The sequence below is a fragment of the Sturnira hondurensis genome, unplaced genomic scaffold (assembly GCF_014824575.4).
Source record: "Sturnira hondurensis isolate 20B ecotype Veracruz unplaced genomic scaffold, ASM1482457v3 Scaffold0014854, whole genome shotgun sequence".
NCBI classification, from domain to species: domain Eukaryota; kingdom Metazoa; phylum Chordata; class Mammalia; order Chiroptera; family Phyllostomidae; genus Sturnira; species Sturnira hondurensis.
Window position 1 is genome coordinate 1,518,615 of NW_028087485.1, and position 286,853 is coordinate 1,805,467.

The 286,853-nt window shown below is 46.9% G+C and overlaps 4 protein-coding genes and 1 pseudogene across 10 annotated transcripts; 3 read left to right on the forward strand and 2 right to left on the reverse strand.

Moving 5' to 3' along the window:
- Positions 1 to 5,822: 5,822 nt before the first annotated feature.
- On the forward strand, positions 5,823 to 96,935 carry AFAP1L2 (actin filament associated protein 1 like 2). Of its 6 annotated transcripts, XM_037063869.1 has the most exons (21): positions 5,823 to 5,926; positions 11,388 to 11,441; positions 62,464 to 62,592; positions 68,509 to 68,583; positions 69,961 to 70,055; positions 77,210 to 77,300; positions 79,832 to 79,915; positions 82,760 to 82,965; positions 84,187 to 84,366; positions 85,282 to 85,371; positions 86,410 to 86,494; positions 87,021 to 87,125; positions 89,489 to 89,700; positions 91,592 to 91,737; positions 92,524 to 92,635; positions 93,257 to 93,493; positions 93,578 to 93,752; positions 94,000 to 94,155; positions 94,851 to 95,044; positions 95,147 to 95,263; positions 96,067 to 96,935. In XM_037063869.1, the coding sequence occupies exons 1-21, from the start codon at positions 5,911 to 5,913 to the stop codon at positions 96,091 to 96,093; spliced, it is 2,586 nt and encodes an 861-aa protein (XP_036919764.1). In that variant the 5' UTR covers positions 5,823 to 5,910; the 3' UTR covers positions 96,094 to 96,935. The 6 variants fall into 6 exon arrangements, with proteins under 6 accessions (XP_036919764.1, XP_036919765.1, XP_036919762.1 ...); XM_037063870.1 differs by lacking the exon at positions 11,388 to 11,441; XM_037063867.1 differs by lacking the exon at positions 5,823 to 5,926 and having other exon boundaries at positions 11,393 to 11,441; positions 93,578 to 93,727; positions 93,999 to 94,155.
- Positions 96,936 to 97,392: 457 nt separating this feature from the next.
- Positions 97,393 to 141,720, reverse strand: VWA2 (von Willebrand factor A domain containing 2). Of its 2 annotated transcripts, XM_037063872.1 has the most exons (15): positions 141,368 to 141,720; positions 133,615 to 133,704; positions 132,947 to 133,008; positions 127,262 to 127,336; positions 125,492 to 125,625; positions 120,230 to 120,339; positions 114,685 to 114,879; positions 111,168 to 111,301; positions 110,434 to 110,566; positions 107,796 to 107,851; positions 106,002 to 106,109; positions 104,370 to 104,942; positions 101,838 to 102,389; positions 100,818 to 100,943; positions 97,393 to 99,978 (listed from the first exon to the last, which is right to left on the reverse strand). In XM_037063872.1, exons 3-15 carry the CDS (start codon positions 132,996 to 132,998, stop codon positions 99,860 to 99,862), a joined length of 2,367 nt encoding a protein of 788 aa, XP_036919767.1. In that variant the 5' UTR covers positions 132,999 to 133,008; positions 133,615 to 133,704; positions 141,368 to 141,720; the 3' UTR covers positions 97,393 to 99,859. The 2 variants fall into 2 exon arrangements, with proteins under 2 accessions (XP_036919767.1, XP_036919768.1); XM_037063873.1 differs by lacking the exon at positions 133,615 to 133,704.
- A 5,118-nt stretch (positions 141,721 to 146,838) lies between these two features.
- Positions 146,839 to 187,548, reverse strand: TDRD1 (tudor domain containing 1). The gene is made up of 26 exons (XM_037063819.1): positions 187,408 to 187,548; positions 186,642 to 186,972; positions 184,473 to 184,531; positions 180,852 to 180,996; positions 179,100 to 179,205; positions 178,336 to 178,396; positions 177,346 to 177,450; positions 176,951 to 177,133; positions 176,278 to 176,421; positions 175,586 to 175,757; positions 174,522 to 174,608; positions 172,387 to 172,554; positions 172,158 to 172,265; positions 171,120 to 171,290; positions 168,726 to 168,968; positions 167,999 to 168,136; positions 162,416 to 162,526; positions 161,425 to 161,595; positions 159,033 to 159,305; positions 158,358 to 158,477; positions 156,089 to 156,205; positions 152,594 to 152,761; positions 151,506 to 151,733; positions 150,852 to 150,898; positions 150,677 to 150,769; positions 146,839 to 147,196 (listed from the first exon to the last, which is right to left on the reverse strand). Exons 1-25 carry the CDS (start codon positions 187,546 to 187,548, stop codon positions 150,677 to 150,679), a joined length of 3,690 nt encoding a protein of 1,229 aa, XP_036919714.1. The 3' UTR covers positions 146,839 to 147,196.
- LOC118999379 (signal peptidase complex subunit 1-like) lies at positions 187,547 to 187,886 on the forward strand (annotated as a pseudogene).
- A 14,643-nt stretch (positions 187,887 to 202,529) lies between these two features.
- On the forward strand, positions 202,530 to 244,864 carry CCDC186 (coiled-coil domain containing 186). Its single transcript, XM_037063874.1, has 16 exons — positions 202,530 to 202,735; positions 212,168 to 212,858; positions 217,863 to 217,989; positions 221,692 to 221,820; positions 223,766 to 223,978; positions 224,870 to 224,989; positions 227,144 to 227,248; positions 227,694 to 227,792; positions 227,946 to 228,032; positions 229,943 to 230,085; positions 232,869 to 233,124; positions 233,762 to 233,951; positions 235,101 to 235,181; positions 238,268 to 238,478; positions 239,984 to 240,203; positions 241,916 to 244,864. The coding sequence occupies exons 2-16, from the start codon at positions 212,233 to 212,235 to the stop codon at positions 241,997 to 241,999; spliced, it is 2,691 nt and encodes an 896-aa protein (XP_036919769.1). The 5' UTR covers positions 202,530 to 202,735; positions 212,168 to 212,232; the 3' UTR covers positions 242,000 to 244,864.
- The last annotated feature ends 41,989 nt before the right edge of the window (positions 244,865 to 286,853 follow it).

Consider the following 286,853-nt stretch of genomic DNA (forward strand, 5'->3'; position numbering starts at 1 on the left):
CTGGAGAGGAGGTCCGAAGGAGCCCCAGACCCACCTCATGACCCAGGCAAGCGCACGTGCTCCTGGCATCCCTGACCTCTCTCTGTGCAGTGAGGGGTCCCGAGTCCACCATTGTGTGCAGTGAGGGGTCCCGAGTCCACCATTGTGTGCAATGAGGGGTCCCGAGTCCACCACTTCCAAAACTGACGTCCTTGGACTCTGATCTTCAACTACTTAGGTCTTCAGAGAATTAACTTTCACTTACTCTACCTCACAGGAGTATTTTAAAGGAACTTCATAAAAAATAAATAGCCCTTTTGCACAAACTAAATCATTATGGGAATGGTGACCAAAGTAGACCAGGAGTGTTTTTCTGAGCTGAAAATTTCCTAGAGTTGCAGCTGAAAACAACCTTATTCGCCCCCGTTTGTGGGCTGTAACCCTCCCTCCACTGTCCCACTGTGTCTGGGGACATGTGCAGATAAGGGGGCCAGGACATCCAGAGCGTAATGCCAATGTTTCTTTTCTCTGTTGTCACCTGCTCTACAGACCCTCACACAGAGCCGAGCGCAGGGAGGCACCCAGGGGTCCCCCTCCTGCAGTTGCCTCCCTTGCCTCTCCCCTACTACTCTCCTGTTCTCTCAGCCTTGGCTTTCTTTCATTAAGGCCAAATAGTCAGGATTTCAAATGCTGGAGTACTTCCACCAGCCGGCTGAGAGGCCTAGCGACCTGGGTACTTAAGGAGCACTTCAGACTTAGAGATGTCGGGCCTCGGTTTCCCCAAACAGATGGGACTGGGCCCTGGCCAGTGGTCCCCACTGCATAACATGAAAACACTCGTGTAGCAACCACTCATACTTAGGAAATGTCAACTGTATGCCATATTGACTTCAGAGTCCTAAGGGAGGAAGGAGCCCCACTGGGATGGATATCATTTTTTTAAAAGAAAATGCCAAGTGTCGGTGAGACTGCAGAGGAATTGGAACCCTCGTGCAATGCTGGTGGGACTGCGAGATGGTGGACCCGCCATGGAAAATGCATACAATTACCACATGAGTCAGCAGTCGCCCTCATTGGCATGTCCCCAAAGCAACTGAGAGCAGGGACTTGAACAGATATTTCAACATCAGTGCTCATAACAGCATTATTCCCAATAGCCAAAAGATGGAAATGACCCCAATGTCCACTGATAGATGAATGGATAAGTGAAACATGGTCTATACACACAATGGAATATTACTCAGCCTTAAACAGGGAAGGAATTCTGACACACGCTACAGCATGGATGAACCTCGGAGACATTAATGCTAAGTAAAATAAGCCAGATACAAAAGGACACGTATGATTCCACTTACATGAGGTACCCAGAGTAGTCAAGTTCATAGAAACAAAAAGTAGTTGCTAGGGGCTAGGAGGTGGGTATAATGGGGGTTCTTTATTTGATGGGTGCAGAGTGTCTGTCTGTGAGGATAAGCAAATTCTGGAGACGGATGATGGTGGCAGCGGCCCATGCTACTACATGTGTGTAGCATGAAGTACATGCTACATGCATGTACTTCACCCAGCAGAATGGAGCACTAAAAAATGGTTAATATGGTCAATGTTGTGTCGTGTGTATTTTACCACAATAAAAAAAATTAATTCATCCCCTCGGGGCTTGGTTCAAATGCCAACGTGTTTCATTCAACCCCAAGGCCCACCCAGGCCTCGTATGCCCTTCAGGAATTATTTGTTTCATTGATCCAAACCAGCAAGGACAGTTTGTGTGAGAGAGAGAAAAAAATGGAAGTCATTCATTTATTCATCAGACAGGCACGAAGGAGCAGCCATCCTGTGCTGGGGCCGTATTGAACACCGTATTAAACAGAGGACGAACTCAATGCCATGTACAGGTCAGTGGGCGGCAGACAGCTGGAGGGAGCAGAGGGTGGTCAGGGAGGGGTGGCTTTGGAGCCAGCTGCTGGGGAGTGAGCAAAGACGCAGGAAAGAACAGCCGTGGAGGTGGCTTTGACAAGACATATTTACGAAAGAAAGGCTGGATGGGATGTCAGGGCCAAACACCCCTCCTGTGGCTTGACCTGCGCAGCAGTGACCTCTGGCAACTACCGAGCAAGGTCCCCACGTGTGAAATGAGGGGAGAAGGAGCTCTCTGCTGGCCGCCTGGATCATTGTGAGAATTAAACAGGATGAAGTTTGTCAAGCAACTGCCTCTCAGTAGGTGCCCTTCCTCGTTGAGTTCGCTGGAGAAACCCCCTTGTGGTTGGAAAACCCTCCTGTGCTGCGAACCGGTTCAGAGTCACTGGAGACTGAGGCCTTCTGGAGTTCACGGCTGTGGGTCCTGACACCTTCACCCACACAGCTGGAGGGCCCATGCACCCCATGTCCCTAAGCTTGGTGGAAACACCCGCCTCCTAGGCCACAGGGTGGGGGTGCTCAGCTCAGTTTCAGGACCTTCCACAGCAGAGCAGCCCATTTCCAGGGCCTGCAGTCTGGGTTGGGGTCAGCCGTCCCAGCCGAAGCTTGAGAACGAGCTCAAAACCCGAACCTCTCTTCCCAGAGGCCAGCTACTCCATGATTTAGAATCTGAGCATAAGCCGCCCTTGGTGGAAACTGCAAAGCAAATGAAGACACAGGATTAAACAGCACCCGGGTTTGGGGAAGGAGGTGAGGGGAGCAGCACTGAGCATTCTGGAGGCTAAGGATTCCTCCTGATGGTTTTAAGTCCAGTTTCGGTTTCCGTCTTGGACCGGCAGCAAAATCCCATTTTAAATTCACCCTGCCCACATTTCTGATTGATTTTCATTTGTCTAGAGCCTCTGGGATTTGCCAAATCTCCATCAGTAAAACTAGAGAGGGTTTAGGAAGAAGTAATTAAAGGGCTGGAGCCAGCGGGGGAAATGGGAGAGGGATGGGCATGAGAGAGAGGGGCCTCTCCCCCAGCCTGCAGAGAGGGGGTGCAGTTCCAGGACGTGCTTACAGAGGCGGCCACCAGAGGACTCGCTAGGGTGCAGCCCCGGGCAGCCAGAACCCCAGGGAAGCCGGAACTGAGCGGTGTGACAAGGCGCAGGGTTTGCAATCAGGAAACCTGATTTCTGAGTTCCAGTTCTACAAGGGAGACTGCTTGGGTGGAGGTCATTTAACCCCTGCCTTTTGCTCTTAGCCACAACCTCAGACCTCAGTCAGAGCCAGCCCTGCCCTTGCCCTTTCTGGAAGGGTCAGCGCAAACAAAGCCCCGGCTGAGTGGGGCTGGGCCTTCTGAGCAACCTCACCCTGCTGTCCCCTGCTCGCTGCCAGAGCTGGCATCTGGCCAAGAGTGACCAGTCACCAGACTTGAGGCTGCGCAATCAGATTCTGAGAATTTGAAAGGAAACTGGAGATGCACTGATAATGATCTCAGAGACACTAGATTGGAGTGTGAGCACCATGTGGGCCACTGGCAAGATGAGGAAAGGGAGGGGGGAGGAGAGATTGAAAAAGAAAACACAAAGTACAAGAGCTCCCTCCTTGCTGACCTGGTTCCTCAGTACCTGCTTGTATGAGGTCCCCTGCACGCTGTCTCCTGTCCTCTGATTCCTGAGCTGAAAGCCCTCAAGCCACACCCTCCACCTTTTCTACTTCTTGAACCCTCACCAGCCCCACCCACTGGGAACAGTGACAGAGAATTAAATGAAATAATGGACTGGGCCCTTCTCTCCCCCCCCCCCAAAGCATCCCAACCTGCTGACCTGTCTCTGTGTACAACACAGGGATGTTCACCTTTTCCCTGTTTGTTGGCCCCACGGCCCCACCTACCTCCCACAGCTGTCTCTTGAGAGCAGGGCCTTGCTCATGCCCTGTGAGCCCTAGCTGGTGACACCTGACACCTAACAGGGCCTCAAGTAATATCTGCGGACCGACTGAGCATGTGGGTGGTGGTGGTTCTCTCCCCTCAGTCACCCATGTTGCTGCAAACTGTGGGGTCATCCTCAGCTCTTCCTTGTCACATTCTGCACACAGGCAGAGCCCTGGCATTGAACTTCTCACGTGTTTCTGCCCTGAGTCCTCTCTTCCCCACCTGGTATGCCACCACCCCAGCTACTTCTCCCTGGGCTGGTGCCTCTGCCTCTCCAGGAGCCCTGAGGCAGCTTTTTTTTTCAATGCTGCCCAATCCCCTTGGCTTTCAAATCACTTGGTGTTCCGGGCTCTTGAGCAGGTCGGTGCCTGCCTCTCCAGCCTCACCGCCTCTACTCCTGGCTTCTCTCATTTGGCTTCAGAAGTACAGAAATGTTTGGGCCTGAAATGGCTCACCTCCCTGCCTTGACCTTGCTGTCCTTTCTGCTGTGAAGGCTGCACTCACTCCACCGCCCCCCTCACCGGTTGTCACTCAGGTTTTAACACTCAGCTTAGCCATCACCTCTTCTAGAAAGAAGACCTACCGGGCTCCTCCAGCCTGGCTCGGGGCCTCTGCTGGGTTTCCAGGCTCCCTTGTGCTTCAGTCCCACCAGAGTCCCTCCCTGGCTGTGTGGTCACCGCTCACTTGTCTGCGTGCTCCACAGGCAGCAACGGGTAGCCTGGCACTTCCTGTGAACCCCAGGAGAGCTGAGGAAGCAGGGGACCTCGATTTAGTACCTGCTCTGGTCCTTGCCAGCTGTGTGACTTTGGGCAAGTTGTGTCACCTCCGTAAACCTCCGGTGCTTCAACCAGATGCTGGGGTGATAACAGATTCTGCATCACAGGAGGGTCAGGAAAATTAAAGGCACAGCCCCTAAGGCCCTCGCTGGGCCTGGTTTGTGGGGAGGGCTCCCTGGATGTGAGCCGCTAACAATAACAAAGACTGCTAGGGCAAAGGTCTCCAAACATCAGGGCTGAATCTGCTGTTCCAAGAAGAATTAAGAAGTCTTTCGGAAAACAGCAGCAAAACCAACAAATCTCCCTTCACGGTTCCTTCAGGGAAGCTGGGGAAGGCTTGTTGAACAATCGGAGGGCCTGCACAAACCGTGACTGAGTTAAAAGTGAAAATCGAGAAGTTTAAAGGAAAACCTGGATTTCCTTGGGGGGCAGATGGAGGGGACTTGGCCATCTTGAGACACTGGAGGGACAGATGGCAAAAGATGGACAGAATGTGGCGTTGGGTGGCAGCGGCATGGGGTGGAGTTAGAGGCGAGGCTGAGCTCCCTACAGATTGTCACCCCGCTGGGTGTTCGGCTGCTGCACCGCCCAGGAACCAGAGCTGCGTGACTTGTCCAGGTGACACTAGAAATTCTAACCCTTCTCAGGAGAGCCTGGGATGATGGCGCCCGGGAACCTGGGCTTTAAGTAGACGTTTCACACACCCTCATGTGTGCGAGGCAGGGGTTGCCAGGAGAGGTTTCAAGAGAGTAGAATGATTCCCAAAGAATTGGGGCAGGCCAGGGGGCAGGGCTCTGTCGTCTCCACCTTCTCCCCTGACCTCCCCTAAAGGAAGACCAAGGGCAAAAGCGCGCCGGCCCGGGGGTCAAGCGGGAGGCGCTCTAGGCATATCTCCGCCTCCCCCGCTCAGCCTCAGTCTCCTCCTCCGTGCAGTGGGTTGGCATCCCTGCAGTTGGAAAGACAGCTCCTAGGCCCGCCCGGGACGGCCGCTCCGGAAAGCCTCTCCGTAGGGTGTGGGCACCTCCCGGCCTAGATCCCTGCCGCCGCCGCAGGGGTCCGAACGCGAAGGCGCTGCCAAGCGGTGGGGAGGGGAGGGGAGCGAGCGCGGATGCGCTCGGACCTGTGTGGTGGCAGTTCTCCGGTGGGGGCGGCACGCCGGGCGCGGGCCGGGTCCCAGAGCCCCGAGCGCAGCAGCTTCTCCTGGAGGTCGCGCCGCGAGCGTGACATCACGGGGAGGGGCCAGCGCGGCGCCCGGGGCGCAGAGCCTTGCCCTGAGAGCGCTGCGCCGGAGCTGAGCCGCAAGGAGCGCGAGCCGAGGTCCCGATGGAGCGGTACAAAGGTAAGGACACGGGTTCCCAGCCGCGTGCACCCACTTTCTTCCCGCCCAGCAAAGCGTCCGGAAGAGTTAGGGATGGCGCGGACGTCCTCTCGTGCGCCTCACATCCCGCTGGGATTCAGGTGAGCGCAGCCGCCTAACCCGCTCAGCTCAGATTAGGACCAAAGACCGGGGCCACAGCTTCGTCGCGGGTGGGTAAATGAGCTCTTAGGTGGTGGCTGTGGCCCGGGCCCTTTGATCTTCCCAGGGCGCGGAGGGCTGGGGTCGGCGTGACGGAGCCTCTCACCTGTTGGAGGAGAGATTGTGCGCGTGGCGACCGCCCCCCCCCAACCCCCCGCCAACACGGGGCGGTCCCGGAACGATGCTGGGGCCCGAGGAGGCCCGGGTTGAGGTCGGAACTGTGAGGGACGGCTTCGGGGCAAAGGGGCGTGTTATTAGATCCTTTCGCCCGGACGCCAGCAGGAGTGGAAGGATTCCCGCAGATCCGAGGAAAGAGCCTGCGCGGGGCTGAGCTTTGGCGGTGGGGTGGGCGCGCAGCCCCACTCCCACCTAGGTCAGGCCGCCTCAGTCGTCCCGCTGCTCCTGTAATCGTGCGTCTCCGAGCTATTCTCTCCCCCGCCCCACCCCTCCAAGAGGGGAGGGGTGCAGGGATTGGGCCGGGGTGAACCGGGTGCCCCGCAGGTGGAGCGCGTGGAGGCGCCGGGAACCCAGGGCTTAGCTCAGTGAGCAGCTGGGCAAGTTTTGGGTTTGGCCGGGGCTGTCGGTCAAATTCTTGTGGGCGGGCCGGCCTGGGTTGTGCCTCGCGTCCAGCTCGCACCCGTGCTCGGAGCCCCGGGACTGGAGTCTGGAAGCCTCGGATTGTAGACCTTTGGAAAAAGGAATTTCAGGAGCTGCCCCTCAAATGGGACGCTGCGGGCGCCTTCTACCCACCCCCACCCCCTTTCTTTTGGGAAAGCCTCTTGCACTTTCTTGTCCTGGACTCGTCTCTGCCAAACCTGACAGAGGAAATACCGTTACTATATTTATTTTCCCCGGGGAGAGAGGAAGAAAAGCGAGTGCTCAGATTCCCAGGGAGTCTCGCTACCAGTGGTTTGTTTTCAGAAACGGACAGTAAGGAAACTTCAGGGATTGGCTTTAGTTCCCTAAATTAGCCGCGACTCTTGATTTTCCCACTGCTTTTTCTCATCTGCGTCACCTGGCTACAGTTGAGGATGAAATACCTAAACTGTAGGCAGAGCTTCAGGTGTAAAGCAAGGGGCTTTGCTGGGAGCAGGCAAGCCAGCTGGGGTTGCAGGGTTAAATTAGTTGGCAACTTTCTGTGTCTTTCTGTGAACCGTCCCTGGAGCCTCTCCCACGTTTCTAAGGGGGTGGGGGTTTTGTCTCAAATTCTGTTGAGACTAAGTTTTGTGCCTGATGCATCACTGAATGCGCCCTTAAGTAATCTCAGAGACTGGAGGAAGCCACAGCCCATCTCCCTGTAAAATGGTAGTTTGCTGCTCTCTCCCTGATTCCGTCAACTCTGCCCTTTGGTAGGGACCCGCACAGGGAATTCGGGACTTGAGTTGCCCTCCGGAGGGCAAGTGTTGGCCCCTGGCATTCCTTCCAGCTCTGGGGCTGCCACCCCTGAATTGGGGTAGCTCCAGGTTAGGTCCAGGTTGCAAGCTACTTTCTCAAAATCTTTTTAAGTTAGGACAGATTTGGGGTCTGCTTTCCCGATGCCCAGTTCTTATCAGAAGGTTTTTGTGTTAATAGTTTTCGACTTGGCCCTTGACCTGAGAAAGGCTTCTTTCTTATCTTTTCCTCTTGAGAACGTAAAATTCTCCTACCCTGGACCTTAGGGGCATTTTGCCAACTGAAGGAAACTTCATTTCCAGTCTCGAGTGTTGATGTTTTTGTAACACATGTCTCTGCCTCATCATTTTGCAATAAATCGGACAGAGTGATAGGCAGATGCATTTGAGAATTATCTGAATTTCAGAGGCTAGTCCAGCTTGTCTTTTACTGTTGGAGTCTGAGAAAAGATCAAGTGTGGTGGGTGAATGTTACCGGATGTTCACTCTACCTTTCAGCGGAGGAATTTGGGGGTTCCTCCAAATTCCTTGTAAAATTCCCCATTCTCTAGAGAAGCAGATGAGCTGTGCTTTGAACACTCACTGAATTAAAATGTTGGTCTGTGCAAAATAAAGCATGTTGGGCCCAATCTTCAACTAATTGGCCTAGAATCTTCCTCTGTTCCTGCTTGTCAGAGATTGAGGCCTCGCCCCTTTCCAAGGTAAGATTGAGTAATTATGGGATAAGGGTTAGTGTTTTCAACAACAGAGTTAAATTTAAAAACAGCAAGACCTGCTCTGGCTGTCAGACATATGTAAGAAGAATTCTGATTGGGGATAGTGTTTTTAAATTTTGTTCTTTAAGTGCCTCATTCTAGGTTTCTAAATTTCCAGGTTTGAGCTCTCCCCTCTCCCACATAGAATAGAATGCTTCACCACTGTCTCCAGATTCTCAAGATGTTTCCTCTAATTTGTAAGTCTTATCAAGAGGTGGATGTTGGAGAAGTTATTTTCCATGTTCCCCAGTGTGTTACGTATTGAACACCCTCCAAAACTAGCTCTCCTTTGTAGGCGCCAGCCTGAATGTCCATTGTTTTGTAGGAGGTAGAGACATGTCTGGAGCTAAAGAATACTGGGAATGTCACCCTATGTCTAGTGCAGAAACATCTCTAGACTTTGTCCCTACTCATTCTAAACTCTTCTGTTAGACAGCCATGGACGGGCAAAAACAAGGGCGGGGTGTCTTCCCAGATAGAGAGCTTTTATGAGAGCTGTCATTAAGTGATGGTAGAGCCCTGGCTGGTGTGGCTCAGTGGGTTGAGGGCTGGCCTGCGAACCAAAGGGTGGCCAGTTCGAATCCCAGTGAGGGCACGTGCCTGGGTTGTGGCCCAGGTCCCCAGTGGGGGACACGAGAGAGGTAACCACGCATTGATGTTTCTCTCCCTCTTTCCTTCCCCTCTCTCTAAAAATAAATATTTTTTTTAAAAAAGTGATCCTAGAGTTGCTGTGTCTTGTATGTGAATCTCGTTGGTGTTGTATAAACAGAGCTGAGTTTTACAGGGGGCCTTGGGAAGGTTCCTGCCCTTGCGTTTTTTACATACTGGTGCCTCTCCTGAGGGCGTCCTCGAATGGTTGCCTGAGCCCATTGGCTGAACTGACCGTTCAGTCAAGGATTCTGGTTCCTACCGCTCTTCCAGCTGGCGAGTGTGTCTAGGGCCAAAAGTGACTGACCTACTGGGGCTCACATGTGGAACGTCCACACCGAAGCTTCCTGAAATTGCATCACGCTTGGATCCCAACAGGCGCCCTGGAGATGGTCGCTTGAATTTGGGTCACCGTGGATGCCAGTGCAACCATTCTCCTGCGTGGTTTTGTTTCTGAGCTGGGTCACCTGACTCTCAGGAGAGGGCACTGTTTAGGGTATGGCAAGGTGGAGAAAGGCGGGCTGGGACGAGGCAAGCCAGTAAAAATACTTGAAGCTTACATGGGACTCCTGAAATCTGTGGTCAGGAAGGGCTGAAAGAGAAAAACTAATTGGAAGAAATGGGCTGGTTAATAATATTCATTTTACCTTCAGAGGAATCCTCTGTTCTGTTCTACTTCCATGCCTGGGAGTCCAAGGTTTTCCCTGTTGAAGTTCTGGTGGTGCTTAACCTTAGCCACACCTGGGGCTCACAGAGGCGCTGCAAACCACATGCAGGCCCCACCCCAGACATTCTGAGTTAATTGGTCTTAGGGTGTGGCTTTGGCATTGTTGTTCATAAAGGGGTCCAGGCAATTTTAATGTGTAGCCAAAGTTGAGACCACCAGGGGGAAAAATAATTACACAACTTCTCACCTGGAAAATTAAAGCGAGTGGGGGGTGAAATGGATGCCCCTCGCAATACTCTCATGGTATGCTTCAGCCAAATCTTGTGCCGCTCGTGGAAATCAAACGCAATTCACCTTGCACCATTATAGGCTTTACAAGGCTGTGGGAACACTGCTTGAAACAATTTCAGATGTAATGCTTCAGGATCCTAAGCTCAGGGTTTGCTCATGGTTGTATCTGACCTTGAGCCCTTCTGACTTTGAAGCTCTTTGTGTGGGAGCCCTTGAGGCTTTGGCAGAGACAGAACTACAGAGAGGTCACCTTTGGTGCTGAATGACCAGGCAGGGTGGGGGGACTCTGCTTTGAGCCTTTCCCTTCTGAAGGGGTAGGAGCTCTGGGAACTGGGCTGGTTCCCAGCACAATTAAAGGGGCCAGGAGGGGCCAAGGAGCTTCAAAGCTTAGGCAGCTGTGCCAGTTTTCTTCCAAATCCCTTTAATGATGGGAAATGTTTCTCCAAAGACTTCTGTCATTCAGAGAAGGGAGACTTCCCCCAAGCCAAAGGAGGATGGCACGTCTGCCCAGAGCCCAGGCTGAGCCGTGGGGGGAGTGGGGAGCAGTCAAGTGCAGTGACGTTTAGGAACCAGGAGAACCACATGTTCTGTTTCCTTGGGCCAGTCACTGAGCTCCCCAGGCCTCAGTTTCCCCACCTGGAAAGCAGCCTCCAGTGTTTGCCCAGTTGACTTTTTGAGCTCTCGGTGCTGGTTGCTCTGTGGTCGCTGAGGAATCTTTGGAGGGAGGAGGCTGTCTTGAGGGGGAGAGGGAATGAGGGAGGGCATGCGGGTAGCCGAACAAAGGTCAGTTTAAAATTGTGATTCTTATAAATAAAGCCAACTTCCTGTTGAGAGCAGAAAGCAGTGAACTTCGAGGGAAAGAGAATGCCATCAGCCACGCTGGGAATTTGTCTCTCAAGGACTTTTGTACGGCGGTGCCTCCAGAGATGGACAGCGGTGCCACAGCCACCTTCTGGAACACTCCGAGAGACAGACCAACTGAGGCTTAAGGAGATTAGAGCTCAGAAAGGCAGAAACAGCGTACACGACCCCTGACACTTGAGTTTCTAAAGGGTAGAATTCTTAATAACAGCAGGGTTTGTTTAGAAAGAAGCACTCGAAGCCATTTCAGACCCACTCCTTGTCTCTTTGGTCTTCAGGAGCTAAGCCGCCACGCCTCCTCTTCCATGAAGCCCCCCCCCCCCCGCCCCCCAACGAGTTTCCCTGTGTTCTCTCACTTTTTTTAGGTAGAGCCTTATCGGGGCCTGTCACATTGTAGGTATTTGTTGAATTATTGCCACGTTGTCTTATATGTTTATGTGTCTGTTTCCCCCATTAGACTGAGCTCCTTCAAGGCAGGGGTCTTGTCTTTCTCCCCTGGGCCGTGACTGGGGAAGGAAGGAAGGAATTACAGGCAGGGGTACCATGCTCTGGCCCTGGAGAGCAGAGGGGGTTGAAGTACAGTCACAAAGCCACATTCAGAAACGGAGATGTGAGCTTGCAGGGGCCGCCCTGCACTTTCCCGACTTGAGCCTTATTTCTGTCTGTTCCAGCGCAGGGGTGTTGCTGTCTGGTGGTACAGAGAAGGATCCTTCAGGTTTCTGCTTGTGAGTATGAGCCTGTCTGTGCCCTCTGCAGCAGCGCACCTGGCCTCCAGGGCTCCTGAGGGCACAGACCTGGCCGTCAGGCTCTGGATGGAAGGCTGAGGGACCTCGTGGAGCTGGGTGTCAGCCTGGGCACTCTGGGGCTCAGGGTTCTAATCCAGCCTTGCCACTAACTTGCTGCGCGACCTTGGGCAAGTCAATTAATGTCTCCGGGTTTGTTTCCTCATCTGTACAAATGAGGATAACGATTACTAACCTGCATCACTGGCTGCTTGGTGGATACTTTCCAAGAGCTACTGGAATATACTGTGAGAAAAGACAATGTTAAGTTAATTCAAGGAAGCAGGTGCACTGAGACTTCTGTGACATGATTCTGACCCCTCCCGTGTCTGCCTCCTTGGGGGCGGGGGTCCTCACAGTTACCTTGGGCACCAGCTGTGGCCATCATGTGCTTTTCGAAGCTACTGGAAGCTGAGTTGGGGGTGCTCAGCCTGTTCCCAGACAACCTAGCTTCTCAGAGCCAGCATCCGTGGGTTATTCCCCTTCCTCTCAGTGTGGGCTGGGGAGACCTGGGGTGAGGAAGTGCTTGTTCTCAAGCCTGATCTGTGGACCTCCACCCTGGCCCTGGCTGACTTTCCTCTGATGGCCCAGCAAGTTTGTGTAGGAGGGAGCCTGACAGTCTAAAAGAACTTCAAGCTCTTTACTAGTTTTCTGTCCCTTGGCTTTCCTCCCTCCTTAGCTTCCAAACCAACCAATCAAAAATCCCATTGCAAGGGAGGAATAGGAAGCGCATAGAGAAAAAGTAGGAGCCCGGCACGCATTGCAGCAGACTGGTGTAAAAGAGAGTGAACCCAGGGTCTCTATGGCTGTTACATATTAGGGAGGAGTAGGGAGGGGCGCCGACAGGAACAGAAGCTCTGCTGTGTTTGCTAAGCAGACCCCCTCACTTCCTTGAGCCTCTCCTGGAGACTTCAAAGACAGCTGCTCGCCTGCTCAACCTCAGCACACAGTGCACATCAGCCTTGTGCTGGTGATGAAACGGAGAAAGGGCCATCAGCTGGGAGCTCAGCCAGAGCGACCTGCTGCTCCCCAGCAGGAACTCAGAGGTGGCTTTTCCTAGGACCGCAGCCAGCCCACCATCCTGGTTTACCCAGGGCTTGCCCGATTTTCCCACTGACGGTCCAACGTCCCAGGAGACCCCTTAGTCCCGGGCAGATGTTTGGCCACTGTATTCCCAGGCCTCCGTTTTATTAAAAGGCCCTAGATGAAGAATTTGGTTTCTCCACAGCCAAGGTGAACTGGAGCCAATCATTTCATCTCTTTCGACAAGAAAGCGCAAAGCCCAAGACACAGACACGAGCAGTTGGTGACTGACCACGAGTGATACACACCAGTATGTTAAGCGACAAAAAGCCAGACTCAAAAGTCTACACACTACGTGGTTCCGTCTATGAGACTTTTGGGGGAGAGCCAAACCGCAGGGAAAGAACGCAGGTCAGTGGTGGCTGAGGCTGAGGCTCAGGGCCGGGGGTTGGCCACAAAGGGGCCGGAGGAAAACTTTGGGAATGCTAGAAATCTTTCTTTTTCTACTCTTCATGGTGGTCGTGGTGACAGAGCCCCGGGTTTTTTAGGAAAACTCAGAACTGTGCGGTTTATAGGGCTTTTTTGTTTCCATGTGGACCTTACAACTCCAAGAAAGCTGGGTCTGAAACCTGTGGTTGAAGGTGAAGATGCCGTCAAGCATGCTGGTGGCCGTCGCAGGCTGTAAATGGGACCTGGGGCCTTGGGGTGCTCGTGCATGCGTCGATCTGGAGGAGCAGCAGTAAAGGGTGAAGAATTTGGTAGAAAACAAAAAGGCTGCTCGATGGCTTTTTAGGTGCACAGACTTCTCCGTCAGGCACACCTGCTCTCAGTCTACTTGGAGAAGAGGACAGTTTCTCAAAGCACAGACTGCCGATGATGAGCCAGGAGGGTCAAGGCACACTGAAGCCTGCGCCCCAGTCCCCACCCTGGGAACTCTGCTGCTTCACACACATGGATCTGATGAATTGACTTTGGCCGCCTTTGTACAGACTGTTTTTTTTTTCCACCGATAAAGTTATTGAATTGAAATCGAGTACCCAAGTCTGCACCACAATTTTTCCTGGCTAACGCTTTGTGTTTGGCAGGCCCGCTCGTCTATGCTAGCTAGTTGCTAGGATTGATTAAGGAACCCGTGATTTAGCACAATAATGCGCCTAGTACCACGTGGCGTGGGGAATCAGCCCTCCCGATTCCAGGCAGGGGACAGCCCCGCGCTGTGAGGGCAGAGTCACCAGGCCCGGCTGCACCTGTCCAGGACGTGGGGTGCGGAATCCCAAGAGAATGAAGGGGCAGCAGGCTGGTGGTCCTAGTGGAATCTGAAGATCTCAGTGATTTACATTAAAAAAAAAATTCGCCCCTCGGTGGAATTGGCATGTTTTTCAGGTGAACCGTGTTTGGCTCAATGACTCAGTGCTGGATTTGTCTTCCCATCTCTCTCGAGTCCGTGCATGAGGACCATATGGGCCCATATTGCTTTCAATCATGAGTGACACCGAACTTCGCAGGTGCAGCTCCTTTTAATAGCAAATAAGTCCAAGCCTCCAGTCACTCACAAAGGCAGGTCTGTTTCATCCCTTCTGGGGTCTTCACGGAGGTTTGCAGACTTGGTGTGCAGCCCTCCTTTCTAATGGTCTCAGCTTTATGCCAGGACCATGGGGGTGGGAGGGGAGGCAAGAAATACTCTTTCAGTGCCTACTGGAAGTGAAACTTCCCTGGTGCTCCGTCAGGCCTGACCTGGGGATGGGCCACCTAGGAAGGGCCAGGTTCGGGGCAGCCCAAGCACCACTTCTAGTTGAAAAGCAAGGACAGGAGGGCTGCAGAGGAGACACCGAGTGGTCGTAGGTGGGGAAATTCCAGGGGCTTTTGTACCTGGACAGCCAAGGGTTGCCACCATCTCCCCAGGGCCACCTTGGCACGCTGGCCTCCTTTCAGGTCTGGGGATTGTCTCAGCCTTCCTGTTCCACCACCAAGTGGGACTCCTGCCATTTCCTTCCATCCTCCACCTCCTTTTTTCTCCCCCAGTTTTTACACAACAGGATTTATTCATGGTAACTATATTCAAGGCCCCAGATGGGGGGAGGAGAAAGATTGTGTTGAATGAGCTTATTGTTTGGAGATTTCACTGACTTCTTTTATTTAATACCCACAGTCCTAGAACATATTGAGCTGATTTACTAAAATTCAAATGTGGCCCTTTTAGAAGGAACACTGCTTGGGTGCTCCTCACCCTGTCGTCAGGGCTGGAACCTAAATGGGGGCAAGTTGGCCTGGGGCATCTCATCTCCATTGTTAAGAGTGTAGAGTTTTCTTGGCAGATATTCTCAGTTACAGTCCCAGACTCCTTTTGAGCTTGAGATGGTCACCACCTTACTGCCCTTAGCATCATCAGGCCTTTTGTGGAATCCCCTTCTATTATATTTTTTGAACAAGTAAAGATGGATATCAGCATTTGGTACCACGGTTGACAGAGGTGTCAGCCTGACACCTCCTGCCTGACGGTCTGAGGCAGCTGGTCCATGGCAGGTGGGGCAAAGTCGATTGTGTGCCATTTAGCACATTGCGGGGGGGGGGGGGCTGCAGTCTNCCATTTAGCACATTGAGGGGGGGGGGGGCTGCAGTCTATGTTTTTCAACTACGGCTGAGGGTCCCGGTGGGTGTGATGGGCGGGTGTGGCTGTCTGGATGGCTGTGACAGCTGGGGTCTGGGGTTTGGGGTCTGGGGCCTTGGCGATGTCCTGAGAGAGAGCTGCAGGTCCTTGAGCTGGGAGAGGCTTGGATCTCACCGGACACAGTGGGAGCCTATCTCTGGTTCAAGTCCGTTACATCACAAACGCCCCAAAGGTGAGCCTGGGGCAAAGCAGGGGTGGGGTTGCTGACCAGACCGTCACCTAGTGGGAGTGGCTTGGGAGCGCACAGGGTCCTGTTCGCCTGTGCAGAGCTCCCCTTCCTCCTCCTCCTCCTCCTCCTGCTCTTCCTCCTTCCTTCCTGCTCTATCATTCACTTAGTTTCCCCTCTTGATTTTCGTTCACTTCCTCTTGTTTTTTTTCCTGCCAATTCTGGTCATGTCTCTTGGGTCTTGAATCTAGAAAAGGCTGCCTTCACTGCCCTGAGAACTTGAGGCAAGAAAGACCCAGAAAGAGAAAGTCTCCCCTTGGCCCCAGGTCCCTGGTGGCCCAGGGCTCTCGTGTCTAGTAGCCATGGCTTGTGTCCCAGGCTCCCCCAGGAGGAGTGGATGACCTCAGAGTCAGGGCGGGGAACATGGGGGTTGCTCTTGGCTAGACGAAGAGCGTCTCATTCTCTCCTGGAAGAGGAGGCCTGAGTGAAATCTGTTTGGCGTGGGCCCTGCTGCTTCGTCAGGCCCTAGAAAGCGTCACTGCACATGGCCGGCTACACAGAAGGCCTCCTCCCCCAGCGCCCAGGGCCCAAGCCATTTGCTCAGCCTGAGACCTGGCCAGCCACCCTAGCCGGCCCAGAGCAGATTAGTGGTGCTGTGACCAGAGTTCCCAGGAAAGAGTTCTTCTCCTCTCTCTGAGTCCTCACATAGCCCTGCTGACCTCCAAAGGGTGGAAGCAGCAGCCCTGGCCTGGCCCGGGCCCCTCCTCCGGCCGTCCCCAGCTCCCTGGAAAGGAGCCTCAGAGGAGGGCCTGGCATCTGCACAGGGGGAGCATGAGAACGTGCCACAGTTTGGCTAAAAGTTCCAAACATGAAGGCTCAACATGGACTAAAATAATTTTTCCCATTGACCTCCTGGCCCCTCCGTGGGCAGGCATCCATCCCCCGCCCATCTGATGTGGGTTCGGTACGTGTAACTGTAAACAGTTCAGGCTGTGAGCAAATCTCCTCCAAGAGTTATGGGATCCAGGTGTCAGGCCCGGCTTGCCATGCACTACTTCCCTTGAGAGTGGGAAGGGCGGGTTTGTTCCCAGAGGGAGAAGTTGGGTTGTTGCTTTTGAGATCAAATCCTTCTGAAGCATGACTCCCTCCCGCGCCCTCACCCCCGGGTCCCCACTCAGGACTGGAGGAGACTGAGGGGGAGGCTCTAATTCATTAGTGAATCTCTTAGCACGGAGGGGGGTTGCTTCTCTAACCCCTGAGGCAGGGCCCCAAGGCTCTCAAGGGTGCAGGGAGGCACTGAGCTGTTGATGTTGGCGCCAAGGGCGGACCAGCAGCCCACATCCTCCATGTGAGAACTTGGGGCCCACTACTCGGGGTGAGGGGGGTGGACTCTGGCCCATTTCAGCCTCTACAGCTGGACGTCTGACTCAGGCCCGAGCCTCTTGGCCTCAGCAGGAAGCCTCTGGGGTGTGGAGGTGGCTTTGGACGATCACCTCCCTTTCCCTAGCAGCACAATAGGGAGTCATCTCCCGAAAGCGGTCACAGGGATTGTGTGGGAAAATGCCTTCAGTAGTTTGGAGGGGCATGGCGGGGTACCGATCTTCGGGGGTCTGGTTTCTCCCCCTTTTTGCATCTTCACAACCCTAAACATATGTCACTGGTGGGGCTACAATGAAGGAGCTAATAAATAAGTGCATTCACCTCACAGATGCTGGGCATGATTGGGATGTGCATGTATGCGTGCATGCCTGGTTTGTATGCAGTACATGTGTGTGTTTTGGAGATGAGGAAGCGTCAGGCCATTTTCTTAAAATTTGCTAAAGCTATTTACCTAGCGCCCTTAAAGGCTTAAAGTGCTGTCCTGCAACAAGACTTATGTTTCTGCCTTGGGGAGGCTGAGGCAGCGTGGAGGACAGGGAAAGTGCCAGGTCCTTTGACTGTCAGTGGAGTGACTCAACTCATTACTAGCTTATCTGCCTTGACATCTTAACCCCCCAAAGTCTAACTCCTTACTACAGTTTGCACAGCGCCCCCCACCCCATGCCTTCCTACTTGGCTGCCTTGCATCTCTACATATAGATTTCTTCTCTTACTGGAAGGCATAAAGGCAATCACATAGCTTGGAGCAAAATATTTTCTACAAATGGCTTTTCTTCCCTTTAAAAACACGACCATTATTGAGTGTGAAAATGGGTTAGCTTCAGGAGGAAGCAGCTGGTGGAGTCTTGGGTAAGATTCCTCTGCGTCACCAGTGACTTTATTCGGTACATTTCCAGTATAAGCACACTTGGCAGTTGGGAAGCTTTGTGGCCAAGAACTTGCATCCAGCAAGAGCAGCAGCAGCGTCTAGGTGAGGTCAGGAAGGGAAGTCCCCATTTCCCCTGGGACAGTGCCCACTTGTCCAATGGATGTCTCACATCCACCTTGGTAGCTTAACTTGGATGCTTTTGCACCCTTCTCTTTCTAGAATAGTCTGTGGGTTTCTCTAAGACTTTGGTACACTACTTCTACAGCTAAGGTGAGCCCCTATTTCTGAAGACCCTGAACGTGGTCCTCTTCTTTGAATGCCAGTGGTGTGTAGGATAGCTTCCCAGGGCTATAGGAAGGGCAAGGAAACATGCTGTGTGTGCCGGGGACAGTCGGAGCCCCTCCCATACACAGTTCATGCCTCACTTCCATCTGAACCCCAACCACACTGGGTTCCCTGTGTTTTCCCAAACCGGGCTTTTGAATGTACTGTTCTGTTGATGTGGGATGTTCTCCCCTCAGGGCCGCCTGCCAAGCTCGTCTATCAAGGCTCACCGAGCCTTGACAGCTTGAGCCCCTGAAGCCCTTGATCCTTCACTCTACCTTGCACAACCCTCCCTGGTCATGGTCACTGTGTTCATGTTATGGTTGATGGAAAGTCTATGTTCCCAGGAGGCTGTGAGCGCCTCAAGAGCTAAAAGCCATTGTTCGCCTTTGCATCCAGGGCACCTGACCCCATGCAATTGTGTGACTGAGAAATGGTTATTGTCCTCACAGTTTCTCAGAGTTTGACTACAGCAAAGGTAAGGGCTTCTGTTCGTGACTAGACACCGTAGACAAGTACCACGCAGCTGTCAAAAAGGAGAGAGATTTACGATGTCTAAAACCTTCAAGGGATTAACACTGAGAATATACAAGGAACCCCTGCAAACCACAGAAGATGAAGAGAGGGTGGAGTTTATAGATGAAGGAGCCCCCAGAAAGCTAACGAGCCCCTGGAGAAATGCTCAGGCTCCTTTAGTTTTTTTTTTTTTTCATTTTATTTATCTAGTTTTTTAGAGAGAGGGAGAGGGAGGAAGAGGGAGAAAAACATTGATCAGTTGCCTCTTGGGGCCATGGCCCCCACAACCCAGGCGTGTGCCCTGACTAGGAATCGAAGTAGCAGCCCTTTGGCTTGTGGGCTGACGCTCAACCCGCTGAGCCACGCCAGGCAGGGGGCTTGGGCTGTGTGGCTCATCAGAGACAAGCCAGCCCAAACCCCCAACCAGCCGGCCAAGAGAAGTGAGAGGCCACAGGATGCCAGGTGTTCTCAGAACATGCAGAAGTGTGTGCATGGGCCCACACAGGGTGGGTTCGAGCATAATCCTCATGGCGCCGTTTGTGGTGGAGGAGAGTGGGAAGCCGGCCCATCTCACCTGAGGGAGTGAACAGGTGAGCTCTGGCGGCGGATGCACATCCTAGAGAATAATGCCATGGAAAGAAGCAATGGATTAGATGTCATCCAGCAGCATCGATGGCTTTTTACAACGTAGTGCTGACTGAAGGCAAGAAGCAGGGTAGGGTGTTTGACAGTAGCATTTACAGCCATTAAAAATTCATAAAGCAGTGCACAGTCAGCAGAAACAAACGAGAGGGCGCATGTTAGAAAGGTCCTGTCTGCTGGGGGGCGGGGAACGCGCTATGGGGATGAAGGGGAATTTGCAAGAGTTGGCTTGCAGTCTGCCGTGTGTACCAGAAGCCTGCCAATCTGACTGGCCGCAGCTTCAGGCACGTGAGGGCAGCTGAGGAAGCTGCAGCAGCGTATGGTGGGAGTGTGGGGGTGGGGTGGGCACGTTCTCCCTGCACCCCTATGGGGGGAGTGTGCGGGGACGCCATTTTCCTTCTTCTTCATTGCTGTGATGTCCAAGACTCTTTGCCTGTGCCGTTGGGATGATGTACCACCTTTATTTTGCATTTGCCTCCAAAGCTTGTGTTCCAACTTCTTCCCACCAGCCCAGGTCGCTCGAACTGGACAGAGTTGGTCCCCTAACAATTTTTGTTACATCGTTATTTCTATTTTAAATGATAGGTGTTTTCCTCTGTTATCTTCTGAGTCTTTTTGAGACTCAAAGGTATGTCTGGTAAGAGCCCCTTGAGTCAGGGAGGTCCCCGTCTGCTTGTTTGCTCTGCCCGGTGGTGTGCTCTGTGAGGCTGCCTGGGCCCGGGAGGGAGGACTCAGTCTTGTGAGTGTGAGCAGAAGAATAAACTCTTTGGGGTGTGGCTCAGTGGGTGGGCAACAGATCCCACTGTGTAAAACTCAGGGTTTTCAGAAAATGGAAAAAACCCGAGGTTGGCTCTGCTAGTTTTCCTGCCATTCTTTCTCATGCTCTGGAAGTGGCTTATTGGCCTTTTTCTTCTAGCTGTTCTCCATTTGAGCTGTGCACTCACGATGTTCAGGTTTGCTCACATCTCTGCACCTGTATTCCCAGTTCCTGGTCCCTGGAGATGCTTACGCCTCAGTGGTGGAACAGTAAAGATCTTTATTTTCGTTTTCTTAAATTCCAGTGTCCACCCCAAGGTGCTTTCCCAGTTTGAGGGATTTGAGGTTTGCTAATATCCTTAAACTGTCGCTTCCCATGGGAGAGTTTCGGAGTATTCACACCGGAGGCATTTTCTGAGCGTCCCTGCATGCTAGCTGCTGTCTGGGTGCTGGGGTGCATCTGGGCACAGTATTCATGGGACTCCTGTCCCAGTGGAGGTCACATTCTAGGGCAGGAGAGCAGCCCACAAACAAGCACACACCGTTCTGAGACAGGATCACTGCAGAGTAGGGACTAACGCGACAGAGGCAAACAGGGTGTTGTAAGAGTCTTTGGGGATGGTAGTGATGGCGTTGCCATCATGAGCCGGGTGGTCATGGAGAGTCTCTCTGAGGAGGTGATGTTGGAGTTGAGAGCTAAGTGAAGAGGGCCTGCCGTGTGGAGGGAACAGCAAGAGCAGAGGTTCTGAGGCCATCACGAGCTACAGGGGTGGAGGTGGAGGGAGTGGGTGCAGGGGGCAGAGCCAGCTTAGCAATGAGGAGGGTGCACAGGGGTGAGGGGGAGAGTGGGGCCAGGCAGGGAGCTTGGGGCTCACTCTGAGAGCACGTCTGAAGCAGTGAAATTTAGCTTCCCAGCCACCCAGTCCAGCGGCTGCTGGATTCCAGGCAGCCTTCTTGTCTACAGGAAAAATCCAAGCACATTCTAAAAGACTATTCTCCATCATATTTTCCAAAGAGTTCCAGGTGCCACAGACCTATTGAACTTTTCCACACTTTACTGAAGGGGCTTCTGAGGGTGAGATTGGGTGTGGAGTAAGCCCACAGGCTAATAGCCTCTTGGGCCAAGTGTAGGACAATTGCTTGAGGTTCCTGAGTGGTGGTCCCATGTCCTTTTCACCAGGCAGAGCCAGGGAAGGAAGGCAGCCATTTGATCTCCAGCCCACCCTCATCAGTGGAATGCCTGTCCCTTTAACAGGCATTGAATGCTGCATTCCCCCAGTGCACCATTGTAGGGAATAGAGTAATAGTTCAAAGTTGCAGGGTTTATCCAGACCTGGTTCGTATCCAGCTTGGACGCTTTAGACCTTGGGCAATTACTTTTTCTGAGCCTCAGCTTCTTTAAAGGGGCCAATTGCACTCTCCCTTGGAGGCTTGTAAGGACTGAGCGAAATCTTGTACCTAGAGAGCTTTTCAGTGGGTTCAGCATGTGATCAGAGCCCCCAGTGCTAGACAGTGGTAGTGGGTGGTTGGGCTGACTTTGCCGTGAGCTGCCGTGTTTACTTGTGATGCCCCAGGTCTTCTGTCTAAGCCATGCTGTCTTGCCGGCTGTGTGGGGAGGGGAAGCTGGTTCATGAAGAAGCCGTGCATATGAGGACATCGTGCCTCATGCATCTGCCATCCCCAGGCCCAATTTTCCCCGTCTGTAATAATACCGCCTGCTCATGTCACCTGTCACAGGCTTGTTGGGGATATCACTGAAGAACTATGCATGAAAATGTTTTTGAAAGCTAGGCATGAACACATCTAAGGGAGGACTATTTCAGTGTTGGATGGGGACTGCAGTTCCAGGCGAAGGGAAGTCCATAGGGCTCTCTCAGTCATGGCTCATTTGTTCCTGACTAATTCTCAACCCAGCACTACCTCTGTGTGGAGGAGAGACCCCCCCCGCCAGCCTTGGCTTTCTGCATCTCCCCTACCCTCCAGATGCTGCCACCTTCTTGATATTAAGCAGAATGTCAAGAATCAAGAGAGATGATTAAAAACAATAACTAATACTAGAACCTCTTAATTTTATTCCAACACATGTTCCATTTTTTCCCTTCACAAATATCTCAGCGAGATGTGTCCCGAGTCTTGTGTTGGGGTAACTGAGGGCCTGAGCCTTTATAGAGGTTCCAGTGCACATTTCTATGGTACAAGATCTGTATTGCACTGTGTGCCCACCCCTCAAAGTCAAATCATCTTCTATCACTGTGTAATTGGCCCTCTTTACCTTCTGAGCCTTTAAACTTAACTGTCACAGAGTGGCTGGTGAGGAAACTGTTTCTGTTGGGTTGGCCAAAAAGTCTGTATGGTGTATTCAACAAAATAAAAGACACATTTTTCATTTTCACCAGTAACTTTATTGCTTTGGATATTTTGAGTATGTTGGCTGTCTCCCATGTGGTACAATGTGCATTGTTCTCAATGTCTCCGCTTGATCACTGTCAACTTCAACTGGTCTGCCTGACCCTGGAGTATCACCCAGCAAGAAATCTCCAGCATGAAACTTCACAAAGCACCGTTGATACGATCAGTCATAGCACCTTCTCCATGCACTGCACAAATCTTTTTTGGCATTTCAGTTGCATTTTTACCTTTCTTGAAATAATAAGGCATAATATGCCAAAAATGTTGTGTCTCTTCTTCTTTAATATTAAAATGGCTACACAAAAATTCACCGATTTTGATAAGTTTTTTAAATGCACACTAAAATGACAGCCATCCTGGTACAATCTAATCTAATTGTTTTTGGAAAAAGTTAAAAACAGTTAAGCGCTACTAGAGCCATATTACGGGGGGAAAAGCAAATGAACTTTTTGGCCAACCCAGTGTCAGAAGATGGAGTCTCAAACTCCCCGCGGGGTTGAAGCCTTGCTGCCCACATCAGACCGTGACCATGGTCACAGGCGCGGCAGCAGCATCCCACCCCTGGGCGTTTTATTCTCACCATCTCATTGGGTCCTTAAAGACTCTGGAGAGGTGGTGGTGAGAACCAGAAGTGCCAGCTCTCACCCTCCACCAGGTCCCTGTGGGCTCCCTGGGGTAGCGAAATACTCTCTACTAGGGAGTGGCCTGACAGGAAAAGCATCTTAGAATCTTTCTGTGACAGTCTTGGCTTCGCTTCATTGGAGAAGTCCCCGGGAATGCAAGGACTCGTTCCCCTGAGATTGGCTGAGCTCAGAATGTTACTGAAAGGCTTCCCGAAGCTTTCCTAACAGACGCTTTCATTTCATTCCAGGCCAGCAGAATCAGGACTGCGCGTGGGGGTGGGGAGGCAGGAATCAGCCATAAATATTATTATCCTTATTTTGTGAGCAGAGAAAACTGAGGCCAGAGACAGCCCAAGCAAAACCTCGCAGCTGATCCAACTTCCCGAGGCTCTAGAGCACATTCTGCTGCCTGGTATAGCCCAATCGAGCTAGACCTGGTCACCATCCTCAAATGGCTTTCAACTTGACCTATAGCGTCATTTGAATATTATGTTAAATGGGATGTGAAGTCCATTTGCTGCAGTCCTGCCAGCTTGGTGTGATTCCCCAACATTGCCAACAGCTAAGGCCTGGCTACCTCTAAGGAGATCCTTGGCCTGATGAAATAACCATTTCTGAAAGGGGGCCTCTCTCTGTGCTTGGGTTCCAAGTGTCCTACCTCCCTGTTTTGTCCCCAGCTGGCCCAGTCGGGCCTCTGCTGATGTTGTTTATGGTACGCAACATGCTCCCATCCCTTTGCGCTTGCCACTCACGCCCACCTTCATCCACGGCTCCCTCCTCCAGGAAGCCAGCTTTCAGCTTTCATGGATTGCATGTAGCCCTGGCTGCGCATACTTCACGTGGGACCCAGGCAGTACACCTGTGTCTGGGTCTCTGTTCCTCGTAGCCCTGTCTTATCCCTATGGCCAGTTTTATAGCCCCTAAAATGCACAGAAGAGTGTGTGGCACCCAGGTGGGTATTTTCTTTGTTCCTGGTAGTTCAGGAGTTTCTGTTCAGCTTCTCATCTGTCTCTTTCAGCCAGACCTTGAGCCTTCCAAAGTCCCTGCTGAGCGTGGACCCGGCATGCTGTGTGCATGTGGTGGCCGAGAGGCAGGGCAGGGATGGTCCCTGGCTGTACAGGCATGGTTTGCGTCACCTGGCCATCCTCCCAGTGGGCCTGGAGGTAGGTGTTTAACCAGCATGCAGGAGGCCTTGTCGGCCGACATGCACCCATGATGCCTTGCGTGCTGTGTGATTAGCGAGGTGATCATGAACTCTGGCTTGGCGAGGGAAAGGTGAGCATTTCCTCCACTTCTCACAGTTTGGAATAGATAAGTGAGGATGTTCTTGCTTGGAAAATAAATCTCCCCATAGGCAATATTCAGCCACACGCCGTTCAAGCCCGACAGCTGTCTCCTGTTTGTTGGCAAATGTTCCCGGTGATGAATGTCCCCCATCCACGTTCACAGCCATCCCTAAATGGAGGCTTTGGACAAGTGTGGGGGGAACAATGGCTCTTCTCAGAGAGCTCTCAGCAGATGCTCCTAATGAAGTTGGTTCATCACTTGGAGCTGGGTCAAGGCCACAGACAAAATGCCATTGATTCAGCAAGGAAGGCCCCAAACAGCCGCAGAGATAGGCTGACGGCAGCAAGGAGTAGAGAAAAGGATGGCTTCTGAGAAATGCCCTGAATAACCAGAGGGAGTGATTCCACCTCTCAGTACTGTCTTCTAGAAGCTGACTGATGGGATGATGGCCCTTCCTTCTGCTACCTTTGCAAAACCCTTTGCAATCATACCAGGGGTGTCCAACCTATGGCCTGGATGGCCAAACGCATGCAGCCCAGGATGGCTGTGAATGTGGCCCGACACAAAATCGTGAATTTACTTAAAATCTTGTGAGGTTTTTTGTGATTACGTGTTGCAGTGTATTTAATGTGTGGCCCCAGACAACTCTTCTTCTAGCGTGGCACAGAGATGCCAAAACGTTGGGCACCCCAGCTTTATAGGATTGTTGGCTTTTGGAGGGTCTAGTCCCCCTAGGCAGAGTTTGTTCCCACATCCACTGTTGTTGAATGGATGAGGGTACTGGGGCTAAGAGAGATGAAGGGCTAGACCCAGGACCTGAACTTGGTCTTGGCCTCCTACTCTGAATGTGTCTGCTTCATTCTTCCTGTAACCAGGTAGGAGAGGATGATGGATTAAACGCTGGGGAGTTACGTAGAGCCACTGAGCGTTTCTGTCCCCAGAGCAAGACTGTATGTAGCTGGGAGTCAGTACTTCAGTGCCCCCAGCCCCATGCTGTGCGGTCCAGCCCTACTTCCAACAAGTTCTGCAAGTTCTGCTTACATCCCTCCTTCCTGGTTGTGTCTCCTCTGACTTTCTAGGACAAAGATCAAAGGTCAGGTTTCCAAGATGGGACGGCCCAACCTAGCCAACTCAGTTTTTCTTTCTCCCTTTTGTTTTCTCCTTGCTGTGTCCTCCCCCTCCCCCACCCCTCCAGTGGAGGTATTTTACATAATTTAAAATAGAATAAACAACAGCTACACATTTGAAATTGCTATTTTACAGGAGAAGTCGTACATGTTCATTATAAAATATGCCTATGTAGCAAAAATTTATAACATGGAATGTGAAAATCCTTAGAATTCCATCCTCGATGATAATATCAGTCAAGGACATATTTGTCCAAGCATTTTCCCTCCTCTCCACAGTAACCCTAACTCCCTCTCCTCCCTCTCCTCCTGTCCTAGCTTCTTTCTTCTCTCTTCTCCTCCCTCCCTCCCTCCCTTCCTCCCTTCTTCCTCCCTCCTTCCCTCCCTCCCTCCCTCCCTCCCTCCCTTTCCTTCTCTTCATTCCTTCTCTTCCCTCCCCTCTTGTCCCTTTCGCTCTTCTTTACAACTTCCATGGTGTAAAGTTTTAAAATCCAAAAGGGCACAGTGAAAAGTTAGCCCCTCTCCAACCCCTGTTCACTTTCCTTTGCTCAAGTTTATTATGTGGACATCAAAGAAAGAATCCATGTATCAGCAGCTACATCCATATAATTTCCCCTTTCTGATTCCAGTGGAGCACGGTCACTTCTATGGTGGCCAAGGTCACCTTGTTATTAACGGATAAGTTAAGGCTGCCTCATGATGCCCCTTCCTGATAGACCTGCTGCGTTCTTGGCAGTGGCGCTCAGTGTCTCCTCTATGTGGAGATGGTGTAATTTATAGAATGCAATTGGCATTTACGTTTTCCCCCATCTTTTGCTATAACAAACAACGCCACCTTGCATGGAGGTCATTTCAGACACGTGAAGGAAATCTGCGGCAGGAAATCTCAGGAGTGGACTTGCTGCGATAGCGGATACGTGCACTTAGGGTTTCAGTATTGCCGAGCGCCCTTCTGGGAAGCTGCGTCTTTACTATCATCAGCAAAATGTCAAGAGCATCTGCTTTCCTGTAGTCTCGTCAACACAATCTGTTATTCCAGTTATTATAAGCAAAGTTGAACACTGTTTCATCTCTATAAAGGCTGTGTGAGTGTGTGTATATGTGTATGTGTGGGTATAGTGTCTATAGGTATTACCCATTTTTCTATTGGATTGTTGGTCTTTTAAAATTAATTTCGTAGGGGCTTTTTATCTGTAAAGGAAATGAACCCTCTGGGTATGAATTGCAAATCCCTCCCCCACTCTGGTTTCTTGTCTTTTGACTTGCTCTTATGTTTACTCTTCCAAAGTAGGATTTTGTGTGTGTGTGTGTCATCAAATTTATCTCTTTTTATGATTCAAGATTTTGCTGATACTTAGGAAGTCTTTCCCTAAAATTACACTAAAAAAATCTTTTTCTTTTTTTAAAACTGCTTAATTAAGACACCATTCACATGCCAGGCAGTTCACCGTTCAAAGCGTGCAATTCAGTGTTAAGTACGGCCACACTGATTCTGGAGGATTTTCGCCACCTCAGAAAGACACCCTGTACCCTTTCCCCATCCCTTCCTCCTCACCCTGTGCCCCAGCCCAAGCAGCCACTAATGTACTTTCTGTCCCTGGGCATCGCCCTCTTCTGGACTTTCATCTGGATGGAATTGCATAGTATCTAGACTCTTGTGATTGGCCTCTTTACTGGCATGTGTTTGAGGGTTAGTCTAAGTTGTAGCAAGTCACTAATATTTTCATTTCTTTTTATAGCCAAATAATATTCCATGGTATGTGTAAGTATGGATATAATACACTTTGTTTATCCATTCATCAGTTGCTGGACATTTGTGTAGTTTCCACTTTGGGCTATTGTAAGTAAGGATGCTATAAACATTTACATACAAGTTTTGGGGTCAACATGTTTTTGTTTCTCTTGGTTGTATGCCTAGGAGTTCTGGGTCACGAGGTAACTCCGTGTTTACTCATTTGAGGAACTGGCAGACAGAGTTCTAGAACAACCGCCCCATTGCACATCCCCACCAGCTATGTTTTCTTCTAGTACCTTTGTGATCTTGTTTCGTGTTTTAAGTTTTTGAACAATCTGAACTTCTTCATAAGGTATGATGACACAAGGGTCTAAGTGTGTGTTTTTCCGTATGGTTGCATCATTGTACCATCCGTTTTTTTTCAATGATGTTTCTTTTTCTCAATGTCTGCGCATAAATGAAACCACTGTGTATAGTAGAACCTATTCTGTACATTCTAGTATTTTTCCTTGATTTTCTCTCTTCATTGATATACTATTACAACACTGCTTTAATTTGTGTAACATTGTGACATGTTCCCTCGCTCTTAATTTCTAAAAGCTGTACTCATCGCTGGCATTTATTAAACCTCATCTGTATATAGTACGGAGTTAGAGATCATGCCCAGCAAATGCAACATTGTTCCTGCCATCTGGAAACTTGTCGGAAAAAAAAATTCTCGTTGCCATACCTTCGGAAGAACACTCCATGTAAATCATCTTGTTTAACTTTACAATTCTCTGAGGGTAGAGTTTTTTCATTTCCACTGTAGACATGAGGAAACCAAGGCTTTGAGACAGACAACCCTGAGACAGGAGACACACAGGGTTGTCTTTCAAAAGTTCTGGGCCAGGAGCTCTTGGGTGCCCCGTGGAGAAAACGCCCAGGGAACCCTGGTGGGAGATTCCACTTAGGGTCTCCTCTAGAGCCTGTGTGTGCCCCCTAGTAGTAGAATGACCGAGACAAGTGAGCCTTCTGAGGACAGACCCACACCTTGGAAGGGAAGCCTCGTGAATGTAAATTCGGTCCAAATTCTGGTCACTGAGATCCCAGACAGTGAAGTCCTTTGGCTACATTCTCTTCCCAGATTGTGTGACTGAATTCCCTGCCAAGAGTGGAGTTTTGTTTTGTTTTTTCCCCCCTTGCAAAAGGATAGCAAAAGAATTTGCCACATAAAACATGCAAAGCCCCAACCAATGAAATCGTCATCTCTTCCCAAGCAGACTCACTCTGGTGACCTTGGCCGTTTTCACTCTCCAGGGAGTTGTAAGGCAAAGGAACTGACTGACTTGAGGAAGAGACCTGCTTGACTTTCGCTTCCTTGGACTCCGTCCAGCACTTGGGGCTGGGGGGTTATGGCATTGAGAGAGCGTCATGTGGCTGCCCTGGAAGCGTTCACTTATAGGAATGTGGGAATAAACCCCCATGGAACGAGAAATGTCAAAATGCCTTTGCTGGGAAATAGCAATAACTGTGATCCAAGTTGCCTCAATGTTTTAGAACTTCCACTAAAGGAGAAACTGTCTGCCTGTCTGTTCCGTCTTTTCTCTATCATCCCCCAAAGACATTTGTTTCATGGGAGAATTTTCCCAATGTTTTAACTGTTCCACTGGGTGATAGGTGACTGTTCTTTATTTTTTGTCGTGGGGAAATAGGATATTTAGGCCTGGTCGGTCTGACCTCCTTTGGAAATCCTGGTTTTGCTGACTTAGTCTACCACCCATGCAGACGGGCTGTTAGAGGTGATTTATGAAGTCTGTCCAGAAAAAGTCCAGCCATTGTTAACATAACGAGAACAGTTTGTGAGACATCGAAATGACCTGGCAGCCAAGGAGAGTGGGGGACTGGAATGTGCGTGTGTGAACAACGACAACTTCCCTGTCCCAGTCAGTGGGGGCAGGAGACACTGTTGAGTGGGCGTGTGTACGGTGTGGCTGTCACATTCAAAATGACTGAGCGAGTGGAGCAACGAATCTGCATCAGATTTCGCATGAAGCTTGAACATTCCTCCACGGAAACTATCCAGATAATTCAGAAGGCCGCAGCTGTGGGCAGCTGGTGATGTGCGGCTTCAGGACAACAGTGCGCCAGCTCAACACACCCCCCGTGCATCACATCTCCTGCAGAGTGTTTGGCAAAACATCAGATGACCCGGGTGACTCAGCCCCTGACAGCTCAGATTGGTGCCCTGTGGCTTCTGGCTTTTTCCAAAATTAAAATCACCTTTGAAAGGGGAGAGATTTCAGACTATTGGTGAGATCCAGGAAAATACAATCGGGCAGCTGACAGTGAGTGGGAGAACTATTTGAGGTCCCAAGGTGCCTGCTTGGAAGGAGACTGAGGTGTCATTGTCCTTTGTGCACTGTTTCTTGTATCTCATATCGTCTTCATTAAATGTCTCTATTTTTCGTATTACATGGCTGGATACCTTCTGGACAGATCACTCATATATGTATATATGTATGTGTGATACATATACTATATATATGGTATATGCACTACACACACACACGTGTATATGTATATGTGATCTAGTACAGCTGGTACAGCCTCTTCTCCATCTGGTGCTGCATTAGGGCCAGGTGCTTCCTTACAGATAGTGGGTGGTCTGGAGCCCTCTGGCCCAGATCCCCTTATGGATGGCCCATAATGTATTCTTGGCCTTCTCCGGTGGCCAGAACATCCATGAAGACCTGCTTCCTCCACGGGTCCCCTTGGGGGACTTCTTAGACTGTGGGGTCTTAGGAAACCGGAACATGAGCCACTCTTCTCTTCTGCCAGGCCCTTACCTTTGGTCTTCTGGGGCTAATTTAACTTCAGGAATCATCTTGGCTGCAGAGGGTTTTCACAGTCTGAAAGGTGATACATTTGCAACGAAAGCAAGACACCATGGCTTTATGAAGGGAGACCAGTTCTCATGTAGAAATCGCGCTCCCATCATATTGGAATATTCATTACATTCTAAATCTCCTGGCTTCCTGGGTTATAATGAAGACAATGGCAGCACTTTTATTACTAGTTCCTAGAAAGTGTATCAGCTTGTCCTGGAAAGGTGCTGATTTGAGTGTGCGTTGCAGCCTCGTCTGTACTCCATCCTGGTGTCTGCAAGGGTATCGGGTAGTGAGGGTTAATAAAGTCACAGAGAGAAGCTTCAGTAGTATGACTGACAGAAAACGCCCATCAATTTCCTGTGTCAATACAAAGCTAACGCTTATTTCAGAGTCATGTTTAGCATTAAAACAAGAAAGAATTAGACGTAGCTGTCTTGTGACTTCCCGAAATAATGTACAGAAGGATGCTTCTGTACGTTCCTTGCTGGCAGAGCAATCCACGTGCAGGTGGCAGACCGCCGGGTGGTTGGACCCTCCATCTGAGGGCCTTTGCTCTTGACTTGGGCTCTGCTTTTGCGGGAGTATCCATTCTTGCTCCTGAGGCTTCCTGGCTAGAAAGGACACAGCACATTGGAGGGGTGACACCAGCGAAGGTCCCGCAAAACCAGTTACTCATGAAGCAGCTGCTCAGAGATCTTGCAGAAAACACATTTGAGCTATCTACAGAGTCCCTCAGACGCGGGGAAGACTCTCAGTGCCCCTTTGAAATGCCGCCTATGGGATACGCTCTCCCCACGCCTCTGAGGACAGCAGGTACTCCTTTCTCTGTGCTTCCCCGGGTTCCTTGGTTCCTCATTCACTGAGTTGACATGAAAGCTTCTGAGGGTAGAAATGTACCTTACTCATTTTTGTATCTAGAAGCCTATGGGAGCTCACACTAGGGAAAACCAGAAATGGTTCTCTCCGTTAACTGCTCTTTTGCTGAGACCTTGGTTCTGTAGATAGCGCTGACCGCTGACATCACAGTTACCGCAAACTCCCTTGATTGAATGCTTATGACATGCAGTACAGTGTCTACGCCACTGTAGATACAGACGGTCAATAGATGTTTTTGTCTTTCCCGTGTGCCGCTCCACCGTACCTTTATGGGCGCAGTGATGGTCTCTTTCCAGGAAGCACGTCATTGGCCTTGGTTAGACTTCACTCAGACTAATCTAGTTTATAGATTATGCATTGGGACACATTTGGTCCTTGCCTGGAGACTGGCCCCCTGGGAGAGTCTCAGGAAAGGAATATGTCTGCTAGGATTTCAGAAAACCTGAAAAGTATTCCATCTGCTCCACGTGTGTGGTAACTCTTCACATGCTAGTTAAGGTGACATTTGCAGCCTCTCCCATTTGGTTGTCCTGAGGAGTTCTTAGACTTGGAAAGTCTGGGTGTTGGGGGAGGGGTAGGAGGAAAGGATGTAAGTGTGAATTAGTAAACTGGGCCAAAGGAGGTGTTTTCTATGTGTGTTATGACCTTGACTTGGATAACACCCCTAGTGATATTTGAAAACACCAAGGGGAGGCAGGTGAAGGATGTGCCGAGCCCAGTCCACGGGGACCGCCCCACCAGCTCATTCCTGTTCCTCCTGCCTCGTGGCGCTGTGGGTGGTGGCTTCTAGGGAGGCCCGAGAGCTCCGATGGTTTCCCAGTCTTAGGCCGGTTCTGCCTGGGTGGTCTTTTATTCTTTCCATGTTTCCCTGGTCTTGAGTCTTCAGTGTTTCTATGTCTTGAATCGTGCTGAAGTTGTTGTGTGTTTTAAAGTGAGTGTCGACACTTCCGGCTATAACAAGTTCAGCGACTGACTTATCAGCGTCTGAGTTTGCAGTGTCGTTTCAGCCCGTGTGATTGTTTCAAGATGCTCTTGGTTGTGGTTTGTGAGTTAGATCATCGCTGTAATCCTCTTCAAAGAGGAGCAATGATGGTAGAGGTTCTTCAGTCCCGAGTAAGGGAAACTGAATACTTTCTACCGTAGGATTAGAGAAATGCACGTGTATACGGTGCAATGAAGACTGCTTACCTGCAAGTCAGATGCGACCCTAGCAGCGGCATCGATACCAGAGTTTTGTTCTATTACTTCGCTGGCATTTATTCCTTCTCTTTGCCTCTAAGTTGCAAGTCCTTACGTGCAGATAAGGTTGCACTTGTTTTTCGGTTGCACTCTCCACCCTGGCCCCACCTCCACCAGATCCAAGCACAAGGCCTGGTACGTGGTTGGCGCTCCGTATGTGCTGGCTTATTTCACAGGTCTGAGTGCTCACGCTCTGGTGAATACACAAGGATCCTGGCTCTGGGAGATCGCCCAATGTCTCGAACAAAGCTTAGTGTGTGCGGCTGCTTTAAAAGGGTGACTTTGGGGGGTGGGTGGGTAGAGAGGAACAATTCAACTGGCTGTGGTGTACTTTGTTGGCTCAAATCCAATAAAAAATTTTGTTTGCTCCCAATTAGGCTCTTTGGGACTGCAACAAGAAATCTGAAAATTGAAGTTACCTTGTGTTTTGAACTGGCCAGTGGCCTCCAAGCCAGGGATGGTTTTGACAGATGGAACTTTGCAATTGATTTGACGGCAGGGAATGCCAAGTTTGAGCACCAACTAAGCAAAATGTTTTCCCCTCAAAGATGGAGTTCCGTTGTCATCAGTACAGGTGTATCATCAAACATCGCACTCCGTGATTACGTTTTGAGTTTCCGCAGTAGGAAGTTTGTGTGCCATGAGTGTCTTCTACTTGTCTTAGCGGTAGCAGCATTATATCGAGTCTGCGCTAGAGCCCTGGGCCCATAAGCCCCTGCAAAGGGCGGCCCTCCGCCATGGGCAGTGCCTCCGCCATGGGTGATACGTAAACAACCGGGAGTGGCCGTGCGCCAGAAAACCTTCATGAACACTGTGCAATTTACATTTCACATCACCGTCACATGTCACGAAGTGTTATTCTTTTGGCCATTTAAAAATGGAGACGTGCCCTGACCGGGGTGGCTCAATTGGCTGGGTGTTGTCCCACAAGGCTAAAGGTCACTGGTGTGTTTCTCGGTCAGGGCACACGCCTGGATTGCAGGTTCAGTCACCAGTCAGGGCACATTCCAGAGGCAACCCATCTGTGTTTCTGGCATCAGTGTTTCCCTGTCTTCCTCCTGACCCTTCCTCTCTCTCTCTCTCTCTCTCTAAAAATAAATAAAGTCTTTTGAAAAATATAGAAGCCATTCTTAGCTCAGGGGACATACCAAAACAGCTGGTGCGTTCAGTGTGGCCTGTGGCCCGTAGTTTGCCGATCCCTGTTCTACAGGAAGAGGCAGCCCTCCCTGATGCCCGACCTGGCCAGGTTCGCCCCAGACGCCCTAGTGAACCTGAAGTAACACTAGGCCAGGCAGTGTCTGCTGTAGCGACAAACTCCCTTCCTAGCACAGCCACGAGGCGTGTTCCAGTTCCCAAATGCCACTCCTTGGCGCTAAGGAATTCAGAATTTCTCCCCTGCCCACCCTGCCTCCGCCCCCACTGCCCTCTAGCCCACAGACCCGGTTCTCTGAAATCTGTCTAGGAAAGAGTCTCTTCGGGATGCAGCGTCAGCCCTGGGCCCCTTCCAGCTCCTACTTGGCAGGTCTCTCCAAGGATGGAGAAGCTGAAACAGCTGCATGGTGTTTTCCTTCTTCTAGAATCATCCAGCGAGGGGTGAGTTCAGGACTCTGGCAGCTCCTGTGTAGATGCTGAGCATTAGACAAATCTGGGAACAAACCCGGCTTTTCCTGAGCAGTACGAACAGCCTCCCCTCAGCGGAGGTCACAGCATCTGCCCTCATCTTGAGGCCAGGCCTGGGGAAGGGGAGCCTCCCGAGGGTCTTCAGAGACCCACTGAGATTCTGTCTTGAGCAGCCGGGTGTCTGCAAAGACACCCTAGGGCAGAGTGCACATCTGCAGCTCCTTAAACGAGACCGCTGTCCCGACTGTCAGGCCTGTTGCCCCTGGCGTTGGGGTTCCAGGCCAGAGGCTGAGCCAGCTGTTTGTCTCCCAGAGGGTTTCCAAACCCGCTTTTTCCCTTTCTGCTTGAATGAGCAAGTTTCAGAAAAATCCAGTGATAATGTGCAGGCGTTTCAAATTCGTAACTTTTACTTGGATGTTTAGGGTCCCGTTGTCTAGGAGATGGAAGGGGTGGGTGTGCAAAGGTCTATGAAATAACCGATGACGTGGCCAAGCCCAGAGTGCCGAAGCAGCAGTGAGAGAGCCAGAGCGGACAGGGCTCCGGAGTCCGTGGGAGATGGTTTCATCAGAGGGACCTCGACCTGTTACTCGTTGTCACGGCACAGAAGCTCCAGGCGGGCAGGGGCCCCTGTCTTTTGTGTCTTTTGCAAACGCAAGGCAGATGTGCTTCTGGGATCCCAGCCAGTGTGTCTGTCCAGGTCTCGCTGATGTTACCAGGGGAGGGGGCGGTTGGCAGGTAACCACAGAGGCAAAGGCCTGGAAAAGTCTGAGCGTGAGACCAGGTGGGGAGACAGAACCCCGAAGGCCTGGCCTTTGTCTTCCCGTCCCTGTCCTCTCCGCTACCACCAAGTAAATGTCCCATGTCATCATCTCAGGATAGCCTGCAGGGCAGGGGGACTTTGAAGTGCTAGGATTGAAAGTTAAAAAAAAAAAACATAGGGAGAGGAAGCATGAATGAGATTTTCCTTGTTACTATGCATTTTTTTATAATATCAGTTTTGCCAAATGACAACTATGTTGTAGTTTTAAACAAAAGAGATATTTTTATACATAGATTGACTCTATTCGGTGGAGCACTAGATAGCTGTTAAAAAGAACAAGACTCCCATATGTTGCCTCAAGTGGCTGTCCAAGGACATGGGCGTGTGAAAATAGCAAGGTTTTCAGGGCCGTGTGTAGTGCGAGCTTCCTGGAATACAAGCATTTTCTCTGTATTTTTCTATACCTGCTTTTATGTAGAATATCACGCGTTGGACATTCCTGGTCAGATACACAGTCCACTGGCAGGGGTTGCCATAGGGGAGGCTAGTGGGGGGGTTTCGGAGATGGGAGAGAAGTTCTTCAATGCCTGTGTGTGTTAGAGAGAGAGAGAGACTTTTTCATTATGTATGTGTGCATACACGTTCTATTTCCCAGTAAAAGTTTAAATTAATAAACATAGAAGAAGTACACAGAAGAAATCATGGAGAAGGTACTTGGCATCGTGAAAGCTTCCAGAGCTGGTCACCCTCGGCCTGTTCTGGACCTTGAGATACATGGGAAAAAGTGAAAGAAAACACTGGGTTATTTCAGGGGTACCCACGCCTGCTGCTGGCACCCCACCCAGCCTGATGCCCCTTCCCTTGTCTGAGCCACAGATCCCAGGACAAACCACGGCAAGCCAGCCCAGGGTGGGCTCAGTGCTCACAGAGGGAAGCCTGGGAACCCTCTGGAGCGAGAAAAGGGTCCTCCTGCCCCTGGGCTGGGAGGGAGGCCCCGCGCGCAGTGGCCCTGGGGCTGCCCAGGTCACTGTCCCAGGACCGAGGAACAAGACCAGTGCTCATTCTAGGGGTGAAACTCTTCAGCCACCCTGAGATACTGCATAGTGTCACTCCTGGAGCCCAAGGGGAGAAACTTAGTCTGGAACAAAGTAGTCAAGAATTTGCTGTTTTATCCAAGGGAAAAACCTTTGTTGTTGCCGTGTCTGCGAGATGGGACTTGCCAAGGAGAAGTTAATGTAGCGGGTCTCGTAGGAAGAGTCATTCCATTCTGCCCTTTTTCCGTGATAAAGTACAGTGGGACTCACCCACGTCACCCACACATGGGAACCCTACTTAACTCGCTAGGCTTATGAGCTATAATGGGGCCTCCCCCCACGGCCCCATCTGCCCCTCCACAAAATAATCTTCCCTCTGCTCTCATGCTGTTAACAAAGAAAAAGAAAGAAAAGAAACACAGAGAACTTTCTGCAGCTCGAATTCTGGCCTTGGTGAATTGTCCTCGTCCCCCCACAAGCCCCGTGGAGGAGGGCTCTTGCGCCACTGATCCGCTTTCTTCAGAACCAGCTTTTAGAATACACCGACCCACACCAGCAGCCTTCTATTCCGTCATCTTCCTGATCCCAGCTGAGCTGAATTTCTTCCTTCCCACATGGGGGCAAATTCCTGCCCCTCCCCTCCAGCTTTTCCTCTTTCACACAAACCCAGCTGGCCTTCTCCTTTGAGCACTGAGCGTGTCCACAGGCAGATGGAGAGGAGTTTTCAGTGATACTTGAGCAGCTCTGCGCAGTAGCAGGTGGGGAGAGATGAGAGAGGAGGAGCCAGCTCAGTGTGGCCCCTGCCAGGTACGTAGGGAGCATCCTGTCCATGGGCCCCGAGGGAGACCCTTGCAGACTGCAGCCCATCATCCTGAGTACCCCCGGGGTTCCTGCAGTCCCGAAGAGTGTCAATCAGTTCCGAATGGCTTTGCTGCACCCGAGTCCTAATGACTGGAGAAGGCGCTTTGGGGGAAGCAGGAGTTGAACTAGGCTTTAACAGAGAGAAAGGAGTCATAGAGAAGGGGAAAGAGAGGGGATTCCAGCTGAAGGGAAATAACAGGTAAAAGCTTAGAAGGGGGGAGATGGCCACACTGTAGGATGGTGTTTTTGGCAAACATAGTGACTTCCGATGGTCAGTTAGAGAAGGGGGCCATGGGTCCCCTCCCCCACAATTTCACTCCGCATTGATGTGCTAAGTGAAAGTGTGTCTCAGACCAGATTCAGCTGCACCCTAATCAACATCTGTGAGCACACTGGTGCAAGAGCAGCCTCAGTCTCTTCCCCAGGCCTGATGATGCCCCAGGCCCGCGGCACTCAGGTGGTCTGCCCCTCAGCCCCCCAAGTAAGGCTGGTGCAGGGAAATGCTGGTGGCTGCATTTAGCTACCCGAGTGGGTCAGGCAACAGAATCTTCTAATAACGTTGCTGCAGGCCTGGGGTGTGACCCTGAATGGCACAGGCCGCTGGGCTTACCCAGATTCTTACATCCGTTCACTTGAGGGTGGAGGTGCCAGCGCAGGATTTCCAGCTGCTCACTTCGGCAATAAAACAGTTTTAGCATCCATAAAAATATCTGAGCCTGGTAGTAGCTGCCCCTGGGGTGCGGGCTTCCCACTGGAGTCTTTCCACCAGTCAGCAGCCACTGGTGTGTGTGATCTGATGATGGTATTTTAGATACCAGTTCCCACCCTGGGTGGAGGGGTTGATGGTACATCAACCTAGGTGCATGTATTATATGTATCATGCTATTCAAAGGCGAACATTAAAGTAACGTATAGGCAATATTACGCTTAACATGTGAGGGCCCTCACAGGTCTGAGAGTAGCTGTGTCTTTGGAGTTTGGATAAATTCCTTGAGCGTCTAATCCTTCTGATTTTCTATTAGTGGTGAGGAAACCAAGCGGTCACCCTGCTGGGTGGTGGCATGTCAACCCTTGTCGTTACTGCGTCTGGGCAGGAGGTGCCAAGATAACCGCAGAATATGGTGTGAGCGCGTTCATTGTGTTGGCCGTAGTCATTGGTTTGAACTAATGCAGAAAGTTGTTATCTCATAGACACAGTGAGGTGTGTACACCTGTCACGGCACTTAAACACACGTTGCATTTTAAATGGGTTGATTCTGAACGCTTAAGCAGAAGTGGGGTGCAGAGATGAAATAAGAATGGCAAAACGTTTAGCACCAATGAGCCTAGTAATGGATTCATGGGAGGGTTCATCTCCCTGGTCTCTACTTGGTACATTTGAAGTTTCTCATTTTAACGTTTCTCATTAGAAGTTTTTCAAAATCAGCAATGATTTTTTTTCACACCCCGACAAGGCAACCGCCCTCAGGAGGAACACCTTTAGTTGTCCACTGTAGTCAGTTTTCCTGCAAGATAGGCTTTTGTCCCTTGTCCACCTGTGCTGGGGTTCTGAACCAGCACCACGGCTACTGAGCCGTCACCTCTTGGAGGGCCGGGGCAGTGTGTCCTGCACACCCGGAGGGTAACCCGGCGCTGACTCATGCCTGGTGGCCATCTGTGGAATCTCCAGCTTCTTATCTCTGCTCCCCCGATGGAGTAGTTAATGGAGTAGTTCAGGAGTCCAGGCAGTTAATTACCCCAAATGCCACGCTTCGGAGCGGCCTGCAAGGGTGGGAAGAATCAGCTTTCTGTTTGGACTGTGTGTGTGTGTGTGTGTGTGCATTTGAGCCGTCAGCTGCTGCTGGCGATGTTGCAAAACATTATCCCACAGTTGGAGAAGGGTGGAGAGCCCTCTTTCTTCCACCCCCTCTGCCCGCCTCTACCCGCCTCTGCCTCCTTGCCAGCGTCCCAGGAAGGCTCTGGGATAACCTGAAATAAACTTGCAAGTTCAAGCACAGCCTTCATTCCTTTCTCCCTGACAATTAGCAGGGATTAACTGGAGGCTGCGTTCCGGAGTGGCCTCTGGCCTTCTGCTATCTGCTGCCCGGGGGACTGGCCACACGATTGGTCAGCTTTCTGCTGCTCTGCAAACAGCCCTTTTCACATTTAGCTCTTGCCCACAGCCACATCCTGTCTGGTGTGGGGCCGTCTGTGCCGGAGTGGGGAGGGGTGTGTGACGGGGACAGCCACCATAGACAGACGGACGGAACTGCTGAGTAATTTTTCCCCTGGCATTTTGGAGACGGAAGGCACCCCGAGATCTACTCTCTGGAACACGTTCTCAGCATAAGGTTGGCCTGGTAGAGATCTTAAGTCCCGAAGTCCCTCTGCAAACAGCTGACAAGGTTTTGCCCTCGGTACAGACCGACGGGCTGTTTCCAGAAAGCTGTCTTCTTGCCTTTGGTCAAGAAGACTCCTGTTACACAGAAGAGATGGGCAGTCACCCAAACCTCTGTTTTCTTTCTCGCTCAGTCAGAAAGTGATGTGTGGGCTGTCACCTCCCATGCATTTCGGGCCTGACTCATGGGTGTGGTGTGGCCCAGCCATCCCCAGTGCCCAGTGTGGCCCTGCCACAAAGCGCCCCTACAAAACAACACTGGAGAGGCCTGATTCTGTCCGATGTGAGACCCACCTCCCACAACTCACTATCAGGGAAAGGCTCGTCCCTCCTGAAGAGCTGGTTTGTTTCCTTCCATTGGATAAGAGTAGTTGCCTCCTGCCCTGGCTGGTGTAGCTCAGAGGATTGAGCACGGGCCTACGAACCACACGATCGTGGTTCGATTCCCAGTCAGGGCACATGCCTGGGTTGCAGGCCAGTTCCCAGCAGGAGACTCACAAGAGGCAACCATACATTGATGTTTCCCTCCTTCTCTCCTTCCCTTCCTCTCTAAAGATAAATAAATAAATAAATAAAATCTAAAAAGAATAGTTGCCTCTCCTGCTCCCCGGGACTTTTCTGGACCACCCCGAAAGGCGGAGCTCCTGTTTCATATTCTTGGCAACTTCGGATTTGGGGTGTTTTTCCTTTCTCCTTCTTCCTGCCTGGATGTTGATTTTCTGTTTCCGTTTTCAGGCATCCTGTAGGGAATGTACAGGGCACTCGTACGTTGTGCCCTATCCAAAGACAGTGGTTCTGGGCTCCCGGATCATTGCTTCGTCCCCTGGTTTTGGGTGTCCTTTTGGTAGAATCCATCCCAGGCCTGCCTCGGGCATGTCTTTCATGAAGACTGGCATATCCGGCCTTATTGCAGGTACTGTGTCTTTTGTTAGTTTTTTTTCTTTTTTTACAAATAAAAGGCAAGACCCTCCACCAGCCAAAATGTTATGACCCCCGTTATTGCAATATTCACCTAATTGCGGGGGCCTGCAGACAGCCCTGCAATGTCTCTGAGATGGACGTGTGTGGTCATGGCCGCTTTTCAACAGGGACGCGTTGTGAGAAATGCGTCGTCGGGCGACTCTGTCGTCGTGCGAATGTCAGGGAGAATGCTTACACAAAGCAGAGGGCCTCGCCTTTGCGCCTGGGCTGCAAGCCCATGCAGCACGCTACTGTTCAGAACAACACAGACTAAATCGAACACCATGGAAATGATGCAATCAAGAGTTACAGTAAACAGAGTGCCTGAGGCTGCTGCCGTCACACGCCTCCCAGCAAACTTTCTGAGTAGAAATAGTGCACTGTAAAAGATAACAACAAAAAGCCCAGTAAATACATAAAGCAGTGACATAGTCATTTATTATCAGGATCAACTCTTAGATACTGTACATAATTGCATGTGCTGCACTTTTACACGACTGGTAGCTCAGTAGTTTTGTTTACACCAGCGACACTGCAAACACGTGAGCAATGAGTTATGCTTTATGTGACTACGGCTATGATGTCACTAGGCAACAGGAGTTTTTCAGCTCCACGATGATCTTATGGGACCACTGTCATGTATGTGGTCTCTTCTTGGCCGAATGTTGTTTTACACAGCATGTGACTAAACTCACTTTATTGCGGTGATCTGCAGCCACCCCTGTGATATCTCTAGGGTATGCCTGTGTCTGTGAATTCTCCCTTTTGACTAAGAGTTAGCATCTTAACACTGGGGAGTAAGACCAGCGGCTCTTTACTATAATTCATGCATCTGCTCCCTAAACATTCCTGCTGGAAACACACTTAATCTCTGTCGTCAGTCTCAGCCCCAAAGATAGAGGTAGTTACACATATGTGATGAGCACCTGAGAAATCAAGGATACTCCAAGAAAAGTTGCCCCTTACACCAAGGGGAGTAAGTGCGTTTGGAGCTCTATGGGAGCAGCCATGGGTGATGGGGGCTCATTCTGTAGAAGATTTTGTGGACGGTTTTCTACATTGCATAGAGATTATGTTCCTCAAACTGGCCCTAGATAGTATAGTTTCTCTATGCGTTCTTTATGGTGATTTAAAATTTTATATTTTTGTTTGGTAATAATTTTTTTCTAATGTTGAGTCTGTTCTGGATGATCTGGATGGCCGCCTTAGGGCTCAGAGTTTGAAGCCTCATTTACATTCGCTCTCAGGTCGGTGCACAGAGATCCCCAGAAATGCTAGTACCGACCGGACTCCCTGGGGACGCCCCACAAGGGTGTGCTTGGGGGTTCCTGGATTATGTGCTAGCTTGGGAATGGGAGAGAACTGTCTACGTGCCCAGACGCTTGTGCACACGTTAGTTGCTTAGCTCTGCATTGTTACACTACCGAGAGTCACACAGGGCTTGGAGAATTTGGGAGCTTTCTTTGCCAAAGGGATCACAGTGATTCAGTGGTTATGTAGACTGAGAAAAAGGGAAGGGAATTCCTTTCTACTGAAAACCGTCCGCATTGAAGTCCTGATTTCAGGCCATGGACCTTGTGAAATATGGCTTGTGATGAGTTTCTGAATAGTAAGTAGGGTTCAGCAAACAACCCCCAGTGCTCAGCCTCTGAGCTGTGAACTTGAGTTTGTGGCTGGGCTGGAGCTGCGATGGGCGTCAGGTTGCTGGTCTCCCACACACCACGGGCAGGTAACTCTTCAGTGATTCTGTTTTCAGCATCATTCCTCTGCTCCAGGCCGTCTGTGACTTCCCATTACCAACTGGATGGCTTCACCTGGCTGGCAGCGTCCTCCCACCTCCTGGCTCACTGTCTGCCTCTCACTGTCTGCCTGCCTGAAGCCTGTGCTCCAGCCCCTCCGTCCTCTCAGCAGCCCCCAGAGCTCCTACCGCCCGCATCAGTACCTCAAAGGCTGCCTTTGCTCCATCTCTACTTATTCACACCCTCCAAAGCGAAGCCCAAACACTGATTTGCCTTCCTGAGCTCCCCAGTCATTTGTCACACTCCCCCTCTGTAGACTAGCCATCGTGCAGACTTAATGTGTTCTTACTTGAGTTATGGGGTAGTGAGCTGGGTGGTTTTGTCGCACCTTCTGGATTATGAGCTCTCAGGTGGATGTCAGGATTCAATTTACCTTCCTGATGTGGCTTTGTCTCCTCCTGAAATGCCCTTCATGGTCCCTGCATCCATTCGTTCACTCCGTGGCTCATTCATTCATTTGCTCACTCATTCATTTAACAAACTTGTATCGAGCAGCTGCTGTGACTCAGCCACCAAACTAGTCACTGTGAATACGTGATGATCAAGAGAGATGAAAAATGTTTCTCGTGAAGCTGATGGGCAGGGGTCTGAGTGGAAGTGGGGCCCATTGGTTGCATGACTTACTATTTCTCTTAAACCAGAGGTTTAGCGAACATAGGCACCAAGACCCCGGTTCTTAATCCCGTCTACTCATTTGAATCACTGGGGAACCCCCAGGTGCATGGACCTGATAAGATAGAATCTGATCGATTTGGTCTGGAGCATGGATACTGCAGACAAAACTCATGGTCCGAGGGCCAGCAGGAGGATCAAAAGGGGGCCCCATCCTGCCCCTCTGTAGCCAGCCTCTGAGTCAGGTCGACCCCTCATAGCTCGACCCCTCGTAGCTGAGGAGAGGAGGTCTGGCTCAGTGCGGGGGGGGGGGGGGCACAGGTGAGAGAGCTCAAAACACGGAATTGACTTGTTTGGGCTTCCATGGGCCCTGCTGCGGGATGGACGGCATCCCCCCAAAGATATGCTCAAGTCCCAACCCCTGGAAAGTTTTCTTATTTGGAACTAGGATCTTTGTAGATGTAAGTCAGTCACATTGTCCCAAGAAGGTGGGTTAGGGTGGACCCTTAGCCAACAAGGAGAAGGCCACCTAAAAAATAAATGAATAACCACGAAAGCAAGATACCAGCTTTCACCTATCACATTGGTCAGGATTACAAAAGATCATACCATGCATTGGTTAGTGAATGGAGAAAGGAAAGTGTACGCTGGGCCCATGGTTTAAAATGGAGTAAAGGTGGATTTGGAAGGATTTAGTTAAGTTCTTGAAAACGTTCATAACCTCTGATGCAGCCATTCTGTTTTTAAGGAAATATTGAGGAAGGTTCATAACAAGGTGTGTTCCAGAAGCTCTTCCCAACCTTGTCTCTATCAATGAAAATACCAGAAAATGGTCAATCATTAGGATTTGGTATGTGCATGTGTACCATAAAATAAGGGTATGGTATGTTCATATGGTGAGACATTCTGCTCTCCTTACACGTGCTATAAATGTCTGTTTATTGACTCGAAGACAGGTTCACAAAATAATAGTAAAAGCACCATCCCAGGCAGCACGTAGAATTTGATGTCATTGTTTTTAAAATTATTCACATGTCTGTGTGTATATATATATATATATATAAGTGTAGAAAGTGTGAAAAACAAAAAAAACGGGGCAATGTGGATGCAGACGCACGGGGAGAATGCCACGTGAGGCAAGGCGGAGGTTGGGCCGAGTCGGGGGCAGGCCAAGGAATGCCAAGTGTGGCCAGCCACCGCCAGAAGCTAAGAAGGAAGGAAGGAAAGGAAACGGAAAGGGAAAGGAAAGGAAGGATTCTTCCCCAGGTACTTCCAAGGGAACGTGGCCCCATCCACACCTGATTGGGGACATCCGGCCTCTGGGCCTGGTAGAGAAGACATCCCTGTTGGTTTAAACCATTCCATCCACAGTGGTGTTATGGCCGCCCTGGGACAGTCGTACGGGCCCCCTAGTGCTGCCCACAGGGAGGGTAGTGCGGGCCCTTCCCTGCCCTGGGCAGCCGGGGCCTAGGCAGAGCTGTTCGGCCTCTTTCATCTCTCGGCACACATGCACTAATTACCAACATTCCGGGACATTTCAGGGCACGCCGGTTGAAAATCGCTGGTCTTGCGACCGGCCGTCTCAGCTGGCTCAGCTGGAACTTTCCTGAGGTTTTCACAGAGCAGCAGTCTGCACAGGAGAATGTCGGCGAGGGAAAGGGGACCCAAAGAACAAAGTGTGACAGCTTGGCCATCACCTCCCTAACTTTTCATTAGTCCCACAGTGACAGCTGCTGCCCAGAGGTGGCTTTGCCCTCAAGTCCGTGGCACAGGCAGGCTCCTGCCTGGGAGAAAAGGCACGGCCTGCGGGGCCCTGGCTCAAATCCTGTGTCATGTGAGCTGTGTGGCCTCAAGAAAGGCACTTGCTCTTTCAGACACCTCAGTTTCCTCCTCTGTAAAATGGGGCTAACGATGTATTTCATACAGGGCTGTCATGAGGATTCAGTAATGGGGGTAGAATACCGCGGCACAGCGGGTCCTGTGCCGGCACCGTCACTTCAGTGGTAGGGACAGAGCAGCCTGAATGTTGGAGGACAGGAGCCACCTGGACTGATGCGGGGTCGGGGGAGGCCTCCCTGGGGAGCACGTGCACAGTGGGTGCCAGGCCAAAGATCGGGGCTTTGATAGGAGCTCTGCCAGTGGCCCCCTCTGACCCTTAGGAAAGGGACTTCACCCACGACCTCAGCTTTAAGACTGGTTACTAGAACTCACAGAGGATTAAGCGAAATGAAGTACGTTAGGCAAGTGCCCAGCCAGTGCCTCCCGCCCAGTGGGCATTAATTTGAGGCTCCTTTGGCAAATCCTGAGCCATAGAGGACAGGCAGGACCAGGGCTCAGGCCCTGAGCAGGGGCTCCACCTTGTCCCTATGGCTGCGGGGCTCCGGGGGCCCCAGGGCTCCGACTGGAGAATAGCACAGTGAACACCTGGCCTGATGCAGGCCTTGGGGACATGTAGCGTAACTGCTACAGGCCACACTTAGGAAGGGAAGCTAGTGGGCTCAAGGACCTTTCAAGAGACTCAGCTTGTATTTTTTTCCCTTTTTTTTTGAATTTCTGAGTCTGGCACATATCCCAAGAGTTGCCCTGGCCCCACTCCCAGGAACCCGAGTTCCCAGAGTTCTGCACCTGTGTTGGAACCTATTCCTGCCAGGCAGCTCCCAGTGGGCAAGCGGCTCGGAGCCCGCTGTCCCCAAGGGAGCGCAGCCTGGGCACACACCTCCTCTGGGCTCCGTGCAGCTGTCCCACCGGCACCTGTCACACTCCTGCCTAGAAGCCCCTGGCCCACCGCCCGCTCGGCTTTCCGTAAACTTTGTTCATGGTTATTTACGGCAAACCTGGGGGCCTGTTTCACCAGAGCAGACATTTCCAAGTTCAGAAGTTTTTCTCCTGACTGATTTTAAAACTAATCGGATTCTTATAATCCAGTGGAAAAGCAGACCTTTTCCAAACAGGTTCCCCCTTTGTGAGCCTACTCCTCCCTAAGCTGCGTCTGTACACTCTGCTGTGTCTGTACGTTCTGTACATTCTGCTCTTGTTCTGTGAGTATTTGTGTCCCGGGGCGGCCACACTGTATCACCATAAACTAGCGGGCTTAAGACAACAAAAACTTATTTTCTCTCCTTTCTGGAGGCCAGAAGTCCAAAATCAGCGTGTTGGCAGGGCTGTGCTCGCTCTGGTGACTCAAGGGGAGGGTCCTTCTTTGCCTCTTCAACTTTGGTGGCAGCTGGTGTCCCTTGGCTGTGGCAGAATGAACTGCAGTCTCTGTGTCCACATGGTCTGTCCCCCGAGTTTCTGTGTCTCAAAGTTCCCTGTCCTTTTTCTTACAAGGACACCAGTCACTGGGTTGAGGGCCCAACTAAATCCAGCATAATCTCCTTTTGAGGTCCTTCATTTAATGACACTAGCAAAGACCCAGTTCCAAGTAAGGGTCAGGACATGGCCATACTTCTGAGGGGCCACTATTCATCCTGCCACAGGGCATAATAACAGTTATGGAATAATGAGTTGCATCTGGTGTTTTTCACGTGTTCTTTCCTTTAATCTTTAAAGATTAAAGAATGAATTCTACAAAATAGGTGTGATTTCTTTCCACTTCTATAGGCGGGAACACTAAGGATCAGAAAGGCTGTCAAACTTGCTGAAATTCCCACAGCCTGTTAGCGCAGTCACTGAATTCACACCCAGCTCCTTCCACTGCACGGGGGTCATCCTCTGTCATGAGAAATAAGAACTGAACAGCTGCCAGAATAAAGTCACTGTAGAAAAAACATGCAGGGGTTCCTGTCACCCATTCATGCATGGAGAATCGCAGAATACTAGGACAGAAGAATTCCAGGAATGTTTTATTGATCATCTAAAAGGTGCAGAAAAGCTGACATGACTAGATTGAGAGAACATGCAATGAGGCATGTTGACATGTACCCCAGGAGGGCCATGCCCATTTCCTGTAGTGGTTGAATCTAGGGTCTAACTCCTAGTAGGTGGTCCATTCGGTGGGGAGGAAATGAATGCTTGAAGGCACGAAGCCGTGAGAAGCACCTGGCTGAGTCGGCTTGAGGTAACACCCCACTGTAAGACGCGGTCTCTGTCTGGCCAACGAGAGGTCGAGGTGGTTCCATCACGTTGGGGACTCTTTGCACAGAGGCGTCCTAGCTTCTGTATTCAGATGGCACATGTCCTGTGGGAGTGGTCCTCTCAAGTGCATACTGTCCTCAGGCTTTCAGTTTCATGTGTGGCCGAACCCTTTGGTGGGGGGCGGGGGGGAGGAGTTTGTATTAAAAGTCAGGCGCCAGGACTTGAAGAGGCATCTTGGTCGTCTCATTGGTGTTTAGGGATGGCGATCACCTGAGACATCACAGTGATGCTATAGAACCCCACACCTCCCCTGACATTTTTTGCCTGGGTTCCTCTCCTACCACTTGGTCCCATGATTTCTAAGGAATCGCATAGGCGTAGATGGGAGAAATTACGGTACTGCTGCGGAAATTGTGCTTGGAAAAGAACATGCATGTCCAAAGTCCTGGGAACTTCTGAGCCTCGACACCCAAGGGACTGTCCGGGTCTGTGGGGTTTTGAACCATGTTTGCTGGAGTAAGTTTGGGGTAGAAAAGCCCACGGGAGTCCCGAGGCTCCAGGACAATAGCGGTGAATGTCTCCATTCCCAACCTGTGAAAGTGTTCTCGCCTTTTTCTAAATGTCCTTCAGTTTCAGCAGGACATCTTCTTGGTTTGCCAAAGCTCCGTGCATTGGGGTTTTCCAGAGAAATAAAACCCATGGGATATCTTTGTTCATCCACCGTCCATCTGTCCATCTATCCCTCCATTGATCCATTCATCCATCCATTTATCTACCTATAGAAAAATATTATAAGGAATTGGCTCATGAGATTATGGAGGCCCATGGCCCAGTCAAGTTGACACCTAAAATTAATCACCACACTCCATCTCTGTGGCATTTGTTCATTCTTAGTTTTGGTAAGGTGGCAGTGTCATACATAGGACCCATTTTGGTGTCTTTGGCAGAGGTGCCCCCAGTTAAAACAGAGTCATCGGAGCCAAGGCCAGAATCCAGAACAGAGGCCATTAAGGTGGGATTTTTTTTAGCCTTCCAGATTTCCATTGACCTCCTTTGCCCAGTGTCCTGACCATTCCATTTCCTTTTATTTTTTAAATAAAGGAAAGAAAAGATGGATGCATTATGTTATTATAGTGCAATGAGAGCTGTTTGGGTTTCTTTGACCAGGTCAACACTTAGTCACAAGATCACTTGTTGGAAACCTGTTTGTCACAGCCAGGGGACAGCCTCAATTAGAACATCACACGCCCGCCTCTTCTTTTACCTTTGCAGTAACAGATACAACTCCAGGAATCCGTTCTCACTGAGTAGACCTGCTGAGCGGGCTGCAAGGAAAGTTGATCCGTTTGGGGAGGACTTGGGTGAATCCCTCCAGCAGTATCTACCCGTGGGTGCTCAGCCACCCGCTTTCCCACCTGTTGCCATTTCTCACCTGCTGTGATGAGAAGTCCAACGCACGTTTATACGTGGGGTTCACAAAATACATTTGCACGGTGGATTCTTTTTTATTAGCTAATTTTTATGAGAAGGCATTTAGTCTATTTAAAACCAAAAGTCATTTCGAACCCAGTAATAAAGATGGGACAGCAATTGCAGTTTGGCACTTATGCCTAACAAATACTGCATTCTCAAAATAGGGCAAGATGTATTGGCACACTTGTCAAATGTTCGCACAATTTATCACACAGCAGAGCCTTTAATACAGCAGGGATCTCACGGCCTGTTGGGAGTTCAGTGTATTTCCTAAGGCTTTCGCTATTATTGTTTTTCACTCTTCCTGTTCTCATAGGATGTCATTTGGTCACTGGCAACTTGCATTCGTAAGCAGGGTGGAACTAGACTAGCAGAGTTCCTCTGGTTTATGTATAGATCTAGGCAAACAAAACTCCCTTAGATTTGCCTTCTCCACTAGGCTCTAGTTTTAAATGACTCGGGGGTGGGGGGTGGTGTGTGTGTGTGTGTGTGTTACTATGTGGACTTGAAAGAAAGAATCTCAGGGGAGGCCAGCCCAGGTGATGGTGGGAGGGGTCGAAGTGATTTGAATTCCAACTTGGATTTACTGGTTGTGTGACTTTGGGCCAGTTACTTGCCCTGCTGTGTCTGTGCCTTCACGGAGGGATTATATCTGCCACATAGGTTTGTTGTAAGAGCTCAGTGTGATAAGCTTTGTCAGTCTTTGGCTGACTTTATTCTTTTTGGGGAATGGTGGTGGGGGTTTTTTTCTTTTTTAAATGCTTATTGATTTTAGAAAGAGGAGAAGGGAAGGGGAGAGAGAGGGAGAGAAATATGAATCAGTTCCCTTTCGTATGTGCCCCGACCAGGGACCAAGTCTGCAACCCAAACATGTGCCCTGACCAGGCATGGAACCTGTGACCTTTTGGTTTGCAGGACAACACTCCAACCAACCAAGGGACACCAGCCAGGGCTGACTTTATTCTTTAAGAAAGCAGCTTTCCATCCCCTAGCTGGCGTAGCTCAGTGGACTGAGGCCAGCCTGTGAACCAAAAGGTTGCTGGTTGATTCTTAGTCAGGGCACATGCCTGGGTTGCAGGCCAGTTCCCAGCAGGGGACTCATGAGAGGCAACCATACATTGATATTTCTCTCCTTCCCTTCCCCTCTAAAGATAAATAAATAAATCTTTAAAAAAAAAGAAAGCAGCTTTCCTTCTTCTTAGTTGTATTCTTTGTCTTTTACTGGTTTATTATTAATATCTTGTGTTATTTATTGAACTGCCATTCTATCTTTATGGTTTATTCAGTAGAGAATGGCCCATTATAAAACTATTAATCCTTGCTGCTGAATTTAGAGTTCATTGTATTTTGGCTTTAGTTGGCACCACATTCAGTACAATGGTAAGGCCAAAGAAGACGCCTTCATCCCCAGGTTTTTCTAATTAAGCCTCACTTCTGAGTAAGCAGCTCCTGAACCAAGTGTGGGATTTCTCTGGAAATGCTGGACGGGGTCCCAAGAACCTGTTTTGAGTGGAAAGGACAGATATGCAGAGCCGTGGGCTGAAAGAGGGGGCTTCTCCACATAGGCCCAGCACTGCCATCATTAGTCAAACCTGTGCACCCTTGCCCGGGGCAGGGTGCCTCCCAGATGCCTAGGAGGTGCCCAGCCAGGTGCAGGAGGGGAGGCCTAAAGGAACACCAAGCCACACCACTTGCTCTGTAGGGATCTGTTATGGGGTTTGAGACAGATGCTTTCTCAGCATTTCTGTGACTTGAAAACATTAGAACTTGATCTATTGTCCAAAGAAGCTTAATACAGTGCAGGTAGCCCCTTCACTATGGAAAATCACTATGACTGGAAGGAGAACAGTTGATTGAGGAATGATGACAAGACACATCCTCAACTTAGTGGCACCACAGTGGAGGAAAGAGAATAAAGGAAACTACTGCGTTACATGCAAGAGGAATTGGAACATGTACCCTGGCTGGTGTGGCTCAGTGGATCGAGTGCTGGCCTATGAACTAGAAAGTCTTAGGTTCGATTCCTGGTCAGGGCACATGCCTGGGTTGTGGGCCAGGTCCCCAGTTGGGTGCATGCAAGAGACAACCAACCCATGTTCCTATTGCACATGTTTCTCTCCCTGTCTTTCTCCTTCCCTTCCCCTCTTTCTAAAATTAAAATCTTGTAAAAAATAATTTAAAAGAATGTAACATGCATTCTTATTTTATGAATTCAAGAAATGCCTACAAATTAGAAACAGGGAAATAGGATCTGCCTGATTGTCCTCGCCACTGCATTGCTTGGACTGGCCCTGGCAGAGAACAGGTGTTCAGCACATCCTTAAAGAGACCACTGATGTACAGCCAGCCCCTGGGAGATACCTGCTGACCAGTTGGTGTGGGTAGACAGTGCCAGGTGGCAGCAGGAGGAAATGATGACCACGACTTGTGGTATTCTTAAAGCATGGTTTGAGGATCCTGGGGATGATAGGTGAGAGACTGTGGTGTACATGGGTGTTATGTTAGAGAACTTGGTTATGCTGAGAAAAAGGGGCTACAGACAATTCTGGGGTGTTTGAGGTTGGGTGGGGGTTGGGGGGTGGGGCACGGAGTTGAAGCAGAAATCGAAGCAGAGAGAGGAAGCAGGGAGGGGAGATGAGAAGCCAGGGAGTGCCTTTGACACTGGCCAGGGAGGGAAAGGGAGATTAGAAGGAGCAGCCAAAAGCAAATTAAAAAATGTTCCCCTAGACTGCAGTGCACTGGGAGAGTCGGAAATTGTACATCAGCAGCTTCTTTTGATAAGTTTGGCTGAAACATTAAACAAAGACAATGATCCAACTCAAAACCCTGTGATACCTCTCTATTGTTTATATAACAGGGCTTTGAGGGTTCGGTTTAGAATATTTCTACATTGAGTAATTGGCTCACTGCTTGCACAGACAGAGCGCAGCCTGCACTGAGCAAGCGGATCTTCTTCATCCGGGTCACGGCCGTTTTCCAGAGAAGAGACCTTCCCTCTGCTCACCCCTTCGCACCTTGGCGAGTGGCGACCAATGCTTCAGAAGGCCTTGCCTTTTCCGAGCCCTTGTCCCCTGCTCTCATTAAAGGATGACCCTTGCTCCTTCCTCTCTAGGACATGAAACTACTTGAATTGGGATTTAGAAAGCCTTGGGCAGATGTGGGAGATTTAGCTTTCTATAAACTGACGGTGTAACCTTGGTGAAGTCCTTTCCTCTCTCTGAACATTGTTTGGTTTTCCGCAGACGGATGACTTTTTTCATGTGGTTATAAAAGCTCTGAGCGGATGATAGATGTTTCAGGCCAGGGCTCTCCACTCAAACTATAAAGCAAAACATGTATGTGATTTTAAAGTACATTTAAAAATTTTAACTTTAAAAGAAACAGTGAAGTTAGTTTCAAGAAGACATGTTATTTAACTCAATACATCCCGCCATTTCAATACATAATCAGTATCTCTAAAAACTGTTAAGTTATTTTACATTCTTTGAGACACCATCTGTAGGCTCATAGCTGATCTCAGTCATACCAGCCACATTTCACATACTCGAAACCACATGTGGCTGGTGACCAAAGAATTAGACCGTAGCATTGTCCACCATCAGGCACTGAGTGAGCCACCATCACAAGCCCAGTTAATTTGTGGAGGGTCTTTTAAAGGTCCACCTGCCAACAGCCCTGTGAATATCTTAGTGGTTTTGCATTGATTCATTAAAAGCCTAACATGAATTCACCACCGTCCACGAGGTCTCTTTTAAAACCTGGAAAATTAAATTCCACCTCATTTTTGAGGCAGAAGAAGGAAAAAGATCCTGCAAATTCCTGGACTGGCCCACAATCACCTCAGTCCCCAAATCCTAAAACCAGAAGTTTTTTTGTAAGGTGGATACAGATGTATTTGGAGGCATCGGAAATGATGTGAGGTGACTTGTAATCCATTGGCCCCACCTGGCATGAGTGTTTGTATAGTTTGCTGCAGAAACATTCATTTTTATTCTTGAGTGTTTTCTTCTTGAGCGTGTCCCTAGACCTCACTGGGGATGGGTGGGGAGACGGTGTGCGCCATGTCCTTCTGCTGGAATAGGAACTATACTGCACTTCAAAGCACCTCTGGCGTTGGAGGTTTCAGGTAGAGAGAGCATAGGCCTGCTGTCGTGTTTTTCGGTCTCTTTGATTGGGCCCGTGGCAAGAGGTGTGTCTTACAAATGTATCCCGGGACACACACACGCCTACCTACACACACACACACACACACCACTTAAAGGTTGTCTGAAAGATCACATTCCTTTACTACATGCAGGGCATTCTGACATTTTCTACTACTTTTTTTTATACTAAAGTTTTTTAAACCACTGGTGCTAACCCACTGAGTGGACAGCACCACACATGAAAGGTCAAGATCACAGTTTGGAAAGTCCTTTGTGGGCCCCGGATTCTGGACCCGGGGGGAGCAGCCTGAGGAGTCCATTCCTACCCTTGCTGGTTCGTTGTGGTTTAAACAGCCAAGGCCCCCGTGCCTGTTCACCATTGTCAGCAGTTTTTCTGGTGCTCTGGTCACCATGTAAGTCTAAGAAGATTATCTGGCCTCATAGGCTTTGTGCTTGGGCCATTAAGATGACTACTGGGCCATCTGATGGCGTTAGGAAGTTGAAGGCTGCCTTGTAAAGGAATGTTTTACAAGGAGCCATCAGGTGTTCAGCCTTCACTTCCATGTTAATAAAGACCTTTTGTCATCAGTGACTAAAACCCAGCTTATGTGAACAAGGGAATTTATTGGAAGTGCGGTGTGAGCTTCAGGCATGGCTGGACCTAGGGACTCTAGCAATGTGGGCAGGGCTCTGTCTTTTTCTCCAGCTCTCAGCGCTGTTCCCCTCTGATCACTGGCTTCATTCTCAGCCTGGAAAGGGAGGATGGGTACTACAGTCCCAATATACATCCTCATGGCTTGTGATCCAACGAGAAGAGAGACCTCTTCCTCTTGAAGCCCACAGAGCAAATCCTTAGGGACAGTGTGACCTTGCTGGAACTCATCCCCTGGGCCTGGGGGATGGCCAGTCCTTGGCTCCATCCACACCTCCTATGGCTAAGGGGGTTCAGCTGGATCTGCAGCATGTGGAACGTGTCTTCCCATTACCAAAAGGAAGAAGAATGAGTGCTAAGTAGATCAAAATAATTCATTTCTATTCATTATTGATTGTAGGTCCTGCAAGGTCCCTGAAGGGACTTTATTGCAGGTCGATGGTGTTCGCGTCAGGGGATTCCATATGGCTCTTGGCCTGGTTATCAGTTCTGGTCCAGTAGAGACATTCTGATCAGCAGAACAGGGGTAGCCCAGCCCAACAGCCATGCAGACCTGCCAGCTTTCTTACCACTGCTTCTCCATGTGGGCATGTTTGCTTCTCCGCTCTTCCTGAAATTCAGGACCACTTTAGGCAGGAGAACAAAGGGTCTGCCTAAAAGGGTCTTTTCCTGCAACTGATCGTGCCTGCCCATTTCCTCAGAGCCATTTCTTCAGCAGCCTTATCCTCTGGGTCTGGCCCCCTCTCCACAGCTGTTTTGCTCTCTGAGCCAAGAGTCTCAGCTTCCACCCTTGACAGTCCCACAGGCTTCCCTGGGGGGACTGTCTGGAAAGCCATCAGCACTGCCCGAAATACATGAAGGTCTCTGTTCGGAGCCTTTGGTTTCCCCAGTTGTCATGCCCTGCTCTGCGTCTGCTCCCTGAGCCTTCGGAATGCCCCCTTCAGTGTCCACTCCTGTCTCATCCCTCAGGCTGGCAGAAGTGTGTCTTCACTGCCCTCTGCCTGCGTGTCCTCTGCCCTCACGCTTGGCCTTGGTGACGTTTTACCCCAAGGTGCTTTTAGAATGTTTTTGAATTCAGTGTCTGGACAGTCTGTTTTACTAGGTGATTTGCTAAGGTAAAGTAGTCTCATATTAATGGAATGGACTCTAGACGTGGGCCAGAAGGGCCTGTTGGCTCTGAGCGCTGATATTTGCGGTGTGACCCTCCTTCAGTCTCAGCTCTCCCCTCTACCAAATGGGACAATACTACTGATCTCACAAGGGGGACGGAATTGTGTGTGCAGATTGCCTGACCCGGGGTCCGGGGCTGAAGTGTGCGCTGTGGCAGTTCACTCTCTGAAAGCAATGGAAGCCCAGCTCAGTCTGGCTTAATCAGAAAGTGTGATGTCTTGGCCACACGTAACTAGGTGGGGTAGGGGAAGGTTAGTTTGAATCCAGGGACTGAAATCTTGTCAGGAATCTCTAGACTTTGTTTGCCTTCTCCTTCCCAGGCATGGCCTCAGCAGGCTGATATCGTAGCAGCTCAGACACCCTGGGAAAGGAGACTTCCTAGTAGTTACAGGAAGAGTCCCAAGGCTAATGCTTATTGGCTTGGCTCAGGTCAAGAGGCCATCCCTAAGCCAATCACTGTGGCTGGGGGGAATAAAACACTCTGATTGGCTAGATACAAGGTCATATGGCTACCCATCTAGTTGGGAGTGGGGTTCTAGTCCCACCCAAACCATAAATACCTGTTGGGTAAAGGGGATTCCCAAAGAAAAATGGGTTGCAAATAAAAAGGGCAGGTGGATCCTGGGGAAGGGAAAAGCAACAGTTAACCGCAGCACACACTCATGGGTTGGTTATTCCTTCGGAGGCAACGTTTTTAATGGCATTGTACTCTTTGCCCAAAGGAATACCTCCTGGGTCTGCTGCTAAGGGAGGTAGACTGTGGGGCTGTGGGCACAGGGGTTTAGGCAGGCAGGAGGTAGGAGAGAAGCCAAAGGGGCCCGGTAGCTACACCAATCCTAGGAAGTAGGTACTGATATTAACCCCATTTTACAAATGAGGAAACAAAGGCATAGAGAAGTTAATTAAGCTCCCCAAAGCCACACAGCTAGTATGTGATGAAGGCAAGAGTGATCTAAGATTTGGAACTAAAGTTTAGGCCGTTCGAATCTGCAACCTGGTTTAGGTGGGAAGGGCACGAAAGACACTGCTCCGTCTGGATGAGGAACCCAGGGAACTCAGGATAAGACATGTATGACACCGCCCCCCCCCCCACCTGCCCCAGGACACTCCAGCAGTTCAGGGGAGCATGATGGCAGGGGCAGGACTCTCCAGGTTCCAGGAGCCAGCAGGTTCCAGGCCAGACAGACAAAGAGGCTTGGGAGGCTGGGAAACCTTAGTTCTCCAGCCCAGCATCCTCAGAAACCGGAGGAAGGGCTCTGAATCAGGCCGAGGGTCCACCTCCTGCCTGCTGACTACAAAGTCAAAGTGCTGGTGCTTTTGCATTGCCGGGGCCGATTTTTATCTCCTTGGGCGCAGAGGCCCCAACAGAAAGAAAAGGCCCCCACCAGCATATCGGTCCTGTGACACATCATCACTTTTGCCAAATGTTGGCAAGAAACAAAAACTCTGAATGGTATGATCACTTTTGTTCTGTCTATACATCTCTGGTTTGTGTCCTTTTTCTCTAACACTGGGAGCAAGTGCATCGGGACAAGCCCACATTTGCAGCCAACACTGAAAGCCGGGCAGCCACAGCAGCAGTGTCTCCGCAGTGTGATAACTCACGGCTCTTCTGGGTTGAAGAATATGAAGTGAATAAAGAAGGAAGGAAACATTTCCCATCACTCCCCCATGGAGAGAGAGAGAACTGCTATTATTTTCCAGCCTGCCTTTTTTTCCCTATCACACAGTACCTCCCAAACTTCCCATGTGACCAAGAGTGACCCCAGCAACCATGGTTTGTGCCCGTTGTGTGATTGCCATGCAGGGAGCCACCCAGCCAAATGTTTGCACTCCCTACCCTCAGAACGGGCCTCTGTCTGAGCCTCAGTGAAGCCTCTCTTCCAGCAGGTTGCCTTTAAGGATTGTCTTCAATGGGCTGGGACAACAAAGGCTTCCTGGGGCTAAAGCCTCTTTGTCTGGCCCAGACCCTGGTGACTGCTAGAACCTGGGGTGTCACCCCTGCCCTCATGGGCCCCCTGCACTGCTGGAGTGTCTTGGGGGTTGAACTTGTCTGGGTCTGGTTACTGATCCAGCGAGGCACAGCTGCCTCCACGCCCTGCCCACCTGCATCCTTGAGAAAGTCCCCCCAGAGCATTGTCCAGGGGTGAGATGCCTCATGTGCTCCCAGCCCCAGCAGCTGGCAAGAGCGGCTTCTGGACAGTCATTGCAGAAATGTTAACTGGCCCACAGAGGGACTGGGATGGTGACCAGGGATTGGGGAGCCATCTGTGGACAGAGCAGCCCAGATGCTTTTATAGTAGAGGGAGTTTTCATTAGGCTGTGTGTGTGTGTGAGAGAGAGAGAGAGAGCACCTTATGTACAGCAGATCGTGAGTTTCCACAGTGGGGGAAACCAAACCAGAAGATGTGATCCCTACCCACACAGAGCTTTTGATTTCACTGGAGACAAAGGATTTGCATGCATGGGACAAATAGAACACAGTAAAGATGTGAGAATTGCCAAACGATAGCCCACGTGCTGTGGGGCTGGACAGACAGGTGGTGCATCTGGGCACACTGAGGCAGAGTGGAGGTGGCCCTGGGCACGCCTCGGGCCCTTCAGCCTCGCTGTACTGGGTTTGATGTCCTCAGCTGTTACTGTGCGAATTTCCAAAGGGCCCTCTCTAAGCAGCTCTGGTTCCAGCTGGCTCTGTAGCTGGGCTGGAATTCTGCTCTCGGGGAGGTTTGTTCCATCTGAGAGGTCAGCAGTGAGCAGCTCAAGTTGTTTTTCCAGTAGTGCGAGCAGCAGCAAAGCATCTGTCTCATCTCTCAGCCCGCACAGCTAACCTGGGCATGCAGAGGGTGGCCCCTCGTGGGGGAAGGTCTTAAGTGATGAGACTCCAAGATAGGTGAGAAACAACAGACCTTGCACAAAGGATGACCAGCTGGCCTGAAGGTCAGGCTCAGTGGAGAGCAGCCAACTCACAGGGTGAGTAAGTGCAAAAACCCTCCCCCACTCTCGCCAGTTCTCCGAGGTGGAGATGAAGAAAAACTCCTGGAGAATTTATCCTGCAGAAAGTTATTATGTTTCTGGCTCAGTCTCCTGGCATCCCAGCAGGCAGGCCCAATGACAGCCATCAGGGTAGCCTGAGAACATTTTGGGTGCCGATCATCAGTGATGGGCGCTTCCCCTTGTTCGGGCAAGACAGAGAACCGAGTTTGGCGATGTTTAGACGTATAGACATCTCAGCTCTTGCCATCCACACCCTTACTGTCCAGAAGGGAAAGGACTTCGGGGGGGGGGACGGGGGGGATGTATTTTCAAGTGTATCTGACTTTATATACCAGCCATCAACTCAGAAAGCTGTACATGTAAAATCAGAATTGAGTCACATAGAAGCACTACAGAAGTGTGTTTTTTTAAGGGATCTTGCAAATAATTTCATAAAGTAAGAAGGCTTTTCATGAAGCAATCATCACACCTCCATTTATCTCAGTGGTTCATGGCCTTGACTGCACATCAGAATCCCCTAGAGAAGCTTTGAAGATTCCTGCGGCCCAGGCCACACCCAGAGCAATTCCACAGGGAGTGTGGGGTGTGCCGAGGCGTTAGGAATTTCTTAAAGCTCCCTGCTCATTCCCAGGTGCAGCCACCACTGAGGATCAGTGCTTTCCCTTTGTTGCAGGACCCTGAGGGGTCACCCACTAAGTGTCCGAAGGCAGGCATGCCCTTTGAAGTCAGCAGCAGGTGCCCCCAGGAGCACAAGCCACTGAGTCTGGACATGGGAACCCGCTGTGCAGAAGCACCGTACAGAGGAAGTATACGGAGGCTGCCACGGCCGTGCATGGGATACTATACAGCAGTTGAAAGGAAGCTACTTACACATGCAGCTGCGTGGGTAAATCTCAAAGGCCTTATGCTAAGTATAAGGAGTCAGACTCCAGAGGGTCTGCAGGTTGCCAGGGCCTGGGACTGTGGAAGGTGTCACCCGCAAGAGGGCACAAAGGAGTTTTTGGGGGTGATAGAAATGTTCAGTATCTTAGCTGTGGTGATCGTCTCCACAACTGAGTGTGTCTCCCAAAAGATTAGAACTGTACAGTGAAAGCAGAGGCTGTTACTGTATAGAAATTATACCTGTAATCTTTCCTTGTTTAAAAAACCCCACTTCCTGGTGGGGATGAATAGATGAGCAGAATGAGGTCTGTGCAAACAATGGAACGTTAATTCGCCATCAGACTCAGGGCACTGACAGGTGCCACTACATGGATGCGCCTGGAAAACACTGGGCTGGAGCGAAGGAAGCCAGACAGGAAAGGCCACAGAGCGCGTCACCCCGTGTACGTGAAATGCCCAGAATTGCGAATCCATAAGGGACAGAGAACAGGTTTGCGGTTGCTACAGATCTGGGGGAGGAGGGAATTGGGAACAACTGCCTAATATGTTCTATTTCAGGTGATACAAAAACTCTGGAACTAGATAGAGGTGGTGATGGGTGCATTACAATGAAAATGTACTTACTGCCGCTGAATGGGAAACTTGAAAGTGGTTAAAATGGTCAAGTGTGTGCTATGGGTGTGTATTAAGAGGGTAAAAGAAAAAGACCCCACTCCCTATTAACACACCAGGTATGCAGCAGGTACTTGGTAAAGGCTGGCCCAGATTTTGGATTCTCTACGATCAGGAGAAATCTATGTGGCAAATTTCACCCTTATTCTGATGCTTGTCACAGGAACTTTTACCAGGTTCCTAACGGTGGTTGGTCCCCATGGTTCGGTGCCTGTGGATAATCTACCCAGTGGGTTGATCTTGGGAACTGTGGGGGTGCGGTAGGGGCTGCATTTCTTTATACTTAAAGAGGAGGTTGGCTTCGTTTCATGTTTGGAGGGAAAGTCAGACTCAATCTTGGGTCTTCAGCAAAGGCAGCTGAATAAATTAAAATGTGCGCATAAAACAGCAGGGGTACCATGAAGGGCGGCTCTTTTGGCATGCTGGGAAGACATTCAGGGTTGGGAACCTAGTGACTGTAAAGCAAGCCAGCCTCAAGATGAGAAAAGCCAGGGGAGGAGGTCATCTGGAGGCAGAGCTTGGCCAAGGCCAAGGGCAGTGAATCGAGCAGTTGAACCGCCAAGCTCTGCGTGGGCCTTGGAAGCCCCAAACAACAATCTTATTGATGGTCTGTCAGGCCCTGAGCAGGCAACTCTGAACTTTAACAGAGCCAGGATGCAAAGCCCGCACAAGGGCCTACAGTTTCCAGAGTGAACAACACACTTATTTTTTTCTTCCCTCTGCTGAAAGATGAGGAAGAGACCAAAATGAGAAGGGTGGGGGTGGGGTGGGGAAGGAGATGAGCGCATTCCAGAGCCTCAGTGAAACAGCCACATTCCTGGGAGGGACTGCCTGCCCCTCGGAGCTCTGAGGGCTGAAAAATGTCACCGGGGTTGGCGCAGATTGGGGCTTTGCTTTTGTTGATTGTTATTCCCAAGAGCCCGCAGCTGGACCCAAGAGGGCTTGATGATGACAAGGTCTCTGGTCCCTGTTGTGCTCAGCACCTTGTTGGATGCACAAATCGGCCATGGCTGACCCTTGACCAGAGAGAGCTCCTGCCTCCTGAGATACAGACTTGGTTCACACAGAGATGACCGTGAACAAGTGGCTTTGACAGTGAGGAACTCGAGGAGGCAAAAGACAGCAAGAGAGCTGAACGCCGAGAAGGGACATGGATGCACCTTGAAAGGTGATGCAGATCCGGAGAGGAGAGGGAAAGATACCCGGGGCTTGGTGACCCTCTGGTTCCTGGTACGGAGTTTCCTCAACCCTGTTGATGACTGCTCGCCTAGCACAGCCGCTTTACAGGAGAAGGGGGGCGTCTGCTTTCTCAGAGCCTCCCCCCACACCCATCTGCCTGGTGCCTCACCTCTCCGGTGGCAGGGGACCCAGCTGCCTGGTTCACGGCAGTGTCCCCAGGCCTGTGTGCGATGGCATTCTGCCTCTCTCAGCCACCCAGGGGCACCTCTTATACTCCCTACATCTAATGGAATCATCACTGGCTCTCCCCATCCTATCTGGAGGCCAGCCCCCGCTCCCTGTCTCCCCTGCCCTGTGGACTCTGGCGGAAGGGGAACCAGATGCCATGATCCAGCTAAACCTCCCAACAGATGGCAGGCAGCGTGTACCTTGGACTTGGGCATACTTGGATTTGAGCCCCAATGCCACTACGAACTGTGGACGTGACCGAGTTTGGTTGGCATTGGGCCTCAGGACCCCATGTCCATGCTGTGCACTTGCAGGGTGGTTGGTAGAATTGGAGGTGGTACAGGTGTAGTGTCCTACATGGTCCCCGGCTGCTGTCACTAGGTCACACCCTCAGTTTTCAGCTGCACTAATGCAGTCGCCTCGCTGGCCTCCCTGCCTCCCCGCCTCGTTCCCTGGTGCCCTGCCATCATCCCCCTTGTTTGCAGAGTTATTCTGTCTCTAGCCTGCTTGGAGAACAGTGTTAGGTGGCCTTCTCCACTGCATTGCCTAGAGGCCTGAAGGATAAGATACTCTTGAGCAAAACAAAGCCCCCATGAACTGCCCACGGGATCTGATCCCACAGGTGTGGCCGTAGAGACCATGTTCTCCCCTCTGAGGCCCACCCCACCCGGCCCCAAGCGCCTTGTGACCTGGAGACACAGAAGCGCTTGTGGTTTTCCAAAACCTGGTGCGCTTTCAGCTTTTGAGTCTTCTGAGCCCTCATTCTCTTTTCCTGACGTGCTTCTGGCTCTTTCTCGTGAGCTCCTATTCATTCCTCAGTGGCCCGCTTATAAATTAAATTCCTCTCCCTGATAACCCCGAAGTTTGTTTCTCTGTCTCTGGCACATTCCTCATCCTTGGAGACATTCCTGAATTGCTTCTGTTCTCCCCCAGCATGTACACTCGCCCCGGACACGGAGCCCCTGAATGGCCGGGGACCCCGTCTGGGTAACCGCTGTCGCCCCAGGACCAGGCACAGACCTCTTCACCCTTTGGCTTACGACACATTTGCTGGTGCAACAATAAACAAAGGCTGTTTTCCAGGAATCGGACCGCTTTTGGGAATAGCTGAGGATGCGGAAGTCAACAGACACTTTCAGTTTTAGTGCCATTTTCTTTTTCGGAAGCATCAGCAGTAGAACAGCCTCAAGTTCAGAAGATCAGGAAAAATGCAGCTGAGCCCCGGTTTGCCTTGCCAGGCCCTTTCACTTTTTCTTCTCCCCACTGCAGTCAAGTTCGAGGCTCAGGGTCATTTTCCTCAGCTTTTCCCCTTGTTTTTCCCGGATTGACTTCTTTAAGCTCAACAGGAAATTCATGAATAGCTGTGTACAACCAAACTAAAAACTAACCTAAGGCCTTACCATACTGCCTCCTCTTCCCAGAAGCCTTCCAGGCCTAGAGTTGTGTTCTTGTCTGATCTATCACGCTGGAAGCTGGTATCACCCGCCTGCCTCTTGAATTTTTGGCGATGTGCCTTGGTCTGTGAAGTGCTCTACCTGTGCAGGTCTTGTTCTGCTAATGAGCTTGCAGAAGGCAGGAGCCATGCTGTCCTGAATCTGCTTTTTAATTTTTCAGTAAGTTCAGGCTGAGGGCCCAGCCAAATGCTGGGCACACCTGACTGACTTATAAGTGAACTTTGGTCCCCTTTCAAAACCCACTCCGGTAGAAGTCTAAACAGTTTAAAGTAAACTGGGCAAGCCGGCCGGTTAGCTCAGCTGGTTAGAGCGTGGTGCTAATAGAGTAAACTGGGCAAAAGCCATGGGCTTCTTGGAAAACTCCTGCGGCGTTCTCGCCAAAACCCAAGGAAGGGACAAAAGGTATGGCGCTTCCCCAAGCAGAACCGCCCAAACGTGGCTTCTTTCTTGCCTCACCTAGGCTATCACTTACCATCCATCAATCTCTTTTTTGAGAGAGGTGAGGGCCACCTTCCATCCACTTCCAGGCACCTGGACCAGCTGTAATCATACGCAGCCACTGGGCCGCTGGCTGCATTTCACCAATGATGGGGAAAAGCACTATTTAGACCCTCAGGTAGCTGGTTGCCACTAATGAGCACGTGCTGAAGAGCCAGCCGGGCAGTGACACCCAAGATGACAAATGCAGTGGCAAATGCAGCATCTGGTTCTTAGTAGAGATTTAGGTCACTCACAATAATGACGACAACAGTACTAGCGACTGCCATGCTCCCAGACTGCTGCCCGCCGCGCTAGCATTTCTGCAGGGTGGTCCCAGCTGGAGACTGCCTTGTGCACCTGTGGTGGTGGTGCTCGAGAGATGTATTCGATAACTGGATCCATGGGACCAGGCCCTTCCGGGGAAGGATGCTCGTCTCGGTGGCCATTGCAGTGGCTCAGTGACTGAAGAAACTCAGGGGGAGGTTTGACTGGCCGAAGCGTGGTTTTCCATGGGTCGTCCATATTTCTGCAAAAGCAGGGTGATCGCTGTTTTAGCTCCTTGGAGTGATTCTCTGTTTCCCCATTTTGGGGGACAGAATGAACAACTGGTCAACCACAGCACTTCTTTGGATGGGGGTGGGTTTGGTGTGTGTTCAAATTCCCAAGACACTGAGCTTTTGTGATGGACCTTTACTAAGGGGGGAAATTCCGTTTCCAGACCCTTATGGCCTGTGGACTGGCTTGGGCCAGCTCAGTCACTGTCACCCCAGCAGATGGGAGACCTGCGTCTCTGGTCCAGGTTGTTCACCTCAAAGCCAAGGGCCTGTTTCCCTCTCCCTGAGACCTGACACTGGGCCTCCGCATTTTGGCCGGGCTTCCCACGTGCTGCCAGGCCTCGCCCCACACCACTCCCCTCATGAGCAGGAGGTTCACGGTGAGATGGGGCAGGGTCCGGACGGCTGTCTGAGCTAGGCCTTGGAAGGGAAAGCAGCCGCTCACAGTAAAGCTGTGCTGTGTTCTCTGTCTCTAGCCCTGGAGCAGCTGCTGACCGAGCTGGAAGACTTCCTCAAGATCCTGGATCAGGAGAACCTGAGCAGTGCCGCCGTGGTGAAGAAGAGTGGCCTGGCCGAGCTCCTCCGGCTGTACATCAAGAGCAGCAGTGAGTGCGGCCCAGGGCCCCGCGAGAGCTGCCCCTGGGCCCGGGCGGATGGTTGCATTGACGAGGGCCACCATGGGGAGTTTCGCTGACCGCATGGCTTAAACGACAGGCACTGATTTTCTTCGAGTTCTAGAGACCGAACATCTGAGATCAATGTGTCTCAGGTCTGGTTCCTTTGAAGGACTCCCTCCCTTGGTTCATGGATGGCCATCTACCCCCTGGGTCTCTATACCGTCTTCTCTCTGGGCATGTGTCCAGAGCTCCCGAGTGTGAGGACGTGGAACACGCTGAGTTGGAGCCCACTCCAGGGGCCTCATTTATTATGAATCACCTCTTTAAAGGCCCACCCCCCCTTTTCAAACATACTCATACACTGAGCTACTGAGGGCTAGGATTTAACACACGAGTTTTGAGAGAACGCAAGTCAGCCCATAGCAATGGTGAAGGCGGATGTGACTTGAATCGGAGCCCAGAAATCTCTAACTATTCAACACATCCGTCAGCCCACGAGTGAGGTTCTAAACAAAGTGTCCCCAAAGCACTTTTCCTTAGCAGCTGCAAGTGGGGAAGGGATAATAAACAGTTACAGTCAGTGGCTGAGACCTAATGGAGCATTTCCTACTTGCACACGTATGAACTTGTTTCATCCCCAAGATTACTGTGGAGGGCCGGTGCTGTTAGGACAGGGGAGGAAACTGAGGCTGGGAGAGTTTAAATTACTTGCCTGGGGCCCTAGAGCCTGAGAGAAAAACAGGAAAATGCAGCTTTAAGAATTTATCAATGGCGGAATGCCGAGTTCATAGTTTTTTCTTTTTTACCAAGGTAGGTTTTATATACCATCGAGGACACGGACCTTGACTACTCACGTCAGTTGAGTGTTGATAATGGTATAGTACCCGTGCCCCTGGCACCCAAAACAGGACACAGACTACTTCTGTCATCCCAGAAAGTCCTCTCTTGCCCCTTCCCAGTGAGTTTCTTCATAACCCCATGCCATGACAGCCAGTGTCCCATCTCTCCCACCGTAGATTAGTGTTGCCCGCCCTTGAACTTCCTGCAAATGGACTTGTACGGCATGGACATTCTCTGTCCAGCCTCTTCTGCTCAGGAGGTTCGTCCACGCCATGGGGTGTGTCGGAAGTCTCTCCCTTTGTTTTGCTGAGTGGTGTTTCCTTCTGAGAACATGCCACAATCTACTCACTTCTCCATGGGCATTCAGATTTTTCACACATTGGGATTATGACAAGTCAGGCTGCTCTGAATACTCTTGGGAAGTCTTCTTGTGAACACGGTTTCATTTCTAGCACATTCAAGAGTTTCTTTTTGTAAGAAAAGCCTCCTCGTGAAGTCGTAAGAGTTTAGTTGGGGGTTATTTTTATGCTGGATGTTAGAATTGGAATGACGTTTGGGGACAGTAAGGGACCAGAAGAGGGCATGCAATCCATCTGCCTCTCAGCAGGGGCAGCCTAACCCGGTGCCAGGGCAGGGAAGCGCACCTGCTCTGGCCGTCACATCCAGGCAGCCCTCTCTTTCGTCCGGCCTGAAGCTGCCAGGCCACATTTTAACGTGGCCATCTTCCTTTTCTTCGTTGCCAGTGGAACTAGTTTCTGTTCTCTGAATAGCAGACACATCGTGAGGCTGAACCTGCCGCTGTACGCCCGCGGCCTTCTCTTCTGGTGACATAATCCTGGCTCTCTTAGCCTTTCATCAGAGGCATTTGCCTTGAGTCCCTCGGTCTGTCAGCTCTGGGCCACCCCCTGGTTCCCAGGCTCCTCCCGGCTTTGTAGTGAGCGTCTGCTGGCCTGCCCGTGAGTGCCGGTCAGCAGCACATCAAAGGTGGGAGGGCAGGTGGGAAAGCCACATTACAGAGCAGGTAGGTTAGAGAGGGGTGACTCACCCCCCAGAGGATCCAGCAGTGGGTTCTTCAAACAGCCGGCTCGCTGGCCTGTTGCCTGGTGCTCTGATCTGAGAATATTTAGTGATAAGGAACCTCTGAGGGCGACTGGATCCAGACACCTCCATAATGGGGTGGGAACCATGTTTCTTGGTTCTAACCAGTCTCAGGGCTGCCCAAGTGGGGTCCCCTTTTTGATTGCACATGCTGTGTCCCTTGCTGTAGGATGATGACCTTTGCTTCACCCTTGACCTTTGTGGGTTCTGCTCTTACAACACCAGGTCTTCCCACCCTGGGCCTCCACAGCGTGCAGGGCTGCAGGAGGCTGCAGGAGGCTGCTGAGAGCTGGACACAGGCTTCCTGCTGTGACTCGCCCCCAGAGCTCCTCCCAGACTTCTAAGAATAAAATGCACAGCCATACTGAGGCCTGTGGCTGTCACCTCTGTGCTTAAGGTTGACAGTCAAGTTAGTAATAGCCACCGTTTGAGAACTTCCGGTCCCCTGGGTGCACCCTGTTGAGGGCAGAATGGTTGTAACAGCAGCTAACACTTTTTGCGCATTTATCTGCCCTAGCATTGTGCTTAATGTATGAAACAACATGGACTATGTCATCTAATTCTCATCCCAAGTCAGCAAGGGTGACGTTGTCATCCTCACCTAAACCACGGGGAACCAAGGTTGGGAAGGTTGCTGGCTTGAGGCACGTGGCCGTGGGTGCCGCAGCCAGGGCTTGGGCAGGGCGCCTAACTAGCACGCTTTCCTCGAGTTCCGACATTTCAGAATAATCTCTACCACCCAGGCCCCCCTGGAATTAAAGCATCATCTTCCTCTCAGCCTCACCGTGTATCCAGAGAATTGGCTCGGCCACATGAAACTTGTAGGTAGAGGCAGGCTGGTCTGTTTGACATAGTCTGGGGGCTACCCTGGCCAAGCTGTCGCCTCTCTCATGCCTTTGGAACAGAATCCAAAGTGAGTGTGTGTGTGGCGGGGAAGGGGGCAGTTTACACTTTGCAAATGGAATTTTCTACTTCGGTTTTTTCATCTTTTATTTTTCTACGTAACACAAAATTTTTTTAGGAACTTTTCTTTTTGTCCAGTTGGTGAGGTCTCCTTATCAGGGGCCTGCTGTTTGTTCCTGCCTTGACCAGTGAGGGCCCTGCTCCCCTTCCTCCCAGGATCCTGTGCAGGGACTGTAGGCAAGCTTCAGGGGCTGCCCCTCTGATGGGAAGAGCTTCAGATGTTCTGTCTATCCAACCGGAGCAAGGAGGGTCCGTGCCTCTCCTCCCCACCCTTCACCGAGTTCTCTGCAGGCACGTTCCTGCCCCCAGAGAGCACACGCATGCGCAGGGCCAAAGCAGCGCTCCTTTCCAGCCACTCCTTTGGCTTTGGTTATTTCCATACACCTGTGTAGCTCTTCTGTTTGGGTCCACTACAGCCCCGCCCCCCAACCGTTGGGTTCGCGAAGGCAGAGACGATGTCTATTTTGTTCTCTGCGGTATCCCCAGCACCTAGTATAGTGCTGGTGCTCATTGCACATCTGAAAATGAATGAGAGCGTTCTACCCCCTCGGCTGCTGCTTCCCAGCCATGGACAGCTCAGCAGGCTCCCCTTTGAGGCCAAGTTCACTGGGCTTTTCCCATAATTGCAGGTGGTCCTGGGAGTCTCCTGCTTACCAACTGAGAACTCTCTAAGTCAGGCGCAGCCTGCAGGGTACCCGGGTGGACACAGCCCTGGGGGAGGCCAATGTGAGTTTTCTCTGTAAGTTACAAATCTTCCTCTGGGAAGGAAGCACCTGCTTAGAATTCCAACAGCTAAAACAGTAACAATATCTTCCCGCCACCCCCCCTTTTTTTTGTATGAAAGTGTGAGCTTCGTCAACAGTAAGAAATAAATATAAAATGAACATTAGACATGATTTTTGTTTTTTAGATTCCTTTTTTGATCTTTATCAGGGTCATCCGAATATTCCTGTGTAGTTGTGGCTTGCCTCGGGATTCTGCTTGATGTTATTTTTCCATTTATGACTGCAGCACGTGCGTGTTTCCACATGGTGACAGTTCACATACTTTTTCTGTTTCATTCTTCTGAAATGCGATCCTTTCCTTTAACCGCAAGTCTTGGCTAACTCCTGGTTAACTCCATAAACAGCAGATAGAGAGCTACTTTATTTTTGCTACTTTATTTCTCACAGTTGTGTAGTGGCCCCACGGAGCGATGGGCAATACTGTTCCATCAGTCTCCTATTAGTGAGCATTTAAATTTTGTTCTATTTTTTTTCTTTTAAGAAACCTCATACAATGTCTCAGTGGACGTCCTCAAACAAAATTGCATTTGCATGCTGGAGTATGTCTCCAGGAGAAATTTCTGGCATTGGAAATGCTGGGTCAAAGAATAGGAACACTTAAAATTAAATTACCCTCCAAAATTAAATTAAATTATCCTTCCAGAACGGCTGCGCCAATGCACGCACCCTTTAGTAATCCGATCATCGTTCCTGGTGACACGCTGTTGCATGTGCTGACGTGCCGTGGGTTGTCTCACCATATTCCTCTTATTGAGACTGGGAGTTAGATCCCTGTTTGGGTTGTCATTTCTTATCTTCATTAGTTATGAGGTTACCTTACTTTTTCAGATTTTCTAGTATTTGAGTTTTGGACTCTTGCTTAGCAGTTAGGTAGAAGCAGGCAGTATTTCATCACAGTTATTTTCCATCCTGTGCAGACAAGGAGATCAAGGCCATGCAGGTTAGGTGTTTTGCCCAGAATTGCACAATTCCGGTAGAGCTTGGCCCAGACCCCCAGCTTTTGGCTCCCCCTGTGGAGCTCTTTCCCTTGGCACATGCTCTGGAGAAGGTACCGACGCAGCCGCTGGAGGTCTCAGTAGGTGGACATGTGCCAGTCGTGGCTGTGTTTGGACCTCATGGTTCCCTCCGGCAACTGCTGCAGCCCTTGGTAGAGGGGCAATGTTGCTGACGGTCCTGGCAGGGCTGGGCACTGAGCTGGCGGTCCGTGGGCTGAAGGTGCAGGGCAGATCCAGCTATATCTTCCTCCGATTCCTCTCAGTTCTCAGGGCTCTGCTTTTGCAGGCCTGTTGGCTCGAGTCTGCGTGGTCTGTGGCAAGGAACTGACTGGCACTGAACCGCCTCCTCTGCTAGGGGTTTCAGTTGGGTTCCTTGGCTCAGTAACAAGGTCTCCAACCACTGGAATTTATCAGCCACAGGTTTCTAGGAAATGCAAGTTAAGGGTCATAAAAGAAATGCAGGAGTGTTTGTAAGAGGAGAAACACCAGGATGAGCTTTCTCTGCAGGCTTCTGAAGAAAGGGTCCTTGGGCCTTAGAAACTGGGGAAGTGTTAGGAGACTAGCCTTTCTCTGCCCAGGCGGGCAATGGTAAAGTGACAACCTGTGCAGAAATTATTCCCGAAGAGAAGGGTTACATTGCTGCAAGGTAAAACCTACACAGTAGGGCAGGTGGCTGAATGTGCTATAGCTCCAATTTCCCCTAACCAAGAGCTCATGATTTGGATTCTTCAGGCCCCCACAATGACACCCCACCTAGAACACTGGGAGCTAAACTTTCAGATCTTCGATGTGACCTATCTTATATATAGACATTGCTCTGATTAGCCCATGCAAGTAATTCAGACTAGAGTGAGGGTGGCTGATAGAAAATAGTTTACAATTTAAATAAAATGCTAGGAAACCTAGGGAAATCTCCGCTTGGTGGAATATGAGGCAAATCTTTGAGGTATGGATGCCTTTCCCCTTAAGGCTTCTGTACCCTAACAGTAAACTAACAGTCAGCAATGTTGGCTGCAGGGACTGGCTGCCTAGATAACTTGCCATTTCTGTTTTTGGATATCTGTCAACTCTTCCATGTTGGACTCTTTCCATCAACTCAAAGTGTTGTGTGTCTTTCCTGGAACCCAAGCAGGTGGCCACATCTCTAGGGGACACCATTTCTCTCAGGAAGCCCTTTTCCTTTGTGGGCTCACATGACGCTGTCTCCTCTCCTTCCTCTGCAGGTTCTGATGAGGAGTACATTTACATGAACAAAGTGACGGTCAACAAGCAACAGAATGCCGAGTCCCAAGACAAAGGTACGGGGCTGGGGCTGCATGTGGCCCGGCCAGTTCCCAGGAGAGGGGAAGGCGTGAGCCGTGATCCTGTCCTACCCCTCCTTCTGCCAGCACCACAGACAAGCCCGTTGGAGATATTCTGGGAAGTCACATTTTGGTTTATGGTATTTTGGGTTGACGTATTTTGAGATGTTTCACTGGGCCACCTCCTTGCCTCTTAAAGGTCTCAAGTCCCCTTGATGGATAAGGAATCTGTTCCTAAGATCTCTCAGCTTTTCCCGGCCTCATCCCAGGAATAGGAAGTCATAATTCAAATGTTTGAAGAAAGCAGCTGTGGGTGGCGCTGATCCCACAGTGCCAACTTTATGTCCTTTGATAGAAGGCTGGATATTGTTTGTGTATTTGGGGACCCTGGGCAGCAGCGGGGTGTGGTGATGTCAGTAACTGCCTTGATATTAAAGGTTTTTTTTTCAAAAGTGCTCTTTTTGGCAGAATATTTTACTTTCCATCGGAAGAACACAGTGTATCTTCCACACTGTCTTAGCCTCCACCCTGTGAAATTTGCTACTTTTCTCCGAAAACTTCCAGGAGTGGGGCTGGCAGAGCCCAGGGAGGTGTTAAGGTTTACAGAGCTGCCCACTTGTAGAAAACGGATGATCAGAATCCCTGTCTCCCAGCTGTCTGTTACTCAAATGCAAAGGCTTAGAGAGAGGTGGGGACATAGCTTCCCAAAGCCCTCAGTCCTATCAAAAGCTTGGTTTCAAAACATCAGCCACCAAAGCTCCGAGGTCAGATCTGCCCGAGCCTGTCTATGCCGGCGGGGGGCGGCCTGCGCCACTAGCCGAAGTGCGCAGGCACAGAAGAGCCTTTGGCGCCTTTTCCTCAAAAGCACACAGGGGGTTGGTGGTCAAGTTCTTCAGTGCAGCTTTTCCACCTCCATCCCCATGGCCAAGCCTGGGGCTCAGCAGCGCCCATCTGCACGGAAGCAGCCACTGTGCCTGGAGCCGGTGGCCTTCCGGCTCAACTGTGGGAAGGAGGGGGCAGTAATCACAGGGTCAGAGCTCACAGCGGCTTAATATAGTGACCACAAGGCACCTCCTCTGCTCCCCGAAGCACTGTGGCTAGGCCATTTTTGACATGGGGCAGGTGGAGGAGAGGGTGCGGAGCCTGCCAGAAACCCCAACCAGCCCCTTCTGCTGAGAAATCTGTGGCGGAGGCACGGCTGCACCCTATTCTTGGAGGAAAAAACAACGTTAGCTGCAGGGGCCGGCTGCCTGGGTAATTAACACCTGCTCAAATAGAAAGCGGGCACCTGTGACCAGACATTCCTGGATAATGAGAGCCTGCTGTGAGGCTGGGCACCCCTCACTGAAGCCTTCTCCCGCTTGCTGCCCACAGAGCCGGAGGAGCAGAACCCACTGACCAACGGGGAGCCCCGCCAGCACTCCACGGCCCCTCAGAAGAGTCTTCCGGACCTCCCACCCCCCAAGATCGTAAGTGTGGGTCCAGAACCCCTGATTTCCCTGACTTGGGCCCCATGCACTTCCAGTTGTTTTCACAGGTTATCAGTCCACCAAGTGTCTGGCCTTTTCTGAGTACCTACTGTGTGCCGGGCGTGGAGCAAGGCACTGGGAGAAGCAGGGCAAAAGGAAGCGTTTCTGCAGATGACATTATTTGCTCAGAGCCTCGGGACTAGGGTGCAAAGGGTAATGGAAGTAGGAGATGAGGAAGACCACCGTTAGCCAGTGCCATGATGTGTCCAAGCCACGACAGGCTCTTTACCCAGCACCGTGTGCAGCCATGTCTAGAATGGTCGCCAACTCGGGCCACAGTGAACTCTTAGAATTGTAAGTCACAGCACACTGCGCTTCCTGCTGGGAATTTGCCAGGAGCTGTCATCCAATGTAGGAAAAAACATCCACATTTCTTAACATGGCCCCAGGGCCGACCTGGTGTGGCCCAGCTGCACCTCTGGCCTCCTGGCAGGGGCTCCTCCTGGCCTCCCTTCCGTTCCTGGACTGTGCCACCTGCTCAGTCCGGCCTCAAGGACTTGGCACTTCCTGGGCCTGGTTCTTCAGTGTCTGCTGCCTCCTCATCTCTCAGACAGACTTTCCCTGACCTGCCCACGTCAGTCATCCCACATCCTTCCCGCCCCAGTTACTGCCTGTCCCACTGTCCAGTTACCACCTCCATGGCACTTGCCACCATGGACATGCTCTTGTGTATTACTTGTCTCCTAGGCCAGATACAAGCTCCCTAGGACAGGGACTGTCTCTCTTGCTTAGTGTCTAATGGTCCATATCTGCATAGTGAGCCACACACCTGTGGATGGGTGGGTGGATGGATGGATGGACGGACGGACGGACGGACGGAAGGAAGGAAGGAAGGGTGATAGATGGGTTTGTGGAGTCACAGGCCTGGGTTCAGAGCCCAGCTCTGCCAGGTACCAGCTCTCTGACCTTGAGCAACTTATTAAGGTCTCTGGCTCTTGTTTCCTGGTTTTTAAATGAAAGGGATGTGAACATCTCCCCGAAGAGAGCGTTCATTCAGTGAGCTAAGGCTGTGCGTTAGCATTCAGAGCAGTAAGGAGCGGTGTTATGTTTTGTGGGTGAGGAGCCTGGAATCCACAGGCTTATACGTCTGAATGTCACATGGCCTCGAGGTGGCAGAGACAGAATTTGAAGCCGAGTCCTTTCTTCTGAAGGATCGGGTTGGGGGGCTTCCTCACAAGACAGGAAACGAGAGTGGGAAGGGCTTCTGTGGGCCAGGGGTTCTGGGGGGTCGGCACCAGCAGGAAGCTGTGCCTCTCCATGGGTGCTGAGCTCCCACTGAGCCATCCCTCACTGAGATCTGTGGGCTGAGGTCACCTCGGAGGTGATCTCGACCCCAGGCTGGCCCCCCTCCGTTCCTGTCTTCCTGAGGGGTGGCAGGCCTGCCCCAGCTGCCCTCCTGTGGCCACACCAGGGGAACCTGGAGTACCCAGGACCACACCCCACCACACGAGGCTCCTTGAGTTGGGCAACAGCGGGCAGAGCCTCTTCATCTCAGGCCGGGTGTGACCGATGGACTGAGCCTGAGTCCCTGGGTGTCCCCACTGTGTCCCCGCTGACAACTCTGGTGACAGCCACACTCTGAGCTGCCTCCAAGCGTGGTCCTCCCCACCACCTGTCAGGGGGTACCTGTGTTTGCCGGTTTTTCATATGAAGAGAAGGGACTCAGGGAGGTAACACAGCTCGGCCTGATCCCTGCCCTGGGCGGTGAATTGAATGCAGGTTCCCCCAGTGTGTCCGGACCACTCTGCGGCCTCCCGGACTGAAGCTGGCCTTATTAGCAGACAGACACTAGTGCTATTCCTTCCGGAAAGCTCCCCCTCGCTTTCTGCCCAGCATGTGGAGGAGATAGCACACCCGCTCTGCTCCTCACAACTGCTGCTGGCTGTAGCCCCGTGGGAGATGCTGTGGGTTCTGGTGTGTCCCTGGTTCCGCTTGCTTGGTGGTCTTGGAGGAGAGGTGGCCACTCTGAGCCAGGGCAGGGGAGTTCAGCGTCTGATTCGGACCCAGGGCTTTGGCTTTCGGGCAGTGGAAGTGCCCATCACTGGCCCCACCTGGGGCAGCAGCTTGCGGGTCCACACCTGATTGGAGGGTTTGTTCCCCAGGCAGAGCCTCACAGGCAGCTCGTGCCCTGTGGGCTGGCTTGCCCTGGAAACCTGCGCTTCACAAACGAGGCAGTGCGCTGAGAGCCCCAGGGTCTGGGGTCAGGCTGGGGTCCCAAACCTGTGAGGTGCCACGAGTCCCAGCAGCCCTGGAGCTCCTGGCACTGACTTTTACTCTTCCTTCGCCGGCCGTCCCCTGGGACGTGGGTCCGGAGGCCCTGGGGCTGGGATGTGAGAGGCAGGGCCGCTCCAGGCCAGGAAAGGCTCTGTCGGTGCTGGCGAGAACCCCGGTGCCAGAGCTGGGGATGCTATCGCCACCCACCAGTAACACAATCCCTGCGGTACCTGTTCCTGTGGACAAACTCCAGGCCGGGGGGAGAGTCCCAGCAAAGCAGCTGACTTGACAGTCTTCCCTCCATGTGGAGTTTCGTTGCTGAGAAGGACCAGGGGTGCTGACTAAAACTCCCTTTTCACAGTTCCTCCTAGTTCTGTCCTGGGCACCCACGCCCACCCCAGGGAGCTTCGGGATGTGGGGTAATAAAGGGGGTGGCCGACATAATCCGGGGTCTCTCCCCTTCCTGGCGTGCACATGCACACACACGCCTGCCGTCCCTCGGGCCTCCTCTCCGAACCAGTCTGGCTCAAGGGGCCCTAGCTCTTCGTCCAAGGTCTCCGGAGGGCTGGTGTCCGGGCGGAGTGAGGACCAGCTGTGTCTTCTGGCTCTGAGGGAGCGGGAAGAGATGAGGGGGGGCACCTGAGTGGCAGTAGTAGTTCGGGAGCATGAGTTTGAAGTGGCCTTTCCCGAGATAGAAAGCCACACCCCTCCCGACCCTGACCCCCGAGCTTCAGGCGCCGTGGTGGCTTGTCTGCCCGAATGACCGGCCCCAGGCTTGCTAGTGGCTGTGGCAGAAACCAGATGTCTGCCTGGAGTCCTCCATGTCTATGGCTGGGTCAGGAGTCTGGCCTCTGTCCCAGGCCCAGGATGTCCTGATTTTCTCTCCAGTGGCTCTGGTCCCCCTCCATTTCCACCCTAGAGTCCGTGGACAGCAGATCTGACCAGCAATGGAAGGGTCAGCCAGGGGTTTGGAGCAACTTCGTGGGTGTGGCCGGTGACTCAGACAGCTGTGGCACTTCCAGGCCACTGACAGTGCAGCCAGGTGCTGTGGTCACTGCAGCAGAAACAGATGTTTGCTGGCACTGTTGATGCTCCTGGCTAGCACGGCCGTCTCCACCCGTGTCCCCTGAGAGGGCTGAACACACATTGCTGCTGGTTTTAAGTGAGTTGCTCTGTGTGTGTGGGGGGAGGTGGCACTGGGGGAAGGCAGGAGGAACAGCTTCCTGCACAAAGGAAGTCGCCGTGTCCAGCCTGGGGGCCGCTGCCCGGGAACCTTCTGCCGTGCACTCTGGGGCAGGTTGCTCAGACTGACGGGGCTGCCTTAGGTCACCTGGGCAACGCCTTCAGCTCCCATTTAAATCAGAATCACCAGATGACAGCCCCCTGGCCGAACCCACAGCCACCTGCTTTCTTTGTAAGGCAAGTTTTACTGGAACACAGTCACACTTACTGAGTTTGTATCATCTCTGGATACTTGCGTACCGCATCAGCTGACTTGAGTAGCCGAGATCACTGACCTTATCTGGCCGGTAGATCCCCAAAGTATTTACTGTTTGGCCCTTTACCGAAAAAGTCTGCGGACCTCTGACCAATCGTGCCGAGCTGGGTGCGTTCTTTCCTGTCCCTGCCTGTGAACCTTCAGAAAGTTATTTCAGGTTTTGAAATCACATCTCTTCTATATCTGCATTTAAGATGCATAATCATCCTCATTGTAATGATGGTGATTAAAGTAATAGTTCTTTATTCTTAGCCCTGAGAAGTTAGGATCTCTCACTCCTTTGATGGCTGATCTAGGCTATTGTCTCTGTAATAATGTGACTGTCTTTGGAATTGTGTAAATTGTTTTATCTTTGAACTTGAACCTGGGCCTTGTCTTTTGCCCAGCCGGGTTGAGACCAGGGACTGCCTTCTTTAAAGAGGCAGAGCTTGGTGTAAGCCTGGTCACACCCAATGTGTCCCATCTCCCCAGGGCACCTCTGTTCTTCTGCCACCAAACGTGTGCATGGACAGCTTTTTTCCCTCTGAATGATATTCTTATATATTACTTTTTAGGTTAGTGAAAGCTATTACTTATTGAGTATTTAATAATGCTGAGCCCAGCTTAATCCTCAGAACAAGCCCCTCGGAGAGGTGTTTCTACTCTCTTCCCCCATTTTGCAGTGGAAGAACTGATACCCAGAGAGGTCAAGTCAGTTGCCCAGAGTCACGGAGCTCAACTGTGCCAGTGTCGGGATTCAAACCCCAGGCGCAGAGGTCAGACTCCTACCACTGCCCTATCTGTACTGCCTCTTCATATACATCCATTCACAGGTGATTTTACAGTGAGAGGCTTGGATAGACACTCCCTGGTGCCCGACCCCTCGACAGGGCAGTTGGGCCCACATGGTGGTAACACCAGGACAAGACAAACTCCCGTTGTCTTGGCCCCATTGCTGGGGCGCAGACTGCTGCCAAACCTTGGGTGCTCCGAGCCCCTCTTTAGATGGGATCCACCTCCCCACCAAGAGAAGGGCCCCAGCACCACTCTGTGGGAGTGGAGGCTGGAGCAGGCGGCCCGGCTAGCTCAGGAAGCAGGGGCCCCAGGACCCCCACACAGAGACCTTGCTCCCTGCCCAGGTGAGAGGACGTGGTCCCCTCGGAGGAGCTGGCTCTCAGAGAACCACAGCTGAGTCTCTTGAGCAGCCCCTTCTCAGGCTGACCGAGGGGCAGAGACATCTGGCCGGGCTCCTGGCAGCCAAGGTGCAAGGTCAGCCACTAGCAGCTACTGATGATGTACACCGTGTGCAAGGCCCCGGCCGCGAGGAAGGAGCCCGGCCGGAGGTGCGCCCGCAGCCAAGCCCCTTTCAGCAGCTGCACCCGCCGGCCCAGTGCAGCAGCCAGTCTGCTTAGGAAGTGAACAGATCATTCTGTTTCCTCCTGCGCACTGGGTGTCGCACCTGCTGGGTGAAGGCTGTTCGCAGCCTACCTGTGGGACTCGTATTGGCTTTCTTGATGTGAGGTCAGGTAAAGCTAAAAGCATCCTGTGTGAGACCCAGCTTGTGGCCTGGCCTCTCCCGCCCGCCTTCCTGTGGTCTGGTACCCGGCTCCTGGTTATGGAGGTCCCAGAGCCTCCCTTTGCAGTGACGACCTATGCAGTGACGACCACAGCCTCCTTGTGTCGGATATGGGCCAGGCCCTGCCAAAACCCTATTGTGTTTTCTCTTACTGAACTCTCAGACGACCCCAGTACTATTCTTATTTTACAGAGAGGGGGAATGGGGCCCAGAGAGGCTGTCACAGACCTACGGTTCAATCGATGGAGACCTAAAGCCTGGGTTCAAACCCAGTTACACGCCCTCCAGAGTCCATGCAAGTAGACTCTCAATGCCCAGCCACACAGGACTCGGCCCGGGGAGCACGGTTTCGGGGAAGCTGCTGCCGCATCACTGTGCCCTGGAGGGAGCTGCGAGGGGATCCTCTCCCAGCCTGTGCTGAGTACCATTCCATGTGGACCCGAGCCCAGGCTGGTTGTCTGGGCCCTGCAGCAGGGGTCCTTCTTGTGGCTGCCTCCTCTCTGAGGTGCCCCCCTTTACCTTAAGGGCCCTCCTCTGCTGACACGTGGGACTCCCCCACAGGCCCAGGCCCACCCCTTGGGTGGACTTCTCAAAACCAAGAGTGCAAAGGCACTTCAGGCTATTTCTGAGCCCAGCTCATGGTGACTATTCCCTTGGACCCCCTCAAGGGTTTCATGATTCAGACAGAACTGGAGACTCATGTGGGTGGGCGCTTCTACGTTTATGACCTGTAGTAGTGGTCGCCATGCCACCAGCTGTCTCTTGCGTCTCCCCTGCATTGCCCGTAAGATTAGCTTCGTAGTCTGGTGCCCATTTTCCAAGTGGAATAGTGGAGGAACAGGGATGGTTTCACACTCCGTGCTTTTACACAGTTGAATATGTGTTTTATTCTGTTTAAATTGTGCTCACCCCACCCCTATGCCACATAAGAATCTAGGGTTGTCTTTGAGACTCAGCTCGAAGATCCTGTCCTCTGAGCATCCTTCCTTGGCCCTAAAGGTTCCCCACACCATACTGGTTCCCACAGAACTTTGACCTTGACTTTGTCTATTATAGCATTACTCACAATATACTTGATCAGGAGCTGTGAACATTCAGTGCCTACTTACTGTATTTGCCATGTTTAATGCACACTTTCTTTGCCCAAATTTTTTAGGGAAGAACACAGATGGGCATTATACCTGGGCACAATGATTACATACCATGGGTACAATAATGGATATAGTAATTCCATCTATAATGCACATAGAAACATGGGTATGCATTATACACGGCAAAATACAGGTAAGTCTTTCGTAGGACCGACCGTCTGAATGCATCCTTTGCGGCTGGTACGCAGGAGCCATCCAGTATTTGCCGAATGAACGAATGACTGAACTTAGGGTACAAGTTTCCCAAGCCTTAGAGACCTGTTCGTCGTCCCTCACGCGCCTGTGTTTAGCCCTTGCCTTTGGAGAAAGCATATTCTATTTCAAAGCCATGACAGCCACCCCAGCAGCCTGACACCCTCTGGACTTTGTGTGTGTTGTTTGTCAGGGGCGTGACAGCATTTCGTGTGTGTGCTGGGAACCCAAGCCCCCTGTTGCAGGGGAGAAAGCCGAGGCTCCGTGAGGTTAAGGACCACGCCCACAGCCCCCCCCCGTGGGGTGCAGTGTGGACACAGTAGGCAGGGCCTGGCGCTCCACATCCTTCCTCCCAACTTGCTGAAAGTCCCACTGGGCCTGTTTTCTTCTGGACTTCCTCCTCTTTCTACCCAAAGGATTAATTCCAAGTTGCTGCCAGTACATCGTATCTAAAAAATGTTTGTTTTATTTGTTCACACCACAGAGTCCAGAACGGAAACAGCTCTCCATCCCCAAGACCGAGTCTCCAGAGGGTTACTATGAAGAAGCAGAGCCATATGACGTGTCCCTCAACGGTACATGCTGGGGCCAGGGCTGGGCTCGAGCACTTCCCACAGAGGTGCCAGTGCTGAAAGCAGAGAGCAGTCCAGGCCGCTGTTGCCAGCAAGCATTGTCCAAGTTGAGAACTGGCCACAGAACACTGAGCTTCCGTTCCGCTGGGGAGCTGAGACCTACCGCAGACCCAGCCCGCCTGCAAGGAGGGGTCGGCCTGGTCCGCAGGAGCTGGCTTATGGGCCTGATGCTCTCGGTGTTCCCACTTGGGTGTGGCTGGATTCAGCACAGAAATGTGCCAGCACACCTTTGCCAGGACACAGGTGTGCAGGACACAGGTGTGCAGGACACAGGTGTGCTGGCAAAGGAGCACCCACTTGCCAAGCACACTTCCAGGACTCAGGAGCTCGGGGGGCCAGAGAGCTCAGCAGGAAGGCAACAGAGAAACATAGGGTGTGCCAAGCAATGATTAAGATGGAAAGCAGGAGAGGCTGGGTTGCAGCCAGAGGGGGCTGTTACGGAGACAGGGAAGGCCTGTCTGATAGTGCGAACGCGAGTGCCGTGGGAAGTGGATGGGGCAGAAAACGGCAGGGAAAGCTTTTCCGACAGCACAGCACATGCAAAGGCCCTGAGGCAGGAGAGCTCTTGTTGTGTTTGAGGACTAACCAGGAGGCCTGCAGAGCAGGAGCAGGTGAGGCGGAGGGGTGGGGAGAAATAGGCGGTGGGGATGCGGAAGTCAGCGGCAGACCGCGGTGAGGACTGGCTTCTCTCCAGATGAGACTGGCGGGTCTGTTGGCAGCCAGTCTGGCTGTTTGAAGGGTCATCTGTGCTAAGGGGCAGGGCTCCCACCCTGGCCATCTGTCCTCGGCAATTGGCTCTCAGCCTGAGGAAATCGCATCAGTAATGCTCTCGGTGTAGGAATTCTTCAACCCAGAAAGGCCCCAAAGGTCCTGGAAGAAGGAGATGGTCGTGACCTCTTCTAGGCTGCTGGACTCTGGTCCTCCCACTGTCTCCTTCTTACCTGCTTCCCTCTCCTTCTTTTGTACGGGAAGGTCTTTGAAAGCACAGAGCGATTTTCAGATATGAGACACCAGGGTCAGTCCTGGCGAGGGGGATGAACCGACAGGTGCGTTGTTGGTTCCATAAAGAATGGGACCGGGACCAAGGGTGGGACGGGACCTGTCACGTGGAGGCAGGTAAGAGGAGTCTTCTCTGCCTTCACACTTCACCTGCTACCCATGGCCCCAGGAACTGTGTGGGAGGTGAGGCCCTGTTTGGTCTGAGCTTGAATTCACTGAGGATATGAGATGTTTGGGGGTCACCAGCCAGGCGGTGACTTCAGAGCAACCTGAGGGTGTGTAGCAGCTGTCTGGCTGCGTCTGGAAGGAGGAAGAAATGACTCACCGTGGTGGGCCCCTCACCTCCACGGCATCTCAGGCCCAGGGCGCTGTCTTGGGTGTGGCCTGTGCCAGCTGGGGCCTGCCTCCCAGACGCTCCCAGGAGCTTCTCTGTGGGGCAGACACCACATCCTGTCACAAACAAGGGCTTGGAAGGACCTGAGCCTTCTGTCTTGGTGTCTGTCTCTGGACTGCGAATTCATACTGGGGGTCGTCCCCAAGGCAGCAAGGGGGTGGGAAGATGCGAGATTGCCTTTTCTCTCCTGCTGGGACAAGGACCAAGGGGGACATGGGGAGAACGGGCCACACTTGCCATGCAGGGGTGGCTTTCCCTGTGATGCAAGCCAGCCTGCTCTCAGTTCCTGTGTGTTGTCTCCCACACCTGTTTGAGGAGTAAGACATACAGGTAACACCAGGAGCAGTGGCCGTTGGCCTTCAGCCCCTCACTCTAGTTCGTTGGCCAGCTGCGATTTTGCTGACTTCCCGCCAAAGACCACTGTCTTGGTCTCTTGTCCTGCTGTGTCAGTACCGTCCCCACACTGCCGCACAGGGTCAGAGTCCTCTCCCCCAGTGAAACTTCCGGAAGCACCCGGATGGCCTGTGCAGCGGATAAGAGTGTCTGACCTGCTCACCCACAACCTCAGCTCATTCTCTGATGGTGTCTGCTGTTGGGGCAACAGCTGTCCTCACAGGTCACCCCCTTTCGGTTCATGGGGACATAGTACCAGTCTGCTTCTCACGCACAGTCAGCTCAGCATGATGTTACTGGTCCATAGGCTGTGTGGGTGCCCAGACTCCTTCCAGCATGAGCTCGGCCACCCTCTGAGGCCACAGAATCCTCTGCAAAGAGAGAGCCGAGAACCCCTGTGTGCGTCTTACATGCGCCAGCCACAAGTGACACGCACCTGCCGGCACTCCACTGGGACGAGTAGCCAGGTGTCCGTATCTGCATTTGAAGGGGCTGGGATGTGAAGTCCTTGGCCGGGCGGGGGCCTCTCCAGACCAGCCCGTGCCTCCAGCAGTAAAGCACTAATACCTGGTGGCAGACAGCCACTCCCTCCTCACCTGGGTGTCTCTCAGTGTGTCCTTCCTGGGGCTGTCCCCTTCTTCATCTTGTCTCTATCTTGCCTTTCTCTGTGCTTCTGGATTTCACACAGGTCCTTCTGGCAGAGATCCCCCCACTCGAGTCCCCAGATGGGTACAGGTGCCTGAAGGAGTCATTTACGCCACCATCACCTTGGGTACTGCTGGTCCCCAGAGCTGGAATGCCTGGGATTCTGTGCCTGCTGCCTGGCTCTCAGAGACGGGGCGCATGTCCCGAGCGTGGCCACTGCTCTCTCTCTCCCTGTCCTCATGCCTGGCTCCTGCATGCTGTGTGTCATCCTGCCACAACCCCCGCCTGTGGCATCCAAACGCGTGGCTGAAGGACTCACTGCCGCTTGGTGGCTCTGCCCTCTGTTCCCTCGGTCAGGTTACAGCACGCAGGGGGCACTGCAGACGTGGGGACGGAGGTGTCTGACATCCCTGCCTTTTACCTCTGTTCGCCCTGCGACCCCCGGAAGCCAAGTTCCTGTTGTAAAAATGCCCCACATTTATGGTGGTGCAACGATTGCTTTGGGGGAGAAATAAAGTTAATACACTTGCCCTAAACTTCCTCCAACTCCTCCGGGTAGCTTGAGCACTGTGATGGGCTGTTTCTTCCCAGTTAGCTTCCCCTTTCCCCCTGGAGGTGGCCGGCTGGTGTTAGATTTCTCCTTGGAACAGGTGGGGCAGCCCCAGAAGCAAGGGACTGGGCCGCTTTCCTCACATCGAACCCCAGAGCCTCCCACATTAATTTCTTTTTCAGATTTTATTTATTTATCTTGAGAGAGAGGGGAAGGGAGGGAGATAGGGAGAGAACCATCAGTGTGTGGTGGCTTCTCGTGCGCCCCCTACCAGGGAACCTGGCCCGCAACCCAGGCCCGCGCTCTGACTGGGGATCGAATAGGCAACCCTCTGGTTTGCAGGCTTGCGCTCCATCCCCTGAGCCACGCCGGCCAGGGCCCACGTTAATGTTTGTTCCCGAAGGAGGAGGGGTCCCAGCGACGTTGCCCCTGTCTTCTTACTTCCCTTACTGTACAGATGACAACCGTCCTGACAGTGAGGACTTTTCAACGTGAACCACCCTCCTCCCCGCACCACATCAAATCAGCTACTCTGAATTCTCCCTGCTGGCTCCCTACCGACCCACACCCCTCGTACAGTGTGAAGGGTGCTTTTTCCCCCACAGCCCCCAGGTTCACTGAGTTGCAGAGTAGCCTTCAGACTTCCCATTGATTACTGTTGCCTGTGCAACGCCAGTCGTACTGCCCCCATTCCTCTCCTGCCGGCTGCTAGATTGCTTGAATTAATATCTTAATGCGTGTAACCTTCCCCCCTTCCTTCCTTTTTGTACAGCTAGTTTCCGAGGATAAGCTGCCAGGACCAGGATTACTGGGTCAAAGGGCCTGGGTGTTTTTACGGCTCTTGAATCAACAGGCTGCCAGGCCCTTTCCTGAGGGGCTTGTGTCCACCGGCGTGACCACCGGCAGTAGGAGAGTTCAGGGTCCCCCGCTGGCCAGTGCCACTGTTTTCGGTCTTTGCTTATTGGACAGGTATAAGATTCAGAAACGGGAAAACCACCTGGAGCGCATTTTCATCGGGACTGTAGCTAGAGTAACTATGGCAGTGGCCTCGTTCCGTGTCCTGTATTGGAATCCAAAGGTGGTTGTATAGAACCCAGCCACGCCGGTAACAGAAGGAAGGGAAGGCAGGGGCCCGAGACATGTTTCCCTTCGGAAGGGAATCATGTGGGGGGGGGGGGGGGAGAGAGGACTCACCCCCCCCGACTCCAGGAGACAGAGCGTGTCTGGAGAAGTCACAGGGAAGTAGATGATGGACCCACTTTCTCACTGTTAGAGCTGCCAAGTAATGGAAGCAATTGTATGGTAGTGAGCTCCCTGTCCATTAAGGAATTCAAGGAGAGGCTGGAGCAGCATCAAGGTTACAATAGACGGGATTCCAGTGCTGAACCATGGGTTGGACCAGGAATCCTGGTGGTCTCTGTGTTCTGCTTTTGGGGGTTTTATTGACTTTTCTCTTCACCTAGTTTTTATTTCAGCCTCCGATAATGCAGGGAGGCCTGGAGAACAGCGCAGCTCTTGCAGGGTAGAGGGGGCAGGCACTGAGGCATGTGGGGTGTGCCTAGATTTGGGTCCAGTTTGTGCCTGGTGAGTTTTGGGACTCTTTGGAACAGAAAACAGATGTGAGGTTGGCCTGTTGCCAAGAGATGGAGGAAGCGTGTGAGCTGGGAGACAGGCGGAAGGAGCGGAGCTTGTGCTGGGAGGTGTTTGGTGGGAGGGAAAGAGAATGCAGTCTGTGGAAGCTAGAGATGGATTTGTTGAAAGGTTATGACTAGGAGGGGGCACTGAGGAATGAAAGGCAAGATGGCCCCTCCCCCTGAAAGCCATTTCCTGCTCTGGTTTGTTTTGCCTTGGATTTCCCTGGAGCCACACCCCCACCCGATTCCTAGGACAAACCCAGGGATGGAGCAGGCCCAGCCAGGCAGGCAGCTGGCCATGTGCCTGGCTCTGGGCTTAGATGGTGACCCCTTCCTCCTGGCCACTTAGAATGACCGAGTGCCAAGCTCAGGAAGATCCTCACCCCACTGCTCATCCTTCCGATGAAGAAGCAGAGGCCCCAAGCGGGGAACTAGCCTTCCCCAGAGCCAGCAGTCAGTCCATCAGAGGGCAGTGTCTACCCAGGTGTCTCTGGAATCCGAGATGACAGGATTTGAGGAGGAAAAGGGAAAGACTTCTGGCTTTAAGTTATTTGTGTATGTAGCCAGAGACAGTGATATCCCAGAAGCTTTACCTGGGTCTGTGGTCGGCAACTGTGGGGCTGGTTCAAGGTCATAGAGAGGCAGGTGGATTGGGGCCTGGGGGCCAGTGGCTGCTTCTGCCTGCTGCCTGCTCCCCTCCCTTCTGAACAAACGAGCATGTTCGAGAGCATCCCCTGCCCCGCCCAATGGGGACGCGGGCATGTGACCAAGCGGGTCTGCCTTGCAGAGGATGGAGAGGCCGTGAGCAGCTCCTACGAGTCCTACGACGAGGAAGAGAGCAGCAAGGGCAAGTTGGCCCCCCACCAGTGGCCCTCCCCTGAGGCCGGCATCGAGCTGATGCGTGACGCCCGCATCTGCGCCTTCCTGTGGCGCAAGAAGTGGCTGGGGCAGTGGGCCAAGCAGCTCTGCGTCATCAAGGACACCAGACTCCTGGTCAGTTGGTCTCAGATCGTGTTCTGGTCTCTTTTTTGTGTGTGTGTGGGGGGATGATGGGGGAGGAGGAATTGGTCCCTAATACCAGGTGGTCAGATTCTTTTATATCAGATTTCATTGCTCCCTAACTCTAAAATTGTATGTACAATTTTGCAAATGTGAATGAATGTTCTCTTTTTTTTTTCATTTGGTTTTTATGGTTTCTTGCCCCCCAAATTAATTAAATCCAAATCTGATCAAGCTTCTAGGAATGTGCTTTTTCTGAACTGGAAAAGTCTGCTTGTTTGCATTAGCCTCTCGAAGCGGGGCTGTGGTGACCACCTCCCTGCCATCCTGTCCCATGCCACCCCCCTTTTTTCCAGGGACTTCTTGTCCCCTGGTCTGAGAGCCCATTCTTGCTCCCATCCTGCCCACTGGTGGTTGTGGGTGGAGCCTCCTGCCCAGCCCCAGTTCTGCCGGGTGCTGTCACGCAGCCTGGAATCCCAGGGCAGGGGTCTTCTCCGACGTCACAACAACATCAGAAGACACCATTCTGACCACTGCCCTGTTTCCTGGTGTCTTAAGTCAAATTCACAGTCATATGCCCTGCTCAGATTGGCATGGCGCCATTGTAAGTGTTCTTCCTTCCCTGGTTACAGGGTGCCCTGCTCAGTGCAGATGGTCCCTCAGGTGCTCCTGTGAGGACCCCCCTTGCACACCTGAGAAACCGAGGGGCACAGTATTTTCCCTGGTAGGAGAAGCAAGCCCCCTCCTTTCTTTGCTGATGACATCATCTCCCTAACTAAGCAGAGGATAATGCTAGTCCTCATTCCCTGTGGACCCCCTCCTGGGGGGGAGCTGAGCAAGAAATGTGGAGAGGAGGGGAGATGGGACAAGTGTGTTCCCCCCTGGGTACATGAGTGTCGCCCTCGGAAGACATGGTTCAGCAGCCAGGGAGATGAGAGAAGCCCAGACAAGCAGGTCCTGGGCATCATCCCTGGCTGAGGTCAGAGAGGAGGAGGCTGGCAGTGGTTGGAGACAGCCTGCCTGGGCTGACACTGAGACCGAGCTGCCGATATTTGAGGTCACGGTTCTGCACTGGCACTGGGGCGTCCGGCCCTTTGGTTCTGTTGGGCACAGCCCAGCTCCCAGTGGGTCCTGCCGTGCCTGGCGGCCCCTCTTCCACAAGCCCTGGCAAGGCCCAGCGCCCCGCAACACAGCGTCTCATCTCTCTCCTTCCAGTGTTACAAATCCTCCAAGGACCACAGCCCCCAGCTGGACGTGAACCTGCTGGGCAGCAGCGTCGTCCACAAGGAGAAGCAGGTGCGAAAGAAGGAGCACAAGCTGAAGATCACGCCGATGAACGCCGACGTCATCGTCCTGGGCCTGCAGAGCAAGGACCAGGCTGAGCAGTGGCTCCGGGTGAGGGAGCCCCCAGGTGGCGGGGGGATGGACCTGCTTCCCGCCAGGGCTCCCAGGGTCCCAGGGTTGGGGGGGCCTGCAGTTCTAGCTCCCCGGCTTTCCCCAAGACGGATGGATGCTGTCAGGGGCAAAGGGTCAGCAATGTGGTTCCTAGAGCCTCCTGCCTTCTGAGTGGCAGCTGTCAGTCTTGGGGAAGTGGGTCCCGGACCCCACTGCTCGTCCTTGTCAGTCACCTGGACTTGGGGGCTCCAGCTGAAATCGCTTTGTTTTCTGTCTTCTGATGAGCATCATCAGCCTCCTTATTAAAGAACAGACGTGGCTGCCACTTGTTAAGTACTCACCTCGGGTCATGCTCTCTGAACAAATGTAACCCATTCAACCACATGTCGAGAGCTGAGCCACATGGATGTCCTCATTTTGGGATGGAGAATAGGGTTAAGGGGAAGAAGGGGACCAGTGAAGGTCAGGTGGTGAGTGACTCTGGGACTCGCCCAGGTGGCCCCTGGCTCGGAGCACAGGGGTGCTGCTTAGCATAGCCAGAGCCACCTCTGACCTGTGGTGGCCCCAGCCTCGGCCTGCAGAGCTGAGGTCTGTCTGCTCTGGCCACCACTGGGCTTGGTTGTAAAAGAAACCCCTGCCCTGTCCATCCCCAGAATGTGTGGGAGCCTGTAGGAGAGAGGGGGGCTAAGGAACAAGCCTACCCCTCACCCCATCACAGTCTGCCAAGCTTGGTCCCGAAACCACATGTGGACCAGGTGTTGGGGTTGGGTGGTTCTCTGTTCTTAGGAAATCATGCATCTTCTCTCTCACCTCTGCCCACTCTCCTGGCCTTGAGGGCCTCCAGCCTCAGTGAGTTCAGGCTGGGCCAAAGGGCCTCAGGGGCCCAGGCCTCTGCTGATGGCTTTCCTCACTCAGGTCATCCAGGAGGTGAGCGGCCTGCCTTCAGAAGGGGCGACCGAGGGAAACCAGTACAGCCCCGATGCCCAGCGCCTAAACTGTCAGAAGGTAAGTTTCTACTCTGCCCTGGGGGGTCTGTTCGAGGCCATATTTTCTCCATGAAAATTAAAAGTGTAAAAATGGGAGCTTTGTTCTCACATTTCAGCCCAATTAATAAGAAAGGCTATCAGGGCAGGGGCCCCGGCCTGCCAGAAACTAAAGAAAGGGATGCAGACCTAAAATGTAGTCTCGCTTGGCCAGGTGGCGCTCGGGGGAGCTTTACCGGGACAGAGGCACTCTGCCCTCCGCTCTTCAGCGGGGAGGTGTATTCTCCCAAGTGCTGTCTTCCCGCTTACTCCCCAGTAGAGGTCCCAGGGCTTGGGGGGGCCATCTGGGTGTGGACCTGAACCGAAGGGCTCATTTGCATGGAGCTGTCAGGCCCCTTGCACGAGGGTCCAAGTCAAGGAGGTTGGGCTGGGTACCGACCAAGGGGCAGGCCACCCCGTGGGTGACATTCCATGTCCCTGAGTACCTGCAGGTAGGTGCCCCGAAGCCCGGGTGTGAGCTGAGCAGCGTGAGGATCACTGTGTCTCACCTTGGGGTCCCCACCCCTGACAAGGACAGCAGAGGGTACACTGAGGGCTTGAGTGGGAAGGAGGCCCTTTGCTCTTTGGGAAGGCACAGGCCACCCCACGGAGGAACACCACGAGTGACTGAGGAAGGGCTGTGGGGTTGCCTGTTAGTGCTCGGTCATTGACAAGAAACACAAATCAGAGTAGGCATGGGTTTTCTCCACGTTCGGGTAAGAGACAAGTGTTCCCTGGGCGGGCACAAGTGCCGTGGTCCTGTGGCCAGGTCCCGTGGGTGGGGGTCCCATGGCTTACTTTGCAGAGTCTGGAGTAAGCGCTCTGAGTCAGGGCAGGGGACCCTCAGGGAGGGAGTGTGAAGGCAGGTCCCTCAGAGAGCCCAGGGGGACCCCAGCCCGTACCCCACCAGTGGCCTGGCTCCAGGGTGACCCCTAGAGTAATCTGTTGTTTTCTCTTAGATTGTGGTCTCCAAGGTAACCACTCCCAGATAAGATCACTCACTTGTCTCTCTCTCCCACAGCCAGACTCGACCGAGAAGTACCTGTCAGCCCTGGAGTATGGCAGCTCCGTGGATGGCCACCCCGAGGCCCCAGAGACCAAAGATGGTACCAACGCTAATGGCTTTCAGCCCAGGCTGGGGAGGGGAGGGGGCCCAGGCTGGGAGACTTGGCTGTGTGGCTCCACCCTCGTGGATTGGACGGCTAATTCCAACCTGCCTACCTCCAATTTATAAGCCACTTGGAAATACTTTAGAGCTACCACGTCTAGGGAGAAGGGACTGATGGCCAAACTCAAGTTCCCTGACCTGCTGGGGGCAGCACAGTATCTCACTTCTTGCTTGCCCACCCCATTGTAAGTGTCTTGGAGCCCATATGGCCTGTAAAGTTTCTCCAGTGCCGACACACTCTACAAGAGAAGCTGGTGTGCCCCCTTGAGCGTGTGAATCCAGACACAGCTGCCCCTGGGCTGTGGGTCCTGGTTTGGGGGGGGGAGTCTGTGTGCACACCTGCATGCACACACGCCTGAGCAGGGAGGGGCAGTGGGAAGGGGCTTCTGTTCCGTTGCATCTGTCACAAGGACACGTGGGTGAGCCGTGTGCGATGCTGAGGGCTTTCTCTCTCGTCCGGACAGTCAAGAAGAAATGTTCTCCTGGCCTCAAACTGAGCAACCTGATGAACCTGGGCAGGAAGAAGTCTGCCTTGCTGGAGCCCCCGGAGAGGTCCCTCGAAACTTCCAGTGAGAATCGTAACCGCCCGCTGGACCACGGGACATGTCCACTAGGCTGCAGCCCATCTCCGGGGAGGCAGTTCAGACAGTGGCGACGGGGGATTTAGGTCTTGCTTCTAGCCATGCTCAGGAGTGGGGAGCCTGTGGCTCGGGGTCTGTTTATCTTCACCGCAGGTAGTTCTCTCGGTTTAACCAGAGTGTCTCTTGCTGCAGGGCCAGATCTGTGCAAGTGAAGGGTAATGGATTGCTGTCCTAATGGTCTTTTAAAAATATGTTCATTTGATCCATATTTATGAAGCTTGACAGGCACAGTGTTATGGAAAGGGGACCAAGCAGGTGGAGAAGATAGTCCTGAGCGCTTACCGCTCAGCAGAGATGGTAGCTTTACTTCTGTGACCACGTACCTGCTGTCTTAGTAGCTGTTAAGGACTCAGGGGCAGAAAGAACCTTGCCCACTCTGTGGACAGAAGTGGCTTCCTGGGCCTTGAAGGACAGGCAGGGGCTGAATGGGCTGGGATGGCACCTGGGGGCAGGAGCAAAGACTGAGATGCAGACAGGTGAGACGCATTCAGAAGCTGACAGAGGCCCTCGTTGCCGGGACAGAGGGTGCATTGGATGCTGGTGGGCTCTTAGAGGTCACCGCTATTGCCCTCACTCAGCCTTGAGGAGACGGAGGTCAGGAGAGAGAGAGACCTTGCCCAGAAAATGTCTTGGGTGAGCCCTTGTGCTGGCATTCACCCAGGGGCTCACTGCTATAGCTCTCCCTGGGACCTGGAGGCCATTATCGTCCACCTCTGGCCCTTTCCTCTTACTCATGGAACCATGTCCCAGCGGGCTCATCTCCTGAGTCCTAGTTTGTTCTGTGTTTTGAGGCTGGCCAGGGTGGAAGGGGACGGCAGCAGATGGCTCACCTTTACAGCTGCTCCTTCAGCCAAGGCCCCCTGTGGCCTCAGGCCATGGCGTTGGGCATGGGAGCTTGGTCTCTGTGAGTCACTTTGGGAGGTGTGGCTGGGTTATTGCTGGAAGTGACTAAGCAGCAACACATGCCCCTGTCCCCTGTGGCTGGGAAAGGGCTGGCGGGAACACAGACGCTCTACTTCCCAGGAATCGGCATCAGTGCTCACGCCTCTCTCAGCCTGGAGGTCTGGGTTCACACCTCTCTAGGTCCAGAGAATTGTGATGGGCAGGTGGGGTGCCTGCCCAGATGGGCAAGAGGTCCTAGGTGCCAGGCTCCCATTCTCCCACTGTGCTGCCGCGTTGTGACATTCACGTGGCTCTGGGAAATTCACAATCCCAACTGGGTGGTCAGCCCCCGGGTGGGTGGGGAGTTGGCTGTGTATTCCGACCCTGCTGCGTGAGCCTACTTATCCCGGGTAAGGTTCCGAGCAACTGCCAAGCCCACAGAGTGGGGAAGGAACCCACTCTGTCAGCCAGTGTCCCTGGGAAGGTGAGCGGCATGGAGGGAGAGTTCGGCAGACGGGCTTTTCCTCACCTTCACAGCCCCAGGGTCAAGGCTGTGCTTGACACATGGTGTCAGCTCCCCACACATTCATCTAAGTGCAGAGCTGAGCACAACACGTGCAACCACATGGGAACGGGGGAGTGGGGGAGGGGTTGCCCCATGAGCGTGCCCCCAGCAAGCTGTATGCTGTCCGAAAAAGCGGCTCCCTGATACAGAAGCTGCGGCACACAGACCCTGGTCGCTGGACATGAATGTGCCAGGTTCTTGCCCTTGAGAAGCATTCGGTTGGAGAGGTTGATGTCGGGGCAGAGTTTCACTGTTTCTGAACCAAGCTTTTGGAAGGAAGGCAGAGCAGGGAGGGCAGGATCCAGGGAGGGCCAAGGCCAAGTGCATCTGGGAGGCTGGGGAGCTGTTGGCCAAGTGGAAGAAGACTGTGCAGGCTGAGACGGAGTGACCTGGGGATGGCAAGGCCGTGGGGGCGGGGTAGAGCAGGGAAGCTAAGGCTGTAGAGGCAAGGGGATTGCACCTACAATGAGGCGGCCCTGGCTGGGAGGCCCACGAGCTTCCTGCCCGAGGCCTAAGGGACCAGAGGTGGGCTGCTGTAGGTTGGGCTCTCAGGGCAGTGATGAGGTCTGGGGTGGGGAATCCTCTGTCCTGTACACGTACAGAGGGGCCTGGGGTAGTTCAAGGTGCAACTGACCTCCCTGGGACACACCTTTCCCCCGACAGCAGGAGAGCTCCACTTCGGAGAGTCTAGCTGATAGCACGAAGGAGGGGGAGGGAATATGCTGGGAGATTCACCCCCTCTGTGAGTTTCAAGTTTTGGAACTGAGATTCTGGGGGAAGTCCTAGGAGGCCCAGAGGTGGGGCAGCCACCCAGACCTTCCTGCAGCCGCCGCCTCCTCCGCAGGTTACCTGAACGTGCTGGTGAACAGCCAGTGGAAGTCTCGCTGGTGCTCCGTCAGGGACAGTCACCTGCACTTCTATCAGGACCGGAACCGGAGCAAGGTGGCCCAGCAGCCCCTGAACCTGGTGGGCTGTGAGGTGGTCCCCGACCCCAGCCCAGACCACCTGTACTCTTTCCGCATCCTCCACCACGGCGAGGAGCTGGCCAAGCTCGAGGTACCGTGGCCTGGGGGTGGCAGGCGCACATGGTGCTGCAAGTAGTCCCAGGCTGTTTTGTTTCCTTTGTTTTGTTTGCCTGAGATTGTTTGCTTTTTCAAAAATTTCCATTCCCTCTCTGACCTCAGGGCGGTTGTGTTACAGGAGTGGACAATGAGCTACTTCCTGCACTTAGGGCACAAGGGGTATTTATAACTCTGAGCTGCTGGAAAACCTTCTGGGGATTGACAGTGGGTTGGATTTGGTCTGTGTACCACCAGATGCAGCCTGGTATGTAAAAATGATGCCAGTTAAGGGCTTATCTAGGGGGAAGAATCGGGTTTGTGATACAATTACATTTCTCCCACTCCCCACCCTGTTTAATGTGATGTCACATTTGCAGAAATAAAAGGTGGCATAATGCCTTGCACTGAGCTGGGCAGGTCGGAGCCAGAGTTCACACTCCCATTCTGCCTAGTCCTTTATCCAGGCGGCTTCATCCAAATGTTGCTTCACTACTGCCCTCTAGCGGCCAAAAGATCCACACCCCAGTTGCTTCTCAGGGACAAGTTTGTACATCTCTGTCCAGTTAACAAGTTATCTACTAAGTATGATAACATATCAACAAGACAGATATGTTCTCTACCGTCATGGAACTTGTGTTCTAGTAGGCAAGGAAGATGTTTACTTAATCACCTTTGATTACTTAGTAACAGTTTCCAGAAAGTGGTGGGAGGGAAGGGGGGTTGCTCCTAAGAGCAATGCGAGACCCACTGGGTTTCAAGGGGCGGTGGCCTGCTCAGATTTGGATTTTGAGGTGCTCTGTCTACCTGTCGTGGGGAGCGGATGGAAAGGGGTCAAGAAGGAACATAATGAGACCTGGTAGGACACTGTTACAGTGGCCCAAGGCAGACAGAATGGGAGCAGGCACTAGGGATGCCAGGAAATGCTGTATTTGAGACACCCACGTAGAAAATAAAGGGGAAAGGGGCCAGCTAAGTGTCAGCCTCAGCGCACAGCTGCCTCCCTGGTTAAGAAGCCATAGCAATAAGGTGGCGGAGCTAGGTTGTGCGGTGCCCGGCTGGTGGCTGTTTCTCGTCATGAAAACAAACCTGTGGTGTTTTTGTGGAATTTCCAACTTATTCTCATTATCAGGGCAAGAAGCAACACGGGCATTTTAATAGGAACAACCAGGGTATGTAGTTAATCGGAGTGTACTGTGCCCCAGGGAAACCCCAAGCCCCGCAATTTAGTTCACGATTTGTCAGAATCATGCTAAGTGTTAAGTGTAAGGTATTCAAGACATCTGGACTATTGAACCTACCATTGAGAATGAAGTTCAATGTTATTTTTTTTTTAAGATTTTTATTTATTTATCTTTAGAGGGGAAGGGAAGGAGAGAAAGAAAGAAATACCAATGTGTGAGTCCCCTGCTGGGAACTGGCCTGCAACCCAGGCATGTGCCCTGACTGGGAATCGAACTGAGATTGTGTGGTTCACAGGCCTGCGCTCAATCCACTGAGCTACACCGGCCAGGGCTCAATGTTATTTCTTAGCAGGGCATCCAGGCAGTCTTGTATGGACGGCTTAGGGTGATGCACCAACATGTCACAGTTCAAAGAGTTGAGGTGTCAACCTAAAATATGTGTGATTTTAATACTTCTCTCCTGGTCCAATTAGCCTTCTAGAAATGCATGCATATAAATCACACGTGATGCTTAGGACAAATGTCCACAGCATCACTGATGTGGCATCAAGGTATCACCAGTGGCAGATGTTATTTGGGGGTCCTGGCTCTCGGAGGCCTTGTCCAGGGTGGGCATCAGGACCGGGGGTGGCAGGAAGTGGTGGCAGGCTGGGCACTGGGCGGCAAACTGCAGCCCTGCTCACACCCTTCTCTGCCTCCTCCCAGGCCAAGTCTTCTGAGGAGATGGGCCACTGGCTCGGCCTCCTGCTCTCCGAGTCAGGCTCCAAGACAGACCCGGAGGAATTCACCTACGACTACGTGGATGCAGACCGGGTTTCCTGTATTGTGAGTGCGGCCAAAAGCTCTCTGCTGTGAGTATCGTGGGCCTTCTGCTCCGCACCCTTCCGCGCAGCGATGCTTCTAACACCAGGCCCAGATTGGCCTCTGGTGGCCTGCTGAGCACTCAGGGTCAGCCTGGCGGCCAGCGGGCCAAGAGCTGAGCCAGGCCCTGAGCAGCTGCAGCATTGACTTAGGTTAGCTGGTCTCCTTCCTTACGGCAGAGCCGGCACATGTCCTGACCCTCCACATCCCTTGCTGTTGGCTGGGCACATTCCTAAGAACCCCGCTCTGGGTGCAGCCTGGAATAGGCAGGGTGGAAGTGCTACTTCCAGCTTTCCAGACGAGCTGACGGGCTCAGTGGGGGAGGAGTGGTCCGGGCGGGTGAGTGAGGGGCCGCCCGTGAGACACGAAGCAGGCCCTTTTCTTCTGTACAAAATGGGGCAAGTCTCTGGTCTCTGCTGCCCTGAGTGAATCATGGGGATGGAATAAGAAAGGGCTTTGTTGTTGTCAGAGACCCCACAATGGAGTCCGAAGATGGCAAAAGGATGCTAAGGTGGTGGTGGGGGAGGTGCTGGGGAAAGGGAAGTTTCTCTGGAAGAGAAGTCTGGAACCGAGTTCCAGTACCGAAGCCCTGGGAGCAGAGGCAGGAGCTGCCCCTGCTGAGTGAGTGAGCGTTCAGATGAGGCCAGAGCGAGGCCCCAGGCTCCCACCCTGCCTTCAGCTTTCACGGGGCCTCTCGTCACGTGCTCGTTGAGGCCGATGGCTTTCACCACCCCATCTCGAATGCTCCTCTCCGTGTCTTGCTGTGTGTCTTCCAGACTAATGCAGAGAAAGTTCTCAGAGCCGAACACGTACATCGACGGGCTGCCCAGCAAAGACCGCCAGGATCTGCTGTACGACGACGTGGAGATGTCAGAGCTGACGGCCGCGGTGAGGATGTGCGCGGGGGCAGCCCGGTCCTCCTGCCGCCCAAACTCAGTGCCGTGTCACCTTGGCCCTAAGAGGTGGATTCCCAGTCACCCGCAGGGCCAGGAGTGCAGAAATCTAGGGGCAGCCAGTCCCCGTTGGTACTGGGGTGGGCAGTCCGCCTGGCCTGGGACTCGTCTGGGTGAAATGGCTGGTTACCCACCCCGGTCAGCGCAAGGGTGCTGTTGGGACTGGCCATCGAGGAGGCGGGGTCATCGCACTGGTGGGAGGTTCCACGGGTCGGACACTGGACGCTGTGCGGTGCTCAGGGCTGCTGTGGATTATCCCGCTTCGTCCTCGCCACCGTGTAGGGCAGTACATCACTCTGTCCTCTTAAGGTTAAGGAAATGAGGTTCAGGGGAGTTAGTACCATGGCCTCGGTCTCCCACCTTTTGAGTGGCTGACCCAGAACTTGAACCCTGACCTCACCTTCTAACTCCAGCTCAACAAGGGGCTTCCCCGAGGGAGGGTGCCTGCCCACTCCACCCAGGGAGGAGATGGGAAAGCTGAGGCAAGGTGGGTGCTGCCCCTCCAGCCCAGGTTGCAGAGGCAGTGGTGAAAGCCCCCTGCCTCTTTCCACTGCAGGTGGACCCCGAGGAAGCCACCTCTGCCACAGATGCTCCAAGCGAGCCCACCCCTGACCACGTGTACCTGGACCTCACGCCGGTCAAGTCCTTCCTGCACGGCCCAGCAGGCGCCCAGACCCTGGTGTGCTCCCCCACTCCGCCCTGCCCAGACCCTCCTGCCGAGCCTCTCCCTGCAGACCCGGGCCCCACTGCCGACGAGCTGCTCATCAAATCCGCAGAGGCCCCTGAGTTGCAGGTACAGGTCGCCCCCCAGCTGGTGAGCCGGCCCCACCTTCCCAGGCCCCTCAGCCAGCTGAGTCGTGTTTGTTTTCCCCAAAAGCAAATGCAACAGGAGAGTCCAGAGCCCGAGGAGGCTTCGCAGAGAATCAAGACAGTCAAAATCCAGACCGAACAGCAAAAAATCTCCTTCCCACTGAGCTGCCCCGACACTTTGGCCACCTCCCCAGCCGGGGCCGGCACACCTGTGAAGGACAAGCTGAGGGTGACTCCTGCAGGTACCTGTGCTGGATAAGAGTTAGATGTCTTGGAAATGGCTCAGAGAGGCGAAGGGACTTGCCCCAGGTCACACAGTGAAGAAGGAGTGGGCCCCGTTTCCTCTACCGCCCCTGCTTGGCCGGCCTGGCATCGGGCTCTGACTCCCTGTCAGAGCTCCGGGTTCCCTCTGAGCCTGTGCAGTGGGTTGGGGTCAACCCTCATGTTCCAGCCTGGCTGACCCGCAGGTTCCCCTCTCTGGGTCTGCAGAGATCAAACTTGGCAAGAACCGGACAGAAGCCGAGGTGAAGCGGTACACAGAGGAGAAGGAGAGGCTGGAGAGGCAGAAGGAAGAGATCCGGGGGCACCTGGCTCAGCTCCGGAAAGAAAAGCGGGAGCTCAGAGAGACCCTGGTGAAGTGCACAGGTGAGGGGCCCCCCAGGGGAGGAGCCTGGACCCGGCCCGAGGTCCGAGGCCTTGCCGCCCTCCGGCACAGGTGCATGGACCCCCTCAAAGTCCCCTCCCTCCTGTCTGAAAGGTCGCTGTCTTGTGCAGAGAGACCCCGACCTCTAGGACAGGTGACTTTAACAGCCAGCTAGAGGAGGACGCCTCGGAAAGTTGCCGTTCGACCTGCATTTTATTTTTACTTAAAGCAAATGTATGCTCCTCGGTCCGTCGTTGGACAGAGTGCCTCCTCCTGCGGTCCCATGTCATCGTTCCTGCGTTAACCACACCTGCCCTGCATCATCCTTAATTTCCAGCCTTCAGAGACTTAGGACGCTTGCCAAGGAATCCGAGTCCCTCTAGATTCTTTCCCAGATCATCCTGGATCACCCGTCAGCCATTTCCTAGCCACCTGCCTTTTAAAGGACCCTCCCTGCAGACGACTGACTTAATTCCCCTTCCACCCTGGCTGGTGGGGCTCAGTGGATTGAGTGCTGACCTGCGAACCAAAGGGTCGCCGGTTCGAGTCCCAGTCGGGACCCATGCCTGGGTTCTAGGCCAGGTCCCAGGTTGAGCGTGTGTAAGAGGCACCCTACATTGATGTTTCTTTCTCTCTCTCTTTCTCCCTCTTTCCCCTCTCTAAAAATAAATAATATCTTTAAAAATTTCCCTTCTAGACAAGGGAGTCCTGGTCAGCCTGGAGCAGAAGCTGAAGGAAATTGATGAGCAGTGCAGGGTTGAGGAGAGAAGGCGTGTGGACCTCGAGCTCAACATCGTGCAGGTGAAGGACAACCTGAAGAAGGCCGAGGCCGGGCCTGTGACGCTGGGCACCACAGTGGACACCACCCACCTGGAGAATGTGAGCCCCCAAGTGAGTGCCACGGTTCCCCTGAGCTGCTGGACTGGAGTCGGGGAGGGGGGGACCATGTCCCTCTCCCCCTGGCACAGGCCTTACTCTCTCCTGTCACCACAGCCCAAAGCTGCTGCCCCTGCCCCAGATTGTACCCCAGTCAACTCTGCAACGGCGCTCAAGAACAGACCTCTTTCCGTCATGGTCACGGGCAAAGGCACCGTCCTCCAGAAAGCCAAGGTAAGTGGACACTCTCGGCCTCCTTCACAGCCACCAGTGGACAGCAGAATGGTCTCTTAGTTGGGGTCCCTCCCATGACCCAGGTGGCGCTTTCCCGCCTTGGCCACCACTCAGCAGAAGCGGCCTAGGGCCTCCACTCTAGCTTTGGCTCAGTCTCTGGCTCTCACCAGTCGGCCCGAGGACACGAATTCTTGCACTACCCTCCACCCATAGGTCACCCATAGATTCTTGGGGCTGGGGGGACAGCTACAGCTCGGGACAGACTGGAACTGGGCAGTTTTCAAATCACAAAGCCAGCGATTCTAAGGGACTGCTGCCGTGAAAACCTGACCTGATCCATCCAGGTGACATGAGCTGCCGGAAACCTCCCAGCCAGCCGGTGACAAAAGGCTCGGGAAGGCATCAGTGTTGAATGGATGCCATGACTGGGTTTTCCCTGAGGGCTGGACAAAAGTGTTATTAATCCTTTACACATGCGTGCAGTAAGGGACGCGCCCAGAGCCGCCTGTGCCGTTGGCAAACTCGGCTCCTTACGTCGCTCCTGCTTGCTCGCTGGTGGTGGTTTGAGGCACCTGCACCAATCATGACTAAGCCTCGAGTGCACGGGAGTCTCTCCCAGCACACTGTCCTGTGCCACCGCCACCGGGCCTCTTACTGGGTGCCCCGCACCGTGACGAACACAGGGGGTAGGAAACATGATTGCTCTCTCCCCCCCTGTTTCTAGGCTTGGGGCACTGCTACAGCCGATAACTAACTTTCTTCTTTTGGGGGGGGCGGGCGCCGGTATTTGAATGGCACCCTAGGAATGGGAGAAGAAAGGAACAAGTTAGGAAACAAGCTTTCTCCAAAGACTCCGCTGTCAGTATGGACCTTGGTGACAATCTGGCTTCGTTCAAGTCTTCGTTAAAGCAGCAGCTGTGTGACAGGGTGAGTCCCCGAGGCAGGAGACAGCAGGACAGGGGCGCTGCGCATGGAGAGCGTCAGCCAGGAGGCGGCTCTGGCCCTTTTCACCGCAAAAGAAAGAGTTCAACAGAAAAAAGGAGTCATGATCTTAGCATCGATGCCATCTAGGACGTGCTTTTAGAGACATGGTTAACAGGAGAAAATTTGGGGGACCAAGCTGAAGCACTGTCCCCACTAAATTAAGGACTTTAAGTGACACTGTATTCTATAAATCCTGTAATTTAGAACAGAGAAGTGTCTGTTGAGAATCAACGGACTTTTTACATCACCATAGAAAAAAAAGATTACCTTGTGTTTACAGATTCAGTCCTGTGGCTAGGCCATTCTTGAGAGAAGAGTTATTTAATATAATGCTCTCGTAGTCCCCGTTTTTTAAGTTGTGCTTATTGCCCAGGCCCCTTCCAAGAAAAAAAAAAGGGTTTTTGTTTGGGGTGGGCTCCCTGTTCTCGTAAAATGGGCAGTGCTGCCCGCTCTCGTCTTCGAGGACATTGTTTGTGTGGCACCGGTTGAAACATTTCATCTGCCATCCGCCTCACCTCCCTCGGGGCTGTGGACCAGAGTTCTCTGACGCCGGCTCCTGGACACTAAAGGCCTTTTCATTCTTGTCTTTCTAATCCCAGGGCATTTATTTCCTCCGTCATAAACACTTGGTGTCTTTGGACCAAGTGGCGAGTTAAATTTTTTGTAAAGGAATAAAATGTTCATTGCATTTTGGGGTTGTCTCATAGTTCATGGGATGATTTGGGGCACGGCTCAGTGACTTCTCCTTTAAGGGGGGACCATCTTGGCTATTTACTCACCGAACTTCAAAATACGTGCAATAAAAACTGGTAGAACCACAACGTGGGGTCTTAGCCAGAGATGTTAAGTGTCTTTAAATCAAGTAGCATGGAATTGTCATAGTATAACTAACAATGTGCTAAATCTGCTAGAAACACCTGCAGAAACTGGTCATACAAGTGACCGAAAATCAATGCTCCTTGCAGTTAAACGCATTCCTAAATAATACCTGGGGGGAAGAAACCAGTGCTCAGAAAGTTGCCTAAGTAGTAATTAAGAAAATTCCTAGCATAAATATGCTTATTTTTAAAATGACAAAAATCTGCCAATATTTTTTCTGTAAGACTTCTTCATTATGCCCCATAATAAGGTTTGGTTTCTGTTTTGCATTTTTCCTTTGGAGCTTTGGTATCAGAGCTATGCTGACTTTACAGAACAGAGAGTACATATTCCTCCAACCACTCCATTCAGAGCACTTTCTTGCAACTCAGAATCCCATGGCTCCGGCACGTCAGGCTCCCCTGTCAACTCGGCCTTTGCTGTTGCCTCAGGCTGTCTTTCATTGTATCAGTATTCTCAGTGAGCCAGATTTGGGGTTTGTTGTTTTTTAAATAAGCACATTCACGCAGTGTTTGAAGGTCATGACCAGACAGTGTTTACCCAAGGAATCAAGGTGGTTCAGCCACTGAAAATATGCTCACAGGTAACTTACCACACGACCAGGTTAAATGTGAGAAGCACCATCGAGAGGGAGACACGGCACAAATCTCCACACGCCTAATCGGCAGTCTTTGTAATCTGGGAATAGAAGCATCCTTACCCTCACAAAGTAATCCACAGAAAATAATCCCTAATGGTGAAAACGCCCCTGCACATCCAGGTACACCATTGCCACTAGTTTTTAAAACATTATTCCGCAGGTCCTAGATAGCGCAGAACGATGAGAAAAGAAAGTATAAAGCTCCAAAAGGAAGAGACAAAACTCATTATTTGTAAATGATATTCTTCTAGAAAAGGGAAAGAATCAAATATTCGCACAAGCTTGCTCAGCCAGTTGGTAGGAATGAGGATCATTCAGAGAAAACAAAAGATTTATGGCTTACTGGCAATGTTTTAAATATCCTATATAATTAAAAGCCAATTTCTTTTAAAAGAAAGAAGGAAGCTTGAATTCCCTTTGCTGCTATTGGAACATTGAACGGATTCAACTACTCAGTGGTGCCTTCACTAGAAAAGGTAAAAAAATAAAAAATAAAAAATTTCAAGACCTAGGACCTCACACTAGAAACAGTAAGCTTTTAATATGTAGCCCAGAGTTTTGTGGGGTTTTTTTTTAAGTTCAAGCAGTTCAAATGGGGCATCCAAATAGCCTTGAACCAGACAGCCCACACTATAAAATGATTAAACTGGTGTGAATTCGAAAGACAACGGATTAATGTAAGTTCTCCAACTTGACCTATCGGCACCTCCTGGGTGGACACGAGGCCTTGCTCCAATGTGGCCTTCTGCCAAGCCCAGCTTGGTAATATCAGCAATGAAACTATCCCTTGAACTTAAAGGACTGTAGTGCCAGTCTTCGCCCAGGAGACATTTGATTTCCAACATCTGACACCACGGTGACCACCTCTTTCGAGTGCTTTCCCAGCACCCGAAATCCTGACATTCTAGAAGCTAAGGGGTAGCCTGAGCATTTGCATATAAAGCATGACCCTACCTATATTAAAGGGGAAGGCTATGACAGAGTGACTGGGTTTAGGTCAGAGCTCCGTGACCGTTTCTACTGAAAACAGCCTGGAACAACACGACCTGTGGGAAGAACCGACACCTGCATACGGCGGGGGTGAGGGAGGCTGGCTTTGCCAGAGCGCATTCCAACCAACACCTCTTTTCCATATTGATACAGATACTTCCGTTCAATAAATACCAAACATCGTTTATTCTTGACATCCTTTAAAAACCACACATACAAAGCAAAACAAGGCCCTAGACCGCGTAAGACCTGTATAAAAGAAAAATGAAACCCTTCTGAAGTGTCTTTCTCCTCTATTTGCTGAGTTTAAGAATTCGACCACTCTTTGCCCCACTAAAAGGATTGAGTAAGCAAAGCACTCCATAAACATGCCACAATTCACCCCTCCTACGCAAACTCTGAAGGAACCCCTCACCCCACCCTCCAAGAGAATGTGGCCTGGTACCCAGGCCAGCTGCACACGGCCCCTCAGAACGAGGGCTGGTTGCACCCTTAGCCCCTCCCCCACAGTCAAACACGCTGGTGGATCAGCCACATTCCAGTCTGCGGCTTTTCCGAGTCTCTCCCCAACACAGATCCAGCCGGCAGAGATCACATCTGCCGCTCAGGTTCCTTTTCAAACAAAAAACCACGAATGCCTCTAGGACATCTTTATGGAAGGATGTGTGAAAAGGTCCACACTTTCTGTCTTGAAATGCCATTGCGACAGGTCCCGATGATCCTCTAGTCACTGCCTCCGGTGAGCGCCACTGTCCCAACAACATTCTATGGGCCATCTGTTGGGTGGGCCAAGTGAGCTTCACACAGGCCCTCCAAAGTCTCCAGGTTCCTTTGTTTCTCCTCAAGGGGCAGATGACCGGGGACAAGCTCAACAGGGCACAGCTGGGTACAGAAAGCAAACATTTACTTACACGTCAGGAGTTTTCAACAGCGTCATTAGGGGGTGAAGCCAACTGCTACCGTGTCCCTAAGCAGCACAGTCTGTAGCTGGGACATCTCTTCTCCCTGGGTGAGGGAGTGGGCGGAAGGGTCTGGGACAGAGCAAGAGGCAGGTGCACACAGGACCCCATGAGACGGATGCTCCGCTGAGGCCAGGCGTCCTCTCAGTGTCCCTTGTGGCCAGGCCCTCTCTGGAGCTGCTGGGTGGGGCCTGGCTGCTGCCCTGCTCCAGGCTGTCTGCGGCGGGAGCCCCTTGGCTGGAGGGCATCTCCTCTCATGGCTCCTGGGGAAGAAGCGAACTTTGAGGACGTGAGGTGAGTCTGAGTCCTCTCACCCAATCAGCAGCCATGGGGGGGCCTGCACGTCTGGTTCTTACTCCACAACCCAAGCGAAAGACGCCGGTCAAAGGGCCCTTCTGATCCACTCCCCGGCCTCCAGGAAGCCAACCTCTGCCAGCAACTGAGAACCCAAGGCTCCAGCGGGAATCCTGGTTGCGGCGTTCTAACTGTGAACTCACAAACGGGCCCCAGGTGGGCCTGGACTGCTGCCCGGCAACCATTCTCTACAAGGGCAGTCTGGTCCGCCTCTCTCCAGGGTGGTTACTCCTCCAGCCTCCTGCACCGCCTCCCCACCCTCACTCTCAGCAGATTCCTCCCACTTCACTGAGCAAGTGGAAACACTCAGAACAAAACTCCCACCAGCTCCCAGCACATCTACCCGCCCACCTACATCTGGGCTCGCACCCTCCGTCACCCAGTCCCTCTGGAAGCACCGTACTCCTAACGGAGGCCTCCCTCGGAGCCTTCCTCCCGGTCTCCATTATTTTGCTCGCGTGCGGAGTAGCATCCAGTCTACTGCACCTTCTCCTTATTTACTGTCCGGCTCCCCCACGTGCTCGGAAGCTGCACGAGGGCAGAGACTCTGACCGTGTCCCTCACTGCTAGGTTCCCCGCACCCAGCAGGATGCCTGGGACATGGGAGGCCGTCGCTACGTGTTTCTTGTGCGAACAAACAATGCTATGATTCCTCCCATGGAGCCAACACCCCGGAACCTGACTTCAGCTGAGTTCCCTGGGCTCGGCCACCCCCAGCTCACAGGGGTGGAGCAAGGACCCCACTCACGGTTCTCGCAGTGGGGGCCCTCCCAGCCGTCTCGGCACGTGCAGAGGTAACTCCCGTTGCGCAGGACACAGGTGCCTTCATTCATGCAAGGGCTGGGTTTGCAGAGGTTGATGGGCCTCTCGGCTTCTACAAGAAAGGGCCCAGCGGGCGCAGCCTGGGTCAGCCTCAAAGGCCCCCCTCCCCTAAGGAAGCCCCATAGAGCTGTGAGGCCCCGGAGATGGGGTCTTACCCATCCTGGTGCCGCCGTGGGCCCCTAAGCCACAGGCTGGCACGTGGATGGTGCTCCACACTGCCTGGCCAGGTCAGAGAGCTGACTTCCACCCGGCTTTCCCACATGCACGTGGAGACTTTCTCTCGGATGTGCTAGGCTCCCAGCACCACTTCCATAGGATGGCCACATACTTGAAAACAGGAGGCAAAAGGAGGCCCTGGAGCCAGGTCGACCTGGCTATGTTGGCTCCTTGCTCTGGCGTTCACTACCAAGGTCAGTGTCAACTTTGAGGGATGTGTTGGTATCCTAGCGATCGGAGATGTCTTCTGTTTTTTTTTAAAGATTTTATTTATTTATCTTTAGAGGGGAAGGGAAGGAGAGAAGGCGAGAAATATCAATGTATGGTTGCCTCTCTTGAGTCCCCTGCTGGGAACTGGCCTGCAACCCAGGCATGTGCCCTGACTGGGAATCGAACCGCGATTGTTTGGTTCACAGGCCCGCGCTCAATCCACTGAGCTACACCAGCCAGGGCAGAGATGTCTTCTGTTTAAATGGAGTACGTACACTCTCAAGTGTGGGGAGGGGTAGTTGTGTTAAATTTTCTGGAGCCCGAATGTCAAAATAGGACATTCAGGCTCTAGAAATGACTGCGCCTACCACAGGACGTCACATGAACTTGGGATTTAGCACAGAACCTGGCACCCAGTAGTCAGGAAGAGCTGTGTGCCTTGTAAAGATGTATGTGAAGGTTCGGGCTGAGATGGGCCGCCTTGGAAGCAGCCCTGAAGGGTAGGGATTCCCCCACTCACCTCCACAGAGCCACTTGATGAGGGTGTCCTGGTGAAACCTCAGGTCTGTGAAGGCCGCCGCGTGGATCAGGGAGTCCCGGGGACCTGCGAGCCTCCGCAGGGAGTCCCTCAGCACAGCCCCCACGCCCACCACCAAGACGGACACACCATTGTTCCTCAGCTTCTGGGTGGGGACGGCTGCATCCTCTGCCCCCCGTCCACCTGTGAGCATCACCACGGCCTTGGGGACACCAGGCCGGGCGCCCCTCTGGACAGTCATCACCTTGTCATAGATGTGCAGCAAGGCTGTGCCTGCCGAGCCCACCCCACCGAGGTAGGGGGCCTGGCTCGTGGCCCGCAGCACTGCAGGTCTGGTGACGTGGGTGTCCAGCCCGAAAACTGTCTGGACCCGGCTGCCGTATGCCACCAGGCCGATCTGTGTCACATCAGGGTTCACGTCAAACTGGAGGCTGCAGCGTCTCACAAAGTTCTGCATCTGGGCAAAATTCTCAGGCCCCACGGAGGCCGAGGCATCCAGCAGGAAGACCAGGTCCAGCGGCCGCGCCTGGCAGCCTGCGGAAGCAAGCAGAGTGGCCTCAGGGTCAGGCTCTGCCAGGTGGAGCCCCCGCCTCTAGACCGGGCCAGCAAGGTGCTGACAGCAGTCCAGTGTCTGTCCGCCGCAGTGGCCACCCTCCACCTTCTGCTGGAATATCAGTGGGACGTAGGCATGCCTGGCTAGACCAAACTCTCAGCTTCCCTGGCAGTTAGGTGTGGCCGTGCATCTGATTTCTATCGGATAGGATATGACTGGGAGTAATTGTGCGTTTTCCAAGTTATAGCCTCAAAAGGAAGCTGCTTGCCTTCCACTTTCCCTCTCACCCCTTCCTGCTGAGAAAGTGGTTTTGGACTTGGAGGCAGAACAACATGGTAGCCAAGCCACCCTGCCGGCCCAGGCCACTCACCTGTGAATGGTTATGAGAGAAATGTCTGTCAATCACGTGCAAGCCATTGAGCTCTGAGGCCCCTCTGTGAGAGCAACCTCACCTGTCCCCTCACCCACCCCATTACTGAGCACCCTCCCTGTGCCATGCACTGTATACAAGGTACTAAAGGTGCCAGGTGGACAAAACGGGCCGACGCCTGCCTTGGAGGGCGGACAGACCCTGGGGAGGCAGGCGTGAATCCAATGTGGAGTTACAAGTTAGATGAGCAGCCACGAGGGAAAAAGCAGGGTACTCCAAGAGGGACCAGCAGGAGCAACGTGAGTAGGTCGGACGTGTGGTCAGGGCTGCTCTGAGGAGTTGAAGTCAGTCTGAGCTGGAGGTGGGGGAGGGGCCCTGAGGCTCCCCACCCCACGCAGGAGCAGCAGAGAGAGGCTCGGGGACCAGACCGCAGGGAGCTCTCCTAAACCAGCAGGAGTTGGGCTTGCACTCCAAATGCAGAGGGGAACCACTGGAAACCTTTAAGTACCGAGTAAGGGGATCTGATTTATAGGTTGTTAAAAACCACTCTGTCTCAGCCGAGAGGAGTTTAAGAAGACAGTGACTAAACGTAATGTGGTGTCCTGGAGGGAATCCTTGGGACTGAAAAAGAACATTAGGTTAAAACGAAGGAAATCTGAATAATGTATGGACTTTAAAAATGCATCACCATGGCTTCCTTCACTGTGACAAGTGCGCCTCGTTAACATCGTACAAGAGGGACAGAGGGTGTGGAGCACATGAGAACCCTATCCCTGTCACAGGTTCGCTGTAAATCGGAAACCTTTTTAAAAAACCTATTCTGGCTGCCACGGGGAGAGTAGACAAGGGGGGAAAGAAGGAAGGTCTCACCAGAGAGACCCCTGGGGCTGAGGAGCTGAATCCCACATGCGGCTTCCTCCTGCCACCCCTGCGGGAGAAACTGGGGGTCCCGTCCAGGACACGTTTCAGCTCCCACGTCCCGCACCACGGGCCAAGCCCTGCCCACCGACAGGAATGTCTGCTCCCAGGGGGCAGCATTCTCTAGACCTCCCAATGGAGGGTCACAGAATCAATTTCATGGGGCCCAACTTCAATGGGAAATCTGAGAACACACTTCAGGTAGACAGGACAAGCACCATTCCACGACATGTTTGTTTCAGTTGTGTGTGCATGTGCACGTGAGTGCGTGTGCACAGTGGGAACGTACCCACCTTCCATCGAAGCAGCTGGAAGGCTGCTCTTCTATAGCATGCTTACTAGATTCCGAGCTCCTTGTTAATAATGATAATAATAATAATAAATGAATAAAAATAATGACAAATAGTAATGCCTACTATTTTCTGAGTGCCTACTCCGTGGACATGGCTTATCTTAATCCTCACAAACCCCTCCAGAAGGTGCTATTATTGGCCCCCTTTTATTGACCAGTAAACTGAGAAGTTACTCATGTGACTAATGCATAAACGTGGTTCCAGCCTATAGACACAGGCCTTGGTTAAGTGATAGAAAAAAAGCAAGGGCCTGCTCCTGACCTCCGGCCCGGGGTCAGGCTGAGGTTACTCCGCAGTGGGTAAGGGTACCTGGGTCTTACCTGGCCTCGGCTGGCTACACAGCTTCCCCTGCAGCTCTGGGATTTGGTCAAACAGGTCCTGTGGGTCAGCATAGACCATGACGTGCTCTGGGCTGCCCGTGATCTCCTCCAGCTCCGCCTGCATGGCCTCGCTGCCCATGCCCAACAGGAGCAGCTCTTGGGCCCTCGCATGACGTGCTGGGCCGGCCACCTCGTCCTCGGAGCGTGAGTCTGTGAGCAGGACCACCACTCGGCGAGGACGATCCTGGCCCGTCCTGCGGGCGCTCCCAAAGCCGCGCTCTGCCACCTGCTGCAGAGCACTGCCTGTGAGGGTGGCACCTCCGCTGAAGGGGATGGCATCCAGGCTCCTGACCAGGTGGGGCACGTCCTGGTACTCGCCCACGGGCACTGCCAGCTCCAGCTCCTGGCTGTACCAGGCCACACCCACACGGGCCCTCGAGTCCTCATTGAGCGATGCCTGCACAAACTGCTTCACGAAGGCCTTGGCCTGCAGGAAGCCCTCCAGCGTGGTGCCCGCCGAGCTGGCCAGCAGGAAGAGGACATCGATTCTGCATTCCAGGCTTAGCGTCGGGGCTGCAGAATCACAGTGGCCGTCACATGGTCACCGCCCCACCCAAGAGGCCCCAGCAACCCACTAGGCAAGAGAAACCCCTGTCCCTAGAGGGAGACAGGGTGGAGAGACCGAGGACACATCACAGAGAGCTTCCTCCTGGCTCTAGCCAAAGATTTTTACCCAACCACTATTTAATAACACACTCTGTGTTATAACTTCCCCCCACGACGGTTGGTGCTTCTTGTGTCCTGTTTAAGAAATCACGAAGACACGCTCTGATGGGGAAACAGAGGGTTCCCGGCTCTGCCTTTTACACTGAGATCTATGATCCATCTGGAATCTATTTTTGTGGGGCTTCTGAGGTAGAGGGTCAAGACTGGTTTCTCCCATGCACATCTCCAATTGACCCAGCACTACATTTTTTAAAAAAGTTATTAAACCCCTCCTATGTATCAGGCATTGGGCTAAGCACTTCACGTACAGAGTGGAGCAAAAGTAGGTTCACGGTTCGTATGGGAAACCATACAATAATTAATAAATAATACCAGGATAAACTTCTTGTTTTGTGTACTCACCACTGGAAACCTACTTTCGCCCCACCCTGTACGTAATCTGATTTCAAGCTCCCAACAAACCTATGGGGTGAAGCCCATTGCAGTCCCCATTTCATACCTTTAAAACCAAAAAGGGCTGAGGCTCCTGCTCCTAGCAAAAGGGACAAGCGTCTCTGCCCAGAGCCAGGACCCCGAGTTGGGCCAGCCCCAGCTTGCCCAGCCCTGGGCTCAGCAGCGCTCAAAGGTCAGGCGGTGGCCATTCTAAAGCTCACCACTGAGCTTATGCCACTGTCCTTCCTGGAGCCTCACCAGCTGAGCTGTTTACTCGAGGGGCGCTCAGAGGCCATATCACAGGAGACACCACAGCAGTGGTGCACTTGGTTAGTAGGTGTCTCTAAACCTCAAGGGCCAGTTTCTACCTAGTAGCTTGAGCGGAGAGAGGTGAGATGGGGCGGGGGGGAGCCTGGACAACACCGCTCCGCAGTGGTCCCCAACGGTCCAGCTCAGAAGTGCCTGCACACGTACCGCAGTTAGCCTCCCCTCTGAAGGCCGGTGGGCAGAGGCAGTGGTACCTGTCCAGTCCTTCTGGAACGCATGTGCCTCCATTCCGGCAGGGCTGGGAGTCACAAGGGCCTAGGAGAGAGATGCCCATTAACAGCCTGGCACACTAGCCCCCGGGCATGAGTCCCCCTGCCCCACCACAGGAGGCACCCCCCACCCCCGGGGACCACAAGGAAACGACCGGGTTGGCCAAAAAGCTCCTTTAGTTTTTTCTGTATAATGGCTCTAGTAGTAGCACTTACTTGTCTTCAAGTTCATTTGAAACAACTTGGTTAGATTACACTGTGACAGCTGTCATATTAGTGTGCACTTAAAGAAAGCCATGAACATTGGTGAATTTTTGTGCGGCCATTTTCACATTGAAGATAGAAGAAGGTACACAACATTTTGGGCATATTATGCTTATTTCAGGGGAGGTAAAAATGCAACTGAAACACACAAAAAATTGTGCAGTGTATGGAGAAAGTGCTATGACTGATCGAATGTGTCAGAAGTAGTTTGCAAAGTTCCTTGGCACCACTGACATTTTGGCCAAATAACTCTTTGCTGTGGGGCTGTCTCACGCTTTGGAAGATGTTTAGCAGCACCCCTGGTCTCTACCCACTAGAAGCCAATAGCAGGAGACAATAGACCTACTTAAAATATCCAAATAAAGTTATTGGTGAAAATGAAAACTGTGTTTTTATTTTACGGAAAAAAACTAAGTGGGCTTTTTGGCTGACCCAGTAACTGTGACGACGTACAGCAAAGGGGGGAAGAGGGAGGCATGTACCGGAGGGCAGGGTGTGGGTGGTGAAGGACACTCAGTGGCAAGCTCCATAAGGCACTGTGTGAGTTACGGGCTCACTTGGGGATGTGCCCATGGGACCTGGACTATTAGGGACTGAATTGGGTACCCCACCCCAGATTCCTATGCAGAAGTCCCAACCCTTGATACCTTCGAATGTGACTGTATTTGGACATAGGGCTTTTAAAGAGGAAATTAAAACTAAATGAGGTCATAGGGTGGGTCCCAGTCCAATATGATTGGTGTCCTTAGAAGAAGAGACACCAGGGACGTGCACAGAGGAAAGGCCATGTGAGGACACAATGACAAAATTATCATCCGCAAGCCAAGCAGAGAGGGCTCAGAAGACACCAAACTTGCTGACCCCTTGATCTTGGACTTGCTGCCTCCAGAACTGTGAGAAAATGCATTTCTGTTGTTGAGGCCACCAGTCTGTCCTATTCTGCCACAGCAGCCCTAGCAAACCGGCACAACACACCCTGGTGGCCCATGGCTGCAAAGGAGGCCTGGAGGAGCCCCAAGTGACCATCGTGATGAACCAGAGCTGGACCTGCGCTTGATGAGGACAAAGGTCTCAGTAACATGAAGCCGACAGTGTGGGCATCCTAAGACTCAGGCAACACTTTGGTGTATGTAGTGCTGTTTCTCAAGTTTACCCGTGACTGTCAACAGCCTCTGAGGGCTGGCACAGCAGCAGGACAGCGAGCCTTTGGCCCCTGGAGTTAATGAACATGGGCTCCTGCACTCACTCGGGCACCTTCATGAGCGTCCCACCCCCAAGCTCTAGTCACCTCATCGAGAAAGGGGTGAAACCGAACTTGCTCCACAGTGCTGCTGTGAGGACGGCATGAACCAGTCCAGGGGAAGTCTGAGAACAGAGCCTGGGACGAGCAAACACTCCACAACAGATAAAAGACGAGCCCAGTCCCACGGCCCAGACACAGCAGGAAAAGCCAAGAGGCAGCCTGTACCTGGGCAGATGGTCCTGTAGCACGTGGCAGGGTGGGTTAGGAACACTTTCTTCCAGCTGCCATTGAAGGGAAGAAATGGAGAAATCAAAGTTTTAACAGGAGGGTGGAAACTGGGGTGGCTTTTTTAAAACACAAAGATAGAAAATACCAATGCAGAAGCTGGTCAAGAAAGACTTCCTTGTTTTCTTTCTAGATTCCGCCCCAGCTTTTATCTGCCTATCAAGAAGAGAATGTATCAATCTACCCAGAGGAAATGGAAAAATAAAAAGACAATGTAAGTTGGCCATCATGTCAGAAGTTAGAGACACCTGTGTCTAAAACTGAACCGAGAGAACAGCTTTGCAATACAAGTTACTTCTGGGGTCAGCACAAGGAAGGAGGCAGGGGGCAAGGGCTGGGAAACCAGGAATTAGGTAACTGGATTCTGGCTGTGTGACCCCAGGCAAGTTACTTTCCTTCTCTGGTCTTTGGTTCCTCCTTCTATGGAGTAACTCTATCTGCAGTTTTCAACTGTGTTCCCTGGGTCCTCGATGGAGGGAAGGAGACTGAGTGGCCAGGGTGCCAGGCCACCCCAGTGCCACAACCCCACCCCTTTACCCCCAATGTGATCTTTCTGGTCTGCACAAGGTCCATCTGGTCCATCTGAGGCCGAGCAGCTCAAGATTTCAAACCACTGGACTTGATGACGTCTGAGCTCCTCTCGAGTGCAGCCATTCGGTGATAACAGGGCCACCATTCCTCTGGTGGCTTCCATGCTCCAGGTGTCCCCAGGGTCACCTTGAATCCACTGGGAGAGAGTCATCCCCATCTTCCAGAAGCAGATATGGGCTCAGAGGGCTGAATTCGGGTGCCCAAAGTCACGCAATTACTAGAACACTGCAGAGGTGGGATCCGAATCTGACTCCAAAGGCCCTGTCCTCAGCACCCGAGGCCTGAGTCTGCGGGGTGATGGGCCGGCCTCAGCAGGGGGCGCTCCTCATGCGCAGGTAGAAAGCCCTCCTCTTGGTCGGCAGCAGCTCCAGGGATGGCTCACCCAAGGACATTCTCATCTTTGGGCAGTGGCAACAGTTCTCTCCCATTTTCCAAAGAGGCCTTCTTCCTACAGATCCCTGGGCTGCCATTGCAGGGGCAGGCTAATGGGCTCACCCCGAGGGCAGAACTTTCCCTGGAGCAAAACATCCTCTTGGGGTCAAAGCCACATCAGTTTCAAATTCAGAGTCACTGAAATAAAAGTTTTGTCAAGCTGCCAGCTCATTAAAGAGAAATCTGCTCCCTCTCCATGTGTATTCCTCCTAAAACCACAAGTCCCAGCCCAGCCAGCTCCCACCTCGGCCTGCACCGGGGGCCTGCCTTGCTGGAGCAGACACTGGTCACAGGACTTCGCCAGATCTGCACACAGCTTGTCCCACTTAACTCAGGTGCCACATGCAAGCCTCATCGCTGGCCCACCCCACTGAGTCCCATCCCTGGGTTCTTTCTTATCATTACCTCCCAGTTTATTTTATGTATCTGATTCACTGACTGCTGCCTCCCACCACTGGAGAGTCAGTTCCTGAGCTGAGGGCAGATGTTGCTGAGCTATTCATGCTGATTCCCAGGGACCTGGGACAGTGCCGACAACACAAGAGGCCCTGGCGAGTATTTCTTGAATGAGGGAACTGATGAAGAGTTTTCCTATGCAGGTCTTCTTGTGGGGACCTCCAGTATTAGTGCACTGTCCATCCCAGGGAGGACAGTCCCCATCCTGGCACCTGGGACGCCTCAGGGTGGTCACTGGTCCTCCTGTTCAATGGCCTCTCTGAACCGGGGGCACCGGGGAGGGGCAGCGACGGTGCCTGCTCCTCTCTGCTTGCTGCGTGGCTCAGGGCAGCACCTGGAATGCTGTCACCGAGGAACAAAGAAGTGCGTCCTTTCACGGGAAACCTTGGGAGCTGAGGAGAGCTTCCACAGTCTCTGACGTGGCATGAGGCCCGCTTCCTCTGGACCACGTGTGGGGCACGGTCCTGCCCTGCCGAGGCGGCCCCTGGGCTCTGCATTCACCCCGCAGGGCCCTCACGCTGCTATGCCGACCCATCTCACTGCTGTGTATGATCTGATCTCAATGGAGGACAGGCAAAGGGGCCAAGGTGCAGCTGGTTCACACGCCACCCTGGCCCTCAAGACAGGGGAGAGGCTGGCTCATGGTGCCGGCCAGGCACTGGACTGCAGGTAGTCTGGACAGTGTCAGGGACTGGCAAGGGGCAGGCCGCTGGCCTGGCAGCAGGCACTCTGGAATGCCGGAGGTCCAGTCCTGAAGATTCCAGCATCGCCACCGCCTCCCCACTGAAATTCATCCAAGATCCTAATCCTATTGCCTCACTTAACCCCCAGAAATGTGGAAGCTGGTGCTCCGAGGAACCAGCGACCAGTTCACCACCCCACGTGCAGAGCACTGCCGTGAAGGACGGCCTTTGGCTCACTAACCAGCCTCCAGCATGGCCCTGCCCTTGCCGCCCCTCCCTATACCCAGGGAATTCTGTCCCTGGCTCCCTCCCAGGACTCCTCCAAGCCCTGAAGCTCCTGAGCATTCAGCCTTGGGGACCTCTGCCCCCAACCAGGCCATGCCCTCCGGCCCTGACCTCAGGCCACATGGACATACCTGGAGAAGGGACAGGGTGCGGCCAGCACACCATCGGTCCCTCGAGATCCTCTCCAGCACATGGCGTTGCCGACCAGCTCCCTGACCGTCTCCAGCGTCTTGCGCTCACAGGGGTGAGGCTGGACCTTGCAGTCTGTGTCCACGGCACATGCCCAGTGGAGAAGACAGGGTTATACTTCCTCCCCTCACTGTGGTTCCTTCACCCTCAGCCCTGGGCCAAGCATTCTAGGGAAGGGCTACGCTCTGCCCCTTGCTGGGGAGCCTGTCTTTGGGCATCTCCTCTGCACAGGCCCTGTACAGGCCCTCTGCATAGCTTTTACATCATGTCCCCACATGTACGTTTCCTAGAACACATTTTATTTGCTCCTGGTGGACCCTAACGAAGACAACTACAAATGCAACTGTGCTGTGTGCTGACCACAGCAGGGCACAGCCGGGGAGCTGGCCTGGCTTTACCTCCCAAGCAGGGGACAGGCACAGGGGCCTCACGTGCTCCCAAGTCCTGGGCCCCTGTACCCCACAAAGCTCAGGGTTCCAGCTGAGCAACCCACAGGGCCTGACACAGGAAGGCAGAACACAGCAGAAGGCCCCAGGGCAGAAGCTGCTGGGCCCCTGTCCTCTCACCACCCTTCCTGGAGAGGATGCTGAGTCCTGACCTCATGCTTGCGGAACCCTCCTCTCACACCCCACTTCCACGAGGGCAAGCCCACACCTCCCCAGGCTGGAAGGCCTACCTGGAGAGGCAAAGGTGCAGATGTCGGAGCTGCTGAGGGTGCTGAAGAGGCCGTTGGTGGCGTCCTCCACCTGCTCGGCCATCAGCACGTGTTGCTCCCTGGGCTCACTGGCCAGCACGTGCAGCTCCTCCCACCTGTGCCGCAGCCACCAGCAGAGAGATTACATTGTCTCATCACTCCAAACCCACCTTCCTCCTGCCCCTTCCATCTTCCAGAACACGGCTCCTCACAGACGACAACACCATCCCCAGGGACCCAGAAGCCCCTTGGCTGCAACCTCAGCCACCCAGGGTGCGGGGGAGGTCCAGAAGTGAACCGCAGGACGGCCTCAAGGATGCGCAGCCCTGGGTCATCATGCGTCCATGCCACAGCCCGCGGACCTCCCTGCAGGAGAACCTCACACTCCAATTCCACACATGCCCCCTACAGATTTCATCGTCTGGTCTTGGAATCCACAGCTGGAGAGAAGAACTGAATCAGAAACGAAATGAAGGAAACTGGTTCCAGGCAAGAAAAGAGCAAAAAAGAATACCCAGTAATAGCAAAAACTAATAAACAGAGAACCTGAGGAGGACTCAAAGGCCAGCGACGGGAAGCCATCTGAGAGAGGAGCCGGCACACGCTGACGGCCAGAGGGCGCCGTTCAGTGCCCAAGACGAAGTGGTGGGCAGCTCGAGGACACGGGCATGACAAAAAGGTCAGATGAGGTGGAGGAACCTCTTTTTAAGAAGACAGGGCAGTCAGTAATGCACTTAAAATCCTGCCCTCAAAAATTCATCATAATAGGCCAAGGTTCAGCAATATGGCAGAAATCTCGTTTCTTTCTAGAACTGACTCCCCTGTTCTCTGACGCCACAGAAACCTGACGTTTCTCCCAGGACCCAGCACAGGGCCCGCACGCAGACCCGGCCCTCAGCTATGGGCTCACACTCACACTCTCGGGGCGCAGCTCTTCCAGGCCCCGCCCGGCAACAGGCTTTCTTACAAGCTCCCCGGTAAGGCAGATGCTCAGCCAGAGAGGAGAGCCACCAGGGAAGGGGCTCCATAAATGCTGGCAGGGCAGAAGAGTCACACAGAGCCTCTGTGGCCCACAGTGGTGGCCCTCAAACTCGAGTGGCCATCAGACTCAGAGGGACAGAGAAACCACGGGCGGAGGTGCCTCGTCCCCGAGTGTTGGATTCCAGGGGACAGGGCCCCAGTGTGTGCCCTGACGTTCCTGACACGTTCCCAGGTGATACAGAAGTTGCTGGTCCAGTGGACACACTTTGAGAGCCACTGGTCAATAGTGACCACGCTTTTACCAGGAGCTGGGGGAGGGGGCAGGTGGGCCTGGAGGCTCCCCCAGAGGCTCCGTGTCTGCCGCTCAGAAGAACCCCACCCCCCACCCAGCAGGCCATGTGTTTCTACCATGGGGTGGATTCTGCGTCCTCGCTGGCAAACCTGTGGGCCCTTGAAATACTGGGCTCAACGCTCTCCACTCGGCACTGTGGGAGGAGGAGGGCGGTGCACCGTGAAGCCAGGCCCCCCCTCAAAAGAACCAATGATGAAGCAGCCTGTGCTAAATACCAACTTACTGGCAAAGGCAACAGTGATGCTTAGGAGGGTGGCAGTCACCATCACCCCCAGGACGTGGCAAAGTCCGGGCTATCCCCACGGTCCCTCAGTCCCCCCCAGTCTCTCTCCTTCCCCTTTCCGACCTGCACACACTTGTCCTCGGTCATCGTCTCTCTGTGCCACACTCCCTGGCAATCTTATTAGGCTTCAAATACCACCCCCAGTTTCGACCTCTGTCCCGTCCTCTCTCCTACATCCCAGACCCTCACATCCAACTGTCAAGTCAGCTGCTCTACTTAGATGGCCAATGTGCATCTCAAACGTACCTGTTCGAAATGGAACTCGGTTTCCGTGTTTGTCCTCCAATCTCTCCCATCAGCACCACCACTCACTGGAGGCTGAGGCCCCCATCCAGTTTGGCAGCCACTCCATTGCTCTGCCTTCCGAACAACGTACCTAAGACTAACCGCTCCTCCCATCACCTCTGTGTGAGTGGCTCCCAAGCCCTGCTAGCTGGTTTCTCCACTTGCCCCGTTGTTGCGCCTCCCTCTGCCCCACGCCAGCAGTCTGTTCTCTACCTGGGAGCCAATGTGCTCTTTTAAAATGTAGGCCAATTCCTGTCATTTCCCTGCTCAAAACCCTCCAGAGACTTCCCAGCCTACTCACAAGAAGCTCCAAAGTCTACTATGACCCACACAGTCTCTGGACCTGACTTCCGCCCATCTCCTATATCTTACTTTTTGTAGTCGCTCCTGGTTTGCTGGGCTCCAGCCACGCCCTGGCTGTCTTGCTGTTCCTATAACTCACTCAGCAACCTACGGCCACAGGGCCTTTGCACTTGCCACCCACCTTCTTGGCCTGTTGTTTGTGCTCAAAAATGAACTCCTCAAAGAAGCCTTGAGGGACCTCCCTACCTGAAATCTCTATCTTCTCTACTCCCCATCAGTGTGGAACCTTTTAACCCACTTTATTTTTCTCCTCTATTTCATTTCCACCTGAAATTATGGAAATGAAATTATGGACTTGAATTATGAATTCATGGAAATAAATTACTTTATTCATTCATTCATTTGATTGACTTTGAGTTCCTTTCCTAGAATGGAAGCTCCATGAGGGTGTGTATGGTTGTGTGGTTGTCTTTGAATCCCCAGAACCTAGAATAGCACCTTGCGTGAGAACTTATCTTGATTGACTAAGAGAATAAATAATGTCCTAAAATGAATAAAGGGATTTCCACATGGAATGACACCCCTGGTGCCCAGACCAGAGTCATTCCACTCAATATCCGCAACACCTAGGCACCCATAAACGTCACCTCCACTTGGTGGGTTGAGCGCACCGAGGAGCTTTGCCTCCCCCTCCCCTAAAAAGGCATCTTCCAGGATCAGAGAAATGTGGTTGGAGGAAGGCAGCCAGTCACCCCACGGCCCAGGCCTCAGGAGTGGGTGTGTGAAACAACCTAATCAGAACACTTTCTCGGACTGTTCAACTGGAAACTGGGGAAATGAATCTCCCCACCCCCCCTCCCCCGGGGCACAGTGGGGAAGCTGTGCACTGGGCACTGCCTGCAGCTGCCATCCCAGCTCCCAGAGACACAGGAGGGGATAGAATCTCGATGGCATTCCAGGCCCTGGCTCCTCCTGCTCACCAGGAGGGACCCCTGACCCACCCAGTTAGATGAGTTCATGAATTTCCCATTTCTACCCAAATAAATTCAAGTCAAGTTTCAGGCACTTCACACCAAACGTTCAGACTGGAGACAGTGCAAGCGCTCGGACTTCCAGCCTCAGAGGCCCCTGTGCCCCAGCAGCAGCACAACAAGTGAAGAGCAGCCAGGTCCTGGGAGGACCAGCACCGTGTGTCCCCCTCCCCAACCCTCCGGTGGCCATGCGTCTCTCAGCTGCACCTCGGTCCCCAGGCCGACCCACACCCAGCACCAGCCCAGGGTGACCAAGTCTCTTACCTGGGAAAGCGGACCCCCACGGCAAACACCGTGACCCCTCTTTCCTGCAGCTGTTTGGCAGGCAGCGCCACGTGCCCTTGGGACCTCCCGTCAGTGACGATGATGAGCACCTGGGGTACGGAGGCGTTTCTGCCCCCGGGGAAGCCTTTGCGCAGAAAATACTTCAGAGCGAGGCCTGTCTCTGTGCGCCCTCCTCTGAGCTCGCCCAGGAAGAAGAAACAAAGGGAGAATTAGTGATCCCGAGAGGGGAAGTGGAAGACAGCCTGCAGCAAGGGCTCCTCCATTAGTAGGGGCGGCCACGGCCTCCTGGCAGAGGCTCAAAGTGACAATTCCACCGGCAGAGATGCACCTTCTCACCCTCAAAACCACAACCACGAAGAAATGAACTTTTCCTGGGATCTTAAGAGGCACCCCACACAGCGCTGTTGTTTAGGTAAGAACGTCGCTCTTTGCGTCTTTCCTAGTGACAGCTCCGGGCTGACCACAGCTACCATTGTCCCTCTGACACCTGCCTCCCACTCCCCACCCCTGTGTCACTCCCTTTCTGTTGTGGCCCCACATCTCCCTGAGGTGAGAAAGCAAATAACAGAACTTAGTAAGAATCCGCAAGAGTGAATGACAGGGTCCTTTCTGTTGTCAGGCCTGCCTGGCCCACTTCCAAGTTCAGGGTCAGGTGGTGGGAGGCTGAACTGTCTGGCTGCCTCCAGATCACGGTGGGTTACAACGGTCCCATCTCATTGGGATGCTAAGATTCTGTAACCTTAGAGCCCAGTTATAGGGACTGTTGATGAGCTTGGAACCCCAGTGCAGAATCTCTACTAGATCTCACAATAGGGGACTCATGCAGGTCCTCAGAGGGAGGCCTGCTGCCTCTCAGTATCCACTGGTGGAAAAGAATGACTCAGTACAGTGGATTTTAGGCCACCTTTCAGTGGATGGTAACACATCCAAACATGAGCGGTTAACTCTATGCACAGAGAAAACCTGTTAAGTCATCACTGTGAAACATGGACTAATCACAAACTACAGATTGGTGGGGAGGGGGGTATTATACTCATTACAGTCTGAGTATAAGTTAAGGCAATGCCTGCCTCTAATTCAACCCTCATAGAGGAACCTACGGCCATTCTTCTAACGTGAAAATATGCAAGGGACATGAGACGCGGGCACTGTCTTTGTGTGTGTTTGTATGTGCATGTATAAATGTGTGTGCATACATGTAACACTAAAAGTGTCAGTTGCTCATGCGAGTTGCCTGGTCCTCCTGCCCAGTCCCCTGGCCAGGTTTGCTGTCCTCCAGGCAGCTACTCTAGGACCTAGGCTCCTTTCCTGTTGAGGTCCCACCTTCCTCTCAGTCCTCCACGTCCTCTCCATCCAGCGCAGGGGTGAGGAGAGAGCGTGGAAGCCTGTGCCTGGGGAGGGTGGATGGGCCAGGCCTAGAGGAGTCTTCGCTTTCATTGCTTTCTGTCGTCCGTGAGCTCTTAAAGGGCAATTCTCTTTGCGGAGCTCCTGCTTACTGTTCTCAACCCACTAGTGTTTACTGTGAACCCACCAGATGGGAGGTAGACTAGATGAAAGGGAGACGAGGAAGCACAGGAAAGTTCAGACCCGTGGTGCTCAGAGCCGGAGTTGAAACCCAGGCATGCTGATTGAAGAGCCAATGGTCTTCCCTCTCCAGGGGTTGGCAAATTACAGCCCGTGGGCCAAATCCGGCCCTTTACCGGTTAGATAAAATTTGGGGTGGGGGAACAGCCACGCCCATTCACTTACGTACTGTCTGTGCAGAGACCATATGGCCTGCAAAGCTTAAAATAGTTACTCTCTGTTTTTTTAACTGAAGAAGTTTGCTGATACCTTCTCCTTATTGTTCTAGCCAAATGGTCATAAAACACTTGTCACCAAGAGCCAAAGTGCCCCAGTGACCACGGAGCTCCCTGAGCCTTCTTGTGCATCCCTGGCAATGTGCCATGAGCCTCCTGGCTGTGCGTACAGAGAATTTAAATGTCAAGGATGTGAGAGTCCAGGCCCCCAACTCCACTGGCCGGCCAGGTGTCCGCCCTTCATATCACTCAGCACACAAATGCCTGGGCCACCCACGCTCTTCACCTCTGCACCCTCATTGGCCTTTTCCACTGGAACACGCCTGGCTTCCGACCAAGGTCAGGTGAGAGATTCCTAACAGCTCTGAACTCTGGGAAATGCGAAGAAACCCTGCAGCCTCCACTCTCCTTACTCCATGGAGTGTCTCTCTCTCCGTGTCTGTTCTGAGCTCACAGCCGCTCCAGACAGAGTGTCTAAGGCCAGAGTCTCACTGAAATTTGACTATTTTTTTTCATGAGACTAAACTGGTTGAAAGTGGAGGTTCACAGATCGACTACTGTCTGGGGGTATTCTGATGGCAAAGTATGAACTTTTGGGGGGTGGGGGGTTAGAAGCTAAACATCTGGCTGTCCCTGCAGTCAAGTGATTGAGAACACGAGCTCAAAGTGAGTGGGACTCAAACATCACTCCTGTGATCCTTTGGCCAGGTAAACTTGGACAAGTTCCCTAACCCGAGACTCAGTTCCCTTCCCTATGAAAGCAGGAAAAGTAATAGTACTGTTTGAGGATTAATGCTGTGCCCAGCCCTGAAAACCTCACGACCGCTCTCCATCAGTGTTCATGACCACAGTGACCCAACCAGCCGCCCATTCCAAGAAGTCTTTTGAGGTCGTCTCAAATCCCAGTGAGTGTGAAAGTCAATCCCTCAGGAGACTTCATGACGCAGACACTTAGCACCTTATTCTCAGAAAGTCCAGATTGGTAGGTTTTTGACCGAGTCTGAGAATCTGCATTTTTTAAAACCAGCCTCCCCTTTCCCACTTATTCCGATGCAGGTAGCCCATGGAACAGACTCTGAAAGATATTTCACGAGAAGACTCACTATGGGTATAGAAATGTTGATTACAGTCTTTCCCCTTTTTTTTAAGCAATCAACAAAAGTCCTGGAATCAACGCAAATGATGTCCTTCTAGAACAATTTAATACTTTGTGATAGTTCAATTCATTGGATTATTATCTAACCACTAAACAGGATCAACATGAAAAGTACAGCTTTATGCAGAAGTACATACCAAATACCATTTAGTTAAAAAGAGCTGAGTGCTTTATAACTATTCTAAAAGCTATGTTTCAATGTTAATGAGGTTTGACATCTGCAGAGAACACTCTAAGAGGCTTTGTGCTCGGGGAAAGTGGTGAATGCTATCTCTGTAGAGTTATCTATGTGCAGTAAAACTCGGATAAAGCTGTAGCCGGGGTCCCAAAAAAATCCTATCCCAAAACCCAGAGTTGCCTTCCTGGGAGGTTAATGAAAATGACAGAGTGGGACTGGCCAGCCGGTTGGTTGGCCAGGAGTCCTGGGCTTTCAGAGCCAGTTGCTGGCCATGTTTTATCTTATTTTATGTTATCACAGGGTGCAATGTGGAAGGGCTTGGTTGTGCTATTTTTTAAGTTCCTATTGCAAGGTAGCAAAAAGGTGATTTCAGGGTGGTTTCTCAGCCACCTCAAAACACACTTCTAGGGGCTAGAAACCCTGGTCTAGGAAGGCAAGAGTTCTGGGTTTTAGGTAAACCTCTTCCGATCGGGCCAGCGTTTAAAACTTCACTGCAGAGAAAGGGAACTGAGCCCCGGAGAGGCCACTGTTCCCGCTCAGCCAGCATTCCTCTGTTGTGATGAGTAACAGTGTCTCCGCTTTAGTGTCCTCAGTGACCCCACGAGTGTGGCCAGAGTGTTAGTCATTGCCGCCTTGCCCTGTTTCTTGTTTCTTACAGTTATCCTGGGATACACAGTGCTAAGGGCACACCTCCCCCCAAATGGAGCTGACCTCGTTCAGATATAATGAGGCTTCATTCCCCACCTCCAGCGCCCTCTTCTGGCACAGTCCTCACATGGCTCTGTGTTTCATGTCCTGAAGAATACTCTCCAGCCCCTAGCTATGACTTTCAGCACAGCTGAGAAAGAGGCGTGACCAATCGTTTGGGTGGCGGGGAGGCAGAGGTGGAAGAGAACAGCTGGGCGGGGCCCCCTGGACGAGCAGTGTGACTCTGGTCCCGGCCAAGTCACCAGCTCCTTCACGACCTCAGCATCCTCCCTCCATAAAATAAAGAGTTAGAATCGATACTAGATGAACTCTGAAGTGCCTTTTTAAACCCAACTTGCTGCAGTTAGCTTAGTTTTTCAGAAGAGAGCAGGGTCACATCATTCGAGTCAAAGTCACCCAAACAGTTTTAGACTTTCAGTCCCGAAGAGACCGACAGGCTACTTCACCCCCCTGCAAATGTTGGTGAACATATAGCAGGTAAAAAGTTTACCGGATAATCAGATATTATATTGATAATAATATAATTAACAAAACATTCACCCTTTTAAAGTATACAATTCGGTCTTTAGTAAACAGTCACAGAATTATGCAACCATCTCCATGATCTAAGTCTGAAACATTCTTATCACCCCCAAAGAAGCCCTATACTCATAAGCAGTCACCTCCCCCCGCCCCACTTTCCCTCCCTGCAGCCCCTGGCAATGGCTAACCAACTCTTCATTTTCATAGATTTGTCTATTTCAGATATTCATAGAAATGAAATTATACAATTTGTAAATTGTGTCTGCTCCTTTCATTTAGCATGATGTTCTCAAGGTTCACCCATGTTCTAGCATGAATCACATAATCGTGACTTTCACCACAGTTGAGAAAAAGGCTTGACCAACTACTTAGGGGGTGGGTGGGGGAGGGGAGGGAGAATTGGGAAAGGACAGTTGGGTGGGGCCTATTGGACGGGCAGTGTGACTCTGGTCGCGCTGAATAATATTCAGTTGGATGGATACACCACGCTGTCTGTGTACCCATGACACTTGGGGGCTACTTCCATTTTCTGGCCATATAAACAATGTGCTATGAACATTAGGGCGTATGATTTTGTGTGGTCATACCTTTTCAAGTTCTTTGAAGTGGAGTTGCACAGTCACGTGGTAACTCCATGTTTAACATTTTGAGAAACCGCCAAACTGCTTTTCAAGGTGGCCGCACCATTTTATAATCCCACCCATTGTATGAGAGTTCCACATCCCTGTCAACACTTATTCCTATCTGTTTGGTATGTTAGCCTTCCCTGTGAGTATGAAGTGGTATTTCATTATGGTTTTGATTTGCATTTCCTCAGTAACTAATGATGTTGCATCTCTGTCCATGTGCTCATCGGCCCTTTATATATCTTCTCTTGAGAAATGTCTATTTAGAGGATTTCTTTGGGGGGTGATGAAAATGTTCTAAAATTAGATTATGGTAATCGTTGCACAACTCTGAAAATATACCCAGAACTACCGACTTGTACACATTAAATATGTGAACTTTCTGAGAAGGGGATTCTCCTTACCCACTGGGCACAGCTGGCATTCCAGACCCCCCGGCCCTCTCTGGGAGGCCACGAGCAGGGCCAAAGCCTTCAAAAGTGACGTTAAGAGCCGTCGGCTGCATCCCAACCAGGCAGCCTCAGAGCTTACGTACTTGAACACCATCCTCTTGAGTTCTGTCTTCACTTCCTGTTGGGTTGACAAGGCGTCCAAGGGGAATTCCAGCCACGGAGTGGAACTGAACTGGACTGCTCCCACCCTGACCTGCAGGGGGAGACAGAAGGCCCAGGGGTTGAGCACAGGGTCAAGTCACAGGCATTCCTAAGAGGCTTGAAGATGGGACGAGAATGGGTAACGACCGTGTCTTCTGCCCACGCAACAAATTCCCACGCCAGAGCTGTCTGGTCTCCCTGAGAAGCCGTTCCAAAAACCAGGAAAAGAATCTGGAACAAAACAGTCGAACCTGCCTGTGTTCTGCGCTGACAACCACCGATTCAATTGTCCTGACCCCCGTTCTGGCATTTCACTCACTCGCACATGCCTGCCTGGTGCGGTCACCGTCTTACATGATCTCACCTTATTTCCTTTAACCTGCAGGGCACTCTTCAGATCCACAGGACCCATTGCTGGAGAAACTCAGTGTTCAGAAGACACAGATCGGGCCCAGAGCAAGGAAGAGAGGGAGCCGGGCCACTGTACTTTGTGCCTGTGACCTTCACGAGGCTCAGCACCACTGCTTGCCTCAGCTGCCAGCACAGGCTTCCAGCAAAATGCTCACTGACCCGGTCAGGGGTGTCACAGAAACTAAGCACAGCCTCCATCCTCGCTGGCTCATCACTAACCACAGCCACCGCACACCTATCCTTGGCTGCAGAGGGGGTCGGCCCTTCCAAGCCTATTCCTGACACATCAGGAAAGGCCAGCTCTCCGGACCAGAGTCAGATTGGGGGACAAGCAGCACTGTAGCCAGAGGCAAGCAATAACTGAGCTGAAGGTCCCCTGCTGAAAAGGGAGAGAGAGTCACTGGGAATTCCGAAGAGATTTTGCATCCTAATTGAGGAGGTCCTGGGAGAACACCCAATGCCTTGCAGGAGTGGGGAAGGTAAACTGGGTAAAGTCATTCTCTGAACCCTTAAATCACTAGTGTGTCTCAAAGAGAGAAGGCTATAAACATTCAGATTTCCTCTCGAGGGTCCAATCCCTGAACCTAACCATTGGCTCTCTAACATCCCTGGAGAGACTACAGAGATAGTCTCATAACTATCTCTGATTCTGGCCGAGACTGCAAATGAGCCAAGTGATTCATGCTTCAGCAGTGATGCTGCCTTTTGCTCTCTAGTTGACTTCCTTCACCACCGATGCCTTAACAGGCCTGGTGCCCGGGAGGGGATCGAAGCACCCACCATACCAGGTGGGCTGCATCTGCTCCCACCGAGCACAGCCCAATGGACTTTCCTCCCGGGACGTTCTGAGGAGGAGCCACTGGGCATCCTAAGTAGGAAGAAATCTTGGGTGGTGGTGTCAGGGAGACAGGCCCTGGAAGGCAGAGCAGGGAGAAGCCCAAGAAAAAGCTTCTGAAAGAGGATGCTTTTGAACTTTCCCTTGAATTTAGCCAGCGATAAAGGGGGCATCTGGAACCAGCAGGGGGGAACGTGGTCTAGTTATGGAGTGATTTGGGAACACCTGGGTCAACTTAAGAATGATGAACGATAAATTGCAAATGGATTCAAGATTTAAATGTGAAAAATATAACCATGAAAGTTCTTGAAGAAATCCTGGGAGAGTTCCTTTAAAACCTCGGAGTACAAAAGACCTTACTATGACTAAAAATCGAGATGTCATAAAGGAAAGATTGATAAATCAACTACACAAGGAAAACTTCTGCAGGGCACCCCCTACCGTGACCCCACCAAACGCTGAAGACAAAACGGAAACGTTATTTGCAACTCACGTCTGAGACGAAGGGTTAGTTTCCCCAAAATGTAAAGCGTGTCTAGGAACTGGTGTGTAAAGGGCCAACAATCCAACAACAACAACAAACAAGGGGCAAAGAATATGAACAGAGCTCACAACAGGAAATACAAACAGTTCTTTAACACCCAAACCAATGTCTGACCGCCCCACACTGAGATGTAGCAATAAGCCAGACACAACATTTGCAGGGACAACCAACATTCTCCATCTTTAATGGCGAGGACATAAATGTCCCAACATCCTTGGGAGCAGTTTGTCGATACTTCCTGAAGATGGAAAACGCATAACACTCTTGGGAATCTGTCCTGCAGATATTCTTCCACATGTGAGAAATACCGTATTTGCACGCTTACAGTGTATTTGTAATAGCAAATGCCCATCAGTAGGGGGCTGTTTAATCCAACATTCGTAAATCCTTACACTGCAACAATAATCAGCTCTAAAATATATACGTATGTTAATACCTACATTACGTAGATATAGACCGGCTTCCAAGACCATGTGAAGAGAGTAAGACAAGGAAGAGAACAGTGCGTGTCACCTACTCCTCTCTTTATAAAAAGGGGGGAAATGAGAACATATACTCGTATTTCTTGCATTTGCCCGAAGTGACTCAGTAAGAATGCTCAAGAAAGCAGACAGGGAGACTGAGCACATTGAAACTGTGTGGGTAGAAGGGGTAGTTTTCACGAGATGTGTTTTTATTGAACTATGTAAATGAATTCCTTAGGTTGAAAAAAAAAAACACAAAACCCTCCCTGGAGACCAACAGCTGGGTGTACTTACTTGAATGAAGCAGGAAAAATACAACTTCAAAACAAAACAAGACACAAACAGTTCGAGCCAGTAGTTAAGGCATTTAATTTAATTGGTGGTTTGGGAGCAAAAGAGTTGTCTTTCATCTTTCGTCCTCAGTTTGCTGAGGGCTGAGAAGCCAGCCCGCCCAGCCTTCTCACCCCGAGGTAATCACCCTGCTGAATCACTGTTTGCAGCTAGGAAGTGAAGGTCTCAGCTTGCTTTTTTCTTTTCTTTTCTTTTTTTTTTTTTACTTCTCAGCTTTTTAAGTGTTGAGAGGAAGACTTCAAACACCTTAAATCCACTTAACCACTTCAATAGCAGAGCATCCATAAAAGCCTTAATTTATAGCTACTTGAAAATTTCCTCCTGAACACTAAAGTTATAGAAAGTAAAATCTCTTGCACATGGAGAGAACAAGATGACAAAAACACAGCAGCAAGAACATAAAACCTGAAGCCACAAATCAGGTGGAAGCATCTGAAATCACCCTGATGAAAAAAAAAAAAGCCCTTTGCTAAAATTCCAGCAAGTCTGACGGAGCCCAGGGCAGGTCAGGAGGCTCGCTTGCTCATTCACTGAGACACCTGACTCCTTTGCTCAATAAATCTTGCTGTGAGAAAGCTCTTCTTGGGCCAAGCCCACATATATCTCCTTACACACCCAGCTTCTGCCCTCTTAATAGAATGGAGCCACTCTGTACCTAATCAAGTTCCCTCATTTATGGAAATTCCCAGGCCTCTCCCTGTTCCCCTCTTTGCTGTGGGCACTGTCTGGGTTGCCAGTACTAACCTAAGAATGCCGCTCACTGTCTAGGTGTGGCAATGCTGAGATCAGATTTCCTGAACTCTGGTGCCTTGTCGTTGGGGACAGCTACTCCCAACAACAGCACCAGCCGTGAGGTTTTTTTTTTTTGTCATAGTTTTTTGACTCTTTTTGAGGATTCTGAATTCCATCAACAGCCCCCTTTACACACGTACACACTCTCTTTCTCACTCCCAGACACACAATACCACGTGGCCCACTTCCCATGGGACAGCAGGGGGTGAAGTCCAAGTCTCATCACCTCATCACAGCCCACTGGGTAAGGACACATGACCACATGAAACAGATCCTGAGCTGAAAGTCAAGAGCCCCAGTTCCTCCACCCTTAGCTCACTTCTGAGACTGCTGTGTGACCCCAGGCAGTCACTTAGCCACTCTGAGCCTATTTCCTCATCTGTAAACATCCTCTAATCACCCACACAGTTCTTCTCTTCCAACCTGCCTTCCACTGGGAGCTCTCGGTCCCTCACTTCAGGACATACTCCATCAACATCAAGGTCAAGAGTATTGGATCTTTATGGCTATTCCTATATGAATAACTAGTAGAATCATATAGGGAATCATTTCCTTTTAAAAGCTCAGCCCTGTATGAGAGAGGTTGGAGACTGAGCAATCCTTGGCCCTGGCCCTTTTAGAGTCTGTGATGGGTTGACTTCACAGTTGGAACTTCCACACTGCTCTGATGTAGTGTCCTCAAATAGCTGTGCAAGACTGCCAGAGGTCCAGGGTAATGTGCTCACTCTCCCCAAGTGACATGCCATTCTGGAGAAAATCTGGTCCTCATAAAAGGCCATTTTTGCTCCCAAATCCTAGCGGTTTTCCTGGGGTTAACCCAGGAATGCGATCTGGGAAAAATCATCCGTGGGAGTCCATTTAGAATAAAGTGTTGGGTGATAGACACTGTCAGCCTCCCCCCTGGAGAGGCTCACACCCCCACCCATTCCCATAGACTTGCCAGCAGAGCATGCCACCAAACTTCGGTGTTTGCTAATCCAGTTGAGTGAAAAACGGCACATCCGCTGGAGATGTGCTATTCCACTGAGCGAGGTCATTGGGCATCTTTTCACATGCCCAAGGGCAATTCATGTTTCGTTTTCTGGGGTTTGTCTGTATGTGTTCACCACCCATTATTCTACTGAGTTTTTCCAAAGTGGCCTTTCCCTTAGCTTCAAGAGTCACAGCTAGCACACTCTGTGGACATTTAAAACCTACTAGCTGGAGCCAGAAAGAATAAACATCCTGGCTGCATTCACTCAGGCAGGAGTAGGGCCTTTCACATGAACAAAGAGGGCAGAACCTGTGCTTCATACTGAGATTCTAGTCTTAGGAGGTAGTTACGATCTTTCCCCCTCCCACTGTGGTGCAAACACAACATCTTTCTAGTGAGAAACCAAATCCACGTGTGCACCCCCACCCCGTGAACGTGGAGGAGTACTGCTTCCGGTCCAGACAGACGATCTCTTCCTTTGAACTACTGTGATTGGGTAAGGAATTGTCATGTGACCTACACCTGTCCAGTCAGAGCCCTCGCTGGGGCTTCAGCCAGCAGCAAGGAAAGAAGGCCACTTTCTTTTTGCTGGTGTCACTAGCTTGAAGGACAACGCAGGGCAACTGTGCTGCATTTGGAAAACCTGCCTGGAAAGGAAGCCAACAGTGGAAAGCAAAACTGAGAGAAGGAAAAGAGGGACTGAGCCCTCGGATCTCACCATGCTTGGTCTCCCCAGTCCCACAAGCCAGTAAATGCCCTCTTCTGCTTAAGATTGGATTTCTATCACTTGCACCCAAGCATGCTACATGCAGACACTGGAAGACTGGTACTCACTCTGTCTGGGCTGATGTCCAGAGCATCACAGACTGTGATGGCAAAGTGCTTGGCCCTTTCGAAGCTCCCTTTCCCGATGCTGTGAGAGCCGTCTATCAGAAACAGGACATCCACTGCAGTCGAGCACCACGTAACTAGGGGAGAGGGGACAGATGCATGACAGCCAGCTTCCTTGCCATCTGGTCCCAAGAGGGTCTCACTCCCTAAGCAGAGAGGAGGCAGGAGTGACACTGTGGTGGCTCAGCTGCTGCTCCTCTGAGGTCCAAGAAGGAAGTCAGACTGGGCAGGGTTCGGGCCGGAGGCCCTTCTGTGAAAGACTGTACTGATGGGAGGAGTCAAATTCAACACCATCAACTGAGCCTTGTGACAGAAAGGGCTGCTTGGCCAGGGAGCGGTATGAAGAGCCCTGGTCCCTGCCCTCGGGGGCCACAGTCTAGTCTGGGACACAGCCAGGCACCCAGGTACCACAGGTCACATCACCCAGCAGTTCAAGTAATAACACCCGGCACTGACTGGATCTTTCCTGCGTGCCAGGTGCCACTCTGAACGCTTTATATGCACCAAGTAGCTTCATTCTCACATGCACCCTTAGATGACTATTGTCTAAAGCCTTTTAACATTTTTATTCCATCATCATCTCAGTCCATTTTGGAACATTTTCCGTCACTTCATAAAGGCACCCTGTATCATTTAGCTGTCAGCCCCCAAACCCCACACCCTCACCCCTAAGTAGATTTAGGAGGTTTGTTCCCACTGGAGAAATGAGGAGAGCAGGGTGCAGGGCAATTCAGTAACATTCCTACGGACTGAGTCCTGGGAAGCGGTGGAGCCAGGACCCAAGTCCAGGCTGTGTGGCTCCAGAGTTCAAAGCTCGAATCAGCACAAAGATGCAGAACAGTGGGAGTCAGAGAAGCACCAGGGACATGGTGCCACCCAGAGGGCAGCATATGAAGGCAGTTTCACCAGAGAGGGAGGGACGGGACGTGCAGGGACCCTGGGAATTGGCTGCTGCGGCTTGAGCATGCGGCAGGGAGGCTGAGCAGGGCGGAAGGGGAAGGAGTACGGCCGCAGACGAGGCTGGTTGGGGAGACAGTGGTCACCAACAGAAGACCTCCAAGCACAGGCCAAGAAATCTGGTGACAGGTGAAATCAGTCAGTCAGGGAAAAAGACAAAGACCCTGCGATTTCACTTATGTGTAGGATCTAGAACAAAATAAATGAACAAGCAGAACAGAAGCAGGCCCACAGACAGAGAACAGACCGGCAGTTGCCAGAGGGGCGGAGGGATGGGGAACGGGGTGAAACACGTGAAGGAACTGAGAAGGGCAGCAGATGGGCAGGTACAGAATAGTCCTGGGATGCGATAAAGCACAGCGCAGAGAATATGGTCGATGACACTGTGATAACTGTGCGCGGCACCAGGTGCACGCGGAAATCTCAGGGGGGCGCTCGGTAAAGTATATGATTGACTGTCTAACCACTATGCCGTCCACCTGAAACCAAAACCAAAATAATATTTAGAGTAAACTGTAATTGACAAATAAAAAAACAACATTTGAAAAAGTTTCAAGAAATTTGGCATCAGGGATTTACCACGAATGGGTAGTCACCGAGGAGAGGAACGTGGTCAGGCCCGTTCTGCGAGACCGGCTGTGGTCACAGCGTAAAAGGAAGAGGGGAGTGGGGTGGAAACTGTCTCCCTGTTCCCATGGGTCTGTCACAAAGAGGCTGGAGTGGGCGTTCAGAGGGTTGTCTAAAACGTGCGCTTACGTTTGCTGGCGGCCGAAATCTTCCCAATGGTCTCCCTGCCAACTTGGACTTCCTGAAGGGGGAAGGAGGGGGGCGCTAGGAGAGAAGACACCAGAAGCCGTCATTACAAGACAGAAAGGGAGGAGTCCTCGTCTCTAAGTTAGGTGCCTGGAGTGAACAGGTAATAAGAAGGGAGACAGGAATGTGGAGGGGTCTAATGACACTGTGTCTCAAAAATTACTAGATGGATAGCATAAAGAAACCCCCCAATTACCCCTCTCATATCAGGCACCTTTGTGCTTGAAGAGAAGAAAACTATGCACAGAGGGGTGGTGAGAAGCCAAGTGAGTTTTACTCCTGGTAGGCTACAATAACTGGGTTCTCTACTGAATGCCAGAGAAACGCACCTCGGATGTGAACAGGTAACTCAGGAGAAAGAGAACTCACGGAAAACCACCGTGATAAAATGTTGTAACTCCAACAATGAGATACCACTTTCAATGTGGAATTTCTAAATTTAAATGTAATTGGGAAAGCTTAATTCAGGAAAAATTTCCAGATACAACCCTTTTGAAAAGTTTTTTAAAAAAATATATTTTATTGATTATGCTATTACAGTTGTTCCATTTCCCTGTTTATTCCCCTCTGCCCTGCACAACCCCCCACATTCCCTCCCTTTAGTTCATGTCCATGTTTCACACATATAAATTCTTTGGCTTCTACATTTCCTATACTATTCTTAACCTTCACCTGCCTATTTTCTACCTACCACTTATGCTACTTATTCTCTGTACCTTTTCTCCCTCTCTCCCCCTCCCACATCCCCACTAATAACCCTCCATGCAATCTCCATTTCTGTGATTCTGTTGCTGTTCTAGGGGGAAGAGCTTAGATAGTTAGTTAGTTAGTTTGTTAGTTTGCTTAGATAGTTAGTTAGTTAGTTAATTTGTTTTAGGTTCAGTTGTTAATAGCTGTGTTTGTTTTCATTTTACTGTTCATATTTTTATCATTTTCCTTATCTTAGATAAGTCCCTTTAAAATTTCATATAGTAAGGGCTTGGTGATGATGAACTCCTTTAACCTGGCCTTATCTGGGAAGCACTTTATCTGCCTATTCCCTGGAAGTCTATTTCCTCTGCCAGATTGGGGAAGTTCTCCTTTACTATTTGTTCAGATAAGTTTTCCACTTGTTGCTCTTCCTCTTTCGCTTCTGGTACCCCTATAATTTGGATGTTGGAATGTTTAAAGACGTCCTGAAGGTTCCTAGGCCTCTCCTTATTTTTTTGAATTCTTTTTTTTAAGATTTTATTTATTTATCCTAGAGGGGAAGGGAAGGAGAGAGAGAGAGAAATATCAATGTATGGTTGCCTCTCGTGTGTCCCCTGCCGGGAACCGGGAACTGGCCTGCAACCCAGGCATGTGCCCTGACTGGGAATCGAACCGCGATCGTGTGGTTCGCAGGCCCGCGCTCAATCCACTGAGCTACACCAGCCAGGGCTATTTTTTTGAATTCTTGTTTCTTCATCCTTTTCTAATTGGATGTTTCTTTCTTCCTCCTGGTCCACCCCATTGGTTTGAGTCCCAGTTTCCTTCCCATCACTATTGGTTCCCTGTACATTTTCCTTTATTTCACTTAGCATAGCCTTCATTTTTTCATCTAATGTACAACCAAATTCAAGCAATTCTGTGAGCATCCTGATTACAAGTGTTAGGAACTGTGCATTTGATAGGTTGACTATCTCTTTGTTGCTTAGTTGTATTTTTTCTGGAGCTTTGATCTGGTCTTTCATTTGGGCTTTTTCTTTTTTTTGTCTTGACGCGCCTGTTACATAGTGAGGGGCGGAGCCTTAGGTGTTCACCAGGGCAGGGCAACCACCGTGGTTGTTCACGCAGTGACGTGGCACTGCGTTGTGACGCTATATGTGGGGGAGGGGTCCAAGAGGGAACAATGGCGCTTCCTCCACCCTCTGCCAGATTTCAGTCACTTCCCCCACCCACCAGCAAAGTGCGCCCTTCTGGTGCTGGTTCCCAGGTGGTTGGGCTTGTATGCGTTCTAGGACCCTGAGGGTCTCTCCAATGAACTCTCCTATGAGGCTGGGGCCTCAGCCCCCACAGGTGTTTTCAGTCAGAGGTTTGAGGCTTTACTTCCCCGTGCTGGGACCCTGGGTTGTGCGGTCTGACTCGCACCCCAGTTGTTCCTCCTGGTGTATCTGCACTCGAATGTGGGACTGTCCACTCTGCCAGCTGCTGACTTGCTGCAGATCCTCTCCACCCAGCTGCCCGTCTCCGCCCCCCCTACCAGTCTGGGTGAGTGTTTCTTCTTTAATTCTTTGGTTGTCCGACTTCATGCAGATCAATTTTCTGTGAGTTCTGGTTGTTTTTTGTTTTTAAATTTCATGTTGTCCTTCTTTTGGTTGGGCAAGGAGGCACAGTGTGTCTACCTACACCTCCATCTTGGCCAGAAGTCCCCTTTTGGAAAGTCATTTGGCCAAATCCATTAAGCACCATAAAAATGTGTTCACCCTCCGACCGTGTGGTGTTACACCTGGGAACTGATGTGAAGGAACAACGATTCGGAGAAGGAAAAGTGTGCATTGAGACACTGCCTTCCACACTGTTTGTGACAGAGGAATTCTGGAGGTAACAGATATCCAAAGGGACATGAGTGAATGCCGACACATTCACTCAATTCCATTGACACTAACAAGGGCTAATAAGTTTGGGGGTAGGAGGTTCGTGGATGGTTTTCATTCTTTTATATGATATCTGATAAACCTGCAAGATGGTGTATGAGGGCAATCAGTAACAACTTAACAAAATCAAGTTTGAGAGCAATGAGGGTGTCACTTAGAGAGGTAACCTGAAAAGTCCACTGCACGGGGTTCAGGTTGGCGACAGGGTGCTCTGTGCACAGGGCAAGGTCTGGTCGGTTAGCACAGAGGAAGCCAAGCTAGGGTGCGCGGGCCCCAGGAGCAGGCTGGGCCACAGAGGGGCCAGAGGAAGGGCCACGAGCAGGGGCTGCTGCTGGGGACGGAGGTAAAGGGGAGGAGGCCAAGGACCGGGGTGGAGGGGGTGATTGTACAATGCAGGGAAGTTGGGCTTAAGGGGGTTGGCCAAAGAAGCGACCAGGAGGGAGACACTAAAAGAGGGTGTCAGGTTCTGGGGGACGCCCCTGGTGTGTGGCACCTCCTGGGCTCTTCTCCTTTCCCTGCTCCCCAGGGTAAACAAAACCGGTTTCTAGTCCTTCCCCCACCGTCATCTTTTAGCTGTTTCTCCTGACCTGATATGCCCTCTCAGTCTCTGCTCACAGAGAAGACAGTTCCAGGCCAATATGCTGACCCAGCAATTAGCTCCCCAACCCCAAGCTGTCAGGCAAGTATCTTCCACAAGCTCTAAGACAGTGTGCAATTGTCCCTGCTGTTCTGCCACCAGAGGCAGAAATAAGACATAAACGATAACTATACGCAGCAGATTGAATTAAAGAAACAGAAATCACCCACTTCCACAGTAAATGGCAGATGTTGGCACAGAGGCGCGATGATACTTCCCACCTGCTACACCCCGAAAAAGAACACAAAAATCACTCAATAATTCAGCAAGTTGTCATTCCAGCAAAGAGGCTTTCTGCTTCACTGCATCCAGATGTCACAATCTTGCCCACTTGTGGAGCCCCACTACATCCCACCCTACAGGGCGTGATGTTGCCATGGCCCTTCTCCCCCAGAAGCTCCCGGGGCAGGAACATCACCGCCTGTCCTCCACAGAGCCTCATCCAGCTCTCTGCACACAGCGGACAGGCACTAAGGTTTCCTGAAGGAGCCCAGGAATTGTTGGCAAAGGGCCCAGGAGCTGAGGAATCCCTAACACCCTACAAGAAAACACTGCTCCTTTCGACGCCTCTGACCAGCAAATCCTCCAACTGGAGACAGGCCAGCCGGCTCCCCAAATAGGAGCAACGGGACTGCTGTGACCGGAGACCACTTACTAAAGATGTCACTCAGCTAATGTGTCTGTGCCATGCGCTCAGCTGCCACAGCAGGTGTCGGGCTTCTGGTGAGCCCTCCTGGTGCCTGGATGATGATTCCACCGCTTGTCTCTGAAATGACCTCAGGACTCTGCAGAGGAGGGCCCGGCAGAAGGAGCCAGTGAATGGATGATTGCTGTTTTAGCCTCTGAAGACCACCTGCCTGGGCTCCAGAACTTGGATCTCGTTGGAGGGGTGGGCGGTGCTAAGGAGAATCACTCATCTACTGAAACCCTGTCACTGCAGCCAAGGCTCAGAGAGAGAATTCCCGTACCTTCTTATCTCTCCCACAGGTGACCAGAATGGTGGGAATCAGGAGACTTGGGTTTTCATTTCAGTTCTGTCATCAGTAGCTGTGTGACCCTGGACAAATCACACAGCCTCTCTGGGCCTTCCCTGCCTCATCTGTACAACTCAGGATGGTCAGCTCAAGGGTTCTGTGACCAGGGCCATAAAGGAGAAGTGCTGGGATGAGCTGGGGCAGGACTTCACTGTGCCTAGGCCTCCAGACACCTCATCCAGGCCCTGCAGCCAAACTCATCTCATCTCTCCCCAGTGTCCTGAACAGGAAGTCACTGTGTTACACTGTCACCTGCATGGGTTAGAGAGGGGACAGGTGAGAGGAGCAACCAGCCGTCTTCTTCCACCCTCTCTCACCTCCCCCAGGCTCCAGGGAACAGGCAGATGGTGACAGAAGCCACCTCAGCAGAGACAGCACACCTACTCACTGAGACACAGACCGGGGAGGAAGTGTACACCGGGGAGGAAGTGCAGGAGAGCACCTCAGAGACGGCAGGAAGCTCCTGAGCTCGACTCAAACAGCTGGCCGCCCTGGCCACGAGAATCGCAAACCACACCTGTTCCTTCCTAGTATCTCGTGTTTCACAGAAGCTAGGACTTGGGAAGGATGAAGTGGGAAGACCTGCTTTGTGAGCACTGAGCACATGCCCGGCTCCGTGCTAGGCACTGAGATTACACAGGAGTGAGCGAAGCAAAGGCAGGGTCTCTTTCTCACGGAGCTTCTATCTGGTGGAGAAGATGGACACTAATTTTTAAAAATTCACACAGAAATAAAGTCCTAGCTGTGTTAAGTGCTCCACAGCCAAGGGTCCAAGGCTATAGGAGGTTTTAACAGGGGCATCTGGCCTGATCTGGGGGTCCAGGAGGAAATGCACTGGGTGTTGAAGGATGAGTAGGAGTTTACCAGAGTGGCGGTGTTGGGGTAAGGCAGTGATCCAGGGAGGGGGCCACCATAACCAAGAATTTCTAGGGAGGGAGGGAGAAAGGGTGCTGGGCAGGAAGGGGTAGGAACAGCAGCAGAGAAGGTGGGGAGGGGCCACCAGAAAGGACAAATGGTGGCAATGGGGCCAGATCAGGCAGGGCCTCCAAGAGCAAGGGGACATTCCTTAAAAGGTGCAGGCAGAGAGCAGAACTGGAGAGGGATCCAGACAGGAGCGGGCTTGCACTCTGAAATGGTTGCTGTGCGGAGAATGGGCTGAAGGAGACCCAGGGAGACCAGTCAGGAGGCTACTGCGGTGAGATGGTGGGGCTTAGACCCTGCAGGGGGCCGTGGAGTGGACAGACTCAGAGGCATGCCAGAGACTTTTAGATGTTAAGAGTGACAGGATGTGAGACCAACCCACCCCCTCAACACCTTACCGCCCCCCAGCACAAACGCTTACCTCCAGCAAACAGGAAGATGCAGACGGCTTCCAGCAACAGCACAGAGGGCATGTTGATAGGACTGCAGGGCCAGGACAAGAAAAAAAGCGACAGCAAAGATCTCTGTGAGCTCCCCAAGTCACACATCCAAACAAGATGACAATACCCCGCCTCTCGGAAGGTACTGGTGTGACCCTGGGGCCCCTCCTCACCACGATGACTGCAGTAGCCTGGAGGAAACCCAAATCCCTAAAAGCCACAGGAGACTTTACTCCAGTGACTCTGATTTTAAAGGACAGTCTAATGTCTTCCCCGACAACCCTACCCCAAGCCCCTCCCCCCACCCCCAGCTCCTTCACAGACGGAGGCAAGGAGCAAGCCCTATGCCTAGACCAGAAGTAAGAGACAGGGTCCTGGCTTGAAGATTTCATTTCAATACCTTTGTTTTACGAAACCTAGCAAAGTCACCAAGCTTGTACTTTCTAAATGATTTATAAACAGCAATGTGGCTGAGGAAGAAACAAATTTTCTAAGTTTTTCTTTTATTGCCTAAGAATGCTTATAGTATGGGTAAAATTCAGTTCCGTGGAGCCTGGTTATTTATCAGTTAATAAGGGAAGTAGCAGTGTGAAAAGTGAGCGCTTTTAATAAGACACTGACTGTAACTTTGCTTCCATAGGGCACACACCTGAGGTGTCCTCCTGCCGTTAGCTGCCAGGCCTAGGAGAGGTACCCTTATCTTTTCAGTCCCAAAGATCCGATGCACGATTCAGACGACCTGAGGTTTTGGCAAGCGCACAAGTCGTGTGAGAACTGAAAGGTTGTACAGAATGAAATTTAGACTTTCCCCCCAGTGTCATTTAGCAGGGAAATATCTAAAATGATCTTGACAGTAGAGTCTAGAAATTCTATTTTTTGCCCTGTGGGATCCAATATATATAAGACCTCACCCTGCACTTTCTCTGCACTGAACTTGACCTTTAAGAAAAGACTTGGACAAGCCAGACAATGTCCCATGTAGGTCTTACTAGAGTTTCCTTCCATGAAACACATAACACTGACACTCATGTAAGAGAAATCTCAGAAGAGGAAAACCCCAGGCAAGGATTTGGAAAGGGAAGTAGGGGCCTGGGGAACCCCACGTTCTAGAGATGAGTCAGTCACTGCATGTGGCACCCAAGGGTACAGTGGGAAACTCACGTCACCCTGACATACCCAACTTGGAAAGTCCTTTCAGCATCTCATGTAAGTGCCACTCTCCTGCATCTAAGACGATGGATAACAAGGCAGGAACTCCCAGTCTTCCTCTAGGTATCCTGAGCCTTCCGACCTGCACCCCCCCTCACCGCCCCCAAGGAACACTGGTTCTCTGAAATACATGCCGGAGTTTCCTGGTCATCTCTAGCAGCAGACCGAACCGCCTCCTAAGTTAACCTGCACTAAAATGAGCTCTCCCCCAAACTCCCACCCGCCCAACCTCCCAGCTGCAGGAACAAAACAACTCCGATTTCAGAGGACTTGCTGAGCAGGCTGAGGGGCGTGGCTGCCTTGAAAAATCAGCCACCCAGGGAAATGCACATCCTTCTGTGGAAAGGTTTAAAATGACCCAACTCATGTTCATAAAGCTGCCATGGCCCACTTTACTTGGAATTACTGGAAATGAGAATGAACAGAGGGGCTGTGCCATGGGGTTAGCGCTTAACCCCACCCCAGCCCCCACCTGCAATCCCACCCACTGGGAGCAGGAACTGGGGAACGAACAAGAGGGTGGCAGCATGGTGTGAAAGAGGACACTTGGAGTGACCGAGCCACACTCAGCTCGGGAGATGAACAGGTCACTGCGGCTCAGAAGAGGGGACGGTCCTGCACACTGGACCTTCCACGTCACTTCTGGAGCCCAAGCCAGCTCGGGGCCTGAGCCACTGCTCAGAGCTTCATCCACACTGAGATGGCACCCCTGTAAGCGACTCCCTGACAGGCAGGGGTCACCCCTGGCCCGTGATGACACAGAGCCTGCACCCTGAATCCAGAAGTACCTGCTTCTCATCTGATGCTGTGTGACCCCAATTTATGAAACCAGGGAGGAGGTTGTTCCAGATGCTGCTAAGGTGTCTTCTGGTTCTAAAAACCCCATTTGATCACCCCTCCATCCTGGGCCTATGCGGTCAGATCTTACTCATCTGTATATTCAGCTCATTGGACTTCAGAACATCTCTGAGATACATGAAGTCAAAAACATCCCAACCAGCTGAGAGTCTTTGTGCTTCGGGGGACTAAGAGGCTCATCTTCACCTAACCTACATGGAAATCAGAGATTCAGTATCGCGAGAGTGGAGCAGCCGGGGAGAGAAAGGTGGACAGAGAGCATATTGGGTGCTCCCTGCTAGCTTCCAGCCAGGTACATGTCAGCAAGGTACTGCCCTTTCCTCCAAGGTCAAGTTTTCTTTCCTCTTACTCTACAAAACAGAAGCAGGACAAGCCCCCACCTGCCACCTGGCAGCCAGGCGACAGCCAGGCCTGGGGACAAGGGGCCATGCAGGGCAAAGGTAAAAAAAGGCTTCTCAATGCTATGTAGTCCTTGCGTCCAGGAAGATTTTCTGGGTCGCCGCTTCTGACCTTGGGCACGTGCAGGACTCGGAGCCCCAGGGCTGTTCGTTTTTTATAAAACCAGGGTTCTTGCAGCCTCCCCTGGCTACCATGAAGACAAAATGGAAGGAAGTCTGGAAGGTTCCTGCCACACAGTAAACATGACCGCCCTCCTTCTGCCACAAAACACACCTAAGCCACGTCACCTCGCTCTGTTATGTGTCTCTGCTTGCCCAGGCGAATGTTCCTAACTTTCTGCTCATTAAAATAAGGCATATGCTGGGCACCTGCGAATCAATGCAAACGTCAAATGCTTCCTCGTGAGGGTTTGGGTGGGATGGCGCTGGCTCTGGGGCCTCAGCAGCCCCCGCCTCCCCTGTCCCCAACACAGCCCTGCAGTCACCTTGCCCACAGCGCATCAGAGGTACCTGCTGGGTAAGCTGAGCACCACGCTGCCTGCCGCCATCACAGGCGGGGTACCTCCAGATCAGTCTTTGTGCTCACTGCCTTCTTTTCTGTGCCCCAATAAAGGAGGCGGATGCTATTTCGTTGCCGGTGAAGTATCAACAGCACTTTTTCTTCACCATTCGCACCCAATCATTTCAAACACTCAGTTTATTCTCTCTCCCCTCCTCACGTAGCAAAACTTTCTTGAAATACTAATTCGACATTTTAAATACAACCCTATATCTAAAAACCTTTTTTATCGTTTTGAAGATTGACTTTATTTACTTTTAGCGAAAGGGGAAGGGAGGGAGAAAGAGAGGGAGACAAACATCAGTTGGTTGCCTATGCATGTGCCCTGACGGGGAATCAAGCCAGTGACCTTTCCACTTTGCAGGACAGCACCCCACCAACACAGCCACACCAGCCAGGCCTCTAAAAACTTTTTTTTTTTTAGAAAATGGAACCCAACAGCTACTACCAACAAGCTGCCGGGCTCCAAACTTCTGTGTCTGCTCTTTCCTAATCCTCACGGTCAGCCAGTGAGAATATACTTCCCCCACCCCGGCCCCATTTCACAGATGAGAAAACTGAGGCGTAGAACAGTTAAGTGTTTTTGCCCCAGGTTATATGCCAATAAGAGGCTTGGGTGATCGATCTGTTGAATCTTCCTGAGTCTGGGGAACCAGGACAGAGAAACAGAAGTATAATTAAAAGTCTGCCTCCCCAAATCCCGCCCTTTGGCAGGTTTCCACCCAGCTAATAACCTGCCAGTAGCCCCCACCTGGGAGCACAGGGGCAGATTTCCAGAGCTCTCAGCATTGTTATGAAGTAGTTAGGAGTAGGCTGCAGCCCCTGGGGGTGGGGGGTGGGGGGTGGCTGGGCACAGATCATTCACTCCCAGGTACACCTTGTTAAGCCTTTTCCATTACAAAATGCTTCCATCATCGCATTTGTTCTTTTCTGTTCCATTACTCATGCTAATCCCACACATCATTCCTGGCTCCTGCGACTCTCACACATGGATTTAGGTGCCCCCAAACCCCCAATCTCTTCATCTGGATGTTCTCTGCAAATCCTGGTTCCACATGGCACTGGTGGCATTTGGGGACAGTGGGTAAGTGGGATTTGCTGCAGGGCATCACAAAACACTGCACGCTGGGATTAGCTGGGATTACACTTCCCCGGATGGAGGAAGAAACCAGGGCCAAAATAAGTCCCTTTGAAAAAGCAGGGTGGACCAGCAATAGCTGAAGGCAGTTTTGCAGGACAATGCCTGCCTTCTCCCCTATGATCAGAAATGAAGTCAGTGCAGGGTGAAAAAAGAAACCACTTCCACCTCCTTACAAAATGCAATTCCTACCCCAAATCTTAGATTAGTGCTTGGCAGCCTCTTTTCAATGGGCCGAGTTGGAAACCTGAGCCCTTCACCAGAACAGGCAGCACCTGAACCAGGAGACTAGAATCAGAGGTAGAAGTTTCCGGCCAGGCAGCCGGACGATCGTCTTTCCTGTCCACCTGGGCTCAAGCCCAGAGTCTAGGGAAGTGGACAGCATGTTTCTAGTTTGAGGAGGCAGGGAAAGCATTTAAAAAGCAACTCAGGGAACAATCTGCTCCCCCTCAAAGAATCACAAATTTTCAGAACCCCTGAGTGAGACAACCAGAAGTCAGCACCAGGGCCAATGTGCTGTTTGCCTCTCCTGCTGGTTGGGGAGAGAGCTGTGCAGACAGGCAGAGGAGCCTACCGTACTCGCCCCACCTGCTAAGAGATCATTTTTAGCCAAAAGAGATTTCAATGTTAGTTCTGATGATCTTTGAAAATGCTCTAGGTTGCACAAGGCCCAAACTCACCGCCTCGGGCCTCTGGGAGGCACACACACAGGACAGAAGTCCAGAGACTGAATTCCAGCCTAGCTCTGCTTGTAACCAGCTGAGGGACTCTGCAAGCAAGAGCTTCCCCGCCTCTGTTCACTCAGCTGCCAAATGGGGAGAATCTCAGTTGCACAAACTCATGCAGTGTTGTAAAGATTCTATAAAACAGTGTCTGACCTTCCCTCCTTTTGGTAAAACACTTTCTAAATGTACGATGGTAAAAGATGAAATATGTTAATTTCATGTAACGAGTCATAACTCCACCCTAGCTGGTGTAGCTCAGTGGATTCAGTGCAGGCCTGCGAACCAAAGGATCGAGGTTCAATTCTCAGTCAGGGCACATTGCCTGGGTTGCAGACCAGTTCCCAGCAGGGGACACACGAGAGGCAACCATACATTGATATTTCTCTTCCTCTCTCCTTCCCTTCCCCTCTAAAGATAAATAAATAAAATCTTTAAAAAAACGTTCATAACTCCAAGGGTAGGTGTGATCATTTCCATTTGTATACATGGAAATGGCCTTGGAGGAGTTGGGGCCTGAGGTCCCAGAGCTGGGGAACCTCAATCTCGGGTGAAGCCCAGGTCTTATGTTTGCAGACAGCTCAGCTTTGACAAGAAGCACGCAGTACAGAGAGGACACGCAAAGGGCACCAATTGAACATGAGGAGCTGGAGCATGAGCCACGCTAGTACATTTCTTCACTTCAGTCTCTCCATTTCCTCACCTGTTCTCTTAACCTGGGAGGGTTGTTGCCAGGATCACTTGAGACCACGGTGCACAAACCCCCTGGGCCAGGTCAAAGTCTTCTCGGTGGAGTTCAAGTCCAGTTCAAGAGAAGGGACTTGGGGTCAGGAAAGGAAGTGGGGGCTCAAAGATAGTCATCACATTCAGGGAAGCCCTGCACATAACTTTGCAGGTGGAAAGGTAGGCAGTCTGGAGCTGTGTAGAGCATAAAGGGGGAAGCTCAAGGAAGAACTGCAAGTGTATTCAGCTGTCCCAGGGAGCAGGCATGGAGTGATGCTGAAGCAGGGTTTTGCACCGATAGACTCTCCCCTGTGCAGGGTCCCCAAGTGACCCCCAGTAGTCTTGTAGATGATGGGAGGGCTTTAAAAAATATCGTTGTGCGATAAAAGTAAAAATTAGCCATCTGAAACTAATACAATATTGAACACAAAGTGTAATTGGAAAAAAAAACACAAAAAATAGCGATTCTGTTAGTCCTCTCAATTAAAACACCCTTTTTACTGATATGTGAAATACAAGAGTTTGAGGACCACTGTTCTAAAATACTTCTTAGTGTCCCTGACACTTCCATTGATCTAATTGCGTGAAATTGCATTTATTCAATGAAAACTATTGGGCATCTCTCCTGTGCCCAGCACCCTCCGTGGTGTTGGGAATGCAATGAAAAAGCTCTGTGGGATGCAAACCTGGAGGGGACATGCTTAACGAGAGGCTTTCACATTTGAACCAGCAGTTTATCCAATGTCACCCAATGTCCCCACTTGCCAATTAATGACTGTGCCCTTTAGGAAGCTTGAGAAAAACCCAGGCGTCCGGGTTCCTGGCAGGCTTTCCCATTTGCCCTGGGGCAGTCTTCCACCCTCTCTGGGCCTCTGTTTCCTTATTTGTAAAGACATGGGGCATCCGACTATGATTCATTCCAGGGGACCCGGGTCTGTGGTGGGTAGCGGGTATGGCAGCTACTCCAAGCTCGGGATGGCAGACCAAAATCCAGATTCAAAGAAAATATGTCATAGATGGTTTTCGGTCAAACAGACAGGTGTGATGAAGGCGACGTTCCCCTCTCACCCTGGGGCGAGCCTCGGGACCCAGGCTGGGAAATTATTACTTATACAGTCAAGAAGTGGCTCTGAGCTGGATTTTTACAGGAGAAGAGAGTGGGCCTTAGCCCACCGGAAAAAGTGCTCAGTGCGCTTTGTTACCCCATCAGCCAAGAAGAGCACGCTGCAGGCTACTGGCAGCCAGCAGCCTTTACAAACCAACTCCCACGGCCACTGCCAACGGCAGTGCTATTTCTCACTCTTCTGACTCGTTCCTTCTCTCTTCTCAATAAATTCACATTTCTTAGTGCAATGTCAAACTGGAAGCCAAACATAGCTTGAATTTTTAGACTTCAATTTATAAAACACTCAGGGGGGCTAGGGGCCTAGTTTGTTTCTGAACTAAATGGCTTTATCATTTGAAAACTGTAAGGGTCCAGTTATTCATTTCCAAGACACCAAACACACTGCATGGTGTCCCCGTTGAAAGGCCCGTCTTTGCTGGACAGCTGTTGATTCCCCAAGGAAAGGGCAGCAAGGTGCCCTCTCCCCTTTGCTTCTGCCTGGGTGCCCACAATGTTTTTAAATAGAGGCCTCCTGGCAAGTTGAAAAGTGCAACTTGGAGACACTCCCATTTACCTCCGTCCCAGCAGGTGGCCAAGGGCCAGGCCCTGGGCTGGAAAGAAGCAGATAGGAGGGTGGGGTCAGGTGGTGATGGTGGTGGGGTTGTCCCCAGCTTGGGAAATCACCATGGAGTTCAAGCCCGCTGGACTTCCCATCGCCCACGGGCGAGTCTCTCGGGCAGCGGGCAGCGGGGCCCATCTTGGGCTCTGCTTGCAGAGACTTCCATGCCGGGGCACTGGGCTGCCTGGGAAAAACGGCACTGGAGTACCTGTAACACCCGCAGATGCTCCGTAATGGGGGAGGGGGTGGCGTGGCTTGGGCATGTCCCCAAGCCTTGATTCAGAAGACAAACTCCTTCTGTGACCGTGCTGTGCAGCTCAAGTTTAATATGTAAGTTCTCTCCTCCACCGGCAACCACCGAGCCCCTGTCCCCTTACCTGCGTGCGGTTCTTGCCCCTCAGCCCGACGCTCCAGTACCAGGGACTCAAGGGAGGGGCCGCTGAGGGACCCTCCGCGCTCCCCTCCCAAGACCGAGGCCAGTTCTCCCCAAAGCAGCCAGGAAGCCCGGAGGAGGCGTGTGCCGGGTGCGTTTTCCCGCCGGGACGCTGCCTGCCCGGAGAGGCGCGCGGGCCTCGCGGCTGCGCTCAGGTGAGCGCAGACAATGCCGAACAAAGCCCGCAATGTCGCTGCGTCCACTCGGAGCCGCAGTCTCCGTTCTCCAGGCAGGGGCGACTGGAGGCCGACCTGCTGGTCCCCCTGGCGCGCATATAAGTAACACACGCCCCTTCCGAGCACGCGACCAGGGTTCTAGGCGCTAGGGCTCCTGCGGCAGGCAGACAACTCTGGGCTCTGACTCCCCGGGATGAGCACAGCGAGAAGCGCACGGAGGGACCCGGACGCCGGGGCAGCTCTGCTGGCCCGAGCGCGAGCGGCTTGGGCCAGGGGGCGCTGCTGGTCCGCGGAGGGGCACTCAGGGTGGGAGCCACAAGGCACACCTGTATTTCTCAGAGAGGGAAGGCGGAGAATGTGGCGCGGAAGGTGCAACAGGCGCTTCTGCAACCCCGCCTGCGTCGCCCCCGGTGTTTTTAACTAGGACTTGGCCGAGGTTGGCAAATAAACGGAGGTACTTACTCCTGCGCAGGATCCCAGGCTCTAGGCGATGCAGCAGCACTACGCGCTGTCGACTCCTCAGGATTTATTGCTCAGACTCGGGCGCGAATGTTGACTTTGGCATCGTTTCTGCTTGTCATGGAGATTGCCTTTTGTGTACCTGGCTGTCCTATCATTGGAACTGTGCGGTCATTAGCGGGCCTTTTAGCCAATATCCCTGTTTAAGCCTAGATGGTGCCCGACTTTTAACATTCAAACGCCACAGTGCAAAATCGCACGATGCCTGGCACCATGCCTCATACATAATAAGCACTCCGCAAACGGTGGCTATAATTGAGTACTCTGTGGTTCCATACGCACCCAAAAAGTGCCCTTGCAGAATGTGTGCTCATTGCAAAAAAAAGAAGAAGAAGAAGAAGACCAGTTAGCAAGTTGAAAACCCACACCTATTACACCACCCAGTGATAATCACTGTTAATATTAGGGTGTATATTCCTCCAGTGTCTACTGATATAAAAACGCACCGTCTTTTAAATTCATTCCACACGGACTGTCTCACAGCCAGCTTTCTGCTTCCCTCTTGAGCACCTCTCTGATTTTTAGCACCTCTTGTTCCAACATACTTAATCCGCTGTTGTCAAACGCTAACTTTTCATTTTAATCGTGCAATTAGACATGTGTGCTTTTTACTCAAGTACTCAAACTGCAAGAAGGTAAATGCGTAGCCTGTTGGGTGCATGCAACGTAGGCTTTTGATGTGTGTTATTAAGTTGCCCCCCAGGAAGATGGCCGCTTCCTCTTCCCTGTGCCCTTCCTATTATTCTTGTAAAGGTCAGTCTGCTCGGCCAATAATGGTTTTCTTGTTTTCACACCTTTCCGCTCAAGAGTTTGGAAAAACGTTTCCTTTCAGCCTGTGTTTCTCAGCTGGTTTCCAACCCTTCTGACATGGCCAGAGCAGCTTCGGTAAGGCAGGAGCCCCTGTGCCAGGGAACTTGCTGGCAGGCTACCTGCTGGGGCAGGGTGAGCGGGGGTGGTCTCTGCCTCTGATGGTCCTGTCCCACAGAAACGTGATGCAAGCTATTTGGGTGACTTTAAATGTTCTGGTAGCCCCGTTTGAAAAGGTGGGGGGGGACGTGGATTTAATTTTAATATCAACCCAGTTGATCCCCAATACCTCAATGTGTAAACACAGTAGAGGTATTTTACAACTTTTGGATGCTGTTGTAATTTACATGTACTGCCCATCTCCGTTTGAATTAGCCGGTTTCAGTGTTTGGGAACCACATGCTGGTGACAGCCTGTGCCGCTCTGGGCAGGAGCGCGGTTGTAAGAGTGGAAGCCCTGGAGTCCCCATGGGAGGGGGGGGCGGAGATTTCACAGCCCTCCTGGTATGATTGGCTGTTAACATTTCTCTGCACCACTTTGCCTAATCAGGTCTACCTTAGGGAAGCCAAATTTCAGTGCTAGATGTTTTTGACAGCTTGACATCTTCCTTTGGTAGCAAAGTAAATTTTCATTCCACGGTTAGTAACCAAAAGATGAAACTCTAAATACTGGTGAAGAGACCCGGTGCTTCAAATTCCATGTCGAAGAATCATCCACCTGTCCCAGGGGCCCGTCAGGTCTGTCCGTCCAGTGTGCACGTGGAGAGGCAGGAAAGGTGGGCTCTGGAAGGTGGTGCATGGGGGGAGACCACCTGGGGTGGGGGCTCTTTATCTGAAGATGGGCAGCTACAATTATCATCCACGGCAACCCCTCCTTTGTGAGGATTTGCAGAAATCTAAAAAATAAAGTTGCCCTGAAGCATCTTTACCCCAAAAGGCTTGTGCTGTGAACCTATCGCTTCCAAGGACTTTTCTTGCTCATCTTTGCAGCCCCAGTATCTGGTCACTCTACACAGTAAGTGCTCCTTTAAAACGTGACTCCTTCATGAATTTCCCTGGATGGCAGGCCTCAGTGGTAAACACACAAGGCGTGAAGGTGACTGAATTGCACGCAGAGGTCAATGGAGATGACAGCACTCAGAGGCACGCAGCAGGGAACCCCGTGTAGTGGAAGGACCACCGCTTCAGAGACCAGGGGGCCTGGGGTGCCCTGTTCAGCTCTCTTGACCACTGGCTTCATGGCAGAGAAAAGATGCTTCATTTTCGAGTGCTGTTTCCTGGCCTATAATGTGAAAGGTTGTTGGGTACAATGGCTCCCAACTCTGTGGAAGTCCCATTCAAATTGTTTGCATCCGGTCCCCCAAATGATGAAGGCCCAAAGTGGGGTACAAAACAGAGGTGCCAAGGTTGTGGATTTCCGGAACCCTCTTGTTGAGAAAAAACAGGAAACAATGAACCATAGGTGACAAAGAAACCATCTCAGAGGAAACAAAGGGCCTAATTCTAAAGTGCTCCAGATTAAGCCAGAGCCAAAACTGGGGATGTGGGAATGGGAGCGGCAACAGAAGGGGCACAGGCACAAGGAACGGAAATACTGCCATCTCAAAGCTGAAGCCTCTTTGGCATGGGCTGGGCACCAATTTGTCTAAGGGTTAAAGCACACATCCCAACTCCCTTAAACAGGGTAATTACGCACCAGATCTTACTGGATGTGCTTTGGGAAAATGTGATGCTTTCTGGCCGAATCAGGTAAACATGGAGTGTCTGCAAGGCAAAGACTTGGGTAACATGTTAGTCATTCAGTCAACACCCAAAACTGCATAAGCACTCCACTTTAAACTGATGATACGAGCAAATTTTGTATCTTTAGTTTTCACACATATGTCCACCTTAGCATGCGTCTTTGTTGAACGTATTTTGAGGAGAATCTGGGTGCACCCTTGGAGGCAGCAGAGTGGGCTTCTGCCTGACTTACAATAAATCTCACAGTCCATCTCACTTCTTAGAAGTCTCGTATCATGAGAGGTGGGCACACTCTGGCTGTTGCGGTTCAGTGGGTTGAGGGCCAGCCTGTGAACCAAAGGGTCACTGGTTCGATTCCCAGTCAGGGCACATGCTTGGGTTGTGGGCCAGGTCCCTGTTTGGGGACACGCAGGAGGCAACCTAGCAATGTTTTTATCTCCTTCTTCCCTTTCTAAAAATAAATAAAACCTCTTTAAAAAGAGGCGGGGACCTCTTCATCAAACAGTTATCACCTCAAAGTCTCAACGTAAAAGAAAACACAGGAAAATGGCTGAGGCTGAGCAGCTAAAAGCCTTAGATGAAACCAATTTTAGGAGGTTACTGGAAAGCTAATGCCTGGAATCAAGAACCTTCCTAGGGAAGCCAGGCCGCAGTGCCCAGCGGTGATGTGAACAAGGTTTGGGGCAGTCGAAGTGTGATCTCTCCGTGCGAGCCTCCCTGGGCTCTCACCCCCAGCAGGTGGCCAGTGTTCCTGCTGGAACTGAACCTCACTTTGAGGCCAACCGGCAAAGTCACCCTACCGCTCTTTCTTAACTCAGGTTTGGAGGCACAGGCTGCCCTCCAATTCCTCTCATCCGGAAAAACAGAACAAAAGCCACCCTTGAGAACCCTGTGTGTTTCTGGAGTAAGCACTGCGTGGGTGCCGGGCTGGCTACGGAACCACCTGCGCTGGTGAGCAGCCCAGGTGTCACTCTGGCTCATCCCCAGGAGCTCAGTCCGCCAAATCCAGGCAGCAGCTGTGCTGGTGGCGAGCCCACTGGGAACACAAGTGGTCCCCCGCTCTGGGCTGGCGGCCTCCCAGGAGCTCGCCTCTCAGTGACCTCATTCCTCCCCCAGAATTCGGCAGTGTGGGGCCTGCGGTAAGGACCCGCACATTACTGGTTTTTCGGAGATGCATCGTGTAGCAGGAGAGCTCGACTGGACAGTATCCACCACCCTCACACACAGTTTTGAGACTTTTACATTTCCAGCTGCACCAAAAGGACTCTAGCAAAAGAAAAGGCACGGCAAACGTCTTTCCCTTCAACTCCTGGTCACCGCTGTTTAATCCGTGACGGGACTCTCTCCCTGGCAAAATGAAACTAAGTCGTCTCATACTCACGTGGCCTCTACCGAGGAATAATCTATTCGTTTGGCTATTTGTTTTCTGCCCTAGTCAACTTACTGTCTAGCCTGAACCAGGTACTACGAGGGACTGGCGGGTATGATGGGCCGCACGTCCCTATCAAAGGATCAATACAGCACCTTCCACACACACTGTCAGGCACGTGGCTGGAGTTCACTACATATTTGTGAAATGAATGTTAACAGAGGAAAGTCTTAAATCTACTTAGAAATAAAGACCTGGCGGCCCGGTATTTTAATTAACATGGAGTTAATCTAGGAGACACTTAACCCTTCTCTCTCTCTCTCTCCGAGATCAGTTCTACAGAGTCTGTTAGTTCTTCCTGGGAACAAGGCAGGGAACTGAACCACCAAACAACAGTAAACTCCATGTAATTAAAACGGTTTGTATTCAAATTCCCATATAATGCTGTGGAGTAGGGGGAACTCTGACAGGTTTCTTATGTGTTCTCTGACTTGCTTCCCTCATGCTCCAAGATAAAAAGGCACATTTTGTGATTCTGTGGTTCTCATCTGCACTTGCACTGCAGCTGCGATGGAACAGAGAATGAACAAACTGTGCACCCAGGGCTCCTGGAACGCGCAGATACGAAAGGGAAGGGAGCGAAATGCTGGCCATGAGAACAGGAGGGACCTGGCTGGGGAGTGAGGGGGTTGTACCGGGCAAAGCAGGGTAAACGTTTATGTCATGTAAACACATCACGTTTGCGCAACTCTCACACGAAGATCCCATTCACTCCAACAGGCGAGCTGACGCGCACTCTCAGGAGAAACAGCAGCAACAACAAAGTCTTTAGAGTCTCTTCTTTGAGTTGTGAAAACACGTTCTTAGGTTGTCGTCACAGGACAGGCTGGTACTTCAGATTACGGAAAAATTCCCAGACAGACACTCAGGGGCTGACAGAATAGGTCAGCTGGCCTGTAACTGTGCACATGCGAGTTTAGGAGAATTTAGTATTATGTGCTTCAAGAAAAATATGTGCTCTTATTTAAATTTTTAACTTACATTGTTAAACTGTGCTCCACAAAACGGCAAGTTGGATGGCAAATTCTATCTATAATAAAAAATGTAAGTAGTTACATATCTGGAAGGGTAAGGACAGCAAGGGCAGAAAGAGGAAGTTCCTTCCCCAGCTAGAGTGGTCCAGAGCCCAAGGTCAGACTTCATACCCAAGGACAGGCTCTGTACCCAAGGTCAGACTCCATGCCCAAGGACAGGCTCTCTGCCCAAGGTCAGACTCCATGCCCAAAGGCAACGTGAGCCAAGTCACGAAGGAGAGCAGGCGGTGGACGACCTCCTCATGCACGGGAAAAGAGGAGCAGAGACTGGGGCAACACAAACCAAGAACGTTTATTACGGGCAAGAGGCGGATGACGACAGGGAGAGCAGGGCGTATTTTATTATGAAATGTTACAAACATACACAAAAGTCCAAAAAATAATAAAGCTCGTGTATCTATCACCTAGATTTACCCATTATTACCATGGAGTCCTATTTTCTTCAGTACTTTTACACAATAAAAAGTTATATATACAGTAGAAAGCCCCTATGTACCCCTTCCTGGTATTCCCATGAATTTGGTTATGAATCTTTTATGCCAGGCTTGTTTATTTGGAAGAACTTAGAGGAAGAAAATAAAACGACCCACCCTAACGGAAGAGGCGTGAGCAAACAGAAGTGGAGGCACAAAGATCATGAAAGGAAACGCAGACACAGAAACGGGTCCAACAACGAAAACACGGGCCGCTGCCCCTTCTCTCCCGAGTCCAGCCTTCACCGCGCCCACTCTCCGGAGTGCTTGTCTCCAGAAGACTGTTTCTGAAAGAGAAAAGTCAGCTGTCACTATGCTGTACACAAAAACTCGGTCACCGTGGTTTCTAGGTTAAGTGTCAATGCAAGCAGGCCGCTTACTTTTAACTGAAATTACACACTGCATCAGAGCTGCCCGTTAAAAGTCGCCAGCACCACAGCAGTGCCATTGTTACAGCTGCTGGAAGGCCCCTTCACAACACAAAATACTGCAGTTCACACTCGCCTTCAAAGATACAACTAGTTTACATTAACTTGTGTGCCGAAGTACGTACTTAGCACTTCTGAGCAAAAGGTCACAGAATTTTATGTTCTCACCAACATATCACTCCTAGTAGAGCAATTTTATAATTACTAACAAACTAAATTTCTCCCAAGATGACAAAACAAATTTAAAACACATTTTCTCTCTCTTGGAAGAAAAACTTAAAGTACTAAACAGTCAATTAAATTTCCACTAGAACAAAGGAAATATGCTTAAGTACCCACACACGCAATCTTTTCTAATAATATAACCCCTTACTTTCTCATCCTTCAGAACAGTGCTAAACAGCAGCACAGCAGGCAGGTAAGCAGCAGGGGGCAGTAGAGAGAACTCAGCTTTTCCAGTCTGTGCGTGTGATTTTGGGCCGCCATTCAACCTCTCTGAGCCTCAATGGCCTCACCTACAAAATGGAGTCGTGCTTTCTTTTCAAGTGTGAAGGTGAACTACGTGACCAGATGGAAAAGTTCTTTTACAATTAGGCACTGCCCCCAAATAAAGTATTATTACACTGTACTCAAATGCAGACAAAATATGTATTACCAATGTAGGGGAAAAGCTGGTTCAACCACTATGCTTTAAATCAAGTGTTTTTTCAAGCTTCAGTCTATTCAGAAACAACAGAAAATACAGGTTTCATCTGAAGATGTGTGTGTAAGCACTCCCACCATCTTCATGAAAAGAGGCCCATTACACAGACAAAAAGTAAAACCACATGCAAGTTAACTTGACTGGCATTAGCACGGAATTGCAGATGTTCCCTCACTGCATGTTCCTCAATCTATGAAACAGACTATACAAAGTCTATGAAATCTATGAAATAGATTTCATATTTTAATGTTGGACATGAACTCTTATGCCAAATTTTCTCTTTTCTGTTTCATCTTTTTAATGTTTTGCAAGAGATTTCCTCAGTTCTGTCTTCGGACTTACAAGTCTATGAAATCTATACAAAGTCAAAGAAAAAATACACAGGAAACCAACAGTGAAGGCAAGGACACCGGGACTCAAATCAACAATTTAGAATAAAAGGAAGAAACAAACATACAACTGGAACAGAGTGAAGAAACAAGAATTTGAAAAAATGTGAGACTGAGAAACCCCTGGGACAACTTTAAAAGTTCTGAAAGTCATAGGGGTGCCAGAAGGAGAAGAAGAAAGGCGAGAAACTGAAAACTTATTTGAACATTAATAATGAAGGAGAACTTCCCCAATCTGGCAAAGAAACTAGACATGCAAGCCTAGAGCATTAAGAATCTCAAAGAAGTTGGATCCAAACAGAAACACACCAAGGTACATCATAATCACATTACCTAATATTAAAGATAAGGAAAGAATCTTAAAAGCAGTAAGAAGAAAGGACATGGTTACTACAAAGGAGTTCCTGTAAGACTATTCGCTGACTCCTCCAAAGAATCCTTACAGGCAAGAAGGGGCTGGAAAGAAGTAGTCAAAGTCATGAAAAGCAATGACCTACATCCAGGATGACTCAATACAACAGAGCTATCATTTAGAATGGAAGGGCAGATAAAGCGCTTCCCAAATAAGATCAAGTTAAAGGAGTTCATCATTACCAAACCCTTATTATAGGAAATATTACGGGGACTTATCTAAGAAAAATAAGATGATATAAAGAAAAATATGAACAGTAAAATAACGACAAACTCACATCTATCAATAATTGAACCTAAAAACAAAAACTAAGCAAACAACTAGAACAGGAGCAAAATCACAGAAATGAGGATCACATGGAGGGTTATCAGTTTGGAGGGAGGGAGAGTGGAGAAAAAGGTACAGGGAATAAGAAGCATAATTGGTAGGTACAAAATAGACAGGGGGAGGTTAAGAACAGTATAATAAATGGAGAAACCAAAGAACTTGTATATACAACCCATGGATGTGAACTAAGGGAGGCAGGGGGAATGCTTTGCAGGACGGAGGGGGATAAAAGGGAGAAAAGAATGGGACAACTGTAATAGCAAAATCAATAAAATGTACTAGAAAATAAAAAGCACTTGCTAAATGTAAACTATAAAAAATAAAAATAGATTAGCAAATGTAAAAATGTTTATTATTTACATAAATATTATTTATTTACATAATAAACCAGAACTTGTAAAGGAAATAAATCATGAGAATCAACACTGTTGACCCTGCACTGATGACATTTACCTGAGAACTCAGTCATACTTTCTTAGGAACAGACGCGAAACAGTAGACTCAGCAGGTCCTGACCTGAGGCTCTCATGACGCAGGAGAGACCAGCACGAGCTGCTTGCAACAGGTCTGATACAGCTGCACTTGCAATCTGATGCATTAAGTCAAAGCCCTTTCCTTTTGGCTGGAATTCTATTGACTCAAAGTGATAAAGACTTCATTTTGATCAGAAGTGCTAACTGGGCCCTGGCTGGCATAGCTCAGTGGATTGAGCATGGGCCTGCGAACCACACGATCACAGTTCGATTCCCAGTCAGGGCACATGCCTGGGTTGCAGGCCAGTTCCCAGCGGGGGACTCATGAGAGGCAACCATACATTGATACTTCTCTCCTTCCCTTCCCTTCCCCTCTAAAGGTAAATAGATAAAGTATTTAAAAAAAAAAAGAAGTGCTAACTGGCCATTTATTGATCATAAAGAACAATAACTTCTGAGGGCCATCTTAAAATAAAGGATCCCTAACAGTAACAGGGGACAATCACAGGGGAACTAGAGTTTCAAACTCACCAATACTGTCTTTTAACCACCACAATCACCAGAGCCAAAAGGAGAGACTATGTTTTGTTTTGAAAGGCAACACACCATCAGTGCGGCTCATCTTCCACTCTTGACCCCTTAGGTCCTCCTCACAGAAAGCGCTGGCGCTGTCACAGCCACGGGCTCAAGTGAGAGTTAGTCTCACACCTGGACATGGAGGACTTCAGGCTACCTTCACCTCACGACAATCTTCACCAGCCCCTCCACAGATGAACACGAGCACCCTCAAAAGTCACCCCCCACCCCCGCCACCCAGAGAGGCGGCCACAACCTGAACAGCCCCTGGACTCAGGTTCGTTCGTAGTGTTAAAGGAAGTGAGACTCGGGAAGACAGCAAGAACACAACCAAACCGCAGACCACTAGCTCACAGAGGAAACCGCGGCCTCACAGAGAGATGTGTTCCACTCCATCGGCTCCACCCCACTGCATTCTGGCGGCGACAGAAGGGGCAGAACTAATCAGATGTCACTTACTCAGCTTTTTAACAGTTTCTTCATTTCAATAAATTTATTTTGATTGGTCGGGTTGTCTAAGAGGAAGAGAAGAATCTGTTCATGTTTTTTAACCTATGGATGAAGAAATAGTAGTATTATTTAATTTCTCAAAAATGTGAGAAGGCTAATGTCACTTAAAGGAAAGTGAACGCACTTGTTTCTGTAATTCTGAGCAGCAGCAATTCATCCTGTTCGTCTTTTCTAAAGGCAAATACAAAAAGCCATTAGGTCACACATGCACGACATACCCCCAAATCCTGGAGTCAGAACACATGCGGACCTGCCCCTCGGCCACGGGTTCCAACCACAAAGGACCCGATCAGTTAACTTTTCAGCTGGGCTTTCCTGTTATCCGTCACTGTGTCCTGGGTTTTACTAAATGACTGCCCATATGTCTAACACCTACCACTTACGTGATCTCTCTTTCTGGTCGAGAGCAGGCCTGCCAAATCATTATCTCATGATATGTAACATCCTATCTCAAAAATATGAGCTTTCCTCACTTTGATCAGGACCAAAAGTAATTTGGAAGTAATTTGGAATGCTTGACATTTCTGAAGTTCCTGGTACCAATTCTACTGGCGATGTTGCTGAGCCTAATCTAAGGCAAGTCTGGACAGGGAGGCCTGCTTGCATCTAGAAGGTTCCTTCGAGGCAGTAGCAGGAACTGGAGCCCTGGCACTGGATTTATCAAGAAGGAGGCTGACAGGAGTGTGGCCACGGGGAGGAAGGAAAGATCAGGTCAATTAAAATGACAACCTCTGCTCTCAATTGCAGTTACACTTATGGTTGAGTCTGGAACAAATACCTTTGTCTAAAGCATTTTGCTTTCTAGATGTGGTGTTTTTTGCCAGACCACACATCGCCAGCTTATCGGTCACCCTGACAGCCCCGTTCTCAGAACACTTCTCCACCGACACGGTGTGGACATTCTCGGCGATGCCTTTCACAGACAGCAGTACGCGCTGATTCAGCATGAAACTTTTCAGTAGCTCTATTACTAAGTGAGAGCAGCTTCCATTCAATTCCATTAGTCCTGGGGGAAAAATAAACATTAGAGTTAATGTTCAAGTCTCTTTACAAAGCTAGTATTTAGATAAATTATCTAAGGGTAGTAAGGAAAAGGCTGGCTGGTTTTAGCTAGGTTTAAGTGTGCCCTGTTTGTTGCGTTAGAAAAAGAACAAACTTGTTGACTAAACGCCCACTGATCCCTATTATGTGTCGAGCACTAACTAGTCTAGGCCCACAGAGCCACAACAGACAAATGGCTGCCTCCTGGCCTCACATCCAAATGGGAGAAGAAAGCAGTAATCATTTTCCAACCGTCCGAGGCAAAAGCCGACTCTGAGGCAATCAGTGTGTTATTACCTGTTCGTACCTTTGGGTAAAGAAATCGGGAGAGTAAAACTCTACTCTAATACTTCAGTTCACTTCATATATATTCCAACTGAAGAGTTGAATGTATACAGATAATAACATGTACAATAAGGGAGCCAAAAACAGTGTCACCTGAATGTCACCAGTCTCTAATGACAGAGCCGTGACAGAGAGGAAAGACCTCCATATGAGTGGCCAGATGACGCCTGGTCATCCTTGCCCTGAAACTCACCAGTTTCGCAACCTGGGGCGAAACAATTTCTGAACCTTGATACTCTGAAACTATCTGTAAAAAAGATGGACCAACTGAATATAGTTTTGTGAGAATAAAAGAGGAAACAAATAAAATAAATAAAAGATGGTACTTCTTTGTAAACTCTCCTTGGTATTCAGAAATCTGGGCAGTTATACTTGAAATATCCATTTGATTCCGACTTAGAGCTGTAAAACAAACAGGGAAAAACAAAAACAAAAAACAACCCAGAGACACCCAAATTGGAAAGTGACTGCATTGTCTACCTTCAAATGAACATTTAATAATCTGGAAAGGAAGCTGCAGGTGGCTGGCGGAGATGGGCTGCACTCTGCAAGGAGGCAGAGTTTCGATGTTTCCGTAGTCTGCGTAGATCACCTTCACCTCCGTCTCTGAGGCCGCCAGGACGATAGCACGGTACCAGAAATCATCTCCTGGAAACACAATGGCATCTCAGGCAAGAAGCTCCATCCAACGGCCCCCTGCCTCTCTTGAGATGGTTATTCACAGTGGCATTTACATCACTCAGAAACTCACCCCAAGACATCTGATTTCAAGCCAAAACAGCCAGATTAAATATAAGCATCACCTGTACTTTTTTTCAGACCTTATTAAAAAGACAGTTACTGTATTAAAATGACAAAGACAAAATCACAAGGACAGAGAACAAGAGAGGACAATGGAATACTGGAAGAGAGAAAGAAAGCAGACGCATGAATGAAAATGACTGAGCAGAGCTCAACCAGAGCTGGCCATGGGGAAGCTAAAACGCATCCCAGTTTGCATCTCAAATGCCCAGGCAACCAAGGTTCAGTAAGTGGTGCTCACCATTCAAAAGGAGTAAAGATGGAGCTGAAAGTGAGGAATGGCTATCAGAAGCAGTTACCCCCCAAGCATCCGAACAGACTTTAGTGTATAAACACATTTACACTCATTTTTAAAGTTGCTGAAGAGAATGATCAGTTTTACATTCGCATGTTTTAGTGAGGTTCAGAACGCCCTCCCCCTTCCCAGGCAACTGCCCCCACTCCTTCTCCAGACAGGATGGGCCTGGCCACCTCTGCTCCGGGGACCATGTGGCTGAGCAGAGGAGGGAGGTGACCAATGACACATTCAGACAAGCTAGGCACTCCGGGCAGGCGAGCACCACCCCAAGCAAAAGCTCTTCAAGATATGACCATCAGGAGTCCCCTGAAACTGCACGGTGTGATCACTCTCTAGTGAAGGCCACCAGTGCACAAGCTCTGGCCGTGCACGAGGGAGTTCCCAGTGAACTCCGTGGCACCCCAGGTTAAGTAAGTGGAAAGGATCACCAAATATCTGAGGACAGGTCCTCACAAGAAAGGTAAGTCCAAAGTTAATGAATAGTGACTCAAGGAAACAGAGACAAAAGAAGGAGGGAGAGGACCATGAAATTTAAACGAATGATACTGACATCCTTGGAAAAATGCCTTCAAATCTTGAAATAAGGCCAAGACAGTATGAAAAACACACACTTGAGATAACAAACAAACTAGCTACTGAAACCCAAAATGCAGTATCAAAAAGGAAATAAAAGTTGGAAGACAGAACTGAGGAAATCTCTTGCAAAACATTAAAAAGATGAAACAGAAAAGAGAAAATTTGGCATAAGAGTTCATGTCCAACATTAAAATATGAAATCTATTTCATAGATTTCATAGACTTTGTATAGTCTGTTTCATAGATTGAGGAACATGCAGTGAGGGAACATCTGCAATTCCGTGCTAATGCCAGTCAAGTTAACTTGCATGTGGTTTTACTTTTTGTCTGTGTAATGGGCCTCTTTTCATGAAGATGGTGGGAGTGCTTACACACACGTCTTCAGATGAAACCTGTATTTTCTATTGTTTCTGAATAGACTGAAGCTTGAAAAAACACTTGATTTAAAGCATAGTGGTTGAACTGGCTTTTCCCCTACATTGGTAATACATATTTTGTCTGCATTTGAGTACAGTGTAATAATACTTTATTTGGGGGCAGTGTTTCTGAAGGATGAGATTTTTTCCTCAGAACTGAGGAAATCTCCTGTGAAACATTAAAAAGATGAAACAGAAAAGAGAAAATTTGGCATAAGAGTTCATGTCCAACATTAAAATACTTCAAGTTCCCAAAAGAACAGAAAATGAAAGGAAGGAATAAAAGATAACTCAGGCAAATTTCTCAAAACTGAGAAGCTCATGAAATTCAGACTTAATGGCCCATCTAATACTAAAGTCACATCATAAAATTCAAAACAGAATGAAGAGATTAGAAGGTCCAGAAAGAAAAAGAATATGAACAACATCTACCTCTTGACCAGCAACACCAACTGCTGAAAGACAAGGAAAGCAATGCCTTCAAAATTGTAAGGAAAAGATGATTTCCAACCTAGACTAACTATTCCAAGTAAGCTATCCACTAACTGTAGGGTAGAATAAATACTTTTTCCAACACAGGCATAACAGAAAATTCATCTTACATAGGTACCTGTTCTCCGCTTCTGGAGAATGGGATATGCTCAAATATGAGAGTTAATCAAAAGTAAGGGACCCAGAAAGCAAGGCGAGGTGAGGAAGGGAGGACTCTGGCTAACAAGGTGGGTGGACAAGAAACCCAAGAAGCAAGGGTGGGTGATGCTGAACAACCCCCCGCATGATGTGAAGGGCAAATTCCAGGATGACAGCTCGGGTCCAGAGGGCGAGCTGTCTAGAGAGGGGCAGGTAAGAAGGCTGAAGACGCCTCCGATATGGTAAAAGATGAGAGAAGTACATTAAGTGTTGGCTGAAGTTACACTAACGCAGGGAACAGGAGATGTTAGTGAAAGTATACAGAACAGTAGTAACAGAATAGGCTGCAAAAGAAAAATGTAATTTTAGTATACTGTATGGCTAGGCTATGAATGGTGTTCATACAATTCTAATAAAGTAATGCGGAACACTTACCCTAACCAAAAATTACAACATATTGCTACTGGGAAGAAAAGAAAAAGTGTCAACCAGTTGTCATGTAAAAGAAAAATAGAACTAAGCAGAATACAGTTTCTAATTTTACTGAACTGGGGTGATAACCATAATACACTCTAAAACTGTAAATCTAAATTTAAAAAGGAATGTTATTTGGGCAACACACCAAAGGCAGGGATGACACCGGCCCACTCACGGACTTCGAGCACCTGTGCACTCCTTCAAGACGGCCGGAGAGCAACCGGCTCCCAGAACTTACAAAACAATTTATGGCCTTTGACCCCAAAGTCTATTCCTGAAAACCCAGCCTATAGTATTTATAGTTATCCAACTTCTACCCCCAAATTCACTACAAGTGTTATTTATATTAACAAAAAAACAAACAAACCTGTTAACATGAACTAGTAAACAACCACAGAATAAAGTATACCCAGTCCAATAAGTCTGACTCCCCAGGGCATTTAATTGTATTTTTAGTACATTAATAGAGTTCTATAAATGATCTGCACTCCCTCTGCATGTACACGTAACGTTACTGATCCACCACATAGAGAATGTTACCTAGAGCTGGTTACCTACCCAGAAGAACTGACACATTTGCACATCTTCCCCTATACCCTTGCCTTTTGCACATCATCTGTGGTTATGGCACAGAAAAACCGAATTGAACCCAGGACCTTGTCTCCAACTTCTCTAACCAAATGAAATATGCATCTAAAATAGCATGATCCAAATAATCTCCTGCAAAAGAGAACAGAACGATTTTTCCCTTTGACGCCTTCCCTGGAAGAACCTTACCTGTGTATCGGGCGCAGCAGGCGTCTCCCACCCGCGGTCTGCAGGGCGGCTGGCCCCTCTGAGCACTGCAGTGTTCTGCCAACTCAGCTGTCAGCGCGCACAGCTTTGCCTGATCCTCTGGAACATAAACACGTTCTCTCGTGAGTATTTTCAATGCTACTATTTAAATACAGTAGACACGTTCAGATTTGTCAAAATTCAAAAGAATGTCAAATCTAATCACTCAAAAAAACCTTTTTGTATTAGAACATATATTTAAAAAAATAAGTCAAACCCCATTGGCTACTGTGTGCCGAAGGGGTGCCATGCAGGGAGGGGGCAAGAAAGAAGCCTCTAGCGGCTGACTGTTGGCTGGGGTTGTTCCGCTGGTGCATTCGCTCTATGAAAAGTCCGTAAGCTGTGTTTTTACAAGTGTTTGGTGTACTTTTCACTGAGTGAGTTGGACAGGCATACCTAGTTTTATTACACTTCAGATATCGTACTTTTTACAAATTGAAAGTAAGACCCACCAGCAAAAGATTACAACTCACTGTAGGCTCAGATGATGGTCAGCATATTTTAGCAATAATGTATTTTTCAATTAGGACATGTACATTGTCATTATAAATAATGCTATTGCACACTTATAGATTATAGTAGAGTGTAAACATTATTTTTGTATGCACTGGGGAACAAAAATCCGTGTGACTCGCTTTACTACAGTACTCGCTTTATGCAGTGGAATGGAACTGAAGCACGTTACTGCTGAGGCCTGCCTAGAGTTATCTTACAGGACCTGCAAGTTATTCCGACTGGCCGCCACCCAACTTGTACTAACTCACCTTCTACACTATAATCTACACTATCAGGATAAACGCAAATGAAGAGAAAACTGTAAACTTCCGTGAAACAAAAAAATTAAAAATACTTATATACTACGCCTCTTCATGGTTAGGTCCCGTGTAAAACATTTCTAGAAGTTTCTAAAGGTACAGTAACACTATAGTCACAAACTACAAAGTATCCTTCCAATATAATAAAGTTCTGGTTCAAATGCTCTTAAACGGTTAAAGAAGGTTCACTTAGTAAAGATAATTCAATGTAAACAAATACATTTTTAAACAAAAACTAATACAGTACCTAAGGACACTGTTTTGGTATAAAAAGCTGTAGATACCAACGACGAGGTTGAACAGGTGCTGAATGCAGGGCGTTCTATTTGTATGTGCAGTTGTGTTTTTATAAGCAAATGTTTAAGTCTTGTTATTGATTTGAGAGAGAGAAACACCGATTTGCTGTTCCACTTATCTACGCCTTCACTGGCTGAGTCTTGTATGCTCCCTGACTGATGATGGAACCCACACCCGGGAACATGGGGTTGACGGTCCGACCAGCTGAACCGCCCAGCCAGGGCTGCCAGGTAAATTTGCCCGCAGTGTTTAGTATCAGTTCTTCCTTAAAGTCTTGCGTGAGACAGAATCATCACCCTCCTCCTCTCCCCAATTCCTAATGAGTTCAGATAAGCACTTTCATTTTATAATTAAAAAGATTAGTGGCTACCATCAATAAATCAGGAAACAAGTGCTGGTGAAAATGTGGAGAAAAGGGAACCCTAGTTAACCGTTGGTGGGAATGAAGACTGTTGCAGCTACAGTATGGAATTCCCTCAAAAAAGTAAAAATGGGACTTGCTTTTGACACAGCAATTCCACTTTTTGGACTACATCCTAAGAATCTCGAAACACCAATTCAAAAGAATGTATACATTCCTGTATTCATAGCAGCATTATTTACAATAGCCAAGATCTGCAAATAGCCTAGGTGCCCAGCCGTAAATGAGTGGATAAAAAAGCTGTGGTACATTTACACAATGGAATACTACGCAGCAGCGAAAAAGGAGGAGCTCTTACCTTTCGGGACATGATGGATGGACCCAAGGACTATTACGCTAATCGAAATGAGCCAGTCAGTGAAAGACAAATCCCATATGATCTCACTTATATGTGGGATCTAGTGAACAAAATAAACTAACAGACACAACAGAAGCAGAAGCACAGATACATGCAACAGACTGACAGCTGTCAGAGAGGAGAGGGGAACAGGGACTGGACGAAAGGATTAACAAAAGAGCACATATGCATGACCCACGGACAGGGACAGCAGCGTGGGAGATGCCTTGGCGGGTAGAAGTAGGCAAACGGAAAATGTGGAGACAACTGTAATAACATTAACAATAAGACATACATTTTAAAAAGATTATCAAAAGTAGTCCTCAAATTTTAATTGCTTACCTGGCATCTCCTTTGGTAGAGCATAAAATAAGTTCGGGTTTATAATTTCTAGTATGCTTGCTTCTACAGTTTCACTGACTGGCAATTCTATCGTCCGCCACGGCTCAGCTGAAGGGCCGGCTGCAAACACACCACACGTCGGTCTCCATGCAACAGACGCACGTTTGTATTCCTTCCCGGTAATACACCTATTCCCTCATTTCTTCATCAGCTGCAGGTTATCAACATCCCCAAGTTCCCAAAATGAAAATCTCTATTTTCACAAAACAATCTGGTTTTTTTTAGCGATTCCATGGGCATTACAAAACAGTCCAACCTGTAATGCGAATCCTTGAACTACTGCAGTCTTGGCGGTATTGTGCTTCTGTAACACATTTATACTTCGGTAGTGTAGTTAATGCAACTCTAAATGTATTCAAGCATTAAGGTATACATAGCTGTATGATGCAAGTTCACCTGATAAGTAACGTTAAAAATGAGTATAATGTTTGTTTAATAAACCGTGTTTCAATAAATTAATATTAAGTTGACTTTAATAGCCCTTTATTAATCTATTTCCACAAAGCATATTTCTACAGGAAAACTGTGTCATTCTAAACAGAAAAGGTTTTATGGCCTACAAAGACAAAGGATAACATAAATTTAAATAACAGGTAAATGACTTAACAACGTTACCTCGATGCCCTGGGTTGTCGATTGGAAGGTTATGTTTGTTGACGGGTCTGTTTTCTGAGAAGTCTTTCTGTGAGCAAGCTTTTAAAACCAGGTGCTCCTCAATCAGCACGTCACTGATTATTCTGGGGTAACAAGTGGAGAGGTCGGAGAGCTCAACCCCCACTCCGCTGTCAGTGACCTCAAACACGTGGGCTTGCAGTCTCACCCCCGCCACACACATCTGAAACCTTGCTGTGGCCTCCTTAGTCCAGGGTTGGTTTCCAGGCTGTACATCTGGCAAATACGAACACCATTAAACAGAACCCTGCACCCAAGCTGTACAGTATTTTTGCGTCAGTGGTTTTCAGGACCTGGTCCTTGCCAAGTGTATCATTAGATCAGCAACACTGAGTATCTTGTCTGTATCTACACCCTTCATTCCTGAGGTACCAACAGTGCATTTGCAAATACACTGATCAGGATCTTTCCCTACCTTCCCCACTAGTGTATCGCACCTGCATTTTCCCAATAGGCCAAAATAGAAATAACATTTCTTTTAGAAGCCGCCTCTGTGTCCTGTTACATACGCAAGCATAAGTGACCAATTATGCTGGTCACTCAACCACACAACTTCACCTTTGTGGACAGTCTTCTAATCATAACTTTAAAATGTCACTTTAGCCCTGGCCAGTGTGGCTCAGTTGGTTGGGCATCATCCTGCAAACTGAAAGGTTGAAGGTTCGATTCCTGATCAGAGCACATGCCTGGGTTGCAGGTTCGGTCCCCAGTTGGGGTGTGTGTAGGTGGCAACTGATCGATGTTTCTCTCTCACATCTATGTTTTTCTCCCTCTCTTTCTCCCTCCCTTCCCCTCTCCCTAGAATCAATGAAAGAAAAAAAATTAAATGTCATTTTACTTAGCCAAAAATTATTTTTCTTGGACATCTGTGCCTTATACACTTATTTGTAACAGGATTCTCTAACTTCCGAGTATGCATGTCAATTGCCCAGAGGGCTTTACAGAAACAGATTCTGGAGTCCCACCAAGTTTTCAATTTAGTAGCAGGCCTTGGATGGCACATGAGAATCTGAATTTTTATCAAGTTCTCATGTTGCCACTACTGGTTTGGGGCCACGTACTAAGGATCACTGACATAAGACATGGTAATTAAAACTATAACCTGAAATGAACTTCGTGCAAAAGAAGTAGGAAGAAAACAGATAAGCAAAAGAACACAGAGAAGTGTCCATTTCCTGGCATGACTACTGGTAACATTTTGGTATTTTTAATATTTTATTTATTTATTTTTAGAGGGGAAGGGAAGGAGAGAGGAAGAGAAACATCAATGTATGGTTGCCTCTCGTGCATCCCCTGCTGGGAACTGGTCCCTGTGGGGAACTGGCCTGCAACCCAGGCATGTGCCCTGACTGGTAATCGAACCGCGATTCTGGTTCGCGGGCCCACACTCAATCCACTGAGCTACACCAGCCAGGGCTAACCTTCCAGTTTTTATGGAAACACACACTTGCACAAATAGTCTCGTATTTCTTTTGTAAAGAAATTTTAATAATAATAATAGCTATTATGGGTATAATGCCAAGCACTGTTAGGAGCTTTTTATATTTTTAGCCCTCTGTTTCTTCACGGCTCTTTGAGGACGGTACTGTTGTTTCCCAGATAGGAAATAGAAAACACAGAGTTTAAGTACTTTGCCGGAGGCCTCTCTGCTAACAGCCATCAGAGTAGGTTCCAGAGCCTATCCGGTCAGTCACAGTGCTCTCCAGCACCTCGTTTATAACCTGCCTTCTTCAAGTAAATCACGGACGGTTCTTTGTATCAATGACACATACTCAACATCGCTCTTAGGGACGTATAATAAAGAGTCAAACAGAACTTTGGGTGTCAGGCCCTGTTCTGAACATTTCCATTAATCCTCACAGCAACCCCATGACCATTATCTGGAGTGTCATTTAACCATTCTCCTCCTACTGGTTATGCAGGTTGATTTGCTATTATTAACAGCAAATAATAGCAAATCAACCTATATTTGTTGTTAATAATAGCAAATACATTACTCTTTGCCATTACTATTACGATTTGCTATTAATAAGTTTCCCTGAAGGTGAACTTTGTCAAATTTCACGATTATTTCTCCGGGATAAATTATTAGAAGCAACATGCTTTTGTGAGAAAACATTGGTTTTCACTCAGATCACAAGTATGGAGAAGTGGCTGCTTCGCCACTCTGACGTCAACAGTAGGTCTGGCCGGTATCTTCACATTCTGAAATTTCATACTACAATGCAAGATCTTGTAACTCACACAAAATATTAAAATTATACATATTAACACTTAGACACTATGCACTCTAAGTATTAGGACAGTAAAGAGTATTTCTTATTCTGTATCATACCTACTAACCAACACTGTACCCCCTGAAACGGGAGCTTTAAAAACTCTGATGGGATCATTCGGAGTTTGTCTTCAGTAACTTCCTCGATGTTTCCATAATCCACAAAATGCACTTTAACGTTTCCATTTGGCGCGATCTCCTTGACTAACGCACGATACCAGTTCCCGTCACCTAGATTTAACACAGAGTTCATAACATGGAATATTTCCTTCTGTTAACAACGGAAATTTTATCTTGGAAAAGACATCATTTGTGTAGGAGCTAATAAATCTGCTCTCTTCCACAGATGATGCCTTTTAGTGCTTCATTTGCAAGTCCCTAGAAGAAGAGCACTCAAAATCAATTTTTAGAACATCTCCAAAGTGTTTACAGCACCACGCTTTTACATCTGATACAGATTAAAGACTTCTTCATTCTCCACCTATCCTTAAACAAGCAGGATGCGAAGGTAAGACAGTAAACTTGAACCTCTTTGTCGATCTGAAAGACTTCTAATGCTCTCACCACTATGGACAGATTGTTTTCCTTATTCCTTGGCAAAATAATATAAAACATAAATAGAAAAAAATTTACAATGAAATTATTTTCAAAATAAATATGCACAGAGTGACCAGAAGAAACAATAAATCTGCAGTAAAGAGATCTTCCATTATTTAACTTATTCTAATGTTACCAGAAATTCTGAAAAGAAAAGCATTTAACAAAGGTGAACAAAGTTTAGGTATGAAAGTATCATCTGGAGGTTTGTTGTTACAAAGAGAGAAGAAAAAAACATCATCTTAAGCATGCATTTACTATCGAGTGTAAAAAATAATTGCTTTAACATCAGAAGAAAATACACAGTAAAAATAAAGGTTGATAAAACCCATATAATTTTACTAACCAGTGTCACCCCAATAAATTTAATAAAAGTTGAAATAAAAAAATAAGGGCTGAATGTCAAGAAATAGAAGGTTCTGGTAGAGTCAGGATTGCACCACCAGCCACTCACCTGCAAAAAACGCACAACAGGGCTGCCCTATTTCTGCCTTAAAGTCTTTAGACAACTTCTGCTGACAAAACTCTGCTAGTGATTTGTTCAAATCGTTGAGTTTCTTTAAAGCTGAAAATACAATACATGTACAGCATTTAATACTAAAAAAACACACAGAACAGATTTTTCTTTGAAGCTGGAAAATGTTTTAATCACAAAATCTCAGGTACATCCCCAAACAACTATTAAGTACTTTTCCCTTCTCCTTACAAATGCTTTTCCCTTCTCCTTATTAAAAAGTTGGGCAGCCCTGGCCGGGGTGGCTCAGTGGATTGAATGTTGGCCTGTGAACCAAAGCGTTGCTGGTTCAATTCCTAGTCAAGGCACATGCCTGGGTTGTAGGCCAGGTACCCAGTAGGGGGCATGTGGGAGGTAACCACACACTGATGTTTCTCTCCCTCTTTCTCCCTTTCCCTCTCTCTAAAAATTAATAAATAAAATGTTTAATAAAATGTCAAAAGCAGCTGAGCAAATAAGCCACTGTTTAGTAAATCCTCCCACCAATGACTCACTGGGTGCAGTGGCATGACTGTGGCATTGTTATCAGGGGACTAGAGCATGTGTTTTGTATACAGACAAGGAAACAGTGTACAGACCTGTGCAGAAAGGAGGGTTTCACACACACTGCCCTAAAGCAATACGCACAGTACTACTCAATGGATGGCACAGATAGCACCAGCTCAGGAAACTCAGAGAGGTGAGCTCTGTGTGACAAAAGTTTCATGCAGAACTTTGAAGTCTGCCATGTTTGAGAGAAAAGGAGAGGGTGTTCCAGAAGGAAGAAATGGCTCTGAGGTCAAGTATAGAATTAAGCGGCCAAACCACCTGATGAAGTCTCTTAGTTGTAGCAAGTATACCAATATTATGTGAGATGTTAACTAGACAGGAAACTGGGTAAGGGCAGTACAGAAACTCTCTGTACCATCTTCGCAATTTTTCTGTAAATCCCAAATTACTCCAAAATAGAATGCAGTTTGGCAAAGAAGAGAAGTTGGAAGGTGAAGCACTAAGAAAAACACCAGAGATGGATTTGAAGACACAGAGAACCACAGAGAACTTCAAAAGGCCAAGCAAAAAGGTCTGAACATGAAAGAAGTAAAAGAAAAATAAGTGTTATTTAAATATGTGGCAAAGATCCATGAACAGAAATGAAAATTAAATTATAACAAGTTAAAGTTGTCACCTTTCAGAGGAGCCAAAATAAGCAAGTTTAAGGGCACACTATTAGAAACGGGGGTGGGGTGGGGTGGGTTTCCAGACAAGATGGAGGTACAGTTAGATAGTCTTCACTTCCTTGCACGGCCAAGAAAAGGATAACAAGCAATTTAAAAACAAAAAACAACCAGAACTGCCAGAAAAACTGTATGGAAGTCTGACAACCAAGGAGTTAAAGAAGAAACATTCATCCAGACCAGTAGAAGGGGTGGTGAAGGCTCGCAGCCAGGCAGCAGCTAGAGGACTGGGGGTGGGAGGGGGCAGCGCAAGGTGGCAGCTGGCAGAGCAGGCAGTCCAACATGTGCAGATGAACCAGGAGGAACAACTGGGGAGCGAGACAGACTCAGCCCAGGGTTCCAGTGCGGGAGAAATACAGCCTGAAAACCTCTGACTGAAAAAACCTGGAGGGGGTGGACGTGGCAGCGGGAAAATTCCCAGTCTCATAGAAGAGCCCATTGGAGAGACCCACAGGGTCCTGGAATGTACACAAAGCCACCCACCTGGAAATCAGCACCTGAAAGGGCACAATCCACTTGTGAGAAGCAGGGGAAGCGACTGCAAGTGGGACGGGAGCCAAGAAGCAGCACTGTTCCCTCTCGCAGCCCTCCCCACATATGCAGCCCCGTGGGTTGCCCCACTCTGGCAAATACCTAAGGCTTCACCCCTTACAATATAACAGGTGCACCCAAACAAAAAAATACGGCCCAAATGAAAGAACAGATCAAAACTCCAGAAAAAGAACTATAAGCAACAAGAAGATAGATAATCTATCGGAAGCAGAGTTCAAAACACTGGTAATCAGGATACTCACAGAAATGGCTGAATATGGTTGCAAAATACAGGAAGAAATGAAGGTTCCACAAAGTGAAATAAAGAAAAATATACAGGGAACTAACAGTGAAGGCAAGGAAATTTGGACTCAGATCAACAATTTGGAACAAAAGGAAGAAATAAACATCCAATCAGAACAGAAGGAAGAAACAAGAATTCCAGAAAATGAGGAGAGACTGAGGAATCTCTGGGACAACTTTAAAAGTTCTAACATCTGAATCATAGGGGTGCCAGAAGGAGAAGAGGAAGGGCAAGAAACTGAAAACTTATTTGAACATTAATAATGAAGGAGAACTTCCCCAATATGGCAAAGAAACTAGACATGCAAGTCGAGAATGTTCAGAATCTCAAAGAAGTTGGATCCAAACAGAAACACACCAAGGTACATCATAATCACATTACCTAAGGTTAAAGATAAGGAAAGAATCTTAAAAGCAGGAAGAGAAAAGGTGACAGATGCCTACAAAGGAGTTCCCATAAGACTAGCAGCTGACTTCTCCAAAGAATCCTTCCAGGCAAGAAGGGGCCGAAAAGCAGTCGGCAAAGTCATGAAAGGCAAGGACCTACATCCAAGATGACTCAATCCAGCAAAGCTATCATTTAGAATGGAAGGGCAGATAAAGTGCTTCCCAGATAAGATCAAGTTAAAGGATTTCATCATCACCAAGCCCTTCTTAATAAGAAATGTTACAGGGACTTACCTAAGAAAAAGAAGATCCAAGACTATGAACAGTAAAATGACAATGAACTCACAACTATCAACAACTGAATCTAAAAAACAAAAACTAAACAAACAACTAGAACAGGAACAGAATCACAGAAATGGAGATCACATAAAGGGTTATCAGCGGGGAAGGGGAAGGAGGAAATGTGGGGAAAAGGTACAGGGAATAAGAAGCATAAGTGGTAGGCACAAAATAGACAGAAGGTTAAGAATGGTATAGAAAATAGAGAAGCCAAAGAACTTATATGTACAACCCATGGATGTGAACTAAGGGGGGTGAGGGGAATGCTGGAGGGAGGAGGGTGCAGGACAGAGGGGGATAAAGAGGAGAAAAAACTGGGACAACTGTAATAGCATAATCAATAAAATATAGTTAAAAAAAGAATTAGTGTGGGCAAGGCATTCCCATACACTGTTGCGGAAATTAGCTTTGGTCAACCTCTTGAAGACCTATCTCTCAAAAGCACAAGCATACACATCCTCTGACTTAAAAATTAATTTTAGGAGTTTGTCCTATGACATGCTTCCAAAATAAAATTAAAGAGTACAAGTATTGTTTTACTAATAAAAGTTGGAGACACTAATCCTTGGAAACACTAATAAAGCTTAGAAACACAGTTATCCACACCTAGGTTAATTAAATTAGGGTAAATCCACATGGTGGAATACCACATAACCATGAAAAAGAATGGAGACAACAGCAATATGTCATCTTGGATTGGATCCTAGAAAAGTCCATTAGTGGAAATGGAAAAGGACATTCCCCAGTAAAATCTACATAAAGTCTGGAGTTTAGTTCAGACGATGTACCAATGCTGGTCTTAGTTGTAACAGACGTGCAATTGTGTCAGATGTTAACTGCAGAGGAAGCTGGGTGCAGGGAGCTCAGGGCCTCTTTATACCACCTTCGGAACTTTTCTGTAAATCTCAAACTATTCCAAAATAAAAAATATTAAAAAATAAGAGAGAAAACGCTATGTCAACGATAGAATAGGAGAAAAAAAGCAAACTGCAAAAATTATATATAGACAGTACTTTACCATCTATGCCTACATATAAAGGAATATATATCTATATAAGCCTAGGTATAGAGTATGTACTTTTGAAAAGCTATTTAGAAAACTAAGAAGAGGAAATAGAAAACTTACTTTCTACTGTACATACTTTTGCAACTTTTAAAAAAGATTTCATGTATTTATTTTTTAAAGACAGGGAAAATGGAAGGAGAAAGAGAGGGGGAGAAACATTGATCAGTTGCCTCTCATGTGCTCCCATCCAGGGACCTGCCTGGCAACCTAAGCATGTGCCCTGACCAGGAACAGAACAAAACATCCTTGGGTTTGCAGGATGACACCCAACCCACTGAGCTACACCAGCTGGGACTCTTCTGTAACTTTATGATTTTATACCATATGCTTGTAAATCACCCATGGAAATAAATTATAAATAACTAAAAAAATTAAATTGTATCTTATATGATACAATGTCCTATTTACCAGGTGATTCTACATGAAGAGATAACAAATCTCACAAACTGGGAGCCAGACAGGAGCCTAGTTATCTAGCATCCTCAACAGACGGAGAGAAAAACCAAGGTTCAGAAAAGTTAAAACCAATGATGCTCATTGGAATGGCTAAATGAAAAAGGCAGAAAATAGTGTTTGTGAGCACGTGGAACAGCTAGAACGCTGAAATTAACAATTGTCATATTCACTTTGGAAAGTGGCATTCATTGACGAAATCAGAAAATACACATGCCCTTTTAAGATATGGCCAGTGATTTCCTTCCCAAGTACATAATCAATGGAAATATGTACACATGTGCACTGAACTGTCCCAGAGTGTCCACACTACCATCATTTTATAGCTCAAAACTAGAAACACCCCAAACGCCCACAGCAGAAACACACACGGCAGTACATGCATACAGTCAGCACTGTGCAGCACCGAAAACACAAGCAACGGTTACAGGTAAAAAATAATGGCCCAGTCCAAAAACAGTGAAAAACAAGCAGCAAGGCCCTGAAGAGGACATAGTGTACAATTCCATTTTTATAAAGTTCAAATCCAAAAAAAACTAATCTATGCGAATGGAAGGCAGGACAGTATTTACTTTTGAGAAAGAGAAAGGGCAGTGGTGGGAAGAGACATAAAGGAAACTTCCAGGTGACTGGCACTGTTTCATTTCTTGGCCTACATGTTGGTTACTCAAGTGTTTTGTGATCATTTATGTCACACTTTTATTTGTACACTTAGTTACACGTATGTTATAGTTCAATGAAATCAACAATTTCATTTTCAAAACTGAATTTAGGAGACCTGACCAGTGTGGCTCAGTGGATCGGGCATCACCTCACAAAGCAAAAGGTCATGGGGTCAACTCCCAGTCCGGGCACACGCCTGGGGTGCAGGCCAGGCCCCCAGTCTGGGGCACGCAAGAGGTGACCCTATCGATGTTTCTTACACCTTCATGTTTCCATCCCCCTTTTTCTCCCTCCCTTCCCCTCTCTCTGAACAGAAATAAATCTTTAAAAAAAAAACTGAATTCAGGAGACATTCTGTAAAATCTAAACTGGTTTACCTATAAGGAGAGACAGGAATAAGGGCTTAACATGGGATAAAAGGACTAAATACAGCCAGATCTTTCTTAAAAGTATAAATACTCATTTGTCCCTTCTTGGAAGGAGAGTACCACTCAGTAAATTCATCCTGAGTTATTATCTACACCAGTTTATTTGTAAAAATGTATATAAATGCAAGAGTCCACTTACCGCCCTCTTCAAGCACATGACAATAGAAATCTCCGGGGCTGTATATCACACAGACCACAACGTCTACTGTTTGGTTAACAGCAAGTCCAACCCGTGTCCATGCCGATAGACTTGGTTTGGCTTCTCCATCCAAGGGAACTGTGAGAATAATGGACATTTCGTAAAAACAAATGGCCTTAGAAATATATTATGCTTTGGAAGAACTGAATTTCCATTATTTTCTTAGTGAATTTATAAGAAAGTTTACCAGTATTCCAGTTAACTATTACTACCCTCAGTGAATTTCACATTTCAAATTCCTTCACATTTGTGACTGATTTTCAGCTATCAGTGACCTATAAAACTTTCAACAAATTATCAGTTCCCAAACACACTTTTAACTGTATTTGGATGAATTATTGACTTTTTCCCTAAGATTTTATTTATTTATTGAGAAAGGAGAGAAAAAGAGGAGGGAAGCAGCAACTGGTTGCCTCTCACAGGCCCCCAACCAGGGACCTGGCATGCAACCCAGGCATGTGCCCTGACAGGGAATCGAACTGGTGACCATTCAGCTCAAATGGCTGGTGCTCAATCCACTGTGCCACACAGGCCTGGGCTAAATGCTTGATTTAAAAAGACAACAGGTGCTCAACATAATTCTTTTTGAAAGCCTGAGAACTCACACATTGACAAAATGACCATCTGACCTTCAGCACGAACACCATCTAATTGGCACGTTACTCACCACTGGCTTCTTTCATGTCACTGGGTTTCTCTGTCACTGTCCCCTTTCCCCAGACGGCAAAGCCTGCGTCTGTGAGAACCTGCGCCACACTGACGTTAGGTGTCTTGGACTTATCGGTAAGCTCCACTAGAGAACTGTGTTCCAGCTTGTCCACCACTTTCACCGTGATCATTTGGTTCTGCACAACTTTTTTCATCAGACAGATAGCTTCCGGGGTCCAAATTCCTAATGATGGCTTCACTCCTAACACAGAATTTTAAAAAGGAGGTTAAAAATATTTCTTACAGCAAGCATTTAGAAATTCCATTTCTCATTTCCAGAAAGGTAAATTTAAGTAATCTGTGACAAACACTGGAACCAAAACGCTCCATCTGAGCAGAAGGACTTCCTAAACACGAAAATAAAGGCAAAATTACACAGAAAAAGCCTGTAAAAAGCTTCTATGTCTATGTAAAAAAAAAAAAATTCCATTGATGAGAAATGTTCGGAAAAGCCAATCCATGAAGGCGGGAGGTAGATTACTGACAGCCTGGCAAGAGGGGGCTTAGCAATAAATGGCACGAGAGGTCTCATCTGGGTACAGTTATAACTGAACAGCTTGGTAAATGTACTAAAAACCATTTAATTACACACCTCAGAAAGTGAATTTTGTGGTCTATGTAAATTACATCTCACTAACGTTAAGAAAATAATAAACAGAAGTACAGAACAACCCAGAAGCCGCGGTGGCCCGTCCAATCAGCGCAGGACAAACACCTGTGGCTCTCCCCGAATGGAACTTAGAAACCCGCAACCCCAGGCTTACACTCAGTTCATAAAACAGAAGAGCCAAGAGACCTACAGAAAAGTATTTGGCTGCACTGGCAATAAAGCAAATTAAAATAATTTCATGTTCAGCTTATCCAAACTGGCAAGGTAAAATAAGATGGAAATACTGGGCCGGTCAAAAAGTTTGTCTAGTTTGTTTTATAAAATAAAAGACACATTTTTCATTTTTGTGAATAACATTATTGATTTGGCTATTTTGTGTGTGTCAGCTGTCTCCCGTGTGGCAGAACACTGGTTGTTCTCAATGTCTCGATTCGATTGCTGTCAACTTCAACTGGTCTGTCTGACTGTGGAGCATCGTCCAGCAAGAAACCTCCAGCACGAAATTTCACAAACCACTTAGTGAGATTTGACACGTTCAGTTCATCACAGCACCTTCTCCATACGCTGCACAAACCTGTTCTTTTACGTTTCAGTTGTTTTTTCCTCTCTTGAAGTAATAAAGCATAATGTGCCAATGTTGCTTATTTTCTTTCATCTTCAGTATTAAAACGGCCACACAAAAATCCACCAATTTTGTTAAGTTTTTTTAAAAAGGCACACTGATATGACAGCTGTCACAATACAAAATTTCAAACAAAATTTCAAAACAAAATTGTTTTGAAAGAAGTTAAAGACAACTAAGTGCCACTAGAGCCGCCTTACAGAAAAAAACCCAAATGAACTTTTTGGCCAACGCAGTATCTACCTGGTGCACCAACGTGTGAAGAAACTGACCGCCTCCTACATTTCTGGCGGACGCATCTACCAGTTCAACCCCTCGGGAAGCACAATCACAAACATGAAAAGAAGCATACCCACTGACACCCCTACTTCTCCTAAGGGCCCATTTTGCAATATATCTACACCTCGAAACCTAGCTTAAGTAAATGATCTTGGATAGGATGTAAAATGTAGTTGAAAGAACATTGTTAATAGCAAAAACTTGGAAATAGCTAGTTAAACCAGGGTACATTTAAATGAAGGTTGTAGAGGCCAGTTACTGACATAGAAGGAAGAACCTCCCCCATGCGTGGGACAAATCACACAAATAGCAACTTCTAAAAGCACACACTGCAATGTTCCTATTGCTTTTACAAGCAGTTTCCCTCTACTTTATGTGGGTAATAGGCTTCTATGATATTCATGACACAGGCTCCATAAACAGCAAAAAAACACAATTTCATAACATTGAATTTTGTTTTATTACAGCTAGTATTTCTTAAATGTTCTATTAAGAATTACTTTTAGCCCTGGCTGGTGTAGCTCAGTGGATTGAGCACAGGCTGTGAACAAAAGGGTCGTCAGTTCGATTCCCAGCCAGGGCACATGCCTGGGTTGCAGGCCAGGTCCCCAGTGGGGGCCACATGAGAGGCAACCACACATTGATGTTTCTCTCTTTCTCCCTCCCTTCCCCTCTCTCTAAAAATAAGTAAATAAAATCTTTTTTAAAAGAATTGCTTTTATACATTGATAAGTTATGTTTGAACATAGTCCTTTATCTTATCAGTAGTTTAATTTCAATTCTAATACTGCTACTCGAGGTTTCAGTAGCTTAAGAATACTGGGATCATAAAACTCTCCTACCTGCCAGCACACACTTTATTGCTTGCATGGGCAATTCCAACAACTCCGGCGTTATGGAACACAGTCTTTTCAAACTAAGGATCTCGAAGTTTCCGTAATCTACATATCCAACCAGCACAGATTCTTCGGAGGCATAAGCCAAAACGGAGGCACGGTACCACTGATCATCCTCTGAAAAAAGGAGACTCAGTCTCAAACGACTTTCCCGTGTGGCCGGAAACAAAACTTTTCTCCCCAAATTTAGAAATGGTCATTTGTAAATTTTAACATTGAGCTTAATGCTTATTCACATTGCTATCTCGGCTTAATGGGAGCCTTCACTTCCTACAGTAGCACCTTTATTCTTACCTTACTGACTACTCATGCTGTATGCTGTCATTATTTATTTCTGTGCCTCATCTGCCTAGTTGACAGCTCATTGGGACAAAGAACATGTTTTGGTCACGTCAATCCCCCAGGTCTTGTTCAGTACGTGGACCATTTGCTAAGGCATCAAGCAGAGCTAACGTTAGAATACCTGGCCGTACGAGTGAACCAGACTACACCGACTGAGCCATCATTTTCCTGGAGGCCTACTGCTACCTCCCCTTCTGTGAGGCCACTGGACCTCCCATCAGCCCAGAATAACAGAACCGAGTCATCCGAGGCCAGGCCTGTGCAGTCACCAAGGGGGTGCACTGACCGCTCCGGGCTGCTAGGCGGGCGCTCTGGCTGTCCTGAAGAACGCTGGTGAAAACATGAGCCCACCCCCCGCCACCACCTTTGCACGCTGATGTAAATGGAATTATCTGCACCAGTCTCCTAAAACCACAGGGCTGACAAAACAATAAAACCTCCTCTACCCACGCCTCACCATACACACTCTCACGGGTCCTGTTCCCTGACACGCTTCGATGTAGTTTAACTGGACATATTTAAAAACACAATTGGTGTACTTTAATACTCAAGTTCCAAATAGAGCCATCCTGTGGCAACAGAAGATTCTATCTCACCCGTAAGTACTTAACAATGAGCAAAGAATTCAGTTTCTTCCCTTACCCGAGAACTGAGCGCAGCAGATGTCACCGATGGCTGGATAAAAATCTGAGCGAGGGGACATCTGGCCGCAGTGCTCGCGAAGGGAGGCCTGCAGTTCCGCGAGCTTATCTGCAGACACAGACCACTTCTCAGACAAAAGGCATACACACTACACATCATCTTCATTTTCGCATGTTGAATCTCTTGAAGTGTGTTACCTCGAGAGCACGGATTGGGAAAATTTACTTACAGCCATTTTGTAGTTTTTGACAAAAGAAGTCTTCTGGAGTCTGAATGTGGGAAACCACACCACAAAACTCATCACCCACATTCAAAGTTAACACTTTGGGGATTAAGTCTCTTCTGTCTACAACAATTTTGTTTTCAGCTGTCATTTTTCCAACATCTTCAGGCTCACCTCATCAGAAAACAGAAAAACAAATCATTTTGGCTTCATTCATCCAATTTTTCAGCTGCTCAGGCCCACCTGTGCTTTCCACGCCTCTAGGCCTTAACAGGTGCTGCTCTCTCCCCACCCCCTGGCCCAAGTGCTCCCAGTCGCCAGCAGCCTGGTCATTTCCTGCTCCGTGTGGTATCACTCTGAAGAGGCTTCTCCCCGAGTCTGGATGAGGAGCCCCCCAGGGGTGCGCCCCCTGCACCCGCACGTCCTCATTCACACCAGGTCTGTGACAGCACCGCACACCTCCACAGCACAGTGCTGAAGCAGGTACTGCTCAGTGATTTCGGTTCCTTCCTCCAATACCTCTGCAGCATCTGCCATGACTGACGACTGCCTCCCAGAAGCCTTTGCTCTGCTGATGCTCTGGCAACAGTTCCCCCGTGCTCTTCCCACCCTGCCCATCACAGCTTCTTCCATGATATCGTAGGCCCCTCACTGTTCTTCCTCAGTCCACACTCTCCCCAGACACCACCAACACTTCTGGTTTCCACTATGACTGCTATCAGACCACGGAGTGTTTGCGTTTTCTCCACTGGACGGCAAAGAACTACTGAAAGCTTTTCAGCAGAGTTGTTACGCCAAGATTTGTGTTTCAGGGATGTCATGTAGGCAGTAATATAAGAACAAAGACAGAAGACAAAAAGATAAAAATGAAAGGGTTGTTGCAATTGTCTTGAGTGTTAAGAATTCCTGAACTAAAAATAAAGGGTAATAGGAAAAAAGAAAAAAATACGTACAAAAAGGTCACTTGGGATGAAGAATCAATAAAGACTTCACAACCAATCAGAGCAAGAGATGAAGGTGAAAGAGAAGGCAGAGTCACGGGTAAATGAGGTTTGTTTAAGTGACTGGATGAGCCCAATCACGGCATCGTTAATCGGAAATCACCTCTGGAGGAATGAGACCAGGAAGCACAACTTCACTGAAAGCACAGTCACGCTAGCACTTACATGCAGCCCCTGTACATGAACTAAGGGGGAGGTTGGAGGGAATCGGGGGACCAGGTGGAGGAGGGCAAAGGGGAAAACTGGGGCTGCTGTAGGAGCATGGCCAGTAAAATACATTTTAAAATAATTCAGGTGAGTCGCGTGCTTCACGACGACGTTTCAGTCAATGACAGACACATATACAACAGTGGTCCTGTGAGATTATAATGAAGCTGAAAAATCCTCGTGACATCATGGCATCGCAGCGCGAGGCACTGCTCCCGAGTTTGTGGCGCCGCTGCCAGACGCAAACCTGTGAGTTGCCGGTACAGCACGTACTAATACAGTGCAGGCTACCCCAGCCCGGTCTGTGTGAGGGCACTGCACCGTGTCCGCACAAGGGCAAAATCACCTAACGACACGTTGCTCAGAACGCCCTGTTGTTAAGCAGCACACAACGGGACCTGGTAAACGAGCAAAATAAAGGAGGAGCAGACTCCAGGAAAGGACCCATCAGACCAGGCGATGAGAGAATAAAATGATCAGAGCAAAACTCCTGGGTTCTCATTAAAACAGATGAAAAGGAAATGCATGCAAATAAAAACTTCAAACGAAATACCATCCTACTACAACACGATGTTGTAGCCCTGTTTACTATTGTTGGAATACCCAAATAAGGAAGAAAAACAAATTCAACTAAGGAAATACTAGCTAAAAATCCCTCAACCCAAAGCATTATGATATTTAGTACTTTGTAATCTCTGATAATTATCATGTCAAGGATAAATTTGAAAGACAGGGAAGAACTAGGCAGGGGAGACTGAAAACACAAACAAGGTATTACTAAATAAAAATGCCACCTTTCATGTGTAACATTTACAGAATGATCAGCATTCCCATGAACCTGACACTGTGACAGCAGTGTTTTCTGTTTAGCAGAGGAGACATTCTTTGGCAACTGTGATACTACGCCAGCCACTATGAAATGTGTATACTCACTTTGATCTGCACTTTGCTTCTCAGAATTCTGTCCCTCGGGTATTAGGCCATATCCCATTTCCACAAGGACATGGTCTAAGAGTTTTCCTAAAAGTGATTAAGGAAACAGATCTACATTGAGATATATACTAGATATTGAGGAAAAGTATAAATATAAAACAAATGACTCATAATTACATGATTTAGAGAATATACCTATTAAAGCCCTAGCATATTGCTTACTGGTTCAGTTTCCACATGCAAAATATGTTTTAGTGATGCTCCGCTTTAAAAATTGAGGCAAAATTCCCATCATCACTTGAAAGAAAATTTCATGAAAAGACAGCACTTCAAAATTGTGATCAGCAAGAAAGATTTTGCACCTCCACACTGGGGTGCTTAGAGAGATGTTGTTTATGGGGGGAAATGAGTTGAACACAGGAGATTACCACTTCTCAGACATGAAGTACGGCTGAAACAAGGGCCTTTGCCACCGAGCCCCCAACTGACCCTGAGCCTCTGAAAGCAGAGGAGCAACACCTTGAAGACCAAGGCAGCACAAGTGCACCATGAAGAAGTCCCCTTCCGAACAGACACGAAGCCAGAGTGGCAGCTTCGTGGGGTTCTGGAGCGGTTCTGCTTCCACAACCTGAACACTGTGTACTCAGTCTTGATACTAACGAAACACAGTTCTGAGAAGGCTGTTCCAAGAAGAAGCAATGGTGATGAGAATGAATGAATTCTCAGAGAGATTTCCGAGTTCCTCAATAAAGGAGTGGAAGTTAGGAACAGGTATTACATTATAGCTATATTAAAAGGAGAACACAGTTATCCCACATGAAGTCTAGACCTAGCCTTTTAATCCACTCAGTTCCACGTGGATTAAATCCGTGCCAAGTCCGTGACAAACCGCCAACTGCAGGGCCAAGAGCAGGGCCGAGGCCACGTCTTTGGTCGCAGTCCGAATGACCCCGGAGAAGGGCGTGCTTGGCCGCACGTCACGTTTCTATTCCTTCTCTGAACAACAGGCAGATACTGAAGAACATATTGAGCACTCCACTGAAGAAGAAGGAGGCAGGTCTTACCTGAACTGGGCAGCACGACGTCCACAGCAAACGTAGCCACCTCGTCCTTTAGGATGTCAGCAATTTTTACAGCGCAGCACTGCTCCATTAGCAGTGACTTAACAGTCCTGATGCAGTCATCGCTCCAACTCCCCTCCGCTGGAACGACACCAGCCACAAAGCACTTGATGGCCTGAAAAATGTTGCACAAGTTACTAAAAGAAAAATCCGTATTTGAAAACGACTTTTTCTAATTAATCATGTGATAATTTCATAAGATAATGTGCTTTCTGCAGAAAAATTATCAAAACTATTCAATAGTAGTAACCAAATACACAATTTGATATGTAATTATTTTTTTGTGTGGGTACTCTCTTCACAATGCTTTGACTTTTGGGACTTGATGCTTGAGAAGCTGATAAAAGGATAATAATTATCACTCAATTATGCATCGATTCAGGTCACTTTCAAATAGTGTAAATAGAAAAATGATTACTTTTATAGAGCAGATTGATAAAATGTGCCTAAAAATGCTAACAGTTTCTCACCTGAGATAGTACTTAAAGTAGCCACAAAAACCACTAAGTGTTTCCAAAAGGACACGCCAACAGGTACCAGGGGCAGGACCAAACGAGCAAATACTGTGTCCACCAAACATTAAAAACGGCCCCTTTGGGATCCTCTGAGGAATGTACAAAGTGAAAGAGACTCACGCAAGGAGGAAACAAATCAATGTTTTTGTTTAGTTGCTGAATTCTGTTTACTGGAATTATTTCTTCATTTCCATAATCAATATATAAGACTTGTGCCTTCTTCTGTGCTACATCAACGGCTTGTATTATTACTCTGTTCCAGGTCTGAAATAAAGTAAAAATGGTACTCCACTTCAAAACAGCATTTCACAACCTTAGGTTTAGAAATTCTCGACCCATCTACAGAGCGTGCAAAGGAAAGACTATTGTTCTACTTCAGGGCGCTCAACGAACAAGTTAACGTAATTTCTAATAATCTTGCTAAGAAACAGCTAAAATTGTCCAATTGGGCCACTTCAATATCCATAAATACTGCCACACTATTCTACTCTAACCCGGCAGACTCTATGACACACTGCTGGCTCAGCTACACAAACAAGCACAAGCTCTGAATGAGACTGGCAATCTGTCTGCAACCAGCCCTTGAGGAGCCTATAAACAAAGCTGGAGAGAGCCAGCCCAGGGAGGAAGTAACCCAGCAGAGCCTGGGACGCTGCCGGGGAAAGAAAAACAGAAGTCTGCCCAGTCTCGCCTTTAAGCCATCTACCGCACCATTAAAAGCTCTGGTGTCAAATTGACAGGACCGAAGTAAAGTAAAACGTCTTATTAAATAATTCATCTCAACAGAGGTTACCTGGTCAACAGTGTACTTGGCAACACAAACTTCCCCCTTAACAGGAATGTAATCGTCCTCATGCACTGTATTTGCATATGTTTCCTTTAAGCTCGCAGACAGTTGGCTCATGTATTCTACAACTTCTGAAGAATACAACTGCACATAAAAGTCACCTGGGTGTTTGAATTCGGTAACTGCACCCTTTCAAAAACAGAAAAGATGCAGTCATTCACTGGAAACACAAGTAAATATGAATTTATTAAAGCTTTATGATTAAGATACAAGACGTGTTACAGTTTTTGCAATTTTTATCAATTTCATCAGATGACATTTTGTAGCTACCTTATGCATTCAAAATAAAAAAGGAAATAAAATCTTTGCATTTCTGCCAGTGAAAATTAAACAACAAATACCTTTATTTCCATGGTTTTCCTGAGTTGGAGACTTCTCAAATCAGAAAACATTATTTTATCAGCACAAATGGCTATTTCTTTGGTAACTCCAAGTGGATAGTTACTCTGGTTTAAAAAACAACACAGAAATTAGTTACATGCAAGCACATGTTTCAGCGAGGCTGTGGCCATTATCTACTGGAATCAAGGTCCAAGTAGCCTGACTCTCAGTCCTGAATAAGAGAACAGTACACACCTTCAGGAGTCCCTCAACTCACTGTCCACAGGCCGTGTGCACAGCGCTGGGGCCACCCAAGAATCGTGCCGTGCCAATGAAGAGAACGTTGAGTTTCTTAAAAGGGGTGGGGTGCTTTAAGTTTGCACTTGGCAACATTTTTGGAGGAATAGCTATTCGAGGCAGACTATACACGTTTCTGACAAGGCCTGAGAATTCACGGTTTATTACATTTCGGCACAGCAGTGCCCGGCTGGAGACTGCCTTTCTGGCCCCTCAGCCAGAGGACTTGTCCCTAAGGACAGGGGAGTAGCCACCCTGTCACGGAATAATCCCCACTCCCACCCCCATGCACAAAATAAAACTCCCAGGAACCCCTGAGACGTGCGCGGACATTTTTTTTTTTAAGTACCAGCCAGACAAGGCTAAAAATGATCTGTAAATGGCTGGACACAACCAACAGTCTTCAGACTGTGAATGATTCAGCCCATACAGCTGGCTAAACAGGAGCAAGGGGTGGACGGAAGAAATGCTCACTAGGGAACAGGGCCCATTAGGACCCAGTTCATGAGGCCAGAGCACGTGCACCGCAGGGCTGCAAAGAAGGGACTCTCTCCAGTCCAGGCGGTTTCCCACTGAGAAAAAGGCTGCGCGTGGACACTTCTCAGTGACCCCAGCGGTCACCAAACCGATCATAGGGTTACAGATTTACTCGGCAGGAAACTTTTGTTCTTAAATAAACACTGGAGAAATGCAGAAATAAGTCTGGATCATACCTCATTTTTCACTTCCATGTTCTCTGTTTCAAAACTTGATTTATCTTTAAATTTGTGGAAACTGAAATAAAGCAATTGATTATAACATTTATAGTACAGAAGCAATTAAGAGTAAGGGCCACAATTATGTTAAATTCTCAACAGACAAAATCCAGAAAAACAGCTTCTTCCAGACTGAATCGCCCCAGTACAAAATGAAACAACCCAGCGCAGTCTGCACGACAGCCCACCCTCCTGCGCACCGGAGAGCTCCTTCCGAAAAAGCTGCTCTGTGCAGGGGGGGAGCCCCAGTCTCCAAGCCTCGGTTTTCTTCTCTGTATAAGGGAGGCACCCCTGCCTTATCCAGAGGTAGTTTTGAGGATCAAAGGTTGTATGGATGGAACTGTCCAGTAAACTGGTAAATAGCACACAAGTAAGGTATATGTATTTCAAAATCATAATCCAAGAAGCACTGTGAGAATTCTACCTTAGTCAACTTTAGTTAAGCATATATAACTAAAAGGGCTTTTTAAAGCTCTAATCATTTAAAAAGTCACTTTAGGTTTTAACCCTCAATATGTCCAACCTAATAAAATTATACTCATGAAAACTTGCAGGTTTGTAGAGCTGTTGATCACTTCAGATTTGCACACTTTATGTTATACCTCAATAAATAAGTACAAAGTAGTAACTTCTACATAGTCATGGCCTGCTTACCAGATTTAATCTCGATACTACCATAAAAATTTTTCAATATTCTCTAGTGAATAAAAACACAGACTTACTTGTGCTGCACGGGTTTGCACACGATGCTGTGTGCTGGCCAGTCTCTCCTCTGGCACGCCACAGAACAATAGTACGTCTGCTTGCACTGTGAACACCTCAGCGACCCTACAGAACACAGCCCGTGACATTTTATTCCAACGATCTATGGCCTAGAGTAGGACATTTTCAAAGACCAGACATATCAAATAGCATTCTACAGTCACATCAAGGAGACTTGAAGAGGCTTATGCTGTTCATAATTGTTACAATTAAACTTCCAAAGCTCTCCCAAAATGCAGGTGGAAATGAGAGGGAGGGCAGACTGCACCCATGACTGACTTTCCTAAAGCAGAGCCCAGAGCGCATGTTATGAAAGGAGCAGCTGAAGGAGACAGAAAATCGGTGGCAGTGGACACAGACTTGTGCAGGCAGACTCTGACATGGCTTAACCCCGTGCCACTGAAAAAAATACAAAACAAAAAGCAGTGAAGAAACTCACAACCAGAAAAACCCAGGAAGTTGTTGAGATAAAGTATTTTTAAAAATCCTATCAGTATCCATGCTGAAAAATAGCAGATTATCTAAAAAAAAAAAAAAAAAAACAAGAGAAAAAAAAACACAACAAAACCAAGCTGGCCTCAAATGCCTCTACCCTTAAAAGAAACAGGGGGAACAAAGAGACACTAAATATCCAAATAGCCAGTAAGCACATAAGAAACTAGATCGCAGAGGATGAATAAAATGCACATTAAAGCCACAAAGCGACCCCACTGCAATTAAAACGACTAAAACCCCTGATGTAGACAGAGATGTGAAGGAACCAGAATTCATTACCAATGGAAACGCAAAATGAGCCTACTTTCGACGATGGTCTGACTGTTTCTTACAAAGCTAAACACACACCTACCGTTCTGGCTCATCGTTCTCCTCCTAGGTATGCACCCAAGAGAAATGAAACATACTGCCACACAACAACTCGTGCAGAAATACACACAGAGCTCTATTCGCAACAGTCGAAAACACACAGTGAAGGGTTCCAACAAAAAGACAATAAACAAATCGTGGTAGCTCGGGCCAGCTAATACCGATGGCTAGGGTGTTATCCCAGTACACCCAAGTTGCAGGTTTGCTCTCCGGTCAGGCATGTACAAGAAACAAACAATGAAAGCATACATAAGTGGAACAACAAGTCAAAGTTTCTCTCTCTCAAAAAAAGCAAGCAAGCAAGCAAACAAACAAAAACACAACAGATCATGGTATAACCGTACAATGAAATTCGGCTCAGTGACAAACACAAAAACTATTAATGTACACTTAACAACATGGATGAATTTCAAAAATATTGTTCTAAATGAAAAAAGCTTTACACAGAAGAGTCCATCCTGTATGATTTCATTTATATAACATTCTGGCAAAATAATGTTTGGTGAAAAAAACAAAATCCAAACAGTGGCAGTTACCTTCAGGGAGTGAGAGGGGCATGAGGGGACTTGCTGAAAAGAAGGAAACATTCTGTATCTTGATATGGGTGTGAGTTTCTGCATTTCAATGCAGGGAAGTTCTAGCTCAAAAAAACTACAAAAAATAGTCAAGTAAAGAAGCAGTAAGAGTGGGAAAGGAGAGATGAACAAATGGTAGTGTGCTGATAGCTGGGTATATGATGTATATATCCCACACTACTCTGTTTGTACTCAATGTATTTTAAACATCCTGTAAAATACGTTTCAAATGTGCAGCGGAATGACTAACACAACGGAGAGCAACATGCTTACCAAAGAGGCCACAGCGATGGCAAGTAGTTGACCGAAAAGGAGGTCCTAAGGAGCTGAAGAGCGCTGGATTATTTATGGACAAGGAATTCTGACCCAACTTGTGTGTTTTTTTTGACTTTGCAGGAGACACACTATTGCTAGACTTCTATTAAGAAAAGAGAAGAGCAGTATTAAAACTTGGTCATACCATTTTTAAAAACACTAGCTTGGGAATTTCCTCTCTGGGAAGATAAAGATCTACATTTCCCTCCTCTTCCCACTAAATACAACTGAACACCCTGGACTTGTGGGTAAAACAAACACATGCCAACTCTGAAAGAAGGCAGTTGACAGGCTAGGAACCCTGGGACCACAGAAGAACATGGCGATGAGTCGCAGAGTTCTCTTTTTGCCTCCTATATCCCAGATGTATGGAAAAGTCAGCAGCCCAGAAACACCAAAAGGTGAAGACATACAAGCCCCAACCAAGAGCTTGCTCTCGCTAGGCAAAAGACCAGGAAATGGGCTGCCCAGCAAGACAGAAAACTTTTATCAGTAACTACAGTTCTCTAGACCAACACCACAGGAAAAAACGTGGCCCCACTTCCACCAGCAAAGGTAGAGCAGGTAGCCGAGACCCACCCCCTCCACCAGGCTGTAAGGAGGTGCCCACCCTCCCACCAGGGTGGCACCAGGGAAGGACAGCAGAGGAGGAAGCCCACGCTTCACCGTTTCATCCCCGCAGGGTTTCCCTAAGGAGATCACATGACAGCCCGGACTTCCCTGTGGCAGTAGCGAGTGTAACCCCCACACCTCCAAGCCACCACCACTGGGGTGGTGTTAGAGGACACTTAGGGGATAGTCAGGACATTTCTGCCACTCTTCAACAGCAATAAGTGCCTCCAAACCCTCCCACCTCCACACCCCCTGTAGCCTGCCAACTCTCGCCCCACCTTACCCCACCCTCACGCTGCAGCAAAGAAGAACTCCCCCTCAGTGCCAGCAGAGGCTGAGAGGGAGCCTGGACACCCACTCCCACCTGAGAGGGAGCCTGGACACCCACTCCCTCTCCTGATGGAGCAGTATCAGGGGAGGTTGTCTAAAAGAGAAATTTGAATAATGTACAGAGTTTCATAACATAATACCCAAAGTGTCCCAGTTTCAATTCAAAAAACTGTCACACTAAAACCCAGGAAAATCATAAGTGAATAAAAAGATGAAAAGATGCTGACATCAAAATGACAGATGTTAAGTTTATCCGAGAAAAATTTTCAAGCGGCCATCAATACTTCAACAAGTAATTATGAACACGCTTAAAAAGAAGGATGAGGGAGTCTCAGAAAAGAAATATCAGATATGAGGAGGGACCAAGGAAACATTTTAAAACTGAAAGGTACAATAGCAGAAACACTCCGGGGGGGGAGGGGGGGCTCAACCACAGAATGGAGGGAAAAGAGGAAAGAAATAGGGAACTTGAAGATCAAACTATACAACTTGCCTAATCTGAACAAGGAGAAGAAAAGTGAGTGGGGAAAATATCAGTGAGCAGAGCCTGAGGGACGTGTGGGACTATAAGCAAAAGTCTAACATTCGTGTCTTCAAAGAGTTCCCCCCCCAAAAAAAGGAGAAAGAAGACAGGGCTAAAGAAGTACTCAAATAATGACCAAAGCCTCCCAAATTTGGATAAATCTACAAATTTAAGAAGACGAGCAAACCTCAAAGAGAATAAACTCAAAGAACTACACACCAAGACACATCTTAGTCAAATTTCTTAAAGATAAAGACAACAAAAAAGCTTAAATGCAGACAGAGAAATAACATCTTACATAGAGGGAAAAAACAATTCCAACAACAACAGATTTTTCATCCAATACCACAGAAGGAAGTGGCAGGACAGTTTTTAAGTGCTGAAAGCAAAGAACTGTTAACTAAGAAACTTATCCAGGAAAATGTCTTTCAAAAAATAAAGAGAGAATCAAGACATTCGCAAATGAAACTAAGATTTTTGTCACCAGCAGATCTATCCTAAAAGAATGGTTAAAGGAATTTCTCTAAAGGTAAAGGAAATGATAAAGGAAGAAATACTGGAACAAAAAATTCATGTACAGGATTTATAAGCTGAAAACTGCAAAGTGAAAGAAAATCTGAATAAATGGAGAGACAGATTTGTCCTTCATGGATTATAAGATTCCACAGAGTAAAGATGTAAATAATCTTTAAGTTGATATATATGTTTAAAACAATTCCTAGAAAAATCTCATCAAGATATTTTGTAGACCTAGACAAGATTATTGTAAAAATGTACACCAGTAGGCAAAAGAACTAGACTAGCCAAGACAATTTAAAATAAAATAAAATAAACTGGGAGGAGCAACTTCACCCAACTTCAAGAATTATTACATAGCTCCAGTAACTTGGTCCTGGTGGAGGAACAGACCCCTAAAGCATCAGAAAAGAACAGAGAATCCAGAAGAGTCCTACACAAACATGACCAACTACTTTTTGAGTAAAGTGCAGAAGCAAGAGTGGAAGAAAGAGTATTTTCCACAAATGCTGCTGAAGCAGCTGGACGTCCCTAGGCAAAATGAATGAATGAGTGAGTGAATGAATGAGTAATTCAACCTCAACCTAAGTCTTATAACTTAAAATTAACTCAAAGTGGACCACAAACTTAAATGTAAAACTTAAACAAAACTTTTTGGAAGAAACCTCAAATTTTTTCTGCATCTAAAGTAGAATTCTTAGATTTGACACCAAGTGGCACCAAAAGCACAATCCATTACTGGAGGTGTGGACCGGGACTTCATAAAAATTAAAAAAACTTTGCTGGGCTAAACACCCCATTAAGAGAATGAGGAGACAAGCTACAAACTTGGAGAAAATATTCCTGAATCATGTATTTAAACGCAACCAGTGTATTTCCCAGAAATTGCACTCCTGGGAATTTATCCTAGAGAAAAAAATCCTTATGTTCAAATAAAACCCTGCACACAAACAGCAGTTTTGGTTGCATTATCTCAAAACTGGAGACAATTCAGATGTATGTACTTCAACGCAAGAATGGTTAAACATGCCATGGATTGTAACTCATCAGTAAAAAGATTCGAACTATTGATACAGTCAACAACCTATAGGAATCACCGCAGAATTATACACTGATTGAAAAATCCGGTCCCCATCTGATTCCATTTATATAACATCCTAGAAATGGCAATATTTTGGAAATATGGGTTAGATAGATTACTGGCTGCCAGGGGTGAAAGAAGGAAGGAAGGATGGCCATGAAAAAGGCACACGACGGCCCCTCGCAGTAATGGAGATGCTCTGCATTTTGAGTATTGATGTTGATATTCCAGCTGGGATATAATACTACTACAGTTCTGCAGCCTGTTACCCTAGGGAGAGGCTGGGTGAAGGCTACCCAGGATCTCCATGACTGCTTGTGATTCTGTATTAATCTACAATTACCTAAAAAAGAAAAGGCTGATTTTATTTCTAAAAAGGGACGAGGTTAAAGAAAAGGAAGTCAGACCTTAAATAATTCCTGAATATTGAACAATTCTTCATTAACGTTATACATAAACATGTTTAGAATCTTTTACCCAACAAAAACACCAGACATAATAAAGCCCCGTAACTCACACTGTTCACTTCTTCGGGTGGTGAGTTCCTTCCAGCATCTGACGGTGACGCAGACCTTCCTGGGGAGGGAGAGTAGAAAGCCTGGTAAAAGCTGAATATGAATTTATTCCCCAACATGTAAGGTACCATAATTTGGTAACATTCAGATAATAAAGCTACACCACAACAGTCTCAAAGCGGCAGGACCAGTACTTGTCTGAAGGTTCCCTGACTCCTCCTCCCCCCATGGTGAGCTTTTCTCCATTTGCTGAGGGAATGATTCTCAGACTTCTTGGACCCAGGACTCATTTGCATTCTTAGAAACCACGAAGGACCACTAAGAGCTTTTGTTTACATGGTTTATTTTATCAACACATACTCTTATTAGAAATTAAGACTAAGAACTAGAAATGTCAACTAAGAACTTAAAAATATTTACTTTAAAAACTGCAAATGCATTACATGTTGACATAGTTTTTTAGGGGGGGGAAAACCTGTATTTTCCAAAGGAAAAAACACTGTGAGGAGAGTGGCACCTGTTTTCTACATTTTTGCTCATCTCTCAGGCTTCATCAGTGACAGCGGGGTTTGCCTACCTCCTTTCCCAGTCAACCTGTGGTCACGTGCTGCTTGGACTGAAGTACCTGAAGGAAACCTGGCCTCATGCAGATATGTGGTCACAAAAAAGAAGTATTTATCATGGTCTTCTCAGATGACTGTATTTTCTTTTAATTTCACACCGAACTCAAGTGGTATTTTAAGGGTTAGTTGTAATGTGGCATCTAAAACCATATCAATAAACGTTTCATACTTGCATTAGAATCCACCGCTTTGTCTCCCACTTGGAAGACATTGTACCCACACACAGCAAAGCGACGTCGTGCACTGGGCATTCGGGAAGATGGAAAAACTGAGTTATGCAGATCTTTCAAAAGCAGGCATATTTCATTACACCATCTCAAAAAATGTGTCAATGCTACCCACCTCTCACCAAAAAAGTCTTTTAAGTACTGGGAAGCTGTCAAGCTCAGAGGGATAGATACAGGTTTCCTACAATTTTCACTTCTGCTTAAAAACTTGAATTTTATCTTTAGCAACAAAATATGGTCAGCTCTTTTTCTTGAAGTGACAGAATCAGTTCATTTTTGAGAAACTGCGAGATAGCTAAGTCTGAATAACCATAGTTTGTCATTCTTTTCAAGTAAAAATGGCATTTCCTCCAAAAAGGTTTTCATTCACCCCACTATTCAATGGCATGTGTGCTTTCCACACTCGACATGCCACAAAGTGAGGAGGATAACACCCATTCTGTCACACAAATACTAAAAATACCTGTAGACAAGGTCAAGGTTCATTAATAATTCATCCTGCTGTATCAAGGACGTTCTTAAGTAAAATTGTCACCTCTGGTTGTGTCTTAATTATGAGTGGATGGCCACGGAAAACTCAACATCACCAGCCCAGCCTGGTGTCTCTGCTTAAAGTTGAGCTAATAAAATGCCAACGGTTTACCCACCTCTGTTTCTGCACATCAGTGTAAAGTCAGCACAACCATTACAAAAGGGCAGACATTTTAGAGAAATGGTAGAGAAACCTTAGTAGAGAAACAGATCTGACCTGTCGGCAAACCCTAGAAGCCCAAGGGCCACACTCTGAGAACTATGTCACCGTAATGTTAAAAGGCCACATCTCATATAAGTTCAAAGATGCTAATTTCCATCAGGGTCCAGCCTCCTTAAATAATAGGTTTTCAGAATTAGGGTTAAAGGATAATTTTTAAAGTAAAATGACACAAGTTAACGTCTTAGAAATCTCTCTGAGCTATTACATGCATAAAGCCATGACGGTACTATGTTTTTAAAACGTGGCTAATCTTTAGAACACCCATAAAGAGTCAAAAGTGTCTGCTTTCTACACTCCCAGACTGAACAGCTCTCTGTGGTGGAACCAAGCTCATCTGCAGACATCCTCTCCCCAGGAACCCTTCCTCTGATCAATGCAGCTAAAGGTGGCTCGTTGGTATTCGGCTTTCCCTTCTAAATAAGTATTTCAATGCAAATACTGCATGGTAGCCGCTCAGCTATTATGTTAATAGCCCAATGGCATATACATACACATATACATATATATTTGCAAAAAGTCAAAGAAACCGTCAAAACAAGACATGTTAAGCCTGCAGTTTAAGCTCACCTGCTGGCAACAGCCTCCCGTCTCCTTCGGCCCCGACGGCTTCTCCACTGATGCTCTGAGGGTTTGCGGATGCTGAGCTGTCTCCCTGACTGGCTAGATAGTGTTTGGTTTGCTCACAAAACAAAAAATTGCCTTTTTTACTTCCATTCTCTGGGCTTTTCAACCTGAAATTTGGGTGGTTAGAATGCCCTCCAGGACTTCTTAAAGAATCAGGTGGTGGAAGCTTGCTTTCATTTTTCTCAAAATTGAATGTCTCTGTCATTTTAGAAGTAGATGCCTCCAAACTATTTCTTGACATCACTTCAAGTGGCGATTTAACATTCACAGAAGTCTAAGGGAAGAAATGTAGGAAAAAAGCAACATTTAGTTGTGAAAGAAGAAGCACTGCAGACCCAGGTACCAGATAATTCTCGTGAACAACGCTAAAGCAGATGCAACCGTGATGTCAAAGCCTGGCCTACAGGAACAGGAAGAAAACACTACTATCAGTGAGTACAAATCCCAGGTTTAACAGAACTCAATGTGACCAAAGACTAACTCCAGACATCAAATGAGCAATCTCAGAGCTCCACACCATCCCTTACTTTTAAAAGCTTTGGAGACCAGGTGCCATTAAGCCATGGAGGTGCAGTCTGGGACAGTTTGAGGGGCCAGGGCAGGTCAGGGCTCCCAGCACCCACCAGCACCAACAGTGCTCACAGTGCCCTGCTCGGACCCATGGGCAGTGGAATGGATCTGCAGGCTCCCTCAGTGCAGGACACCTAGCCATGGAGCAACGTGGGGCCTCGGGCCCGCTGGGTCCATCTGAGGCCTTACTCCAGGGCTGCCGCAGCCGTCCCAGTCCCCAACCCCTCTCGGTCCGAGTCGAATTGCCCTTGCTGTGCTGCCCGCCTCCTCTGCCCGTCATGCTGGAGCACCTGAGCTCGCCGCCCATGCGAATGGATTGCAAAGGCCAGGAGCCAGCTGAACAGACATTCCAGGGAATTATTCTTTTTTCAGAATAGCTGGCTTTCTCTACAGGTACTAGCCAAACAGTTCGGGTGAACAGTCTATACAGTTAGGGCCGGGTTTGCTTCTTTGTGTCTGCTGACACTTTCACCTCGGACCCTCTGTCACTGGACCAAGTGCTAACCCTTTCAAGACTTGGGCACAGAAGACAAGAAAGCAGGGGAAAGAAAAACTAAGAGACATGCTAAAAATAGTCATGATTCAGCTTTACTACTGCACCTGCTTTGGATCACGTGAGATAAGCTAACTTTTCACACCCAAAACATGAGCTAATAACCACCTATGCTCTCTCACAGGACAGCTGAGTATAGATTTTCTTCTCTTTGTATTTCCCTTCTCAGTTGGGCTTTGATTTACACATACTTCAGACTGCTTCGTAATCTTTCTCTGAAATGGAGAACAGAAAATACACGTGAAATTTCTTTCAGGTCTACAAAATTAATGAACACGTGCACCTGCCCCATTAATGGTTGTACAATTTAGTTATCAAAGCTTGTAATTCATCATTAGCTAAGCTGTTTTAATGTTTTCAATGAAAATTCGTAGTGTAAAAAAAAAAGCTTTTGAAACAAAGGAATTGGAAAGGACTTTCATATTTTAAAAGAAATATCTTGAGCCTATACCCTGCAACTTAACGGTGAGATATAACAGAGGTTCCTGGGCAAGTCAGCTCATCGCCTACCTTTCTGGCCTCCAGAATCCCCCTGCCCTCTCATACCCGATGCTCTGCATGTCCGTCCTTGGGAACGCTGAACCCACTGGGTTGGCCAAAAAGTCCATCATGCTTTTTCCATTCAGTGCCTCCAGTGATGCTTGGTTGTCTTTAACTTCATTCAAAACCATTTTGTTAGATTGTATGGTGAGAGCTATCATATCAGCATGCATTTTTAAGAAACTTATCAAAATTGGTGAATTTTTGCAGCCATTTTAATATGGAAGATGGAAAATGATACACAACATTTTTGGCGTATTATGCTTTATTATTTCAAGAAAGATAAAAACACAACTGAAACACAAAAAAAGGTTTGTGCAGTGTATGGAGGAGGTCCTGTGATTGATTGAACGTGTCAGAAGTAGTTTGCAAAGTTTCTTGGTACCACTGCCATTTTGGCCAAATAATTCTTCGCTATGGGGCTGTCTGATGCACTGGAAGATGTTTAGCAGCACCCCTGGCCTCCACCACTAAAAGCCAATAGCAGGAGTTAGCCAACATACTCAAAATATCCAAATCAACAAAGTTACTGGTAAAAATGAAAAATGTATCTGTTTACTTTATGAGAAAAAACGTTAACGGACCTTTTGGCCAACCCAAATACCATCCAGAATACCCTTGCCCTCATCTGCCTGGTACATGCTTTCCTTCCTCGTCACCCTTTGCAGTTTTCCTCAGGTGTCCCCTATTTCTTATGTTTCCCCCAAAACCTCTGCTTTGATAATCTCCAGTTAAACTTCCCTAAGTGTTAATTTCTACCTACTGCGTGCACTTACCTGTGTGCACTTTTCCCTGAAAATAAGGCACATATATGTACATTGTTGCAAAGTGCATCTGAGAAACCTCTATCCAGAAATTATGCTGGTGTGTTATTACCCTCTTAATTCTAAAAATACTCAGTGTCCTGCCCCAGGGATGTAATAAAAGTGGACAAAAGTCCTTCTGAAGCAGTGACCTACAGCTTGTCTGCAGACTGCAGGCACAACTTCTGCCCACCTTCCCAAATCTGTTCAGGAAAAAAAAAATCACAGAGAGCTGAAATTAGCACCAGTAACATCTAAATATTAATGTTTGTTTAACATTGCTGTGAATAGAAGATAAATGAGAGAAAAATTCTCCCTCTTGGTGTCCTGAAACTTTCATCTCATTTTCTCCTTTAAATGAGGCCTCGCTTCATCCAGTGACAATCCAGAAAATAATGAAGTAACAAAAAAGATCCCCACAGGCACACTCAGTGGTGGGGAAACTCTCAGTGGATCAGATCCTGGGAGGACCCCTAATAGTACACCTGAAGATGGACAGGTACAGTGGGAGACCCTGCACAGCCAGTAAGAACGCACCTGTAGCAATAAGCACACCTGGAGGATCAGACTAGAACTATTCAATACAATGTAGGATGCAGCAAGAAAAGAGAGCGATACTGTGAAACTACAAAAGGAAAATAACCTTCGGGGGAATTGGGTCAGGATTCACACACTGGGTAACTCTAGACTCTGCACAAGTAATATAAAGAATGTGCATTAAAATATCAGGGTAACTACCAGAAGAATAAAAATAGAATGCATAATTATAAAAATAGAGCAAAAACAAAACATCAATCCAACAGGAAAAAAATTCAAGCATGGTAAATAGAAACATGAAATGAGATGACAGAACCAAGCCCAAGTAATTTAAGTATCAATGATTTAGTCTCAACACAGGAAAAAAGAGACCCAGGAATAAAAACATCCAACTTAATTTTATGCACCAAAGGCACATAGAAAACAAAATTAGATGGTAAGGTTGAAAATAAAAGGACTAAAATATGTGCTACACAAATAACCAAGATAAAGGTGGAATGCTCTTATTAATAAAACAGAACTAAAGAGTTCAAAGAAATCTTTGACTTACAATAAAGAAGGAGAAATTCAATCTTCAATGATAAGGATGTTATTCAAACAGACAAAAAACCATGCTAAATATTCTAGAAACAATCTATTTGATCCACCAGGGACCAACACAACCAAGAACTCTTTTTTCAATATTGAGCATATACTGGACTACAGGCCACCTCAATTAACTAGAAAAAAACCTATTATCATATACACCTTGTTTACTCTTCACACTACACACAAATGTACATCTCAGATTTTGCTTCCCAGACCATCAGTCTGCAATTAATTCATAAAGGGGTGAAAAGTTTGTTTGTTTTTTCACTGTAGTCTAAAAGTTCTAAAATACCACCAAGGGAATGATAGCTAACATGATGATATGTACAGTTAAAAACTTACAAACAACACTAATGGGTCCAGGCAATACGTATTAAGACGAAGGTGATAAATTTGATACCCTTTAAGTAGTAAAGACATCCAGCTACTGGAGCAGACACAGTGGCTGAACAGCCCCTGTGCCCTTCTCTACCTTTGACCTGCCAGTGTGGGTGAGACAGTATCATTCCCATTCGCAGTTCTCCTGTGCGAGGCTTCTCAGAAAGCCCTGTCCTTTTCTGATCAATAGACAGATCTGGCTGGCAGGGTCCTTCACCCCTTTCATTCTGCAGCACGTACCAGAGATCTGTCACCCACGTTGCAAGGAGAAAGCAATAAACATAAGAAATCACAGAAAACAATGAAAACCTGGTGTCCTGGTGGTATCCTTGAGTCCTCACTGCAGCTCTGATCTTCAGAGTGCTACAGCAGCCCAGCAGATACAGACACCAGTAAATAAGCAGAGGACACGAACAGGATGTACAGAGGATGAAGACTGATAAGCAAAAGGGTAAAACATTCAAGCTTATTTGTAATTTAAAGAGTTTCGAAGTGAAATAACTATGAATTACTTCCTACTTAGCATGAGTGCAATGAAAAACAACAATCAGCCCTGGCTGGTGTAGCTCAGTGGATTGAGCTCAGGTCTGCGAACCACAGGATCGAGGTTCGATTCCCAGTCAGGGCACATGCCTGGGTTGCAGGCCAGTTCCCAGCAGGGGACTCACGAGAGGCAACCATACATTGATATTTCTCTCCTTCTCTCTCCTTCCCTTCCTCTCTAAAGATAAATAAATAAATAAATCTTTAAAAAACAATCATTATTGAAGGGGATATAAAATTAATATGCTCTTTCTGGGAAACAATTGAGTAATAAATAGACATACATACTGGGTTGTCCAAAGTCTATTATTTTTTTTCACATAAAATAAAAGACACATTTTTCATTTTCACCAATAACTTTATTGATTTGGATATTTTGAGTCTATCAGCTATCTCCCATGATTGGCTTCTAGTGGGTAGAAGCCAGGGCTGCTGCTGAACATCTTCCAATGCATAAGACAGCCCCATTGCAAAGAAAATTATTTTGCCAAAATGTCAGTAGTACCAAGAAACTTTGTAAACTACTTTGCAAACTATGTTCAATCACTCACAGCACTCTTTCCCAACAAATCTTTTTCTGTGTGTTTCAGCTGCATTTTTACCTTTCTTGAAATAATAAAGCATAATATGCTGAAAGTGTTGTGTATCTTCTTCCATCTTTTAAATTAAAATAGTTGCACATAAATTCACCAGTTTTGATAAGTTTCTTAAAAATGCATGCTGATATGACAGCTGTCACAATACAATCTAACAAAATTGTTTCGAATGAAATTAAAGACACTTAAGTGCTACTAGAGACATCTTAGAGAAAAAAACAAACTTTCTGGTCAACCCATTATGTATCTAAGGAGTCTTTAAAAATGTGACTAGCCACTCCTAGAAATCATCCCATTAAGAGAATCCTGCACATCAAAAAAAAAACCCCTGTATTTACAGATGTCCATTTAAAAGGGCCAAAAAGCTCCGGTCAGTTTGACTTGGTGGATCAGCGCCTGTTCGAGTCCCGGTCAGGGGACATGCCTGGGTGGAAGTAAATACATATATATATTTTTAGTGGCCAAAATAATCTAAGTAAAAAAGTTAACTGTGATACTTCTACTAGGTAGAATACTACACAACCATTTAAAGCCCTATTTTTTAAAACATTGTAAAATGTCTGTTAGAATAGCAAACGATGAATCAGAAAAATGGATGCTATATATTCAATAAAATTATAACTTCAAAAACAAAAGGCACTGAAAAAGGCAAATGAAATACATTAAAATCTAAATAATAATGTGTGCTGGCATAGGTAGTTTGATGAGGGAATCTTTTTCACTGTCTTTTTTATATTCCGAATTATAGTTAAGCGTGAATTACTTTTATAGAGAAAACGCAGTGTAAACATTAAAATACCACTGCATATTAAATTAAGCCTGTTTTCCTGATGTGTGACTACTCACTGTAAACCAGGTAAAGGGTCACAGTAATATTTAAACCACAAACCTAGAGTACAGTCATCCTCTCAAGGAGGACACTTAGGATGCGCACATAACTCCCGAGAGAGCCTACCCCAACTCCGTTTGTTATGCTGACAGTCAATCCGTAGTGGACTGGCATCTTACTACCCCGAGTAACTGTTTATAGTCACCTAGTCACCTATAAACAGTTACGTCCATCTTCTAGATTAATTTTGGTAGTTCAAATGCAGGAACTAAGTCTTAATTTTTTAGTCATTAACAAACAAAATAACCCTCTGATTACTCAAAGCATCTACCATGGTACTTTGCACAGCGAAGTATTCAAAAGATATTTGCACGATGCAACCATTTCAAATGAACTATGGAGCTGTTTTCATGACAACTTGGACAGGGAAAATGAAATGCCCCGTTGGAAACTACACCAGGCAGTCTTAAATGGAGAACTACACCATGCTATGAGGTTCACTGAAATTTAAGAGCAAAAATTCATGCCTTACATTAACTCTTCAGAATCTAAAAATTAGTTAATGTGTTTGACTGTAGGGAACAACAACAGAATCAGTCTTTGATCCACTATAAAAAGTTTAAGCAGCAAAGAAGGATTTAAGCTTAAAAGAAGCTCCACCTACTGTGGAAAAGTGAGGAAGAAGGACACCCCCCCAGCCTCTGCCTATTCACAGATTCTCACTACAATACTCTGGGTGTATGGACACCTAGATCTGATCTGTAACTACAAGTTTCATACACCTTCTTTCATTTTGAACACCCAGTTGTATCACATTGTTTTTTAAAAGATGGTTCTCTTTCTCACCAACTGGCTCCTCTTGCTGCCCTGTGACCACCACCTTTCAAAAATCTGAGTTAGCCATCATGTCCCCTCTCCTCCAGGCCCTTCACCTGCCGATATAACACACCTCCCAGACTCCTCACAATTCTGTACTTTGTCTAGTTCAGAAACTCTCACCTAGACAGGACTCCCCTAACAGAGAACAGGACTCCAAAGGCAGGCCAACAGCCAGTGAACTGGAGAAACACAATATCCCTGATTTGAACGCTGCTCCAATTAGGCACCAGCTTTTGATTCGAGAAGCCAGGACTGTGAATACACATAAAATTCACAGACACCTAAAATCAACTGGAATGTATTGTTTTTTACATTGTATATTTATCATATGATAAATTGCCTTTTTTCTTTTTTTCTTCTCAGTCTTGGGCTGCAGATTCTCGTACACAGGTACACAGCGGTACCAGATATTTGCACATGGGTCATGGTACCTCATGGGCCAACCTTTCCCAATTTTAAAACAAACAGTTCCCCCATAATACAATCCACAATTTTTACATGCTACTGGTGATGAGTAAAAATGTATTTGTGATCATCCTCAAATCCACAGTAATTAATTAGTTGTGTTTGCTTAGCTAACATGAGGTTAATTTGAAGGGTCCACAAATTGTATGTTAAAGGAATCACTGAAGTAGTGAAATGGCAGTGGACTAGAAGCAGCTAACGACTGACAGTTCGAAAGGCAAAACTGAGGCCTACGCCCTGTGTTTGTATTGCCCTTTGGTTCTGTGCTTCCTGCTTTGACCCCTTCAAAATCTGAAGGGCAAAAAATCCCTCAGGGCAAATCCTTTGTTTTTTGCTGTTGTTGTTGCTTGTTGTACTCCCTTGGAATCCTGCTCCTCCTTCCTTACAGAGGGTAAGTGCATCCCAGAATACACTAACAGTGATGTAAGCTTTCTCCTTTCCTTCCTAGAGACCACAGCCTCACAGCCCGGCTAACCCCATAATGAGTTAACTCTTTTAACACCCCCCCCCCAAAAAAAAGCATGCAGCAACTAAGTAACAGTAACATTGTAAGCATGCTACAACTAAGTAACATTTTTCCTTCTCTAAAGTTTGCTGTTGTCTTCCTGGTAACCCGTACAGAGAGAATGACTATTCCAAGCAAACAGTTTTAAATGACTACTCAAAGAAAACAGTTTTAAAGCCTTGAAACTCGATGGATCAGCAGAACCTGAGCTTTGAAGTTGGTCAGACCCAAGTCTGAACAGTCTCACCGTCCTCGCTTAGCTGTGCCATCTCAATGAAATCACTCCGTCTTTCTAGGATTCAGAGGCTGTAAAATGTGAACAACAGTAGCAACTCCCTTTAATTCCTAAATGTTAGCATTAAATTCAAGACTGTATGTAAACAATTTAGCACAGCGTCTGGTGCTTACTAAGTACTTAAAAGGCAGGTATTATTTCTAATACTTTACTTTTCTATACCACTCCCACATATAAAGAATTTCTTCCACTCATATGGGACCAGTGCGCACAATTTAGGATGGAAATACTTTGAAAATTAAAAAATTTCCTAATCCTTTATTGCTACAGATGAAGAAGGAAGACCTGAAAAGGTGAATACAGGAAGGAACCTGCTTCCAGCGCACCCGCCCCTCATCCACCATCTGCACCTTACACAGCTGAAATAAGAAAAAAAAAAAAATCCAGGTCAGATCCGTAGGGAATGCAATTTCGCATTCAATAAGTAGCTCAATAGGGGAACCAGAAGCATCTTCCTTACTGCTGAAGCCAACAGGGCAAGCACATTTAGAGCAGGCACTGATTGCCGAAAAGCGATTGGTACACAGCAGACATGCTATAAACACTTGTTTAATAAACCAGAGCTGGTTTACCCACGTCTAAGCCAACGCTGTGGTGCATCTTCCTTTCCTGTAGGAGGGGGGAAGTCTACTTTTGTTATTGTCTGCACCGTAGCTTTGAGTTAATCAAGGGCAATGAATCCACAAACCGCTTTCTTTCAGGGAGAAGGGGGAAAAGGTCCCCTAACGGAATATAAGCGGGCATCCATGCTTTGGAGAACGGAAGTGCTATTTCCCAAAACCTACTGCAGGGGCCCTCGCTTGCCCAGGGGCTCCATTCGTGTCTTGCTCCTTTCCTCAGTATGGCATCCTCCCCACACCAAAACCTTCAACCCTGGACCTGCCCTTCCCAGCCAAGGCACCAAGGCCTCCCTCACCCTTCCATCTCTTCTTCTACGCCCTTTGTACCTGCTCAACGCCCGACCTCAACGCCCGATCTCAACGTCCAGTGCCCAACGTCCGGCTTCCCAAAGACCAGAGCTCCACAGCCCACACTACTTTCGTTTCCCCTGTGCCTGGGACCCCTGACCTGGAAAGACACAAAGGGGCCACCGACCCCGACTCCTCTCCGAAGTCCGGCCGTCCTGGCCTTGGCCTGCTCCTGGAAGCCCCGCCGCCCAGCAGTGCTTCGAGGGCGCTCGGCTCGCCTCCAGTGCCTAGCAGGGCGCCTGCGCAGTCTGCCCCCACGTGGGCCCCCAGCCACCCACGCACGCCCTCCTCCAGTCTCGGAAGCGGAAACACCGTGGGGCCTTGGTGGTGCGGCTCCTGCTCCAGGTTGGCACAAAGGCGGCGGCCTCCGAAAGTTCCTCTGCAGAAATTGTGCCAGCTTATTCTAGAAAGGCAGCCTGGGAGGGCAAATGTTGAGCCGAAGTTGGCAGACCTGTCTCTGCCAAAGTCCCTTGGGAGGTATTAATCACTTAAAGTCTTGCAAGATTTCTTTTTAATTAACCACTGTTTCTGCCTGGTCTTAGAAATGAAACGCACGTGATCACATTTTGTTGTTTTTTTCCCCCAAATAAAATCTTTTTTAAAGTTTGTTTAGAACTATGGACCTCATGTATCCATCACCCAGTATCAACATTAGCTATTCACAGTCAGTTTTGTCGACTTCTACCCTCCCCCATTGTTTCTAAACAAATTCTGTTTTAAAAAAAAATTTACTGATTTCGAGAGGGGGGAATGGAGAGAAAAAACCCCCATCAGTTTGTTGTTCCATTGATTTATGTGTCCATTGGTTGATTCTTGTATGTGATCTGACCAGGGATCAAACTCACAAACTTGGCTTATGGAGGCGGAGACTCTAACCAGCTGAGCTACCAGCCAGGACTTGCTTCTTTCTTTTCTTTTTAAGATACTTAATTTTCCTGAACAGTGTTAAGTTTACAAAGTAAATTGAGAAAACAGTACAGAGTTACCACAAAAGCACGCCCCCCCCCCCCCGGGCTTTCCCATATTACTAACGTTAAATTAGTAGGATATATTGTTAAAATTAAGGAACCCAATATCGACACATTACTACTAAAGTCCATAGTTTACGTAGATGTCATTCGTTAATACGTAGCATCACGTTTCTGAGTCAGGATCCCATTCAAAATACTGCATTGCATGTGGTTGTTGTGGCTTCTTAGGCTCTTCTTGTCTACAGCAGTTACTTATACAGTCCCTGTGTTGGATGACCTTGATAGCTTGCAGGAGGACCGCCAGGCACTTAGTAGGGTGACTTAGTGTTGGAATTTGATGTTTTTCTCATGAAAAGGCTGGAGTTAGGCATTATCGGAAGAAAGACTACAGAGGTAAAGTGCCGTTGGTATTGCATCGTATCAAGTGCATGTCCTTTGAACATAATTTATAACAATGGTGTCTTCCATGAACACCTAGCAAGAGTTTGTCAGGTGTCTCCACTGTAGTTTCCCTTTCTCCCCTCCTTTGCCATACTATATACTTTAGAAGGAAGTCATTCGAACTAAGGGAGAGATGTTATATTTCCACTTCTGCAGGGCAGAGTACCTACATAAATTATTTATAAATCATTAGCATGGAGATTTGTCTCTTCTCCATTTATTAACTTATTCAATCATCTTTATATATATTAGCATGACATTTATTTTATATCTTGGTTAATAATCCACCACTACATCATTTCCTTGCTTAATTTTTTCCAACTGTTGCAATTGGGAGCTCTTCTATTTGGCTCTTGTCTCCTTTGACATACTCCCATCAGTTGTTTATATTTTATTATTTGAGTTGTTTCTATTTTATTTTTTGAGCACCATCTGAGACTCTGTTTCCATCCATAGATGTTTAAATATATATACTTAGAAGACTATGACTTTTATACAACATCACAAAAATTATCTCATCTTTGAAAAAAATTTAATATTGTACAATTAGTTTTACAATTTTCAGTGGCTAGTGATTTTTAATAGTTGATATGTTAAAATCAGGCTCCCAACAAGATCCTATTTTTGTGTTACGTATTCTTTAAATATATTTTATTGATTATTTTTCTCTCCTTTATCCCCCTCCTTCCTGAACCCCCTGCCCTCCAGCATTTCCCCCTGCCCCGCTTAGTTCTTGTCCATGGGTTGTACATATAAGTTCTTTGGCTTCTTCATTTCTATGCTATTCTCAACATCCCCTGTCTATTTTGTGCCTACCAATTATACTTCTCATTCCCCGTACCTTCCCCCACCATTCTCCCCCCTCCCCCTCTCCACTGAACACCCCCCAAGTGATTTCCATTTCTGTGATTCTGTTGCTATTCTAGTTGTTTGCTTAGTTTTTGTTTTTTTTAGGTTTAGATGTTGATAGTCGTGAGTTTATTGTCATTTTACTGTTCGTAGTCTTAGATCTTCTTTTTCTTAGATAAGTCCCTTTAACATTTCATATAATAGGGGCTTGATGGTGATGAACTCCTTTAACTTTGCCTTATCTGGGAAGCACTTCATCTGCCGTTCCATTCTAAATGACAGCTTTGCTGGGTAGAGCAATCTTGGATGTAGGTCCTTGCCTTTCATAACTTTGAATACTTCTTTGCAGCCCCTTCTTGCCTTCAAGTTTCTTTTGAGAAGTTCCCCTTCATTATGTTTTCAAATAAGTTTTCAATTTCTAGCTCTTCTTCTTCTCTTTCTGGCACCCCTATGATTCAGATATTGGAATATTTAAAGTTGTCCTAAGCCAACTTTAGGCTTAGGACAACTAAGGGGAGTTCCTAAGCCTCTCCTCATTTTCTGAATTCTTATTTCTTCACTCTGTTCTGATTGAACATTTATTTATTCCTTCTCCTCCAAACCATTGATTTGAGTTCTGATTTTCTTCCCTTCACTGTTGGTTCCCTGTACGTTTTCCTTTATTTCACTTTCCCTTTCTTTTGCGAGCATACTGAACCATTTGTGTGAGCATCCTGATTACCAGTGTTTTGAGTTCAAAACTGACAGGTTTTGAGTCCATCTGACAGGTGTGCTATGTCTTCATTGCTTAGTTGTGTTTTTTCTGGAGTTCTGATCTGTTCTTTCACTTGGGCCATGTTTTTTTTTGTCTAGGTGAGACAAAAAAAATGTTACACTGTAAGGGGCAGAGCCTTCGGTGTTCACCAGGGTGGGGCAACCCTGGTGCCTGAGTTGTGGCGCTGAATGTGGGGGAGGGGTCCAAGAGGGAACGGTACCACTGGTTCTACTCTTGCTCGGCTTTCGATTACTTCCACTGCTACCCACAAGTGAACTTTGCTCTTTCAGGTGTTGATTCCTGGATGGGTGGGTTTGTGTCCTTTCTAGGACCCTGTGAGGGTCCTAGAACGACGAACTCTCCTGTGAGGCTGGGAGTTTCTTGTGCTGCCTCAACCCCCACAGGTTTTTTCAGTCAGAGGTTTTTCGGCTTTATTTCCCCGAGCTGGAGCCCTGGGCTGTGCTGTCTGTCTTGTTCCCCAGTTGCTTCCTCCTGGTCTGTCTGCACACGCATGTGGGACCACCCGCTCTGCCAGCCACCGCCTCGCCTGGTCCGTCAGTTGCTGTCTTGCTGCGAGTCCTCTCTGCCCAGCTACCTGTCCCTGCCCCTCCTACTGGTCTGGATGAATGCTTCTTCTTTAACTCATTTGTTGTCAGTCTTCCATTCAGTTCGATATTTGGGCAGTTCTGGTTATTTTTTGTTTTTACATTTGTTGGTGTCCTTCCTTTGGTTGTGCAAGGAAGTGAAGTGTATCTCCCTAGGCTTCCATCTTGGCTGGAAGTCTGTGTTATGTATTTAAAAAAGAGATTTATCTTTTAATCCTTTCATTTTCTTACAAAATCTATAGTGAGGTAACTCTAGTTTTTCTCACATTGGGTTTTGTGGATTGCACCCCCCCCGACAAGAATACTTCACAGGTCGTATTTTAATCCTCTGTTGTAGCATTTTCCAACCTTTTTCATCTCATGGCACAAATAAACTAATTACTAAAGTTCTGCAGCACACCCCCCCCCAATTTTTTTTGCTGATCTGACTAAAATATAGGTATAATTTTGATTCATTCATACCAAACAGCAAATTTTGTGTTCATTGTTGTCATTTTTCAATTTGACAATCTAAGTGAAAAGAGGTCAGTGCCCCTAATAGCTAAGGTATTGCACGTTTTAAAAATTCTTGTGGCGCAACAGTGCCATGGCATATGGGTTGAAAAATCACTGCTCTATTGAATCACATCAGAAGATGCTTAATATCTAGTTGTTCTCTTTGGGAAATAATAAAATATTTCTAGCGGTTTCAAGTGTCGTCAGTCCGAACCATCCACTATCAAGTTTCCCGTCAGCTTTTCACCTAGTTATCATAGACTCACTGCTGATCATTCCCTAGATCCATGATTTCATCAGGTTTTCAAAATGGTAATAGTCTATCTTTTGCATGTTGTACCTGGAAATCTATAAAGAACTTTCCTACGTCAACTGTTTGATCGAGGTTCAGTTTGCAACAGGGAAGGTAGGATACTTGATTCTTTTGTTTTCAGATTGTGGTGATTCCTTAGCGTTCTCCAGAGCTGTCCAATGATGTTTTGGAAAATCAGCATATTCATTGACTTTAACATGGTAGATCTGTCCTAATCAATTGCTGTTGTTATTTTTAAATGATAAAAATATCTTTGAACTGTGGAAGCACCTTTAAATTGCCTCTTCAGTTTTTTTTTTCTGACCCAACTCCTATTATCTTGGTTTTCTTCTCTCTTTTCTGCTACAACCAACATGATCTAAGCTTTCTTGTATATTTCTTGTCTCACACTTAGAATCAGCTGTTGATCACCAATAGGAGCCCAGGTGAATTTTTTTGAGAGAAATAATATTTAGAGATGATAATCTGGGGCATTGAATTGACCACTGTACTTGGCCTTCTCAGTGTATAGACTTTTTTTAATTACAAAAATGCCCCAAAGCCCTGGCTGGTGTAGCTCAGTGGATTGATCGCGGTTCGATTCCCAGTCAGGGCACATGCCTGGGTTGCAGGCCAGTTCCCAGCAGGGGACCCATGAGACCCATATTTCTCTCCCTCTCTCCTTCCCTTCCCCTCTAAAGATAAATAAATAAAATCTTTAAAAAAATGCCCCATATATTTATTCAGATATTTCTAAATTCAAATTTAGAATCGTAGGGTTTGTTTTTACTTAATTTGATTTTATATTTTTATTTAATTTCCCCAGTACTGAAAAATTTGGTTTCTGGAAGACATAATTACTTTTACTTTTTATACTAATATTACCTATATTTCAAAAATAAAAATATGAATGTTATTACTGACAATGAGTCCTATAAAAAGATTAAAGCTTCTTCAGTTTTCCCCCTTGGAATAATATTTCTCAGTCAGAATAGTTGGTCAACTACAAAAGTGTTTTAATACAGTATCTTCATTGAAGGAGGGTGGTGCCATTTCCTGTTTAAAAGGAAAGAGGAAGAGAGTTACATAACTTTTTAAAAGGTGATTTCTTTATTTTCTCTCTTTCCCTTCCTCTCTTTATTTTGCCAGCAGTTAGTAACAAAGCTGAACAGAACGGTAGGAACTTGGGTTGCTGAACTGAACTCAAGGGATTCAGGGATTCCCTAGTTGTTATAATTTATCTTAAAAAAAAAAAAAACAGAACCACCATCACAAGGTAGTTTTATTTGCTAGCAGCAAGTAAAGGAACTGAGATTCATATACAAAGCTCTGCTTCCTCAAAGGAAGGCTTAGCCATTCCTTATATATACTATTTCATCAACTACATATTGATTTCTTCTTTGCAGTTGGCTACTTTCATCTAGTTGAGCTCCCATCAGCTCATCCTGTTTACAGCTACATCTAGAAAAACTGCGCTATATTTGAACATTTAGCAAGAAATAACATTTAGAACCCTCCAGCCCTTGAGACCTTTGTCCTATCATAACAGTTTTGCTTGACAAACACTTGTATTGACCACTGTCAGAATTCACTATTTTCACTCATGAGTTGTGCACGAGAAGCCCCAAACCAGAAAAACATTACTTCACCGGCCAGAGTGGGTTTGCAACATCTCCACAAACTGGAACAGCTCACCTGACTTCTTCAGACCTAACTAGGCCACTGTATTCCATACACTTCCCCCAAAGCCAATCACTTTTTTGTTGCTAATTATCGAGCAACTCCTGCATGTCAAAACCCATGCTGCCAGCTGGGATACCCGGTGCTCACGCAGCTTCCAGTCGGTGCTAGACACGGACGCACCAGCAGCTTATGATCAAACAATGGTAGAAGGTGCCGCGCTGTGTACAAGAACGCGGTGTTATGGAAACCCCCAGAGACTCTACCGAGGATGAATTGTCAGAAGGACAGCTAGGCTACTCCTCATGACTCCGCCTACGTCAGGTGTAAGGTTTGCGCGTCAGAGCTGGGAAGTCGGAATTTCGAATTCTTTTATTGCTTTATGATCCTGACTAATACAAGGGAGGGCCAAAGGGTGAGGAGCATTATACCCAAGGGCGCATCCTACAGAAGAAGTAATTTGCTTAGGAAAGCAAGAGGTAGGACGGGACTAGAAACGGCACAACCGGCTTCGCCCGGGCGTGGGTGCCCCGAGAGCCAGGTTGGCCACTCTGGGACTGGAGGCGGTGCTTCGCCGCCGCCCCCTGCAGGCAGGTTGCATTGGTCCCAAAGTGCGCTGTGTCACACCGGCTGCACCGCGATGATTGGCTCCCCCAGGGAGCCCCGCCCCCTCAGCTGTAGCAGGACCGGTTTCAGCATCGCCGCCATCTTTGTTGATGTGTCAGCTCAGCGGGTCTTTGGGGAAGCTGCGGCGGCAGAGTGCGGTGTCCGCCCTTTTTTCCCCCACCGCTGTCCCCCCTGCAGCTCCTCGTCTGCTGCACCCCGCAATGGAGAAGTTGGTCCGTAAGCTGGAGCTCTGCCAGCAGCGTTAGGGCTACGGCCTGAAGCTCGGAGAAGTGGGGTGAGTGCCCGAGGGGTGCCCGGGGCAGACTGGGGACTCGTGGTGGCGGCGCGGCGGGACTGCCCCTCTTGCGCGCTGTCCTGCAAATCCCGGGGTTGACTCGGCTGATAGGAGAAGGCGGGCTCTGAGGGACAGAGTTTGTAGTCCCTTTTCCTCCTTCCCTCCCTCCCTCCCTCCCTCCCACCCGCCCTCGGTCCGGGGCTGCCAGGGGACACGCGGTTAGACGGGTTGACTGGGGTCGTGGGGCCCGCGCCAGCTGAGCGGTGCCCGGAGAGTGTTGGAATTTGGGCTGATTGGCCTCCCAATGAGAACTGCAACTCAGCCCCGCCTGCTTGCGATCTTGCATACACTCAGTCGCCTATTTCTTTTTTCCTGTACTCAAGTTGGCTGTGTGTTGTTGTGTGTGTGTGTTTTATGTGTACTGTTGTGGCCACTTTCTGCGCTCTTCTGAACACTGCCATTACTGTGATTTTTAAGTAACTCGGACAATTCTTTGGGATGGTGAATATGAGAGATGTGGTCTTTGTTTTTATGTTGCCTTTCTTCCAAAGATATCACGACATGTGATAAACCTTGGCTGATAAGAAGGATATTTCACATTTGTGTTTCTACTCAAGGTGTAAAAAAAAAAGGTAAATCTCCTGCTACAGGTCCCGTAGTAGCAATCTTGGGGAACAGTGCAGGTGTGGTTATTACCCAGCTGTTAACAGTTTAATAAGTACAGCTAATATTCGAATCTTGATTTTGTTTTGAGGAAAGAGGCCGGTCTTTGGAGTTGTAACATTAGCGTTAGAAACTGCCTCTTCCACTTGATAGTCTACTTAGCTATGGGAATAAGATTGTACAGTAAAGATACTCCACACTGTCCCAGGCATTTGGGCAGTTTTCTCCGTGTGTGTGTCATCTTCCCTTGGTGCCCAGCTTTTTTATTTCTTCCAAAATGGTAGGGCGAACGTTTTTCCCAGGAAGATGTGCAGTCGGTCAGTGGAATAGTGTTTCGAGAGATGTGCTGGTAGTCATTCAAGGGGGGGGGAAAGGTCTATTAAGTGTCTAGGTGTGCTAGTGGCTGTAGCCTTCCTAATTGCTACTACACCTTCATATTTGCAGTGTTGATCTTGTGAGAAACATTAAGGTTCTAAAGACATTGATGGTGAAACTGAAGTGTCTGCTTGCGTATCAAGTTTACTCTTCTCTCTCTACAGCTACTTTTCAGTTCTTTATTCACCATTATACAAATAGAAAACAGTGATGATTGGCCTCGTTCTTGTTTCCTTTTATGGTCTTTTCATGCTGTTTAAAATTCAGTGATGGTTTTGGGTAATTCAAAAATCTTGCAGAAGTTAAACTCCTTTTCACATTGTAATAGGCAAACGTATAATTTATTAAAGAATCTACCGAGAAATGCCCTGCTTGTGTTTGTAGTGTTTTTATTCCCTAGAAATGTATGGATTGTGTTTACATTGATTTTATTTTTAAGACCTTGTCTAATTCAGAATACCTGCATGTAAACTTGACGGTTTCTTTAAATAGTGGAGATAGATACCAGAGTGCCATTGGCATGTCAGACTTATTTATTGGTAACACCGAAGGAGCGGCATAGCACAGTAACCCATCTATATATAACCTTTTATTCATTCACTCATCAACTCCAGAGTTGCTCTTTGATGCTACGCAATGACAGCACAGCTGATGATGATTGTTTAGTATATTTAAAGTAAAAAACGTCTCTTTACACTGCATTCTGACGTCGTGAAGATAAAACAGCGCAGCGGTAGTCTCCCTCTTTAGGGAGAGATGATGGGGCAGAGCAGCCTTATTTCCAGACTTAGACAAACCATCTTTGCCTTTGAAAAATAACTAGTAATCTGCTCTGGTTTTCCAAATCCATCAAATAGTTTCATGTTAAAGAATCCTTAGCCTTAAGTTCTGTTATTTTTTCTTGGAATAAAATTTAGACTTTTACTTATCTCTAGCTTTAAATCACTAACGCCAAATCTCAGATTTCTCATAAACATGACACTGAGCTTACAGTACTGTGAATGTTATATTTAATACTTCTTTGAGGGCAACAGTGGGAGCAAAGATCATTGAAATTTATAAGTAACCCTCTAATCTTATCATATTATTTCAGATTAGTCCTTTGAACTTTTCTCTCAGTTACTGAGATTTTAAATGTCTGTTTGGGCTAAGAAGTAAACAAAAGGAAACATATTAGGGTGAAAGGGCAACAGATACATAGTGGAAATTAAACCCAGCAAACGAAGTATTGGTTGGATTGTGAATGTAGTTGTCATTAAGAGATATGAACTGATAGTCTCCTGTAGGGATGTTTATGTAGTAAGTGCTAATGAGTAATTTGATTTTTTGGTAAACTACATCATAGCAAGCCCAGGCCAAAGGTAGCTCAAATTTAAACATTAATCAGAACTCCTTAATGTAAGTCAGACTTACAAGTTCTCTCTCTTTCTCTCTTTTTAAGGCTATTAGCCTTCCTTTTTGTATAGGAAACCATAGGTGAAATTTTCGTCCTTCTTTTAATTTTCATATTTGGGGGAAAATTAGAAGGAGGTACTTCATGTTTTCTTAGACTCGTTAAAATTCAAATCGTGAGCTCTATACAACTAGCTTCAAATTAAGGTTTCTATAGTAATTACTTTGTGCTTTAAAAGTTATTATTAGAGAGCCCTGGCTGGTGTAGCTCAGTGGATTGAGCGCAGGCCTGCGAATCAGAGGATCACGGTTCGATTCCCAGTCAGAGCACATGCCTGGGTTGCAGGCCGGTTCCCTGTAGGCCAACTCCCAGCAGGGGACGCACGAAAGGCAACCATACATTGATGTTTCTCTCCCTCTCCTTCCCCTCTAAAGATAAATAAATAAAATATTTAAAAAAAATAAAAGTTATTATTAGAGATACATAAAATTGTAGGGCTCTAAGACACCAAGCTGATAATACGACATATAACTTGATAATGTGATACATGTCTTGGCCTTTTACCTTCTTTTTCCTGAAATCCTGATGGACCACACTTTGTGTTTCTTCTGTTATTCTGGCACTGGATTTGGTATTATTTTGTGGGAGATCCTGCTGCATCGATTGCCTTGAGTCTTTGTAGTGTCTTGTGTGTGTGTGTGTGTGTGTGTGTGATATAATGCACATACTGAAAAATTCACCCTGCCCCATGGGTGCAAAGATTAACAACCCTCTATGGGTATAATTGACCTTGGGCTCACAAAACATACATTTCAAACTGGTGGACTAAAGGCAGCTTTTAAAGTATAATGATTATGTTTCATGTAGAGGAAATTCAATATATTAAGTTTTACCCAAAAGCTTAATTAGAATCTGACTGCTTTACGAATATTTCTTTCTTTTGATCATACTAATCTATAATTCTTTGAAGTAGGCCAGCTCAATTTTTAATTTTAAAAGTAGAATTTGATTTGCATAAATTCACCTTCTATGAACTTCATAGTGTCAGATATTTTCACCTTGTGAAACAAGGTTTTCATGTTTCTTACATGGGTTCTTTTTTGTTCTGTTGCTTTATTCTATCTTTAAAAACTTTATCCAGGGAAACGTTTGTATTTTAAAGTTAATGCCATTAAAAATTCATTTACCTGGGGATTGAGATCAGACCGTGTTGGACGGTGAATGATTTTTTATTTAATGTATTGCTTCTGATTTTAACTGCGATATCAGAACCTTGTTAGAACTCCTCAGAAAGATAAATTATTTATTTGATTATGCTGCTTTCAAAGTGTATTTGGAGACTGTGTAAAAAACCCTTTCTTTGTATTTGTCCTTCAAAGGATGGGAAACCGTTATATGGAAAAACAGAAATGCGCTCACAGGTTTTACTTGCTTATCTTAATGTAAATTATGTGAAAAGTGTGCACTTGTGTTATTTGAGATGTAAATGGTACAGTTTATAATTTAAAAATTTGTAGTTTGTTATAAATAATACTTATACTGAACTGAGTCAGATTTTTCTGTTGGACTTGAGAAACAGTTGAACAGATAGTAGTGACAGATCTTCAAATCAAAATACTATAAACACAAAGAATAAAAGATTTCATATAGAGCTTCTGTGTATTGGCCTGCAATATCAGAATGTAAACTTCATAAAAGAAGACTTATTTATTGCTTTGCTCCCAAAATGTGAAATATGTGATTCTGCCTGCACATAATAAATGCTCAATACATTTTTTGGTGAATAAATTAATATCTAGTTTGGAAATGTACTACTGACTTTGTCATGTTTGTATGAAGTCTGTTACCTAAATCTGTGTATTGGATTCATTTGTATTTGCAATTTATTGCATAAGCTTAAGTTTTTTGTTGATTATACTGCTAATTTACTGGGAAAAGAAAGCTGTTAAAGACAGTGTTTTCATTTATATGGCTCTTGTGTGGAAATAATTTTGGATGTGAGTTCTTTCTTAAGAAATAAAACCCAAGGTGGATAATGGTTGGCTTTAGGCAAGTAAAAAATGTTTCTTGACCAGATGCCCACCGCTGATGAGCTCCAGTCAGAGCGAAACCAGTTCTCACTACACTGAAACAATTTGGAAGTGTGAGCTGGTCCCGTAGTGCTGTGTCAGAAACACACCACTCTGGCTGGGCAGGGGTGCGTGCTGCATTAAGAGGATTTTGTGGCTGTGCTAAGTTTTAGACACAGTGTTTTCCCCCAGTGAGTTGTAGTTGCTGAAGGTCAGGTAATCTATGTTGTTTTTTATATTATAATCTATAATTTAATCACTATATCTATATGAGTGTTAATTTATACAAGTGCTTATTAAAACAACCTTGTAAACAAGTGTCTAGTTTTACATCCTCCTTCTTTAATCTACTAGATTTTTCCATCCTCAGTAGCTTTGACAGCAACTCTCCCTCCCCCAACCCCCAAAACCTTGGACAGCAGCCAAATTGGCCTACATCAGCATTGCCAAGTAGAGACCAGCAAGAGGACTCAGCTGTTTTTCCCCTGATTGACCATGGACATGGTCAAGCTCATTGTATACTTATTTCATCTTTGGTAGTGGCTTTGTACATGTGTACATGGATCTTCATTAGCCCCTCTCCTTTTTCGCTTGCCTCCACTTCCGTTTAAGCATCAGAAAACAAAGTCTGAAAGCTAACTGGTTATCAGATGCCATTTTATATAAAGACTTTTTCAAAGGTCATGGGCATAGTACTGAGCAACAGCATAGAAAGTACTTGCCTTTTGAGGTTAAACTAAGCATTTTGTAATTTATAGAAGGATAATAGTAAATCCTCTAAGCTGAGGCAGTTATGAAATCAGGTGGTTTTTTTAACATAGATGAATATCCAGCAGAATGAGTCAAAGTTTTGTTGTTCTGTGCTGTCTTGCACATTGTGAGTCTTGTTGCAACCTGGTTCCCATCCACTAAATGCTGTTCAGGCCCCCAGACTATTGTGCCTGGTGGGTCGCACCCCTCATTGAGAACGGCTGAGCAGCATTGGCAGGAATGAATGTAAATGTAGTAGAGGATCTATTTGTTAGATTTATTTACCTATTTATTGTTACTGTTGTTTGAGATTTGAGAAGTTTGAGTCAGTTCTGAGTGAAGTTCCTCCTCACAGTTACACAGATCATTTAATTGTCATGAGGAAGTCTGTGACTCTGTTTGATGAGGATGAATGCAGTATGCTTTCATTTATGTGAGATCATTTTTTCATTTATGTGAGATCATTGCTTTAAGTTTAACCAGGCTCTGGAGAAAAGAAAGGGAAGGCTGTTCTGGTGGGAGGAGCAAAACCATGGAAGTGTTAGCCCAGGAGTAGACTGGTCAGGGGATAGCAGAGGGTAGGGAAGTACCAGGATTTTAGGGAGTGGGAAAGCAGGCCAGCCGGTCTACTGGAGGAATCATAGCCCTGAGGTATGGATGTGAAATATGGACATTGGTGTTCCTTAATGGGTCTCCAGCCGTACGGCGTGAAACACCCCAATCTTCCCCCCACTTCCCTCTGAAGTGCAGTCCCCTAATAATGTCTTGGTTTGATGTTGTAACCTTTCTGCCACTTTTGATTACTAAAAAACTTATTGCAGAAATTAAAACAGATTTCAGTAATTTAAAAAACAAAAACGAGCAACAAAAATCAAGCACATTCTTCTCCCTGAAGAGAGGTTGAGGCTTTTAGTTCCCAGCGGCTCAGCTTGAAGAACAGGTGTAATCTGGCTCTAAAATATGTCCCCTGTCCTTTCTCTAGCTAGCCTTTTGGAGTTGGGGGTGGGGGGAAAGACCAGTTTGTGGGGGCAGAGTTCTCATTGCCTGAACCTCTAAACAGGGAAGAGATAGCCCGGGCCTCACCCTAATCCATCTGGTTGCACTTGATGGCGGGCTCGGGGAGGGGGGGTCTGTGTGTGTGTGTATTTTTAGGGGCAATGTTGTAGCTTCCTGGTCCCTTCTGCAATTGGGGACCCACTTCATAGGGCCCCTTCTGTTGCCCTTTTGTAGAGCCAGTGGTATTGAAAATCTCCATTCCTTCTTTGGATGTGATGACACTTGTCCTTTAATTAACCTTGATCCTCTAGTTGAGCTGTAGGAAGGAAAACAGAAGAGGGGAATGGAGTGTGGTCGAGCAATTCAAGTGTCCCAGTTATGGAGTGATCAGGCCTGGACTGGGTTGCGGGTGGGGGCTGTAACTGTAGGAGACATGAAATTGGTAGAAGAGGACGAAGAAAAGGAAGAGTCATGACTGAGAAAAACAGTACCATTGACAGAAAAGATTAGCTGGGGGTATTCGATTATTGGAGGTATTTACAGTTTTAGATTTAGCCATTTGAGTGTGAGGTTATGGTGGAACATTCCATGGAAAGTCCTACACACAGGTGGACATTTTCATACAGATGGAGGGTGAAAATGAAGGTATGGATAATTCATTAACTCAAGAACAGGACTGAAAATAATGTGGGCATCAAGTATGAGTTGTTGGTTCAAGTTCCTGAAGTGGGTAAATTGAGGGCGGGAAAATAAAATTGAATAAAATAAAATAAAATAAAATTTTATAAAATAAAATTACTGGAACCCTGGAGAACATGATGACGGGATGAGAGGATAACGTTTTGCTTAGTGCTTTTATTTTTTGACAGAGCTTGACACACAGTTGAGACTCACAAAGTTCTCAAATGCCTGAGCTTCTTCTCACTGTGTGTTCTGGAGCGGCACAATGCGTGTGTAGACTTGCTCTTTGGAAGTCCTCGTCTGCAGTCCTGTACGTTTGATTGGCTCTGAGTTCTACTGCGGTTGGTAAAGCATAGACTAGTTACAATGTTTAAAACGACTTCCTTTTTGTTAGCTTTTAGGTTAATTTCTAAATTAAAAGTTCAAATTCAGCAGCAACACGTTCTCAAGTTATATCTTAAAGTGAGTTACATTAAGGTAATGGGAGGGTAGTATAGGTGTATAGTGCCCCTGTTTAAGAATGATTTTACTTTGTCCTAGATTTGGGAATATAGCATACTTGTGAGGTCTTAATTATGAACTTACTGCATTTATTTGTGTTGTCTAAACCAAACCTTATTACAAGTGTGGACTTTGCCTTAGTTATATCATATACAGCAAGAGAATGAAAATTTCCATTTGATTATTTGGAAATATATATATATATTTTTTTAAGATTTTATTTATTTATTTATCTTTAGAGGGGAAGGAGAGAGGGAGAGAAACATCAATGTATGGTTGCCTTTTGTGCGTCCCCTGCTGGTAGTTAGCCTGCAAGGAACCGGCCTGCAACCCAGGCATGTGCCCTGACTGGGAATCGAACCGCGAACGGCTGGTTTGCAGGCCCGCGCTCAGTCCACTGAGCTATGCCAGCCAGGGCCTGGAAATATATTTTACAGCTAGGTAATTCTTAGTATTAAGGCCAATGTCAGTAATGGTTGATACCTAAAGGACAGTCTAAATTAAAAGACAGTATTTGACAAGTAAACTGGTCTTCTTTTCCTTTCTTAGTATTATTCTTCCTGTTTTCTGCATCCCTAGAATAATGTTCCTCAAATACTGCTTATATCATGTCACACTATGTTTTAATTCAACAAATATTTGAGAACCTACTCTATGCTAGAAGTTCTGTAGCTTAATCAAGTACGTACAAGTCAGTCCTGATTTGCTGTTCTTAACGGAACTCACTCCCATCTGTCTTCCTGAGCATCCCACCTGACTAGCTTCTTCTAACCTTCTCACCGACCGCTGACCACCATCCTTGCCACAGACCAAAGTGATCTTTCAGACCAATGTATCTTTCTGTTACTCAAAACTTTAATCTTTCTGCTTTGCTTTTTGTAAGTTCACCTTCCATCTGGAGATATTTCTTTCCTAGTTTTGCCAAAACTGTGATCTTCCATTTTTACTCAACTTGCTGTGACTCTAGTAATTCATCTGCTATGTTGGTATCTGACAAAAGAAGTTGACAATTCCCTCTTTTTAAGTAAAGATTGCTGGGATGTTTTAAATTTATCTGTCCTAGGATAATTTTGAAGCTGAATTATTTTCAGGAAAGAGCTGGAATAGGAACCCTCATATATAGCATACAAATGTCTTATAACATGTCTGAGGTTAGTTTTGTGAATGTTGCTTTTACAAACTGTAGACCGTGCATATGGCCTCTATTTGTGTTGCAGTGAATATTTTCTATTCTTGATGAACATGCTTGGAAATCACCACGGTGCTTCCTGGATCCCGGCCTGGGTGAAAAATGAATTTCTGACAGGCATCCTTTTCACTGTTTTTTTTTCCCAGTTTGGCTCTAGCTGTTTGGTCTGTAGGTGACTGTTGTTATTGTTTAGTTTTCCTTCTCAGCAAATTTTTGACATTGGTAATATGTCTTTTTTTATTGAATCTATTGGAGTTACATTGGTTAATAAAATTATGTAGGTTGAAGGTGGACGGTTCTGTAATACATCATCTGTGTATTGTACCGTGTGTTTGCCACCCCAAGTGCTAACGTGTCTTGTTTTATTATTTTGGTTTGCAGCTCCTCTTCGGGTGTTTTCACTGCCATCTTGTTTCCTCGATATCTTTGTGCAGACTCTCGAGATATGCATTTTCCTCTTGTGGAGCTGAAGGGATTCTAAACAATTCTTTGGCGCTACCCACCCAGTTACTAGTCTCATTCCACGCCCACCTCTTCCGGGGGTGATCGAGGAACGCCAGACTGCGGTCTGAAGTGGGCTGTGTAGGGAATGGCTGAACTGAAGGAGGACAGGGGATGAGACTGTGGCCCCAGTGGTTGTGGCGCACTTGCATTGGGCCTCCTGGGGTTTTTCCCACTCAAGGAATGGCTTTTAAAAGAATAATTAGTGATAAATTTGTGGCCTTAATTATTCCACATCATGGGATATGTGCACATACGGGGTCTTGGTTTTCAAAAACTTCCCTTTTTAAATTTGGATGTTTTGACTTTCCTAGATGTAAGACGAAGATCCGGAACAGATTTGGAGGAGCACGGACACTGGGAATTGGTGCCAGTCAGCATGTCGGAGCACACAGCCTCCGCTGCCTCTGATGGACGAACTGGGGGGGCATCTGCCCTGAAGGAAGACGCATGCAGCTCGTTTTCTGGTGGCGAAGGCAGCAGCTTAGGAAACGAGTCTAAACTGTCGTCATTAACCTTCGATAACACTTCATGTCGACCCAATGAACACAGTAATCAGATTGAAGCACGGGAAAATTATGTTCCAGATCGTGGTGGAGGTGAGAATTCCTGTGGTAAAACGGACGCATGCCCAGAAAATTCTGAACAAACAGCTGATTTTCCAGGTGGAGATTTTACAAAGCAAGTTTCTAAAACAAATGAAACAGAACAGACAGTAACTCAATTGCTGGCAGAATTAACATCTCCCACATTTACCGTGGCAGCTGGTCAGAAGACTTACTCAGAAAGTCCCTACGACACGGACTGCACCAAGAAACTTATTTCAGAAATGAGGAATGTTTCAGCATCAGAGGATTTGTTGGAAGAAATAGAATCTGAACTCTTGTCCACAGATTTTGCAGAGCACCGAGTGCCGAATGGCATGAACAAGGAAGAACACGCATTAATTATGTTTGAAAAGTGTGTGCAGGATAAGTATCTGCAACAGGAACACACCATAAAGAAGTAAGTGTTTTATTCTCTCAGGTTTCTTTTTCCCACAGGGACTAAAGATGGCATTCTTTAAAGGAGGATACCGTCTTGACCCCTTTTAATTCCACAACAGAGCCACACACTTTGTAGTTAGTCAACAAATATGTATTTACTCAATAATTAAGTGGATGTCAAGTTTGTCTAGTTATTTAATTTATAAGTCTGTTTTTTTAAATATGCTATTTTATTTTCAATATCTTAGAAATAACAGGTATTCATCAGTGTTTTTATGTGGATTGGGCAAAAGGTTTATTACAGTTGCAATATAAATAAGTAACATAATATTTGATGAGTATTAATACAAGAATAAACTCTGTATGTTGTGTACTTACAACTGTAAACCTACTTTTGCCCACCCCATGTATATTATATACCCATGTCATACATCAACTTATATAAACATATGTATATATAAAGTCAGTATTTTGAATATGATTCAGAAGTTATGTTTGTTTTACATGTTTTAATAAATAAACCTAACAGGGTACTTTATTAAAAATAGGGTTTTTAAAAAGATTTTATTTATTTATCTTTAGAGGGGAAGGGAAGGAGAGAAATATCAATGTATGGTTGCTTCTTGTGCGTCCCCTGCTGGGAACTGGCCTGCAACCCAGGCATGTGCCCTGACTGGGAATCGAACCGCGATCATGTGGTTCGCAGGCCCAAGCTCAATCCACTGAGCTACACTAGCCAGGGCCTAAAAATAGTTTAACTGTATTAAAGATCTAGAAATATTTATGAAGGACAACTCAGATTTTTCAGTCTTGAAAAAATATATGGAGCATATTGTTAAAATGCTCTACAAAACGAATTCAGCTCTGGCTAGTGTGGTTCACTGGACTGAGTGCCAGCCTGTGAGCTTTGGTCACAGGTTCAGTTCCCAGTCAGGGCATGTGCCTGGGTTGTGGGCCAGATCCCCATTTGGGGGCATGTGAGAGGCAGCCAATCAGTGTTTTTCTAGCACAATAATGTTTATTTCTCTTTCTCTAAAAATTAAATTAAAATAAATAAAAAAATTTAAATGCTGAGTAATTCGAAAAGGAAATGAGAAGTCATAAAATTCAAAATAATTTTTCTTAAAATTCCCATTGTAAATTCATTGCTTTAAAAAAAACCTAAAATTTAGCTAACAGAAGAATTTATCACTCAGTATATAACGGTATAGTTCCTTTTAGACTTTTGGTATTTGTGGAGTTAATTTTTATTTTAATGAGTTTAATTAAAATAAAATTTTTAATTTAATGAGTTTAATTTAAAAAGATAATTCACTTTATCTTTTCCTAATAGTGTTATTTCACCGTGTATTTTCATTCTGGGTTTATGGAAGTGGTGCATTTGTGGAGGTGCTGATTTATAGCCTTTAAAAAAGGAAAATGTGCCAGCCTTCCCTAAAATACGGGCTGAGTCTCTTTCTAAGAAATGATCCTTGAATGGGAGGTGGGTATGTGTAGAGAAAGAGGGGGAGGAAGTTTACATACCAGAGGGGGATGACAGAAGAAAATGTAGCTTAATTCAAAGACTGCTGGACCTGTAATCAGTCTTTAGTTGTAACTTGCTTCCGGTCTTGACTGTTTCAGATTATCTTGCTTCCCTGGATCAGTCTTTCCCAAACCAGCTCATCTTCATTGGTTCATCCAGTGAACTTTAATCTTTTAGCATCCAAAGCCCCTCTTTTTTATTATTTTTAAATTTTTATTTCAAATTGTGATAAAATACATAACATTTTAAGTATACATTTTTACGTATACATTTTAGTAGTATTAAGTATATTACATTCACATTGTTGTGCAAGTGATTTCCATTGCTTATTCATCTTGCAAATCTGAAACTCTGTACCCATTAAACCGCTCTTATTTCCCCCTGCTCTCCACCCCCAGCAAACATCATTCTACACTGGACCCCTGGGTTTGAACTATGTGGGTCCACTTTTACATGGATTTTTATTTAAATGTATACATACAGTACTATGAATATATTTTTTCTTTCTGTGATTTTCTAAACATTTTTTTCCCAAGCTTTATTGTAAGACTAGAGTACATAATACATATACAAAATATCTGTTAAATTTACTGTTTATGTAATCAGTAAGGCTTCCAGTCAACAGCGGGCTATTAGTAAAGTTTCTGGGGAGTCAAAAGTTACCCATAGGTTTTCGACTGCCTGGCGGGGGGCGGGGGAGTCTGTGCCCCATCCCCCATGTTGTTCAAGGATCAACTATACTTTGTTTCTAAAAGTTTGACTTCTCTCGATAACTTCATATAAATGAAATCATACAGTAATTTGCCTTTTTGTGACCAGCTTATTTCACTTAACAGATGTCTTCAAGGTTCATACATGCTGTAGCATGTGTGAGAGTTTTCTTCCTTTTTAAGGCTGAACAATATCCCATTGTATGTACAGACATCATTCTGTTTATCCATTCATCTATCAGTGGACATTTGGGTGCTTCCACCTTTTGGCTGTTGTGAATAGTGCTGCTGTGGGTATGAATGTACAAATCTGTGGAGACTCCAAGGCCCTTTCACTATAATACTACCCCCAAACTAATGGCTGCTCTGCCTACTCACATCGTTCCCGGAACTCTGCTATTATGAATAAACTACATGACTTTGTACTTGAACCCAGTGTTTCCGCCATTCTTGCCTTTTAGCATAACTACCTCATTTTCCTGCTGTTCTTTTGGACCTTCCCTTTGAGATTACCCCTGGTGCTGCTTCCCACTTTCCTTAGATCTGGACTCTTAATCACTTTCGTGCCTCTTGTAGATGATAAGATTTACTTTTAATAACAGTAGCCACAAACACATACTGTTAATTATGGGCCTGGCACTTTAAGTATGTCAACTCATAGAATCCTCACAATAGCCCTCTTTGGTATGAACTATTACTATTTAGAGATTACCTGAAGCACAAAGAGATTAAGCACTTGTTCAAGATCGCATTTCTATAAACGGTAAAGTTAGAATCTGAGCCTAGTTAGTCTGGTTTCAGAGGATTTTTCATGTGGTATCTGAAATGAACTAGTTAGAAGTTACTAGTTTTTTTACTTTATTCCTAATGTTTGCAGGTGAGTTTCATTTCTTTTTTTCCGTGTCCTGTCTGAACAGCAGCAGCATGGCAGATGGGCAGGCAGGGTCCTGCTCAGAGCCCTAGAGTGGGAGGGGCCACTGCCGGTGGCGGGCTCTTTTTCATTGGCCAAATCACCCCCTCTGAGTCAGAGTCAAAGATTTTTCTTCTGTTTGAGGGGATGATGCTTACCTGGTGACGTTGTTTTGTGTACACTAAGGCATTATGAAAATGTCAGATATTGTCATTTTTAAATGTGGGTGAATCTTTTGTTACACACGTAATAATTTTAATTCCAAATTAAAAGCTACATGACTCAGGTTAGCTCTAAAAGTGCGTTTCAGTTCCTTTGGCCTAAATTTTCATGAATGCATCTATTTCCAGATGTCTTCATTTATATATCCATTCCCCGATTTTCTGATACTAATATTATTTTCCGAGGTCCCAACCAGAATTCTCAGTTAAGAACAGTTTGTGTATAGGGTGTGCATTTGGCATGTAAGAATAATTTTAGTGCTTGCTGCTCTTCGTTTCCCCCTCCTAAATTGTTTACTTGAGATTCTTGTGCTTCTGCAACAAATTGAGTGCACACCTTATATAAATAATCTAAGTTAAACAACCATGACAGAAAAGGCCTGGATGAACTTGCACGCTGCACTTTTCTCTTTCCCAGCGTTTGTAGGACTTGCTTCCTCACTGCAGCCCTGCGGTCCTTGGAGCGGTCTCCCCTCACCGCCTCATCTGAAATCACAGTGCAGGTTACTCTCTGTTCTCTTGCCCTCCTTTAGTTTTGTTCATAGGACTTACCTTCTCCCTGGCATTTTATTATGCACCTATTTGTTTTTTATTTTAATATTCTGTCTTAGAATGTAAGCTCCATGTGGGCAGGGATGATTTGCTGACATACTTTTAACATGCAGAATAATACAGGTACATAGTAGGTTCCCAGTAAGCATTTGTTGAGTGAATAAGAGATCTTCAAAGTAGAAGATGTGAAGGCCTGGGCTGTAGAATTAGACATGGGCTCAAATCTCAGGTCAGCCACTTACTAGCAGTGTGAACTAGAACAAGCTCTAGGCTTCAGGATTTTTGTATTCATGAGAAAAGATAATTATTTACATAGACTTGAGTATTAAATGAAATAATGCACTTAAAGCTAAACTTAATACATAGTAATTGTGCAATAAATTCTAAGCAACAACTGTTGCTATTAATAATCATAAAATGCCAGCTGTTAACCTTTAGCGTCTTACCTTATCGCAGGTAATTTTTAAGGTTTTATTATACACTTTTTTCGGGGCACAAAAGGAAACTTCTGCTTAAGCTTTTGTTATTTTACATTGGCTACTCTTCTCTAACCATTAAAGTATCATTAACAAATTTTTAAAATCTAAAGCAACATTTCTCACCCTCAGCACTGTTGACCTTGGGGGCAGATCATTCTTTGGTGGCGATGGGGCTGGCCTGTGCACCCTAAGATGCTCAGCAGCATCCCTGGGCTCCACCCCCAGGAAGCCAGTAGCAAATGCCACCCCTGTTGTGGTGACCAGAAGTGTCTTTAAACAAATGCCTGGAGGGACAGGATTTTCTGGTTGAGAACTGCTGACCTGAAAAGGTTCAGGTGCTGAAGGGGTAAGGTGCATATTTGAGATGTCCAAGGAAATAAACTTACAAGAGTGGGGTTCTCTGAGAATATTCACTTGATTTGAAATACACAAATTTCTAGGAAAATGTTAATTGCCAGACTGGCCAGAGAAATTTTTTTCCGAGTGTAATGTGTCCATTACAAGAGGGTTACTTGGAAGTGTCACTTTATTAATTGTAAGTATCTATACCCTAATCTGCAGACAGATTGTATTCCCTAGCTCCTTTTTAAATTACGTTTTATTAATATTACCCTTTTCATAATTAGGTTAATTAAAGAAAATAAGAAACATCAGGAGCTCATCGTAGACATATGTTCCGAAAAAGACAATTTAAGAGACGAACTGAAAAAAAGAACAGAAACAGAGAAGCAGCATATGAACACAATTAAACAGGTAAAAAGATAAACTGAAATCTTTAAAAACAATACTTCAATCTATAAAATAAATAAATACATTCCTGAAAATTTGTGTATGAATAAAAGTTTTATATTTTAAATGAGAGGGTTACGTGGTATGTAAAGCATTCTCTTGTATGAAGTCGGAATCATTTTTATATAATATTTGTGATTGTATTCTATATATATGGTAGAAATCTGAGAAGAAAAGGCAGTTTGGCTATCAAATAGACCATTTTTTACCAATTAAAAGGAGAAACAACATATACCTAAAAATTTATACATGGCATTGGAATATTTTTAAACTTCCAGTTGAATAAGACTGGCCCTCCTACTTCAGATTCGATCTGATTAGCTGGCTTCCCCAGCCTTGTCTTCCCTTGCCTCTCCTTTTCCTTCATTTTCCTTCCTTTTTGGGTGTATATGTAGAAGTGTGTATTTACCCAGGAATACATTTATTCCTGGGTAAATACACACTTGTACATAATTTCCCCAGGAAATTAAATACAATAATTAAATACATTAATTTACCCAGGAAATTTAAGTCTTCTGCTCATTTTTTATTTAATTTTTTTTATTGTTGAGTTGTGATACTTCTTTTTATATTATGGAGTATAAGTCTGTATCAGATGTGTGATTTGCAAATAGCATCTTTTGTGGGTGGTGGTCTCTTTTTCTTGATAGTATACACTGAAACACAAAAGTTTTAAATTTTGATGATGTCAGCTTATTTATTTATTTCTTTTATTGCTTGTGCAGTTGGCATCATGTATAAGATTCCATTGCCAAATCTAAGGCCATGAAGATGATCTTGTTTTTCCTCTTAAGAGATTTTAATTTGGTTTTTATTTATATTCAGGTCTCGATTCATTCTGAGTTAATTTTTGTATGTGGTATGAAGGTTCAATCTCATTCTTTTGCATATGGCTATCCAGTTGTCCCAGAACCATTTGTTGAAAAGACCGTTCTTCCCCTGTTGAATAAATAGTCTCGGCTTTCTCATTGAAAATCAGTTGGTAAATGGGTTCCTCTCTGGAGTCTCAGTTCTGTTTCATTGATCTGTGTGTCTGTCATTGTACCCGTTCCACACCATCTTGTTTCCTCTTGTTTCATAGTGAGTTTTGAAACTGGGAAGTGTGAGTTCTTGGATTTTGTGCTTCTTTTTAAGACTTTCTTCTTTTTAAGACTGGCTGTTATCAGTTCCTGGTATTTCCATGCAAATTTTACTGTGAGTTTGTCATTCTTCAGTGAAGCCGACTGGGTTTTTGTTAGAGTTTGCATTGAATTGGTAGACTCATTTAGAGAGTTTTTGCCATCTTAAAAATAGCAAGTTTTCCAGTTCATAAACATGGGATGCTTTCCATCTATTTAGATCTTCATTTCTTTCAACAGTATTTTGTAGTTTTCATACTGTACATTTTACACTTCTTTTGTTAAGTTTATTCCTAGGTAATTTATTATTTACAATGCTATTGTAAATGGAATTATTTCCTTAATTTCAATTTCAGATTGTTAAAGTATATAGAAACAATTTATTTTTTTAATTATATTTTGTAACTTTGCTGAACTCATTTTAAAAGTATTTTTGTGAATTTGACATTTTCTAAGCATAAGATTATACCATCTGCAAATAGCTCTACTTCATCCTTTCTAATTTGGGTGTTTTTTATTCTGTTTCCTGCCCCTTTGCTCTGGCTGGATCCTGCAATAAAATGTTGAGTAGAAGTGGCGAGTGTGGATATCCTCTTCTGTTCTTGGAGAGAAAGCCTTCAGTCTTTCACCATTAACTACAATGTTAGCTGTGGGTTTCTTACAGGTGCTTTATATCAGTTGTGTATTGAGTTTTTATTTGCAAGAACGTTGCATTTTACCAGATGCTTTTTTGCATCTGTTGACACGATCATGTGGTTTTTGTTCCATTGATATGGTGTATTACATTAATTGATTTTTGGATGTTAAACCAAAAATTCCTAGGCTTACTGGAATAAATCTGTGTTGGTCATGGTGAACGATTCTTTTTATATATTGCTGGATTGGTTTGTTAGTGTTTTGTTGATAATTTTTCTATCTATATTTACAAGACCTATTGGTCTTACAGGTTTCTTTTCTTGTGATGTCTTTTTCTGGCTTTGGTGTCTGGGTAGTATTGACCTCATAGAATGAGTTGGAAAGTGCTCTTTCTTTTAGGGGAAAGAGTTTGTGAAAAATTGGCATCAATTCATTAAATGTTTGATATAATTTATCTGTAGTCACTTGGGCCTGAATTTTTCTTTGTGTGTAGTTTTTATTTTTGATGACTAATTCAGTGTCTTAAAGATTTATTCAGATTTTTTGTTTCTCCTTGAGCCAGTTTTATTGGAAATTGTTCGTCTCATGTAAGTTAAATTGTTCTCAGTATTTGTTAATAATTCTCTTTATTTCTGCAAGGTATGTCTCTTTCATTTAGATTCTATTGATCAATGTAGCTAACGATTGTCAATTTTGTTGATCTTTTCAAAGAAGCATTTTTTTGTTGATTTTTCTCTGTTCTATATTTTATTCATTCCTTCTCTAATTTCATTATTTTCTTCCTTTTTTGGGGTTTAGGTTTCCTCTTCTTTTTCCAGTGTCTTAAGATGGAAGTTTAAAGTTACTAATTTGCGTTATTTTTTTTCCATATAGGTACTTGCAGGTATAAATTTCCCTCAAAGGACTTTAGATACAGCCTATGTGATTTCTCCCATTGGTTATTTAGGTGTTTTTTATTTTTTACTACTTGTAAATTTTTCAAATTTCTTCTCTGTTACTGAGTTCTAATTTCATTCCATTATGTTTGGAGAAGATACTTTGTATAATTTCAGTATTTTAAATGTACTGACTTGTTTTATGACCTAGCATATGTTTCATCCGGAGAATACTCCAGGTGCACTTGGTAGGATTGTGTGTTCTGTTGTTGGCCGGGGGAGGGTTGAGCAATTATGTTAGATTTAGTTACTTTGTTGTTTCATTCAAGTCCCCCGTGTTCTCGTTAACCTTTTGCCTGGGTTACCGAGAGGGAGGTATTGCTTTCTTCAGCCATTGAATTGTCTGTCTCCTTTTCCATTTCGGTCAGCTTTTGCTTCATGTATTTTCATGCTGTGTAACTCAGTGCATGTGTATTTGTAGTTCTGTCTTTCTGCTGTATTGACCCTTTTATTATTACAAAATTTCCTTTTTTATCACTAATAAAATTTTTTATTTTAGCCTATTTTGTCTGATAGTGTAGCTATTCTTACTTTCTTGTGATTGCTGTTGTCATGATATGTCTTTTCCCACACTTTTACTTTCAGTCTATTTATATCTTCAAATCTCATGTAGACAGCATATTTTTATTTGTTTTTTATTTATATGTTTCGTGTCTTTTTTGTGACCCTATTTATTCATTACTGCTTTCTTTGTGTTGAGTAGGAAACACCACTGACTGAATTGTTGAGTTGTTTCCATAGAAATGACTCTAGAGCTTACCATCCATCTTACCAGAATCTGTGTTAGTTTATACTAACACAAATTAGTACTTACACAGATTAGTCATAATTCTAATGAGATATAGCAACATTGCTAACGTGTATTTACTTTTTGAAGTATAAGCATTCTTTGTGCTTATTTACATTGTTTATGTTTATTTGAGGTATTAGTAGTCTGATATAGCTAAAAAATAATCTGGAAATAATTTTCTTTACAGTTAGAATCAAGAATAGAAGAACTTAACAAAGAACTTAAAGCTTCCAAAGATAAATTAATAGCTCAAGATACAGCTGCTAAAAATGCAGTTCAGCAGTTCCACAAGGAGATGGCCCATAGGCTGGAACAGGTATTTTTTCAATTCATTATCATTATTCACTTTCTGATGATTCTTTCTTGTTTCTTAAAGTAAACTAATCTTGTTAGATGATGTTGGACATCAATGGTGTGTTATGAATGGGTAATTTTTTTTTATAAAAATTAACTTTTTTAAATGCTAAAGCAATACAAAAGAAACATGCTACCTATAAAAAATAAGTTAAGGAAATGTGTAGGATAAAAAATGAAAGTTCCCCTTCATCTGTACTTCTCTCTTCCTGCTCCCAATCGCTTTACATTCCATTCCTTGTTCCATAACCAATAATTGATGTTTTGGTTATGTGTATTGTTATATGCATATACAAGGTCTGTCCAGAAAAGTCCAGCCATTATTAACATAATGAGCACAACATGGGTGTAACCTGGGAGCCAAGGAAAGTGGACTGGAATGTGCATGGGTGAACTATGATGACTTCACCGTACTAATTAGTGGGGGCGGGTAGACACCACTGAGTGAGTATGTGTACTGTGTGGCTGTGGCATTCAAAATGACTGAGTATAGCAACAATTCTGCACCAGATTTTGCGTTAAGCTTTAACATTCCTTTGGGGAAACTATTCGGATGATTCAGAAGGCCGCAGCTATGAGCTACTGGTGATCGGCACCTTCATCGTGACAACGTGCCTGCTTGTGCATCATGTCTCATGCAGAGTTTTTTGGCAGAACATCTCAAAGGTGACTCAGCCCCATTACAGCCCACATTTGGTGCCCTGTGATTTTTTCACCTTTGAAGGGGAAGAGATTTCAGAGTGTCAGTGAGATTCAGGAAAGTACAACGGGCAGCTGGTGGTGACTGGGAGAACTGTGTAAGGTCTCAAGGCACCTGCTTGGAAGGGAACTGAGGCATCATTGTTCTATGCACAGTGTTTCTTGTGTCTTCTATCTCCTTCAATAAATGTCTCTCTTTTTCATAGGCCGGGGCTGGATACTTTCTGGACAGACCCGGGACATTGCACACATTCGTACACATTTCCCCTACCTGAGTGTAACGTAATCACATCCTTTTTTGTAACCGTTTTTCCCCCTACTTACTAGACCTCGTAATTTTAGCTGCCTGTTGAATCCTGTTACCATCTTCATGCTTTATCTTCATTGAAGTAAATGATAAACATCTTAAACTGGTTAAATCCAAAACTTTTACTGGCTCCTCTTCGTTTATCCGGGCCATAACTGGACTGACGCAGTCCTCTCAGCAATCCTGTGGACCAGGGGCTGCCGTTACTCGGGGCGGGACCTAGAAACGTGACCTTCAGCACCCCAGGTTGTTCCCTTGAAGCTGATCCACAAAAGATTCTTCAAGTCATGGGACGTTTGGTGCACGTGCCCGACTGTAGTCAGGAACCTCATCTATTTCCCTCATCTGGTATAATTGTCCTTTTTCTGCTTCTTCCAACCTCAGTGCCATTTCCCTGGGGCCACCCTTTGTCTTACTGAAATACACATTTACTAAAAGGTTCAGGCTTATAAATCTTTCTTTGGCTTCCTGTTGCCTGTAGGAAAAATCTCAAATAATTAGCATGACAAGATAATTCTTTTTTTCCTTCCAGAATCTAATCTTTACCTCTCTTTGTTTTATGACTATTCATATTTCCTCCCCATCATTCCTGCCCTGACCAACCAGGGGCCAAACCTGCAACCTAGGCATGTGCCCTGATCAGGTTTCGAACCTGCGGCCTTTCACTTTATGGGATGACACCCAGCCATCTGAGCCACACCACTCAGGGTGATATTAATTTGTTTATTGTGTTGTTTATCTACAATTTTATATTTTTTCTTTTTAAAATTTCATGGCACAGGTCCTGGGAATGTTGTTCAAAAACCAAAGTATACATTCATAATATTATAGAAAAATATACTTTTTCCAGTTATTTTTATTTGAAAAACATTTTTATTAATGCTAGATGTTTTTTTCAAAGGCCAATAAGAAGTGTGAAGAGGCTCGCCAGGAAAAAGAAGCAATGGTAATGAAGTATGTAAGAGGTGAGAAAGAATCTTTAGACCTTCGGAAGGAAAAAGAGGTACTTGAGAGGAAACTTAGAGATGCAAACAAAGAATCGGAGAGAAACACTAACAAAATTAAGCAGCTTTCTCAGGAAAAAGGACGGCTGCACCAGCTGTACGAAACAAAGGTATAACTTGTGCTGTTGTATCTCATTTGGAATTTATTGTTTGCTTTTTCTTATTTAATCAGATAATCATAACTTACTGCAATTGAACCACTGTGAGACATGAAGTTGTTTACTTCACCTTCTAAGTGTGTGAATACTAAAGTAATTCCAATATCTTGTTACCTGTCTGCAGAAAATGTTACTGGAAAAAGATGAGAAATGGACATGTTATTAGATAACTTTTCATCTTTAAAAAATTTTTTTATTAAATCTATCTTGAAGAAATGAGTTTTGTGCCTCAAAGGAAGATTTTATTTTGGCAAGGTATATGCATAGTATATATCTTGGTTTAGTAAGTATAATTTGACCAGAATCCTAATGTAACGCTTATTATAAAATCAGATTTATATTTTTCTTGTAAAATAAAACATGTTCTTAGATGCTTTCCAGGGAGATTTTATTATTGAGCTATTCAGAACCCTTGCATTAAGAAGCCACCTCAAGGCGTGGTCTCATTTCCAGTAGATTATCATTTTTTGGTGATGAATGTTATTTTTTATTCATTGACTTTTAGTTCAGAAATGTCATTGTTCTCAGGAATGGTGGCAAAATCAATTTAATTTGTATTTTATCTTAAGGCCAGCTAGTTGAGAAGAATAAAGGTATGCTTGTATTTGCAACATGTCTAGTTTGTTAAAATATAGTATGTTAATTATGTCTGTTAACAGGATTTAGGATTTTACTGCCATTTTATGATTTGCCCTTTAAATCAGTTTTATGGTTTATAGGCTATAATGTGCCACCTCCTAAAGTATATATAGTGTTATTGTATTATTTTCAGGTGATACAAAGGATACACAAATAATTGGTTGATTGTTAAATGAGAAATATGACTGAGTGCTATTATTTTAGGAAACTGAAACTACTAGACTCATCAGAGAAATAGACAAATTAAAGGAAGATATCAATTCTCACATCATTAAAGTAAAATGGGCACAAAACAAATTAAAAGTGGAAATGGATTCACACAAGGTGAGTACTGTAATGCAGTGTAAAAATTATTAGAATCAGTTTTAAAAGCAAATGCAGTAATAGTGAGGCACAGTAATTTAGTGACTTGTGTAGGATAGCTTGGGACTGCGTATTTGCTGGTTGTAAAAAGCTATTTCCTTGGATGATTTACACATTTAATTGGATAGCATGTTAAATTTTATTATTCATTGTTTGCAACCCCCGAATTAACTTTTTTCTTTAGGCATTTTTTGGTATGTTACACTCTATATTAAGCATTGTCAGAAATGTGAGGGAAAGAGGAGAATCTGTAGGTTATCCAAATTGAAAGTATACTCTGGAAATTTTTTAAAATATCACTAATGCTAAGATTCTTATAATCAAGAAATATAAATTTTATTTAAATACAGTGACATAAATATATAAAGAATAACTTGTTTATCATGAGTATGATTCTATTGGTATTGTGCTTAATGAGTGCAACTTTGTTAAAAAATTAATATAATGAAAAGTGATCATACAGGCTGCTGCCTGCTGCCTGGGACATGGCAGGAGCTCCGTGAACACGGAGTGAATGACTCCGTGGGTAAAACACAGTTAGTACCGTAACCAAAACCCACATAATGTGATTCTCACTTTTACTCGCTTTTATTTATTTGGGAAGCATTTATTAGGTGTAGAAGAATCTCTCAATCACTATTTTTTGAGTGAAGTGGGTCCCTCCTATGTGCCAGACTCTGTTTCAGTTCTTGATTATATAGAATTTGGGGGGGGGGGGGGGTAAAATTCCTTTCTTTCTGTCCAGTTGTTGAAGTGATAGTCTAATATTTTTTAAAAAAAGATAAAACAAGCCTTGATATGGTGGCTCCGTTGGTTGGAACAGTGTCCCAGTATGGCAGGGTTGTGGGCTGGGTCCCTGGGCCGGGCGCACACGGGGCACAGCCAGTGAGTACATAAATAAGCAGGACAGGAGATGAGCGTTTTTCTTTCTTCTTTCTCTCTCTCTCTCAAATCAATAAATTTTTAAAATTTTGAAAACAAAATTTGAAAAAGTGTCCAATTGTTTATATTTTAAAAGTAATACTGAGTTTTAATGTCAAATTATTATTGAAAGACCAGCAACTGAAAATATATAACTAAGTACTTAATTGTATGATAGATTTATACAAAAACAAAATGACACATGAAAAGCAGTGTGTGAAGGGTAGATGCAGTTTAGATGGTTCAAGAGATGAAGAGAAAGGCATCCCAAGTGGAGGAAGATTAAGGAAAAAGGGAAATGACTATCTGGTATTTGGGAAGACCATCCTAACTAGAACAGAAGATTTGTGTATTAAGTATTCCCTTACTGATTCATCAAATACTACTTGAACCATTAACATGTGGCAAGTTCTGAGCTAGGCATTGCCCAGAAGCTCTGTCCTCAATGGGGAAAACACATAAGTCCAGTGTATCAGTCGTTATAACGTAAGGATGCCCTGGACTCTACCAATGGGAAGTCAGAATAACAGCATCTATCCCTTTCCAAAGGGAAGCTACTAGGAGGAAATGATTCTCACTTGAAAGTCACATGATAGCCGAAACCATGGGGCTAGATGGTACCCTGAAGGATTTTGGAGAAAGAGCCCAGGGCAAGGGTGTGACTTGGAAAATTGCCACAGGAGGTTGGAAGCCAGACAAGGAGCCAAGAGAGGCAGAGGAACAAAACAGTATCCTGTCTTGTAGTGGAAGCGGAGGAGGATGTTCAAAGAATTGGGAGTGGTCAGACCCCGGAGCAAGGTCGTCGATAAGAGACAGCAGAAAGAAAGTAATTGAATTTTACGAGAGAGTAACCTTCAGAATTGCCATTTTAAGAGAGTGATTAGGAATAGAAACCAAATTGTAGTATGAATCTATAAAAACAGTTTTTGAATAGATACCACATAGCCATAACAAACCAAGGAATTTTGTTTTCTGTATGTGTGCAAAGAACTGGTTAATATTTGCTCTTCTTGTTACTTAGGAAATTCTAGCGATTTGCTGAAACCCAGTCAAGTTTAACTTTATCTGGTGGCTTTTAGTTCTTTAGCCTCTCAGTGGCAGTGCTGAGACAAGAACTGACCCCACTCTGGTCACTGTTCTTACCATTCATCACATCGTTGTGCCCAAGTTTGTCACTGTGTTTTACCCTTGCAGGAAACCAAAGATAAACTCAAAGAGACAGCAACAAAGTTAACCCAAGCAAAGGAAGAAGCAGATCAGATTCGAAAAAATTGTCAGGATATGATAAAAACATACCAGGTATGCTTAACTTTTCAAATAGATTAGTAACACATTATGCCAAATCAGCACTCTTGTTTCATTAAATCTGTGTATCTGTAATATTCAAAGTGTAGAATATATTTGGTAGGGTAGTTACCTAAAATACAGGTTATTTCCTATGTTTAAGTATTTGTAGCTTATATAGAAATCTCATTAGAAAAGTTTTTAACCAAATAAAAACACTAGAAAATATTAGAAGAGTGAAGAGTACATGTATGTAAATGTATAAAAGTAAAACCACTCTGTATTATGTTACATAGCTTGTCTTGCAAAATTGACATATTTGAAATATTTGAAGGCAGTCATCACTTTTAGATATGTAAGCTATGTATTTCTTAATTAGTACAGTTAATTGCCAAAGCTGCCTTCACTTTTCAAAGTGTAAAACTTTAAAAATTAAGTCATACTTTTTGTTTTCCATTAGGAGTCAGAAGAAATTAAATCAAATGAGCTTGATGCCAAGCTTAGAGTCACAAAAGGAGAGCTTGAAAAACAAATGCAAGAAAAATCTGACCAGCTCGAAGTGAGTCGTTTTGTTCCTGGAGTGTGTAATAAATGCAGAGGAGAGAAATAACGAGAACTTATTGTCATCTGCTTTTAAAGCCTTTTGGGAGGAGCAGGATCTAGTTTAGCTTACTGCATAATGATTTGTGTTTTCCTTTAAACTTTCTAAAAGATGCACCATGCCAAAATAAAGGAACTGGAAGACCTGAAGAGGACATTTAAGGAGGGCATGGATGAGCTACGGACACTGAGAACAAAGGTAACCGAATCTTTAGTCGTGACTTAATGATGGGTAAATGTTTTTAATTTTGGACTCCTGATTTTTAAAATACTGAGGAAAAGGTATTTATTTAGAAAATTTCCAGAATAAGTCCTGGCTGCGTGGCTCAGTTGGTTGGAGCTTCGTCTCCTACACTGAAAGGCTGCAGGTTCAGTCCTAGTCAGGGCACGTACATACCTAGGTTGTGGGTTCAGTCCTGATTGGGGCGCATACAGAAGATAACCAATCAGTGTTTCTCTCTCACATCCATGTTTCTCTCTTGCTTCCTCTCTCTAAAATCAGTAAACATATCCTCAGGTGTGGATTGAAAAAGTAAATAAATAAATATATAATTTTTCTAAAAGAAAAACATATATGAGTGGAATATCAGTTTCCTAGCAATAAAACTGACCTTCTTATTGAAACGGAAATGTCTTCCACTTCAACTCCTTTGAAGTGTTTGGCCGACATTCCTGTTTTATAACACATTTGCTGTATCTGTTGGGCCTCTCATCCAAAGGCAGTGTTATCAGCAAATTAATTGGAAAGAGAGTTGGACTTGAGAACTGTGAGTGTGAGAAAGTAATAGATAGAATTTCTTTACATGTCTCCTGAGTATACTTAATGGCCTTTTATACAGTCTTAATGTCTACTAGTCTATTAAATCCCTTCCAGTATTTATTGTCTTTATTGTAAAACTAGTATCCTTTTTAATATGACCGTGAAACATTATAATTGCATATCATTCATTTATTTAGAAACAGGCTTTCAACTAATTTTAAGTAACTACTTAATAATTTTCAAAGTCTCTCTTTTTATTTTTTATTTTTTATTATTGTTGTTCAAATACACTTGTCTCCATTTTCACCCCATCATGCCCCCCACCCCCCCATTCCTGCCTCCTACCCTCAAACCTATCCCCTTTGGCTTTGTTGGTGTGTTCTTTATACATGTTCCTTGATGGCCCTTCCCTTATTTTCCCTTATTATCCCTCACCCCCTCTATTATCCTCTCTAGTTACTGTCAATTTGCTCTTTATCTCACTGTCCCTGGTTGTATTTTGCTTGCTTCTTTGTTTTCACCTGGCAATACCACTGCTGGGATTATACCCTAAGGATCCTGAAACACCAATTCAAAAGAACCTACTCACCCCAATGTTCATAGCAGCACAATTTACAATAGCCAAGCACTCGAGGCAGCCTGGGTGCCCATCATTAAATGAGTGGATCAAAAAACTGGTACATTTACACCGTGGAATACTATGCAGTGAGCCCCTACCCTTTGCGACAGCATGGATGGAACTAGAGAGCATTATGCTGAGTGAAGTAAGCCAGGCGGTGAAAGAAATACCATATGGTCTCACCCATAAGTGGAACATAATCAACAAAATAAACAAGCAAAATACAGCCACATATGCTTATATTTGTTTTCCATGCCAGTTCTTTGAGGTAGGGAAGGTATAGCCTCTTTTCAGGTGAAGAAATGGAGATTCATCAAAAATAAAATGACATTCTAAAACTCCCAAGACTAGATCAAAGAAAATCTGAGACTGAAATCCAGGACTGGTTACTTCCCATTATGTTTTCTTCACATTAATTACCGAAACACTGCTTCAGAATTCAGCCTGGACTTCTAATATACAAGGTCCAGCACAAATAATACCCCTCTTTATTATAAAATCATAAGCATGTAATCCTGTAACATAACAGTATCATACTCAAACACACCATATGACATTTTAGGTGAAATGTTCAAATTGCTGTCTGTCTCGTGCAAGACATTCACGTATCCTGCCAACCACACTCAGGCGAGCCTTATTCCATCGGACCCTGTGTAATCACTACCTGAAATAGTTAATAAGGAATGAGAAAATATTGTCTGTAGTCTAACTTGGTTATGATTTATGGTAGGTGAAATGTCTAGAAGATGAACGATTAAGAACAGAAGATGAATTGTCAAAATATAAGGAAATTATTAATCGCCAAAAAGCTGAAATTCAGAACTTACTGGATAAAGTGAAGATTGTGGATCAGTTACAGGAACAGCATCAAAGGTATAAACCAGGCAACTTCTCTTTGTGCTGATCAACAGGCTTTTAAACTCTGCCTCAGGCTTCTGTCTTTAAATGCAATTATTACATGAAAATTAAAGAATAATTTTATAATTTTACTGGCTAAAATTTTTTAAATTTCTTTCTTTATTTGAACCTTTTGGATTGTCTTTGACATTCCCATCATGGCTTCTAAAAATCAAAGTTTATATTTCCTAACCATTGGCAGTAGCAATTTCTAAGACAGTGGATTTTGGTTTCTTTATCCATTCCTTACCTTTCGAATTCTGTTACTATGCACAGTACTTGACATTTTCCTCTAAAAGGTAGATGTGCATTTATAGCTGTATCTTTGTGTGTATAGAGCTTGAGGTCATGACCTGAAATTATCCCTTGGCTTCTTATAAAACCCCTAGCCAAGGTCCACTCATGGTATTTCCTGGCAGAGCATGGATTCGGGTTGAATCCAAGTACCTTTCCTACCCTACCACGTCCAGGCTGCCAAGTGTCGCCGAAGAACCTCACCCTCACCCAGAGTGGTGCCGCTACAGAGTCATGGTTGGCAGCCTCAACTGGGAATATTAATGTGCCTTCAATCCTCTCATACGTCTTAGAAACTTCTCCCCTATCTCATTAGCCTCTCTACCTGATTGCTTTCTTCACACTTCTTGTGTTTCTTCTCACCTTACCCTTCGCTGCAGGAGATTACCTCTTCACAGAAAACATGGAGCTGTCGGTTGGCAGTTCTCACTCCCCGTGCTGTGAACCTCTTGGTCTCAGTCCTCCGAACCTTCCTGCTTCCACCGCCGTTCTTCTTCCTTTCCTTCTGCTAATGGAAGAAGTGCCTCTCTGTCCCTCTGTGAGTCGAATTGTTCTCTGCTCCAGCTGTGGATCCCGTGCTCTCTTGCCTTCTCAGGGTCTTAGGTGGTTATTTCTTTATCCTTTGTCTCACCTCTCCCTGTCTGCTGACTTGGCTTTCTTTCTGCAGCTACTGGAACATCTGTTACGTCTCACAGCCACTGGACCTTGTCCAGTGACCTTCCCTGCCTTTCTCCTTTCCTTCGTAACCCGCACGTCTTTATAAGTCGTCTCTACTTGTCCTTTATTTCTTTACTTTTTTTTTTACCCCTCTCCATTTCATTCTGGTTTCTAGTTTCTACCCCAGTATTCCACTAAAAACTGCTAATGCCTTCTTAAATCCAGTAGCCACTTTCTCAGACTAAGCTTTGCTTGAGTTGTCAGTGTTAACACCACTGAGCCCATTGTCTTTCTTGACGTGCTTCCGGCTTCATTTTGTCCGTGCGCTCCTGGTCTTCCCGCTTTCTGGCCCCTCTTTTTCTCATCTCCTTGGCAGTCTTTTCATTCTATCATAAAACTCTTTTCTTTTTATTTTATTACCCTGGGTGATCCTGCTATTCTTACAGTATTTGCGGGACCTTCAAATCATTTTCAGCCTGTTTTGCTGAGCTCTAGACACAAGAAGTATCAAAGGCACCTCAAACTTTAATTAATGCCCAAAACGGACCACCTTTCCTGCTCACCGCAGTGGCTTCCTGATGTCCCTGAGCTGAGAGATGAGTAGCATCCACGTGGCTTTCCAGCCCAGGAACCTTCTCCCCTCCCCCACATACCTAACCAGTCACAAAGTGTTGTTGATGCTGACTCTTTAATGCTTTCAAGTCTGTTTACTTGTTATATTCCCGTGGCTGCTACCTTTGTCCAAGCCATTGTCAGCTCTCATCTGGAAAACTGCCACAGATGCTACACTTTCCCCCCAACCCTTAACTTCTCTTTAATGCATTTCCCACACTGTGGTTAGCACAGACTTTTTAAAAAGGAAATTTTCTCAAAACATTTCAATGATTTCCCATTGCCTCAGGGATTCCCTAGTCATGCAGGGGAGTCTGTCCTTTTGGCGTCTCTGGCCCACACTGGAAGAAGAGTTGAAGGTGCCTTAAGGGGTGAAGACACCCCTGAGGTGCCGTAACTTGGCTTGAAAGGTCTTTAGTGACCGTCTGTTGCGTCTCCCTCCCTCCACGCCTTCTGCTTCCCCACTCAGTGTTCCAGCTCTCCACGTGCCAGGCCCCGTGTGAGGCCCCAGGGAATCTAGTGCAGTCCTTGTCTTCGTTGGAGTCGCACATCCGTTTGTTCGGACCAGCGAGAGTTCATTCTCTTGTTCTTTTCTCAGCTTCAGCACACTGCTTCCTCTGCCTGGGACAGCTGTGGTTCTCCTGCTCACTCCTACTTTTCCTTCAGGTTAGAAGCCAGCACACTGTGGCCTGCAAGCCAAATCCAGCCCCCTGCCTCTTTTGGTATATTCCATTTTTTTTGGAATGCTCATCCCTTTGTGTATTGTCCGTGGCTGCTTTCACACGACAGTGGCAGAATGGGATGGTTGCCGTGAAGGTCATATGCCCCAGAAGCCCAAGGCCTTTACTTCTGGGCCTTTCGCAGAGAAAATTCGCTACCCTCCTTTAAGTGTCAGTTCAAGCATCACTTACACTGGGTGGGTGACCCGCTTGGTGCTTTCATCATCAGTGATTATTACACTCAGGCAGCTTCCCTGCTTGATGAAGACTCTGGAGGCAGGGCCCACTGCGGTCTTGCTCACTTACATTCCCGGCTCTTAGTTCCTAGCATGCATTATATTTGTCATTCACAAATAATTACTTATACTAATAAAAGTATCTCTGTAAAGTACTTCCTTCACTGAAAATTCTCAAACCATTAATTTAATGTTTTTTAATGGTTTCATTTTTTTCTTAAATATAAACTTTGTTTTTTAGAGGTAAACAAGAAATTGAAAATTTGAAGGAAGAAGTGGACAGTCTTAATTCTTTGATTAATGACCTACAAAAAGACATCGAAGGCAGTAGGAAAAGAGAATCTGAGCTACTACTATTTACAGAAAAGCTCACTAGTAAGAATGCACAACTTCAGTCTGAATCCAATTCTTTGCAATCACAATTCGATAAACTTGCCTGTAGTGAAAGTCAGTTACAAAGCCAATGTGAACAAATGAAGCAGACCAGTGTTAATTTGGTGAGTATAACTGCACATTGAACATTTAAAGCAACGTGGCAAGAAACGCAGTCTGGTTTCCCTAACAGTGTGAACCTAGTGGTAGTGGGTCTAAGCTTTTTTTTGCCAGCACTGATTTTCTTGTCATTTCAAATGCCATGGAAGTGTCAGTTTTTCCTTTCAACTCATATAATTTATAATAAAATGTTTTCTGAAAATGGTTATAAAGAAATGCTTCACTTTTGAAAACAGGAAAATTAGGGTTTTTGTCATTCTTAACTGGAATTACTATATATTTTTTAAAAGTACTTTACATTTTTATATCTTTGTAGTTTAAAAATGATTTAATACTTTTAAGCTATGAGAGTGATTTCAAGTTACTTATAAAAATAATTTGAGACTTTAGTTCAGAAGTACAGAGATCTGTAGCACATGTGGTTTTGTGTGTATAGAATGGCAAACATGTTAATGTGCCCCCCTCCTTGCTACATGAAGAATTTCAGGAGTTCAGTAAACAAAACCTGGTCAGGAGGGACGATAGCAGAATGTACTGTTAAAAGACCTTGCATTTTTGGTGTTTTTAAACTGAGAAATAATAGAAACATATGTCATTTATTAAAAATTGGTGTTTTTTATTTTATCTTAATTTAATATTTAGGAAAGCAGATTGTTGAAAGAAGAACAACTGCGAAAAGAGGAAGTCCAGACTCTGCAAGCCGAACTCACTGGTAGGCGAGCTGAGGCTGAAGCGCTGAGTACCCAGGTGGAAGAACTGAAAGGTGAACTGGTAACTCAGAGGCGGAAGTACGCCTCTGGTGTCAAGGATCTCACCAAGCAACTCCAGCAAGGTACGAGATTCCGTCACACTGAGACCAAGAACGGTTTTGTGTGTGTGTCTTTAAATCATTAGGATCTATAGAAAAAATATTTTATATCCGATCCTACATTGATTAGAGCCTTATCTTCTTTTTAATGTATCAATGTTCATGAACCAAATTGCTGAACGTCTTACAGTAACGTGAATAATCTGTAGCATCTTCTGTGCTAAGGGGCATTCATTCATGGGACTACAAAGTGTAAGAGTTGGAAAAGCACTTTAGGGCAGTAGTATATATATAGTATATTTAGGGCAGTAGTTTTTGGTCAGATACTACTATTACTAAAAACTATTTAAGCATTTTCTCCATATATATGTCTATAAATCTTAAACATGCATTATTCTATATATTTTAGAAAACAAAATAGAAATTTTAAAAAATCAGATTAAGTATAAATAGAAGTTCTGATATTTTCTCCCTGCGCGTGTCTGTGAATAGTTTTGTGCGGCATCTGTGTTGCCTGCACCCCGCCTGGGACACCTGTAACTTGGGATCATTGAGACCGAGCCTTTCCTCACGTAGGAAACAGACCTGAGAGGTTGTAGGTCAACCAAACGCAGTGATGAACAGCTGGAACTGGAGCCCGGATTTCTTTCATTTAAAAAGTCACACAGTTACTGGGAGTCTGTGCTATGTGCTTAGATACTATGATGAGTAAGATGTATTCTGACTTCCTATTCTCTGTTTCCCTCTACTTTGTGTGTATCAAAATGTGATAAAACATAGCAATTATAGAGACTTAGCATTTACTTAATATGTTCAGATATTTGCTATAAGAATCCAGTTTATTTTTATAGATATAATTGAAGGGAAATTTCTAGTACTCCTCTACCTCTTTCAGGACTCCAGAAGTTACGCTCAGCGTATCTAAGAGATGCTGGCCAGTGTAGTTGATATCACAATGTTGTTTCCATAGATTCTGTATTTGACCTGTACATTCCTAGATGTCATTTTACATGAATGACCCCTGCAGCCCTCCTGTTTAAAGTATGTATTCAAGACATTTCTCTTGCTGTTTCTGCCATTTTTGCCTAAGTGATTTCAACAAGTAAAATCAGACATCGTGGGGACAAATAGTAATGATAATTTTCGCAAGTCATCCATTTCTTTTTTCTATAGCACGAAGAAAATTAGATCAGATCGAGAATGGGAGCTATGATAAAGAAGTGAGCAGCATGGGAAGTCGTTCTAGTTCATCAGGTAAAACCAAAATCTGTGGTTTTAGTTATTTCATGACTGATTAAAAAGAAATAGCATTTGTGTGTTTTAAAAGGTATTGAAATGCTTTTCATTTTCAATGTTAAAAGTGGTGGTTGTACATAGTGTAAAAAATATTGCCAGTTAAATGTTTAAGTTCTAGTCATTACCCAGGGTTTCAAATTTGCCAAATTGTCATGTGGTTCTTCTTTTTTTCATTCTGGAATTTAAAGCTCTTTTTTTTATCATTTATTTTTATTTTTATTTTTATTTTTTTAATATATTTTATTGATTATACCATTACAGTTGTTCTATTCCCCCCCTTCATTCCCTTCCACCCGCACACTCCCTCCCCCACCATTCTCCCCCACTTAGTTTATAACCACGTGTCTCAAGTTCTTTAGATTCTATATTTCCCCTACTATTCTCGCCCTCCCCCATCTATTTTCTACCTACCATCTATGCTATTTTCTTTGCCTTCTCCCCCCTACTCCTCCTCCCACCGCCCTGTTGCTAACCCTCCATGTGATCTTCATTTCTATGGTTCTGTTTCTATTCTAGTTGTTTGCTTTTGTTTTGTTTTAGGTGTGGTTGTTAATAACTGTGTGTTTGCTGTCCTTTCACTGTTAATATTTTTCATCTTCTTTTTCTTATATAAGTCCCTTTAGCATTTCATATAATAAGGGCTTGGTGATGATGAACTCCTTGAACTTGACCGTATCTGAGAAGCACTTTATCTGTCCTTCCATTCTAAATGAAAGCTTTGCTGGATAAAGCAATCTTGGATGTGGATCTTTGGATTTCATGACTTGCCATACTTCTTTNTGTTGGAATGTTTAAAGATGTCCTGGAGGTTCCTAAGCCTCTCCTCATTTTTTTGAATTCTCATTTCTTCATTCCTTTCTGGTCGGATATTTCGTTCTTCCTTCTGGTCCATTCCATTGATTTGAGTCCCAATTTCCTTTCCATTGTTATTGTTTCCTGGACATCTCCCTTCATTTCAATTAGTTTAGCCTTCATATGTTCCTCTAATTTGTGACTATAATCTACCAGTTCTGTGAGCATCCTGATAGTGTCTTGAATTGTGCTTCTGAGAAGCTGGCAATTTCTCGGTCGCTTAGAGTTATTGGCTCTGGGACTTTGAGTTCTTCTTGCACCATTGTTTGGGCTGTTCGTGCCTGTTCCGTAGCAGGATCAGAGCCCTAAAGTGTTCACTAGAGCAGGGCAACTCAGTCGCTGGGTTGTGACATCGTATGTGGGGGCGGGGTCAAAGAGGGACAATGGCTTCCCTCTGCCGCCTGCTGCCGAGGCCCCCACCGTCACCGCAGCCACCACCGTCACCAGGCCCACGTGTTTCGTTCCACTGCACGCGAGTGTGCCACCACCGTCAGCCCTCCACCACTGGGTTCGCCCCCTGGGGCTTGCGCGGTCCATCTCACTGTGGGCAAATGTGCGACCGTGGTCAGTCTGCCCCACACCCCAACTGGTTCCGGGCTGCCTGTGCACCTAGGTCGGGGGATCTGTCCTGCCCGACCCAGCTCTGCTGCTGGCTCCACCTCTCTTACCGTCCCCGTTGAACGGTTCGTAGTTGTCGGACTTATGTATAATTCCGTTTTCTGGTCTTTGGGTGTGTCCTAGTTCTCCAGACCTTTGTTGTATTCAAACTTGGTTGTGGGAGAAGGCACAGTGTTTCCACCTATGCCTCCATCTTGGCAGAAGTCCCGAGTAAAGCTCTTTTTAGTTAAGGTATAGTTTACATTCAACATTGTGTTAATTTCAGGTGTATGTCATGTGGTTTTATGGCGTCTATTTCCCTACCTCCTTTTTTCTTACCTGTTTTTTCTCTATTCTGTGTAACAATTTCCTCTTCCATTTTTAAATTCAGATTTTGTATCCATCCATACAGAGAGATTTGCTGTAGTATGGTTCTCTCTTTTTCTTTTACTTTTATGTTGCTTTTAACACCTGATTACTAATGAAATGGCTATCATTATGTGTCAGGTTTTTTAATGTATATATACATATGTATTTTACAATCTGTTAGCTTTTTTCATAGTAAATATGCCTATAGTCTAAAGCAGAAATGAATAGAGTCTATGAAATTATGATTGATAGCATTTTGAAATTAGCAAAGTATTAGTGTATTTATCAATTTTGGAATGCCAGAATGCTAAGTGCTTGAAACCTATCGTTTGCCCTGCAGAAGTCATGTGAGCTGTTGTAATTCACATTTCAGAGGGTGTTGCCTTGACTTGCCCAAAGTCCGCACCGACTGAGACTCAGGTCCCGCGGCGCTTGCTGCCTCTGCGCGGCACGGCTCCCCGAGCTGCGGGCTAAGGGGGTTGTTTGGTAGAGGGAACACAGGGTAGTGCTCTTTGAAGTGACATACGGGTATTTAGGTCTCAGCTCTGCCATTTAGTAGTTCCTGATGTTGGGTAAGATACATAACTTGTCTCAAATCTACAGAATGGGGCGAGCAAAAGCCTATGTTTGTAGGGTAAGAAGGTCAAACATTCTTTTCAACTGATGTTGATAAAAATAATAGTTAACATTCACTTAGAGCTTATTGTATGCATGGTTGTATTTCACATGCATTAACTCATTTAAATGAGGATAATAATCCTGTGGGGTGAATAATGTTATTCTCATTTCTAGATGAAAAATCTTAAAGGCACAGAAAGTTAAATAACTTGTCCATAGTCTTGCAGCTAGAAAGTGGCATTTGAACCTGGGGAGATCTGGCTCCTGAGCTTAACCCACTTGGCTGCATTCTCCTCTCTGTCTGTGTCTGTCAGTCTTTCTCTTTTTCTTGGGTTAATTTCAGTCTTACGGCAGACTTGTTCTTTCTTTTTCTTGAGTTTCTTTTTCTCTGTTGACACTTCCTCTTCCTATTCCTGAAGGCCACAGGAGATTTTTTTGTAGCTCTATTATCGTTATACTGAGAAATAAGAACTCAGGCCAGGTGTTACTTGTGTCCTTTGCCCGACTCTGTTAGGCTGGGTATTTGAACGTCTTACTAGAGGAAACAATATGAGATTAGCGATAACTAGACCAGGTACAATATCTAACCTTTTTTTTTTTGTCATTAGGGTCCATTAATGCTCGAAGCAGTGCAGAAGATCGATCTCCAGAAAATACTGGGTCTTCAGTAGCCGTGGATAACTTCCCAGAAGTGGACAAAGCCATGTTGATTGAGAGGATAGTAAGGCTTCAGAAAGCACATGCCCGGAAACATGAAAAGATAGAATTTATGGAGGATCACATCAAACAACTGGTAGAAGAAATTAGGAAAAAAACAAAGTATGTATTACTATGATAATATAACCTATGTTCAGAATTATTCAGGTAGTAAAGTTACTGTTTTTGAATTAATCATATGAAGATTCTTTCAAAAGATAATTCTTAGCTATAGTCATTTAGTTCCCAATCTTTTGTTGATCATTTACTATGTTCTAGGTTTAGGAATAGAAAGATGAAAAAACACAGATATTTCCTTTAAGGTGATAATAGAGTTCAATGCACATTAATTTCTTTGAAAGTTTTTAGTTTATTAATCCTCCCAGGACGAATCTGCATAGTCACCATAGGAAGTCACCGAAGACTCTGTTTCTTCTGCTGTCCAACCTCCAGCCGCTTTGCCAGCACCAGCAGTGGCCTTTGCAGTCCCCGAGTTTCTTCTTTCTGTGTTTGCCTTCCTTTCTCTGGCTCCTCATGCAGGCCGTGTCTTGCGAGTCTGTGTTTGGGTTCATTTGTGCGTGATCCAAGGAACTGTGAGTCATGCCAGCACCACTATTCCTGCCACCACCAGAGTGGGTTCTGAATCCAAACACAAAGGTGACATCTGGCATGGTCTTACACATTTTGGCTAGCTTTCCCCAAATTTCTGTCTGAGGTACTATAGCCTTCCCAGTGGGAGGGGTGTTAGTGCCCTGGTTTCCCCTGAAGTACTCTGCCGGTCATGGAACTTCCTGGCCCAGGTAATTGCTGTGTTGTTCTTGGTGATGACTGATCAGCTTGCATTGTTTTAAAATCTCAAAATAACTTTGGACTTAAGAAGATAGTGATCTACTTAGGTTTTCGTTTTTATGACTGCAGTTGTGAGAGGTACATAGTGTCGTGGGTTCTCTCTCCTGTTGGGTAGAACAAGGTGAGGTAACTTATTGGGCACCTACGAGGTGCAGGCCCAGTGCCTGTTGACTTAATGTATCATTGATTTCTGACATCTACTCAGGGAGAGGATGAGTTCTCTAACTTGGCAGATAAGTTAACAGGGCTCAGGTCAAATCACTAAATGTTCCAGAATCACCATTTATCTTGTAAGTGGCAGTCCAAATGTGGAGAACCACATTCAGCTCTGACACCTGACACTCCAGAACCTGTGCTGTGTGCCAAAGTCCTCGCACAAGTACCAGTTTCGTGTAAGAGGTTTTCTATAGTGCAGTCTTTTCTCGTGACTTTTCCATTTTTATTTTGAAATAATTTTAGACCTGGGGAAAAGGTTGCCCATGATTTTTAAAAGAAAAAGTTCCAAGTTTAATAACATGAAAATTGAAAATATTAACTGAAATGGGAGCAAAAAACTGCTCAGATATTTTTATCAATGTAATAAAAATAGGAAAGCAGTGTTTAGATATCTTTAGAAAACCATTTGAATAGGGAAAATTTATTTATTTCCTAATATAGTTGTACTAACCTAATAGGTATTTATGCTAATTATCTGTGTGCTTATGATTAATTGATTCTCATAAATTCCAGCATTTTTAATTCTGCAGGTACGTAACTGATAGTGCTGTTTTATTTTATAGAATAATCCAGAGTTACATTTTACGGGAGGAAGCAGGCACCCTTTCTTCGGAGGCCTCTGATTTTAACAAAGTTCATTTAAGTAGACGGGGCGGCATCATGGCATCTCTGTACACGTCCCATCCGGCTGACAGCGGGTTAACACTGGAGCTCTCTTTGGAGATCAACCGAAAACTACAAGCTGTTTTGGAGGATACGTTACTAAAAAATATCACTTTGAAGGTATTTGCATTTCTCATTCACTAACCCACCAGCAAACATGGCAAAATGGCGCCTCTTTCACTGTTTGATCCAGCACGTGGTGGGCCGTTTCTGTAATGCAAGCTGGCCGTTTTACCTAGGTATACAATTTTTTTCTCTTTCTGAAAAGTACAACTTTTCAAGCTAGCAATGAAAGAAATAGTAAAAAATTAGCTAGCTATATTTTTTAATTATAGTTTACATTGAGTTTTATTTTGTATTATTGGGTTGGCCAAAAGGTTTGTCTTTTTTCTGTAAGATGTCTGTAGTAGTGCTTAGTTGTTCTTAACTTCATTCAAAACAATTTTGTTAGATTGTATTGTGACAGCTGTCATCTCAGCGTGCATTTAAAAAACACCAGAATTGGTGAATTTTTGTGTAGCCATTTTAATATTGAAGGTGGAAGAAAATAACATTTTGGTATATTATGCTTTATTATTTCAAGAAAGATAAAAACGTAATTGAAACACACAAAAAAACTTTATGCAGTGTATAGAGAAGGTGCTGTGACTGATCAAATGTGTCAAAAGTGGTTTGCGAAGTTCCATTCTGGAGATTTCTCGCTGGACGATGCTCCATGGTCAGGTGGACCAGCGGAAGTTGACAGAGGTCAAATCAAGACATTAATGGAGGACAGTCACCGTTGTACCACATGGGAGATAGCCTGCACACTCAGTGTTCAATAAAGTTACTGGTGAAAATGAAAAATGTGTCTTATTTTATGGAAAAAACTAACTGGGCTTTTTGGCCAACCCAATTTCAGATGTACAGCATAGTGGTTAGACGGTCATACACTTTACAAGGAATTTCTCCAGATGTTCCCTGCACCCACCTGGCACTGTACAGTTATTCAGTAGTATTGACTGTGTTCCCTAAGCTGTACTTTACATCCCCATGATTATTTGTAACTACCAATTTGTGCTTCTTAATCCCTCCACCTTTTTTAACCTGGTCTACCAACCACTGGCAACCATCGCCTCCCCACTTGCGTGTCTGTTTCAGTTTTGTTTGTTCGTTTATTTTGTTCTTTAGAGTTTACATATAAATGAAATCATATGGTATTGATCTTTCTCTGACTGACTTATTTCACTTAGCATAATGCCCTCTAGGTCCATCTGTGTTGTCGCAAATGGTAAGATTTCATTCTTTTTTGTGGCCAAGCACTGTCCCATTGTATTTATGTGCCGTGGCTTTTTTACCCACTCATCTGGTGATGGGCCGGTTTAGCCGTTGGATAGACACTAATGGGAGCTGTTTGCTTTGCAGTGGGTGGTCTTTGAGATGTACTATAATAAATTAAAATTGAATACTGAGATATTTTTTAAGATCGAGGTATTTACGTTTTAATGTATTTTCTAGCTTCTTTCTATCATTTGCAGCTATTATCTGGCCTGTTCTATTTGTGCTGTATTTGGGCCTTGATAGTTAGTAATGGATTTTAAGAATAATTTTTAAAATTTAGTAATAATTTTATGCAATCAAATTTGCTGTAGCTTTAGTAAAAAGACTGTTACTCTGAAATATGTAGGAATATGTCACTGAAAACAACCGTATGCCGAATTTACTTCACGTGACATTTAAGACTAATCATCACTCAGCTTCAAAATTTCGGCGAAAGTATTTCAAGTGGCATCTTTTTTACTTATTGTACTTAGTAGTCCATTCTCTTTTTGCTCTTTTTTCATATCTTAAAGGAAAATTTACAAACACTTGGAACAGAAATAGAACGCCTTATTAAACACCAGCATGAACTAGAGCAGCGGATGAAGAAGACCTAACAAAACTGTCGCTCAGTCAAGAGACAAGAACGGCACCAGTAGCCAGTGTCCCGCCCAGTACTGTGGGAAACGCCCCTGCTGTGTGTCAGCCAGTAAACTTTTCATTGTTTCATCTGGATTGAAAGTATCCTTCCACAGTAGGGATGCGCTGCAGTGAATTCGAGAGTACGGCCTTAACGGAGTTTGGTTTCGTGTAGTGACAGCCCATCATCGAACCAGAACAACCTAGTTTAATTTGGTAATAGTCATATGAAGTGCTCGCCATTACAAGGGCTTTTGAAAACCCTTCATATTTCTTCCCTTTAAAACACGTAATGTGAAAAATGATTCAGCTTTTTAAAATTATGCATGAAAGGACCAGGGGTTAATCTTCCAGTAATACGTTATTTCTCCAAACTTTAAAAAATGCTAAATAAAAATTTTTGTTTTCACATTCCAGTATAACATTTGGTTGTGTTTTAGGGATTGTTGCCAGCAATCCTTAAATCTCTTAATTGTAATGTAAACTAGTAGGAAAGCTAGCTTGTGGCGACTAGCAAGGACCAGACTTTGTATGTACCTCACCAGGGCTAGGTACACTTTTTTCACACTTGAATTGTTCAGTGGTTGAATTTTTTAAATCTTCAGTTACGTAAAATCTGATTTTAAATAACATGCTCATTTAGAAAATCCCTGTGGACTTTAGTTATATTTTAAAATGTGAAATGGATTAGTTATTGAAACATGAATAATGATTTTTTTGAAACTGAAATACTTTAGTTTTACCGAGATCAAGTGTAAAGATAAATTTTTAAAAATATGTGTGAAGAACCTGCTCCCACGAGGTGCACCGTTCTGCACTGTGGGATGCCCAGCCTTTATCGCCGATGTCATTATTCGCTCTAGTGGAGTGACGTACAGCCCCAAATACCGTGTTTCAGCGTATTACTTAAAACACAGAGTAACTACATCTCTGAAACCAAAGGAATTTTAGAGCCAAATGGACGTGTCCTGTTGAGTTTTTACAATATTTATTTAAGATGTGGCAGCTTAAATGTTGCCAGTCGTAGTGTCAGTATTTCTATGTCATTGAATTTTGTCTCACTTCTTACAGTTTCTCACCTGTTAGAATTTCGGTGTGTGTTTTTCACAGTTCACTGTATGTTCATTTTGTAGCTAGCCTCACTGCGTTCCAGGGTTTGCATTCTCTTTCCCCGTTCAGTAAGCGTTGGGGCGGCGGGTTGACGGCCTTCAGAGGTCCGCGTGGCAGGCGAAGTCGGGCTCATGGTGGCAGTGCCCCTTAAAGTGTTTCAGCCTCTTTTAAGTCACCATCGTTTAAAAAGATAATTACTAAATATTAGATGATTCATTGTATTTTTTTGGTATATTGTGTTACATATTGTCATCCAAAAAACAAAATCTTTTTACTTCAAAATGGAAATACAAGTTTAGAAATGTTTTATTTTTGAAATAGCTGTAAAAAGTATGTCTTGCCATAATACGTCTTGTTCTTTTAACAATGGGAATTTATCACAATAAAATAAGAGGGTTAGTGCAATCAAATCTGAATTATTTTACCATTTGCTTCTAGGCATTCAGTTGATACTCTAATGACTACTGAGTAGCCAACGTAACTGTTTTTTACAGCTCCTTAGGTGATACAAATTCTAACACTACAAGTTTTTTTCTTCTAAGACAAAATATCAACGGAGACCAAGTAGTGATCAGATCTAGTGTTCTGTGTCTATATACTTTTAAAAACATATGTACACATTCAGTACATATAGTATTGAAACATTCCAATATTGACAGTTGTACCCCCATTCATTTGGAGAAGCTTAACCTTGAAACAATTTTACAAGAAGACTATTATAACCTATATTTTGACCTATTACTACCCCCCCCAACAAATATAGGAAACTATGGAAAACTTTTGAAGAAAACACTTTATATTTTTCTTGTTCTTTAGTTTCTACTCTATCCTTTTTATATGAATCAAGACTGAGCAAAATGTACAGAGATGCGCATAGGTGAGGTCGCTGTCTGCGCTGGTTGCAGACAGCCCTGCTGTGAGGGTTGAGCGCGCCTCCTGCCCTAACGGTACTGGAGAGCGGGGTGTCCAGACGAGGAAAAAAATGGTCTGGAGAAGCCTCAGCTCTGGGGGAAGATTTGTTTCATGTGTTCATTATGAATCATACACATCAAAGGCTCTTCTGGTTTCTTTGAGCAGGAAATGATTTTTTTGTAGGTATGTTTGTATACACTCCACCAGGTTTCATTTTTAAACTGAACGTGTACTGTGATCCTCTTTTTTCCTATGCCACTTCAAACCTCAGCCTCTTTTAAGGGGTGAAATAGTGGGTTTGAGCAGAATGAGGAGTTTGAACTTCGGTGTTTCTAACTTACTTCATCACCATTTAAAACAATTTATCTTGAAATTAAATTTTATCAGGCTACCAATACGTTATTTATTCATTGAACAGACACATTGAAAATCTGTTGCCAGGCACCATACTGGGTGCTGTGTTGTATTGGTGGACAGGCCAGACTGAGCAGTTCCTGACCTCCTAGAGCTGATGCTTAGGATATTTTCTAGCGAAAATATTGCGGAGGAAACGGGCAGCTCTCTGAGCCCCTGCAGCTCAGAGCCAGCCTCCCTGGGAAGAGGGTCCACCCCCCGTTGTAAGCAGGTGACCCGAAACTCTCACTCTGGCATGCAGCTTTGGGAAGTGAATTCTTACTGAGGCGCACTGGGAGCACATTGCTGTTTTCTTGGTACTTACACACTTTTCCACACTGTTGTCACAGTTTGATGTTTAATTACTCCTTGAGAAAAAGGGAAAATCCAAAGACCATAAAATGGCATTCAGTTTTTGCCATTTTAGTGAATAATTAATGCCTACGCGATGCTCGTAAAGACAACCTAATCATGCTGTTGTGTTTCCAAATTTTGTTTTGCAGTGTATTATTTTCTAAATATTTTTACATATAAATTAGACCAATATTTATGATTAAAAGAAAAAAATTAGAAACCATTAATATTATAAATATCACATATGCCGCCCTGGTGAGAATGTTTTTATCCATCATGTTGCTCTCCAGTATGGTCACTTTGCCTTATGAATGTTGACTCCTGTAGCTAATTTTTTAAAAGAACTCTCTTATTTTAAAACAATTTTTTGTGACACTAAGATTGTTCATTTTTAACACCAGTTGGTGGCACTAGAAACCTAAAAATTTGTCAAGGCTGAAGAAGAGAAAGTAAATTGAAAAAGTATCCAAATTATCAAGAATTTTCAGGGAAATAAGTGAAAAATATATTAGTATGTTAAAGTTATGTTTTTCTTCTGGAATGAAATCCTTTCTTAAAAATGCAATATGGCTGTCCATTTAGACTGAGGATGAAACTGTTTATCTTCCAAAGTTCATATACATATATACATATATATATACACGTGTGTGTGCGTTGTACAGATGATCTTTAATTTGATTACACTGTTCATTTTGTAAATAAGAGAATTCTATGTATATATTGTACTTATTAAATAGGTAATGCCTGTTTACAAAGTTGTGATGTCATCTTTGATTATTTATTCATGTGCACCACTCACTCAACAGATTATTGGCAAGGCCGATTCCAAATCCTTGAATTACTCTTTTAAACCAAACTAGAAATTTTTGCTTCCCGCATGTGTCTTTTTTTAAATTATTCATTTTCTTTCTTTTTAATCACCATTTATCTCCCTTATACCCTCTTCCACCTCCACCTTCCCCCTGTCCCCTGCAGTCAGCACACTGTTGTCCTTGGCCATGAGTCCTTTTTTTCTCTAGCCCTCTGACCCCTAACCCTTCCCCCCACCGCAGCTGTACACCTGTTCTCTGTCTATGAGTCTGTCTCTCTTTTGCTTGTTTGTTCAGTTCCTTAGATTCTACATATGAGTGAACTCATATGCGATTTGTCTTTCTTCAACTGGCTTAATTTCACTTGGCGTAATGTTCTCCAGGTCCATCCATGCTGTTGCAAAGGGCAGGCTTCATTTTTTATGGCCAAGTAGTATTCCACTGTACAGATGTACCACAGTTGTTTTATCCACTCATCTACCAGTGGATAGACACTCAGACTGCTTCCAGATCTTGGCTATTGGAAAGAATGCTGCAATGAACACGGGCTGCTGGTGTTCTTTCAAATTAGTGCCTCAGGTTTCTTCAGAAAAATTTCTAGAAGTGGAGTTGCTGGGTCATAAAGCAGATCCATTTTTAGTTTTCTGAGAAAATGCCATACTGCTCTCCACAGTGGCTGCACCAGTCTGCATTCCCACCAACAGTGCAAAAGGGTTCCCCTTCTCCACACCCTCACTAGGACTTGTTTGTTGATTTATTGGTGATGGCCATTCTGACCGGTGTGAGGAGATATCTCAGTGTGGTTTTAACCTGTGTTTCTCTGGTGATTAGTGACATTGAGCATCTTTCTATATGTGCATTGGCCATCTGTACGTCCTTTTTGAAAAAGTGGCTATTCAGGTCCTTTTCCCATTTTTGACTGGGTTGTTTGCCTTTTTTTTTTTTTTTTTTGGTGTTTTACAGGTTCGTTATAAACTTTGGATATTAACCTCTTACCAGATGTATCAGTGAATATGTTCTCCCATTCTGTGTATTATCTTTTTATTTTGTTGATGTTTTTCTTTGTTGTGCAAAAACCTTTTAGTTTGATGTATTGCCATTTGTTTATTTTTTTGTTTCCCTTGCCTGAGGAGGTATATCAGAAAAAATATTGGCTATGAGCAGTGTCTCAGATTTTACTGCCTGTTTTCTTCTAGGATTTTTATGGTTGTGAGTCTAACATTGTCTTTAATCCATTTTGAATGTATTCTTGTATGTGGTGTAAGAAGGTGGTCTGGTTTCATTTTTCTGCATCTATCTGTCCACTTTTCCAAGCACCATTTATTGAATAAACTATCTTTAGCCCGTTGTATGTGCTTGCTTCTTCTGTCAAATATTAATTGACTATAAAGGCATGGGTTTATTTCTGGGCTCTCTGTTCTGTTCCACTGATCTGTGTGTCTGTTTTTATGTTATTAGCATGCTGTTTTGATTTCTATGGCCTCATAGTTCCATACTAGGTAATGTGATTCCTCCAACTTTGATCTTCTTTCTCAAGATCACTGTTGTTATTCAGAGCCTTTGGTTCCATATACATTTTTGAAATATTCTAGTTCTTTGAAATACAGCATTGGGATCTTGATGGGAATTGCACGGAATCTATAGATTGCTTGCGGTAGTATGGACATTTTAATGATGTTAATTCGTCCTATCCATGAACACAGTATATGTGCTTCCTTGTATCTTCTTCAGTGTCATAATTTTCTAAGTCTTTTACATCCTTGGTTACCTGTTTTCCTAGGTATTTTATTCTTTTTGAAGCAATTGTGAATGGGCTTGTTTTCTTACTTTTCCCTTTCTAGTAGTTCATTGTTGGCATATAAAAGTGCAATTGATTTCTGGTGGTTCATTTTGTGCCCTGCTGCTTTCCTGATCATTTACGGGTTCAAGTAGATTCTTGGTGGAATCTTTAGGGTTCTTTATGGAATCTGCAAATAATGACAGTTTTACTGCTTCCTCTCCAATTTGGATGCTTTTGTTTCTTGTCTGATTGCTGTGGCTAGGTCTTCCAGGACTGCGCGGAATAAGGTAGGTGAAAGCAGAAGTCCCTGTCTTGTTCCTGGTCTTAAGGGGACGCTTGTAGTTTCTGCCCACTGAGTATGATGTTGGCAGTGGGTTTGCCTTTAGTATGTTTAGGTACATTCCCTCTATCATAAATGGCTGCTGGATTTCACCAAATGCTTTTTCTGCATCTGTTGACAGGATCATGTTTTTATACTTAATTTACGTGGTATGTCATGTTTATTGGTTTGCGAATGTTGTACCAACTATGTGTCCCCAGAATAAATCCCACATGATGGTAGTATGATCTATTGGATATATTGGTATATTCAGTTGGGTAAGATTTTATTGAGGATTTTAGTCTCAGGGATATTGGCCTATAATTTGTTATTGTAGTGTCTTTCTCTGGTTTTGGAATTAGCATAGTGCTGGTCTCGTAAAATGGGCTTGGGAGTCTTTCCTCCTCTTGAATTTTTTGAATAGTTTGAGAAGGGAGAAGTGTGAGTTCTAGGAATGTTTGGTAAAATTCACCTGGGAAGCCAGCCATCTGGTTGAGGGCTATTGTTTGTTGGGAATTTTTTTGATTACTGCTTTAATTTCACTAGGTGTAATCCATCATTCAGATTCTCTGATTCTTCCTGATTTAGTTTTGGAAGATTGTATGATTCTAGGAATTTATCCATTTTGTTCAGGTTGTCTGATTGTTGGCATATACAGCGGTACCTTGGTACTCGTCATTAATTCGCCCTGGAGCTAGTGGTGAGTGCCAGAACTGAAGAGTACCACCAAACGTCGAAGGACTTTCTCTTGAGGGGCAGTGTTGTGACGCATAGAAGTTCTAGCAAGTGTGACAAGTCCCAAGTAAACGCTGAGTGCTGAAACATTTTCTTTGTCAAAACGCGACGAGTACAGGGTTTGATGAGTTCTGAATCCGACAAGTACCAAGGTATGAGTAGTTGTTCGTAATATTTTCTTAAAATCCTTTGTTTTCCTTTGGTGTCAGAAATACAAATGCACCCTGGCTGGTGTGGCTCAGTGGATTGAGTGCCAGCCTGCAAACCAAAGGGTCATGGTTCGATTCCCAGTCAGGGCACATGCCCGGGTTCCCAGTTGGAGGTGTGGGACAGGCAACCACACACTAATGTTTCTCCCTCTTTCTCCTCCCTCTAAAAATAAAATAAATAAATCTTTTTAAAAATTAAAAAAATACAAATCCTTTGTATTTCTGTCATTTCTGACTTATTTGGGTCCTCTCTTTTTCTTGATGAGTCTGGTTAAAGGTTTGTCAATCTTACTTATCTTTTCAAAGAGTCAGCTCTTGGATTCATTGATCCTCTATTTTTTAAGACTATATCATTTATTTCTGCTCTGATCTTTATCATTGCCTTTTACTCACTTTGGGCTTTGCTTATTATTCCTTTTCAAGTTCCTTTCAGTGTAAAGTTACATTGTTTATTTGAGCTTTTTGTTGTTTCTTGAGATAAGCCTGTAATTGTATGAATTTCCCTCTTAGTATTGATTGCTTTTGCTGTGTCCCATAGATTTTTGGTGGTTGTGTTCTCATTTTCATTGCCTCGAGGGATTTTTTTATTTCTCCCTTGATCTCATTGTTAACCCATTCATTGTTCACTGACATGTTACTTAGCTTCCGTGTCTTTTGTGTATTTTTTTAGTTTTCTTCTTGTGATTGATTTCTAGTTTTATGACATTATGGTCAGAGAAGATGCTTGATATGATTTCAGTCTTAAATTTATTGAGACTTCTTACCCCATGTCTTTTGATTGGGGCCTTCTAGCTATTTGCATTTAAAGTGATTATTGATGGATACTTATGCAGTCATTTTCCTATTTTATTTATTAACTATTTTTCTCTGTTTCTGCTTCGCTCTTCCCTCTTTCTCCCCCTCTTATTCTCTATCTCCTCCTCCTCTTCCTGCTTCTCCTCCTTCCCCTCGCAAGCTGTTTAACATTTGTTGCAAAACTGGCTTGGTGGTAAAACTCCTTTAGCTCTTTCTTGTCTGGGCAGCTCTTTATCTGTCTTTCGATTCTAAATGAGAGCTTTGCTGCGTAAAGTAGCCTTCGTTGTAGGTCCTTGCTCTTCGTCACTTTGAGTATTTCTTGCCAGTCACTTCTGGTCTGCAAAGTTTATGTTGAGAAATCAGGTGACAGTCTTACGGGAGCTTCCTTGTAGGTAACAAACTGCTTTTCTCTTTCTGCTTTTAAGATTCTCTTTGTCTTTAACCTTTGGCATTTTAATTACGTGTCTTGGGTGTGCTTTCAGTTCATCTTGTTTTGGATTCTCTGTGCTTCCTGGAGTTGCATGTCTATTGTCTTCACTGTTTAGGAGAGTTTTTCATCATTTTCTCACGTAGATTTTCAACTCTTTGCTTTCTCTCTTCTTCCAGCACCCCCGTGATGCAAATGTCGGTGTGCCTGAAGTTGTCCCAGCGGCTCCTAAAACTATCCTCATTTTTTAAATTCTTTTTTCTTTTTGCTATTCTGATTAGTTCTTTTCTGCTGTCTTACCTTCCACATGTCTGATTTGATCATTAGCCTCATCTACTCCACTGTTGATTCCCTGTAATGTATTCTTTGTTTCAGTTAATATAATCTTCATGTCTGACCTTTTCCATGTTTTCTGGTTGTTTTTAATTTCCTATCTCTTTGTCAAAGCTCTGAATTCATTTACTCATCCCGTAAGTTTATTGAGCATCCTAATAACCAGAGTTTTGAACTCTGCATCTAGTAGGTTGTTTGCCTCCATTTTTTTCTGTTTCTGAAGTTTTGTTCTGTTCTTCCATTTGGGAGATGTTTCTTTGGCTCTTCCTTTTGGCAGGCTCTCTGTGTTTGTTCCTCTGTGTTAGGGAGATCTGCTGTCTCTTTCCAAGTTGGTAGAGTGGCCTTATATAGTAGCTGTTCCATAGGGTCCTTTGGCACAGCCACCCACTCACCCAAGCTGGGCATTCCTAATGTGCCCACCCACCCCGTATGGGCTGTGTACACGCTTCTGTAGTTGAGCCTTGATTGCTGTTGGCACTTCAACAGAAGGGATATACCTTCAGGCCCATTGGCTGCAAGGACTGGCTTCAACCACCATGGAAAATCAACTATGCTTGGAGCCTACCCCACAGAACAGGACTTATTTCAGTAGGGCTCTGGTGCCTGCTGAGTTTGTCCCTTGTGGAGGGGGATGGATGGGTGCCTTGGCATAGTCTGAGTCTGTTCACTGGATGAACTGGATCTGGGGCCTCCCAGGAGGTGCAGGCCAAGGTCAGCCACCATCTGTGCCCTGCTCGAGGCCACCGGCATGAGCTACAGAGTGGTCTGCAGATGGCTGCTGCTTGTGCTGAACTTAGAGGTGCCCAGGAGAAGCCAATCTGCAAACCAAGGCCGGCTGCTGCTAGTGCTGGGCCTGGGGCCACTTAGTGAGAGAAGCAGGGGACACACAGAGGCCAGACGCTGCTATTTTGAGAGCCAAGTTAGGCCATTCAGATGGAAAAGCCACTAAACAGCTTAGGAGAGCCCTCAAGTTGGGTGGGTCAGGGTCTTGGGGAATCACCAGGGTGGGTGACTGGTGTGAGCCAGGCTGATGGAGATTCAGATATGGCATCTGCCTGCCTCCTCTGTGGGGAAAGGGTGTGGGGAAGAGGTGTCTAACAAGAGAAACACCGGTCTCTGCCAGCATTTCTGCCTGGCAGAAAGCTGCCCTTCAGCTCTTGCCTTGATGCCAGACACTCCCGTTCCTCCCTGTATATCCCTGATGCCTTTCAAGCTGCTGCCCCAGTGCTGGAGCTCGGAGCGAGTGAGTCTGAGTAGGTTCATGCACGGGCCCTTTAAGAGGAACCCCTGGGACTCCAGTGCCCCTCTGTCTCAGCCATAACCTCTGCTGGATTTTACAGCCAGAAGTTGTGGGGACTTCTCTTCCTGGCACTGGAATCCTGCGCTGGGTGGCCTGGTGTGGGGCTGGGACCCTCACTCCTCAGAAGGGACCTTTGCGGACAAGATACCCCTTCCAATTTTTACCCTCCACACGTGGAGGTGAGACCAGCTCATTTCCCATCTCCTCCTACCGGTATCTGTGTGGCTTCTTTGTGTCCTTATGTAGGCCTTCCATTTAGCTAAATTCTAAGTATTCTGAATGATGACTGCTCTTAAGTTATAATTTTGATGTAATTTTTGAGACGTCCCAAGTACCATATTCACCTACACTGCCACCTTTTAAAAAGATTTTTATCAATTTATTTTTTAGACAGATAGGAAGAGGGAGAGAAACATCAATGTGTGGTTGCCTCTCATGTGCCCCCACCAGGGACCTGGCCTGCCATCCAGGCATGTGCCCTGACTGGGAATTGAACCAGCAACCCTTTGGTTCACAGGTAGGCACTCAATCCACTGAGCCAAACCAGCCAGGGGCCTACATACACCTCCATCTTGACGGGAAGCCTGATTCCTATTTTTTAAAGGAAGCATATATTTAAGAAGTGTCCTATTTCTGAGGAGTTTTCAGCACCACCCCCCTTCTTTTCTGATGGCGCAAAGGTCTTACTTTTTCCCAGTCAGACCATATGCCCCTAACCGCCCTCTAAAAAGGGGGAAAGGATGTTTTGTTAAAGAGAGGAATCTCTATCTTTTAACCTGGTGCAAAAACCATTTTACTGAAAATTTAGGATCCATTGAAATAAAGTACTTGGCTTGTTGATAGTCAACTTCTAGTAACATTAACTTGGGAAATATATTACACGCCAGGATGCCTTTCCACGGCCTCCATTTTACTGTATCATTTTTATTTAATAACTCGTTGAAGGCCCAGGGGCAGGAAGCGTAGTGTGTATGTATGTGATGTCAGTATTCTCCCACTTTACTCGTCCCGAGAAGTATCAGTACACCTGCCAAGCTATCTGCTGTTTTTCAGGCAGGTTCATTATAGACTCCGGCCAGAGAAGACATCCCAAATGCCCACCAGTCCAGCTTCCCTTGCTCTAGGTCTTGAGCTCCGTTTTTGCCCACGGCATCGGAGAAACACTTTCAATGTCTGCTGCGCCCACGAGAGCCTCACAGATTCCCTTTCTCCCCCAGAACAGGCCCCTGGGAGCCCATGCTAAAGGAGGGCGCTGAACTAAGCTTCCCCCTGCATTGCGTGTGGTGTTTCTGTGTTGAAACAGAAACGGCTTTGTTGAGTGTGGACAGGTTAGCAGGCCAGGACATCTGCTTCTGGAATCCTAACTGGAATCCAGAGCTCACTTTTTCAAAGAACGTGTATTTTAATTAGTGGGTATTTAAGTGTGGTTCCAATGGATAGGTAAAAAAAAAAAACAGGCTCTGTTTGCTTGCCTGGAACATTTATTACCTTTTTACTTTTATGGGGTTAAATGCCTTCTGAGCTCCAAAGTCACCAACTTGCAAAAAAAATTGAAGCAGAGGCCTGGAGACACTGCTTCCAGGGGGAAGGATGACTCACAGTCCCCAGTCCCTGGATGTCCCCATCTGGGCCTCTCACAAAAGGATTCGGAAGTCTAGGTAGTCAATAGGAGAAACTTGCACGTGGAAGCCCAGGCTGTCAGGCACGAAGGTTGCTGATGCCCATTTCGGCAACTGCGTGATGCAGAGCAGAAGAGAGCCTTTCATTGGGTGTCTGCCCAACCCCCACCCCAATACCCACAACAGACCCACACCCAAAACAACAGCCAGAATACCACCTGCCCTCAGGTGGTTTGGCTGTCTCTGGGATTCCCATCTTCAATTCATCATTCTACTTGGATGGGGTTTCATTACCAGGTCAGTCACGTGAGAAAAAATGAATGGGGGAAGAGAGAAATGTCCAGCAAGACTCCTCATCACCTCTGTCAAAGTCCAGTTTTGATGGCAGAAGGGCTTCGTCTCACACGGGCTTGCCGAAGCCAGGGGCTCCGTGCCACAGGTGGTGGGGCTCATGTATTGTGATGGACACAGAGACTGGTGATTTCTGATGTCATTTGGTGCCTTTGGGGAATTAGAAGTCAAACTAGAGATGTACCAGTTTAACATATGTGCATATAAGGTGCGTGTGTGTGTGTTTCTAAGGGCTGGAGGTGTTTGGGGAGTCAAACACTGAAGTCCTGGCGCAGGTAAATGTGGGGCGATGGGGAAGGGGGTGCCAGGGCCTCGTGGAGGGGTAAAAGGGCTGTTTCAGTTTTTAAAAGGGTGTAGTCGTGGATTATGTAATTTAAAGTTGAATTCTATAAAAGATTTTTAAAAAGCCAGTCTATGTGAGGAAATAGTTACTCAGTTATACTGAAATGTTTTTAGAGATTAACCTCTGTTTTAGGTGCTCATGAACAGATAAATACGAGGCATAGAGCACTGTAGGCTGTGAAAATGAGAAGCAGATACTTTATCAGCTTTTGTTTTTTTGGAGGAGGGAGCAGTAGAGTTGGGTGCGGGCCAAGTTCAAGTAAAGGTGACGTCTGCAGGGATGGGCATTTTAGCTCAGGGCCAGGCTGCTCACTGCCTGACACAGCTCTGCGAGTAGCCCATCCCACAGGGACACTGGTTCTCAGGGGAAGAAAAGCAGCGGCATATCCGACGTGGCGTGTCCTGTGAGGTACTAGTATGACGTGCTTTAGGAGTCTACCCAGTGCTAGATGGACTTACAAAGCAAGGTAACATTTAGGAGTACTCTGATCAGAACTCAAAACACAGTGCTCTGCCTTGCTTTTCTATTTTAAGAGGTTTATTTTCCCATTGGAGTGACAAGGAACACAAACCTGAACAGTAAACGTATAAGGCAGGGACTGGAAGAAAATACTAACTTTTCGGAGCGTATCTCAGACAGTCCTGAGCGGCAGGAAACACATACAAAGTCTCCTCCAGGCAGGAGCTTTCTGCTCAGGGTTCATTTCGTTGGGCTGGAATCTGAACCTAGTTTGGTGCTATCTCTCACCATCCTCCGCTGTCTCCCAAAAGTAAAAGTTTTAACACCTCAGCGACTGGGTTGAAGTCCTGTTTGGGTTCTTTTTCTTTATACTCATACTGATGAGCCAAGAAGACCAATGACCTGTTAGAGATAGATGTGTGTGCGCATACGTGTGGTTCGACCAACTCTTAGTGGGAGACGTGGTGCCTCTCCTGTTTTCCTCTTTCTGATTGTCTTTGGACTAAGTTCCTTTAATAACTGTAGTCAGAAAACGACAGAAATAGAAACAGTAATTTTGTTCTCTCCTCAACTCAGCCTAAGTTTGATGGAACTCATGGGTCGCTGATATCTGACATAGTTTTCTGGGCAGTCCGAACAGTGAACAGGTGTCCCTGCAGCTTCTGAATCACCCGTGGGTGCACCTTTCCGTGCTGCTTGCTGGGGCTGTAACAGAGCACCCCCCCTTCCGCTGGGTCTCCAGCTAAGGCAACCAGAGAACCCTAAGGGCTGTAAAGTGATCTGAGGTGGACCGCCCCACCCACCACTGGCTCTGGAACTTGGATGGATGTGTCGCTTTACCTCTTCGAGCTTCTTATCTGTCAAACGGGGAAGATAAAACCTGCCTCGCAGGGCCCTTCGGAGGTCTGAATAGGAGAATGCCTGGGGAAGAGCGCTGTGAACTCAGAAGCTTTGAGAGATGGCCGTATAAACTAAAACTTTAAAAATAAACGGGTGATTTCTATTTTAGAAATACAGGTATTAAAAATGTTGAAGAATGCATGCATATGGATATTTTTTAGAGTTGCTTTAATAGACTAGCCTGTGCAACGAAGTGAAAAAATACTGTTATGTCTACATCCACATGTATATGTAAAGATAAAGTTCTGAATGGTACATATCAGACTTAACCCCCGTTTCCCTTGAGGAGAAGTGTCGTTTCATATTTTGCTTTACAGTCTCCTGTTCCTAAAACATTTTTTCCAATGAGTATGTACTATTTGTACTATGCAGTTAACTTTTAAAATTTTATTCTAAGTATCATATCACGTGCTTGGCACTTTAAGAATGCACAGTAAAAGAAAGGGGGGTGTGCGTTGGTATGTATATGTATGTGTTTGTTATCTGGAAGGATCTGATTGTTCAGTTTTGTTATTCTCTGGAAAGAGATTGAGGTGGAAAGAGGTAGGCAGTGAGGCACGTGGCCAAAGAGGCCGCATCCATTACGGACCGCCGCACGCACCCCCTCCCCCCCCCCCCCGCCCCAGGACATGTGCCGTCCGGTGCTAGTTTCAGAGCTTTGTATCCATTCAGACAGCCACAGAGCGGACGCCTGCAGCCTAATCCCACTTCTGAAGGTTGGACGGTGGGTGCAGCAGCTGTGCTGTGAGAAGAAACGCCCTGGAAGAATTGAATGCCCTTTGCACTCTCCACTCTGTTTCGGCTCAACCCATTCTCCCGTGCCCAGCGCCGAGGTGTCCGCAGGGGGAGAGTTTAGGTGGCTGGAGCTTTTAAATGAGTCCGCACTGGGCGTTCTCACACAGATTCTGTCCCGAGGGCCTGGTTCCGTCGTGAACGTGGGGGGTGTGTCCCTCTGTGGGGTTGGGGGAGAAAAAGCACTATAGGCATTGGGAGTTTACTAATACTAACAATAGGGAGGTGTTTGCATGAATAGCACCCCAGCCTCCTGGACGAGGTCTAAATGGTGCTGTGCGTCCTGCCGCACTTGCGTAGGGCGCAGGCAGGGGTGTGCGGATAAAGACGGGAAGGCAGACAGGTAGCTGGCACCTAAGCACGTGTTACCCTGGTCGTGTGGTTGGCTCTCATTCCCTAAATCTAAGAAAACTCCCCTGTGGTGCTTTCAGAGCAATATAGGTAACTGAAGCACCCGTTCATACCTCAGCTGACTTGTATTTTGATACAACTCAAGCTCTGCTTGCTGCCACTAAGCCTTGTCCATTATGCTGAGCAAGAGGCACATTTAATGTTTTTTATCCTTTCGTAGATTTTCTACCTGCTTTACGTTAAGTATTTTTGTGTGAGGCGATTATAGCTCCATTACTGGTTTACGAGTGCTGCCTCTTTTTAAAATGTTTCAGTGGTTTTGCTAGGGTTTACAAAATACCTTTGCGCGTCATCACCGTGCCGGGCCTCACACATCTTCTGTGATAGACCCAAATTTGTGAAGCAAGCACCTTTTCCACAAAGGGTAGGTTTTTTTCTGACTGCTCTAGAGTTGGAGGAAGAAAAGCAAAGACCACAGGCCCACCAGAACCCCAGAGGGTACGACCCACGGGAGCGGAAGGGACTTAAGAAGTTACCGAACAGCAGCCAGGCTGTGAGCAGCCCCAAGTGCCGCACACAGTGAGCTGAGTCCAGGGCTTGCCAGGGAAGCGGCTTGGCCAGGCCAAGGGCCCAGTCATGTTCGTATATTGACAGGCTGGCCATCACATTTAAAACAAGTACTGAAGTATAGAAATATGCTCAGGAAAAAAAAGCACATATCTTAGGTATAAAGCTTAATAAGTTGTCACAAACTAAACCCAGATGTGGAATGAACACCCATCGCTTGCTTTCTCCTAACCGGCTCCTGGTGGGAATGGCCCGAACCCTCCTCATGTTCTCAGTCATCACCTGTCACCACGGGGAGACCATTACCCCGACTTCCAGTGGCATTCATTTATTTCACCTGATCTTTGGTCCGTACTATAAAGGGGCTCATACGATGTGTGTTCGCCTGTAAGAATCATCCATATCCTTGAGTATAGTTAAAGGTCATTTATTCCCTTTGCAGTCTAGTGTTGCATGGTGTTCATATGTCACATTTGATCCATTCTACTACTAATAGGCTTTGGGGGAGTTTCCGGCCTGGGGCTACTATGAAGAAAACTGCTGTGACATTCTCGCACTTGTCTGTTGCAAAACAAATGGATGCATTTTTATTGCACAAGTGCCTAATGGTAGCATTGTTGGCTCAGGGGATGTGCGCATGTTTAGCTTTAGTAGGCATTACCAAATACTTGTCCACAGTGGTTGTGCCATTTTCACACCCACCAGCTTGTGTATGAGATGAGAGTTCCAGTCACTTTATATCCTAGCAAAGACTTAACTTGCCACGGACTTTATATTCTAAAGGGGTCTCTGAAAATGGGTGGGCTATTCAGAGTGGGTGACAAGGAGGATGAAGACTTGAAAACCATGCTTTTAAGAAATTATTGAAAAGTAATTTTTTTTAGCCCGGAAAGAGAAGACCCTGGGGACATATGAGCAGCTCTGTCCAGAGAATGAAAGAGCTGGCAGCTAGAGAAGGACCAGGCGGATCGCAGGGTCCAGCAATAGTGGCAACCCCACTAGGCGCAGGGACCCACCCAGGCCCTGCTGCAGGTGAAGGCGGTGCGGGACAGCAGCGCAGACCGCCCCTCCCCCCCGCAAAGACTCTGGCATCCATTCCTTTATTCACTCGTGGGACAAATATTTCTCAAGTGCCCACCCACTGCCTGGCACTGATCTGGACAGGGAGATACTACAGTGAATGGACAGGCCTTCCCTGCCAGCGGGTAGACCTTCCAGCCTGGCTGGGAGGGGGTGAGGAACAAAGAGGGTAGAAAGTCAATAAGGGAACAAGATGGTTTTCGAGTATGCAAGAGCCTTGAAGTCACGCATATCTGGGTTCAGATGCTTAATGTTGTGAGTTTGGACTTGGGCCCTGTATCAACCCTCTTTGAGCCTCATATCTGCAAAATCACCCACCGCCAGTTTGTTGTGAGGATGAAAGGGGTTGATTGTATAAAGCATATAGCACAGGGCCCGCTGGAGTGAGTAAACTTGCCTTGTATTGTTACTACAAAGTAATCAGTTACGCATTCCTTCCAACTTACCCACAGAAATCTATGTGCCTCTTGTTTTGCAAACGGCATTTCAATTTCTGTCCGATTATTTAGCCCAACAGAGAGGAACTATTACCCAAATTGGTTACTCTGTATAAATCACTTGAAGTAGTGGTTGGCAAATAGTAAGTGCTAAATGTGTTTATTAAGTGAATAAATATAAATGAATGGATGAATTCTACTCTGACTGTAGTTCAGTGAGGCCTCCTCATATCAGGGAACCCTTGTATAATTTTCCCTGTCTTTTCCAAATAGCCATATATTTATAATCATGGCCACTGTACTTGAATTTGTTCAGCAAACATTTACCGAGCAAACGGTTGCATTGCTCTAGGTGCTCTGAGTGCCCGCAGCAAACATTTTTGGTAAAGATTAAAATAATTGCATGAAGCAAGTAACCTCGTGTTTAGGCTAACATCTAAGTAATTTGAGAAATTATTTTGAAATATTCTGCCTTAAAGAGAGGGATTTCTTTTCAATTTAGTTGGCAAACACGTGGTCAGCCTGCACCGAGTGCAGGGCTTTCCTGAGCTGTTTTTGGTTACCGCGGTACCAAGAAATTGCGAGTGCTGCACGTCTGGTGTTTGTCCACACTGGAAGTGGTACATGCTGTACTTGTGAGTGGAAATGAGGAGAAACGAGGGTGGCATGCCAACAAGGTAGCAAACAGGGTGACGACAAAGCGATGTGGGCTAGGCTCCAGGGACCTGTGGAGCAGTAAGAGACTCAGCCTGGTGAGCAAGGGGACTGGGAAGTCAGAGGAAGCGACTTAACTTGGGCCTGGAGAGCGAGTCCAAACCCATCTGACAATCTTTCTCTGAGGCCCCTTTCATCTCATCATTGTTTCAAGGGCTGTGGTGGGAAATGATGAGACTTCAGGTGATTCTGGAAAGTAAATGAGTTAAATGGAGACCTGAAGTAAATGAGTTAAATTAAGTGGTTAGTGCAGGTCTCGAAGAAATGACATGGCGTGGAGTCAGGCAGAACAAGGCCTTTTGAGAGGACATCTGCTGTCAGGCAGAGCAAACTGCGGCCAACTCAACAGATACGTTGCACCAGGGCACACAGCTACCGGAAGGGCCTTAACATCACATTGTCAATGGTGTTGATCATGGCCTGGAACAAGTAAATTTTAATAAAATTAGTAAATACGAAAGCACTAGCAGAAAAGAGGCTTCCCCGACAATGAATGGACAAGGAGCAATTTCACACTTAACCTATCTTTTCTGATGACTTAGTAAGAGCAGAGGCAATTTCTCTTCTCCAGCGGTACCGGTCCATTGCCGTATCCGTGAAAATGGCAGATGCTTACTACGAAGCAGGTACTGTTTGAGGTGAGTTATGCTGACTCATTTGATTCTTGCAAAAACCCCGTTTTAGAACAAGCTACGTGAAGCTAAGCAACGTGCTTGAGGTTACCCAGCTAGTAAGTAGAATTTACACTAAGGTCGTCGGCATTTAGAGCTGCTGTTCTCAACCAGGACACCAAATTCTTAAGTCAGCAGGAGCCCCAGCCCCAGCACAGGCCAGGCCTGGTCACTGCTTATCCAACAAAGGAATGAGTTCTGTTACCCTTAACAACAGTTTGAGAATTTGCAAGGTCAAATTACACAGTGCCCAAGAAAAATGAACACAGGCACACAATCAATATCACGATAGAAGTCCTTCCTGGTCTCATTTTCCCTGGGTCGTTCAGATGAATTTGTGCAGCCCGAGATACATTTTACTCTGCAGGTCATTGAAAAAGAGAGTACCATGCCTGGATTATTATAGTATAGAAAAATGGCACGTATTGCTTGCCAGGGTGTCAGAGTCTCTGGGAACACTTTTGGCTTTTGCCTGGCAGAGTGTAGGGCTGGCTCTGGCTTCGGTGCAGACAATGAACCTCCCTGGAAGTGACCCACCTTATGATAAGTGGTCATGTTACAGCTGAAAGGAAGCAGAGCGTTGTCATGCATTTTAGCGTGTAGCAAAAAACAGCATTGTCTCAGGACTCCTTGAAATTATAGTTTTAAATACATGTTCTATTTATAAACACATTTTTATGTTTAAAATTTATTGTTTCCTGTGCTGAAAAGCTCCCTTGGCAGAAATTTTGCTAAAAATCTAATGACATATAAAAGATGTTTGCATGAACGGCTTTGGTCGATTGATTTGCCAAGAGCCCATGAAAAAGCTCTCTGAGCTCCAAGATTTGAGGGGTGGAAAAAGAGTATAGTTTGTCATTTAAAATTCCACCACACATTGTAAAAAAAATAAAAATAAGAAAATAAAAATATTTCCCAGACAGACCCGAGGTTTCAAAGGCCAGGTACAACTGCTGATATTGACATTTCTTACTCTAATCCAATTAGTTGACATGAACCAAATGTCAGTTGCTAAAGATACATGGAAGATACAAATAAATATTCAAGTAAGGATCTACAAAATTAATCATATGGGTGCAACCCATTGCAGCCTTGTACATAATCATTAACAACAAGAACTAAATAAAACAACTTCAACAGACATGAGTATGAGATGTTCCTTTTAATATTATTAATTTTTAAATATATCTTATTGATTATGCGGTTACAGTTGTTTCATTTTCCCTCCTTCACTCCCCTCCACACTGCATACCCCCTACCACCCACATCCCCTCACTTTAGTTCATGTCCATTGGTCATACATGTAAGTTCTTTGGCTTCTATATTTCCCATACTATTCCTACCCTCCCCCTGTCTATTTTCTACCTACCATCTATTCTACTTATTCTCTGTACCTTCTCCTCCTCTCTCCCCCACCCACTCCCCTGTTGATAAGTGATCTTCATTCTGTGGTTCTGTTCCTGTTCTAGTTGTTTGCTTAATTTGCTTTTGTTTTTGTTTTAGGTATGGTTGTTAATAATTGTGAGTCTGCTGTTATCTTACTGTTCATACTCTTATCTTCTTTTTTAGATAAATCCCTTTAACATTTCATATAGTAAGGGCTTGGTGATGATGAACTCCTTTAACTTGGCCTTATCTGAGAAGCACTTTATCTGCCCTTCCATTCTAAATAAAAGCTTTGCTGGATAGAGCAGTCTTGGGTGTAGGTCCTTGCCTTTCTTTCATGACTTGGAATACTTCTTTCCAGCCCCTTCTTGCCTGTAAGGTCTCTCTTGAAAATTCATCAAACAGTCTGATGGGAACTCCTTTGTAAGTAACTGTCTCCTTTTCTCTTGCTGCTTCTGGGATTCTCTCTTTAATTTTAATCTTGGATAATGTAATTATGATGTACCTTGGTGTGTTCCTCCTTGGGTCCAACTTCTTTGGAACTCTATGAGCTTCCTGGTCCTTTGCCAGATTGAGGAGGTTCTCCTTTATTATTTGTTCAAATAACTTTTCCACTGGTTTCTCTTTCTCTTCTCCTTCTGGTACCCCTATAATTCAGATGTTGGAATGTTTAAAGATGTCCTGAAGGTTATTTTTTTTTAAGATTTTATTTATTTATCTTTAGAGAGGAAGGGAAGGAGAGAGGGAGAGAAATATCAATGTATGGCTGCCTCTCATGTGTCCCCTGCTGGGAACTGGCCTGCAACCCAGGCATGTGCCCTGACTGGGAATCGAACCGCGATTGTCTGGTTTGCAGGCCTGCGCTCAATCCACTGAGCTATGCCAGCCAGGGCATAAAGATGTCCTGAAGTTTCTTAAGCCTCTCCTCATTTTTTTGAATTTTTGTTTCTTCATTCTGTTCCAGTGGGATGTTTCTTTCTCCCTTCTGGTCCACATTGTTGATTTGAGTCCCTGTTTCCTTCTCTATTGGTTCCCTGTACATTTCTCTTTATTTCACTTAGCACAGACTTCATTTTCCATCTAATTTGCAACCATATTCAACCAATTCTGTAAGCATCCTGAGCACCAGTATTTTGAACTGTGCATCTGATAGGCTGGCTGTCTCTTCATTGCTTAGTTGTATTTTTTCTGGAGTTTTGATCCATTCTTTCATTTGGACCATTTTTTTTTTTTTTTGTCTTGATGTGCCTGTTAGGTAGTGAGGGGTGGGGTCTTAGGTGTTCAAGGGGCAGGGCAACCCATGTTGCTGCAGTGATGCTATCTGTGGGGGAGGGGTCCAAGAGGGAACAATGATGCTTATTCAGCTCTTGTCTGGCTTTCAGTCCCTTCCCTCACTACCCACAAGCAGAGTTGGCCCTTCTGATGCTAATCCTGGATAGATGGGCTTGTGTACATTCTAGGACCCTGTGGGTCTCTCCAATGAACTCTCCTGTGAGGCTGGGAATTTCTCTCGCTGCCTCGTCCACCCCCACAGGTGTTTTCAATCAGAGGTTTGCGGCTTTATGCCCTGGGACCCTGGGTTGTGCGGTCTGTCTCGCTCCCCAGTTGTTTCTTCCGGTTTATCTGCACTTGAATGTGGGACTGCCTGGTCTGCCAGCTGCCACCTTGCCTCCCGTCCTCTCCACCTGGCTGCCCACCTCCGCCCATCCCACCGGTCTGGGTGAGTGTTTCTCCTTTAACTCCTTGGTTGTCGGACTTCCTTACAATTTAATTTTCTGTCAGTTCTGGTTGTTTTTTGTTTTTAAATTTTTGTTGTCCTTCTTTTGGTTGTGCGAGGAGGCACAGTGTGTCTACCTATGTCTCCATCTTGGCCAGAAGTCTAATGTTACTAATTTTAACCATTCTCATGACTCTATCATCAGCAGAGGGTACTTTTCACTCAATGAAAATTCATTTAAAAAGATTTACGATGAACCCTGCGGTGACAAGAACATCTAACAGAGTTAACAACACTTACCCCTAGAACCTCAAGTGGCTTAAAAATTTGAAAGGCACAAAACTAAATGATTTTCTTCATGTCAAATCATTAAAAAATCATTGCATGCTTGTTGAAAATTTGTATATTGAACTTTTATATTTATGCTGTCACTTTTGCTTAAGATTTTCTTTCAGCATATTTATTTATTTATTTATTTTTAGTTTTATCAAAAAGATGTTGAGCAATTGAAAACCTTAGGTTTCCAATTTGTTTGATTGCCTACAAAGGGTTCGGTGTCTGATATTGGATCTGACTTCATTTGACTTTACATCGCCCACCATGGACACTCCCTCCCTCCGGGTGGTTCTGGGAAATCTCAGCCCAGGCTTTCTGGTCCGGAATGAGCTGCAGGTGTTTCACCGTCCACTGCCAGGCCTCTCCTTGGGCGCTGAAAGGCCCTTGACATAGGTGATAGGCAGTGCAAATATGACAATGGTGTCCTGGACTAGGGCTGTGTTTTGTTTTGTTTTTATGCTGAGACACCTTATATTCATTGGTTGTGATGAACTTGGACTATTAACCAAGCAATTTGGCCAACTGGGAAAACTAGGTAAGAGAACTCTTGTACCATCAAAAAAGTCCGGCAGCAGGTATTTGACATGAACTTGAAGGAAGCTGTGGTGAAGCAGTTACAGTGTCCATTGCCAAATCAGACCACCTGGGTTTGATCACTTGATCAAACTGGTTGACATTTCTGTGCTTCAGTTTCCTCGTAAGCAAAAGGGTGGCGAGAGGAGGTGCTGTCCTTGTGTTGTTGCGAGAGTCAGACGAGGTAATGACCGCAGGGCACAGGGAGAACTCGGTCACAGAGTATGAGCACGGAACACGAGGTGGCTACTGCAGTGGTGGAGAGTTCAGGACACTGGCATCGAACATGGCTCTTCCAGGCTTGAGGCAGCACAGGGTAATAGGCACTCAGCAAAAGACTGCAGTCATGCAAACAGCATGATGTAATTGCAAACTTGGCAGGATCCTAATAAAAGAAATCCCAAAGCAGTGCAGCTGGTAAAGGCACAGTCGTGGAGCTATCGTGGAACTCCTTGTCTCCAGGGGTAAAGATAGCAGGGATTTGTGGGTGTGTGCGTCCATGTGTGTGTGTGTGTGTCACTGTTGTGCTGTGGATCACAGCATTACAAAGGAATAAGCTGTCACCTGCCAAAAGTTATCAAGTAAAAAGATCGTGGTAAAAATGGCTCAGGTCATCACCCGACACACCGGCACAAACCCAAGGTCAGTTCTCATTGAATTTTTATCTCTGATGAACCTCAGGAGGGATTTTTCAAAATGCATATGAGTTACAAAGGTAATTTACGACAGTCTTGCAGATGAGTCCTCCCGGACACAGAAATCCCTAGCAAGTCCTGTGGGACTTCAGTCTAGGCTCTAAGTGCCACTAGGTGGCAGAGGAACGTTATGAAAGCAGCCATTCGCGAGGGAGCGTCTAAGATGTGATTATGGGAGCATCTCCTTTCCTCGTCATCACTGAGTGCTCTGTCTGCAGGGTCCTCAGAGGCCTTTGCTGGAGTGTAGGCCATTAGTGCTTGCCTTTCTAATCCTCGGCCCTTAAAAAAGTGTGTGGTCTTGGATGGCAGGCTCTAACATAATCTAGGTCAAAGCTTTTCAATCTTGAAAGTTGTATTTTCCCTCCTCCTCGAGTTGCACATTTGGGAGGAAGGGCAGTGTTCTAGAAGGCGCCTGGAGGGCGCTTGTCGGAGAGAAGGAGCCCAATGCCTGGTGATACCGTCTTCCTCCCGTACGTCAGGCAGGTCCATGTCTCACCCTTCCCACTCACTCTAAGGGGGGCCTAACAACTCTGCTGCTACCAATATCCTTAACTTCTTAATCTGAGAAATCTTTTGTGTGTGTGTATTTAACACAGTTTCTAACACTGTAAAATCTGAGAGGCTAGTTTGAACTAAGCTTGAGTGATTTACTCAATGGGTCCTGTTTTCCTTTTTTTTTAAAGATAAGGTTTTGAGTCTGAGCCGGACAGTGGCCTTCTTATCCCTGAGCTCTGGCTCAGGGATGTTCTGTCTGGAGAGAGTTCAGGATAAGTTTGATCAAACAGCCTTGGAAACAAAGAGGAAATGCCCTCTGGAAAAAAGAGCTGCTTTAATGTCATGTCACCACCCCATGATGTAGAAAGCCAGCAGGTTTTGCTTTATGATTTTTGTGAAATCCAATATAATTTGTTAACAATAACAAAACTTTCCCTCTATCGTTTATAGCCATCCAATTAATTGTTCCAATTTCTGGAGAAAAAAAAAAAGTCAAGGTAATTCATTGAGGTCCTTGGTTTAAGAATGGAGTCCTCTCCTTCTATTCCAGGGCAGATGCTGACTGAAGATTGGAACAGGGCCAGCTGAGATGACAGCAGGGTGTGTGGCCTGAAAAGGGTCTGTGTAAAGAGACATCGTGAAGACCCAAGAGTCTGGAAGGATACCTTATTGATGGGACAGGGAGCTGAGTTTGGAGGTGACAGCTGAGAGAGTGTGGGACACCTTTCTTCCTACCTGTGCCCTAGGCCACTGTTAATTCACAGCCCTCTGTGTGCCCCAGATATGTACCACGTCTCCGTCACTGATGTAGGCCTGTCACCTCCCTGATGAGCCACCAGCCTTGGGTGTTCACTGCGATGCTGGCAAAGCCTTCTCTATCCATCCAGCCCCTCTGCAAGTGATTGCCACAGTGGCCATATGTTCCTTCTGTACTCGGAGCTTTGCAGCACAGGGTCTGTGTTCTTGGCTTTGGGAAGAAAAGGGGGAGAGAGAGCCCAGCTTTCAAATGAAGGGCAAATTAAATTCAGGGGCTTCCAAATTAAGTCAATACAATCATTTCCTTCTTTAAAGAAACCCTACACCTCCCCACGCCTGGCAAGTTGGGAGCTGGGTGTTGAGTTCTTCTTGCTTCCTATAAAGGGTTATTGGCAACTCAGCCATCTATGAATCAAAGGAAGCCGAAAGCGAGCCTGCCCACAGTCAGGGGCGGCTTGGAGGCGGAGAGCCAAAGCTTTGGAGAACTAACTAAAAGGCCAAGCAGGGAGGGGTTGCTACACCCTCATTTCTGAGCCGTCTCATCTCTTTGTCCAAGTGTCTGGGCAGGACTTTGAAAGAGGCCACAGAAGTGGAGAGCAACTGGGAACACCTTCCCTCAGGAGCTTCCAGCCACTTCATCCTGCGGTGTCTGCGAGTCCCCCCTCGCTTCCCAGATCATCGCTCCCAGACTCCCACGGCTTGAACCCTGCCCTCCTCTTTCCTTCGAGAGCCCTGCCCACCCTGTCTCAGCCTTTGGCCCCAGGTCCCTTGCGACCCACAGGAGGGGTTGGCCAGGCTGCCTCCTGCCTGCCCTGGGGTCTTCCATTCTTCCCAGTGGTTTTCTCACTGGAAAGGAAAACTGCACTCATTTCTCTCTCTCGTTTCTAGATCTTTTCTGGTTTGATACTTGGAATTTTTTTTCTCAAGGAGCTATTTGCATTTGGTATAGGATAATATTTGCCTTTGCAACCAGGTTCCTTTCTGGAGCTTTGATAACCGTCTGGGCCGTATCTGAAAATATGCACTCCCTCGTAATGGTGAGTGAAAGATAAGACTCTGTTGTGCTGCGTTGGGGACCAGTAAGTCCTCCTCCTGGGGTGACCGTTGAGAAGACAGACAGACAGTCACCCAGCCCCCCAGGGGCATCACAGCAGACTTAAATCTGCCTTTACTTCAAGGGTCACCAGAAGGGAGGGAAGGGCTGCATTCCGGGCAACCCGGCACATCTCACACTCCTGTGTCCCCATGGCCCTCGTCGCCACTCCCAGACTGGGTGGGATGTGACTTCTCCCCTTGAAGATCACAGATTTCGTGGTGGCCTTTTGCTGGCCTGGCTGGAATGCTTGCCCGTTGTGTTGCGTGTGTCTGATCAGGATCTAATGATCGTCCCCACAACTGTAGTGAAAATAACAACGAGGACACAAAGTAGGTTTTTAATGAATCGAGTTAAGACGCATCCCTTAAATTAATGAAGGGAACCCAAATTTTCGAGAACACTTGGTTGTGAGCTTGGAGCTGGTGCAAAATCCTCACCCAGGGCGGTCCTTAGCCAGAGCCCGGCTAGAGAACCCAGAAAGTGACCTCCCAGCAGTGGCTGCACGCATGGATTATGTCATTGTCACTTTCAGCAGTTACTATTTTAGCCAGGTAGTGTCTGATCTCCGCTTGCTGGGAAAGTCAGCCGCCCTCCTGCCCCCCTCCCTCCTCAGCGGTGACAAACGCAGTTCTAGCCCGATCAGCAGGAGGAGTGTTCTGCCCAGAATAGAACTTGGCTCCCCGGCCGCTGGTTCCAGAGCCCGGATGCAAGACTGAGGGGCTCTTGTTCTCAGTGCGCTCTGAGAAATTTCCCCAGAGGTCAGGCCCAGCTGGGACACCGTGAGCTCCCCTCCAGAGGCCCAGAGGGAAAGGGGAAATGGGCTCGCAATGCAAATCGTGGCTCACGCCCAAGTCGAAGTTCCCCTTCAGAATGCAAAGCAGAGCAACACTGCCCCAGCCACTCAGAGAGCAGCCGGGAGTGGGAGTGGGGAAAGCATTAACAGTAGAAGGAAAATCTTGGCTCCCTCTTGAGTGAGCAGTCGCTTCTGGCTTGGGCCAGAGTGGGGGTGTGGAGCGTGGGGGGGGGCGGGGGGGGGGAGCGGGCGGTGCACTTTAATTAGCCTCAGAGGAAACAAGTTTGGGTCAAAGAGCTGTTTTAATGGAAATGAGGCCTACCTGAAAAGTCCAGTTTTTCTCACAATCTTTGTCATTCTCTGTGTGTATGTGTGTGTGTGTGTGTTGCTCAAATAGGAAATGTAAATATTGGATAAAGAAGACTAGAGAAAGAGGAGTGTTTTAGCTTTCCTGTGGGAACAGGGGACCCTGAATTATTTTCCAGTGCTGTCCAGGCTTAAAGGAAGATTTTCCTGGAAGTACTCATTGAACCAAAAGTCACCTGAAATGAAAGGAACATTATAATTTGTGACTGTGTGTGTATAACCCCTGGGGATGTTAACAGGGACGAGGCAGGGAGTGAATCAGAGACCCATTCTGCATTAGCAGTTACAAGGCAGGGTTCGTTTGGTGTTGTTTTGTTTCCTTCCTGTGTAAATGGTTGTACTCCATGAAAGATTTTCAAACTGGGACCTGTGGATTACACATCACTCCGCCCCTTACTGAGTGTTCGCCTGTATGAGCCTGTACGAGTTTGTTAGGGCCTCCGTATCCAGTACCACAGCTTGGGTAGCTTAAACAACAGAAATTTATTTTCTCACAGTCCTGGAGACCAGGAATCAAAGATCAAGGTGTTGGTAGTTGATTTTTTCTCCTTGGCTCGAACATGGCTACCTTCTTGTTGTGCCCTCTCTGTGTACGAATGTGACTGATCTCGTTTTCTCTCTCCCTCCCCCCCGCCGCTCTTCCCCTGAGTGTTTGTGTGTCCTAATACCTTCTTATAAAGTACCTTGTTCGTACTGGAACAAGGTCACCCTAATGACCTCATTTTACCGTAATTACCTCTTTGAAGACCCCTCAAGTACAGTCCCAGGCTGAGGTTCTGGGGGCTAGGGCTTCAACACATGAGTCTTGGGGGGACACAATTCATGCTTCTGGGTAAAACTGAATCAAAACTTGCCCTCCTTTCCTGTTTTTAGATTCCAATGAGATGAAGTCAGAAAAGGGACTTTGAAGGGTGGCAAATGCTGTATGTACAAAGGCAAGTTGTTATCTTATAGGGGTGGGGTAGGCAGTTAGAGCAATGTGTTTTATGGGGTCTGTGTGAAAGTCACGTTGTCTGTATATACCCGAAGTTTTTAGGTCAAGTTCCCCACAAAAAGATGAATTTGCAAAGGTGCTACTAGAGATCATGCTTTCTTTAGAATTTGAGCCTAGAGTGATATTGCAAGTCGTCTGTTCATTTATTTATCCACCACCATTGACCTCATGCCTACTCTACTGGCTACTGGGTTAGTGTGATCCACTACCTACCGAAGATGCAAATGGCAAGTTGGCTAGATGAATTCAATGGAAAATTTCAGTAAGCAGAAGACGACTCTGAATCTGTCTTCCTACACAGCTTACAAGGAGCTTCACCAAAAATATTTCTTGCCTTCAACAACTTCCCCCTGCCACTTCCTTCCTCAATCAGAGAAGGCTGTTCTCTGGGTCTAGAGGTTCAGAATTTGGAGGTCACTCTGGGTTTGGAACGGAGGCCACTCGGGCTGAAACAAACTCAGGTTCTTTCATTCTAAGAGACTGAATATCTGATAGAGCAGAGATTTTCAACATTTTTCATCTCAGGGCACATATAAGTTAATCACTAAAATTCTGCAGCACACCAAAAATATATATTTTTTGCCCAGCTGACAAAAAAAAAATAGGTGTACTTTTGATTCATTCACACCAGAAGGCTATTGGCTGTGTTGGCTGTTGTCAGTTTTTCATTTGACAGTCTGAGGGAAAAGAGGTCGGGGCCCCTGACTCAATAGTCAGGTATTGCCTGCAGGCCAGTTCCCAGCAGAGAACTCACAAGAGGCAACCATACATTGATATTTCTCTCCTTCTCTCCTTCCCTTCCCCTCTAAAGATAAATAAATAAAAATCTAAAAAAAAAAGTTTGAAAGGGCATTTTAAAAAAATTCTGGTGGTACACCAGTGTGCCCCAGTACGAAGGTTGAAAATTGTGATAAAGTGAGGCACATCTGAATTCTCTGAAAAACAAGGGCCAGTTACACACACACACACACACACACACACACACACACACAGCGGTGCGCAGAGACTAGAAAAGCTTGGACCTGACTTTGCATAGAGAAAGTAGTGTCAGTGTTTTTTTACTAGTAGGGATTCCCTTAGTTCATAGGAGATAAAATCATAGCATCATGGACCTTTGATCTCTCTAGAGAATTTGGAAACTTTAAAGCTGAATGAAGAGTATAATGCCCACATCTCCTATTGAAGCCATGGGAACCCCTTCTCTATTGGGTTCTACAGCATATGTTGGGGTGTGCACCAGGTGGGCAGTGTGGACACACCCTCCTCGGGTACCCAAGTGCAAAGTGGTGACACCTTGACTTCTTTCTAGTGCTGAGTCCTGACTTTGAAGTCTCATATGCAGGAGTGCCAAGAAGTAAAATGTTCATGGTCACCAAAAGAATACTGCAATAAACTGTGACAGAAACTAGCCTGAAGTGCTAAGATAGGAAGGGAAATCGAGGAAGCACAGCTTGCTGCATGCAAAACAGAGCAAACGCCAGTGGGAAGAGAGGCCTCAGGAATTTCACTTTTTACCTTGGACCAAAAAACTGGTTTGTAGTTCAGAAACTCCTTTTTCTTGGACTTCAATCTTGCTTTATTTCCAAAACGGTAATGGGAATGATGAAGCCAAAAATATCAAACAGCCTTAGACCCTTGGTTGAAAACATTAGCAGCCACAGAGGACAAAGCTCATCACCTCCCCCACCCTTAACATTTTATTATAAGAGGAAAACCACAGGCTGAACCCAGCAAAGGCTGTTATATTTAACCCACAAGTTTCGTGTGCTTACTCGTGGTTTTTGAGTCTCGGCGCCTCAGAACTAATGTAAGATGAGGCTATTTAATACGCATTATGGAAGGAGGAAACAAAAACACATTTTCAGTCTCTTTTACTAAACAGCAGCTTGATTCCATTAAGTCTATTTAATTTACTATTTCCAGGCTCGAGGGAATCATTGCCATGTGACATTTATCTATGAACATTTAGAATGAAAGCAGTCAACATCTTTAATCAGGGCTCTTAACGGCACGTAGCAGAGACGGAGTCTGTTCCCTTAAGACAGAAAGGGTTCTCAGAAAAACAAGTGTATGAAGTGTGTTGGATGACTTCTAGAATCCCAGGAGGGCTGGAGAATGAAGCCAGGAGGCTATTCAGCCAGCAACAGTCCCTGAAATCAACTCTGGAGCTGCGGGTGGGGTTCCAGTGCCTTCTTGCTGGGCAAAGAGACTGCAGCGTGCCCTGTGACCCCTCCCCATGTCGGGCAGACTGGCCAGCATCCCCCACATCCTAACCAGGCTCCTCTGGTCCTGGGGTTGCTCTTCCTTCTTCAAGGGTCTCTGTGTCAGTCTCCCTTTGCCTCTTTTGGGAAACCCAACTGTATCCAGCGGAAGGGGCTCACGCTCCCCAGCACAGCCCCCCAGCCGCTGTTGCTCAGGTTGAAGTCATTCTACCTGGAGCAGCCCCCAGGGCTTCAGCCTGATGGTCAGTGCTGTTTGAAGAGGTGGTCCAGACCCTGTGCTGACTGAGTCTTCCAGGCTGGGTCTCCTTGTTCCCAATTCTGCCGCAGGCATGGCTGGCACCCCTGATTCTTTGACTCCCTTATCTGTGAGAGCAAGGTCACAAGGTCACACACACCTGCAAAGGAGGGATAGGTATGAAGCCTCAAGGGGTAGTATAGTGTACTCAGATCAAGACAGAAAATTCCCACATTTATTACGAGGCTCTTTTCCCTCAGGGACAGTGAGTCTTATTTTTATGCTGAGTGGTCACCCTGGAGTCCCCCAAGTACTCAAGGGCCCGCAGTACCTTCTGTTGGCTGTTCCTGTTGGCACCCCTGAAAAGGGCTCCTGGCTGACCATTTATGGAAATGACTCTTCCGTTCTTTAGTTCTTCTCCAACACCCTCTTGCAGGTGGAGGGGTATAGGGCCTGGTGCCACTTCTTCCCATTACTGTGTCATGTGTCATCCTCCACATGTTGGCGATGCAAGGCCATATATTGAACATGCAACACAATGAAATAACCAGCTTGAGGATTAACTGTGCCCATTTTTGCTCAGCTGTGAGCTCATTGCGAAGAAACGATAGGCATTTTTTTCCTTCTTCTGCCAAGAAGGAGCCGGGTCCTGTGTCCTGCTTATCTGGATTTCCCCTGTCTCAGGAGAGCCTTCCTACCTTTCTTTCCAACAGTTGAGGTTTCGGCAGGAGACGGGACCAACCTGCTGGAATGATGAGGGCTCTGTGGGTTAAAGTGAATGGCGACACCGTGGGTGAAGGCTGGTCACTTGGAGGCCAGCAAAGGGTCAGGTACTGATGTGAAGGGCCCTGCCACTCAGCATTAACTCCTGGCCAGCCCCTGGGCCAGGCTGGCCTGGGCCCACAGAGCCAGTGAGGCTATGTCAGATGGAAGCACAGCACTGGACGGCTGTTGGTAGACTGCACCCACGGTACAGAGGGGATGCAAGGCAAACCCGCTGAGCAGTGGCCCCCCAATCAGAGAATTGTTTAGGGCATTGCTAAATTCTCAGCATCCCTGGACAGCCCAAGAGTGGAAATGGGAGTCCCCAAAAGCAAAATAGACATTGGATTTCTCCCTCGCCCTCAAAAAACCTTATTTTGGAATAGTTTTAGATTTATAGAAATGTTGCAATGATAGTACAGAAAATTCATGTCTCCCCCTCACCCAGTGTGCCCCATTGTGAACATGTTATATCTCCATGGTCCACTTTTCAAAACTCAGGGACCTTCACGGGTTCATTATAACTAAACCCCGAACTTCATTCGGAGGCCACCAGCTTTCCCACTAATGTCCTCCCTCTGTTCCGGGATCTAATCCAGGGTACCACGTTGCTTTTAACCCCATGTCCCCCCAGCATCCTCTGTTCTGTGATGGTTTCTTGGTCTCCCCCAGCTTTTCATGACCTCAACACTCTTAAAGAGCACTGGCCAGCTATCCTATCGGATGTCTCCCCAACGGGTTTGCCAAATATTTTTTCCTCATAATTAGGCTGGGGATATGGGATTTGGGGAAGACTAGACAAGGGTGTTGCTGATCACATCACATCACATCTGAGGGTCCATGGCACCCATATGACATTATCGACCATGTCAGCCCTCCTCACGTGGTGAAGGTGGTGTCCGCCAGCTTTCACCACGGTACGGCTACTATTTCCATTTCCCTAGTCAACTCTTTATGAGCCATCTGATGCTTTTTTAAATTTGCAACAGGAAAATAAAAATGTGTGATGCTACTTGCAACTGAGTGTGACGGAACACTTCTGGCTTATTATATTTATATTTGCACAAGGGTTTTCTTGAAGCCCTCTGCCTCAACCAAAAGTAGCAACTCTAATGGTAGGAATTTCAGGCTCCGTGACAGTTGGGTGTGGGCGTGTGGGCGTGTGGGCTGGGGCGATAAATGCAAGCCACATTCTCAATCCTGCCTCTCAGGCAGTGCCCTGCTCCCCTGCCTATATATAGGGCCAGAGCACAGGGTAGGTGGCCTGTTCATAAAATCTTGGTACAGACGGGAAAACTTAACATACCTACACATGAACGAGGGGCCATCCTGCCACTTCTTTTATAACCCAGGGTGTGAACGCAGATTTAGAAGGGACGATAATTGTTTGTCTACCCAGGACAAATGAAGCATCTTTGGTGGAGAGTGTAGAGAGAAAGACGGCTTTCTTTCTCTTTCAAGTCTAACACGTTCCCGATGAGCCAGTCATTCCATTTCGCCTTTGGAATCAGAAGCTGCATGAGGATAGATATGAACACAAGTGTGGAGCCCCCGACTCAGCGTTCACACTCACTGTCCAAAAACATGCCACCTCCAACATCCTGTTACCACCAGTTTCAGCTCCAGGTGTCCCTGTAAACGTCTCTTATTTCCCATCTGCTTCTGGTGACCCTGGGAGTTATGGACTTTCAGGTTTAAAGCTTTAGACAGAAAGTACCTCGGCGGTTAGACTTGGCAGAAAGGCTATGAATCGTTCAGAATATCTAAAATGACAGAGTAATCATTGGAACACTGCAGACATTGTTTATTGGACTTCTGACTTGTAAAGAAGCAAGGCATTTAGCAACAGATTTAGAGTAATAAAGCAGGATGATGTTTATTCACACATTGTGCTGTTGAAATTAGAATTTAGTTCTGTAAGTCTTTGACTTGGGTCCTTAACAGAAATCATCTCATAATATCCCTTCGCTGTGGGAGGTGTGGAGGCAGAGCTGCAGAAGGTCAGAGTGAAGCACAGATTCGATGGAAGTCTTTTGAAGAGAAGGAGGAGAAGAGGAACCCTTGTGGTGGTGGTGGCGGGGGGGGGGGGGCGGGGGGGGGCTGGTTTCCGAGTGCGAGAAGCCCAGCTAAGTACTCTGAGGCCTTCTCAAGATCAAGGCTAAAGATTACTTGCCACATCCGCCTCCACCTGGCTCTATTTCAACCTTTTCTTTTATTATACACCTTTTTCTAGAAGGAGGACTGCTGGGCAGAGGATTAGAACACGATTCTGCTTCTGCTCCTGAGATGCTCCCCATCCAGAGAGGGTGGTGGCAGGGGAAGGGTGACATGGGACAGACAGATGAACAACTGAGCAATTGAATCCTTGGCCAGAGTTACCTGAGTGTTGAGGTGGGGTGGGGAGGGAAGGAAATTCTAGGCAAAGACAAAGGGAGCTAAAAGGCCCAGAGGCGGGTTGAGAGAATTGCAGGCAGCTAACCCAGCCAACCTTCCTGGAAATAACAATGAGCATTGCTTCCCTTGAAGAGAAAGGATACAATGACATAATGATTAAACTTCATTTGGTAAAACAACCATGTCACAGTGCTAAGAAAGTTTTGGGAAAGGGTGAGGGGGAGAGGAAGGGCAATCAGAAAGCTACTTTAAAACATGACGTTCTAGGCATTAACAATTGTTAAATGGATAAACAAAGCCAAATGTTTAATCAAAACATTTAAGTACTTAATAGATCTTGAAGGAACCAATGGGGGAAGATCTGGATTATTCAAAAAGTGGTGGAAACATTGCTTATTTGGAAAAGGTTGGCAATGCCATCTCGCTTGATACTTCAGAACATATTACAGATGGATTAGCATAGAAGTAAACCACAAAGCCTGTTACAAGCAGAAGAACATATCAAAACTGAGTTTTCTAAATATTGGTACCACATCAATAGAATAAATTGTTGTGAAAAAGAATGAGATTTTTCAATGAAATAAAAGAAATGCTTATGGATCTAAAGAAACATTAAACAACAAAAAGGTAAATGACACACTGGAAAAATAGTTCAACACTATGCTAAAGAGTTAACATCCTTATTGTATGAGCAAACCCGGTAAAATACTAAGAAAAGAGTGCACTGGAAAAATGGGCGGGGGCCTGAACTACTGTGCAGGCAGGCACCCAGTAAATGGGAAGGAATGTTCCACTTTAGAGATAGAGAAAGAATGCGCAATAAAATGAAAAGATAGCATATTTCACGTATCAAAAGGGCAAAGATTTTTCTCAAAGGGACTTTGGCAAGGCCAGGGCCAGCGTGAGCCTGAGGGAGTCACAGCGTGGGCACTGAGCCGCTGCAGGCTCTGCAGGAGCCTACGGGCCGAGTCTGCTGACACTCTGCCCTTCTACCTGGGCCACAGGAAGGGGCTGGTCCTCGAGGAGGGACAGCGCTGCCTCCATTTCCCCGGCGACACCTGCCCCTACATGCACAACATCACCTGCGAGTTTACAAATCGGAAATATCCAAAGTTGAAAGAAGTGGGTGATGTGGTTGGTGGGGCAGCTGCCCCGGAGACTGTTGACTCCACCACAGAGCCAGCTCCCAAATGTGAACGTTCTTGTGACTATTTTGTGCCATTTCAGACCCGCTCTGCAGCCCAGCCAATGACCACCTTCTACAAGCGCTGCGATGCTCCGGGTAGATGCGGCCGCCGTGACTAGGGCCAGGCTGGTCCCGCTGGGACAGTGTCTGTTTGCCTTTTTCCCCAGAATGGACTCTCAGCTGGGAGCGGGCACTGTGTGTCCTGAGGGCCTTCGCTGCTGTGGCAGAAAACTCACCTTTGTAGGGTTGCTGGCCCGGGTGCCAGGAGATGGGAAGCCCTCTGCCCTTCGGTGCATGAACTCATGGATGTCCCCTGAGATTTGGGGTGTGGGGGGGATTCCCTACAACTCAGTACACTCCATTGAAAGTCCTGTTCATTCATCTCTTATGCTGACTGGGAGATTGACACTCTCTTACCATCAACCGACACTCTTAAATATTTACATTGTTTGCACAACTACTAGAGTCAAACTTATTATTCAGTGTATTAGCTCTTCTTAAAAATTCAACTGTTCATTGCACACTTATTTAATCAAAATGTATTCTGAATATTTAATTGAAGTGAAAAGTTCAATATTGACTTCTTGGTGCTTTAAATGAATTAAGAAGTAGATGTCAAACCACAAATCATGATTCCAAAATTAATTTAACTGGCTACAGAATGACTAATAACATGGACTTAAATTTCTTTATTATTTCTACTCTTGCTTCTTAGGATTACAGTAAATTTATTAAATACTGAAAGAAAAGGGGGGACATTGGCAACTTGTACCAGGAACCTTGAAAATATGTTCACTACATTGGATCTCAAATTCCACCATTAGGAATCTATCTGAAGGCTAGAATTTTGAAAATAAGGACCTCATTTTTTAAAGCAAACTTTTCATAAATGTATGCTCACCATGAAAACCCCACGAAATTATAAGCAATTCTCTCCTCCTTGGTGTCATTTTACAATATTGTACAGAGGAAGGGTCTGAGGTCAGATTGCTCGGTCGCTCAGTGCTGTGTCAACAGCCAAGTTACTCACCCTCTCTGAACCTCCGTGTCTTCATCTTTAAAATGATCGTGTGCTGTTTGGTTGGTTCCCTAAGCATTGGCAGGCACTTGTAACTGCTCAACAAATGGTGGAAGCGTTGTTCCTGTGTCCTCCTCATGCTGTCCCGGCCCCTCCAAACGCACTTGCTGGTGTGAGTCGAATGAACAAGTCAACCACCAGTATGGTTTGGGAGTCGGGGAAAGAATAGGCACCCAACAGAAAAGAGAAAGATTTTGGAAAATTCTAAGAATTTTGGCTCTTGTTGAACAGGAGCATGCGGGCACTGTGGAGAGCAAACAAGTTCAAATGCTCCCATGACAAGAGGTCACAGAGTCCAGCAGGACACAGACAGAGCCCTGGATCCCTGGGAGTGAGGTGTTGATAAGCCTAGACAAAAAAAAAAGTAAGCAGTTGGCTACACCAGTTTTCAGGACACATCTATCTTGAAGAAAACCATCCCCCAAAAATATCACTTCACTTGAACCTGAAAAAAGTTGTCCTGAGGTCCTACATGTGACTGTCAATAGTGTCTTACTGAGACATTGTTTGTGTCACCGTAAATGTCCACCAGCATCTCTGTCAGGGAGAGCTGGTGTGGAGGCTTTGTTCACAGGACCACTTTTAGGTGGGGTGAAGTCTGGCTCTGGTCCAGATTCCCCCTAGAGAAATGGAAACAGCCTTCCTGGAAACGAAGGAAGACTGACCACCATGGGCCGGGAACCAGGGGCCGGGAACTGGGAGGCATCTCTATGTTTACAGCTCTGGCCAGACCAGATGAAAGGGAGGAATGATCCGATCAGACGGAAGGGCAGGATGATGATGACGCAGGCGAAGTCCTGCCCCAGAGACTGGCCTGTAAAACTTCAACGTTGGACCCACCATATCTGTGAATTCCTGGGCTTTATATTCTCATGGTCCCTTTGGCCTCTGGCCCCTCTGGCCCTCATGCTGCCCCTGCTTGACCCACGCCAGCCTGGCCAGATACTCAAACCCTTCAGTGATTTTTACAAATAATTCACCCAGACCAGCACTTCATCAGTTTAGCGGTCTTCACTCAGGGGCAGTTTTGCCTCCCTGAGGAGGCATTTGGGGACATTTGGCAGCATTGAAGACAATTTTTGGTTGTCACCATGGGAGGAGGGATGCTAGTGGCATCTAGTGGGTGATGCCCAGGGATACTGCGGTGTCCAGGACAAAGGATTATCCGGCCCCAAATGTCAGTAGTGCTGACATTGAGAAACTGCCTTAACTAAAAAGGTGGAGGGTACTGGGCAGGTGACACGGTGTAGTGCATGGGTTTCTGCTGTCTCCTTGACTTCCCTTTCTCCTCTTCTGCTCTCTCCTCCCACCCCTACTTTTCAGGACGGAAATGAATTCCTATCCCTGTCTCATGGTTCGCAGCTGAGCGATTGCCGTTAGTAATAGAGAATGCCTTCGGAGTCCCATCCCTCTACCAAGCTGCTCGTCAAATGATTTCTCCCAGACCTAGTGCTGTCCCTGTGAGGAACTCTGGTAAAGGGCATTCCCACATCTGTGGCACACACATGTAAAGGAACCACTTATCTGAGAAACGGAAGAGGCTTAGACCCTCACCAATATCTACCACGTCTGAGGGTCGGGGCTGGAGAGGAGGGTACGTGTCGGATGGTGCGGGCAGGCCAGGAAGGGATGGAAGCACTAAGATTTTGCCAGCTCTGTAGAATCTCTGGGGAGCAGTTGTCACCAGTATGGGGAGTAGACCGTGGTGCCAGGCGAAAGTAGAGACCCCAGGGCTGCTTGCTTGGAGGACGGTTGCATCAGCCAGAGCATGTGTGCATTGCTGTAAACGTGAGTGGGGGTCTCTGGCATGTAGGTGAAGCCTGCTGCCCAGGGACCTGTGGTGCTGCCTTTGCCCTGTCTTCTCTCCCCAACTCCCACCAAGCTCTCTGCTGAAGCTGCTGGACCTCTGACCTAGCAAAGAGAAACTAGAGCGAATCTCTTTCCTTGTGTGAAAAACTCAAACAAGGGCACCATCATTTTGACAGGTCGCATCTCCACTCCCAACAGCTCATCCATCTCCGTGCAAGGCTTGGCTCAGACACAATGCACAGACACAGAAGATGTTCTCTGCAGTTCTAAAGAAGAGCACCCATTGGAGAAATCCAGCAAATATGCAGAATAAATCACAAAATAAACTCAGTGCAAAAAAAGGGAGGGAGGGAGGGAGGGAGGGTGGGAGGGAGGGAAGTTCTGATTTGTGTTCTCAGTAAGACCCAGGAGGACACTGAGCTGGGGAAACAGGGAAAACATTCCAAGGAGGAGACATCTGAGAGCAGGAGAGGCAGCCACGAGATGAACAATGTGATTGCCAAATCGCAAACCCCAGTAGGGGCACTGGACACCACAGAAATGGACATCAGGGATGGAGAAGACAAGATNTATTTTTAAAAAAAGAAAAAAAAAGAAGAGCACCCATTGGAGGAATCCAGCAAATATGCAGAATAAATCACAAAATAAACTCAGTGCAAAAAATGAAGGGAGGGAGGCAGGGAGGGAGGGAGGGAGGGCGGGAGGGAAGTTCTGATTTGTGTTCTCAGTAAGACCCAGGAGGACACTGAGCTGGGGAAACAGGGAAAACATTCCAAGGAGGAGACATCTGAGAGCAGGAGAGGCAGCCACGAGATGAACAATGTGATTGCCAAATCGCAAACCCCAGTAGGGGCACTGGACACCACAGAAATGGACATCAGGGATGGAGAAGACAAGATTGAGACATTCTCCCAGAACCCAGAGGGAAAATCAAAAAGAGATTATGGGGCGAGTTGAATAACAATAAATATTATTTCAAAAGGGGCTAGGGAATAGAAGAGATGAAATGGAAGCAAGAAGAGACCAAAGGGCTGTAGCATGGGGGGGACGAGGGTCTTCCTAAAAATGATGACGCAGCCCTTACGAGGAAGGTTACGAGGAAGGTACAGCATGTGCGCTGCGCACCGAGGCTTCCCCTTCCAGAATGTCGTCTCCATCTGAAGAAACCCAGGCTCACCTGTTAGGGATGCATGACCCAGCTGACAACCAGTACCATCTTCCAGACACGCATGGGAGGCCATGGCAGACCGCCCACCCCCAGCTGAACTGCCAGATACATGACTTCAGCAGCATGAATGACTCTGGGAAAGACCAGCGGAAGAACCCCAGCTTAGCCCAGCCCAAACTGGCAACTTGTAGAATCCCGAGTAAATAAAATGGTTATTGTTTCAAGCCCCTAAGGTTTGGGTGGTTTATGATGTGACCATATGTCAGAAGTCTCCTTATATTTGCATCCAGCACTTTGCTCTGCCCAGTGATCAGGAAAAAAATTCTTCAATAGCTTTTATCTAAGGAGGTTCAGAATAAGAGAATGAAAAATATTATGGAGTAATTAGGAAGAGGATTTTAATCTCTCTGTGACTAAAGGTTTTTTTTTTTCTTCTAGATTAGAGATCTTTTGCCACCGGGTTTAGGTGAAAGTGGATGATAATGATGAGTTCTTTTTTTTTCTCTAATTGCATCAGGAGATCAGAAATATGTTTTCAACATTCAAAGGGGAGACATCTCCCCAGTTTCTTCCTTACTGTCTCCTCTCCAGTAAGATGGTTTCAGGACTTGAGGGAGAAGCCTGGGGGCCTGCTGAACTACTACAGGGTTCATGTCACAGGAGGCCCCGACCACTGGGCTGGTCCCTGCTTCGGGAACCGGCCAGACAGTGCTGGTATGAGGCACTTGGCAAAGCACATTGCTAGATGCCACCAATGACCTTGCAAGTGTCTTCTTCCCTTCCCGTGGAGAGGAAAGAAGGAAAATCATGCTTTATGGATAGAACGGCTACTGAATTTCATGAGAATTAAAAAGAGCTTCGTGATTTTAAAATACTGTCTTGGGTAACTCTCACACAAGTGAGCTGTCTTACAGCTCTGTGTTGGCAATTATTCAAATAATTTATTAATGTAATCAAACTCTGTTAACTAGACTCTTTTCGCTCAGAATGATGTATTTAATGAGCCATTTCTTCTTATCTCTTCTCCATGGAGAAATCAACCAGGCTGCATTTCGGTTGCTAGGGTTCTCAAAAGTGGGGGCCCTATCTGCACCCAAGAAATGCAGGGCATGCGCGGACCTGTCTTAACCTTTAAGAAAGGTTAACCTTTTCTTCTTTCCTGTAGCGTTGCCCACAGCAGACGCAGTGGCAGGCATCTGAGGTAGTTTATTATGCAGATGCTGCTTCTAGAAATCTTTTAACAGCTGTTACTACCTCAAGGACAAAGCCCCAAGACAGGTTTCTCTGGGGCACCATTGAGTGGCTTCCCGGATGGAACACTTCTTTGGGGGCATCCTAGGGGGGGTATCTGGGTGCATGCCCTCAGAGAGCTCAAGACTTTTTGGACATGTCACACTTTGCCATGATTGGGCATCAAAGACTTGAGCTTCGACATCTCTGGAGGTTCAATATTGAGACAGCCCCTCAATAATAAGTATCTTTGATTATTATACATCATTTCCAACTACCTAGTTCTTTAATAAGGAGTCGGTAAAAAAACTGCCTATTGTGAACAATCCAGTTTTCTAGGTTAGTAAGTGACCCAAGAAACATGAAGTCTCTGGTCAAGCACACGAGTTTTTTACATAGGTACATATTTTTTTTAAAAAAAAGTCAAATCAAGAAAGACAAGAAGAAAAAAATGAAATACAAATAAAACAAATTAACCCAACTTTATTAAAAGGGATAATACCACCATGTGGAATAGGGATGGGTGGGGGAGGGGTATTACCAATTCCAGTAATTTTTGAACATAGCACTTCAACAGTGTACTCTCAGTCCAGGAGAAAATAAATAAGAGATACAATGTCACCAATTAAAAAGAAAAGAAAAGGAAAACTGCTAAAGAATCCTGAACTCTTCTCAGTAGGTTTGTTTTGTGTGTGTGGTGACATGGGCGTGTAGAAGCGAGCAAGTCAGTAAATGTGTCAGTGTTCGGGGAGCCGGAGGCCTCACTGGGGAGGAAGCGATGTACGTGCAGGGAATGGAGGACACCCCGGGAGGAGCCACATGAGGCTGGTCTGGAACCAGAACTCCGCGAAGCTCGTGACTTCTACTCTCAGCCTCTGAGCTTGAGTTTCCATTCGCCGATCTCCTGTCTCCATTTCGTCCTTCACACTGTTCCAGTCACAGAGAATTTCTTTCCCATCAGTTCAGTAGGTTCAAATCCTACCTTTCCTTCGCAACGTCTTCTATCCTCTCTCTCCATGGAAGGAAGCAATTTCTCCTTCTCTACACTTTTATGGTTCTGGAACAAAATTCATTAAAAGTACATTCATATGTACCTTAGAATAATGTTATTTATAGGGCTCCTGCCTTACGGACTATAGCACTTTTTGATGAAAGACCAATATCTGATTCTTCTTTGTTTCTTATAGGATACCAAGAAATTCCATATGACTTGTTCAATGAAAGAAGGAAGGGATTATTTTAACAAGATTATTTTGCAAAAAATCTGAAAATCTAACCGCACTTGTACAAAAGAGGGAGGATGTGCCCTGCTAATAAAGCTGGATTTAACAAGCTCGCTGTGGATCAAGAGTGTGATGTGGCCTCCAGAAAGCTAGCGAGGTTGTAGGATATATTAGTAGAGGTATGGTACTTAGAACAAGGGAGGTGATTGGGCCACTCTATTTGGCTTTCAGTGGACTATTTTCTGACATTTGATTTTTTTGCTGCTGTGTTGTGTTCAAATATTTCTGGCCACGATTTAAGAGCATTATAAGCAGAATGGAATTAATGAGATTATTTGACGGGAATTGAAACTCCAGGGGACGGTGCACAAAAAAACTGTCTTCAGTATCTGAAAAGATGCTGTATGGAAGAGGGACTTATTTCGTGGGAGCCTAGGGGACAGATATAGTATCAAATTTGATGGAGATTGGTGACAGGGAGGTTTTTGTCCCGCCATAAGGAAGGGCTTTCTGACAAATAGAATTATCTAACTTGGAAGAGGTGATTTAAAGACAGGTGTTAACTTCCTCTTTGTCAACATTCTGGAAGAGCTGGTCAGCCCTGTGCTACTGGATGGGGTCCAATTGGATCACTTCCAGACACCTTCCACTCTAGTTTCCCCTGACTGTAGGATGCTCATTTAGAAGACCCAAGAAACACTTACTGAACAAAACAGCATGTGATTGGATGCTAAACCACGATGCATAGCCTGTGAGCACAAGAGGGGCCAGGAAAGAGGCAGTCGAGCCCTCAGGCTGGCTTCATGGAGGAGTGTGGTAGGATGAGGGGGGCAAGGGACGGGACCTTTCGGCTGAAGGTCTGGCCCAAGCGGAGGGAAGGTCCGGGCACCGCCATGAGGCAGAGCTGGGAACTCAGGCTGAGAAACGATGCTTTGCAGGAATGTGGGGTCAAATTGTGCTTTGAAAGTTTATCAGAGGAATTAAGGCCAAAAAAATGCCCTGGATTTCAAGCTCCAGTTCTTATTTCTGTCAATCACTTGCTGAGTGACCATGAACAAATCACCTTTTCTGGACCTTCGCTTCACCACTGTGCAAATAAGGAGACTGGATGGAATGGTTGAGATTCCTTTCCTCTACAAGGCTCTGACTCTTGGAGATAAACTGTTGGCTGCCATAGTCAACCCATGAGCAGACGAGGGATATGAGAGAAGTATTTTGGGAAGATTAATCTAACATTCAGGGTAGATGGAAGGCAGAAACGCATGCAGGTAGGAAGAACGGCTGAGAGGCAATTCCAGTTACTGTTTCTCAAAATAATGTCATTCAATTTCCATATTGTTTACTCACGAGTTTTATGTCATACTGTCAGGAAGCATGAAGTTTGGTCCCCCCATAGGACAACTTGGTTTCTGGGTCAAATTAATGTCCTGTTTCCTTGAGTAATTAAAAAAAAATGCAGTGCTGATACAATCACTCAAAACACTGCAAACGAGCCCCTCAGTCTGATGAACATTTCTTTTTCGGAACCTTTCCTGAGAGCAGGTTGAATGATGGCTTACTTTGCAGAGTGTTTCTCTGTTACTAGCATTCAGCACCATCCACAGAAATCCCGCGACACAGGAACTTTTGCACGTCGTGTTTTCCCCAGCAGTTGGGAGGAGATGGCCTAATCCAAACCTGGCTGGCCATAAAGTTAAGAATATTGACCTCTTCTCCTTGTCCTTTTTGTGACAGTTTCCTCTGGTTTTTAAAATAAAATGCTTTCCGTAGAGTGCTGAATGCCCACGGCTGCTTGTGGGAGGCAGCGAGTCCTCCCTAGGTCACTAGTCTGTAGCTGGCCACACTGAGAGGGACAGAAAGTCATAGCCACCTTACGGCGACTGCAGCCAGCAGGGGCTGTGGGTGAGATGGAAGGGGACTTTCTGATTGCCATGAGCTGATGCTTCAATGAGCTAGAAACACTAATTAGAGAGCCATTAGGTCATCGGACAGTGGCTGGAATGTCTTCAGAAAGAGGCCTGACCGTGATGTTATATGACGGGTACTGCCCAGTGACTAATCGGAGAGGCACGAGGAGCTACAGTCTAGAAATCTCAGCTCACAGTGGAGTCCACAAAATGAGGGAGTAAATACAAGATGGTCCGAATGAACTGAGGGCAGGGTGGGCTGCTGAAAACACCTGCTTGCTGGTTCATTCTGAACCATTACCTGTCACCCCCAAATCCCTCCTCTACCTTTCTTTCTTTCCTGCCTTTTTTCCTTCCTTCATCCGTTGCCTAAACAGAACACAAGTCTGGGAGAAGGAGAATTGGAGGAAGAAAAAAAAGTGGGGTTTGAGAAATGAGGATCCCTTCTAATTAGTTCAATTTCTTACTTGCATTAAGCCAAGACTTCGTGGGTAGCACCAGTGTGAACTGTGAGTTCATACACTGTTGATCACTTCAGGCACAACGTTACCCTCTTTCTTCTTTTCTTCCTATTCGCCAACATGTGCTCCACGGGAACCAGTGCTGATCTGTGCGGTGTTTTTGTTTTGTGTTTGCTATCTCAATACTCCATGATGAGATAACCACAGAGATTAGGATAAAGCCTTAAACACTTGCATACCATTTAGGTGTTATTATGACAACAAGCACATTTTTATTGTGTTTTACCAATGCATTGGTTTCCAGTGGATTAGAAACTTAAACATGGCCCTTTATCACAGGTAGGTTGAGAAGCACCACTCAGCATTCCTTTCCCTTCATCGATGAAACAGCCCCCAGGGCCCATTCCACACGGCTCCAGGGCAACATGGCTCTGAGGGTCTGACTGTTGGGGCTTCGTATGGCCAGCTAACGATTTGAGGGTGGCGTTTTGGTCTTTCCCGTGTCAAGGCAGAATCCAGAAAGAGAGCTGCCACATCTCAACCTTGTTTGGTATCTACCTAAGTCTCTGGTGGTGCGAGAACAGAAAGACAACCAGTACTTGCTGAATAAAGTTATTACTTTACATTAGTGGTAAGAAAAATGAAATGAAATTTGCAGATCAGTGTTTGGCTGCATGAGTCAGTGGTCTCGCCTTTCCAAGTGTTTCTGCTCTTTCTGGACCCATCTGAAGATAAACCTCTGGGGCCAAAGCATGGACTGGAAATGGCTCTACTTCTGAACTTAAACATAAACCCAAATCTCAAAATAACTGGAACCTCTAAGTAGTATTTCAAGGAAGCCACACTCTTGGTAGGCAAATCACACGGTCTTGTTTATCTGTTAATTTTCTTTAAATTTTTCTTTCTGGGTGATTGGAGGCGAGTATTCTCAAGTAAATGTATACCCATGGTGCCAACAAATGGCACAGGGCCGATTTCCTTGAGCTGCTGCGCAGCAATAGCACCCAGCAGTCTGGGCAGGAACCGGAGCCCAGGAGAGCGCCCAGGGGCCCCAGCGTTGAGCCGCTCCGGATTCTCTCATTTCTCAGCAGAGGAGCTGAGATGCAGGGAGAGTAAGCCACTTGCCTTTCTGGTCATAAATTGTAATCATTCCCAAGGATTTACCATGCAAACACAACTTACTTTGAGCCATTGTTTGACAACACACCCTCTCGACACTGAAACGAACTCAGTTGCAAAGGAAAACCTCAAAGATTTGACATTTATTCAGGCCAGAGGTAGCCCAGTACCTCGGTTTCAAGGGTGTGCGTCTAAACCTGAGGGAGAGCTTATCGTGGGAAGTAACAAGCTCGGGGCCGGGAACCTATGACCTGTAGGGCATACTGGCAATTATAAAAAGGTTCAAGGTCAACCGGAAATTATTTGCTAAGTCCATTTTTATTTACTGTGAATATAATATACCATGAAGAGTCCTCACACTCTTCAGAGTGGCCCATGTTTGACTCTTTCTGACAACCCCCAATGTCGCTTCATAGCTGTGGCACTATTGACATTTTGGAATAGATAGGTCTTTAAAATATTTTAAAATTTATAACCATTTATACTAAGTATGATTTTGTGTTACTTTCAGGCGTACAACGTAGTGCTTAGATGATCATATACTTTACAGTGTTTCCCTTGATATTTCCAGTACAATATTATTGACTGTATTCCCGGTGCTGAACTTTATTTGCATCCCTATGACTATTTGTAACTACGAGTCTGTACTTCTCAATCCCTTCACCTTTTCCACCCAGTCCCGGAATGGACAACTCTTTGTCGAGGGGCCTGTTCTGTGCACTGCAGGGTGGTTAGCAGCTCTCTGGCCTTACCCACTCGATGCCTGTCACATGCCCCCAGTCGTGACCACTGAAAATATCGACAGATGTTGCCAAATGTCCTTCGAGGGCAAAATTGCACCTGGTGGAGAACCACTGCTGTGGTGGAATGGCTATTTAGAGTCATGGCTGAATTAAAAACTTACTGGTGGGGTCAGAATATGCTCAACATCATTAGTCATTAGGGAAATGTAAACTAAATCTGCAACAAGATACCGCCTCACACCTAGAGCATGGTTGAGATAAAAAAAAAAAAAGGTGGCAAAACCAAGTGTTGATGGGGACGCAGAGAAACTGGAAGTCCTGTACATGG

Coding starts and splice junctions, on each gene's coding strand:
- AFAP1L2 (XM_037063869.1), top strand. Junction 62,593..68,508: donor GCTGTACATCAAGAGCAGCA/GTGAGTGCGGCC, acceptor CTTCCTCTGCAG/GTTCTGATGAGGAGTACATT. Junction 84,367..85,281: donor AGGCTGAGCAGTGGCTCCGG/GTGAGGGAGCCC, acceptor TTCCTCACTCAG/GTCATCCAGGAGGTGAGCGG.
- VWA2 (XM_037063873.1), bottom strand. CDS start 132,998: ATGCCCTCTGTGCTGTTGCTGGAAGCCGTCTGCATCTTCCTGTTTGCT. Junction 100,944..101,837: donor CATCAAGTGGCTCTGTGGAG/GTGAGTGGGGGA, acceptor CCTTTCTTGTAG/AAGCCGAGAGGCCCATCAAC. Junction 99,979..100,817: donor GGGCCCCCACTGCGAGAACC/GTGAGTGGGGTC, acceptor CTTCTTCCCCAG/GAGCCATGAGAGGAGATGCC.
- TDRD1 (XM_037063819.1), bottom strand. CDS start 187,548: ATGACGGGCAGAGGAGGCGGGCAGCACAGCAAGGGCAATTCGACTCGG. Junction 180,997..184,472: donor CACCCGAAGAAGTGAACAGT/GTGAGTTACGGG, acceptor TTTTCTTAATAG/AAGTCTAGCAATAGTGTGTC. Junction 150,899..151,505: donor GCAAAATGCTTTAGACAAAG/GTATTTGTTCCA, acceptor ATTTGCCTTTAG/AAAAGACGAACAGGATGAAT.
- CCDC186 (XM_037063874.1), top strand. CDS start 212,233: ATGTCGGAGCACACAGCCTCCGCTGCCTCTGATGGACGAACTGGGGGG. Junction 227,249..227,693: donor ATATGATAAAAACATACCAG/GTATGCTTAACT, acceptor GTTTTCCATTAG/GAGTCAGAAGAAATTAAATC. Junction 233,952..235,100: donor CACCAAGCAACTCCAGCAAG/GTACGAGATTCC, acceptor TTTTTTCTATAG/CACGAAGAAAATTAGATCAG.